The sequence below is a fragment of the Budorcas taxicolor genome, chromosome 3 (genome assembly GCF_023091745.1).
Source record: "Budorcas taxicolor isolate Tak-1 chromosome 3, Takin1.1, whole genome shotgun sequence".
Lineage (NCBI taxonomy): Eukaryota > Metazoa > Chordata > Mammalia > Artiodactyla > Bovidae > Budorcas > Budorcas taxicolor.
The window spans coordinates 100268276-100490566 of NC_068912.1; the positions used below are offsets into that span (position 1 = coordinate 100268276).

The 222291-nt window shown below is 42.0% G+C and overlaps 1 protein-coding gene across 6 annotated transcripts; it reads right to left on the reverse strand.

Moving 5' to 3' along the window:
* Positions 1-7040: 7040 nt before the first annotated feature.
* Positions 7041-213855, reverse strand: MAST2 (microtubule associated serine/threonine kinase 2). Of its 6 annotated transcripts, none has more exons than XM_052637205.1 (30): positions 213643-213855; positions 191700-191847; positions 188338-188480; positions 122716-122747; positions 68212-68303; positions 37164-37239; positions 34710-34730; positions 32866-32944; positions 30556-30710; positions 28607-28682; positions 26019-26228; positions 21663-21764; positions 19236-19368; positions 18380-18441; positions 18042-18127; positions 17395-17603; positions 16027-16165; positions 14399-14531; positions 13529-13694; positions 12861-12962; positions 12517-12639; positions 12236-12345; positions 11731-11885; positions 11249-11529; positions 10952-11149; positions 10101-10327; positions 9792-9914; positions 9236-9372; positions 8908-9101; positions 7041-8606 (listed from the first exon to the last, which is right to left on the reverse strand). In XM_052637205.1, exons 1-30 carry the CDS (start codon positions 213838-213840, stop codon positions 7093-7095), a joined length of 5424 nt encoding a protein of 1807 aa, XP_052493165.1. In that variant the 5' UTR covers positions 213841-213855; the 3' UTR covers positions 7041-7092. The 6 variants fall into 6 exon arrangements, with proteins under 6 accessions (XP_052493165.1, XP_052493168.1, XP_052493167.1 ...); XM_052637208.1 differs by lacking the exon at positions 213643-213855 and adding an exon at positions 98024-98218 and having other exon boundaries at positions 191700-191829; XM_052637207.1 differs by lacking the exon at positions 34710-34730 and having other exon boundaries at positions 8908-9098.
* Between the last annotated feature and the right edge of the window lie 8436 nt (positions 213856-222291).

Here is a 222291-nt window from a genome sequence, read left to right on the forward strand (position 1 = left end):
TTGGCCCTGTTGGGAGTCTGTTTTGGTCTGGCAGTCTCTCTTCCTCCCAAAAAGAAGGTGGTTTTGGTTCAGTGGTAGAATGGCATTTGGTGAAAAAGACAACCAAAGGAAAATGGGGAGGCTTGGGATTTCATTTAAAGAATTGTAATCTGTAGGTAAAAAAACTTTTAATCGAAGGTACCTAACGAGTATAGTTTAGGTGTCAGCATCTCAATAGCTCCTCTCTCTAAAGAAGCATTATGTTTAGAAACCATATTGGTCCCAGCAAAACAGTGATTGCTGCCAGACCAAGGTGCGGTGGAAGATGGTGGCACTAGTGTCTGAACGCACACTTCTGAACCAAAACTTGAAAATAAAAGGAAAACCAGAGACTGTTAGTTTTAGCAGACACTAAAATTGGTCAGTGTAATTCCCTTTTGCCCTGCCCTTGTTTCTCAGAGATGAGGAATAGTGTTCTTTTTGTGGGCTGGTGAGCTTTGAATTATAAAATGAAGTTGGTGCTTGTGTGGTGGTGTTTTCTTAGCCTAAAGAATGATCTGTTGTTTGAAACCTTTGTAACTTGTGTGTATGAGTAAAGAAAAGGTGCAATCCAGTGCTTTTAGATGGCTTGATATACCAAATAATGATCTAGAGCAACATTCTTCTGTGTGCTTCCACAAGTTGAAAGGTCCTGCAGAAACAGTCAACGTGTTTAATTTCCCGTCATCTCCTGTCCTTTTCTGGGTAGGGCCAGGGGAGCCATAGGTGGCTAGGGCTGTGGCTAGAAGGGAGCCAGCTGTGGTCAGGGACTTTAGTTGGTCCCAGGCCCGGGGCTCTGGTGTCCCGAGCAAGGGCCTTACCCACCCTTGTGCTTCCAGATAGTGGTTGCTGAAACTTCTGCAAGGAGAGGAAAGGATGGCTTGGCATTCAGACTGTTAGCTGAAGTCATCTGGAAGCTGTTCTTTGCCTTTTTTTGTGATCCTGCCATTAAGATGATGTACACAGACTGTCCTCATGCTCCAGTGGCCCTGACTTTGCAGGAACCTGCTGCTTCGTGTGGTCTGAGCCTTTCAGCTGAGTGAAGCTGGGGCAGGTGGAGTTGGGGCAGCATCTACTCCTACCTCCATCGTGCTCCATCCCCATCAGTCAACACTCATTTGACAGACAAGAGGGTCCAGCTGCCTCTGAGCCAATCCTAGAGCCCTAATAGGCTTGAATGAGTCAGCTGTTTGAGCCCAAAGCTGTGCAGTCAGGCTTCCTGGTTGAGTAGGGAGGTCAGTATCTGAGTCTTATTGAATCAGGTTTACACCTAGGGGAGCTCTAGTTTGGGGGATGAAAGAAAAATTTCGCTTTCCCTGAGCACTTATCTTGGTGACAGGATCTAGAATGTGCCACAATGTAGATAGAGATAGATTAAAATCTGGGGGAGAACCTCCCGTTACTAACAATGAAGACAGAAAGTCAAGGGGGCATATCTTTGGCTTTTCCTTGGTTACGTTGCAGTTTCAGGACTGGATGAGGCAGACAGATGAAACCTCCTGCAGTGGCGCTGTTCTAACCTGAGCCCTTAACTGATACCAGCCAGCTGGACATTCCTTCCCTAGATGGCCAGATTGAAATCTTGCTAAGAGTTTTACTGAGAAATAAGGCCAGACCAACCACTGTGAGGCATGCCTGATGGCTTTGTGGCTTAAGCAGTTAGATGCTCAAGATGGGGTGCCAGGAATGCCTTCTTTCTGGTATTAAAATTTAGTGTGTTCTGGTTCTCTCTTAAATGAACACAAGAACCAGGATACACGCTGTAATGTTGAACCATGCTGTGTTGCTTGTCAGGCAGCATTAAGGGTGTATAGGGAGCAAGCAAGCGCGGTCTGTCGCCTCCACTTGGGCTGGCTTGTGGAGGAGGGCCACTCATTTTTAAGTCCTACATTCCTTCACCTGTTTGTTGCTTTCCTGTTTTTCATTCTTGAATTTGTCGCTTTGTGGGAACTAAGACGTAGGGATCATTTGAGAAGTTTGAAAGTCTCTTCTCTGACTAGTTGCCACATGATTTGCTTGATCTTGACCAGTGGAGATAGCAGAGGGACCAGTCTGCTAACCCCTGGGAGGGTAGTATGCAGCTCCTTTATCCTATGGTCCTGGCCTCCTTCATCAGAACTGAGCTCCATGTCTTATGCCATGATCTGGGCCCTGGGATTCTCACTTGGCATCTTCAGTGCAGTCTCATTGAGTCAGAGGGTAAAAAAACAGTCCAAGACCAGAGGGGCTCATTGTCTTCCTGGCTAGGGAAGCTGGCCACCAGCATGGAAGCAGCTCGAGGCTGGCTGGACACTGGTCAGAGGCCTATCTATTCTGGGTGGAGCTTTCATCACAGAACAATGCTCTGTCTCCATCTGGCCACAGATGCTAACTCAGCCTCGACCATAGCTCAGGCCTGTATAGACGAGCAGTGTCCTTACCCCTAATTTGGCCAAGATTGAGGACTTCTGATACTGCCCCTACTCTGTCTCCAAGCCTCGATGAGACCCTCACAGGCTTTGCAGAAGCTCTGAGAACCAGTGTGGTGTCTTCCATGGGTCTCCTTGCCGCAAGGAACGAGCCTCATTGGTCCTTTTGGGCCAAGAACTGCATCTGGGCAAATTACTGTTTTTTCAAGGTGTTTTCTGTTGCCAGTTAAGACTCCTTATTAGCTAGCTCTCTGTGAGGCTTCAATGGCCTCAAAGCAGAGGGTCCAGATGGGGGCCTAGCTGGGCCCTCTGCTGTCAACTGCTCAGCCTTGCTCTAGCTCCAGCCACTTGTGACGAAAAACCTTGTTTCCTTACAAATTGCAGCATGTGACTTTGGTGCCCTGTTGTTACTTGTGAAAAACCTATTCTTCTGTTGTCTTTGATGTAGTCAAAAAAATTCATGTAGTTACGTAAAAATATCTGATTCACAAGGAAGCCAACTCTATGTCTTGTGTTGGGACAGTTCATAATGTAGTTCCTAGACCACTTTTGCAAATTGTTCTTGTCACCAGGGGTGTTCAGACATTGCTGTGCAGTTGTGGGGGAGGGTGGGGGGAAGGCGAGGGGAGATACTTTTTGGTCTTTTTGTTTTTAACCTTTCCCAAGAGGGGACAGTCTGGCCAACTTGCTCCAGTAATGCAATAAAGACATTGCAATAAAGCACCTTTTGTTCTCATGCTATGGAGAGGTGGGCTGGGATGGGGGCAAAAGGGAGAGGACTGGGGTACTGAAAAGTCCTGAAGCTGCCAAACCTTCTCTCCCATGAGCACCAGAAGATCGGTCCTGGGGCTGAACTGGGGCTACAAAAATGCTTCCACCAACCCTGGGGGACTCAGAAACTAGCCCTGAGAAAGTTTAACATTGGAGCCCGTTCATCGCCACCCCATTCCTATTAGAAAGCCCACTGAGTTGATTCTCATCATATCTCTTTGCCCAGAATGTGTTTGCACATTCTGTTGTGGGGGTAGAGGATGTGGGCTGACTTACAGTGTGTCCTCTTGTGCCCCAGGTCCTGTCACCCTCCTACCACAACACTTTGTTGAGGTCCCTACGTGTTGGGAACATAATCAGCAAACATGACCACCACCCTGGGCAACAGGCACTTTGGTTCTTATCCCGGTCACTCAGGCCCCACCCACACGTACTGAACTGCAGATCAGACTGACAGGTGCTGATCTGTTGTTCTAAATGACCTTGCCTATATTCTTCCTCCCAGCTATACTTAGCTACAGAGCACCCTCAAGGCCAGTGCTAGAAACCATGGATAATTTCCCCTAATTTCAAGAGTTCTTCCCACTCTCAGCATGGGATACTCAGACTCCTATCTCCAGCCCAGTCCTCTCTCCTGGACTCCACCTGCTGGCTGGATAGTGCCACCGGCCCCTTGGATGTCCCACAGGAGTTTATTCAGAGGAAACATGCTTGGCTATGAATGCCCTGACCTTCCTACCACCACACCTGTCAGCAGTCCACAGCCACGTCACTGCTCTCCCTCTCACCTGTTTAGCCCTCCTCCTCCTGAAAGCCAGTCTCTCCAGCTGTATTTTGGGCTCCTCTTTTTCTCTCATCTTCTCAGGACTCTCCCATGAGTTTATCTATTGTTTCCTCTCAGCTGGTTGGGTATCTCTCACTCACTACTCAATCCTTTATCTCTTCAGGGGAAACCTTTTTAAAAACATTTAAGTTTTTGTCTTTATTTCCTCACTCCTCAAGTTTTTCGGTCCAGGTCCCACTGCTATCTGAAACTGCTCTCCTTGATGTCTTTGGTAACCAGCATTTGTGACGACCATTCTCCATGAAAAACTCTGCCACTGACTCCATGATCATTTATCTGGTTTTCCTCCTGCATCTCTGCTCCTTTTTAAAATAAATTTTTTGCACCATGCAGCATATGACATCTTAGTTCCCCAACCAGGGATTGAACCTGTGCCCCCTGCATTGGGAGCGTGGAGTCTGAGTCACTGGACCACCAAGGAAGTTCACTGTACTCCTCTGGCCACCTTCTCACTTAAGCTTTTTTCTTGGCAGTTTTATCCATATCCATGAAGTCACCTACTATCTCTTGGCCAATTAGGTCTGTCTTCGTTTTTCCTGCCTAGACTATGTTGCGAGGTACCTCATACTCAGAATGCTGAATGCAGGGTCACCACTGAGGCCTGGTTCTTTTTCATTATTTCATATTTCAGTGAATGGAAGTACATAATTTCATCTGGTTATGTAGTCATCTTTGATACCTTTGCTTTGTATCTACATAAAACCCACCACCAACCCGGATCAGTGTTACTTTCCAAATATCAAAGGCATCACTTCTCTCCAATTTCACTGTTTCACCATCTCTAGCCTTAATACTGGAAGGCTTTCCTTCTTTGATTATTGCTTCCTCAAAGTCATTCTCATCATAGCAACCAGATTCATCTTTTCAAAATTCAAATCCGGCGAGTTCCCTGGCAGACCAGGGACTAAGACGTAGACCTCTACTGCTGGGGCCCAGATTCAGTCTCTGGCTAGGGAGCTAAAAAAACCAAACAACCTGCTCCCCACCCCCATGCCCCAGATATCTGAATCTGAACTTGTGTAAAACCATTAAATAACTTTCAATTGCTCTAAATCACAAAATTCTTAAAATGGCCTGGCTTCTTCCAAGTTCTGGGTCTCTGTTCATTTGGCTCCCTCCTCAGCTAACCCCAAGGGCTTGGACCTCTTCCTTTTGCACAGGTCTTCTGTACAGTCCCCGTCTACGCTTGTGGATTTAATTATCTCCTGGCTGATGGCTGCCAGGTCTGTGCACCTGGCTCCCTACATGCCCCTTCCCTCTGGGGACCTTCCTCACTGTTGGCATCCTGGTCCAGAACACTGGCAGGGGTTACTACATGATTTTCTCCCTGGTCCGCTTACCCCCGCCCTGAACCTCTCTACACTGCATCCAGCGATGCCTAAAATCTAAATACGATTATACCACTTCCCTGCAATTACCTTCCAGAAGCTCATTTCTGTTAGGCTAATCTGGCAGTGTTTCTCAAGGGAAGCACCACTGGTACTTGGGGCAGTTGCCCTAAGCATCACAGGATGCTTAGCACCTCTGTGCCCATTCCTCCCAAACCCCTGCCTCCCCCCATTCCCAGCCTCCTGGCTTGGGGGCAGTTCTCTCCCATGAGCTGCGAGCTGTGCCGCCCCTCCTCCACCTGGTATGGTGCCTCTAACCAGATCCTGACATACAGGGGGCTGCCACAGGCAACTCGTTTCCTGTGTTCCCAGTGTCCTAGACTGGCTGGTCAAGGATGGGCCATCAGTGCATGACTGAAGGACGGAGGGAGTGTGAGGGGCCCGGGAGGGACCAGGTATCCGCCACCACAGGCAGAGAGCGCCCTCTGGCGACCACAGCCTTCCCCATGCTGGGAGACAAAGACCAGCAGAGCGGGTGACGAGCCCAGCCAGTACATTTTCCTGCCTCCAGGCCTCTCCTGACCTAGGTATTGGATTGTGGAACAGTTAGGGGAAGACAGCAGTCTGGCAAGTCCTGTCTCTATGGAGGCACTCCCCCATGGCCCTGCCCTGCTCCTGTGATGCCATCTCCCGACTCCATCCTCGTCCTCCCTTCCACACCAGCCACTCACCAAGTGCATTCTACCCACGGCGGCTGCCCACATCAGCAGTGTCCATCTCCAGTGCTGAGGCCTCCCTGACGATAGCCCAGGAAGGGCTCACTGGCGACAAACATTAAGGGTTTGTGACTTAATCCAAAGGCAGTTCTCTGTCAGCATTTTACCAAATAACTTCTCCTTCCATTTAAAAACGCCTTTTGGATTTTATGACTCTTCTGGCTGCTTCCTCCAAGTCTGTCTTTGCCTTAAATGCTAGTACACTACCACTGATACACTGATGGTGCTCAGATTTCCATCTTCAGTCTGCGTTTCCCTACTGAACTCCAGCCACATGCACCCGACCTCCTGGATGACCCACAGTACCTCAAAGATAGCCCAAGTTCAACTCTTCACCTCCCTCTACCTCTTTTTCTTCATTTACTAGCTAAGAGGCACTCCAAGTGAGATAACTATGACTTCTAGAGTCAAGAGGACCTAGAGTCTAATCTTAGCTCTGCCCGAGCTGTATGATCTTGCCCGTGTTAATGTCTGAAAAACCTGAGTTCCCTTCTCTAGAAAGCAGGAATATTTACAGCTACTGGTTCCCCACCACCTAGAGAAAGTCTAGATTCCTACAAGACTCTTAGATATGGCCCGAGCCTAACTCACTAGACTCAATACCAGTTTGAATTAATTTTAATTCTTTGATTGTACCAGATATATGGGCAATAATGTGTGCTTTCTCTGGACATTCATTCTCACACTAAATTCTCACTCTTCTAGCAAGTTACTACCTATCATCTATCCTTCAGGTTTGAGCTCAGACCCCACAGTGTCTGGGAAGCCTCGCCGGCTTAGGCTCCCAGGACAGTGGGAACTGTCTCATTCACCATCATATTCTCAGCACCAGAGGACCTTACATTACATTTGTATGGACTGAAGGAAAGAAGCAAGCAAAAGACATAAAGATAGTTTCCAAGAGTGTGTATTACACAGGACCGAGTGCAAGAAATGGCAAACAAGTTCTATGTTTGCTTCAAAAGCTCATCAGGTGCCAATGCCAAGTCCTGATGCTTCTGAGGGCCCCCTGGGTCTTGGCCCTTCTGGAGCAGGCTGGGCCCAGACTCCGGGGTGAAGGGGCAGCTCTTGCATGGAACATCCTGCCTCCTGTCACCTGAGGCATCAGGCACTTTGGTGATGACCAGTGCTGGCTCCTCTTTCTCTCTCTGTGCACACTCAGACTCCCATAGCCAGCTCTGGCTGGGAACCTCACAAGGTGGATGGGCCAGCCCAGGGGCACTGGGTGGCCATGACTTCCCCTCCTGTCTGGGGGACAGGTTTGTAGGGTGGCCTGGAGTTGTAGTTTCCAAATCTTGGGAGTTGGCTGGCCTATCTTCCATTGCTGCCTTTCCGGCTGGGGATGCCCTGTCAGGGCCCTTGAAGAGGAATTTCCAGGACCATGGGCCCAGCTCGCCAGGGGTGGAGGCAGTGGAGCAACTGGCAGGGATGAGTCCTGAAGAGCTCGGACAAAGTGCTGTCAGTGCCTGGGTGTGGAGGTGCTGGGCTTTCCAGCAGCCTTCAGCGGGGATGGGGTCTGTGGGGCCAGCCTTCCCCAGGTTGGGGGCTGAGGACGAGGAGCTGGAACCCTCTTCAAAAGCCTGTAGGATCCCAAGCTTCTTCTGGGGGATACCAGGGCCTTCCATTCTGGGAGATCCCAGTGTGACCCCTGTCAGTAGGCCTGGGACCGCTGGGCCCTGGCCCCTGGGCAAGAAGGTGTCCTCTTCCTCACCCTCTCCTGCTCCTCTGAGGGGTGGATCCTGGCCCCTTTCTCGGTGGGGTACCAAGCTTGGCTCCTGAACACCTTGGCTGTTCTCAGGCCCCTCATCAGTGTCATCTTCCGAAGAGTCAACCTCCCGGATGGCTTCCTGCTTCTGCAGTGACTCTCGCCGTTCAGCCCTGTCCTGGCGGAGGGTGCCTAGGGCCCGTGAGGGAGCAGCCTGCAACACCCCTTTTCCTGGCAGCGCCCCCTTTCCAGACAGCACACTCCTGGTCCCAACTACCTCCAGAGGGCTGACTTCCCTGGGGGGCAATTCCTTCTTTAGCTCGGGGTGGGGCAGGTCAAGGCTCTGTTTTCGAGAAGTGGCGAGCTTCTTCTCAGAAGCAGCCAGTGCAGCTGCCAGTTTTTCAGCCGACTGCACCCTCTTAAGTAGTGGTGAGCGGGGTGGCTCCGCGCTCTTGGGCCGTGAGAGTTGCCGGCCTAGGGGAGGCGACAAGTGGAGCTTGGTGGGGAAGGCCTGGGCCCCATGGCCAGAGAGAGGTGATGGGGAACGCTGAGGTGAAGCTGCTGGCGGTGGTGAAGGGGTGTGGGCCAGTGGTGACAGCGGGATGCTGCCCGCCGACTTGCGCCGTGGAGAGCGGTACTGGCGTTGGAGCTTGGGCGCCAGACCGTGGAGGGAGCTCGGCCGTGTGTGCCCAGAGCCGGCGGGAGAACTGGGCACGCTGGAGCTGGGGGAGCTGCTCTGTGATGAATTCCCCCCAACTTTGCACAGACAGACACACACACACAGGTAGAGGAGTTAGCTCTTAAAAGTGACTGAGGGGAAAAACAGGGCTTAGCCCTGGAATGTCCCAGATCATCAAGGTGACCCCACCAGGGAACCAGAGCTCGGGCTACAGACATGAGGTCATCCCTCGCCTGTCACCTCCTCCCCAGGACTGCTGGATCTGCTGGGGGTGGGCTGAGAAAGAGCCTTGGAGAGGGATAGGTGAGATGCACAGAGGGCCCAGGACTCTGCCACCTCCAAGGGGCTGCTCTGCGACTTGCGGGGAACCCTCCATACCTGAGTGCACAGCTTCAGGGGTCACCCGGTAGCCCTGCGTGGGAGAGCGAGGAGAAAGGCTGTGGCTGTGTGTGGGCGAGCCTGGCCCACTCTCGCCAGATGACAGGGAGCGGTTAAGGGAAGAAAGGCTGCGGCTGGTGTGGAGCAGGGATGCCTGCTTGGTGATCTTCCGGAACAGGGAGCTCCTTTTTCTGCTGCAGAGATGAGGTCAGAGGTGGTCTGAGTTCTGACCGGGGCACAGCACACACTGGGCCCGGGGCTGGGGTGCCCGGCGCACACCGGCCCTGGTGTGGCTCAGAGTGGACCCCCGTGGCTGAGTCTGGCTCACCTTTCTTGTCCATCCTTGCCCCGACTCCGCTTGCTCCTTCGGGCCATCTTGGCCTTGTAGCTGCCCTTCCGAGCAGGCCCCACCTTAATGGACGTGTTCTCCAGGGGAGTTGTTGAAATAGACACCTTGTTTCCACTCTGGGGAACAAAGCATGTGCCCAGACTAAGGCCGCGGCCATGTTCCTGCCCCGGTCCCTCGCTCCTGGCACAGCTGTCCACAGCATGAGTTTCTGCCTCTGCAGCACCAGGTCTGAAACAGGGACCGCCTCCCCTCTTCACAGAGCAGGAAACAGCTCCACTGGAGCCCGAGTGGCTCAGGGTTGGGAAGAGAGAAAAGAGGCTCACAGGCCTGTCTTCAATTCCACAGCTCGGCAGGATCCCCGCCTTGATCAAGGAGGGTGTCACCTTCCAGGGAAAACCCTCTGCTCCAGCCACACCCATGTGTATGGGCGCCTATCTTAAGTGCCAGCTGTGCGTGTGCCCCACTCCCCTACGGCCAGTCACAGACTCAAGGCTGGGGTCATGCAGGGGTTGCAGGCGGCACTCCCAGCACTGACCTTCAGGATCAGCTCCACCACCTCCGTGTGCACCAGCCCATGCACAGGCTCCCCGTTGACGTGCGTGATGAGGTCCCCCTGACGCAGCCCTGCCTCACTGGCTGGACCTCCATCCTCCACGTGCTGTGCCGGGGAGAGAACAGTCCTCAGTCTGGAGCCTGGGCATGAAGGGTGGGCCTACTTCTGCTCGTCTCCACCCCACCCTTTGACCCTGGAGGGTGGTGTGGGCGGGGACAGACAGGCCCTAGTAAGAGGAAGGAAGAGGAGTGATGAAGTTGGGGGACAACAGGTCTGGATGGCCCGACATACCCACACCATGTGGTGCACGGTGTAGACATCTGAGTCACCCATGTAGACACGGATGGCTCGTAGGGTGAAGCCATACTTCTTGCCGGCTCGGTGGATGACGATGGGGGGCCGTGAGCTGCTGAGGGCTGGCAGGAAGTCCCTGCTTGGAGAAGAGTCCCTGGATGATGGGTTGGATGACTGGGAATGTGGGGACATGGGGCTGGCCAGTGGAGAGCAGGAGTGGTGCTCTGGAGAAGGAGAAGCTGGGACTTAGCAGGTCCACGCTTGAGCCCAGCCCATCTGGGCTGTTGCTCCCACACAGCTCTAGTCACAGAGCCTGCCTCCAGGCCTGTTTTCCCCACAGCCTCCGAGCAGCAAAGCCCCCTCATGTGCCCAGACCCTCACAGACCCAGGAGGTGATGGAAAATGGCAACAAGCATTTACTGAGCGCTTACTTTTATGTACTAGGGACCATACAAGTACTTCATACTTGAATGTCACAATTATCCTATGAGCTACCATTATGGATATTCACATTTTTTGATGAGGAATTTGAAGCTCAAAGGGGTTAAGCAACTTCCTCAAGATCAAGGGCCCTTTAGAGATGGAGCCAGGATCTGAATGTAAGCTCTCTGCCTTGGAGCCTGCACTTGCCACACAGTGCTGTCTGCTTTCTGGTGCGCACACACACAACCCGAGACTGATCCTCACTCCCTTAACAAACGGACAGCAGTGACACGCAGTCTTTCTGACACCTGCTCCTCAACACAACACACAGACACACCTGCTGGGGTCAGAGCCCTGGCCACAGGCCCATAAAGAGGCCAAGGCCCTTGCTATGAACCTTGGTCTTCACTCCCCGGGGGCCTCACCGGCAGGAATGAGAAGGGACAGGGCCGTGGCTGAGGCGGACTTGATCACTTTGTTGATGGGGCGAGCGGTGCGCTTTTCTATGGAGTCCCCGGAGAGCAGCCGCTGGCGGGCCCTGCGCACCGCCAGGTCACTGATGGCCTTGGCTGTGGCTCCCTCCGCCAGCTGTGGGGTTCCGCGGCCTCCTCGGGTCTCCATGGCTGTGGACCAAGCGAGCAATGGGGTCCACTGTGCAGCTGAGCCTCCACTCCGGGCCCCCCGCAGCACCCCAGCCAGGCCCTCCACTCGCGGGGCCGCACCTGGGCTGGGGGCGCTGCTCTGGCCAGCAGGCTCCTCATCCAGCTTCAGCCGCCGCTCGGCCGGCCGTTCCACGGCAGGCCCAGACGCCCCCTCTCCAGACGGGGTCAGAAGCCATGCACCCTCCTGCTGCTGCCTCCTGGGGGCGCCAACAGCCTCCTCAGTGCCCTCCGGGAAGCGAGGCACGTCCAGGAGGCCCGAGCAGTGGCGCCGCACTGTGAGTGGAGGGCTGGAGTCGCTCTCGGTGTGGGACGACTCGGACACCGACAGCCGCTTCCGTAATCTGGGAGACACGAGGCCGAGGGTGGAGGGCCCGGCGGCCTCCCTCCTCCAGCCCAGGCCTCCTCGGGGGCTCGGCTCACAGAACCTCCCTCCGGGAGCCGCACGCGGGAAGGCCCCTCACGGCATCACGTCCTTCCCCGTCATCGGTGACCGCCCCACGGAGGGCCGTGCCGCCCACCCTGGCCCAGCTCTGAGCACTCACATCTCAGGGGAGCCGATCACCCAGCTCCGCTCTCGGCCCCTCAGCCCCGCCAGGCCGTCCGTGCGGTCCTCCTTCTCCTCACTCAGGCTGCGCTTGGTGGGGGGTGGCGTCCGGCGCTCCTCGAGCAGCGAGAGCCGCTCCATGCTGCTGTACACCTGCGGGCACAGGACACCTGCCGGGATGCCCAACCACCACACCGCGGGCCACAAAGGATGCCCGGCGCCTGAAGCCCAGGAACTGGAGCTAAGTCTCCCCTTTCCTCCCCTGTACACAGCTGATGAACATTCAAGGAAACAGCCATTCCACTGGTCTGACCTGGCCCCACCCTGGCATCTCATACCTCAGGGCCCTGAGTAGACCTGGAAGCATCCACTCCGTGCAGGTGCGGCCCTCTCCCCTCTTTTCCTGGAGACGGCGCCAGCCCCCGCCCCCTTAGGTGGCCCCAGCACGTCCCTCAACAGGTCTGGTCCTCCCAGTTCTCCAGCTGGGGCTGCACCGGTCGCACCTTGTTGAACCTTGGAGAACAGGACGAGAACTGGCGAATCTCAAGGCAGCCATCCTCACTCACTTCCTCCTCGTCCTCCGAGTCCACGTGGTGGTATCGCTCTGAGCGGGCTGGGACACACACGGCAGTGCCTTTCAGAGGCCCTGGTGCTGGCCTCCTTCAACCCTATCAGACCTTAGGAGGGCCTGGAGAAGTGACTCCCAATACCAAGCTCAGGGCACACAAGTGTCTCTGGGCACAGGTAGGATTCCCACGCCTCCCTGTCCCACCAGTGGCCTTACTGTCAAAGTAGCTGGTATCATCCTCTGACTCCAGCTGAGGAATAAATTCAGCCTTCTGGCGAAGAAGTCCTGTCCAGTCCAGACCAGTGAAGAATGGGTGCTGCTTCACCTCATAGGCACTGCCTGTGGACAGGGATGGTTTGGGCGGGTGGAGTCCAGGTCAGCATATCCAGTGAGAACCTAGTTCCCGAGAGGCTGGGCCTGGAGGCCTCAGCTCCAACATCTTCCTCTTCTGCCCACAGGGAGCACGGCAGTCAGGAACCAGGGGCACTGCCCACATCTGAAGCCTGAACCTCCCAGTTACACGGAAAGCCCCGCCCCTCCCTTATTGGGGCCTGTCCCACCTGTGCCCAGTCTCTCCAGTGGGTTCTGGTGGAGCAGTTTTGAGGTGAGATCTTGGGCATCCGGCGGCAGAGCATCGTCCCCCTCAGGCCACACAATCTCATCTGAAGAGTCATCGGGGTGACAAGGGAAGGAGTGGGTTAGAGAAGGTCTCAGAAGTCGTGGGCAGAGTGGGGAGCTGGAGAAGAGGGTCCTAGGATAGGATACGCCGTGGGGAGGTATAAAGGGCCCAGCCCAGAGCCGTGAAAGCCTTGCCTGGGACCCACTTCAAGTTGCACAAGTTCCTCTCTCTCTGGGGGAATCTCCCACATCCTCGACCACGGCTGGTTCTTTGATCCAGAGTAGCCACTGAAAAGCAGTGGTGTCCCCTGTTCTAATCTCCAGCTCACCCTGCCTTTATACTCCCGACACATGTACACTCACACACACACACACACAGAACTCACACTCACAGCACAGGTACACCCATGCACATATGCGGGATCACAAACGTGATCAGAACAAGTGCTAGGTGACACACAGGGTGTGCACGTGTACATCTGAAGCAAGCACACCAAACACACACATAAGAATTCAGAGCAAGAACTTGTAAGCCTCACACATGCTTGTGTAAATCATATCTGTGGATCTGGATTCTGTCCCCACAGTGGGCTGGGGTGATGGTACCTACCACTGATCACTTGCCCAAAGAGCTCCTCCGGAGTGTCTCCAAAGAAAGGGACGCAGCCCACCAGGAACTCGTACAGGATGATGCCCATAGCCCACCAGTCCACCGGCTTCCCATAGCCCTGCCGCAGGATCACCTCAGGTGCAATGTACTCTGGGGTCCCGCACACCTGGGCACAGAGAAGTTGGGGGGCTCAGCACCTGGCATGGTGGCTGGATGGGTGGGGGTGCTCCCGCTTCTTGGAGCAGAAAGTCTCTGAATGAAGACTCATCGCACTCTGGTTAACGAGCAGAAGTGACAGGAGCCCCAGGGCACCAGAGCTGGCGCTATCGGTGCGGTAAGTTTATGTATTTCCTAATTAACTGAAACATCTAGTTCTATCCCTTTCGGCATGGGGTGCCTACAACTGGCCTCTGCCCTCGAGCCTCCCAAAGAACAGACCCCATGGCCACTTGACTACTACAGCGACTTGTGGACAGTCACAACCCGAAATGTCAAATCAGGAAACGCCCAGAGGCAGCCCAGTGGAAACTTGGAGCTGTGTTCTCAGGACATAGGCGCTGGAAGAGCTCTGCCCTTCACTGAGGCCAGGAGCCTCAGGACTGACCTAGTGTCGGCTCTGACAGTGTCAGCGGTCCTGAGACCGATCTCCCAAGCCCCAGGAGGAAGGTGATTTTGGCTTTTCTATCCATTTGATTCTCATGGGCCACCCTGTTTCCAAAGGTGCTCCCTCTCAGCACATCCCTGGAACCACAAGGAGGAAAAGACAGGCGCTCTCAGTCTTAACACTGAGCTGCAGGGAAAGCATGCGGCTCCCAGTCCTTACTCTGAGGCCTGGAATTCAACCCCCAAGCTCTCAACCGTCCTTCTTACCTGCTTGTCCAGGAACTCCCGCGCATCCTTTTCAATGTGGCCCTCGTACAAGTTTGTAGTCAGACTCATAAGGCCGATTTTGGAAAGGCCAAAATCAGTGAGCTTGATGTGCCCCATGGATGTAATCAGCAGGCTGGGAAACCAGAGAAACAAATGTCTGGAGTTATTTCCTGGTCTTCCAAGAGTGCTGACTTTAGCACACTCCCCCTTTCCTCACTCAGACAGGGGGACAGGCAGCTGTGAGAGAACAAGCAGCTCTGGCTGGGGGAGAACTGCACTCGGCATGAGCAGCTAACCCACATTTGCCCAGCCCCCCGCCCAAATGGGTCCAAATGGGTCCTCTTCTCAGTGAAAAGCAGTGTTTCTCTTACGTACTGAGCTCTGTGATAAATGCTTTAGCGATTGTTTATAAAAATATTGTGGCTCATGAAAGGTCTTACAGAGGAATAGCACAACCAAAGCAGGTATTATCATCCCCAAGAGGAGGAACACGAAGCTCCAAGAGGATTAATTCACTGACCTGAGCTCACAGAGTTAAGGAGCGCTATGAATGCAGTCTGTCTAATGTCAAAGCCGCTTTCCATGACAGAGGTTTATCACCCCAGCCTCAAGATGGAAACATGGAAGATGTCTCAGCCTGCTCTCCCATCCCAGCCTCACCATTTCCTTTCCACTTCCCCATCCCTCTCTTCTCCCGCCCGACTCTTCTCTAGGGCAGGCACTGCTGTTTGGGGCCTAGGCTACTGCTGTGGTCTCACCACCTCTTTCCATGGGCAGTGATCTTCCTAAACCTAAACCAAAGTCTGAGTGCGTCACCTGGTGGTTAACAGATCCTTCAGAGGCTCTCTGTGTGTATTCTGCGCTTAGTCGCTCAGCTGTGTTCGACTCTTTGCAACCCCATGGACTGTAGCCCACCAGGCTTCTCTCTGTCCATGGGGATTTTCCAGGCAAGAATATCAGAGTGGGTTGCCATGCCCTCCTTCAGGGGATCTTCCCAACCCAGGGATCGAACCCAGGTCTCCCGCAATATAGGTGGATTCTTTGCTGTCTGAGCCACCAAGGAAGCCCTGGGTCAGAGATTCTCTAGGACCTTTTAAAACTCAACCCAAACTAAATAAAAGGTCCCTTGATGGTTCAATCCCTGCCCCTCAGTCACTACTCTAACTAACAGTCTCAGCTTCAGCCATACTGTACTGTTTGTAGTTCCTCACACCTGTGTGTGTCTTTGTATATCCTGCTCCTCAGCATGAGAGAGTCACCCACACTGGACTTAAGCTCTATACATCAGGGACGAGAATACAGTGCTTGGCAGAGAGCACATGCCAGCAGATGTCAGCCCACTTGCTCTGCCATCTACTAGATGTGTGGGTTCTTTTGCTTCTGCTTGGGTTCTTGGGTAGAGCTCCTCAGTGATTCTTTGATGTCACCAAGGCCTTACAATGCCCTTGCCGGACCTTGCTGTCAATGTTCTTCGCATCTGGGGATAGTCAGGGGTTAGAGTACCAAGCCTGGGTGCACACCCACATGAGTAGCCATTTGAGATAAATTCAAACATGCTGTGTCTGCCTTCATTTATCTTGAGACCCAAGTGGGAGACCCTAGACAAGGGACTCGAAAAGTGGGCATACTTGTCAGGCTTGAGGTCACGGTGCACGATGCCGTAATTGTGTAAGTACTCCAGGGCTAGCACGGTTTCTGCAAAGTACAGGCGCACCATGTCCACTGGCAGGGCCCCGATGTTCTTCAGCAGCGTGGCACAGTCTCCTCCTGCAACAAGCCCAGGCCACCATGAAGGAGGGAGCCAGTGCCCTGCTCCAGATGGTCTTAGAGGCCCCAGAGGAGATGGCCTCACCAAACTCCCCGGTGCTAGAGATGGTGATTCTAGCACCCCTGCTGTTGGTGTGGGTGGGAGACAGACTGTGGACCGGAGCAGGAGCAAGAGGAATCAGCCAGGGACAGTCAAGGCCACTGTTCAGGCCAAAGAAGGAAGGAACCCAGGCCTCTATGCCTGTAAGTTGACTTGTTGGGACAGGACTAAGTTATTTTGGGGTGGGAATCCTGTTTATTATAAACACATCTGGCTGATATTTCAGCATGTGTTATTTCCTTCCTGTTGGCTGTCCTTTGAAGTGAAGTGAAGTCACTCAGTCGTGTCCGACTCTTTGCGACCCCATGGACTGTAGCCCACCAGGCTCCTCCATCCATGGGATTCTCCAGTCAAGAAAACTGGAGTGGGTTGCCATTTCCTTCTCCAGGGGATCTTCCCGACCCAGGGATGGAACCCAGGTCTCCCACATTGCAGGCAGAGGCTTTAACCTCTGAGCCACCAGGGAAGCCCTTTAGTTTTGAGTAAAGTAACACTGTAAACTCCCAGCACATACCCAGGGAATTAAAAGGGGAGTGTTGTTCCCAACTTCAAGACTTAGGCAAAATGTCTTTGGAAGCTGTGCACAGCCCTGACGAAGGGAGGGGAAGGCCACCGGAGAAGCTGTGCTCTGCCATGCTGTTCTGCGCCAACCTGAGCATGCTGTATGCTCTTTAAGGGGTGCCCCTCTAAAGTCATCTGTCAGGGTGGCAGCCTGCCTTTCTCCTGAGGGCCCAGATGCAATCCTCCCAGCGACTGATCCTGGGCGTGGGTGGCTCTGCTGCCTCCTCGGTCCTGTGTGGTGCCAGTAGGCTGTGGGCTGTGCAGGCTTTGGGCACAGGTTTTACAGCTGAGGGGCATATACACCCCGTCCCAGAGTGCCTCTCTCTCTGCCTGACGTGGGCAGCCTCATGGCAGCTACTGCTCCAGAAGCCTCTCCCTGGGAGAGGCACGGCACCTGGTGCCCGCCATGGCCAAATGGTCTCTATGATCCTAAAGCAGAAACCAGGGACAAGGACAGGTGGGGAAGCTGGGCCCTGAAATGCCACACACCCCCAAAGCTGCTGGGCCCTGATCAGGGCTGTCTCTGACTGTGCCTTGGCCCCCAAGCAGGCCACCTGTCCCCCAGTACCTTCCACATACTCCATCACCATGCACAGGTGGCGCTTGGTTTCAAAGGAGCAGAACATGCTGACCACAAAGGGGTTCTCGGCAAAAGTCAGGATGTCCCGCTCCACGAAGGCCTGCTGGATCTGGTTCCGCAGGATCAGGTTCTGCTTGTTGATCTTCTTCATGGCAAAGCGCTGCCGGGTGGACTTGTGCCGCACCAGGAACACGGCCCTGGAAGCAAAGCCTGTCTGTTCCCCACGGCCCTTGGCTATGCCCTCCGCCACTGCCAGCCTGGGGGTCAAACTGACTCCTTTCGCACCTTATCAGTGTATGGAACAGAGGGGCAGGTGGTGTTCAACAGTGAGAAGGACCCGAGGGCCTGCCCTGTGACCTCATTGAGTTCCTGAGGACACAGCTCAACCCTTCCTCAGAGCTCATGAGTGGAGGAGTGCTCCCAAGGGAAGAGGGGCTCTTGCCCAGGAAAGGCACCACGCTCAGCTGTCAGAGGGAACTGCACTCTCGCCTCCCTAGGAGGCTTCACGGAGGGAGAAGGGCTATCCTGAGGGACAGTCTTGCTGCCCAAAGGACCAGGTACCACTCACTTCCAGAAAGAAGAGCCCACGGGCCAACTGAGCTCCAGTGCCGGCCACACCCGACCCCTGCCTTTACCCATAGGCGCCATTGCTGATAAGCTTAATGGTTTCGAAGTCCTCCTCAGAGGGTGTCTTTTTCGATGTCAGAGATGCCCCACGGCCCTGGAAGACAAGGGAAAAGGCAGGGGGCAGGCATGCTCGTCAGAGTGCACACACCTGAGGGGGCTGTGCCCCAGTGTCTGCCCCGCTCAGCCCTGCCGGAGCCTCCCGACTCCTCCCGGAGCTGAACAGCCCTCAGCCCGTGCGGCGACCGCCCAGTCCGCTGGCCTTCCTGCACAGTCTCTGAGAGAACCCACAGCCCACACTCCACAGGGCTCAGGCCCCAGGGCTGAGGCAAGAGCTCAGAGTCTTTACCTCAACCGAATCATCTGTCTCCGGAGTGTCGGGACTGTCATAGCTGCTCAACTGGGCCATTTCTAGAAACAAAGCAAGGACACAAGACAAAAGTGTGCGCGGCAACCTCAGGCCTCTCGGCCACCCGCTCGCGCCACAGGACAGACGTGTGCAGCGGGGGCACAAATGCTCCCTGCACCGGTCTGGGAGGTGATCTGCGGCTCTGGCTTTAGTGGAGTCACAGCTTTTGGACTTGTTTGCCAAATAACATTGCCACTCGTATCTCTCTAAGTCCAGTGCCGTTCAAAAGGCCTGGAAAATTCTATAAAGCTTCCCTCAAACTCGGGGCAATAGCTGAAAACAGGCCTGAAGCTGGTAGCCGGCCCCCGTCCTGCCGGCCAAGACTCTGCTCTGCTGGATGAGGCCGGGAAGTAGGAAAGGCAGGGGCGGGACGACTAGAGACAAGGGACTCAGACGCCCACCTTTACGAGAGGCTCAAGGTGAAGCCCGGAGTCGGGACCACCCCAAGACACAGGCGGACCTGTAAGGTGGCTGCAGGAGAGGCAAGCATGCAGATGAGGTGACCGTTTTTGAAAATGTGATTGGGGTCCTTGTGTTGACCTCTTTTGACCTTTAGGATCTAAATCCAACCCAGGTGCGCCCAAGACAACTCTGCTTGGGTGTCAGAAGGCAGATGTGGACAATCTCGAAGGAGTGGCTCTTTTATGACACAGAACACAGGGTTTTCCTAAAGCCCTCGGGCCTCTGAGGCTGTGTTGTGTCCCTGTCCAGCTAACCCTCTTCTTCCAGTGGTTTCCCTGCTGTTAGAGCGTGTAGGCTGTGGGGCCTCTTTGCAGCCACGAGGCTGCATGCTCACCCTCTAGGGGATCCCGTGTGAGGCCCAGTTGGCTAACGATGTAGCGGGGAATGTCACATTTAATCCCTTGTCCCTCTTTGGCGTGGCCCTCAGCTGCTTCTAACAGGTGGTAGAACTCTTCAGGGTCAAACTCCTGTACCGGGGAGAGAGGTAGTCAGTGGTGAGAGCTACAAGCAAAGGCTGCTGGCCTTTATGGTTTTAAGGCATTTACCCAGAGCAGGAGGAATAGGAAGACTTCCTCTTTGTGATGGACACCCCTACCCCAGAATCCCCAGAAACATCATGAGTCAGGGACCAATGGGGACAAAGCTGTCTTAAAGGTTACCTCCAGATTGGACATCCTAAACATCTGCTGTCTTCTACAGCAAGACGACTCAGAGCTTTCAGTTTCAAGAGAGCTCTGCCTATCTGCTGGTCCAAAGCCTTGTGCCAGCCAGACACAGCATTGTCCGGAGTCTTCCCATACCTAGTGCAGAGGGGCAGTCCTGGCCCACCTTCAATCACACTGCACAGCCCTGGTGGCACACACCCATGCTGTCAGGCATCTACTGAGCAACCCCTGTGTCCTGGGGTCTAGAGAGCCATATGGACACAGCACAGAAGTCCCTGTCTGCCCAGAGCACAGAATAATGAGGGCCTCACTGACTGAGTGCCTACTAAGTGTCATACTTGGCGCTAAGCCCTGATGATACCTCTATGATCTTGGGGAGGAAGTCAAGTCTCACAGAGCTGCATGGATTTGACCATGGCCACAGAGGTAGGGACAAAGACAAAACCACTGCACAAGCCCAGACTTAACTGCCAGCCGCTGTTTAACCACAGACTTCATGTTGTTGCAGGAGTGGCCCTCTGGTCACCACAACCCCAGCCTCCACTGCTTTCCTTTACCTCTGTTCTCAGGGGTTTAGAAAACACCACCACCACCTATTTGGGTAAAATCTAAGCCAGACTGGGAAATTCTGTTACCTTCTTCTTCCTCCATCCCTGTCTAGTCAGAATGTCTCCTTCATAAACCCCCTCTACCCAGCTCTCTTTATCTGGTCTCTCCCACCGTCCTAGTTCACGGCGTGCCTCTCTCACATGAACTGTATTAAGAGCCTCTGCCCCACTGTCCCTGGCTCATCCTGCCTTCTCCCCCAATTCACTATCCGTGTTGTGCCCATAGTTATCTTTCTCAGGAGTAAATCTCATGGAGTATTACTCAGAAATAAAAAGGAACCAATTACTACTGCATGGAATAATATGTATGAATTGCTACAAAATTATGCTGAGCTAAAGAAGTCAGAACATACTGCATGATATAATTTATATGAAACTGTATAAGAGGCAAACTTAACCGTAGAGAAAGAGCAGATAGGTGGCTGTCTGGAGTGGGAGGCGAGGTGGGGAGGGGAAAGTGGCTGACTGCAAAGGGCCACAAAGGGAATTTTCTGAGGTGAGAGACATATCTTCCATCTCAACTGTGGCAGTGACTAGACAGGTGTAGATTTGTTAAAACCCACTGAACTGTATAACCAAATAGGATATATTTTATTGTATGTAAATTATACCTTTACAAAGTTAGTTTTAAAAAGTAAATCTGACCACATCACATTCTTACCTAAACTTCCTGATGGCTCCCAGTGGCCTTACAGATAAACACAAACTTCTAAGCCAAGAACCCGCACACTTCATGGTCCTGTCATGATCCACCTCCCAAGTTTTTCCCTCACCAGCTCTTCAGACACACCCGTACTCCATCAAATGTCCTTTCTGACAGCTCTCCCCTGGCAAACTCACAGTTATCCTTCAAGTCACTGACTAAGCTTCATGTTCCCCAGGGGGCCTTCACTCAACATTCATTCCTGTCCATCCTGAGAAGGACTAGGGCACGTCCTTCCCCATTCCCCATGTTCCCACTGCACCTTGGATTTTCCCCCTTCACAACACTTCTGCCAATATCATAACTATTATTTGGACATCTTCAGGCCTTATACCTAAGGGATTCAAGATGAATCCTAACCCTGCTGCAGAGGAGGCATTACGGGATCAGGATTCTGCTTTACTTATACCTGTACCTCCAGTGTCTCGAATGAAGGAGGCAAGTAAAGTGTCACTGAATGATCAAACGAAGGGTGGACTCAACTTGTGCAAACAAAACTGGCCTGTGCTCCTCAGCCCTGGGGCCCCCACTAACCTGGGCTTGCTCAGTGTGGGGTGGGCAGATGAAACCTCTCCCCACCACTCTCCTCAGGGGTGTCCACCTTTCCTCAGGGACTTATTTGGTCCCCCAGTGCTTGCACATCATATTTAAATAAGGACTTCAGCAGCAGAAATGGCAGTGGGTGCCCCCACAGTTCTGCTGTTAGCAGAATACTTCCTCTGCGGTCCCTATTCCCTCCCCTCCAGCCACCACCCCCCACCCCAACCTTCCCAGAGCCCACTCACCAGGCATTCCAGGAGACGAGCTGGGCGGGCAATGACAATCATCAGCTTTTTCACCAGCTGCATCACAAAAGCCACTTCTGAACTCTCTGAGCGCTCATGAGCCTGTAGAGAAGACAAAGGTAGCTTGAGCGATCTGCGGGCGGAGCGAAGCAGGACTGGCCTGAACAGAGCCGACTCTGGGGAGAACCGCTTTGTAGTACAGAGAGCTCTGCAAAGCAGAGACCTTAGAGGGGGTCAGAGGGCCATGAGCAGGAGCCACGTGAGCTGGAGAACACTGCATGACACAGGAATGTCACACGGACACACCGCTTTACCTGCTTCTCCATCCAGCAGGCTTCACTTACCTACCAGACCCCAGCTCAAGAGGCAGCTCTCAATGGAGCCTTCACTGATGCTTTCCATCACAGACAGACTGTAAGGAATAGAAAGACCTCAAAGCAGGAGAGCGAGGCGAGCAGCAGGGACTTCAGAGAGCGGCTCTGGCTGTAGTGGGGATGGTGCCTGAAAGAGGGCAAGTCTAAAAGGAGGAAAGCCCACCAGCAGGCTATGGCAATAGTGAAGACGAAAAAGGCATAAATCAAGGAAGTAAGAATGTAGGGAAATGGACAGACTGGGTCATCTGAGAGCAGCCCTGAGGGGTGCGAGAGGCAATAGATGGTAACTGCAGCTCCAATCTTAGGGAAATTTCAGTGAACCCCTAAATGAAACAGATAATATAAAGAGATAGGCAATTTAGGTAAGGATAGGTAGTAGTAGTCAGTAGCAGTTAAGTTGCTAAGTCGTGACTCTTGCAATCCCATGGACTGTAGCCTACCAGGCTCCTCTGTCCATGGGATTCTCCAGGCAGAAATACCGGAGTGGATTGCCATTTCCTTCTCCAGGGGATCTTCCTGACCTAGGGATCGAACCCAGGTCTCCTGCATTGTAGGCAGATTCTTTACCAACTGAGCTACAGGGGAAGCCCCAAGGATAGGTAGAGAACATATTCCCTTTAGCTTTAAAGACAAAGCAGGTAGGTGGAAAAGAGTTCTGTTTTGGACCTGGAGAGTCTGGGGTACTACACCAGCCACTTCCTCAGGTATTTGCTCAGCCCAGGAGAGCTTCTTTTTTCTGGAAACTGCTCTGACTTCTAGAATCTGTATTGTGTGGCTGCACTTTCCCTCCCACTTCCTACAGCTGACCAGAGGGGATATAGGTGCTGAAAGATGGATGGAACAACAACGGTTAATATCAGGGTGACAGAACTGTATAACCCACTTCTGGGGAAAAGGATGAGCATACCTACCAAAGAGAGAACAGAGTGGGCCGGAGGAAGATGACACTTCCTGGGCTTTCCACAGGTTCTCATTTCTAGCTCTGGTCCCTTCCGAAAGCCTGGTTGCATTGCTGTCTTCAATTCTCTAGGACCTGCCCTTTCAGTCTTTATATATTAAACTGTTCTGAGGTGGCTCTACTACTTGCAATGAAGAATACCAGCCAATGTGAGAAGGAAAGTGAAGGATCTGAAACTCAGGAGAATGCAGGTGGGCAGGGACCCTTAGTGGGTGGATGACAGCTGAAGACATGGGAGCTGACAGGACTGAGAAGAGTGAAGAAGCAGAACGGGAGCATGGATGCTCAGGAGGGTGCTCCTCAGAACACCAGAATTTAAGAGAACTTGTGAAGGGGCAGCAAGATGGGAGAGAACAGTGTCACGACAACCAGGGGGAGGGGAGATCAAGGAGAGGTTTGTTCACTGTGCAAACTCCTGCAGAGAGGCAAGCAAAGAGGAGGGCTGAGAGAGGTCACAGGATTTGGCAACTGGCCAGTTAGTTCTTTGGGGACTTTTGCCTGAAACAGTTTTAGTGGCATATGGGAACAGAAAGTGGAAGGCAGGACGCTGAGTAGTGAATAGGTTGCAAGGAAAGAAATATAGCAAATGAAGGCCATTTAAAAACAAAACAACAACAACAAAAAACCTGGTTATTAAGTGAGAAGAGAGGCTGGGCACTTGATGAAATTGTGTTCACTCTTTTAAAGCGCAGCCCAAATATCAACTGTGTGAAGGCTCATCTAAGACCCCTGCTCCATGACACACACACATACACACACGAAGAACAAGAAGTAACAGCTCCCTTTTCTACATTCTCCTAGCTGTTTGCTCATAGCACATGGTACTAGCATGTTGTCTTATAATTAACTGTCTCTACAGCTATGCTGCTGGGCCTTGTGAATAGACAGCCTGTGTCTTTCTTTTTCCCTCACGTACTAAGCCTAGCATAGGTGCCTCTTATCAGACGTCAATGCTTGCTGACTGAGTGTTTGAAAGTGTGAGACCTTAGGCTCTGGAATGAATAACCTGGGTTTGGGTTCCAACTCTGTTACGCAAGGAACAAGTTACCTTGGGCTAGCTTGGCCCCTTTAAGTTTTGGTTTTCTCATCTGTTTATTTAGAGAATAATATTAGCACCTTCCATACAGTGCTGTTGTGAAGTTAAATTAGTGCAGTAACTAGCATATTCATGTACCAAGGTTTCCCCGCAGGCATCTTTCATTCTAGTCATGTCAAACTACTTTACCTGTAATGTCCAGAATGTACCAAGTTCCTCCACACCTCTGAGAGGTTGTTTGTACTCCTTCCTAAGTCCAGTGAACTCCTACCTCCTCATCAAGATCCAGCTTTTCCTGAACTCTCCACAAAGTCAGCATATCCTCCTCTGTGCTCAGAATTCATCTCTAGCTAGTGCTCATCAATCACACTTACTACAAAAAACAAAAGTGAGGTAATTCATAGAGCACTCAGTGTGATGTCTGGCACACAGGACACTTCAATAAATAATAGCTGTTATTTTTACTGTAATTCTTATTGATGGGTCTGTACACCCCCATCAAAGGCGAATTCCTTGAGCCAGACCCGCACTGAACTTCTTTTCTGCATTCCTAGGGCCTAGCAAACGACAGAACATATGACTACACTGGCTCCGTGTCTAGTATTCTTCCTACTTCCAGGGGCAATGAGTCTGGAAAAGGCCTGTAGTTTCTGGGCAGGACTCTGACTTTAGCATTCCAGAAGATCAATCTTAGACGTACAAGCAACCTTGGAAGTCTGGTTGATTTACCTGATATCTCAGTCCCAGATTCCTATCTATCATTACAGAACTGTTAGAATGTTATTCTTGAACGGAAACAAACAGCTGCCAGTGATGTTTCATGGGACTTTAGCTTTTTAAAACTGTATTTCTGCAATGTCTGAATACTTTTAAAATCAGAGACACTTTTAAGGAAGAACTTCTTCATCTATTAAAATCAAAACCTTTCTCACAGTAACTCTTGTCCACTGGGCTTGTCTGCCTTTTAGGGGACAGAAAAGCTATGCATCTATTACATACGAGAAGACTTCCAGTATCTGACAGCAATGATCGTGCTCCTTTCTCTAGATTCAACTTTTTCCTAAATTTAAAAAAAAAAAACCTTCCTGCTCCTAACTTCTGGACTAACACACTGGAGTCCATTTGATTATCAGCCTTGGCTCTCAGCTCAGTTGGTGAGAAGGCATGGGTCTGGAGGTAACTGGGTCTGGCCTGGGAAACACTCTAGTGACATGAAGAGCCCAGCCCCAGGGAGACAGCACATCTCCTCCCCTAAATTGTGCTAATGGTGTGATATGAACAGCTGTGGTCTGCGGAGAAGCACCCATCACCCAAGTGGAGAGGTGGAGAGGAAGCCAACAGTGGAGCACGAAGTAGCGAGGACTAAATGGCCTCTGGATTACTTCACCCAGAGACTTCTCACGCTCAGGAGCACCAGGTCTCTAAACCGTCTGTCCCCACTAGAGAACTTCTCACTATGTACAGGGAGTATCGGCGAACAGATAAACCCACAGAGCAGTCCTCAGGACTGCTTTATCTTGCCTGAGAAGAGGCGGTCTCAAGGCTCTGCTTACACCAGTGTAGACTACCTTCCTGTAAGAGGCCTGGCCTTCACAAAGTCCTCTGCCAGGGCCTTTGGTAGACCAGTGTGTCTACCAAACGAGAGCCCACGGCAGCCACTGGGGCCCCTTTCTGTTGGGTTACAAGTCTCCTAGGCAAATATTTATGAACACTACCAGTGTTGGAACCTCGGGCAGGGTGACTGGAATTAGAAAAGGAAAAAACTCATAGCACTGAGTTCTGATACTAAACAGGCTTCTCTCAGAAATGCAGGGGACGGAGGAGGAACCAAAGTCCAGCAGCAGCAGCAGGACACGTGAGGTGGGCCCCCCACACCAGCAAGAGGTGGCAAGCAGGCTGGGAGCACCGTGACCACTTTAATCTGAGCTCAGGACCAATAACCCCTGCCACATGGAGCGTTCACCAGAGTTCCGCACAAGGACACTCACATCTTGCAGAAGCTTCTCTAGATTCTCTTGAAGTTCGTAGAAGTAGTGTGAGGTAATGAGGCCACTCCGGGATTTGTCCAGGCAGTCTCGGGCCATCTCTATCACCTGATGATGAATAAAGCTCAAGGTTCCATCAGCCAAGGGCAACACGTTGTCTGGAGTGTTGGAGGAGATGAACTCGGCTAGACGCTCTTCCATTTGTGCAGTGGCCTGCAAGTCAGAGAGGACAAGTGACTCTCTCCTCCTGAGCCAGGTCGCCTGGAGCTAAGCCTGAAGGGCCTGGTCACAGCCTGAGGACAGGCTCTGTGATCCTGCTTTCCTCATGTTGCACTTGGGGAACCCGATGACTGGACACATGAAAGGCCGCCTTCAAGTCAAGTCAAACATTCAGTCAAGGCCCTCTCCCATCTGGCCTTGTCCACCTCTCCACTCCTTAAAGGGCATGCTCTCTGGCTCTAAGGACACTTGGGTTCTGTTGTTTTGCTCCTTCATTATGCTGTCTCATGCCTCTGTCCATTTATGCTGTTGCTTGTGTGTGGCTTTTTCACCTGCCAAGCCTGCCTGGCAAACTCTTATGACTCCTTCTAATCTCAGTTCAAGCATCATTTTCCTCTGGGAAGTCTTTGATTCCTCCAGGAAAACTAGGGTTTCTTTTCCTCTGTGCTTCCACTGGACCCCCCAACTATACAAACTTGGTGTGTGGACACTGCTGGTTTCTAAATCTGTCTCCATACTGGGAACTTCTTCAAGCCACAGGGAGTCTGATTATCTCAGGATGCTCTTACTTCAACTTAGGACCCAAGTGAGCTAAGCAGATGTTCAGAGAGTATTTACTCAAGTTGTGAATCTGCTGGCTCATGGACCTGGATCCCCAGTACAGCAGCATGGGGTTTGGCTCAGAAGCCTCTTGGGGACCTAACTGCACATGAATGTCGAAAGAACATACATGAGCTAACAAGTTCCTGCCTATCCGGGGCTTGGCTTTCTTTTCTTTGCCCACCAGGTGGCCATTTCTGATTTTCAGTGTGTTTAGGTGGATATTTGTGTATGTGCGTGTATGTATACACACATTTTTGGTTTATGCATATATAGACACATATATATATGGTGGTGGGAGGGGAGAGGAGGTAGGAGGGAGTGGAAGGAATCAACATATTTCCTCTATCATCACTTCATCCTACATGAATGACTTGGGGACACACAAACATGGAATGCTAGAATAACATGACACCTAATACATAAGGAGGAGGAGGAAACATGGGGTGCATTTCCAAACACTATACACACCCCCAAGTTTTTAAATAAAGAACCAAGCACAACAGAATGATTTCCACACTGTCACTCTGCCCCTCTGCTTTGCTCTCGTTCTCCAGGGCCCACTCAAAGGCTAGAAAGTGCAGACCACAGAGCAGCAGGGAAATAACAGTTAACACTTCTGAGTGCTACTGTGTCCTGGGCACAGTTAGAAAAATTTAATGTTCATTAATCTTCACAAGCTCCCTATGAGAGAGATTCTCTTCTTATCCCAAATTACAGATGAGGCAAACGAAGTTCAGAGAAGTTAATCATCTGCCCCGGGGCACGAGACTAACACACAGGGGAGGCAGACTTGAACGCAGTCGGTCTGCTCCCAGAATCTGCCCTTCCTCACTGCTCTGCTTCCTGTGAAGAAGGAAAGCACAAGGGTGGCACAGCCTTCCCTCAGCCTGCCATGTGTGCCTGGAGATGCCCTGAGGCTAGAGAAAGGACACGTTGGAGGAGCAGGAAATCACACATTGCCAGCCCTGATATAGATGAACAGGCAGAGCCGGGGGCCTAGATGGAGGATGAAGAAAGAGGCCTGAAGACCTCATGCTTGCTGCTGTCATGAAGAGGGGTCCACCTGGCCCTGGTTCCCTCTCTCCAGAGCTGGTTTGTTCTGCAGGGGCAAGGCCTATCATTAGGCAGCCACACCACAGGGTTTAGGCATGTGGTCTTCAAAAGGAAATGCAACTGCAAAACACGGTTCTCGTTCCACATACGAGGTTCACCATCAAACTGCAGCGATGAAGACCACTTCCCAACTATCTCAGGACAGTAACTCGCCTCCCCCCTTGGCATTTCCCCACTTGAAAACACAAGTCCAGTTGTGAATAGCAACTCTGAGCTCTGTCTCCCACCTTACTGCTCCCTCTGGCCAATTTCATGGCAGAGGAAATTTAGAAATCTGCCTTGAATGAAGGTGCTCTCAGAGGGAAAATCTCCTTCTGGGGGATCCCAACTCATGGATCCTCACTGGAGGGTTAGAACCAAGATCTCTGCTCTTTCCTTCCCCATTAACATGTGGTAGGATATGGCTTTGACATTTCCCTCTAGACACCCCTTTTCTGTGGGGAGTGGAGAAACAGACGCTTGCAAGCACAGTCCCCAGACTTCCAGGTCCTCTGTCCCTCCTCTTCTCTGGCAGTCTGGCAGCCGCCGTGTTGTGCCCTCCTATTCTGGCTGCCTCCAGAGACACGGTGCTACCTCCCACCTCTGGTCTTTGCAGTGGGGCTGGCTGGAGGCGGCATCCTCGAGATATTACCATTTCTTTTAATCTGGATCCTTACCTTGGGGAATCTTTCCTTGTATACATGATTCATCATTATTATTTCACTGTCAAAGGAAACTGGTGACCGTCCAGGACTAAATAAGAAAGAAATAAGTGTGTTACGTTAGTGCTAGGGACATTGAGGAGAAAGAGGCCCATCCCCAGAACCCGTGCCTGCCCACCGTCTGCAGCACCTATACACTCCCACCTTCAGGAGTGCTGAGTTAGAGAGCCTCCTTTTTCTTGGAGCTGTCAGTACACTTTCTTCAGCTCAAAATGGTGTTACTTGGAGCTAGACTACCTTCCTGTAAGAGGCCTGGCCTTCACAAAGACCTCTGCCAGGGCCTGAAAAGGCCTAGACAGGGGGAGACCACTCTTGAAGTCACAGGTGGTTCTTCTAGGATCCCCACCCCCATAACAAGACTCTCTGGGTCCTCTTTGCTTTGGCCAGTGGGGTTGGGCACACCTCTAGCATGTTCCAGGAATCAGATCAAATCAAACTACCAACCATCAAAACAACTAGAAGAAGACAGTGTATACCTGTATATTTCCCAAACAAGCTGCAGCCAGTGGGGCTGACCTAGCTCTACCTGGGGGATGAATGAGGCTGGTCCCGCCAGCCTGTTGAGGACTGTACACCTGGGCCATCTGAATCTTCCACTTTGGCCCATGTGTGATTATATCCTCGTAAAGGATTTCAAAGTCTAAGCCACAAAATTGAGTGGCTACTTGGGTCCTGCCCAGTTTGATGCCCCCGACCTGTGATCGCAGTTGAGTCCAGAGCTGCTCTTCTCTGCCTTTCCTCCCTGCAGTGGCCCTGGTCCATCTGCTGCATTAATGTACATTACCAAGCATTTTAAGAGTAATCCTCAGGGATTCCCAGAGGTACTGCCATCCTCTCAATCTCAGATGGTCTAACAGGTGCCCCTGTTTCTGTGTGGACTGTGAGGAGCACCAACATTTGGGCATTCCTCTGTGGCACTGGGCTCCATGCTCCCTTGTCTGATCGTCTGACCCTGTGCACTGCAGTCCCAGTCATTACTGTCCTCAACCTAAACTTGAACCAGCCTTTGTGGTCTGGCTCAGCTCACTCCCTGACATTTGCAGTGCCAACATTACCCGAGGGGACTCTTCCTGGGAGGCATTACTCCTTGGCCCCCACCTTCAACATGTCGGCCAATTTAGTATTTCTCAGGGGCCCTGGAAAGCTGAGCTCCATCTCTGAAAGCCCTGCTCATTGCAGTTTCCACCTTCTTCTTGAACCTGGAATTCTGGCACAGATTTACCATCTAATGCCAAAGAGAAGAGCTGACTTAATCCATAGAATACACAGAGAAATCAGGGGTTAAGGACTGATTGGTTTGATGAGCCCTAGTGACTCAGGGAGATGAGACTGATTAAGATGGCCATTTAGTTCTTCTTTTGCGATGGGCTTCTCCCTGAGTCAGCCACAAGTGTCCTCAGAAGCAATGTTTTCAGTTGGCCGGGTTATATATTCTGGGCCTCTGGGTTCTTAGCCAGGTAACCATCAGAAGGGATGATACCATTACTCTCCCATAACTGAAGAGTCCACAGTACATTTTCTACTGCCAACCCCTCTTCTTGCCTAAGAGCATCGTTAGGTACCTCTCGGTGGCAGGGAGTGGTGGGGGGAGCTGAACTGTACCCGAAGCCAAAGGGCCTGGGCCTCCCTGGGCTTGACTCATTCAAGCTGTGCCCATGTGCTAGGCCAGAGGCTGGCAAATTATGGTCCGCAGACCAAATCTGGCCAGCTGCCTGCTTTTATAAACAAAGTTCACATAGATCTGTGGATGAGTCCACACAACAGCACAGTAAGTAGCTGCTGGAGGTGGTATGGCCTACAAAGTGTGGAATATTTACTGTCTTGCCCTTTATGGAGCAAGTACGCCAACTCCTAGGCTCTGAGGACAAGCTGAGCTCCAGGGCACCAGGTGGAGGGCCCCTCACCTGAGGCTGCGGGAGCGGGGCCGCAGGGCTGGGGACTGCCGCCCCTCCTCATCAGGCACACTCTCTGTGCTAAAATGCTTCGTCAAGAAGTGCAGCTCATCGGCCGTGGGCTGGAAAGGCAACTGGTGCAGCTTCTCCTGAGAGGAGCACGACGACTAGAGGGACATTGAAAAAGAGCATTAGAGACAAGTTTGAGGCAGGCCAGGAGTGGAGGTGGGCTGAGAATGGTGAGGGGCCCCCAGTCAATGTAAACCTGAAGTCAGCCCACAGCGGCAGGCTTCCCCTCCACAGGGCACGATCCTGTCCATCTCTACCCCTCAAGGCTCTCAGTCCTGATGGAGCCGAGATACTCTCCTCTTTCCTGAGTTTTGCAGGGGGTCAGACCCAGACATTCGTGAGGTGTGAGAGCTCCTCGACTCCCTAGGGGTCCTCTTTAGGTGGCAAAAAGCAGATTCTTCTGCAAGGACCCCTTACTTTCGTGAAGCTTTTGGCTAGTTGGAATGGCAAGTAATTAATAAGTCATGCTTCCTGGCTTCTTTGGCAATGTCCTAGGGATGCTCAGCCTACAAACGGCATCCTGGTAAGTTCTCCTTCCTACAACACCTTGGAGAGCCCCGGGGGAGCTCAGCAATGCTTCCTTCAGGCTGTTAACCAGAGGGCAACTGGCTTTGCTAAGGCTGTGACCACTTCACCCAGGCTCTAGGGATACCAATAGGCAGGAAAATTCAGCAGGGAACAAAATTATTTTCAGATCTGCAACCCAAAGACTAGACTTGACCTGAAAATAGGTAAGAATTCTAAACGTGGCCTGTGACTGAGATTGAAGCTAAGCCCACTGGAGTCACAGGAGATGACGTGAGGGAGTGAGCTGAGCTATGAGAGGCAGCCCACAGTGCAGCCGCTGCTGTGGCAGTCCTGGTCAGTGAGCACCCCCTTACCCGACCAGACCGGCTACAACAGCAGCCAGTCTAACGCTCCTGGCTCAATTCTGCTCACCAACTGATGAAGGATCTGGAGTTAAATGTCTAAATCCATTTACACTCAAAGCTGCAGCACCACACTGAGAGAACTCTGAGGCCACACGTAAGCCTTAATACCAAGTGAGAAACCAGAATTTTTTTGACTAACAGGGCACACTTCTCTCATGGAATGCTATAATAAATATAGTCGTAAACAGCTGGTGGGAGGTTTTCACAGGGCTCTGTTTTGGTCACGTTTTTTTATAAGTGGTTTGGACAGAAACTGTAAAAAAGTATCCTCACTCAACTGCAACTAACGTGAAGCAAAGTTGGTATTTTAAGGTATTTCAATAAAATAAGCTGAAGCAATGGGTTGGGTCAATTAAAATTTTTTGAACAGGAATATATATACATAATAAATACATGACACGTACCTTGGGTCTAAAAAAATCATGGTGGAGTAAAGGATTATGGGAAGGGATATTTACTAGGGAAAGATCTGTAACTAACAGCTGCCGAAAGACCAGTGAGATCTTTGGATTAATTTAAGAGTAATATTTAGGACTCTCCTGTGGGTCCAGTGGTTAAGACTCTGCACCCCCACTGCAGAAGGCATGGGTTGGATCCCTGGTCAGGGAACTAAGATCCCACAGGCTGTGAGGTGCAGCAAAAAAAAAAAAAGAGTAACTCCTTTTACCTGCTTTGGATTTACGAATATAGACAAACTGAGCTGAGAAGACCTACAGAATGGTGGAATACAAGGGAAATGGGTCATCCAGTCTGTGGCTTGCAAAGCCTGAAATACATCCCTTTGCAGAAAGTGTTTGCCAATGTGTCATCCTGCCTTCAATTAAAAGTTGCTCAGTGAGAAGTCTCATTTTAGCATCAGTTGTGCACAGCAGCAATAGGACATCTGTTGTGTTTTAGGCTAAAATCTTCTCTAAGAAGTTTTTGAAGTTTTTGAAAAGAAAAGTGAAAAAGTTAGAGGATACATGTCCTTTGGGACATGGTAGGGGTTATCCGCTCTTGACTGCAGTTCTGGAAATAAAATAGGGGAGCAAGGGAACTGTGCTTAGGAGTCCCTGTGCCCAGCCTCATGGGCAAAGAAAAAGTCCATCCTCAAGTTCCCCTCGGAATCCACTAGGAATAACTGATGCTCCAAAACAAGCTGGTTAATTCTTTCCAAAGGCATGTAATGGATCTGACTATGGCTGTTAAGGGCCACCAGACTTCTCCCCCTCTCAGCCTCATCCCAAACAACCTCCCTGAGCTGGGCTTTGGAGAAAAAGTTGAGAACCATTTCACAACACTGTAGGGTGAAGGAAGTACAGCCACAGACTTGGCTACTTACTGAGACAGTAGAGCTAGGGGTGTTGGTTCCATAGCCTGAAGAAGGCAATGAGGCCAAAGACCAGCGCCGTCCATCAGTCCTATGTAAGAAATGAACGTTAGGCAGTTTCTACCAGACCCCACCCTGAGCCCAGGACCTGCCTGTCTTTTGATCAGTTTTTTGGGGACAACTAATTCACTGGTGGACTCTTTCTTGTCTCAAGACTGTACTGCTTGGTCCAGTACATGCGTTCATATCTCTCTCCTTCATGGGGCCTATTGTTCCATATTTTCCACTGAAAGACAGACATCTCTGACTATAAAGGAGTCCATAACTTTAAATAAGAACATCTGTTATACAATACTATGGTTTTGGAATAAACATCTTTACACTCTCAGCTTATTCACTTCTAGCAATGACAGAGGATCCCAACTAAAGGCTACATCACAAGGAGAGAACTGCCACTGAAATGCTAGTTCCCTTCCTAAAGGTTCTACATGAAGGGCCCTTTGGGGTGCCCCAGGCCACTGGGTTGATAACCAGGAAGAAATGAAACTACCACTTGGGTCTGAGTATGAATCAACAGATAGCAAATAGTCAAAGGCTACCCAGGACCCATCAGGATTGATAAATCCAATCTTTGAGAATGTTTGCCAAAGAGTGACAGCAACCTGATGAATGAGGAGTGAGGTGGTATACCCTTGGCTGTATATGAGACTCTGGGGCAGGCTTCCAGCTGCTCTTTAGAGGATATGCCTGAAGCTCTCATTACAGAGAACCACAGTTACCTGCTTTGCTGTAGAGAAGAAAGATCAAGCAAATATTTGGCTTGACGCTTTTATAACATGGACAAGTGATTCTTTCCTAGATAACAAGACGTACTGTAACAAATGTTATTTCTTGTCGGGTTTGGGGGTGTAACCTGCTCTGGTTGAAGTTAGAGGAAAACTTCTTTGAACATTAGCAACAGAGGACCTTTAGAAGTTAAGTTCAATACTCTCAATCTTCAGAGAAAACATTAAGACCCAGAGATCAGGGTGGATTGTTTTGTTCCAGGCTTCACAGTTAACAGTGGGTGGGGTGAGGCATGAGAGGAAGAAGCAAAAAAGGAATCAATCTTGCCAGGGCTTTTCTTCTGGAAGCACTCCCCTCCACCCCCAGCAACACTGAGCAGCTTTTCCTACTAGGTTCTGTTAGGGGACAGCTGGGGGTTCCATGCCACATGCACACAACTCAAAATTCATTCCACCCAGGCAGCCAGTCCTGCTGGAACCTAGTCTCTGAGATGAGCCTGCTCAAACATGATGTTCTCTCTGACCTCTCTGCTTGGTCCTGAGAGCTCTACACAAGAAAGCAAGTCAATTCCTGGAAAACAGAGCTCAGTGAAAATGGAACTAGTCTAGCTCAGGGAGGCATTTCCCAAACCCTTGTCAGATACACTTCTTCACAGGTGACTTTTCCTCCTTCACACGGAAATGGAAACCAATTGCATGGCAGCCATTTTCCTAGAAACTGAGCAGGGACCACCAGTCAGAAATGCCACTATGAGGAGGCCTCTGTGTCCTCTGCTGGGTCATCCACTGGGTGACCAAGCAAAGCTGTGGGAATGAGGCTGACTTGTCTCTTCACTCAGAAGCTTGGAACTATTCATCAAATCCTGCCTCTAAGCGTATGAGCGTGGAGCCTTGGTTCCAGCAGGCAGAGAGCCTTAGGGCCTCTTTACTAGAAATGAAAGGCCAAATGTCCAAACCCACAGTCAGAGAAGACGCATCCCACCCAGTTCTCACCAAGCACAAGACCACACGCCACACTGCCTGGCCATGCACAGCGGTTTCCCAGCCCCTCCCCGCCAAGTCCACTATTACCTGTCTGCTCTGTGGCCATGGCTGTGGTGGAAAGACACACAGTAAAGTGAGAACCAAAGGGAACCAGAGAGACTGATCTGTCTGACCCCTGGCGTTTGGTCTAGCTTGGCAGAGGCAAACCTTTTGTTTAGGAATGTGCAAAAGTTAGAAGTGGAATTGTATGACTAACAGGTATACCCCTAGAGTTTCATTACATCTGTCTTTTGTGTGAGATTCCACACTAATGCAATGCTATAAAGCCCGTGCTGGACTTCAGTGACAGGAAACACAATTCCTGAGGACTCTGTTTGGCCGGACTGACGTCTTCTTCCCCTCCCCTATCAATACCTAACTGCTTTCCCGACTCTGTCTGGTAAGGGGACAGCCTAGCTTTCTGTCTTCAACTCAAACTTTAGGCCACCTAGCACAGACCTGTGTGACTCTCAGTGGTAATATCAAGTCTCAAAGTTTCCAGCTGATCTATTCCTAAAGCCCACACAATGAAGCAGGCACAGGGCACCAACAGAACAAGCTATTCTGCCTGGATTGGTCTACATACCTGTGTTCTCACTTTCAACATGGCAGGCTCCTTCTTATCCTTCAGGCTGGCTTAAAGGTCAGTTCTTCTTAGAGGCCTTACATGACCACCCAGTACAGAGTCTCCAGCCTCATTCCCCGCCTACTCTTTTAGGCAGCATCATATTCTTTCCCTTTATGGTGTTTATCATAGGTTGTAACTATATACTTGTTCGTTTGCTTGTTCATGATTCTTCCCCACCACTCATTCAATCAGTAAGCACCGACTGAGTGCTTATTATATACCAGCAGACATATTTGCAACATATTAAGGCATCTCTATTAAAGGTGCTTTGATTGTGGCTACGAGGAAATGCAAAGCAAATAAGAAAATAAAGTCAGCCCCCCTTATCCATAGTTCTGCATCTGCAGATTCAACCAACATTGAATCAAAAATATTCAGGGAAAAAATAATCCAGAAAGTTCCACAGAGCCAAACCTGAATTTTCTGGGTGCCAGCAACTATTCACACTGTATTTAAAACTATTTACATAGCATTTACATTGTACTGGGTATTATAAGTAATCCAGAGATGACTTAAAGTATAGAAGAGGATGTACACAGGTTATATGCAAATACCTTGAGACTTCAACATCTGTGGATTTTGGTATCCACTGGGGTCCTGGAACCAGTTCCCTCTGGATACCCAGGGGTGACTGTATCAGGCACCGAAAAGTACCAGTTTGAACATCAAACTGGATGCTCTGCTGGAGAATGATGAGGGACTTCTTTATACTATATGGTGAGGGAAGGCCTGTCGGGAGAGCTGTCGTTAACTAAGCGAAGACCTGAGGGAACAACACTCCTTCAAAGGGAACAACAAGTGCACAGACTCTACTAACTCCACTAAGTTTCTAGAAAACGAGGGCTCCGTCTGTCCGGTTCCCACTAAGTACCCAGTCTGTGCCTGGGCTTACTGGGTGCTCAGTAAATATTTACTGGATGAACAGGAAATGACTCAGTATAGAGGGCAGTCCTAGGCCCTGCTGTCCCAGCTCTGAGGCAGAGTTCACACACAATTGAGGCAGCAAGTCTGGGACAAATGAGACTTTCAGCTGGGCTGGAAAAGCAGATGCATCCATCCAGCATATTCCTATACTGAAAGCACTCCTTTTCTGGAGGTCTTAATGACAAAGACTGGCTCTAATCAAGAATAGCTTTAAAAATAAAATCAAAGAGCACGAACTCTCCCAAGCAAGAATTATAGAAATGTTCTGAAAAGTAAATAATTTGTATAAGAAGACTTGACACATGGATTGGATGGACTCATGTCAGTCAGCTCAGTACTTCTCCAGAGGCGAGGCAGTGGGCTGAACTGTCAAGACTGTTCCCATGTGCTGGAGACAAGTTCATATCACTTCCGGAAATGAGTGAAATGTGAGGAATACAATCATGGCTTTTCATCACACCAAATCTTTCTAAATTCATGGGAGTATAAGTGAAGACCTGGTAGTCTCTTTATCCTCAAGGAGAGAGGCATAAATGGCTCCTTCCAGCTCCCTGGAACTAGCTGAGTTAGAGGAGGAAAAGTGTAACTTTGGGTCCTCCTGGGAGGAGAGTCCATCTTCTCATTAGCACAGCTCTCAATCGAGAGTATAATGTTTCAGAACATACCCTCAGGAAACCAGGGGTTTCTGTTTAAGATTGTAAAATAAATCCACTTCTAATATCTGCTTGCCCATTTGAACACTCAAATGCAAACACCTATGGCGTTTGGAAAACAAAGGTTGAACAAGATAATTATGACCTGGGCGAGGAAAGCAGGAAAAGAATTCTGATGGCTGGCAGATCGAAGGTAATACACTTAGAAGGGCAATGCCTCAAAGGAGGAAGCTGACATTTAACTGACATTCATGCAAATACCACACATGTTAGTCACAGAAGAGTCTATCAACTTACCTACGGGCAGGAACAAAGGAAAAGTGAGCAGGTGCATTTGGAGAGAAATTCCGGGGACTATCCAAAGGACTGTTACCTGTAGACAGGGAAAGTAAAAGAAATCCTCTGTGAGGTTTGCTTCTGGGGAAGGCTGAGATGATAACCTTTAGAAAAGAAACCATCCCCTAGCATCGGCAATGAGCACATATGATTATTTTTCCAGGCCCACCATTAGTTTAATGATTCTCTCTTTGCAAAAGTTTGGCAGCCCAGAGGGTCTTCCCTTGTTCCCAAGTTGCCTATAACCCATCTATGCTTCTCAGACATCTGTTCTAGATCTTGCAGCAACTTGACAATTTCCCGTCCTCCTTGGAACACCTCAGGTTCCAATCTGCCTAGTCAAGGTAACCCAACTTTGCAAAGTCCTGAACTCATTCAGGGCAGAGCACACAGCCAAACACTCAAAACTTCTCAAAGGGCAACGGGACTGCTGGTCTGAAAGGCTCTTGCACATATATTCCACACACTGCATCCAAGGGGCTAACCCAGAAATATGTGTGTCTAGGGGAAAATGAAGCTCTCAGGTGGGGACTTAGGAGAGTGGTGGTCCCCAAGTCTGCAAAGAATGCCCAACCCTTTCACAGGGTAGGAATTATCTCCATCTCTTTGTTAGTTTTCACATGTCCCCTACAACTTGTAAACTTATCGCTCAGAAGCTTTGAACAAAACTGTGTGCTTCTGTTTACAATAGCCAGGACATGGAAGCAACCTAGATGTCCATCGACAGACGAATGGATAAGAAAGCTGTGGAACATAAACACAATGGAATATTACTCAGCTATTAAAAAGGATGCATTTGAATCAGTTCTAATGAGGCGGATGAAACTGGAGCCTATTATACAGAGCGAAGTAAGTCAAAAGAAAAAACACCAATATAGTATATTAAGGCATATATATGGAATTTAGAAAGATGGTAACGATGACCCTATATGCGAGACAGCAAAAGAGACACAGATGTAAAGAACAGACTTTTGGACTCTGTGGGAGAAGGCGAGGGGGGGATGACTGGAGAGAACAGCATTGAAACATGTATATTATCATATGTGAAACAGATCGCCAGTCCAGGTCTGATGCATGAGACAGGGTGCTCAGGGCTGGTGCACTGGGATAACCCAGAGGGATGGGATGGGGAGGGAGGTGGGAAGGAGGGTCAGGATGAGGAACATATGTACACCCATGGCTGATTCATGTCAATGTATGGCAAAAACCACCACAATATTGTAAAGTAATTAGCCTCCAATTAAAATAAATTGGAAAAAAAAAAAAAACTGTATGCTTACCTTAGTGCTAAGGACCACAATTGCCAAATCTAAGCCTGCCATACTTCTGTGGTCCAATTGCCAGCTGGGGGCTGGTATTTAGGAGAAGCTGTCAACATGTCTCTACCCAAAAAACCATGTTGAAGTAAGCACCACACTCCATGATGTGCTGATCACTCAGCTAGTCCCCACCCACCACCCCACTTCTGTGCTCACCTCTATGAACACACACTAGCTATGAGAAACAGCAGCTACCCAGGGACCTGATAGTTCAGCAGGCCCTGGTTTCCTCTTGGACAATTGATTTTTTGTATAGGGTATGATGTTCCAAAGTGCCACGAAGCTGCCCATGAGTTTCTCATTATCTCCATTCAACAGGCGTAGATAGCACTCAATGTCTTTCTATACTGATCTTCCGGGTGGCTCAGACAGTAAAGAATCCACCTGCAATGTGGAAGACCTGCAATATTGGGAAGATCCCCTGGAGGAGGGCATGGCAACCCATTCCAGTATTCTTGCCTGGAGAATCCCCAAGGACGGAGAAGCCTGGCAGGCTACAGTTCATGGAGTCACAAAGAGTCGGACACAACTGAACAACTAAGCACAGTACTGATCTTAGAAAAATCAGTCTCTCAAACAATGGCTCCCTACCCCGTGCAGTACCTCTGTATCAGTTATATAAAGGCACTCTCTTTAGGAGAACTAATGAAGAAGAGGCATTTTCAGCTTCTACTCATCCCCTTGCCAGGGAGCCCCAGTGAGGTGCACAACCTTATGCAGTAGATCTGCTCTCAACTCAGTACCAGCTCTGGGTTTCCTGTGGGTTGAGGGCTACCTCTTATGGTTTATCCTACCTCCTGGCTAGCATATGTCACCAGGGTGTGAGAAAAGTGATTTAGAATAGCTGTTTCCTTGCTGCTGCTGCTGCTAAGTCGCGTCAGTCGTGTCTGACTCTGTGCGACCCCATAGATGGCAGCCCACCAGGCTCCCCCATCGCTGGGATTCTCCAGGCAAGAACACTGGAGTGGGTTGCCATTTCCTTCTCCAATGCATGAAAGTGAAAAGTGAAAGTGAAGTTGCTCAGTCGTGTCCGACTCTTAGCGACCTCATGGACTGCAGCCTACCAGGCTCCTCCATCCAGGTAGGACTTAAAAAGAATCAGGCCTCCTCAGAATTATCAAGGTCTGAAAAACTATATATGTAAAATTCTTTTTAAATAGTGTCATCTCAGAGATTAACAAGTACCCTCAGTTTGATCCCTGATATGTAAAGCTAGATGCCCTTTGTTGGTTCCCCAAACCACCAATCTGCCCTGAATATGAATATCCTACAAACAATGGCCAGCCTTCCAAGGACCAGGTGTGGTGATGGTTATTGAAAAGAATATGAAGAATCTTCCAGGAGCTCACAGCAAAGCTAGGGATTCACAGAACACACACATGCCAGAAATGCCTAACACTAAGAGGAAAAAAAGTTGCAAATAACAACAATAACAAAAACCAACACATCACTGAGGTGTGTGACAACTTCAAGCAGAATAATAATCCTTAAAGGATAAGAGAGTGGAGGATGCAGAAAACATATTTGAAGAAATAATGGCTGATGGTTTTCTAAATTTGATGGAAAAAACTATAAACCCATTTTATCTAAGAATCTCTAAGAGAAAGAGGAAGAAATATATACCAAAGCACATTAGAATCATATTGCTCAAAATTCATGATAAAAACAAAAATCTTAAAAGTAGTTGGGAGGCAGATTGAGGAGGGTAGGAAAGACATGTTTAGACAGGAATAAAGACAAGGATTATAGTAGACTTCTCACTGAAAATAATGCAAAAGGATAATGAAATAACATCTTAAAATTAATGGGAAAAAACACAAATCCTACCAACCTGGAATTCTATACACAGCTACTGTGTAATAAGCAACCTGGTGGCGTTTGTCCCCAGTTCCTAGGAAGGTGCCTCTGCTGCTGCTGCTAACTCTGTGCGACCCCACAGATGGCAGCCCACCAGGCTCCCCCAGCCCTGGGATTCTAAATCTTTGCAATTTCCCAGGTGATAGGAGTGTCTTCGTTATTCATGGTGGGGCCAGACACTTCATGTAAATAAGATGAGGAACCAAGGGAACAGAGAGCTGAAGCTTTAAGCCATCTGATATTACTCTGGCCTCCAGGGGTGCCAGAGACTGAGTTCAATCACATAGCCGATGAATCAATCAATCATGCTTACATAATGCAACTCCAGAAAGCACTATGGACGCCAGAGCTCTGATGAGCGTTCCTAGTTGATAATACTCTGCATATTGTTACACATCAGTGTGCCAGGAGAGCGAAGCATCTAGACTTCACGGAGAGAGGCACCAGAAACTTCACACACGGGACCCTCCCAGACTTCACCTTAAGTGTCTCTATTTTTACAGAGATATATTAAGCGGCTGGTTCTTAATATATCCTTTTTGCTATAATAAAACTGTATTTGTAAATATAGTTCTTTTATGATTTCTGCAAGTCATTCTAGCAAATTATTAAATCTGAGGAGGCAGTGGGAACACAGAACTTGTATCCAGTTGGTGAGAAGTATGAGTGGCCTGGGAACTGCCAATCATGCCAGTGATGTCTAAAGTAATGACAGTTTTGTGGAGGACTGTGGCCATAAACTAAGTTCTGCCCATTTCTGGGCAGTTAGTGTCAAAAGTCACTGTACCAGTGAAAATATTCTTAAAAAAAAAAAAAGGTGAAATAAAGATATTTTCAGATTTAAAAAAAGCCAAACAAAATCCTCAACAGAAGACCACACTACAAGAAATAGTTTCAAAATGTCCTTTAGGCACAAGGAAAATAATACCAGATGGAAATATGGATCTACACAAAAGAATGAAGAACACTGGAAATGTTAACTCCATGGGAAAATATCTAAGATTTTTTTCTTATTATTTAAATGTCTTTAAAAAATAATGTTTAAACAAAAATAACAAGGTAATGTGAAGTTTATATCATATATGAAAATAAAAAGGTTGAAGACAGTATAAAGGCTGGGAGGGTAGAAACGGAATAGTATTATTTTTATGCTACATGTGAAGTGGTTTAATATGGTGATAAAAATGTATATTATACATGCTAATCCAACTACTAAATAACAGAGAGTTACAGCTCATAAGCCAATAGAGGATATAAAATAAAATTAAAAAACACTCAGTCCCAAATGAAAGAGCAAATAAAGAAAAAAACAGATGGTACAATAAGAAAATAAATAGGAAGATGATAGATTTAAACCAAAACATTATCAACAACAATAGCAAATGAAATAGTATGGTGGTGGTGGTGGTGATTTAGTCACTAAGTCGTGTCCAAATCTTGCGACCCCATGGACTGTAGCCTACCAGGCTCCTCTGTCCATGGGATTCTCCAGCCAAGAATACTGGAGTGGGTTACCATTTCCTTCTCCAGGGGATCTTCCCAACCCAGGAATCAAACCCAGATCTCCTGCATTGCAGGCAGATTCTTTACCAACTCAGCTAAAAGGCAGCAATTAAAAGATAGAGATTGATGTTGTGGGGAGGGAGGTGGGAGGGAGGTTCATGTTTGGGAATGCATGTACACCCGTGGTGGATTCATGTCAATGTATGACAAAACCAATACAGTATTATAAAGTAAAATAAAGTAAAAAAAAAAAAAAAAAGATAGAGATTACAAGTAATAAATGCTGGAGAGGGTGTGGAGAAAAGAGAACCCTCTTACACTGTTGGTGGGAATGCAAACTAGTACAGCCACTATGGAGAACAGTGTGGAGATTCCTTAAAAAACTGGAAATAGCACCGCCTTATGACCCAGCAGTCCCATGACTGGGCATACACACCGAGGAAACCAGAATTGAAAGAGACACATGTACCCCAATGTTCATCGCAGCACTGTTTATAATAGCCAGGACATGGAAGCAACCTAGATGTCCATCAGCAGATGAATGGATAAGAAATCTGTGGTACATATACACAATGGAGTATTACTCAGCCATTAAAAAGAATACATTTGAATCAGTTCTAATGAGGTGGATGAAACTGGAGCCTATTATACAGAGTGAAGTAAGCCAGAAAGAAAAACACCAATACAGTATACTAACATATATATATGGAATTTAGAAAGATGGTAACGATAACCCAGTATGCGAGACAGCAAGAAAGACACAGATGTAAAGAACAGTCTTTTGGACTCTGTGGGAGAGGGAGAGGGTGGGATGCTTTGGGAGAACGGCATTGAAACATGTATAATATCATATATGAAACGAATTGCCAGTCCAGGTTCGATGCATGATACAGGATGCTTGGGGCTTGTGCACTGGGATGACCCAGAGGGATGGCACAGGGAGGGAGGTGGGAGGGGGGTTCAGGATGGGGAACACATGTACACCCGTGACAGATTCATGTTGATGTATGGCAAAACCAATACAATATTGTAAATTAATTAGCCTCCAATTAAAATAAATAAATTTATATTAAAAAATAGATTGTAAGCATGGATAAAAAAGAACTTCTTAAAGAAAGTATTGATATTCATAATATTGCAAAAAAGAAAAGATTGATCTCAGATATTTCACTGATAAATTCTACCAAACATTTAAGGAAAAAGTAATACCAACTACCTACAATCTCTTTCAACAGAAGCAGAAAGAATATTTCCTAACTTGTTGTATGAGACCAGTATTACCCCAATACCAAAACCAGATAAAGACATTACAAGAAAGGAAAACTATAGACCAGTATCTCTTACAAACACAGATGTAAAAATCTTCAACAATACATTAGAAATATAAAATCCAACAACATATAAAATATTATATATCATGATCAACTGGAATTTACTCCAGGTATGTGAGTCTGGTCCAACATTTGAAAGTCAATTAATATAAGCTACAACAACAGACTAAAGAGATAAAAACACATAATTGCATCAACTAACACAGAAAAAGCATTTGACAAAATCTAACCCCCATTCCTGATAAAAACTCTTAGCAAACTAAAAACAGGGGGGAACCTCCTCAAATTTGGAACTTCCCCAAAGTAGATAAGAACTTATCTACTTCTGTAGCTAAGAACATCTACAGAGGCTATGCTGCTAAAATCAGACTTCACTGGGAGAAAGTGGATGATTTCCTTTTCGGACTGAGAACAACGCTAAGGTGCCCCCTCTTACCACTCCTATTCAACATCATAGAAGAAGTGCTAGCTAGTTCAACAAGACAAGAAAATGACATAAAAGGTAAACAGACGGGGAAGTAAGATATAAAACTGTAGATGAAATGATTGTCTATGTAGAGATTAAAGAATCAGTAAGAACCAAAAAATTACTCTTGGAATTAATAAGCAATTATAGCAAAGTCACCGGATACAAGATACATGGCTAATATACAGTACAAGTCAATTGCTTTCCTTCATAACCAGCAATGAAGAATTAGTAGCTGAAATTAAAAACACAGTTATACAATTAACACAAAAATGAAATGCTTACATATAAATCTAATAAAATATATATACAATTTATATGCTATAAATAAAACTGGTTAAAGAAGTCAAAGATCTAAATAAATGAAGTGATACTGCTTGGTCATGGATTGAAAGATGTAATGTTGTTAAGCTGTCAGTTCAACGCTTCCCTAGTGGCACAGTGGTGAAGAATCCACCTACCAATGCAGGAGACGTGGGTTCAATCCCTGGTTCAGGAGGATCCCACATACCACAGAGTCACTAGGCCCATGCACAACTACTGAGCCTGTGCTCTAGAGCCCAGGAGCCACAACTGCTGAGCCACTGAAGCCTGAGTGCTCTCGAGCCAGTGCTCCACCACAAGAGAAGCCACAGCAATGAGAAGCCTGTACCCACAACTAGAGAGCAGGCCCAGCACAGCAACGAAGACCCAGCACAGTCATAAGTAAATAAATAAAATTATTTTTTTAAAAAAAGAAGTCAGCTTTTCCCACCCAGATCTATGGAGTCAATTTTAATCAAAATCCCACCAAACTAGTTTGCAAATATAAACAAAAGGATTCTAAAGCTTACCTGGGAAGGCAAAGTAACCAGAAAGTCAACACAATACTAAAAATAAATAAATAAACGATAAAGTTAGAGGACTGATATAACTTGATTTCAAGATTCACTATAAAGCTATAGAGATCAAGACAGTGTGGTATTACAGTCTTGCAATGGTTAGAAAGAAAATCACATTACAGAAAGTTAATCAGGACGAAAAAGCAGAGGGTGATGTCTAAGATGAAGGGATAAGCTAAACCTCAGAAAAACAACTAAATGAAGTGAACACAGGCAACTTTCCAGAAAAAGAATTCAGAAAAATCACAGTGAAGATGATCCAGGATCTCAGAAACACAAAGGAGAAGATGCAAGAAATGCTTAGCAAAGTCCTAGAAGAACTAAAGAACAGAGATGAACAATACGCCAGAAGGAATCAAGAGCAGAAGAATGGAGGCAGATGAATGGGTAATCTGGAGGACGGAATGGTGGAAACCATCACCTCAGAACAAAATATAGAAAAAAGAAAAAAAAGAAAAAATGAAGACAGCCTAAGAGACCTCTGGGACAACATTAAACACACCAACATTCACATTATAGGGGGCTCTGAAGGAGAAGAGAGAAGATATATGGAGAGATAATAGCTGAAGATGTACCTAACACGGGAAAGGAAATACTCAACCAAGTTTGGGAAGCACAGAGAATTCCAGGCAGGATAAACTCAAGGAGGAACATACTGAGACATATAGTAATCAAACTGAAGAAAACCAAAGACAAAGAGGAAATATTAAAAGGAACAAGGAAAAAGCAACAAATAACATACAAAGGAACTCCCAAAAGGTTATCAGCTGATTTCTCAACAGAAACTCTACAAGCCAGAAGGGAACAGCATGATATATTTAAAATGATGAAAGGGAAGAACCTACAACCAAGAATACTCTACCTAGCAAGACTCTCAATCAGATTTGATGGAGAAATCAAAATCTTTCCAGACAAGACAAAAAAAAGTTAAGAGAATTCAGCACCACCAAACAAGTTTTACAACAAATGCTAAAGAACATCTCCAGGCAGGAAACACAAGAGAAGGACAAGACCTACATATAATAAACTCAAAACAATTACGAAAATGGTAATAGGATCATACATATTGCTAATTCCTTAAATGCAAATAGATTAAATGCATCAACCGAAAGATGAAAACTTGCTGGATGGATGAAAACATGTGCATGTATGCACTTCCACTTACCACATCACTCTACTTAACCCCTCAAACTGTATGTAATTATTTTATATTGTTAGGTTAATCATGTTTCCATTATAGCTTGCAATTGTAATTATCTTTTTATTTTTTCACCTGGCTATTGATTGTGAAAACTGATAAACATTTTTTACTATTGTGGTTATGTAACTATTATTTGCTTAATACCACTGTATCATTATTAGTCAACAGAAACTAACAGAATTCTTTATTACTAAAACTACCATTTAATAGAAAAACCTGTAATCAAATTATAAAATCCAGATGCATTTCAGAATTATCTTGGACTTTTTTGAAAAATACAAATGCCCAGGTATTACTTTTTTTCTCCATAGCTCCAGATGTGTTCTAATGAGCAGCCATGTTTAAAAACAACTGGATTATATTATGATCTTTCACTTTTATCTAGTTTGTTTCACTTTTTCTACTTCATATTCAGTACTCCCATTTCATTTAGTTTATGTTTTTCAATTTCTCCATCTCTTTTGTTGTTTCTCAAGCCTTTATCAAATGTAGCAGTAAAGTTCCTATATACATAAATATATAGAGTATGTATAATATATATATTTTAGAAAATTTATGAGTTTTTGCATGGCTAAAAAATGTATGACATTTTGATTTCACTTGTTTGACTTAGTATGAATAGAATGCTAAATTTGTAATTTTTATTCACTCAAAACTTTGATATAGTTCCATGTATTTTGGTATCCAGTATTACTGTTAAAAATCTGGAAAATTTATGGTCTTAGAGATTTAAAAAATCTGAATGAAGCTTGAAATTTCTAATTCAATTCTGAGAATATAAAGAAATACTATGTAAAAAAAAAGGCAGGAAATTAGCATGTGATACAGTATTATTAACTGAAGTACAGATTTTGTTCAAGTTTCACAAAACTTTATGCTAGTGTCCATTATTTGTTTTCATACGTTATTTAAGAGCCCACATTATATTTAATTGCACTGAGCAGTTCCAGCTGTATGCAACAAATTCTAATAAATTCTCTTTTGATTATTATTCTATTATAAATATTTTCTAATTTTCCTTGTTATGACTTCTTAGATACATTCATTATTTAAAAGCGGAATCCCAAATACATGGGATTTTTTAGAGTATCTTTGGTATTAATTTCTCACTTTGATATTAATCTCTCATTAAATGCTTTCTTCTCTGCAATCACCCTCTGTGTTTTTTCAGTCTTCTAACTTCATTGAGGCTTTCAATGGCTAAGTCAAAGATTTCTCTTGGTAAATGTCATGTTGTACTTGAAAATATGTTGGTAATTTTCAAATATCTTTTGATATTGACTTCTAACATTATCCCATAGTGATGAGAGAACAGATTCTGTTATTTCAATACCTTTAGCCTATGAAATGTCTGCACCTTGTTTTATGCCCCTGGATATGCTCCAGCGTCTCCTAGTTCACAGTCTAGGGGAACTTGAATAGAATTTGTATCCTACTGTTGTGTGAAAATAAGTCTTAATTATGTTGAATTGGTTAATAGTGCTTTTCAGGTCTGCTCTATCCTTCTACTCCTCTGTATATTCATTCCATTAACTTTTGAGAGTTTGATATTGAAACTCCAACTAAAAGTCTTAATTTATCTACTTAAAAAATAATTGCAATATATAATGGAACTTTTTTCCATAAAAAAGACCAAAAAATCCAATAAAAGAAATCTGTGTTTTTCAAAAAAAAAAAGAAATGATAGCGTGGTATGGGTGAAAGAACAGACACATAGATGATGGAACAGAACAGAGCACCCAGAGATAAAGAAATGCAACTATATTCAACTGATCTATGATAAAGGAGCTTACGCAGTTCAACAGAGAAAAGATAGTTTTTCCATGAATGGTGCTAATCAGATGTCTGCATGCAAAAAAAAACCCACAGAAGAATCATCTAGATACAACCTTTCACAAAAACTAATTCAACATGGGTCACATAAATGATCCTAATATAACATCTGCCTAAATATAAAGCACAAAGCTATCAAACTTTTAGAAGATACATAGGGGAAAAGAAAGTGACCCTGACTCTGGTGATGAATTCTTAAGATAATGAAACCAAAAGCACGATCAATGAAAAAAATTAATAAGTTGGACTGCATTAAAATAAAAAGCTGCTCTGCAATGCACACTGTTAAGAGAATAAAAAAGACAAGCCATAGACTGGGAGAAAATATTTGCAAAACATGTTGTATTTTGGATACAAAAGACTTGTATCCAAAATAAACAAAGAACTTTTAAGCTCAACAATAAGAAACAAACCAATTTTATAGGGCGAAAAAGATCTGAACAGACATCTTACCAACGAAGATACACAGATGGCAAACGAGCACATGAAAAGTTGCTCAACATCATTTTTCATAGGGAATCATAAATTAAAACCATAAAGGGATGCCCATACACATCTATTAGAATGGCTAAAAAACTGACAATATCTAATACTAATAAGGATGTAGAATAACAGGAACTTATTCATTGTTAGTAGGAATGCAAAATGGTATAAGCCACCTTAGAAGATAGTTTGGCAATTTCTTATAATGCTAAACACAGTCTTATTGTATAATCCAGCAACTGTATTCCTAAGTAATTACTCAGTTGAGTAGAAAACTTTCTGTCCACATAAAAACTTGCACATAGAAGCTGATAGCAGCTTTATTGATATGTGCCAAAACTTGGAGCAGCCAATGTATCCTTTAGTAGGTAGATGAATATAACTGTGGTACCTGTAGACGATGAAATTACTCAGCACTAAAAAGAAATCAGTTATCAAATCATAAAAAGATGGATAATGAATGGAGTCTAAAGGCAAAAGGAACTAGATATACATACTCTGCTCCAGTCTATAAAGATGCTTCCCATGGGACTATGGGGAAAACAATTTTGACACTGGTACTGTGTACAGTGGAATTGAAAAACTAAATATATATGGATAATGGGTGGTTGGAGCCAAATTTTCATCATTTGAGTGGAAATTTATAGATCAGCAAGGGGTAGTAGTAAAGAATCTGCCTGCCAATGCAGGAGATGCAAGAGATGTGGGTTCTATTCCTGGGTCGGGAAGATCCCGGCACCCCACTCCAGTATTCTTGCCTGGAAAATGTCATGACCAGAGAAGCCTGGTGGGCTACAGTCCATGGGGCTGCAAAGACTCAGGTACAACTGAGCACCTGCGCACTCATCAACCAACCTGACCTAAATGACACTTAAAGAACATTACCAAACACATTCTTTTCAAGTAAACATGGAACATTTACTAAGATCATCTTCTGGTCTATAAAACAAGAAGATCCAATAAATTTTAACGAATTCAAGACATACAAAGTATGTTCTGTGAGCATAATGAAACTTAATTAGAAATCAATAATAGAAAGACCTCTGGAGAATCTCCAAATATTTGCAAACTAAACAACACACTTCAGAATAACTTGTGGATGAAAGCAGAAATGCAAAGGGAAATTAGAAAAGTATTATAAACTAAATAAAAATGAAAATATATCAGTTAAAGCAGTTTGATAGCAAGAAAAACATACCACTACATAAATACCTGTACTAGAAAAGAATGAGGGCCTTCCCTGGTGGTCCAGAGGCTAAGAATCTGCTGTGCAATGCAGGGGATGCAGGTTCGATCCCTGGTCAGTGAAGTAAGATCCCACACACCATGGAGCAACCAAGCCTATATGCCACAACTACTGAGCCCATGCCACAATTAGAGAGTCCATTAGCTGCAAGGAAAGATCCTGCACGATGGAATGAAGACTGGACGCAGCCAAGTAAATAAATATTTTTAGAAAAAGAAAATTCAGTTCAATGACCTCAGTTTTTATCGTAAGAAATTAGAAAAAGAAGAGCAAATGAAACCCAGAATAAAGAAAATCACAAAGATAACTGAAGAAATCAATTTAAAAACAAAGAAAGCCTATTTAACCTGAACTATGTGTGTCCTCTTTCTCCTCTGCTTGCCTATATTTGAACACTTGATGGCATTTACCAGAATTAAGGGCACCATATGGTATACATCTTTGTTTCAGTGTCAATGAGGTTAAGTACTTATTAATTTATCATTCTCTCATAGCTCAGTCAGTAAAGAATCTGCCTGCAATTCAGGAGAAGTGAAGTGAAGTCGCTCAGCCGTGTCTGACTCTTTGTGACCCCATGGACTATAGCCTACAAGGCTCCTCAGTCCATGGGGTTTTCCAGGCAACAGTACTGGAGTGGGTTGCCATTTCCTTCTCCAGGGGATCTTCCCGACCCAGGGATCAAACCCGGGTCTCCCGCATTGTAGGCAGACGCTTTACCATCTGAGCTACCAGGGAAGCAATGCAGGAGACCCAGGTTGAACTCCTGGGTCAGGAAGATCCCCTGGAGAAGGAAATGGCAATCCACCTCAGTACTCTTGCTTGGAAAATCCCATGGACAGATGAGCCTGGTGGGCTATAGTCCATGGGGTCGCAAGAGTCAGACACGACTTGGCAACTAAACCACCACCACCACCACCACCAAGGTTTACACATCTGTTCATTAGAACATTTTAGAGTTGGTTCACAATTCAACGTCTTAAATACCAAACATTGCCAAGATCACAGAATGGAAATGGCTTGCAAGTTATGGGAGTCATCACCAGGACATATCCAAAATCAGGCCTCTAGGTGTGAGACCGTAATCTCTGGCAAAAAGCATCCCTGTTTCAGGGGTAAATAACAATGGATTCCTACCACCTGGAAGCTGATGAAATAATAAACTGATTATAACAAGTATTCTTCCCAAATGGCCAGGCTCCAACATATTTTTCAAAAAAGATACTATTCTGACACCAACTGGGTGTACTTCAATTCTGACACCAACCTCAAAGAGTTAGTACAGACCCAACAGGTTAAGGGCAAAGTCCTTAATAAGACTGCCTCACTTTCTACATCAGCCATTTATCTTGGGAGGAGGGAGGTACCTGTACTTCTGACCTACTGACTATAAATCTGGAGGTTTCCATGTCTGCCTTCCTTCCAGCTACAATAATTCACTAGAACAACTCACAGAATTCATCTTCATATTCATCATTACATTTTATTAGAGAGGATGCACACAGGTGAAATCAGGAAAGGAACACAGAGCTCCTGTGCATCCTCCTCGTGGAATCTGGGTGCGTCCTGCTTCCTGGCACAATAAATGTGTTCACCAACCAGGAAGTGCTACTACGAGATTTGGTGTCTACAGTTTTCATTGGAGTTTCACTACGTAAGAACAACTGATTAAATCACTGGCTAAACAATGAACTCAATCTCCAGCTCCTTCCCCTCCTCATGAGGTTGGGCTGAACCAAAGTTCCAACTCTCTATTTATGTGGTTGGTTTTCCTGGTGACAAGACTCCATCCTGTAGCTATCTAGGGGGACACCTTGAGTTACTTCACTGGCATAGACTTTCTCAGAAAATTCCAAGGTTTTTAGAAGCTCTGTGCCAGGAACCTGGGATAAAGACCATAGAAATTATTTATTATATAGAAGCTAAGGTCTAAAATGTTTGTGCCTTTTTCTCTACTTTCCAATATTCATTTTATCAAGAGACCAAAAATCACTAGTATGAAGACTATGACAGAATAAAATCAGTATAATTTGAATTGGTCTTCTTTTGAGGGAAGATCAAGATGTGAACATTTTGAAGAAAATAATTAAATTGATTCTTCTTATGGACTTACATCCACAATTCTGGCTCTAGGGGAAAAAATTACATCATTGAAAGTAACTAATCCTTGAAAACAGCCAGAAATTGCTCAACAAGGACAAAAAATCTGATAGAAAACCCAGCACCCCAAGAAGCAGGTTTTCTCAACTTCACCAAGGAGTTGGAAGAAATTGTTAAAAGACAAGCAGTCATCCATCCCAGAGAAACAAGCTATAATAAAAGATAAATAGAACTGGGAGCTGTTACCTACAAATTGGCACTTGCCATCTACCTCTACAAGGATCAAAGTATGAGCCACTGCACTGCTGATCATCAACATCCCCTGAAAGGAATTCAGGGTGGAGATCAGAAATGAGGCAATCTGTGTTCTGGGAAAATCTGGCAGAACAGGTCTTCATATAGTTAGGTATTTTCAAGAGAAAATTTTATGAGTCCAGTTCATGCATCTCCTCATATCTAGAAAAGCACTAAAATCCTTCATGGTGATGACTGTTCCTCGTGACCAGCAGTAACCTTAACAAGACTGGCAGAAAACTTCTGCAAAAGTATGTGCTTGATTGCATCTATTCCCTGCTTCACCAAAATCACATATACACTGACCTTTCCCCCCCATCTCTTTGGAGCAGTTTATCCAAGCTATCTGAGATGCTATTTCCTGGGCTACAGTCCTCATTTTGATCCTCATTTTTCCCCAAATAAAACTTAACTCACAGCTCTCACGTTGTGCATTTTTTTCAGTTGGCAGAGCAATCAGCTGACCTTGAACCAGTTGCTTCATTTACACAGTTTAACTAGTAATAAAGTAATATAATTATATAGCAAGCACCTATATAAATACCATCCAGGTTAACGATGTCATCTTCCAAAATGCCTTCTTCTAGTCAAACCTTTCCAGTCAAAGCCCCTCCCCTTTTCCATTAAAGGTAAACACCCTGACTTTTATGGCAATCATTTCTTTACAGCTTTACCAACTAAACAGGCATCCTTAATACCTGAGTTTAGTTTTTCTCAATTAAAAAAGTTGAGATATAGGGAATTTCCTGGTGGTCCAGTGATTAGGACACTGTTCTTTCACTGCCAGCCCAGGTTCAATCGCTGGTTAAGGAATTAAGATCCCACAAGTCGCCTGGTGTGGCCAAAAAAAAAAAAGATGCAATTCACATGTAATAAAATTCCTTTTAAAGTGCACAGTGTAGCAGTTTTAGTACATTCACAAAGTTGTGCAAACATCACCACTATCTACTTCCAGAACATTTTTATCACTCAAAAAAGAAACGGCCCCTGTGAACAGTCATTCCTCATTCCCCTCACTCCCAAGACTCTGGCAATCACTAATCTACTTTCTGTTTCTATGGAATCACCCATTCTGGGCATTTCATAGAAACGGAATCATACAATATGTGACCTTTTGTGCTCTAGTTTGTTTTTAAACTCACCTAAGAAAATGCCAAACTGTTTTTGCAGAATAGATTACCAATGTATGGTTCCACCAGTAATGCTTAAGAGCTCCCATTGTTTCATATACTTATCTACACCTGATTCTGTCATTTTAATTTAAGCCATGTTTGATGGTAATAGAATGGTATTTCACTGTGATTTTATTTTGCATTTCCATAATAACCAATGAGATTAAAGTATCTTTTCACATATTTATTGGCCATTTAGATTGCTTTTGTGAACTACCTGTTCAAGTCCCTTGGCCATTTTCCAATCATACTATCTTTGTATGTCCTTTACAAAAAACTCACTGTATGCATTACCAATTCTCTTTCTGTCCTTTTTAAAAAATAAATATGTTCTACTGTATATCTTCTAAAAGTTTAGTGTTTTGGTTTTCACATTTAAATATACAATTCATGTATATCAAATTTTCATATGTGTACTTTAAATATCTTACCATTTTATTCATTAATTATATCTTACAGAAGCTGAAAAAAAAATTTTACCATTCACCTGGAATTGATTTTTGTGAAGTAAGAGCTAAGTCTTTCAATTTCCCCATATGAATGTCCAATTGTTCCAATGTTGCCGCTGTCATATATCAAATGGCCACATATATATGGATTTGTTTCTGGGATCTTCTTTCTTCTTCCCCTAAATCTATTATTCTCTTCAATTTCATTTAAGGGTGTCATCACTCATTAATCATCTGAACAGGAAATCTGGAGACAATTAGTTTTAATTCCAGCTGATCTGACCACATAACTTTTCCCTTCTAGTACTCCCTTGCTTACATCTTGACAAAGGCCGGGGCCTCTAACTGGTCTTTTTAAAATGCCAGCATATCTTTACTTTTGTATTTCCATACATCCTGGACATACATTTAGTATAGCCCTTAATAAATTAGGTGAAACTTGACTGTCCCTGTGGACACAGCTTTCCTTGCAGCTTTCTCAAGTAATGACTGCTTGCTTTCACCCTCCCCTTTGTACCACTGGGCCTTAAACATGGGGTAGTACCCTGCTGGCTCCTCATATTCTCTGCCAGGCACTCTCCAGCCCTACTTCTCTCTTGAAGTCAAGATTAATATATTGACATGCCCATCCCAGTGCTTAAAAGGCATCTCAAACTTAACATATTTAAGGGTTCCAAGGACCTGAGGTCCTGGAATCAAATGACTGATTTTGGGGGATATATCTGATGGCATAGGAGAAAGACTGGGTTAGTACCTGGAGAGAGGGAAGAAGGAAACTAAAATTATGGAAACAAAGTCTAAATATATGGTACAGGGCATATGTGACCAACGAAGTTTGGAGGAGAAACTCACTGGAAGATAGGTTCAAAGAACTGCAAGTCCTAAGCACTGAAAAGAACCTCAACATATCTGTATTCAAACTATCAAGGATAACAGAGGAGTTAGAACTGAAGAGTAAAAGTGAGTCAAGAACTAAGATATTTACAGCTGCAATGATGGTATTTAATGATAAGTGATAGTATTTAATGGTATGAGATTCAAAGTTTTGGGGCACTAGGAAGAAGAGAGGGACAATATTGAAAAGACAAGAACATCTACTCTCCCTTTCAGGCCCACTGATCAGAGGTCAGGGGAGGGGAAAGAGGGCAGCAGACAGCCAGTATTCTAACCTCTTTCCCTCTTCCCCAGGAGTTCATTAGAACTAGACTGATGGACTGAGTCCAAACGGTACATTGGAAGTCCTCAGAGTCAGAGAGGGATGAGAAAAAAAGGTCAGAACAGGAAATGTTCAGAGATTTACAGGAACTAGGAGTGTAGGAGATAGAAGGCTCAAATATCTGGGGGTTCCTGTCAGCCAGGCATAATGAAATTAGCCCATAGTGGATTCAAGACAGATAAGAGACGGGAAGACTGGAAGTGTTAGGGAGTAAAGAGGAGTGGGTTACTGGAGATTGCTCTTGACCCTGCATGACAGGGGCTGAAGGCTTAAGGAAGACACACTTTTAGTCCCACTACACCAGTTTAGAATCAGATGACATGGAACAAACATCATATAAATACACCCACTGACCTGTTAATCTTACTCTGAAAATACGATTCAGCAAGTTCATCCTACACATTTTTAGACAGTCTTTTTTTTCTCAGACAGTCTTTATGCCTATATATACTGGCATGCTGCAGTCCATGGGGTTGCAAAGAGTCACACATGACTGAGTGACTGAACGGACTGACTGATGCATATATACAAAAAGAATATGAAGAAGGATGTTTATTGCAACACTGAATAAAATAGTGAAGAACTGAAAACAATCTAAATATTTGTGCTAGTTATCAATCAGATATTTCTAAAATTCATCCTTTAATACCTTCTCTGTCACAGAGAAGATAATTCCTTTCAGTTCAGTTCAGCTGCTCAGTTCTGTCCGACTCTTTGCGACCCCATGGACCACAGCACGCCAGGCCTCGCTGTCCATCACCAACTCCCGGAGCTTATTCAAACTCATGTCCATCGAGTCGGTAATGCCATCCAACCATCTCATCCTCTGTTGTCCCCTTCTCCTCACGCCTTCAATCTTTCCCAGCATCAGGGTCTTTTCAAACGAGTCAGTTCTCATCAGGTGGCCAAAGTATTGGAGTTTCAGCTTCAGCATCAGCCCTTCCAATGAATACCCAGGACTGATCTCCTTTAGGATGGACTGGTTGGATCTCCTTGCAGTCCAAGGGACTCTCAAGAGTCTTCTCCAACACCACACTTCAAAAGCATCAATTCTTCGGCGCTCACTTTTTTTTATGGTCCAACTCTCACATCCATACATGACCACTGGCAAAACCATAGCCTTGACTAGACGGACCTTTGTTGGCAAAGTAATGTCTCTGCTTTTTAATATGCTGTCTAGGTTTATCATAGCTTTTCTTCCAAGGAGCAAGCGTCTTTTAATTTCATGGTTGCAGTCACCATCTGCAGTGATTTTGGAGCCCAAGAAAATAAAGTCTTTCAGTGATTCCATTGTTTCTCCATCTCTTTGCATAAAGTGATGGGACCGGAAGCCCATCTTAGTTTTTTGAAGCCATGATCTTAGTTTTTTGAAAGTTGCATTTTAAGCCAGCTTTTTTACTCTCCTCTTTCACTTTCATCAAGCCATGATCTTAGTTTTTTGAAAGTTGCATTTTAAGCCAGCTTTTTTACTCTCCTCTTTCACTTTCATCAAGAGGCTCCTCAGTTCCTTTTCGCTTTCTGCCATAAGGGTGGTGTCATCTGCATATCTAAGGTTATTGATATTTCTCCCGGCAATCTTGATTCTAGCTTGTGCTTCATCCAGCCCATCATTTTGCATGATGTACTCTGCATATAATTTAAATAAGCAGGATGACAAAATATAGCCTTGATGTACTCCTTTCCCGATTCAGAACCAGGTCCATTGTTCCATGTCCGGTTCTAACTGTTGCTTCTTAACCTGCATACAGATTTCTCAGGAGGTAAGTAAAAATTAAATTTAATTTAAATCTTAAATTATCTCTTTAAGAATTTTCCTCAGTTTGTTGTGATCCACACAGTCAAAGGCTTTGGTGTAGTCAATGAAGCAGAAGTAGATGTTTTTCTGGAACTCTCTTGTTTTTTCTGTGAGCCAATGGATGTTGGCAACTTGATCTTTCGTTTCTCTGACTTTTCTAAATCCAGCCTGAACATCTGGAAGTTCTCGGTTCACATACTGTTGAAGCCTGGTTTGGAGAATTTTGAGCATTACTTTGCTAGCGGGTGAGATGAGTGCAATTGTGTGGTATTTCGAACATCCGTTGGTATTGTCTTTCTTTGGGATTGGAATGAAAACTGACCTTTTCCAGTCCTGTGGCCACTGCTGAGTTTTCCAAATTTGCTGGCATATTGAGTGCAGCACTTTCACAGCATCATCTTTTAGGATTTGAAATAGATCAACTGGAATTCCATCACCTCCACTAGCTTTGTTCGTAGCGATGCTTCCTAAGGCCCACTCTACTTTGCACTCCAGGATGTCTGGCTCTAGGTCAGTGATCACACCATTGTGATTATCTGGGTCATGAAGACCTTTTTTGTATAGCTCATTCTTGCCATCTCTTCTTAATATCTTCTGCTTGTTTAGGCATTTCATTGAGAGCAAACACATTAAACTTTCCCAGTAGAGGGCGCTGGAGGGACACTGTACAACGAAGCAGCTCAGGGTGCAGTCCCAGCGACTATACCTTCCGTCAGTAGTGTGGCAGTGAGGACAGGCAGGGGTGCGCTGACCTAGTCACATGCTGTCAGCCTTGCATCCTAACCTGACCTAGTGATCACCTTTCCACAGTCCTCCCTGAAACGACACTGTATGCTCCAGGCATGCCCACACTAGTGCCCTGATGGCCTCTGCTTGCCTGGTTCACTCTTTATACCCTAGTGTTTGTCTCCCATGTTGTTCCTGAGGGATATAATATACTCCATGTCACCTACCCTCTGTGCAGGCCCGGATGCTGGCTGCTGTAAAGTGTCCTGGAGAGCTGCCGTGCTGATTGCCATGCTGATTGCTCAGGGGCTACGGGCCAGTTCTGCTCTTCTTTTATTGTCACAGTTTATAATTCTAATAAACTTCATCTGTTTAAATCACTGTGTGGTTTCTGTCTCCTAATTAGGCCCAGACTGCTATAATGTCCATCAATAAGAAAATTAATAAGAATGTCTTTGAAAGGCTGATTAGTGGAATGGACACAGTTGAGAAAATAATCTCTGACCTTGAGGAATGATACTAGAAATTTCCAAAACTAAAAAGAGAGAGGAAAAAAAAGACTGAAATTAATAGAACAGAATATCCAAGAACTGTGGGACAACTACAAAAGGTGTTAAGACTTGTGTAATGGAAATGACACAGGAAGAAACGGAAGAAATATTTGAAACAATAATGACTGAGAATTTACCCAAATCAATGTCAGACACCAAACCACAGATCCAGGAAACTCAGAGAACACAAAGCAGGATTAAATGCCAAAAAAACTATACCCAGCATACTATATTCAAACTTAGAAAAAAAATCAAAGACAATGAAAAAAATCTTGAAAGAAACCAGATGGTAAAAAGATCTTATCTACAGAGAAGAAAAGAATTATATTCTACTTCTCAGACATCACGCAAACAAGGGAGCTGAGAGGGAAAAAAAACCCACCAACCTAATATTCTGTACTCTACAATATTATTCTTCATAAGTGAAAGAGAAACTAAGATTTTCTTAGACAGTCAAACATTGAAGAAATTTGTTGCCAACAGACCTGCCTTACAAGGAATGTTGAAAGTTCTAAGAGAATTCCCTGGTAGCCCAGTGGTTGGGACTTGCAGCTTTCATTGCCCCAGGCCAGGTTCAACCCCTCGTCAAGGAACTAATATCTTGCAAGCTGTGCCGTGTGGTAAAAAAAATCAAATAAAAAAGTTCTAAGAGAAGTAAAATGATATAGGTCAGAAACTTGGACCTACATAAAAGAACAGCATTAGGGGTGAAATTAGTAAAGGTAAAATTAAAACCTTGATATCTTATATTTTTTATTTAACAGATAACAGTTTGTTCAAAATAATAATAGCAAAAACACATTTAACTATGTATTCATAAAAACATTCTATCCATGTTTTTATGCTTATGGATATGTGAAATGAATGAGTGCAATGAAACAAAGGATGAGGGGAGGAATTAGGATTATTTTGTTATTATAAGGAATTTATACTACCTCTGAATCAGTATAATGTTTTTTGAAAGTGGATTTGGATCAGCTGTGAATGTATTCTGAAAAATCTAAAACATACACAGACACACAGAAAAAATACAGGACAATACAGCTGATATGCTAACAAAGGAGAGAAGCATAAATCATATACAGCGCTCCATTAAAACCAGAAGAGAGTAGAAGACAAAAACAGGAACAAAGACCACAGGCAACAAATGGAAAACAGTAGCAAAAATGGTAGATACGAGTCTAACTGGAGAAGGAAATGGCAGCCCACTCCTGTATTCTTGCCTGGAGAAGTCCATGGACAGTCCATGGGTTCGCAGCAAGTCGGACACAGCTGAACGACTTAACACACACAAATCTAACTATATCAAAGAGCTGGACCATAAAGAAGGCTGAGCACCAAAGAACTGCTGCTTTTGAACTGTGGTGTTGGAGAGTTTTGAGAGTCCCTTGGACTGCAAGGAGATCAAACCAGTCAATCCTAAAGGAAATCAATCCTGAATATTCAATGGAAGGACTGATGCTGAAGCTGAAGCTCCAATGGAAAGAGCCAACTCATTATAAAAGACCCTGATGCTGGGAAAGATGAAGGTGGGAAGAGAAGGAGGTGACAGAAGATGAGATGGTTGGACGGCATCACAGACTCAATAGACATGAGTCTGAGCAAGCTCCAGGAGATGAAGCACAGGGAAACCTGGCATTGCTGCAGTTCATGGGGTCACAAAGAATTGGACACGACTGAACAACTGAACAACAACTATATCAATGCGAGCGTGCTAAGTCGCTCAGTTGTTTCTGACTCTTTGCAACCATGTGGACTGTAGCCCACCAGGCTACTCTGTCCATGGGATTCTCCAGGCAGGAATACTGGAGTGGGTTGCCATGCCCTCCTCCAGGGGATTTTCCCAACCCAGGGATCAAACCCACATCTCTTACATCTTCTGCATTGGCAGGCAGGTTCTTCACCACTAGCACCACCTGGGAGGCCCAACTATATCAATAATCACCTTAAACGTTTATCAGTTCAGTTCAGTTCAGTCGCTCAGTCGTGTCCGACTCTGCAACATGCCAGGCCTCCCTGTCCATCACCAACTCTCGGAGTTCACTCAAACTCATGTCCATCAAGTCAGTGATGCCATCCAGCCATCTCATACTCTGTTGTCCTCTTCTCCTCCTGCCCCCAATCCCTCCCAGCATCAGGGTCTTTTCCGATGAGTCAACTCTTCCCATCAGGTGGCCAAAGTATTGGAGCTTCAGCTTCAGCATCAGTCCTTCCAAGGAACACCCAGGACTGATCTCCTTTAGGATGGACTGGTTAGATCTCCTTGCTGTCCGAGGGACTCTAAAGAGTCTTCTCCAACACCATAGTTCAAAAGCATCAATTCTGCAGTGCTCAGCTTTCTTCACAGTCCAACTCTCACATCCATACATGACCACAGGAAAAACCATAGCCTTGACTAGACGGACCTTTGTTGGTAAAGTAATGTCTCTGCTTCTCAATATGCTATCTAGTGAGTGAGTGAAGTCACTCAGTCGTGTCCGACTCTTTGCAACCCCGTGGACTGTAGCCCACCAGGCTCCTCTGTCCATGGGATTCTCCAGGCAAGAATACTGGAGTGGGATGCCATTTCCTTCTCCAGGTGATCTTCCTGACCCAGGGATCGAACCCAGGTCTCCCGCATTGCAGGCAGACACTTTAACCTCTGAGCCATATCTAGGCTGGTCATAACTTTCCTTTTAAGGAGTAAGCATCTTTTAATTTCATGGCTGCACTCACCATCTGCAGTGATTTTGGAGCCAAAAAAAATAAAGTCTGACATTGTTTCCGCTGTTTCCCCATCTATTTCCCATGAAGTGATGGGACTGGATGCCATGATCTTAGTTTTCTGAATGTTGAGCTTTAAGCCAACTTTTTCACTCTCCTCTTTCACTTTCATCAAGAGGCTTTTAGTTCCTCTTCACTTTCTGCCATAAGGGTGGTGCCATCTGCATATCTGAGGTTATTGATTCCAGCTTATGCTTCCTCCAGCCCAGCGTTTCTCATGATGTCCTCTGCATATAAGTTAAATAAGCAGGGTGACAGTATACAGCCTTGACATACTCCTTTTCCTATTTGGAACCAGTCTGTTGTTCCATGTCCAGTTCTAACTGTTGCTTCTTGACCTGCATATAGGTTTATATTCTAAATTAAAAAGATTGGGACTGGTACATAGATTAAAAAAAATAAAAACAAGACCCAACTAACTGTAGTTTTACAAGGAAGCCTTTTAAAATATAAAGGCACATGTAAATTAGAAGCAAATGGATAGAGTAAGAGATCTGCTAACACTAATCAAAAGAATGTGGAAGTAAGTACATTCCAGACATTTTGAGGAAACCCAATCCCAAGGAAAAGCAGTGCTAAAGAATGTTCAAACTACAAGACAATTGTACTCATTTCACAGGCTAGCAAGGTAATACTCAAAATCCTTCAAATTAGGCTTCAACAGTATTTGAATCGAGAACTTCCAGATGTACAAGTTGGGTTTAGAAAAGGCAGAGGAACCAGAGATCAAATTGCCAACATTTGTTGGATCATAGAGAAAGCAAGGGAATTCCAGAAAAACATTTACTTCTGTTGCATTGACTATGCTAAAGCCTTTGACTGTATGTTTCACAACAAACTGTAAACAATTCTTAAAGAGATAGGAATAGCAAACCATCTTACCTATCTCCTGAGAAACCTGTATGTGAGTCAAGAAGCAACAGTTAGAACCTTACATGAAACAAGTGACTGATTCAAAATTGAGAAAGGAGTACGACAAGGCTGTATATTGTTACCTTGTTTATTTAACTTATATGCAGAGTACATCATGCAAAATGCCAGGCTGGATGACTTACAAGCTGGAATCAAGATTGCTGGGAGAAATATCAGCAACCTCAGATATGCAGATGATACCCTGAAATGGCAGAAGGCAAAGAGGAACTATAAGAGCTTCTTGATGAGGGTGAAAGAGGAGAATGATAAAGCTGGCTTAAAACTCAACATTAAAAAACTAAGATCATGGCATCTAGTCCCATCATTCATGGCAAATAGAAGGGGAAAAAGTGGAAGCAGTTTTCTCTCTTGGGATCCAACATCACTGAGGATGGTGACTGTAGCCATGAAATTAGAAGACGCTTGTTTCTTGGAAGGAAAGCTGTGACAAACCTAGACAGTGTATTAAAAAGCAGAGACAACACTTTGCCAACAAAGGTCTGTCTAGTCAAAGCTATGGTTTTTCCAGTAGTCATGTACGGATGCGAGAACTGGACCATAAAGAAGGTGCACACTGAGAACTGATGTTTTTTAATTATGGTGCTGGAGAAGACTCTTCAGAGCTCCTTGACAACAAGGAGATCAAACCAGTCAATCCTAAATGAAATCAACCCTGAATATTCATTGGAAGGACTGATGTAAAGCTGAAGCTACAATATTTTGGCCACCTGATGGGAAGAGCAGACTCATTGGAAAAGACCCTGATGCTGGAAAAGATTGAAGGCAAAAGGAGAAGAAGACAGCAGAGTATGAGATGGTTGGACAGCATCACAGACTCAATGGACATGAACTTGGGCAAATTTCAGGAGATGGTGAGGGACAGGGAGGCCTGGTGTGCTGCAGTCCATGGGGTGCGAGAGTGAGACATGACTTTTTGACTGAACAACAACAACAACAACAAATTTAATTGAAAAGAATTCACCCATCTGCTTTCAGATCACAGTAGAACTAAACTAATAATCAATAAACAGAAAGACAATTGGGAAAACCCCCAAATATTTGAAGATTAAACAACACAGTTCAAAATAACACATAGGTCAAAGAAGAAATCTCAACAGAAAATTTAAAGTATTTTTAAGTAAATAAAAATGAATATACAACTTACCAAGTTAGGGCAATGGGGTGAGGGAGCGTGAGGTACACACTACTGGAAATAAGACAGGCTACAAGAGGGACTTCCCTGGCAATCTGTGGTTAAGACTCTGGGCTTCCACTACAGGGAACATGGGTTTGATCCCTGGTAGGGGAATTAAGACCCCTTATGATGCATGATGTGGCTGAATAAAAAAAAAAGATATGCTACAAGGATGTATTGTACAACATGGGGGAATATAGACAATATTTCATAGTAACTGTAAATGGAGTATAACCTTTAAAAATTGAATTTTGGGATTTCTCTGGCAGTCCAGTGATTAAGATTCTGCGCTTCCAATGCAGGGAGCGTGCATTCAATCTCTGGTCAGAGAACTAAAATCCTACATGCCCATGCCGCGTGCGGTAGCCAAAAATTAAAAATTGAATCTTGATTAATTAATTAAGGAAGATTTAAGATTAATCACCTAAGCCTCCACCTTAAGAAGCCAGAAAAGGAGCAAATTAAATTTAACATAAGCAGATGAAAAGAAAAAATACTGGAGCAGAAATCAATGAAATTGGAAACAGGAAATCAATAGAGAACATCAACAAAACCAAAAACTGGTTCTTTGATAAGATCCACAAAATGGACATGCCTCTAGCCAGGCTAACTAAGGGAGAAAACAGAGAAGACACAAGTCACTAACATCAGAACAGATACTGCATTACCACAGATTCCATGGCCATTGTATGCGAAGTCGCTCAGTCGTGTCCGACTCTTTGCGACCCCATGGCCATTAAGAGGATAATAAAGGAATATTATGCACAACTCTATGCCCACAAATTTGATACCCAGATTTAAATACACCCAAAACCTACCAAATCTCACACAAGAAGAAACAGACAATCTGGATAGGCTTATATCTATTAAAAATTTAATCAATAATTAGTAATCTTCTAAAACCGAAAGCAGCAGGTCCCAGATAGGTTCACTTGTGAATTCCATCAAACATTCAAAAAGAAATTATACCAATTCTCCACAATCTTTTCAAGAAGACAGAAGTGGAAGGAATACTTTCTAACTGATTCTATGAGGCCATCATTACCCAAACACCAAAACCAGGCAAAGACATTATAAGAAAAGTCACTAAAGACCAGTATCTCTCATGAACATGGAAATAAAATCCTCTGCAAAATATTAACAAATCCAGTTCAACAATGCATAAAAAGAATTATACACCATAACTAAGAGGGTTTTAATCCTAGGTATGCAAGGCTAGTTCAATATTTGAAAATCAATTAATGTAAACCATTACACCAATAGCTAAAGGAGCAAAATCAAATGATCACATCAACAGATCAGAAAAAGCATTTGACAAAGTCTAAAATCCATCTATAAAAAATCGTTCAATTAATTAGGAATGGAAGGGAAGTTCCTCAATTTGGTAAAGAACATCTACAAAAAAATACAGCTAACATTGATACTTAATGATAAGAAACTTCAAGCTTTTCTGCCAAAATCAGAAAAATGGCATGACTATATCTTCTACCACTGCTTTTCAACATCATACTGGAAATTCCAGCTAATACAATAAGCTAAAAAAAAGGAATTAAAAAGTATACAGATTGGGAAGGAAGAAAGTATATAAACTGTCTTTGTTTGCAGATGACATAATGGCCTATGTAGAAAATCTGGGGGGAAAAAATCAACAAAAACCCTTCTGAAACAAGTAAGTGATTGTATCAAAGTTGCAGGATACAAGGTTAATGTACAAAAGTCAACACTTTATACCATCAATGAACAAGTAGAATTTGAAATTAAAAATATTATCAATCACATTAGCACCCCCAAAATGAAATAATTAGGTATAAATCTAACAAGTTATAAATGTACAAGATCTACATGAGGAAAATTTAAAAACTCAGATGAAAGATATCAAAGAAGAACTACTTAAATGTAGAGAGTTTCCACATTCATGGATAGGAAGACTCAACGCTGTCAAGATGTCAGTTCTTCCCAACTTGATCTGTAGATTCAATACAAACACAATCAAAGTCTCAGCAAATTATTTTACGGGTGGAGAAACTGATCCTAAAGTTTATATGCAGAGGCAAAAGATCCAGAATATCCAACTCAATACTGAAGAAGAACAGAGTTGGAAGACTGAGATTACCAAACTCAAGACTTACTCTAAAGCCACAGTGGTCAAAACTGTGCGATTTTAGAGGAAGAACAAATAGATTAACTGAATAGAACAGAGCCAGAAACAGACCCAGAAAAATGTGAATTAACTAATGCCTGACAAAGGAGCAAAAGTAATACAATGGAAAAAAGACATTCTTCCTAACAAACAGTGCTACAATGACTGGACAGCCACCTGAAAAAAAAGATTAGATGCAAATCTTCATGAAAATTGATTCAAAATGGATCACAGACCTAATCATAGAACACAAGACCACACTCCTAGAATATAATGTAGGACAAAACCTTGATGACCTGAGACAGGACAATGACATTTTAGATGCAATACCAGATGTACAATCCATGAAAGAAATAATTGATAAGCTGGTCTAGAGTAAAATGAAAAACTTCTACTCTGCAAGAGGAGAAAGCAAGCCACAAATATTAATACTTGCAAGAGGCATCTGATAAAGGACTGTTATTCAAAACATACAAAAAAACCACTTAAAACTCCACAATAAGAAAATAAACAACCTGATTCAAAAGTAGGGAAAAGATGTGAACAGACACATCATCAATGAAGATACACAGATGGCAAGTAAGCATATGACAAAATCTTCAATACCATGTATCGCTAGGGATACGCAAATTGAAACAACAAGGTACTACTATAAATGTATTAGAATGGCCAAATTAAAAAACACTGACAATGCCAAAAGTTAGAAAGTTTCTGTAAAGCAACTGAAATTCTCATTTGTTGCTGGTGGGAATGTCAAAATGGTTCAGCCACTTTATAAAACTACCCTTAACCATACAGTCTAGCAATCACCCTCCTTGGTATTTAACCAAATGAACTGAAAATTTATGTACACATGAAAACCTGTGAGTGGGAGTGGTATGTCCAGACAATGGAATATTATTCAGCACTAAAAAGAAATGAGCTGTCAAACCATGATAAGATATGGAAGAAAGCTAAATGCATAGTACTAAGAGAAATGAACCAATCTGAAGAGGCTACATACTGTATGATTCCAATTACATGACATTTTGGAAAAGGCAAAACTATGGAGACAGTGACAAGATTAGTGGATGTCAGGAGTTGGGGTACAGAGTGATGAACAGATGGGACACAGAGGATTTTAGGGCAATAAAACTCCTCTGCATGATACAACAGTGATAGACGCATGTCACTATACATTTGTCAAAACTTATATAATGCACCAGAAGAGTGAACCCTAATGTAAACTAGAGGTTTTGGGTAATACTGACGTGACAATGCAGGTTCAACAGCTGTAACAAATGTACTAATCTGGTGCTGGATATTGACGGTGCGGAAGGTGGTTACATGTGTGGGGACAGGGTATATGGGAACTCTGTACCATCTGCTCAGTTTCACCATGAATCTAAAACTGCTCTTAAAAAAGTTTATCAATTAAAAGAAAAAAAACACAATGAACTAGAAAGGTTCCACTTCTAGAATGGCTAAGTGCCTACTTAATTGACCTTACGTATAGTTATAATCTAGTTATATATGTTGTTCTTCAGTTGCTAAGTCATGTCCAACTGTTTGTGACTCCATGAACTGTAGCAAGCCAGCTTTACTATGTCCCTGAGTTTGGTCAAACCCATGTCAGTGATGCTATCCAACTGTCTCATCCTCTGTCACCTAGTAAATATTTAATATTGAACTAAACTGTATGAAATGAACCTACTTTCAACTCAACAGACCCCATATTATTTAACACATTCCAGACTTTAAAGTGAAAATAAAGAGTCTTAGAATATTCTGTGGATCCAAATATCAGGATGTATAAGATTTTAGAATTAATCCGATATGAAGTTTGATCTTTCTCAACATTGGGTTAAGTAAAGAGTCCACAGTCATGAACTAGGCTTTAACATCAGTTCTTCCTCCCTGGATCTGAGGCCTACCTAGATTTTCTGCAGTGTTTAAGAGAGATGATGATAGCTAACATTTATGGAGTACTGGGGAGCCTGGTGGGCTGCCGTCTATGGGGTTGCACAGTCGGACATGACTGAAGTGACTTAGCAGCAGCAGCAGCAAGCATGTTATATGTATTAACATAAAGCTAGAGTCCGCAGACCCAGGCAGGCTGAAAAGGCCAGATGATGTTCTCGATCAAAGTCTCTGAGTAGGGAAGATTTAGTTCTAAACTCTGTCAGCAATCTAAATGAAGAGATAATCATATCAGAGAGAAGCTGCAAGTAGTAACTACTGCCTGGCATTCACATTACAGTTGTGATACTATGTTCAAGATTTGGAAGTGCTAAATTAGTTTCTACATGATGAAAAAGTCCAAGTCAGATATATGCTGAGTTTTTACAAAGTTCATGGTTAGAATGCACTACCTGAGCTAACACCTACCCCAGTCCATTTTGAGGGAAAAGTCCCTATGCACAACGAGAGGTCCGCTTTAAAAGCCAAGCAGGTCTAGTTCCTTGGGTCTCCCTGTGCTCTTGGTGGTGTCTTCTCATGTTAGGGTCAGTATAGTGTTTGAGAATTCTACTGATTCTTGGAAAAGGGTCATGAGCACACTGAATAGCTGGATCTTAGTGAGTCTGATAAAGTGAGACCCTTATCTCAAGGACACAGATCAGTTTCAGAATCACTTGATTCTTAGGGTGCTCAAACAACTATTCCCCATTCATCCTCAGAGTCATTCTCCAAAGACACACTAAACTATAAGCAAGGAGACAAACTCAAGTGGAACAGACCTGTCTTATTTGGCTTAATGCTATACTGTTTCACTACTTTGGTACCTTTTTATTGCCCAAGACAGGCCTTGTAGATTATCAAATCTAGGCAGCAATGGCTTCCTATGGGTCCAAGCCTGCTCTATTTCCATTATCCCTAGGTCTGGAACTTCCACTGTAAACAGCATAGCAGTGAACAGTGTAGAGCAACTCCTTCCACAAAGCTGAGCCCCCTGGTCTGACTCCCCTGGGATTTAAGAATACATATCTAGACTAAAACACGGGGCTAACTCCAATGAGGTCCTCTGCCTCACAATTTTTATATATTCCTTAGTCAGATGCAAGTACATCAGTCCTTATACTGCCTAGAAGAGTCCATATTCCAAATGAATGCATGAGATCAGTGATTCCACATACTGGAATTGAAGTAAATGTCAACATGAAACAAACAGTTCTCCCACTACTGTTGACTCCTGTTCTAACAGAGGGAAAGTTATTAGGAGTCCTATGAGGCAGAAAACCATCTGTGTAAGCCCTAATTCTTGGGCAAGGTAGGACAAAATGTTAATGGAGGCCTCATCACATGGTCCCAGAGGACCGGAGTCATAACACACTCTCAACACACCAGAACAGGGGTGGTGGACCCAAGACATGCACAAGACCGAAAGGAATATTGACAGGTCAAGGCAAGAACTAAGAGTCAAAAACAGACTGAACACACTCTCCCACAGAAAGCATGCCCATGAGTTCTGCCTGCTTCAGCCAGCCAAGTGAAGAAACAATATATTGTAACATGATGAACCTCACACAGCGAGAAGAGGAAAGAAATTGGGCATCTGTGACCACTCTTGTATTCCACTTTTCTTAATCTTTAAGCACTCACCTGTGTGGCCATGGAGTGGTGAGTGCGGCCGTGGTAGTGTAGGTGACGTACTAGAGGTCACAATCAAACTCTTGCGGTTACTTGTCCGACAGCTGCAATGAAAACACAAATGTCAGTTATAACAGGGTTGCATCATGGGCCCACAGAACTTAAGCAGCTACTGAGAGACAAAGTCACATCATTTCATGAGCTGAGCAGTGTAACACTTTGAACTGGGTTAGCAATTACTGTTTGTACAGTGAGATTTCATAATTTATTGTGTTCCATCTTGCAATAACTTTTGTCACTGTCTTGACTTTTTCTTGTATTGCCACTACACTTTTCCAATGTGCAGGTTTTGCTTCCCAAGCAAATATCCAGGGAGTTCCCTAAATGTAATAACCATGCACTAAATGGTATATATTGAAGAGTGACCACTGCAAGTTTGATTCAGAAAACAAAAAACACAAGCCATAAATATTCTCATCTCTCATAAAAATTAATGTTCTTGCCATAAAGATGAAATTATTAAATCTATGGAATTTATCTTTGACAAACTGCTTAATCAATTAATTAATAGTGTCATTTCACCATAAATTTCAGAGCAGGGCTGGGTTCCCTCTACAAAGTTGGCTTTCCTTTACATTTTAATGCCTGAGGATTTTTCTAGTGCTTGGAGAAAGTCAAATCATGTTGAAAAGTCATTTCATGCTCAACCTGTTATGTAAAATGTATGTAAATTTATTTGAAAGTTAGCCCATCTTTTAAAGGCATTAAAGAAGCCTGGTCATTTATATTCATCGAAACAAATATTTAGAGCTTCCCTGGTGGCTCAGGTGGTAAAGCGTCTGCCCACAATGTGGGAGACCTGGGTTCAATCCCTGGGTCGGGAAGATCTCCTGGAGAAGGAAATGGCAACCCACTCCAGTACTCTTGCCTGGAAAATCCTATGTATGGAGGAGCCTGGCAGGCTACAGTCCATGAGGTCACAAAGAGTTGGACACAACTGAGGGACTTCACTTTCACTGTTTTTCAAACAAATATTTACTGAACATCAACTGCACACCAGGCACCATTCCAGGTGCAAGGGAAGCCATAGAGAACAAAAGAAAATCTCTGTCCTCAAATGGCAGTAAACAGTGACATGAAGAAAGAGACAGAATGTTTAAGAAACAGCAAAGAACTCACGTAGGTGGCAGGAGGGGACAATGACAAGGAAAGAAGTAGGTTACAGAAGCTATGGGTATAGACTGCAGCCAGACTCTGTAGGGCTGCCAGACTGCTGTAAAGAACTATTGGAAATGTGATAAGGAAATCACTGGAAGGATTGTGATCAATCTCAAGAGATTATGATTAAAAATGACACGAACCCGTCCCTAAGAAACCATCAGGAATCATCCGATCACATCTCACATGCCCTTATTACCCCCTGTTACCACCAAAGGCCCAAGTCTTCCATCTCTAATTTGACACAGTCTCCCTCTGCTCCTTAATCTTAAAAAAAAGAAAGAAAGAAAGAAAGCTTACACCATGCCTCCCCGAACTCAGTCTGTCATCAGCAAACTATAATCTTCACTTATTTTCTCAACATTCAGTTTCAATTCTGGCTCTAACTGAAACCTTGCTATCCCCCAGGACACCACAGTTCTGGTGAAAATTCCAATCCTTTTAAACCCAACTTTCCATCTATTTTGCAACTGCACTCAGGCGGCCGACGGTGAATGAAGAAAAATCCAAAATCATGTTGGCTGGTGTTTCTTTATGTTTATGATGATAAATATCAAGTGGATCCATACTACGTCTACTTAGGTAACACACTCTCTCTCCAAGACAACTCACATCTCAAGACTAATCCACATCTTCTCCCCAAACCTCCAGTACTTCTTCCCTTCCCCAAACCCTATCCTCATCGCTGACTTGGCTTTTTATTCAACTAGGGGTAAAAAGAATCAAAACAAAAAGAAGTACTACATATTTCTGCTCCAAAAAATCTTACTAACCTGGAGAATTTCCTGGTGGTCCAGTGGTTAAGAATCCGCCTTCCAGTGCAGCGGACGCAAGTTTGATCCCTGGTCAGGGAACTAAGATCCCACATGCTGTGGGGCAACTAAGCCCACGTGCCACAACTGCTAAGCCTGTGTGCTCTGGAGTCCACATGCCACAGCCAGAGCCCGTGTGTCACAACAAAAGAATGTCGCAACTAAGATCTGACCCAGTTAAAAACAAATAATAAATATATTTTTTAAATCTATCAGCCTGAATCTATATACATACACTGACTTTCCCATTAACAATAGCAGAAGACCATGTTGCTATGAAAGTCAACTCCCTGACTCCCTATTCAAGAAGTCTGTACCTCCACTGTCTTCCTTCTCCTATAACATGAATTTCTACATCCTATTGGGTCATTCTCATCATCATAAAAACATGCTGTCATTTCTTACATATCAAGAAAATTAGAATAAAAACTTTCATAGACCTCTCCCAACTTTGCTCCCCTGTTTGGGAAAAAGTCCACGTAGGAATTCTGTACTTGTTATCCTCATATCTCATTTCCTATTATCTCTTTTTTTTAAAAAAAATTACTTTTGGCTGTGCTGGGGCTTGGTTGCTGCACAGGTTTTTCTTCAGTTGTGGAGAGGGATGGGGGGGCACTCTCCAGCTGTGGTACGGGGACTTCTCATTGCGGTGGCCTCTCTTGCTGCAGAGCATGGTCTTAGTTGCTCCGAGGCATATGGGGCCCTCCCTGATTAGGGATCGAACTCATCTCCCATATTGGGAAGTGACTCCTTTACCACTGGGCCACAAGGGAAGGCCCTCCCGTTCTCTATTTAACCCACTCTAGACTAGATAATCAACATCTCTCTTGCCTGTTATCAAGGTCACCACTAACAACAGTCAATTCTCAGTCTTTGTCTATGTAACCTCTCAACATCATTCAACAGTTATAACTTCTTCTTCTAAAAAACAAATTGGGATTCAATTTATATTCAATTAGGTGTTCTGTTCAATGAGCCCTGACAACTGTACACATTTATATAACACATCCAAAACAAAAGACAGTGATTCTATTACCCCAGAAAGTCCCCAAGTGCCCCTTCTGGTCAAAGCTACTGTGAGTCCATTTTATTTCCTTTATTGGCTTATTACCTATCAGTTCAGTTTAGTTCAACCATAGCTTTGACTAGACGGACCTTTGTTGGCAAAATGTTGTCTCTGGTTTTTAATACTCTGTCTAGGTTTGTCATATTTTATGGAATGTACATATGAAATCACATCAACCCTTAGAAAGCTTATTTGGACCGAGGGGATCTTGAGTAGAAAGATACCCAAGGTCTCCTGTACTAGGGTTCACACTATCTTCTTCAACAGGCATGCCCTCCCTCTTTAACTTACTCAATTCTACCCATTCCACAAGAACCATGAGTTCAAACGTGGTTTTGTGTGAGTTCTCTTTTATTCTTCCAAGCAGGATGAAAAAATGAAACAGTTTTCAGACATTAGACAACAAGCAATGTAGGATAGTGATCACTTAAAGAGAAGGGAAACAAACAAGGTGAATCCTACAACTGCCTGAGCTTACTACCTGGAAAGACATGCCCATAACAGCACAGAGAGAAGATGGCCTGCACAGAACCTGGGGTGGAAGAAACTTCCTTAAGAAAAAGAGCAGGTGGAATCACTCCCTGGTACTCAAACAGGGTTGGGAACAGTTTGTGTTTCCACCAGACAGAGGTGGGAAACCTGGTTACTAACAGGGAATTAGCAAGGAAAAATTAGTCCAAATGCTAACCTGGTCCTACCTAACAAAGCTTAAAAGCAATCCTTAAAAGATCAAATTATTTCCAAGTAATTTAACTGTGCCCCAGAATAAGGCTCAAAAATAATACTGAAAGAAGCAAAAAACAAAAACAAAAAACCTCTGTCAATACACAGTCAAATTCAGTGATTGGTACATAATAAAAATTACTAGGCATGGAAAAAAGTAGGAAACATGACCCATGATGTGGTGTTGGGGACTAGGGGAGAGAGTAGAAATAACAGACCCAGAGAGGCACACACAGAATTAGTAGAAAAGAAATAATAAAATCATTATAACTACATTCCATATTTTCTAAACATCCTTTTTTTCTCCTTTTAAAATATTTATTTATTTATTTTTAGCTGTGTGGATCTTCGTTGGGACATGCAGGATTCTCTCTAGTTGTGATGTGCGGGTTTAACTGCCACGCAGCAAATGGGATCTTAGTTTCCCGACCAGGGATTGAACCCGCATCCCTTGCATTGGAGGCAGATTCTTAACCAGTGGACCAGCAGGGAAGCCCCTATATTTTCAGTAAGGCACAGGAAAGTGTAAGCATATTAAGGAGAGATTATGGATGATACTTTTAAAAATCCAAATAGGACTTCCTGAGATTAAGAGTCTCAGATGAAAATTAAACAGGATGGCATTAACTATCTGGAAAGACATGCCCGTAACAGCACAGAGAGAAGATGGCTTGCACAGAAACTTGGGGTGGGCATTAACAGGAGATAAAGCACTGCAGAAGAAAGATTTGCAATCCTAGATACAGTGAGAAGAAAACTATGCAAAATGAAACAGAAAAAAGAGAACTTTTTTTATTTTTTAAAATTAATTTATTTATTTTAATTGGAGGCTAATTACTTTACAATATTGTGGTGGGTTTTGCCATACATTGGCATGAATCAGTCATGGGTGTACATGTGTCCCCCTCATCCTGAACTCCCCTTCCACCTTCCTCCCCACCCCATCCCTCTGGGTTGTCCCAGAGCATGGGCTCTGAGTGCCCTGCTTCATGCATTGAACTTGCACTGCTCATCTGTTTTACATATGGTAATATACATGTTTCACTGCCAGAGAAAAGGGAACTTCTAAATGGAAAAAGCACCAGGGAGCTGTGCAATAACTGCTGCCAACCACTGTGTCATTAGTCCCTGAAAGGGAGGGAGGGAGAAGCTGAAAAAATATTTGCAGAAATAAGTGCTGAAAATTTTCCAAATTTGACAATTATAAACTCACAGATCTAACTGGCTCAATGAACCCCAAGCACAAGAAACACGAAGAAAAGTATCCAAAGCATATCACAGTCAAATTACTTAAAATTGATGATAAAATCTTGAGAGCTGCCAGATAGAAAAATTACATAACACAATAGAATAAAGATAACAATGACAACAAACTTGTGCTTGGAAAAAGATGCAAGCCAGAAGACAGTGAAGAAATGTCTTAAAGCACTGAACCTAGAATTCAATACCAAGTGAAAATATCTTTCGAAAAAGGTAGTCCAAATATTTTCCAGACACACAAAAGCTGAAATAACTCATTATCAACAGATCTGCACTATCATAAGTGTTAAAGAAAGTCCTTCAGGCAGAAGGAATATTATACCAGATGGAAATCTGGATCTGCACAAAGAAAAGCACCAAAAATGGTAAACATAAACCATTTTTCTCTTTTTATTTTTAAAATCTCTTCTTGAGACTTCCCTGGCAGTCCAGTGATTACGATTCTGCGCTTCCACTGCAAGAGGCACAGGTTCAATCCCTGATTGAGAAACAAAGATTCCCAAAAGCCTCTGGGCACAGTCAAAAAAAATTAAAAAAACCCAAACCTCTTCTTGAATTTTAATGGAAACACAATGATTTACTGTGGGGTTTACAACACTGTTGTTCGTTGCTGTTGTTCAGTTGCTCAGTTGTGTCTGACTCTTTGTGACCCCATGGACTACAGCACACCAGGCTTCCCTGTCCTTCACTATCTCCTGGAGTTGCTCAAACTCATGTCCATCGAGTCAGTGATGCCATACAATCGTCTTGTTCTCTGTTGCCCCTTTCTCCTCTTGCCTTCAACCTTTCCCAGCATCAGGGTCTTTTCCGATGAGTTGACTCTTCACATCAGGCGGCCAAAGTATTAGAGCTTCAGCTTCAGCATCAGTCCTTCCAGTGAGTATTCAGGGTTGATTTTCTTTAGGATTGACTGGTTGGATCTCCTTGCAGTCCAAGGAACTCTCAGGAGTCTTCTCCAACACCACAATTTGAAAGCATCAATTCTTTAGTGCTCAGTCCTCTTTAAGGTCCAACTCTCACATCCATACATGACTACTGGAAAAACCATAGCTTTGAGTATTTGGACCTTTGTCAGCAAAGTGATATCTCTGCTTTTTAATATGCTGTCTAGGTTACAACATATGTAGATGTAAAATGCATGCAGGATAGCCATAGCACCAAGGCTGGGAGGGGAGAATGGAAGCATACTACTGTGAGGCTCTTACATTAAGTATGAAGTGGTATAATACTACCTTAAGATAAACTAGCGGAGAAGGCAATGGCACCCCACTCCAGTACTCTTGCCTGGAAAATCCCATGGACGGAGGAGCCTGGTGGGCTGCAGTCCATGGGGTTGCAAAGAGTTGGACACGACTGAGCGACTTCACTTTTACTTTTCACTTTCATGCATTGGAGAAGGAAATGGCAACCCACTCCAGGGTTCTTGCCTGAAGAATCCTAGGGATAGGGGAGCCTGGTGGGCTGCCATCTATGAGGTTGTACAGAGTCAGATACGACTGAAGCGACTTAGCAGCAGCAGCAGTAGCAACAAGATAAACTGGAAGTTAAAATTTTACATTTTAAACACTAATGCAAGTAGTGCAAAAGAAAAATAAAGTATAGAAGTTGGGCTCCTAAAATTTCTTGGGCTCCAAAATCACTGCAGATGGTGACTGCAGCTATGAAATTAAAAGATGCTTGCTCCTTGGAAGAAAAACAAACCGACAGCATATTAAAAAGCAGAGACACTACTTTGCCAACAAAGGTCGTATAGTCAAAGCTATGGTTTTTTTCAGGAGCCAACTATGGATGTGAGAGTTGGATCATAAAGAAAGCTGAGCACTGAAGAATTAAAGCTTTTGAAGTGTGGTGTTGGAGAAGACTCTTGAGAGTCCCTTGGACTGCAAGGAGATCAAACCAGTCAATCCTAAAGGAAATCAACCCTGAATATTTGTTGGAAGGACTGATGCTGAAGCTCCAAAACTTTGGCCACCTGATGGGAAAAACTGACTCAGTGGAAAAGGCCCTGATGCAGGGAAAGATTGAAGGCAGGAGGAGAAGGGGACAACAGAGGATGGCATCACCAACTTGATGAACATGAGTTTGAGAAAGCTCCAGGAGTTGGTGATGGACAGGGAAGCCTGATGAGCTGCAGTCCATGGGGTCACAAAGAGTCAGACATGACTGAGAGACTGAACTGAACTGAACTGATACTTAATAAGCCAATAAAGGAAATAAAATGGACTCATAGTAGCTTAGTAGGTAAAGAATCTGCCTGCAGTGCAGGAGACCGGTTCAATCCCTGGGTTGGGAAGATCCTCTGGAGAAGGAAATGGGAACCCACTCCAGTATCCTTGCCTGGAAAATCTCATGGACAGAGGAGCCTGGTGGGCTGCAGTCCATGGGGTCACAAAGAGTCAGGCACAACTGAGAGACTAACACTTACTTACTTACTTACTTACTTACTTACTTAAAGGAAGGCAGAAAAAGCACAAGTATAGCTGGCCCAAACAGAAAACGATAAGCAAGAGGATAGATTTAAATCCAATTACATTCAATTCAGTTCAGTCACCCAGTCGTGTCCGACTCTTTGTGACCCCATGACCTGCAGCACACTAGGCCTCCCTGTCCATCATCAACTCCCAGAGTCTACCCAAACCCATGTCCATTGAGTCAGTAATGCCATCCAACCATCTCATCCTCTGTCGTCCCCTTCTCCTGCCCTCAATCTTTCCCAGCATCAGGGTCTTTTCAAATGAGTCAGCTCTTCCCATCAGGTGGCCAAAGTGTTGGAGTTTCAGCTTCAACATCAGTCCTTCCAATGAACACCCAGGACTGACCTCCTTTAGGATGGACTGGTTGGATCTCCTTGCAGTCCAAGGGACTCTCAAGAGTCTTCTCCAACACCACAGTTCAAAAGCATCAATTCTTCGGCACTCACTTTTCTTTATGGTCCAACTCTCACATCCATACATGACTACTGGAAAAACCATAGCCTTGACTAGATGGACCTTTGCTGGCAAAGTAATGTCTCTGCTTTTTAATATGCTGTTTAGGTTGGTCATAACTTTCCTTCCAAGGAGTAAGCGTCTTTTAATTTCATGGCTGCAGTCACCATCTGCAGTGATTCTGGAGCCCAGAAAAATAAAGTCAGCCACTGTTTCCCCATCTATTTGCAATGAAGTGATGGGACCGGATGCCATGATCTTAATTTTCTGAATGCTGAGCTTTAAGGCAATTTTTTCACTCTCCTCTTTCACTTTGATCAATTACATTAATAATCTCATAAAATGCAAATGTTCTAAATATATATTCAGCTAAAACGAAGACTGATAGATTGGATAAAAGAGCAGGACCTGACCATATGCTGTTTATTACCTGTGACAACCAAAAACCTAGAAATCACCTCAAATGTTCACCAACAGATAAACAAATCATAATATATCCATACAATGGACTACTACTCAGCAATAAAAATGTATGAGCTATTGATACACACAATAAATGAATCTCAAAATAATTATGCTGAAATCAAGAAGCCAGACATAAAAGAGTACATACTGAACAATTCCATTTACATAATATTCAAGAAAACATTAACCTATATGGACAGACAACAGATAACAGGCTTCTTGACCAAAGGCAGGGGACGTATTATAATGAGACATAAGGACATCCGGGAGCTGCAGATACGTTTATTGTCTTGAATGTTTATTGTACAAATGGTTTCAGAGACACATACATACATCAAGATCCATCAAACTGCACCATTCATTTGTATTTATTATTTATTTGGCTACATCGGGTCTTAGTTGGGGCAAGCGGAATCTTATTTGCCTTATGTAGGATCTTTCACTGAGATCCACAGGCTCTCTAATCGTGGCACACAGGTTCCAGAGCAGGCAAGCTCAGTAGTTGCGGTGCATGGGCTTAGTTGCTCCACAGCATGTGGGATCTTAGCTCCCAGACCAGAAGTCAAATCCATGCCCCCTACACTACAAGGTGGATTCTCAACCAGTGGTCCACCAGGGAAGTCCCAAATTGTACGTTTTAAATATGTACAGCCTATTATATTTCAACCACACGTCAATAAAGCTATATATTTTTTAATGTAAATAATATAAAAATCACTTTTCTGCTTAAAATTCTGTCTCAGGGAGAGTAAAAGTCAATGTTCTTACAATGGCCGACAAGCTGTACATGGCCTGGATCTCCATTACCTCTTTCCCTCATGCTCACTCTACTTCAGCCACACGGGCCTCTTCACTTCTCTTAGAACATGCCAAGTGCACCACTGCCTCAGGGCTTTCCCAAAGGAGGCTTCCTTTGCCCGTTTCCCTCATGACTTGCTCCCTCCTCTTTCAGGTCTTTGCGCAAGTTCAGTCTTCTGAATGGATTTTCCTTTGACCATTCTATTTAAAATGGTAACATCCACCCTCCCAGATACTCTTCTCCTCCTTTCCTGATATATTTTCCTCAACAGCACTTGCTATTATCTAACATACTATGCATTTCTCATTCATTCTGTTTGCTGTCTTAGAATCTTAAGCTCTATGAGATCAGGGGTCTGCACAGGCTTTGTTTATTGCTATATTTCGCAGTGCTGAGAACTCTGCCTGGCACATGGCAGACTCTCAATAAATCTGTGAAGTGGATGAATGGATGAGTATAATTTGTTACAAGAATTACAATAAAAGAGGACACTTATACACCTGACATGTGTAAGGTATATCCAAACTATGTCCAAACTTCTCTTGTATGAAAACAAAGATCTCTTGAAATGGCAGGGACAGACAACTGATTCTCATTTCATCTGTCATGGTCTTATTAAAATTTGAGTTAGATTCAAAACACTAAAGATCACATTTCTAGGCCACACGCCTTTTTATGAAGGTACATATAATCTCACTTGGCAAATCTGCAACAGCTGCCAGGGGAAGAAAAAAAAGGCCAGACACCCTGGTACGGATGTCATGACTCAGCTGAGATCCAAAGCAAGAACTGCCTAATTTTTCCATTTCAACAAGCACTGGCCACTTCCCCAGGATCCTAGACGATAAAGGGCGGGTCTTCATTTTTCCATTCCAGAAGATTAAGGTACCGGATGTTTACAGAGTCAGCCACACCAACTCTCAGCTGATGGAAGGTAATCTGGAAGCCCCTGAGCTGATGCTCTGCCGCCCATTGCAAGGACTGCTGCCCACTACCATGCCAGTCACTTGGTCACTCACAGCAACGTCTGGTACTTTATCTTACGACTTGCTCCACCGTAGTCACCCCACCATGGACAGTGGGAGCAAGTACTAAGGCACCCTGTGCAAGCTCTGTGAAACTGCTGAACTGTGACCATATTTGGAGACTTCCCGGCCTTCAAAAATCCCCTCCCTCAGCAATTAGCAGGCACTCAAATCAAATATTCAGGAAGTCTGTTTCCCAGTTTGAAGGAATATACAGTAGGATACATGGATGCAGACCCCTCGGTGCCTCTAATCTCCAGCCTCTCAGTTCCAGAAGTCCAGCTGCTGCTAGGGATCTAAGTACTGGGTAATGAATTGACTGCTACATGGCTATTTCCTTTCTGAATTAAGAGTGTGGAAAAGACCACTTCTGCTTCATTAACTGTGGTCAATAAAATAGACAAGAATCTGGAACCATTTAAGGTCATGCACTTCCAGGTGCTATTTCAGAGTAACAACTAGGATGATGTCCCTGTAAAGACTGAGAAGCTAGTAAAGTAAAAGTCGCTCAGTCGTGTCTGACTCTTTGCGACCCCATGGACTATACAGTCCATGGAATTCTCCAGGCCAGAATACTAGAGTGGGTAGCTGTTCCCTTCTCCAGGGGATCTTCCCAACCCAGGGATCGAACCCAGATCTCCTGCACTGCAGGCGGATTCTTTATCAGCCGAGCTACCAGGGAAGTCCCAAGAAGCTAGAGCGGGAGAAAATGCATGTTCTCTCAGTCAACAAAGGGTGCTGCTTGGAGATAAATCCACACTTTGTCTTCTGCCTGGATTATTTCAACAGCCTCCTAACTAGTCTCTCTAATTTACTCCTATCTTCTATTGCCAGTCTGTTCTCAACACAAGCAGCCACTGTGATCCTTTTAAAACATACATCAGATGATTTCATTCATTTGCCCAAAACCTCGCAAAGGCTGCTAACTTCACATGGAGACACCAAGCTACTTGGACCACTGCACCAACTGTTCCCTCCACTTGGAATGCCCTTCCCCCACCTATACCATGGCAAATACCCCTTACCTCCTCCAATGTCACCTTCCACATTTCCCTGTGCAACCTGCCCCAAGAATCCACCTTATTCTGCCTTTTGGGGGGATGGCAGCTCTCCTTGGATTAATAAAGTATTTTTTAACTCCTACTCTACTGGTTTGGAAATTATACATTTTTTTAAACACAGTTATTGTTACTAAACTTTAATAAGCATTCTTGTCTCAACAGGAGTCTAAGTCTTAGGTCTAAGGATAGCTAGCATCTCAACCCTCCCTTCTGAACAAAATTAGATCTTAACTCCAGTTCTCCTTGCCCCTTCTAATATACATGTTATCTGGTCCAGTGCTTCAGGTCTATCTTGCTTTTACAATACCAAATTAGTAATTATTGTTTCATACAGTAACTGCTTGCATTGATTTACTTGTATTTCCAATTTCTTTGGTCAGCATTCCCTCCTGGATCTCACAACTTTCTTCTTTTCTTCACAATTATTTCACTGAAAATCTAACACTGATAAACCTTCTCAATTTCATTGTCTGTCTGAAGATGGCTTTAGTTTTCTCAATGACTTCCACAAGCATGGAATTCTACAACCTCTTGTTGAGAGTACCTTTTTTCTCAATACCTTAAAGATAGCCCATTGTCTTATGGCTCCTGTTATTGCTGCTGAGAAGCTTGCTCTCAGGATTGTTGTTCCTTTGTGGTTAATTTTTCTTTTCTCTCTGGCTGCTTTTCTTTTAAACCACAATTTTTTTAGATCTAATTCATATCTCACAGCCTCCCCAGTGGCTCAGCTGATAAAGAACCCACCTGCAATGCAGGAAATCTGTTTTGATCCCTGGGTTGGGAGGATCCCCTGGAGAAGGGAATGGCTACCAACTCCAGTATTCTTGCCTGGAGAATTCCATGGACTATATAGTCCATAGGGTCGCACAAAGTCGGACATGACTGAGTGACTTTCACTTACTTACTTACACATATTACAGAATTCAACCTTTGAAAGTGTACAATTCAGTGGTTTTTAATACATTCACAAGTGTGCAGCCACCACTGCTAATTCCAGAACATTCTGATTATCCCAAAAGAACCCCTGTACCATAAAGCAGTCACTCTCCATTCCCATCTTTCCTACCCCTCTTCCCAGGCAACCACCGAAGAACTTCTGTCTCTGTGGATTCCACCTGTTCTAGATATTTCACATGAGTGGAATCATATGTCATGTGGCCTTGCCTCTGGCTTCTTCTACTTAGCACGTTTCATCCACAATGAAGTATTTGTCAGTTCTTCATTTCTTTTTATGACTGAATAAAACCCTGTTGTGTGACAAATATACAAACATTTTATTCACCCGTTCATAAACTGACACTTGGGTGGTTTCCACTTTTTAGCTATTTTAAATGATGTTGTTATGAATAGCTGTGTGTTTGTGTGTACATTATGTTTTCAATTTCCTTAGGTAAATGTCCTTGCTGAACTCATTCACAGGAGCGCCTTTCGCTTTTGTGAATTCTTAAGGGTTCTCTAGTTCTTTTAAGACCTCTGTTTTTGGTTCTGAAATTTTACTGCAGTGTATCTAGATGAAGATTTATTTTTACCTTTTGTGCTCCATGATGCTGTTTTGGTTTCTAATCAATTCTGGTCTCAGTCATTATCTCTAAATACTGCCTTTTCCCCATTTCTCTATTTTCTACGTTGGACCCTGTTATTGTATCCTCCGCATTTCTTAGTTCTCATTCATATTTTACACCTTTTCCATCTCTGTGCTGCACTTTAGATAAAATTTTTTTAGCTTTGTCTACAGCTCTACTATATAACCTGACTACTGAGTTTTCAAATTCAGTGTTGCAGTGTATTTAATTCCTTAAATTCTAATTAGCATTTTTTGGAAATATGCCTGATCTTTTAAAATTAAACATTTTTTTTCTCTCATTTTTATCTCCATTTACATTTTTATTCACTTTAAATATACTTATTCTATGGTTTTTATTCATAATGCTACTTTTAAGTTCATAGGGATCTAATCTTACTGTTCCTTTTTTCTCTTGATTTTCACTTATAGTGGCCCGCTTCCTTGTATAGTCTATCCTTTTGTACTATAAACTCACCATTAGTGTGGCTTCATGGGAATATTGTGCTACCTGGTTTGAAGGTATGTCTTTAAAATTTCTTTGAATTTGTTTTGGACAGATCTGTCAGAGTTCTTTAGAGCCTAGAATCAGCTCTTAAGACTAAATGTATGGTATAAACTCTAGGTCCCAAATTCAGTTGAATAAAGGTTTATAGTTTAAAATTCTCAAAGAGACTTTTTCTTCTTTCTTATTAAGAACCTATTTAAAACCCAGATGAGATTCAGTTCAGTTCAGTCGCTCAGTCGTGTCCGACTCTTTGCAACCCCATGAATCGCAGCACGCCAGGCCTCCCTGTCCATCACCAACTCCCGGAGTTCACTCAGACTCATGTCCACCGAGTCAGTGATGCCATCCAGCCATCTCATCCTCTGTCGTCCCCTTCTCCTCCTGCCGCCAATCCCTCCCAGCATCAGAGTCTTCTCCAATGAGTCAACTCTTCGCATGAGGTGGCCAAAGTTAAAGAACTTCATTTCATCTCTCCATGTCAGTGGACAAAATTTTTCCCAGTCCGTTCCTACACTAAGGGTAAAGCCCTTTGAAGAGTCCTAATTATACATGAGGTCTTAATTCTTCCCTAACTTAGAGTCTCCCTATCCTAAACAAGCCCAAGGCCTCATCCTCTTTCCCCTAAAAGATATCAGGACTAATATAATACAACATAGCTTCCTCCCTGGCCCTGTTTCTTGGAAGTTCCAACATTGGCTTCCACTGTTAGGTGTTGTTTTCACGCTTAGATTTAGGTCTATTGGGATTTTCCTCATGTTCCACTGAATTTACCTATGCATTTAAAACAATAATCATAATAGCTAGTATTTATTAAGTGCTAACTGGGCACTGTTGAAAGCACTGTATGTAGTATATCATACCCTATGAAGCAGGTACTACTATAACCCTATTTATACAGATAGGAACCTGAAACACAGAGATATTATTGTTTGGATGAGTAATGAATGGGAGAGAACAGTCCTGTAATGCATTCTTAGAACAGTGCATTTCTTGGTGATCAAAGGAAAGTGGCCAATGAGACTAGAGATATTTTTTCTTTGAATGGAGTACACTTCTACTACAAATATGAGCCTTGGTAAAATGAAGTTGTCTTACGTTATCCCTGATTACATAGTATCTGGGAAGTTGTGGTATATTTGGTTTGCCTTTACTAGTTCCCATGCTTCCAAACTTCTTTGAAAGTACCAAATAAGAAGCCCACTACCAGATTACATTTCCAGATCAGCTTCTTTGAGAGTTAGTGGTTAAAGGGAATCACAAAATATCTTGCAGTCACTCCATATGTTTGTTCAATATCCAGGTTAAACCCTGAATTAGTAACAACCCTTTTTTCCTGCCTCCTCCCTCAATAAATGGCCCAGCTGTCTGGCCTGCACCCAAGTTTCCGTAATAGAGACGATCAGAACACAGTCCTGTTTCTATGCGGCAGCCATGGATACAGTGGCCACTCGTAGAGCAAAGCCCCAACTTTCAGTATCAAACCTCAATATCCCAGTCGTTTTTAGTGATAATTAATTGCAAGATTCTGGGCCAAGTGCTGGAATGAATGTAATCAAACACCGGCCTTCAGAGGCTTGCAGCTGAAGAAAATTAGATATGTGAAGGAAAAGAGCTCAGGCAACATTTACTGAACATAGGTGCCTTTTAAAAAAAGAATCTAGGACTTTGCTGGTGATACAGTGGACAAGAATCCTCCTGGCGATACAGGGGACATGGGTTTCATCCCAGAAAAAGATAATTATAATATGATACCGCTTATAAGAGGTATCTTCAAAAAAAAAAAAAAAAAAGAATCTGAGTGTCTATGCTCTACTAAAATGAAGGATATGACTAAGAGGAAGGCAGAAAATCAGGGGAATGTATTAGACTCCACAGTGGAAAGAGGTACTGGTAATACCATGATGCCACCTATGCAAGAAGACTTGAGAACAGTCAGCCTAGCCTAGAGCAGAAGATGAGAGGGTTTTGGGGTGATGATGCAGAGGGGAAGGTGAGAGGGAGGATTAGATCACCTAGTGTAACCTACTGCATTTTACACTTCTGATGGGAAATTCAGGGATGAGCAAATGAATTCTGCATAAAATATAAACCAATGAAAGAGTGAGGTAATTATTACCCCCAAGAAAACAAAAAGTTGTAAAATAAATATAATCACAGCATACAATGATTCAACTAGGATAACAGTTATGAAGTCATAATTGAATTGATTATAGATGAAATTATTTTTTGTTTGGCTTTTTTCTTTTTTGTTTTCAGATGAAATAATTTACTTAATTTTGAGAAGCAGAAATAAAGGATGGTAAGAGTGGGATAAGAGAATATTTAGTTTTCTCTTATAAGCCTTAAAGAAGTCAATGGCTTTTGAAATTAGGTAGATAGATTACTTCAACAAAATAAAAATTAAATTTAAAATGACGGTGGTTTACACATAAGTAAAGTGAAGAAGAAAGGGATAGTTGGGGTAGGAAAAGAAATTTGCCGCAACCAGTAATGTAATCACAATAATTACACTGCATTTTAATTGGTACAACCATGGTTCTATTCTAGGCCATCATAGTTTAAAGGAAACTAGCAAGTGATCATCTCACACCTCTGCTCAAAATTCCCTGACAACTGTCACAGTTAAATAAATAAATACCTAAATTAGTTATTAGCATGTCATTCACTGCCCTTCATGATATGGCCACCCCCTGCCGATCTGTTCTACTCATCATCACCTCCCCACAAATCCACCCTCTAGATGGTCTACACCGCAACACTAAACAACCCCATGCCATTATGCACATCTATTGCTTCTCCTTCTACCCTTGTTTCAAATGTTTACCTGACAAGTATATGTTAATTATTCTCTTCCCAACTCAAGAAACTTCCTTCTCTCTTAAGCCCTTATTGAGTTCTCCAGGGCAGAATTACAGATTGGTTTCCATACACTGGCACTGAATTTTATATAACCTTCCATTACAGAATTTATTGTGCATCACCACATGACTCCCACCACAAGCCAAGTAGCTCTCTACAGGAGATAATTAACAAACTTAGAAGCAACAAGTAATCCTTGGCTTATTATAAACTTGTACTAGAAAACTGAATAAGTTGGAAAGCTGCCTAAGTTGTTTTATGACATCAGTATAACTTTAATTCAAAGATGAATAACAACACCCTATGAAAATTATAGGTCCATTTCCTTTATAAGCATATATGTTTTAATTCTAAGTAATACTACAACAGCAATAGTGGGTAAAACTTCTGGCACCTCAGCATAAATGCAACTAAAATGTTCTCAGTATTCTTCACCACCACTCACTTGCAGTTAAAAAAAAAAAAATCTTAAACTAGATTGACTCAGAATGTACTTGTCAAAACAATAAAAATTAGTAATTGTATTAAATCTTGACTATTTCTTAAATACTCTGTGTGATACAATAAGAAGTATGCATAAAACACTACTTACTGCTGAATTATCAAAGTACAATGAATGCCTTAAGGAAGATACTTGTGCTGTTGGTTCAGTTGTGAGCCACTTTTTTCATGAACATCATTTCACAGTAATTCAGACTTAAGTTTTTGGAAAGAGTTCCTTGACATGAACAAAATAAGCCTATTATTTTAAGGAACAACTGACAGTATTTATTGCCAATGATAAAATCCAACCTTTTAAGTAAAAATCAGAATTTTGAACTTATGTCAGGAGTTTGACAGCTTTCCAATATTTGGACTTTTCTGATGACTTTTCAGATCAGTAATACTGATCAGAATCAGTAATACTAGCAAATATGATTTTTAATATTGTATATTTGAAATGCAGAAACATTTTGGAGAGAAAAGAGAGAGAAAAGGTATTTGATAAAGTTTAACAGGATTTAAAGAAAAATTCAAAGAAAGTTTTAAAGAAAAATTAAGAAATTTTCTTAATTTTATAAGAGATCTTTACTCTAAAATAAAATTATTATACTCAAGAGAGAAACTTAACACACATTCCTTTTAAGGCCAAGGAAAAAACAAAAACTAAACAAAAGGGTGCCTATTCTCTTTGCTACCCCTGAACCTAATACCAGAAGCTCTGGCCAATGAAAGTTTAAAAAAAAGACTCAAAAAGCGGAGGATAAGATGGAAATACATGAAACTGTCAGACTTGCATATGTGAGCAATAACTACAAAGAAAATAAATTACCAGTCACAATAATAACCAAAACACTTGAAATCGAATGCTAAGAAAGCCAACCAATAAAATTAAAAATGGGAAGATGAATTTCCAGAGGTTAAAAATTAATTAATAGAAATCTAAAAAAAGACTTGCAAATATAGAATGTTTTAGATCATCAGAAATATACATGAATAGCATAAAAAGTTAATGAATCAAAACTTACAAAAGTAAAAAATAGTTGAATAGGGAAAAATGTACATGTTTTATAAATAAAATTATAAGATACTGAATGGATGAATGGATAAAGAGAAAATAAACACACAACACATTCTTTTTAATTCAGCCATTAAAAAGAATGAAGTCTAAAAATTATAAAACTACATATGCATTTATTCTTCAACTCAGCACGCCCAATTCTAGGAATTTATCCTAAAGCCATACCATGAAAATTAATTCTGTGCCTAGAATCATGAAAATTAATTGTGTTCTCTAAATCTTCCCCTAGTATACTAGTTTCTCAGTAGAAAGACTCTCTAATCCCCAACCTATCCTATCTATCTGGAGAAGGAAATGGCAACCCATTCCAGTGTTCTTGCCTGGAGAATCCCATGGACGGAGGAGCCTGGCAGGCTGCAGTCCATGGGACTGTGGGGAGTCAGACACGACTGAAGTGACTGAGCTTCCTATTTATCAAGACCAGAAAAGGGACCCTAGTCCCTGGGGCAATCAGGATAAGCAGGGGCCCCTCCTCCTGTAGCATCCAGAGGCATGAAAGTGAAGCTGCTACAAGAGGCCCTCCTAAAGGAGCTTAACAAATAACATTTATCTTCTGCAGCTGTGAGGTTACAGGGTTCCTGCTCCCTGGGTCAGTCATTACCTCTCAGAGCACCTACATCAGCTTTTATCACCTCAGAGTCTATACGACAAGGCGCCTGTCCAAGGATGACTGCTAGGAGCCAAAAGAGCAAGCCAAGGTTTGGCTCAGCTGAACATTCAGTCAACAGCTACTAAAACGACAAGCCCTAAGGGCTTTCACAGAGACAAAAGTCTCCAGCTGCACCTTTCTGGCTAAACAACCTTCACTACAGAGCAATAGTTATAAAACACTGATCAAGGAAGTGTGTGACATTCTTCACTACAGAGCAATAGTTACAAAACACTGATCAAGGAAGTGTGTGACTCTCGGGCGTCAGGCTGAAGGTCCAGGAAAGAGTCCAAGCTGACTCAAGAGTACGGGTACCTAGACTCGTCCCTGAGAGTCTAGTGGTTAAGACTCTGCACTTTCACTACAGGGAGAACAGGCTTGGTTTCTGGTCAGGAAACTGTGATCCTGCATACTGCACGGTGTGGCAAAAAAAAAAGTAGGGCACCTAATAGGAACACAGATATAGAAAACAATCTTATGCTTACTAGGGGGTAAAGAAGAGAGAGAGATAAATTGGGAGACCGGCATTGACATATACATACTCCTATACATAAAATGTCAGTGATGGTTTTTTCCAGTAGTTATGTACGGATATGAGAGTTGGACCATAAAGAAGGCTGAGAGCTGAGGAATTGACGCTTTGGAACTGTGGGGCTGGAGAAGACTCTTGAAAGTCCCTTGGACTGCAAGAAGATCAAACCAGTCAATCCTAAAGGAAATCAACCCTGAATATTCATTGGAAGGACTGATGCTGAAGCTCCAATACTTTGGCCACCTGATGTGGAGAGCTGACTCATTGGAAAAGACCCTGATGCTGGGAAAAATTGAGGAGGGGGCAATAGAGGATGAGATGGTTGGATGGCATCACTGCCTCAATGGACATGAGTTTGAGGAAACTCAGGGAGATAGTGATGGACAGAGAAGCCTGGCGTGCTACAGTCCACGGGGTCACAAAGAGTCAGACACAACTTAGCAACTGAAGAACAACAATGTATGAAATAGATAACAAATAAGAACCTATTGTATAGCACAAGTATAGCCCACCAGGCTCCTCTATCCATGGGATTCTCCAGGCAAGAATATGGGTGTGTGTTGCTATGCCCTTCTCCAGGGGATCTTCCCGACCCAGGGATTGAACCCAGGTCTCTTAGTCTCCTGCACTTGCAGGTGAGTTCTTTACCACTGGCGCCACCTGGGAAGCCCATAGCACAGGTAACTCTACACAATAATCTGTAATGACCTTTATGTGAAAAGAATCTAAAAAAGAGTGGGTATATGTATGCTACTGCTAAGTCGCTTCAGTCGTGTCCAACCCTGTGCGACCCCATAGACGGCAGCTAACCAGGCTCCCCAGTCCCTGGGATTCTCCAGGCAAGAACACTGGAGTGGGTTGCCATTTCCTTCTCCAATGTATGTGAAAGTGAAAAGTGAAAGGGAAGTCGTTCAGTCATGTCCAACTCTTAGTGACCCCATGGACTGCAGCCTACCAGGTTCCTCCGTCCATGGGATTTTCCAGGCGAGAGTACTGGAGTGGGTTGCCATTGCCTTCTCCAGGGTATATGTATATGTATAACTGATTCAGTTTGCTGTAGAGCAGAAACTAACACAACATTGTAAACCAACCAATAAAATTTCTTTAAAAAAATAAAAAAAGAGTAAGAGTACCTAACTGTACCTTGGGGTGCAGTATGTGTCCTCAGTCACTTCAGTCATATCTGATTCTTTGCGACCCTAAGGAATGACTGTAGACCACCAGGCTCCTCTGTCCATGGGATTCCCAGGCAAGAATACTGGAGTGGGTTGCCATGCCCTCCTCCAGGGGATCTTCCCAACCCAGAGATCGAAGCAGTGTCTCTTACGTCTCCTGCATTGGCAAGTGGATTCTTTACCACTAGCACCACCTGGGAAGCCTGTACCTTAGGGTAACAAATAGATAACAAAGGGGGAAATTCCTTTCGTGTAAACACTGTACTAATAAATGGAAAAGGAATGGGAACATCACCTTTTTTGCAAACTCATAATAAAATAATGGATGTAAGTAATAATTATCAAAGACCACTACTATCAAAACAAGGGAGAAACCTGACATGACCTGAGTCCTAATAGCTGTACACTGCACCAAATTCTGTTAAGTATTCTTCTCCAGGGTCCCAAATCAAATTAGAATCAGATCTAACCTACAGTTTACAGGAAATATAGAGGTCACAAGATCATGTTAAATAACTTCTCAGGGATGCAATCAGGAAAATCCAGAATGTGGGAAAGTCTACAAGGACAAACAACTCAGTTGCTTCAACAAATTAAATACAAGGAAGGAAAGGAAATGAAAAAGAGGATGGGAAAACCAAAGAAAGTTAAAGGTAGAATGACCAGACACCCCAATTTGTCCATTATAACCCAGGTTCATGCCTGATATCCCAGTATAACTGTTAATGGAGTCCTCTTTCATTATTAAAAGCTTCCTAGTTTAGATAATAAATTATATGGTCACCCTACCTAAGAGATGAAAATGAAAGTCGCTCAGTCATGTCTGACTATTTGCGATCCCATGGACTGACTATACAGTCCATGGAATTCTCCAGGCCAGAATACTGGAGTGGGTAGCCTTTCCCTTCTCCAGGGGATCTTCCCAACCCAGGAATCAAACCCAGGTCTCCTGCATTGCAGGTGGATTCTTTACCAGCTGAGCCACAAGGGAAGCCCAAGAAAACTGGAGTGGGTAGCCTATCCCTTCTCCAACGGATCTTCCAGAACCAGGAATCGAACTGGGGTCTCCTGCATTGCAGATGGATTCTTTACGAACTGAGCCCTAAGAGATACAGTAATCAAACAAACTGTGTTGGCGTATTTCGATACTGATTAAAAAAAAAAAAACTGTCATAAAACATTTGAACACTGACTAGATATTTGATGATATTGCAAGGTAAGAGTTCTTACCTTTAGAGATACAAACTGATATATTTACAGATGAAATGACATGAGATTTGCTTTAAAATAACTGAGTTGGGGGGGAGGGAATAGGAGGGATGTAGATGAGATAATACTGATCATGAGTTGTTAACACAACTTACAGTGGGGATATAAGACTATTCTCTCTACTTTGGAATATTATAGAGATTTTCCACAATACAATATTTTAAAGAGAGAGTAAGTTTTCCAGTAAACAAAATTTTCCTACTTCTAGAAACAGAAATACCCTAGAAACCCTCAGCTTCCTGCTCTTAATTCAAGAGCAAGCCTTTGGCATGTTGCCTGATAGAACTATATATTTATTCAGAGTCACTGAAGCCAAGATCTATAATTCTCTGCCATACAGTTCCCTGAGGTTAAATCACAGCTAGTATTCTTCATTACTTTATCTTTCCATAAAAAAATTTTGAAAAAGGACTACCCCTTCCCTAACAGGAGAATCACATTTGAATATACTCACAAGTTGTTCTTTCCCTTACACAGGAGCGGGGGTGGTGGATAGGAATGAAACACCTTAAGCTTGTCTCAATGGACTTTTCCCACTGCCAAGAAATGGCCCAAAAGAGAATGTAATTCAGTTTACTCATTTACTCATGACTAAATTTTTACTCATTTTACTCCACGTCCTGGTGTGCCCCAGAGGGCCAGTTTTAGCTACAATAATTAGTGAGCCTGCGTGAGAAGGCAAGAGAGAACACAGCTGCCACTGCCTCATCTTAGCCAGTAACAAAACTTCCAAGGGCAGAACATAATGATAAGTGATACCCAGAGTTACTCAAGGGAAAATCAGAATATGAGAAAACTAAAAGGAAGCAAAAGGAAAAATAATAGAAGCAAAAAAATAAGTGAGGATTAGCAACATGTGAATTTTCTAATAAAGACAGCAAAATAACTGTTACAGCAACAATAGCTGTTCTTCTGAACAATCTTACATGTATTGACTTATCTAATCCTGACAGTGATACCTGAAGTCTATTACTATCCCCAGTTTAATAATGTAGAAAACTGAGACAGAAAGGGAAGTGATTTGCCTACAACAGGGCCAGAATAAGAACAAGTTCTGGAGATGTTCCTCTTTTAGAGTTACTTTGAAAAGCAGTTGTTTAAAGAAAGACAGATAAGACAAGCAGGTGTTGGTAAATGAAAATAGTGCTTTCTCTTTGGCAGGAAACAATCTTGACGCTACCAAAAAAGGGTTTCAAAGGCTGCCCAGATTTGGAGGACGCCCAAAGCAACACCTGTCCTTTGCCACTAAAGTCTACAGAAAGCTTCTTACAAATGCGACACAGGAAGGGCCAGAGGGCTGAATTAGTACTAGCTGCAAACTTCAATGGTGAACTTCTTGTTGCTGAAGATGTTCAACCAAAGAATAACTTTTTCACTAGAGATTATACAAAAAGAATTTCTATGCAGTGGAAGTAGGCTACAGCTAGAACTCTTCCTATACAAAGTTCATTCTAATGAGCACTTCTTGCTGCACTTTAGGGCTGACGAAAACAATGGCAACTCAAAACTGAATCAAAACCTAAGCCATTCTGTGTTCCAGGGAGTTGCCAACACCAAGCTTCTATCCCCAGGAGGTCTAAAATCCCAATGAATGGCCCAAGACACAGCTTCCTGCTGTCTTTAGGGACATCAATTACACCAAGGACCATTATCTAGTACTCCTTCAAATAGGGTTATATCAACAATACAATACCCATGTCTCAGTGCCCTTCAGTAGGCTAGAATCACATTCTTAGAAGAGGTACAAGTTGACTAAAGGTTTGAGGTCAATTCAACCCAAATCACAATCACATTTATTATGCCCCTTAAGGTTGACCATACCCATCTAGGACACTTGAAAGATAGCATCAAGACCTGTCTGTAACAGACCCATCCCGTCTCATCAAGGAACAAATGGAAATATACTATAAGAATTCGAAAGGTCATTATTTTAAACCTGTGTCTTTATTGTCCTTCAAATTACTATGGACAACAATCTGTGAGGTCTTAAATATATCACTAAGATGCAGAACTCAATAAAAAGGGTTAAGACTCTGAGCAGTGTCAGTTCTAACTAGTATTTTTAGCCCCTTTGGGCAATGCAACCAAAAGCCTCAATAGCTGTGTCAGTTTGCCAGGGATGCCATATCAAAGTACCATACACTGAGTGGCAAGAGCCATTTATTTCCCTCCAGTTCTGGGGGCTAGAAGGTGTCAGCAGGGTTGTTTCATCTGAGGCCTCACTCCTTGGCTTGTAAATGGCTGTCTTTTCCCTCTGCATCTGTGTCCAGTCTAAACCCCTTCTTCTGAGTCGTTGTTGTTGTTCAGTCGCTAAGTCGTGTCCGACTCCTTTGAGACCCCGTGGACTACAGCCCTCCAGGCTCCTCTGTCCCTGGAATTTCCCAGGCAAGAATACTGCAGTGGGTTGCCATTTCCTTCTCCAGGGGATCTTTCTGACCCAGGGATCAAACACATGTCTCCTGCTTGGCAGATGGATTGTTTACCACTTAAGCCACCAAGGAAGCTTCCTTCTTATAAGTGCACCAGTCATATTGCAGCCCATCCCAAAGATCTTATTTAACCTTAATTATCTCCATGAAAATCCTATCCCCCAGTACAGTCACCTTCTAAGAACTGGAGGTTTAAAGCTTCAACAAATGAATTTTAGGGGGACACAATTCAGCCCATAAAAATAGTATGAAAAGTGAAAGTGAAAGTGAAGTTGCTCAGTCGTGTCCGAGTCTTTGCAACCCCATGGACTGTAGCCTACCAGGCTCCTCAGTCCATGGAATTTTCCAGGCAAGAGTACTGCAGTGGGTTGCCATTTCCTTCTCCAGGGGATCTTCCCAACCCAGGGTTCGAACCCAGGTCTCCTACATTGCAGGCAGACACTTTACCGTCTGGGCCACCAGGGAAGCCCTAAAAATAGTATACTCTGTGGAAGTAAAAGACATCCTAACATGGCCACTGCATGGTGGCAGTATGTAGATCCTAGATCTCTCCTGGGTCATCTATTTTTAAATAGAGGTTAAATTCACTGCCAGTAGCTCTAGAATTTTCTTCACTTATTCTTACTGTTTACTAGAATCATTTTTCTCTTTCAGCTTATATTTGCTCAATTGCTAAATAACAGCATGTTCATTAGGCACATGTACTAATGTGCAAAAATGGTAACAATTTTGTAGAATTTAGGTTCATCATTGTGTTCATTAAAAACTCATTCTGTCCTAGACTCAGAATGTGAACTCAGAGAACAAAACTAAATTAGTGGATAACAACAATGAACATGGGTAAAAGAATAAAATGGAATGACACACGCCTAAAAGAAGGACAGAGGTTTTTAAAAGGAAATAAAGATAATGGCATGGAAGTGAAAATGGATTAGAAATATCAACTTCCTGAGTATGAGCAGATTTGTATAATAATGTCATGACTAGGTTACCCTGGGGAAAGAGAAGACCTGGGTTCACAAAATTACTTAGGATCAAAACACACTACATGAAAGAAGTATCTTAGATGGGGAAGCAGAACAGTATAGTTGTTGAGAACACTATCTCTGGAGCCAGACGGCTTGGGTTTTAATCCCACTTTTGCCATTTACCATCTGTTTTATCTCAAGTAATTTATTTAATCTCTCTGCACTTCTGTTTTCTCATCTGCAAAACAAGCCTAACAATAATCCCTACCGCACAAACCTGGTGTGTGGATTGAATGATTTACAGATTTTTAAACAGTTAGAATGGTACTCAGCTGGGGCACTATTAAGTCCTAAGAATTTGTTTACTTACTAACTAAACACACAATAGCACATTTCATTAGAAACATTATAGCAGAGTTAAGACTACAGATACTAGAGCAAGATCCTTTGGGGCTGAATGCCAGTTTCCACTGCCTACGTGAAGTGAGAACTTCCCACTGCCTACGTGAACTGAGAACTTCCAGATGTACAAGCTGGATTTAGAAAAGGCAGAGGAAACAGGGATCAAATTGCCAACATCTGTTGGATCATTGAAAAAGCAAGGGAATTCCAGTAAAACACCTACTTCTGCTTTGCTGACTATGAAAAAACCTTTGACTGAGTGGATCACAAGACCCTGTGGAGAACTCTTAAAGAGATAGGAATACCAGATCACCTTACCTGCCTCTTGAGAAACTGTGTACAGGTCAAGAAGCAACAGTCAGAACTAGATATGGAACAATGGACTGGTTCAAAACTGGGAGAGAAGTACATCAAGGTTGTATATTGTCACCCTGCTTATTTAACTTATATGCAGAATACATCATGCAAAATGCCAGGCTCAATGAATCACAAGCTGGAATCAAGATTGTCAGGAGAAATATCAACCTCAGATATGCAGATGATACCTCTCTAATGGCAGAAAGCAAAGAGAAGCTAAAAAGCCTCTTGATGAAAGTGAAAGAGGAGAGTGAAAAAGCTGGCTTAAAACTCAACATTCAAAAAATTGAGATCACGGCATCCAGTCCCATTACTTCATGGCAAATAGATGGGGGAAAAGTAGAAGTAGTAACAGATTTTATTTTCTTGGGCCCCAGAAATCACTGCAGATGGTGACTGCAGCCACAGAATAAAAAGCTCTGATAAACCTAGACAGCATATTAAAGAGCAGAGACATTACTTTGCCAACAAAGGTTTGTCTAGTCAAAGCTACGGTGTTTCCAGTAGTCATCTATGGATGTGAGAGTTGGACCACAAAGAAGGCTATGTGCCAAAGAATAGATGCTTTCAAACTGTGGTGCTGGAGAAGATTCTTGAGAGTCCCTTGGACTGCAGGGAGATTAAACCAGTCAGTCTTAAAGGAAATCAATACAGAACATTCACTGGAAGGACTGATGCTAAAGCTGAAGCTCCAATACTTTGGCCACCTGATATGAAGAGCTGACTCATCAGAAAAGACCCTGATGCTGGGAAACATTGCAGGCAGGAAGAGAAGCAGGCAATAGAGGATGAGATGGTTGGATGGCATCAACGAATTAATGGGCATGAGTTTGAGCAAACTCCAGGAATTGGTGATGGACAGGGAGGGGGAGGCCTGGAGTGCTGCAGTCTATGGGGTCACAAAGAGTCGGACACGGCTGAGCAACCAAACTGAACAACAACTGGTTACTAGTAACTTCCTTAATCTCTCTGTACCACAGTGCCTTCATCAATAAAATAAACTGACTTGGATTATTCACTTCATCAGTAAAATGGGCTTGTAGTGCCATCTCACTAGAGTATTCTGAACATTAGAAAAATACTTAGTATACAGTATTGCTCCACAAATATTACCTGCTGTTTCATTTCCCAACTTTTCTTGACCAAGCAAGATAAAACAAAAAATCTGTCCTCTGTCTACTACGTTTATCTAACATGTACATCAGTTAATCAATCATCTCATGAGGCAATCTTCATTTCTGATGATAGAAGTATGAGTTCAAACTATTAGGAGATTGGATTTCTGCTTCCTGGCATGATGGAGAAATGGAGACAGATTTACCCTTATGCCTTAAAAACATTAAAAAAAAAATAAGATGAAATATATGAAACAATAGTTTTAAACACTGCACAGAAGGGAAACATAGAAAGTAAGCCTTAAATTTGCCCCCAAAGTAAGTCTTAAGATTGCTCTAGGTCACCACCTGGGAAAAATTCCTAGAAAGCAACACAAGAAGGGGTTACCTAAAAACAGTTCAGCAATCTCCCTGAGGTGAGGGGGGCAAAACTGAGAATTTGGAGGGGCTACGGTGGATAGGATTTGAAAGGCAGAAAGGAGAGAACTGTACAGTGAGAGCTCAGCAGGGGGTTTCTGGAGTCTTCAGCCCCGACCAGTGAGGTGGGGAAGGAAACGAGTACTTCCCAGAGCTCACATAGGGCTAGGAATGGACAATGCTCCCACCAGCCAGAGTAGAAAAAATCACAATGCATGGTCATCAAATACAGTACTTAGAAAGTACTGCCTCCATATAAAGAAAAAATTAGACCCAAATGCTGCTCTGGGACCATCTACAAAGCCTAAAAGTAACCCTTAAAAGGATCAAACTATTTCTTTCTGATAATTTAACTGCATCTCAGAATAAAATTCAAGAACATTTAAAGATATACAAACATAGCCAGCAAACAACAAGGTAAAATTATCTTGCTGTATCAGTGAACTGGTATGATGCATATGAGAGATACAAAAAAAGAATGGAATAAAACACTAATACAGTGACCAGACATGTGGACAAGTCTGGTGGGGTGGTGTTGGGGGGGGAATTTAACAAGTTGTCAATCCTAAAGCTATAAGATATTGCCTTAGATTGTGTCCTAAGAACACAGGTGTCACGGGCCAGTACTTTAAGGTTGGGGAACCAAGATTCTGTAAGCCACATGGCACAGCTGAGAAAAGAGGGGGTGAGGGGGCCTAGTACTCTAAGCCATGCGCCAAGATGGGGTACACCTTAGCTTGTGGGTGCTACCCAACCTACAATTTTTCTCAGTCTCATGTACCAAGGTCTAGTACCTCCAGAATAAGGTGATTTCAGGGAGGAATCAGCTTCTAATGCTGTCCTATGTCAGTCTAAACTTCCCTCAATTGTCTCTGGAGTTTGAGTTCATATATCAAATAATGTCACTTAAGCCTGTATAATAAGTTTTGCTTCTATTTAAATTTGTCTTTTGCCCCATTTTTTTTTTCCCTAACAGAAAGCTTATCAAATACCTATTGATCAATCATACCTTCCTCTCACTTGAAAAATTTTTTCAATTGGTTTCTTAGTCCTTCCTGAAGAACTGTTCCTTTTTAGTCTCTCCTCTGATAGTTCGTTGTTTCCCCAATCTCTTAAAGTCAGATTGCCCCAGTCCAGGGCTCAATCCATTAACATTTCCTCCTTCTATATTCACTGGATAATCTCACAAACCTAATGATTCATTTATAAGATAATAATTTCTAATTACATCTCTTTAGCCCAGACCTCACATATCTCTAACTGAATGTCTAATTAGCAATCTCTTGCACTTCTCCAGTCTCAGTTCATGATAACTAAACTTTTCTAGCAGCTGCTGCTGCTGCTGCTAAGTCACTTCAGTCATGTCCGACTCTGTGTGACCCCATAGACGGCAGCCCACCAGGCTCCCCCGTCCCTGGCATTCTCCAGGCAAGAACACTGGAGTGGGTTGCCATTTCCTTCTCCAATGCATGAAAGTGAAAAGTGAAAGGGAAGTCGCTCAGTCGTATCCGACTCTTCATGACCCCATAGACTGCAGCCCACCAGGCTCCTCCGCCCATGGGATTTTCCAGGCAAGACTACTGGAGTGGGGTGCCATCGCCTTCTCCCAAACTTTTCTAGCTGTTCAGCACCAAATCTTCAGTTATCCTTAACTCACCATTTTCTCAGATTCTGCATCTAATCGACACTTCTTACCACCTGCACCATCATGGGTTCAAACCACTGTCTCTGACCTAGAATATACCAGGAGCCTTCTAACTACAGTGATAGTGATTCTTTTCATCTGAGGTGGATCATGGCATTCTTCTGCTTTAATCTATTCAATAGCTTCTCAACTCCTTCAGTAAAAGAATAAGCATCCTTATCATGGTTTTAAAGCTCGACTTTATCTGGCTCCCCACTACATCTCACACCGCCTTTCTTCCCACTCACCACCTAACTCATTCCACATGAGCTTCACTGGACTCTGCTATACAAAGAACACACAGAGCAAGCTCTTAGATCAGGTCTTAGGCACTTTCTGCTGCCTCTGTCTGAAATGCTCTTCCTTCAGATATCACTATTCTGGCTCTGAGACTTACTTCAGGTCTTTCCTCAAATGTCAACTTATTGCTGAGGACCTCACTGGCCATCTTACATGAACTGTCAACCCCTGGATCCCACATTCCCCATCCCCCTTATCCTACTGTATTTTCTCAGTATCATTTATGTCCATCTGTTATATATTTACTCACTAATTTGTTTGCCTCCCTCCACTAGAATCTAAGCTCACAGAGAGCAGGGACTTTACTCCTTTGTGATCACAATCCTTCATGAGAAAAACAGTGCCCAGCATACAGTATGGACTCATTTTCCTTCTGTGTAAAATGTGGGTTTGGACTATTTAACCCTCAGAGAGCTCTAGCATTCTGTCATGCTGTGTTTCTCCTATGGGGTGGTCGCAGGGCTGTCCACTGGTTGAGATGGACACACAATTATCTAACTACTGATATGCCACACTACTTTTCCCCTAAGTCTGCATGTAACAGAGATCTGTGAAATTCCTCTCACACGAGCCATCACTTTTGTGCAGTTTCTCCCCATTATTAAGGAGAAAGGTCTAGGTTTTACTTATCAGGCCAGAAGCAATCGCTAAGGCCCACGTTCATCACAGTAGGTTTCCTTACCTCCACTGCAGTGGGCGGCTGGAACAGGGACTGCCAGGACTGCTGTGGGCGTGTGTGTTCAGGAAAAAGGCAAGAGGAGAAGTAGCCAGAGCACAATCAGCACTAAAGGGGACTTTAGAGAGGGACCAGGCTGGAGCCGACGTGGGAGAAAGTATGTGCCGGTTCACTTCAGATCCTCGGCAAAGAGCAGAGATTCTGACAATGTACCACAGCAGAGAAAAACAGAGTCAGTGGTAATTTCTCAGCCAAAAAGAAACATTCAATCAAAGTGGGTTAGTTTATGCAAGAGGCTCAAGAAAAGTAAGTGGTCAAAAACCATTCTCAGATATTAATATCATGCCCAGTACCAGTGTTGGCACAGAATGACCATGGAGACTAAAACTTATTCCTCAGAATTAAAAACAAAAAGTTAAGCTTTGGATATTCAAAGTATTTAGGTTGGCTTCTGTGAAAATGTTGTAAATTTACTACAATTCATCAATTAACAAGCAACAGACAATATGTTGTGCTCAATGACTAAAATTTCCTAGAGAAATATACATGTCAACAAAAATAAAGCATTCTTAATAGTTTAAGTTGTTAGATTACATCTAAAATAATACCAAGTTGTTTAACTAACTTTTGTCTGAGTACACCAAATAATGTTATTTCACTATATATAATAAATTTTACTTCTATTTAAATTTTCATTTTGCAGGTTATTTTTTTCCCAAAAAAACAATTTAACCATCTTAATGTGTTAAATACTAAAGAAGACAGTGAGATCATTAGACTGAACACAGACAGATGGTAAATATGAATTTCTATTTTTTAATCATATATAATAGACATGTCACAGATGATGAAAAATAATTGACAGACACACAGCATTTGTGTAGTAGTGGTATAGCTTTCTATACAAATACAATATTTAAAACTACAATATCTTATTTCCAAGATAGGAAAAAAACTTAAGTATCACATAAGCACCTGTTTTAAAATGATGTTAGTTTCCTGTATTGTCACTGCTACCTGTTTGGATTTGATGACATTCTACTTGTATTTAATTACATATATTCAAAAGAAATCTCCACCTTCCTCTATGTTATCCCTCTAGCTGGCTTCAGCATATTTCTCAGATGAGTACAAAATATGAAGACATAATAGGATGGTAAAATTTTTCAATATATTTTTAAATTATAAGCAAAAATATTAATTTTTCACTTTAAAAAAGAATTTCCACTTTTCTAAAGAACTCTAAATGACATCTAAATTTAAAAAATTAGTTCCCTAGTACAGTTGACACTTGAACAATGCAAGTTGTTGAAAATCTGTCTATAACTTCACAGCTGTCACTCCAACTTCATAGTCAGCACTCCATATCTGAGGTTCTGCATCTGCAGGTTCAAGTAACTGTACACTGTATAGCACTGTAGCACATATTTATTGAAAAAAATCTGTGGTGTAAGTGGACCTGTGGTTTTAAGGGTCAACAGTACATATAAGCTATAGCTAATCAAAACACACAACAAGGTCAACAGTACATATATGCTAGAGTTAATCAGAACATACACTTTTCTTGTTAACCTGAATAACATTGCTTATAGAAAATTTTGGATTAAATCTTATCACATAAGATGAGGCTTAGCCATCTGATGAATATATAATTCAAAATTATAAAAAATCTATGAAAACCAAATTTCATGCTCTTTGCTCTTAATTACCACTCTGCAAACTGGTTATACTCTGGGGCTGCAGTCAAAAAAGGAATGTTTGAAAAAGGGAAGAGATTGATAAACTACTTCCTAGATCCTCAAGGAGCGTTTTCCTAATCCAAATTCAAAGTCACTAAAACAGATACAATGATTAAAATTACCAGTATACTAATGTTTGGAGACCATGATTTTTAATCCCTATGTTTTTTTAATTGATGAAGTTTCTCTATTGTGGTCATTTACTTTGTAGGCTTAATATGGAAATAAACCTTTTTTTTTTTTTTTAAGTGTGTCAATCTTTCCAATTTTATACTTCAAGCAAGTCTGATTTCCCAAGGTCTGGTAGAATCATCAGTTCAATCAATGAGCATCCGCTAACACTGAAGGGCAACGACCCAAAGGAAGCCCACTGACAAAGTCTGCCTACTTGAGTAGGCTGTGCTGTCTTCACGTAACCACTGCCCTTCAGGGGAAGGAAATCTGAAGTGCATCCCCTCTGCTCTGTTACAGCAAAGGCTGTTCGAGACAGATCACTGAAAGGGAATGAACTCTAGGGCACTCCTTTCCCTGGTTCCCTAATTTGCTGATCAATTCACTCAATACTTCTTCGTTAAATAAGCCTGAGCACCTCTTGGGAAAGCTACCCTGGAGTGGAAGTCTTCTTCCATTCCCCAGCTTCAAAATCCTTACCTAAGTATTATTCCTATATTGGTCAACATAGAAATAAAATTCCCATACTAAAAGACTCAGGCTTGGATCTGCAAGGGCAGATCTGAGGTCCTGAGCTGACAGGCCAAGGGCAGAAATACAATACCCTCTCTAGTCAAAAGAGGAGATATTTTCCTTTCCATTTGTTTCTCACATCCACTGGGGCTTTGACACTTACTTTAAATACACTTTTGCTTGCAAGGCAGGGAAAAAAGTCTTCATTGTTAGCCCGGCTTCCCAAGTACCTAAGAATCTCTAAAAGACATCTAACTCAGTTTTCAGAATTACAAACCCCGTATACCTCTGCCAGGGACCACTGTTTTGACCTTGAATTCACGAAGCCAGCCCAGCCCTCTTGCTGACAGGCATCTCCAAAGCAGAGTCTTTATCCAAGCAAATGAAGGTGTGTTAGTTGGCATTAGCTCTTTTCCTGACACCTGCCAGTTTCCACTCAGAGACCCCAGCCTCCTTACTGGATCCGCAGGCATGGTGCTCCCAGTCTTTCTCTCCTCCGTTTCATCATTTTCCTGGCTACTCAAGCTTTTGCCCTCTCCCACTTGGAATCTTGGCAGGAAGTTCTCTCACACAAGAGGTATGCAGGCATAAGCCAAAGGAAACTTACAAAGGCTTTCCAAATTTAAGAGAAAAAATTAAAGTACTTTTCTTCAAAATTATGATTTTCAGCAACACCCCCCCTTAAAAAATCCTAAGAGCACAAAAGGCAGCAGTGAGGCAGAGTGAGGAGTCCCAGACCCTGAATGAATCAGCTGTCCTCAGTCTGCCTGACATCATTCACACTCAGCCCAGAACAAATCAGAGTCCCAGGGAGCACCTCGTTCCTCCTCAGTGACAAGCGTCAAATCCCCTCCCCCACACATCAGTCACAACCTCCAGCCCTGAAGCCTGGCAACAGTGAGGACTCTGGCAGAGACTGCACATACCAACTTGAAAACTCACACTGTGACAGAAATACTATTAACTCAGGAGGCGTGGGTTAGGCTGGAACAGCTGCTGCAGTGGCTAGCGGACTGGAACAAAGCACATTAAGGATCCCAGATCAGTAAATAATGAGCTAAGAATATGTGGGCATTTCTGCAACATTATTCATTCTCAAGCCCAGACCTCATGGAGGATGACAGATTTGTAATGTTAGGGCTCAGAAACCAATTTAAGTAAACTCTGTACTTCTTCAGACAAAATCCAGCATCATTTTAAATTCAACTGGTATTACTCTCCAGTCACTTAAATAACCATCTGGTAAGAATAGCCATAAGTCAAATTAAGAGAAGTAAGCCTAGAAACTACTTAGTTTAATTTCATCCATAAATTATTAATGAAATAATTTCTATGGCAGATACTATATGAGGTACGCTGCAGAAGAACTATAAAGAAGGGTAAGTCACTGAACATTTCCCCACCTATAGAATGAAAATAGGTAAGGTGCTTAATAGGTGGGCTGTAGGGAAGATTATTATATGTAAAACAGAAAAGTGCTTAGCACAGAGGAAGTGCTATAGAATTATTAGCTATTATCATGGGTCTTGCCCCCTCAAGAGGGCAAGCTCTCAATCTAAAGGGAAGATAAGTGCAAACACATAGGAAACCATCTGACGAAAGCAAATAAATTATTGAGCTAAACACTGACAGCTAGGGAGTGAAAATTAAGCAAAATCTTGGTCCCCTGCTTCAGAGCACCTGCCAACTCGGATGAGATCCTCTCATTCATATGGATGACAAAGTATGTCAAACTGTTCTTCTAGGATAACATCCAAAAGATTAATTCATACTCCAACCAGTGCTTTTTCAACTGCAGGTCACAACTCTTTAGTGAGTCATGAGATCAATTTAGAAAGTCGGGACCAATATTTTCTTAAAAAGGAAATAGAATTTTCAGAAAGAAAATACCAGAGTGCTTCACACAAAGTGAGGGGAAGAATTATTTAGTGAAATTTGTGTTTGTAACACCTGTTACTGAAATATGTATTATTTATAAGTGCAAACACGTGTCATGGGTTACAGTGTAAAATCTATTATTGAGGGTCATAGTCTATAAAAATTTGAAAGCCACTGCTCTAATTTCCCAACCAAACTTACCCCACCTGGCAGCTACAGACACTCACTGTCCCTCTCCATGTACCAGCCCAATCATTTGTCTCTCACAGTTCCTTCCCAGAATCCCCTGTTCTCTATAACAAAAACGGAAACTCTCTCAGAAATCTACCACCTCTCAACAAGTATTGAGTCCCACTTGGGAAAGTCTCATGATGCTTTCCGGGTCAGTCACAGAAGCCCACACTCCCATATCTAGCAAACTAGCCTCTGTCTATCTCTACCCCAAGCTGAGGCCATGCAGTTAAGGCGAGGTTCTAAGTTCCTACTCAATATTCTCCATTCTCTAATACCCAACCCCAGGCTACTTAATAATAATAACAACAACAATAATAATGGAATAATAGCATGCATATCATAGAGCTGTGAAGAGGACTACTTGGTGATTATATGTAGAGCGCTTAGAGTAGAATCTAGTAATTACTTACAATTGTTGGTTGCTTTATGTTATTACAAAGTCACTGCAGATGGTGATTGCAGCCATGAAATTAAAAGACACTTACTCCTTGGAAGAAAAGTTATGACTAACCTAGACAGCATATTCAAAAGCAGAGACATTACTTTGCCAACAAAGGTCCGACTAGTCAAGGCTATGGTTTTTCCTCTGGTCATGTATGGATGTGAGAGTTGGACTGTGAAGAAAGCTGAGCGCCGAAGAATTGATGCTTTTGAACTGTGGTGTTGGAGAAGACTCTTGAGAGTCCCTTCGACTGCAAGGAGATCCAACCAGTCCATTCTGAAGGAGATCAGCCCTGGGATTTCTTTGGAAGGAATGATGCTAAAGCTGAAACTCCAGTACTTTGGCCACCTCATGCGAAGAGTTGACTCATTGGAAAAGACTCTGATGCTGGGAGGGATTGGGGGCAGGAGGAGAAGGGGACGACAGAGGATGAGATGGCTGGATGGCATCACGGACTCAATGGACGTGAGTCTGAGTGAACTCCGGGAGTTGGTGATGGACAGGGAGGCCTGGCGTGCTGCGATTCATGGGGTCGCAAAGAGTCGGACACGACTGAGCGACTGAACTGAACTGAACTGAACATCATTTTTCATCGAAGAAATGCAAGTTAAAATCACAATGAGATATTACTACCCAACCCCTTAGATTGGTCTTAAAATTTAAAGTCTTACTATAACAAGTAAGAGTTAGTATAGACTCTTCTCTTGTGTTGCTGGAAGAGTGTATTTGCTATGACCAGTGTGTTCGCTTAGCAAAACTTTATTAGCCTTTACCCTGCTTCATTCTGTACACCAAGGCCAAATTTCCCTGTTACTCCAGGTGTTTCTTGACCTCCTACTTTTGCATTCCAGTCCCCTATAATGAAAAGGACATATTTTGGGGGTGTTAGTTCTAGAAGGTCTTGTAGATCTTCATAGAACCATTCAACTTCAGCTTCTTCAGCATTACTGGTCAGGGCATAGATTTGGATTACCATGATATTGAATGGTTTGCCTCAGAATCGAATCTGCCTTGCAATGCTGAGGACATGGGTCTGGTCCTTGGTTTGGGAACTAAGATCTCTCATGTTGTGGAGCAACTAATTTGGGACTTTGCAACTACTGAGCCCCCGTGCCACAAGGAAAGATTTCACATGATGCAAGGAAAATCCTGTGTACTGCAATTTAAGACCCAATGCAGCCAAAATGTAGCCAAATATATATTAAAAAATTTTTTAAATACATATCTTAGTCAAAAGAATTTTCATATAGCAGATTTGATGAAATTAACATTGCAATAAAATACAAGGAAATTAAAGCAAGAAAGTGGAAAAAGTTGGCATAATGTGTTCTTTTTCTATTGCATAAGAAATTATCACAAACATAGCCACTTAAGACAACACATATTTACTATTTCAATTTCTATGAGTCTAGAATTCAAGCACAGCTTATCCAGGTTCTCTGCTTAGGGTCTCACAATGCCTAAGCAAAGGACCTAGATAAGCTGTGTCACCCCACATTCTTATACAGTGGCTTGGCTAAGGAAGAATCCACTTCTAAGTTCAATCAGGTAGTTAGCCAAATTTACTTCCTTGTGGCTACTAGACTGAGGCCTGAGCTGCTTACTGGATATCAACTGAAAGCCAACCTCAGCTCCTAGAAGCTACCATCATTCTGTGCCATATGGGTTTTCCCAACATGGTTGCCTACTTCAAGAAGCCAGAAAGACAGTTTCTATGGTGAGTCTACTAACTTAGACAAAGTCTTATATACCATAACATAGTCACATGAATGACATCTTATCACTTTTACTCTTTCATTGGTTAGAAGCAAGTTTCAGGTACTGCCATACTCAAAGGGAATAGGATTACGCAAAAATATTAATAGGAGGAGGAGGCTATGGGGGCCACCTTAGAGTTTGTTCACCAGGCATGACTATGAAGCAGATTCACCAACAAATTTCCATAGACTACTTTATTAGGACCACTACAGATCAAAGTTATTCTGAACGTACTGCTATTTTTGGTTTTCTTTATTATCCCAGCACTGAAAACATTAAAGGAGATCTTAAAACATGTTCGATGGCTGCCTAGCTATTGTTTTAAGGGATGGTGAAATTGCAACATAAGTGATAGCAATTTATAAGGTGATATTAAAATATTGTGTAATATCTTCTGTGACAAGAATAATTTATCATGAGACTCCATTACAAAGTTTGACATGTGAAGCTCATGGTTCATTTCTAAATCCATGTACTGCTTTATGAATTTTTTTTAAACCAATTCCAATTTTTACTTCTGTAGCAGAACAATTACCCTCCAATTTAAGAAAAAAAAAAAATCTAAGGAATTCCCTGGTGGTCTAGTGGCTAAAACTCTGAGCTCCCAATAAGGGGGCCTGGGTTTGATCCCTGGTCAGAGAACTAGACCCTACATGCTGCAACTAAGAGTTTTCATGCCACAACTAAAAATACTGCATTCAACAACAACAACAAAAAAATCAAAGGCCCTGCATGCTACAAACTAAGACCCGGTGCAGCCAAATAAAAAAAATGCTTTTTAATCTGAAAACAAAATGAGCGACTGTGAAGAAAGTTTATGAAGCTAGTATTGTCAAAATAACACAATTTTTAATATATTTAACTTAGTATATTCACAATATACTATAGCAAGCGTCTTTTATTATTCACAATAAAAAAAGCCTGCTCCTTGGAAGAAAAGCTTTGCCAACAAAGGTCCATACAGTCAATCGAAACTATGCTATTTCCAGTGGTCATGTATGGATGTGACAGTTGGACCATAAAGTAAGCTGAGAGCCAAAAAATTGATGCTTCTGAACTGTGGTGTTGCAGAAGACTCTTGAGAGTCCTTGGAAGCAAGGTGATCAAATCAGTCAATCCTGAGGGAAATCAATCCTGAATATTCATTGGAAGGACTGATGCTGAAGCTGAAGCTCCAATACTTTGGCCACCTGATGGGAAGAACTGACTCATTGGAAAAGACCCTGATACTGCAAAAGATTGAAGGTGGGAGAAGGGGACGACAGAGGATGAAATGGTTGGATGGCATCACTGACTTGATGGAATGAGTTTGAGCAAGCTCCAGGAGTTGGTGACGAATAGAGAAGCCTGGCGTGCTGCAGTCCATGGGGTCCCAAAGAGTAGGACATGACTGAGCAACTGAACGGAACTGACATTCACAATATCAATCCAATACATAATCAACATAAAATAAAAACACACTTTACATTCTTTTTCGCAGTCCTATTGTAAAAGAACAACATAGCCCTTGAAGACAGGACAAAATGTTTAGAACTGATTAGGTCAAAGATGGCAGAAGTTCAACGTCCACTAGACCTTGAGCTTTATTATATGCTCATCATAATGCATTAACATATGCTAAATGACACACCTGCCAGCAACATGGCCGTTTCAAGGCCAACAATAAAAAGGCCAAAAAGTGGGCAGGGCCCAATTCCTGTAAATCTCTGCCCCTTCTTCAAAATGGTGGAAATAATCCTCCCACTCGTTAGCCTATGAAACTACCCAGCCCGTAAAAACTAACTCTGCCATGTTTCAGGGCCTCTTGCCTTCTGAGACGGCCCACACTCTATGTGGAATCTGTTTCTTCCATGGCCACTCTCATTTTCCAAGACAACCCCATGACCTAGCACCAGCTCTTACCTTTAGAGATGGACTACATTTTGTCTATGAAATGCATATACTCTCTAAGTAAATCTACTTCTTACCTATCATTGTGTCTCTCACTGAATTCTTTTCACGATGAGACATAAATAACCTGAATTTCAAGAAGTCTTGGTATTTGGTATGTGAGTATGTGATCTCAATTAGAAGACAGTGGGTTCAAGTCCCAGTCTAGGTTCTGCTGGATTTGAGTCCTGGCCACGCAACCAAGTCCCAATTTGAGTTGCACAGTTTCATATATATTTCTCAAAATTCATCAAGCAAAACTTTCTGGGGACACCCAAACAGCTTATTTGTATGAATTATAACTATCAATAATAACTGTACTACAAATGGAAACTGCAAGGTTTTGTATGTGTGTGTGTGTTTAGCTTAAACAACAGACATTTACTTCTCATAGTCTGGAGGCTGCAAAGTCCAAGATTAACATGCTAGCAGATTTGAAGAATCTAATGCAGGGGACATGAGTTTGATCCCTGATTCAGGAAGATTCTACATTCCACAGAGTAACTAAGCCTGTGTGCCACAACTATGGAAGCCCACTCACCCTAAAGTCTGTGCTCTGCAACAAGAAGCCACTGCAATGAGAAGCCAGCCCACAGAGCAGGTAAGACCTGGAGCAGCCAAAATAAACAAACAAAACAAAAGGATGCTAGCAGATCTGTTTGCTTGTAGGGCTCACTTCCTGAGTTATAACCAGCAGTCACCTTCTCACCGTGAGCTCATGGGAGAGAGCAAGAGAAGGGAAAGAAGGAGGGGGCTGGCAGTGGAAGTGGAGAGCCACAAGTACTCTCTGCTCTCACCCTCTTCTTAGAAAGACACCCTCGGGACTTCATCTAAATCTAATTACCTCAGACACTTCAATAATGTGTTATGTACTGATTCATTTGAAGATAGCAATGATAAACACATTACATGTTAGTATCATTTTAGTATTACTATAAAATTAAATCTGATTTGACAACCCCCTAAGAACTGTCCTCAAGTAAAGTGTGAATACGTTCCAGAATATGAAGCAGAACAAAACTGGGAAAGTGATGTTTGTTTGCTGTGGCTTATAAATACCATATTATGAATCTGAAAAGCTATGAACTGGTTAAAATTTTAGCAAAGTTTGCCCAATTTTGATGGGCCAGTTTCCCTGGCTTACTGTTTATTGCTTTCACCTACCTTATTAAAGTTTATTCTTTTTTCCTGTGTAATGTGCCCAGATAGCAAATATTTTATATCATAATAAAATAACTTCCTTTACTTTATGTTGACTTATTATGTCCTTAATTATTTAAGAAAACAAACAAAATAAGGTTCCTCATGGAAAACCTGAGGTTATTCAAAACTGTGTTACCTTTTATTTAGTTTATTTGGCATTTTACTATTGATGAGTTTCATGGGAAAACCTGTCAAATCAGAAAAGATGCTCAGCCTTCCCTAGTTTAAATTTATACAGCTAAAATGCTATGAATATAAATATTCCAGAAACTGTATAATTATGGGAAGTTTCTAGAGATTTGTCAATGCCCTTTTATCCCATAACCTGGAGTCGGAAATGGCAACCCTCTCAGTATTCTTGCCTGGAAAACCCCATGGACAGAGAAGCTTGGTGGGCTACAGTCCATGGGGTCACAAAGAGTCAGACACAACTGAGTGACTGAGCATGCATTTATCCCATAATGTATTCCTGTTTATGAGTCCTCACAGTGTTTTGCTAGATTTTAGGAAATAATAGTTTAGTTTTTGCAGTCTTAATTTCAGTTATCACATAAAATGCTTACTTGCTAAAAGCCTTACTTTTAAAATCTAAATCTAGCTTCTTCTAGGCCAATGGAATTTTATAAATGTATACTGATAACTGTCTACCATTTATTACAGTCTTACTAAATCTTTTTACTTGATATCTGTAGCTTAGTCCTGGCATGTTCTCTGTCAAAAGATTATTACATATTACATATCAAGAATTTTTTCTCTGTAAAAGCTATGTTCATTCATATTTTATAAATCAGATGTAATATCCACTGTCTTCTTTGAAAAAACTACCCCCAGAGACATTTTGCTAAATTTTTTTTGAGTTGATTTTATGATTCTTATTTTGTATGCTACAGAAACAACTTAATTCCCTTGTTAGTTGGATTGTTCTTGTTGTAAACTCTCATCACACCATTCACATTTTAAAAACTGTCAATAATAAACTGACCACAGCTGTCATTGACCAAGAGATTTTTTTTTCTAAGTGATGCTAGAGTTCAAGGCTTTACAATCAACTACAAGCCAAAGTCTGTGTTTTCAACAAATAATTGTTTCAGAGTTCCTTGGAAAAAGACTGTGGTAGGTATTTCAAACTATCGACACTTCGAAGAAGAGACTCTTTGGGTACAGGTTTCTGATGCCATCACTTGTGGAAAATTTTCAGACCACTACAGTGGACTGAGTCAGAATTTCCGTAACTCAAGAAGCAGACTACTAATCTAAGATCTAGTGAAATGAAAATTAATTACACTAAGGCTGAATGAACTAATGAGGGATGACCGCAGTTTGTTTGGAATATTGTCTTAAGGTATATTTTCTGGGTATATAAGGAAGCCTACTCTTTCTTCTTAATCTATCTAAATTCTTAATAATTTGCTTTTGTAAAAGGAAACATTTCTGAATTGTATCTGATTCTCACTGATTCCAATGAGATTTGAGAAAGTCTTACTAAATTTACTTACTGAATTCCCTTAAAACATAATCGTAAAAAATGGTTATGCAACTAAGAGTTTATCTAAAATGTCATATTTGAGAATGATACTTATTTAATCAGGTAAAACAGGCCACTTTTAAAGGACTATGGTTGAATTTTTGGACTCAATACATAAAAAATGCTATCAGGAAAACGGGCCTGGTTTTACAGGGTCCAGCAGGTCACTTCCTGGCAGGCCCAAGACCCTTAAGACATCTTTAAGGACCTTGAAAAAAAGAATCCACCCAAATTCATAGGTATTACAGATGAAATCTGGTGAAGAATTTCTTGAGTTTGGCTCTCTAGCCTCGAAATACAAATAACAGCAGCTTTAAAAAGTTCAATCTGAGATTCTTTATAAAATTCCCAGCAAAGCAAATTTAAGAAGGCCAAACATGAAATTAACCTTATTGCTATCCCTGTGTAAAAAACTAGGCCATATTTAATGAGAACAACCTTGTTTTATGATCACGAATAGTATATGAGACTGATTTAATCAAGAGTGAGAGAAAGACAGTGAGAAAACTTGGTGTAAGTAAAGAAAAAAAAACAGTAATAACCTTCAGATTGAAAACTATGCATTGTTTAGAGATTAAATTATTTGATTCTAGCCTTTTATTGCCTTTGTGCCATTTTACAACTCTCTAAATTACAGATAACTGACAGCAATACAAAATAGTTCCTTTCTATAGAAATGCAAATCAGCTCTGTATAGTATAGGTTCAACTGACTTCCCTTCTCCCCACAGAAGTATCGAGGTTTGTAAACACTTATAAATTTATTTCAATATTTCTTTACTACATACAAATTTGTCCTTTTTTCACTTCTCTTCTGAAGTGGCCATTGCATGTGCCTGGTACTCATTATTAATAATATTAAATTAAATACTAATAAAATATTTAACACCTTAAGAAAACAATAGTTTCACACTTTTTTGTAACTCGTTATTACGAAACTATATTTCTCAAGATAGAAGGATAGAACATATCTTATTTTACAGTTTATTCAGTTCAGCCGCTCAGTCGTGTGCGACTCTTTGCAACCCCATGAATCGCAGCACACCAGGCCTCCCTGTCCATCACCAACTTCCGGAGTTCACTCAAACTCATGTCCATCGAGTTGGTGATGCCATCCAGCCATCTCATCCTCTGTCGTCCCCTTCTCCTCCTGCCCCCAATCCCTCCCAGCATCACAACAGCTTTACTTAAAACTCTTTTACATTTCTATCTCCATTTATATTCTTGTCCTAGGTCACATAAATGTGATCTTGACCTAATGGAGCTTACCATCTGCTATGATCTGAATTGTGTCCCCCACCCAAAATTCCTATTTTGAAGCTCTAATTCCCCAATGACTGACTGTATTTGGAGATAGGATCTTCAAGAGGTAATTACAGTTAAATGAGTTCATAAGAGTGGGGGGGCCCTAATCCAATAGGCCTGGAGACCTTATAAGAGGAGGAGCTTGATCCTTGATCTTTCGCTTTCTCTACACTCCCCACCCTTATACACATACACACATAGAGGAAAGGTCATGTGAGTATACAGTGAGAACAGTAAGAAAATGGCCTTTTATCTGCCAGCCAGGAAGACAGTTCTCTTTAGAAACCAACCAGGCCGGCACTGTGATCCTCCTGGACATCTAGCCTCGAGAACTATGAGAAAATAAATTTCTGTTGTTTAAGCCCTCAGCCTATGGTATTTTGTTATGGCAACCCAACCAGACTAATAGACAATCCATTGAGAGATGAAAGACAAATAATTCTTCATCTACAATTTCTATGAGAACTATGAAGGAAAAGTAGAGGGTTTGATCAAAGTACATCATGGAAAACCCAACTTGGCCTAGGGACAGCAAGGTATAGATGAGATCAGAAAAGCCTTTCATAAGGAAGTGAGATGTAAGCTGAGACTAAGTAGGAGGTATAGATGAAGAAAAGATCATTCCAGGCACAGAGAAAAACACTGTGCAAAATATAGAGACAAAAATAGGAACCAGATTGTACAGACAGTTTCATGGGCCATGTCAAGAGTTTCAGATGTGATCCTAAGACTATTACTCTTAAGAGTAATACAAATACACACTAAATGAATTTAAATAAACATCAAATAATCAAATCTGTACTTTAAAAACCTTCTTCTGGCTATTTTATGATGGGTGCGTGTACTGGAGGGTAAGCAATGCTAGACAAAGACTAGTTAGAAGCTATAGGAGTAGCAGAGCCAACAGATCACAACAGCTTGGACTATACAGGCACACAAGCGCTTGTAGAAACGAGAAGGAATTGGCGCTATTTAGAGGTATAGTACAATATAAAGGAGCTGGAATGAGGCAGAGAAGGGTAACAAGGATAATGAAGTTTTCGATCTTGAGGAAGTAGTACCGTTTAGTAAGCTAGAAAATAAGAGAGGAGTAGGTTTCTGAGAAAGACAATGATCTCGGTTTTATAAATGCTAATGCTGAGCTGACTTTGAGATATTCAAATACATTATAGTAGTTGCAAGGTCAAGAGATATAAATGTGCAAATGATCAGAATAATAACTACTTTCAACGTAAGAGTAACATACAGGTTCTCACAACTTTTCCATTTTCAGGTCTTGTGTCTATACACTTATGGCTCACTGACAAACCATGTTCATTTTTTAACAACAAAATAGCTCCTGCTGGGAAATCAGTAGTAACTATTGTGCCATTCCTTCCAATCTCTATCAATCCCTACCTTCCCCCACTGGGAGGTAGAGAACCTATGTAAGACCATTTTCTCTATAAGCCCAATTTAAAAAAATAGACTGTTACATATAACACAAAGCTATCACTCTGGCCTTCAAAGTTATTACAGGTATCAAAATTTCCTGACTTGCAAAGTCCACAGAGAAACTAAAGCCTTATATCAGGCACTATTGACACACACAAAGGATTTACAATGTGTAGCAGGTGGTACCTCTTTTTAGCACATTCTCCTGAAGCATTCATCTAGACAAATACCATCAAGTTGCATCAGAGTGGGAAAGTACATGATACTGTTTCACATGTCAGTTTCACAGAGCTAAAGTTTGATACATCCAATCCTTGAGCCCCAGGAAGTCTTCCCTGCCCACTGACTACCATTGCAGACACCTGGCATTTACTCTTGATAGCTTATGGTGAACGATTTCAGATTCGGGATCTCCGAAGAAGAAGATTTAGCTTCGGGATCAGGGACCAGGTTTGATCACTCAAGAGCCTTTGTGTAGCAGAGTTTTATTAAAGCATAAAAAGGGACAAAGAAAGCTTCTGACAAAGACATCAGAAGGGGGATAGAGAGTGCGCCCCCCTCACTAGTCTCAGCAAAAGAGCTATATACTTTTTCAATTGGTTATTACAGTAAATCAAAAGAATGTCTCAAGGTTGTAAAGGTCTTACCAGACCCACTCCCACAATATACATTTTTAAGATAACAGGATTAGAACTAACAATAGAAAAGGAAAGATATACCCACTTGAATGCAGAGTTCCAAAGAATAGCAAGGTTCTTCCTTTTCTCCTTTGCCTCTCACTTCTCTTCTTTTCTCAGCTATTTGTAAGGCCTCCTCAGACAACCATTTTGCCTTTTTGCATTTCTTTTTCTTGGGGATGGTCCCTACCTGATGGTCACTTTTCTTGATCACAGCTTCCTGGACAATGTCTCAAACCTCTTTCCATAGTTCTTCAGGCACTCGGTCTGTCAGATCTAATCTCTTGAATCTATTTGTCTCTTTCAAAAGTTCCAAAGAACAACAAGGATTAAAAACAAATCTTCCTCAGTGTCAATACAAAGAAATAGAGAAAAAGAACAGAATGGGAAAGACTAGAGATCTCTTCAAGAAAATTAGAGATAGCAAAGGAACATTTCATACAAAGGTGGGCACGATAAAGGACAGAAATGGTATGGACCTAACAGAAGCAGAAGACATTAAGAAGTTGCAAGAATACACAGAAGAACTAACCAAAAAAGATCTCCATGATCCAGATAACCACGATGGTGTGATCACTCTCCTAGAGCTAGATATCCTGGAATACAAAGTGAAGTGGGCCTTAGGAAGCGTCACTATGAACAAAGCTAGTGGAGGTGATGGAGTTCCAGGTGAGTTATTTCAAATCCTAAAAGATGATGCTGTGAAAGTGCTGCACTCAATATGCCAGCAAATTTGGAAAATGCAGCAGTGGCCACAGGACTGGAAAAGGTCAGTTTTCATTCCAGTCCCAAAGAAAGGCAATGCCAAAGAATGTTCAAACCACCACACAATTGCACTCATCTCACACGCTAGCAAAGTAATGCTCAAAATTCTCCAAGCAAGGCTTCAACAGTACATGAACGGTGAACTTCCAGATGTTCAAGCTGGATTTAGAAAAGGCAGAGGAACCAGAGATCAAATTGCCAAAATCTGTCAGATCATAGAAAAAGCAAGAGAGTTCCAGAAAAACATCTACTTCTGCTTTATTGATTACACCAAAGCCTTTGACTGGATAGAGCACAACAAACTGTGGGAAATTCTTAAAGAGACAGGAATACCAGACCACCTTACCTGTCTCCTGAGAAACCTGCATGCAGGTCAAGAAGTAACAGAACCAGACATGGAACAACACACTGGTTCCAAATTGGGAATATTGTTACCCTGCTTATTTAACTTATATGCAGAGTACACGATGAGGAACGCTGGGCTGGATGAAGCACAAGCAGGAATCAAGATTGCTGAAAGAAATATCAACAACCTCAGATATGCAGATGACACCACCCTTATGGCAGAAAGCGAAGAACTAAAGAGCCTCTTGATGAGAGTGACAGAGGAGAGTGAAAAACTGGCTTAAAGCTCAACATTCAGAAAACTAAGATCATGGCATCTGGTCCCATCACTTCATGGAATATAGATGGGGAAACAGTGGAAACAGTGAGAGACTTTATATCTGGGGGCTCCAAAATCACTGCAGATGGTGACTGTAGCCATGAAATTAAAAGACGCTTGGTCCTTGGAAGAAAAGCTATGACAAACCTAGAAGACATTACTTTGCCAACAAAGGTCCATCTAGTCAAGGCTATGGTTTTTCCAGTAGTCATGTATGGATGTGAGAGTTGGACTATAAAGAAAGCTGAGAGCTGAAGAATTGATCCTTTTGAACTGTGGTGTGGGAGAAGACTCTTGAGAGTCGCTTGGATTGCAAGGAGATCCAACCAGTCCATCCTAAAGGAAATCAGTCCTGAATGTTCATTGGAATGACTGATGCTGAAGCTGAAACTCCAATACTTTGGCCACCTGATGAGAAGAACTGACTCACTGGAAAAGACCCTGACGCTAGGAAACATAGAAGGCAGGAGGAGAAGGGGATGACAGAGGATGAGATGGTTGGATGGCATCACCGACTTGATGCACATGAGTTTGAGCAAGCTCTGGGAGTTGGTGATGGACAGGGAAGCCTGGTGTGCAGCAGTCCATGGGGTCCCAAAGAGTCGGACATGACTGAGCGACTGAATTGAACTGAATTGAACAGACTTTAAGGGAAAACATATCCTTGAGTAAGATGAGTTGTTTTGTTGCGCAATCATCAGCTCTGAGCTTAAAGAAAAAACATTTGTCCTTTTCTCCTCCTTGAGAACTTCAGAACCCTATCTCTTCCTCAAGAACCCCAGACCTTTCTCCTCCTCGGGGACCACAGACTTCTCATCAACCTACCTAAGAATTGACTCTCCCACTTTCATCCAATATCTGATGTCCTAGTCCACTGATCAAATGAGTAAGTCAACACTGCAAAGGTAACTATCCTCAAGGACTCAAGTTTAATAAAGGCTACCAAGAGCAACACACACACTATGACAGGTGCTGTAGCTACCTTTTCACTCCTAAGTGATAAGTTTGTTCTTATCTCTACTGACTGCTCACAGCCTCAAAGAAATAAAAACATTTCAAGAAATATAAGGACAATTTCCTTGAGTTGTAATATCTATAAGAAAAGCTTAACTTTTTGGGTAACTAAAGACTAGAACACTACTGACACTGAGCTCCTAAGAATAGGGCCTAGATATTGGTGCTGATTCACAAACCAAAAAAAAAAAAAAATCCTATTTGATAGGAACTGCTAAGAGGGGGTTCTGCCACAGACCCAGGCAAGGGAAGTCATTCAGAGCTGTTTCCACTGAGAAAAAAGCAAAACACAATATTCCTATGGCTTGGGTAAATAAATATAAATAGCTTTAGAACTTCATTTTCTTTCAATCATTTTCCCACAGATATGTACACTATCAACAAAGCTATCAGCTCCTCTAGGTCTGATACTCTAGACTAGATTTTTTCAATGCAAAAAAAAAAAAAAAATACCCCAATGGGTTTAAATATGAAATAGTTTTCTAAAAATGAAAACAATTTTACTTCAGGAAGCCACATCTAAAATAAATGATACAAGCCAGGCCAAAAGAACTTTCATAACCAACTTGTCCGAACAAAGTCTGTATCATTGCAGGCCTGGATGTTCTCATTCCCCATCTTGGGATTTAGCTGCTTTCTTCCTATTGTGATCAAAACCAACCATGAATCACCTGTGATTTTGCTAAGGTACCCTACTGCTCGTTTAACTTGGTTTAGGATCTTACTAATTTGTTTTTCTGAAAAATTTGCTGTTTTTAACACGTAATTATAGCCTGCTAATAATAAAAACAGTAATAAACAGCTACCACTTTTTCAAAGTATACTAATTAAACAGGCACTGCAGTAAACACTTTAACAATAACAAATAGTTGAGTGCTAAATTGAAGATTCTATGCCATACATTTTATATGCATAATCTTTTACAAATAAAATGATGTATTTGAGGCTGCTGGGGACAAACTGTCAACACCCTGTCTAAGGCTAATACTTCCACATGTACTTAGATGGCCTCCATTATTGCTTAATTAAGAATATTCCAGCAGTTCTCTCCACTCCTGCATGAACATCTCCTTGATTACTGGATAATTTCAATGACATACAAATAAGATATATCTCCTATTTATACTTTGAAAAGAGAGAAAAATACTCAACTCCATTACCTTTCCAGTTCAGTTCAGTTCAGTTCAGTCGCTCAGTCGTGTCCGACTCTTTGTGACCCCATGAATTGCAGCACGCCAGGCCTCCCTGTCCATCACCAACTCCCGGAGTTCACTCAGACTCACGTGCATCGAGTCCGTGATGCCATCCAGCCATCTCATCCTCTGTCATCCCCTTCTCCTCCTGCCCCCAATCCCTCCCAGCATCAGAGTCTTTTCCAATGAGTCAACTCTTCGCATGAGGTGGCCAAAGTACTGGAGTTTTAGCTTTAGCATCATTCCTTCCAAAGAACATCCATAACTGATCGCCTTCAGAATGGACTGGTTGGATCTCCTTGCAGTCCAAGGGACTCTCAAGAGTCTCCTCCAACACCACACTTCAAAAGCATCAATTCTTCAGTGCTCAGCCTTCTTCACAGTCCAACTCTCACATCCATACATGACCACTGGAAAAACCATAGCCTTGACTAGACGGACCTTTGTTGGCAAAGTAATGTCTCTGCTTTTCAATATGCTATCTTGGTCATAACTTTTCTTCCAAGCAGTAAGCGTCTTTTAATTTCATGGCTGCAGTCACCATCTGCAGTGATTTTGGAGCCCCCAAAAATAAAGTCTGACACTGTTTCCACTGTTTCCCCATCTATTTCCCATGAAGTGATGGGACCAGATGCCATGATCTTCATTTTCTGAATGTTGAGCTTTAGCCAACTTTTTCGCTCTCCTCTTTCACTTTCATCAAGAGGCTTTTAAGTTCCTCTTCGCTTTCTGCCATAAGGGTGGTGTCATCTGCATATCTGAGGTTATTGATATTTCTCCTGGCAATCTTGATTCCAGCTTGTGCTTCTTCCAGCCCAGCGTTTCTCATGATGTACTCTGCATATAAGTTAAATGAGCAGGGTGACAGTATACAGCCTTGATGTACTCCTTTTCCTATTTGGAACCAGTCTGTTGTTCCATGTCCAGTTCTAACTGTTGCTTCCTGACCTGCATATAGGTTTCTCAAGATGCAGGTCAGGTGCTCTGGTATGCCCATCTCTTTCAGAATTTTCCACAGTTTATTGTGATCCACACAGTCAAAAGCTTTGGCATAGTCAATAAAGCAGAAGTAGATGTTTTTCTGGTACTCTCTTGCTTTTTCCATGATCCATCGGATGTTGGCAATTTGATCTCTGGTTCCTCTGCCTTTTCTAAAACCAGCTTGAACATCAGGGAGTTCACAGTTCACGTGTTGCTGAAGCCTGGCTTGGAGAATTTTGAGCATTACTTTACTAGCATGTGAGATCATTGCAATTGTGCAGTAGTTTGAGCATTCTTTGGCATTGCCTTACTTTGGGATTGGAATGAAAACTGACCTTTTCCAGTCCTGTGGCCACTGCTGAGTTTTCCAAATTTGCTGACATATTGAGTGCAGCACTTTCACAGCATCATCAACTGGAATTCCATCACCTCCACTACCTTTGTTCGTAGTGATGCTTTCTAAGGCCCACTTGACTTCATATTCCAGGATGTCTGGCTCTTGGTGAGTGATCATACCATCGTGATTATCTTGGTCGTGAAGATCTTTTTTGTACAGTTCTTCTGTGTATTCTTGCCACTTCTTAATATCTTCTGCTTCTGTTAGGTCCAGACCATTTCTCTCCTTTATCGAGCCCATCTTTGCATGAAATGTTCCCTTGGTATCTCTAATTTTCTTGAAGAGATCTCTAATCTTTCCCATTCTGTTGTTTTCCTCTATTTCTTTACATTGATCGCTGAAGGCTTTCTTATCTCTTCTTGCTATTCTTTGGAACTCTGCATTCAGAAGCTTATATCTTTCCTTTTCTCCTTTGCTTTTCATTTCTCTTCTTTTCACAGCTATTTGTAAGGCCTCCCCAGACAGCCATTTTGCTTTTTTGCATTTCTTTTCCATGGGGATCGTCTTGATCCCTGTCTCCTATACAATGTCACAAAACTCAGTCCATAGTTCATCAGGCACTCTATCAGATCTAGTCCCTTAAATCTATTTCTCACTTCCACTGTATAATCATAAGGGATTTGATTTAGGTCATCACCTAATTTCTAAAATCCTCTTTTCAGCAAATCACTTTGAAATAATAGTATAGACTACCTCCTCCCCCAAAATATCAGAAAAGAAATAAGAATAATTAAATGAAACTCTGTATATGCTTCACTTACCTTTAACAACTGTTAACATTGATTTTTTTTCCCTCCATTCTCTTTTCCTCTCATTCGCTCCCTCTCTTGCTCTAACACATAAAGACACACACGTTTTGTTAATTAACTGAATCATTTGAAAGTCAGCTATAAACATCATAATTCCCCTCTCAAATACTTCCACAATTAATGACCTTGCTATAAGAACAAGGAACAACCACAAAATTGTCACACTAACAAAGTTTAACATTCGCACCTTTTCATCGAAAGCAAAGTCCGCATTCAAATTTCCTTAATTGTCCCAATAATATCCTTCAGCTATTTTTAAAAGTCCAGGATCCAACCAAAAATCAATCAAGAACTACATTTATTCACCAGGCCTCTTTTCTCCAACAAGCTAGAACACATCCTTAATGTTTGTGGTCTTTTACAACTTCAACATTTTTGAAGAGTTCAGGCCAGCAGTTTTACAGATTATCACCTCAATTTGAGCTTTTCTGATTGCTTCCTCATACATTAGATTGAAATTAGACATTTTTTAAAAATACAAATAGTACAGAGGTAATACTGTCTCCTATTCTGTCTTGAATCCATTCAAATCAAGCTTTGGACCCACCTCTGATTAATGTCACTTGCCAAGGTCACCAATTGGGTCTTCCCTATTACTAAACTCAAAAATCAATTCTTAGTTGTCATTTTACATAGCCTTGACACTTTCTTTTGGCTTTGGAAACACCACTCTCTCTTGGTTTTATTGCAACCTCACTTGGATGTCCTTTCTCAGGCTTCTTGACTGACATATTCTCCTTGTCTCCTAATAAGTAAATGCTGAACAGGCCCAGGGCTCAGTCCTTAGATCTCTTTTTTGACTAGATTCACTAACTCAACAGGTCAGTGCTTCTCAAACTAGCTGTGATGAAGGACCAAGTGAAATTTCCATCATTTATAAATCATTGCAAAACACAACAAATACAAAATAACAGAAAAATGATCAAATGCTTGAAGGTCACAACAATGTCAAATTGTTTAAACTTCTGTACTAAAGCAGTTCATTGATCATCACCTGTCAGTTGACTACACTTAAGTAGCATTTCAGTAGTTTATCTCATTCAATCCCATAACTTAAATCATCATCTATTAATATATGCTGTCAATCCCTAACTGTATAATTCCATATCAGATCTCATCCTTGACCCCCAGGATTCACATATGCAATCTCTTTATCAACACTCTTTCTTGAATGTCAAGCAAGCACCAAAGTTGCGATTCCTCCAAAAACCGCCATCCTGCCCATACCAACAGCAACAATAACAACAACAAAAAATCCCTGCTCCACTCACAATATTCTTGATCTTGTCAAGTAAATGGCAACCATATGCATCTACCTACTCAGCCTTAAAACCTCACCATCAACCTCAATCTCTCTTTTTCTCATATACCAAAATTAACTATCAGCAAATATTGACAGTTCTCCTTTTATACATCCAGAATCCATTCACTTCTCACCATCTAAGCTGCTACCACCCTGGCTAAGTAGTCATCATCTTGACTGAATTTTGCAGTGGTATCCTCACTTACTTTCCAGCTTTCGCTCCTACTCTCCCTATAGTCTGAGCAACCAGTGACCTTGTTAAAACCTAAGACAACTACTCAATAACGGTGCTGGGACAACAGCTATGGACATTCAAAGGAATCAAATCAGACTCTTACCAATGCCACATATAAAAAGTCAGGTACCCTTACTTTCCCGATTTCTCTGTTGAAGATGGTAAGTCACCCTCTGCCGTCTACTACACACTTGTACAAAGACATGCCCAGCTCTTTGCAGAAGAGGTACCATGGAGCTACCATTATCTGGGAAGATGACTAAGCACAGAGTTCAGATGAACCAGTCATTTCATTTACAAGTGAAGCATTTCAAGCCTAGAAATGATAGTTCCTGTTAAAACCATATATAACTTGTTAGTGGCAAAGTATGGATTAGTATCCATGTTTCTAAGATTCCTTCCAGAGTAAAATTCTTTCTACTCCTCTAATACTAATGATTTTTTTAAATTAAATTATTGTTCTGGTTAACTCTAAGTTCCCAAAATAGAGAAATGTATCTAATTGAAGCTTATAACCTCAGAACTTAGAGCAGTGCTCAACAAACAGCAGGTATTAGTATGAATTTATTGAATGAACCACTGTTTAAATGTGAGTTAGTGTATTAAAAGTATGTCTGGATAATTTCCACGGCGATCCAGTGGTTAGGACTCAGTACTTTCATTGTCAGAGCCTGAGTTCAATCCCCGGTCAAGGAACTAAGATCCTACAAGACACTCAGCATGCCAATATTTAAAGGTAGTTAGAATAGGCCTCACTTCAGATACCACTAAAATAACCAAGAAATGTTTCTAAAGCTAAATTGATCTAAAATTTCCGCCAGTTTCAAACAAAAATCACTTGCACAGGATATCCTTCCTTCTCTGCAGACTATTCATTAGAGGTATACATTCCTGAAAGAAGTGACCAACCTCAGGCCTTTCATTTCACCTAACCTGAAGCAAAGGCAAAGCTCAGAGAACTTCCCAAAAAAGGAACCTAAAGAATAAAAAAATGCCAGAAATAATAGGAAAGTCACCAAGTACAAATATTTGCTGAATGTGATGCTGAAAAGTTACCCTCTTTCAATTATATATACCCACTCAGTGCATCATTAAGTGCATCCATTAAGAGTCCTGGCAACACTCTTGCCCAGTTTTTAGAAGACTCAGGACACCTGAGAACCTAGAACTGAGATTCACTGCTAGAAATAAAGACAGAAAGGTGACTCTTAAATAATAAAATATATCCAAATTTAATCTAATATATTTATAAGAATTCTGAAAGTAACATGCACTTAAACTAAAACTAAAAAATGAAGCACTATCACACATATTGCCTTTCTAATAACTATTAAAAAAGAAGAAAAACAGGAATCAAAATGTTCATTCTATAGATAAAGCAACTGAGGAGATGAAGCGATTCCTCTTCAGTACAAAGTTAATTAAGTGACACAGCCAAGACTGACCCCTAGGAGTTTTCTGACTCATAACTCAAGTCTCTTTATATTAAGTAACAGTGAGCTTTCATAAAGCAGCCAAAAGGACTTTATAAGAATCTCAGAGGACAATTTAATCATTAGAGCATTTTTATAAAGCAAAATCCCAGAAAGACAGTAACAGAAAAACCATGTGTTTCACACATTTTTAAACATATATGATGTATAAAGTATACTTAATAAATATTTATGAATACTGTTGTGTCCTCCTCCATAATTATGCCGCATGTATTTCTGTAAGGAAAAATTTCAAAGCCATTGTTTTAACATAGCCCTATTTCCTTACTGTTTCTCAAATTTGATTTCTTAGCAAAATCATGGTGGGTGTGGGTGCAGGGGCAAAAAAATATAGGCTCTTGGGCCCCAACATGGAGATTTTAATTTAAATAAGTTCAGAATCGGCATTCTAACTGCTTTTTATTATTTAAATGTTTGTTTTTAATCTGCATAATAAGCATTCTAAATGATCCTGATTAGCCAAATTTGCAGTACTACCCTCAAAAGAATTCCTGAGGGAAAAAGCAGGCCAAGAAAATATTAGAAATTAAAATCCTGGGACAAAGATCATTAATGAATTTCCCTGGGCCCTGAAGCCAGAATGGAACAAACAGGTAAACAATAGCCCCATTCCAACCATGATCCCAAACTTAGCTTTTGTTTGCCTCAACTTGTTGACCTCTCCCTAGTACCATTTATGGGACAGATGCAGATGTTAAGAGCTTCAATTTTAACATTCGCAAAAAGCATGACTACTAAACTCAGTAAACTCCAGAACACAAGCATAAGACTGTGATGGGTATTTAAGTGGCGGCTTTTGCTCAAATGTTAGACAAAAATTGACAGAGGAGAGGATTTGGGGTAGGGAGTGATGAGGGAGAGTGGAAGAGCTGACAAACACAGTGGGAGAAGTTGGTTGGCCCATTGGTTTCACTGGCCCAGAAAAGAGTCCACAGAAAAACGGACTCATGAATACTCTGAGTGATACTGAAAACAGTCCCCAGGAGGGATTCCTGAGCAGGAGATCATAATCGTAATCATAATCATCATCTACTTACAAGCTGCCTCTTCTTGGAAGGCTCAGCTCCTTCTGAAAAACAAATCACAAACACAGGTTAGAGACAAAGAAGAACCCATCTCAGTCCTAAAGTCTGTGCTCTATGTCCTAGAAGATTTCTAGCATCATTTTAATAATGGCAAAAACTCACTAGCTCTGAAAAATAACATTTTCCTTTGTTTCTTAAATTTTAGTGAAATAATAAAATTTAAGCAGTCTGGCTAACTATCATCTCATTCTTCCTTACTGAAGATGTTTCACAGAACACCTGCAGCAATTTCACCACTAGATGGAACCAACAGGCCACTGTAGATTCCAGGTACTCACTGGGCCAGCCACCAACTGCTGATAAATTGTGAAGGATTCGTATCATTAGTTATGGGTATGAAAGGAATGAAATGGAATACTTTCTTTAATTATAAAATATTTTAAACAAATAAATTATAGAAAATAATACAATAGAGATAATGATACACACCGCTGGCATGAGAAATAACCCCTACAATAGAAGTTGGGCCCCTGTGACATGCTTTCCAAATTTACCAAGTCCCACCTCCCACTAGTCTCCACTTAACACCTATCTTAACTTTTTGTTTATCTTTTCCATATACGTCTTTATTTTTTATTATATATATCCTTAAATAATTACTAGCATTGTTTTATATATTTTTAAATTATATACTTATAACACTGCATATATTCATCAGCTGACATCAATCTACACTATAATTAGGAGACTCACCCATGTGAATATATTTCACTTTAGTTCATATAGCTATAGTACAGTGGTCCAATCTATAAATTTTTATAATATTTATTTATTGATTCTCCAGTAAATGGAAACTTAATTTTCTTTCCAAGGTTTTCTTCTCCAACAAGACAATGCTCCTATAAACATACTATACATGTTTTGTCATCCACATGTATAAAAAGTTTCTTGGTAGTATACACTTAGATGTGGCATGAACTGAGTCAGAAATTGCTCCCAAAATGATGATACCAATTTACCTTCCCCTCCAATCCAAATGTTCAAGCTGGATTTAGAAAAGGCAGAGGAACCAGAGATCAAATTGCCAACATCTGACAAATCATCAAAAAAGCAAGAGAGTTCCAGAAAAACATCTTTTGCTTTATTGACTATGCCAAAGCCTTGGACTGTGTGGATCACAACAATCTGTGGAAAATTCTTAAAGAGATGGGAATACCAGACCACCTTACCTGCCTCCTGAGATATCTGTATGCAGATCAAGAAGCAACAGTTAGAACTGGACATGGAACAACAGACTGGTTCCAAATTGGGAAAGGAGTATGTCAAAGCTGTATATTGTCATCCTGCTTATTTAACTTCTATGCAGAGGACATCATGAAGAATGCTGGACTGGATGAAGCACAAGCTGGAATCAAGGTTGCCGGGACAAATATCAATAACCTCAGACATGCAGATGACATCACCCTTATGGCAGAAAGCAAAGAACTAAAGAGCCTCTGGATGAAAGTGAAAGAGGAAAGTGAAAAAGTTGGCTTAAAACTTAACATTCAGAAAACTAAGATCATGGCATCTGGTCCCATCACTTCATGGGAAATAGATGGGGAAACAATGGAAATAGTGACAGACTTATTTTGGGGGGCTCTAAAATCACTGCAAATGGTAACTGCAGCCATGAAATTAAAAGATGCTTGCTCTTTGGAAGAAAAGCTCTGACCAACCTAGACAGCATATTAAAAAACAGAGACATTACTTTACCAACAAAGGTCCATCTAGTCAAAGCTATGGTTTTTCCAGTAGTCAAGTATGGATGTGAGAGTTGGACTATAAAGAAAACTGAGCACCGAAGAAATGATGCTTTTGAACTGTGGTGTTGGAGAAAACTCTTGAGAGTCCCTTGGACTGCAAGGAGATCCAACCAGTCCATTCTAAAGGAAATCAGTCCTGAATATTCATTGGAAGGACTGATGCTGAAGCTGAAACTCCAATACTTTTGGCCACCTGATGCAAAGAACCGACTCATTGGAAAAGACCCTGATGCTGGGAAAGATAGAAGGCAGGAGGAGAAGGGGATGACAGAGGATGAGATGGTTGGATGGCATCACCAACGCGATGGACATGAGTTTAAGTAGGCTCCAGAAGTTGATGGACAGGAAAGCGTGGCGTGCTGCAGTCCACGGGGTCACAAAGAGTCAGACACGGCTGAGCGACTGAACTGAACTGAACTGAATCAACACTTTCTAAGAGTTCTCCTTTCCAAACCTATCTCCCAAACTCCCGACACTTGAGTAAATTAAAGTGTGATGCTGGGTTATAGGATTGGTATATGTTTAGTTTATAAGAAACTACTAGATCTTTTTCTAAAGTGATTGTATTAATACTATGTTTTACTTGTATTAACAATGTATGGGAGTTTCTATTGCTTCACATTCTAGCTAATATAGATTACCCTCACTAATAACATAAGAATTGCTCTACATTCATGCCACTTACATGATATCAGTATTTTAAATTTTAACCATTCTTGTGAGTATGTATTGGTATCTCACTGTGGGTTTAATTGACATTTTCCTGATAAGTGTTGAGCATGTCACGTGCTTATTAGTCATCAGTGAAAGGTCGGGCAAGGTCGGGCATGTTGAGGCATGCCCGGACATGTTGAGGCTTGCCCGGGCGTGTTGAGGGATGCCCCGGAAAAGTGCCGCAGACAAGTCCCGGAGGCAGGCCGACAACCAAGCCGTCCAATCAGGTGCCGACACGGAGCCCTTGGACACCAATCACCGCTGAGCCCGCGCTTTCTTCCTTATATGGGAGCCCGGCCCTGGCTATAAAACCTTTCCCCACCCCTCATACCTCGAAGACTCCCTTCGCTTCCTTGCTTACCCGCCCCTGGGAGTTCTGCCCGAGAGCGACCGCCCAATAAAGGCTCTGATCAACGGTCCATAGAGAGGGCTCTTTCTTCCCGCGGCGTTTCTTACATCTGGCGCCCAACGTGGGGCTTGAGGTGAGGGCCTCTGGCACTCGCCGTAGAGGCCCCCTCGAGCTCCACCGCCGCGGTAGCCCCGGACCCAGGCGGCTGACCAACCCCCCGGACGGCAGGATACGGGGTAAGTCCCTTCGGCTTTGGGGCCCGCCCTCCCTGGCGACCACCTCCTAGGGCCCGGTAACAGGTGCGCACTTACTGGGCCCTCCCGGTCACCAGCTCGTGAGGGAGACATCCCCAGCGGCTGAGTAGACCTCTGGCTTCGGCCCTTCCCGGTCCCCAGCTCGTGAGGAAGACGTTCCGAACGGCTGCACGGACCTCCGGCTTCCCTTGGCACGTCCGAAGACGTTCGGGCAGCGAGGGTTGCCTCCACGCTCTGTGGTCGCCATGGGATCGACGGCCTCCAAACCCGATCCCCAGTACTCCACCCCCCTTAGAGTGCCTGCTGGCTAACCTGCGGACCCTAAGACTAAAGGGATGTATCCGCCCCAAGCAGCTCACTTTTCTGTGTTCACAAGCCTGGCCTCAGTACCCTCTAGATAATGGCTCACAGTGACCAACCACAGGGACATTTGACTTTGACGTCCTCCGTGATTTAGATAATTACTGCCGGAGAACGGGAAAATGGTCTGAGGTCCCCTATGTTCAGGCCTTTTGGGCGTTGCGCTCTCGCCCCACCCTGTGCACCACGTGCACTCCCTGCCAAATCCTGCTTATCATGGCTCCCCCGATTCCACCCTCCCGGGCCAAACCAGCTCCTCCCGTCTCTGAGTCTTCTGCTTTCTCTGTTCCCCCGGAAGATCTGGTGGCCCCTCCTCCCTATACCTCTCCCACGGCCACCACCCCCTCCACTCCGGCTCCTGCCCCCTCCCCCTCCACTCCGGTCCCTCCTACCTCTGCTCCAGCCCCCGAGACTCCACCACCGGCCCCGGATCCTCCGGCCCTTAACCCTATCTTGTATCTTCCTCTTCCCCCCGTCACTCCCTCCCCTTCTCCGGTTAGCTCCCACACCCGCTCCCACAGCAACCCTCCGGGAGCCTCCCCCAGCCCTGCTACTCCCTCTTCGACAAGTAGCTGGAGCTGAGGGTCTAGCCCAAGTCCATGTCCCCTTCTCCCTCCAAGACTTAGCACAGATTGAGGCCAAACTGGGTTTCTTCTCCTCCAACCCCACTCAGTACAGCAGTTTACTGGTCTGACCCGCGCCTACGCCTTGACATGGCAGGACATATATGTCATCCTGGGGTCTACCACCACCCCCGAAGAGAGGCAGGCCATCTGGACGGCAGCCAAGGCTCAGGCCGACCAGCGGCACTATGCCAACCCCTCCCCCAAGCGCCCCCCAGGGGCCCAGGCGGTTCCTGACACTGACCCTGATTGGAACTACCAGGAAAGGGGTGGCGGCCAGCTGCAAGTACGCTATATGATAGAGTGTATCCTTGATGGGATGGAAACGTCCTCTCATAAGGTTGTAAACCTCCTCAAACTAGATGAGGTGACCCAGGGGCCCGACGAAAACCCAGCCATGTTACTTAATCGGCTGACCGAGGCCCTTGTCCAATACACCAGGCTGTCCCCTGAGTCCCCCATCGGGGCAGCCACCTTGGCCAATCGTTTTATCTCCCAGTCTGCCCCCGATATCCGAAAAAAGTTGGCCAAGGCTGAGGACGGCCCTCAGACCCCTATCCGAGACCTGGTAAAAATGGCTTTTAAGGTCTACAATGCCCGCGAGGAAACTGCTGAGGCCAGCCAAAAGGCAAGGCTCAAGCAAAAGGCCGAATTTCAGGCAAGCCTCCTAAACCAGCAAACCCAGGCCTTGGTAGCGGCCCTGCGGCCGGCGGCGGGCTCAGGGCCCCAAAACCCCCCTCCGGGGGCCTGCTTCAAGTGCGGCCAAGAAGGGCACTGGGCCAAGATGTGCCCCAATCCGCGGCCTCCTTCCAAGCCATGCCCGTTGTGCAAACGACGAGGACACTGGGCTAGTGACTGTCCCCAGGCCTCTCGGGCCTCGACCTCTAGGGGCCAGGGACCAGAGCGCCCCAGGGAGACCTCCTGCCCTCCTCCGGCTTTGGAGCTGCTGAGCTTCGACGGTGACTGACGCCGCCCAGACTCGGGGACCCCAATAACCCAAGCCGAGCCCAGGGTAACACTCCAGGTAGCGGGTAAGTCCATCAATTTTTTGGTTGATACGGGGGCTACCTATTCGGTCCTTTGCTCTTTCGGAGGCACTCTACGTCCTTCCCAGGTTTCGGTTATGGGCATTGACGGCCAACCCTCGTGTCCACTCCAAACCCAACCACTATCCTGTCAATTAGATTCCTGTCTATTTACCCACTCCTTTTTGGTCATCCCCTCCTGCCCTACTCCTCTCTTGGGAAGAGATATACTTGCTAAGCTGAAGGCTACTCTTCAGCTAGCTCCAGGATCGGCTCCCACGTCAGGGGCCTTCCTAATGCTACTTGTTGACCCTCCAACCTTTTCTGTTAATCCTGAGGTCTGGGACACCCGAGTCCCGGTGGTGGCTCGGCACCACCCTCCAGTCCTCATCCGGCTAAGGGACCCCACCTGTTTCCCAGTCTGGTTCCAGTTTCCTTTGTCTACTCGCAACCTCAGGGGGCTAAAGCCCATCATCAACCGTCTCATGGGACAGGGTCTCCTGATCCCCACGACCTCCCCCTGTAACACGCCAGGCCTCCCTGTCCATCACCAACTCCCGGAGTTCACTCAGACTCACGACCCCAATGGAAACCGAAGGGCGGCTTATGCTGTGGTAACCACCCGGGAAGTCCTAGAAGCTCAGCCCTTGCCACCCGGGACGACTTCTCAGAAGGCTGAACTAACAGCCCTAACTAGAGCCTTACACCTAGCAGAAGGAAAGAGGGCCAATATTTACACAGACTCCAAGTATGTCTTCTTGATCGCCCATTCTCACGCGGCAATCTGGAAAGAACGGGGCTTCCTGACCACTAAAGGATCCCCCATCTGTAATGCCCCCCACATTACTCGACTGTTAGATGCCTTATCCCTGCCCAAAGAGGTCGCTATCATACACTGCAAGGGACACCAAAATACCCATGACACTGTCGCTCTGGGTAATAATATGGCAGATCAAGTGGCTCGACAAATTACCTTACAACAAGCTCCCGAGCCCCTGCTGACTTTGAGATCCACCCTCAACCCAGATTATTCAAGCAAGGAAGCCAGAGCCTTGCTGGCGCAAGAAGGGGCTCAGAGGCACCCGTCGGGATGGATACTACTCCATAATAAACCGGTGCTTCCTGAGCGCCAGGCTAAGGCCATAATATCCCAAATCCACAATACCCTCCACATCGGACCAAGGGCTCTTTTTTCCTTTCTCAGCCCTGTCTTTTCTCCCCTACATCTCAGACAGACCATATATGCCGTCCACCGCTCCTGCCTAACATGCGCCTCCACCTCTCCTCAGGGAGGACTCCGACCCCCACAGGAGACTCACCAGTTGAGGGGACATATGCCTGGGCAGGATTGGCAGATAGACTTCACCCACATGCCCAGACATCGAACCTACCGCTGTCTGCTGGTCTTGGTGGACACCTTTTCAGGATGGGTCGAGGCCTTCCCCACCGCCCGAGAGACGGCAGCGGCGGTGGCGGAGGTCTTGACGGCCCATCTCATTCCCAGATTTGGATTGCCAAACTCTCTCCAGTCTGACAATGGGCCTGCATTTATCTCGCAGATCTCTCAGCAGGTGGCTGCGGCCCTGGGTATCGACTGGCATCTCCACATCCCCTATCGGCCCCAATCGTCAGGCAAGGTAGAGCGGGTGAACGGCATCATCAAGACGCATCTGACCAAGCTTGCCTCAGAACTGCGGCTGTCTTGGGTCGACCTCCTTCCTCTGGCGCTCACTCGCATTCGCACCACACCACACTCCAGAACAGGTTTGACCCCTTTTGAACTGCTCTACGGCAGGCCCTATCTCCTGACTCACCTCCCAGAGGGAGAGGCTCCCCCACTCGCGGGGTACCTCCCCCTCTTCTCCCTCCTACGATCCCTGCTGAGGGAACACGCAGACCGGGTCCTGCCACAACCGACAGATGACGAGGGGCCCACCCGGCCTCTGGCCCCAGGAGATCAGGTACTGCTAAAAACCCTGAGTCCCCGCCCACTACAGCCTCGCTGGACGGGACCCCATACTGTAATCCTCACCACTCCTACAGCCACCAAACTCCTGGGACACGAGCCCTGGTACCACCTGACCCGACTCAAACGAGCTCCCACGGGTCTCCCAGAGACAGGGGTGGCCCCGGCCCCGACCACTTCTCCCGATCACTCCTACCGCTCCACCCTCACAGGGCCGATCAAACTGACCATCACCCGAACCCCTCTGTCGTCGATTCCTGAATAACTGAGAGACCACAGTCCAATTTGATCCGATGCTGGCCTGGCATCACCCGCTGTGGCTGCTGACGATTACAGCTCTGGCCATACTTTTTGCCATTGGATTAGCGGCTGCGGCCCCCCGCGATTGGTCCCTCACTCTTCGACTGTCCCTGGCCCTCACATACCTAGTCACCTGCTTCCTACTCCTGAGGTGCTATTCCCTTGGGACATCCTGACCTGGTTACCAGCTCCATCCTTACGGGACCCCCGAGGCTGGTTGTCCGCCGCACCCCTTTCACCCCAACCTCGGAACAATGCGGGGCTCTCTACTCTGGGTTACTCTGGGGGTACTGGGGGTCCTGGAAAAAGGGGGGCACACCAACCAAAACCCCCACCAGCCCTTTCAGGTCACCTGGATCTTAAAAAATGGAGAGACCTACGAAGACCTAAACCAGACCACAGCCACCCAACCAAGAGATAAGTGGCGGCCTGACCTATACTTTCACCTCCAACAGCTAACCGAGACCTCATGGGCCTGGGCATATCTCAGAAAGGTCGGGTTTTATGCCTGCCCGGGACATCAGCGGGAAAACATAAAGACCTGTGGGGGAATGGTGAGCCACTACTGTAAATCCTGGGACTGTGTCACTTCCAACAATGGGTAATGGAAATGGTCGGTGACCAAGCCAGACCTGATCAATATGTCCTTCGTAAATCCCATCACCCAGGACATGTGGAACCACAGATTCACAAAGTACTGCCCCGACTGTGACTTAGTCAGACTATCATTCACACAGCAAGGATGGACTGAAAACAGATGGATCTCCGGGCTAGCCTGGGGAATACAGGTCTATGATGGCTGGGAGGCCCCAAGCGCAACGCTATACGTCCAGCAAGTCCTGCAACCTGTTCAGGCCCATGCTGTGGGGCCCAACCAGGTTATTGCACCTCCCAGTCCCTCACAACAGGGGACAAATGCCACAAATGTTGTGGCCTCGCCTACCCTCACCCCCTCCCTTCAGCTGACCTGGACTGACCCACCAGAGACCCAGGAACGCCTGTGGGCCTTAGTCAAAGAAACCTACGAGGCCCTCAACCACTCCAATCCTAACGCAACCCAATCCTGCTGGCTTTGCTACACCCTACGTCCACCTTACTATGAGGCCGTGGGCTTAAATGCTACCTACAACTTATCCATTCTCTCCAACCCACCGCAGTGCTCTTGGGGAGACCGCAAGGTGGGCCTTACCATGAAACAAGTATGGGTTTCGGGGACCTGCTTAGGCACGGTCCCTACAGATAAACAAACCTTGTGCGCCCAGACTGGCGATGATACCAATTTCACCAATAAGACCTACGTCATACCCGAAACGGGGCGGGGTGGTGGGTATGCTCACAGACTGGGCTAACGCCCTGTCTCCACTTGGCTGTCTTCAACCAGAGCAGGGAATTCTGTGTCATGGTAGTGGTAGTGCCCAAGATTACATACCATCCAGAAGAGGTCCTCTACAACTTTTGGGACCGAGACACCCCAGCTCCTAGACATAAGAGGGAGCCCGTTACAGCTATTACTCTGGCAATGCTGTTCGCCCTGGGGGCAGCTGGGACGGGCACGGGCATTGCTTCCCTGACCACACAACATCAGGGCCTGATCACCCTGAGGGCCGCAATTGACGAAGACATCGCCCACATAGAGAAGTCCATGATGGCCCTAGAAAAGTCCCTGACTTCCCTTTCCGAAGTGGTATTACAAAACCGCAGAGGACTAGACCTGGTCTTTTTGCAGCAGGGGGGCCTCTGTGCAGCCCTCAGAGAAGAATGCTGTTTCTACGCTGATCATACTGGGGTGGTTCGAGAGTCCATGGCTAAAGTAAGAGAGGGATTAGAGCGCAGGAAGAGAGAGAGGGAGGCCCAGCAGGGCTGGTTTGAGTCCTGGTTCCAGAGCTCCCCTTGGCTGACAACTTTGCTATCCTCCCTAATGGGACCACTCATCATTCTCCTGCTGCTCCTGACTTTCGGGCCCTGTATCCTAAATAAGCTTTTGGCCTTTATCAAACAACGGCTCAACACGGTCCAGCTGATGGTGCTGCGACAGCAGTACCAAGGGCTTCCAACAAACACTCCGTGACAAAATTAACGGCAGACGCCCCCTGTCATCCCGGCCATACCCTACCCATCATTGCCCCCGTTCAGGAAGTAGCCAGAGAGAATCGGCGCCCCTTGTCCTAGATCAAAAAGGCTGGGATGAAAGGTCGGGCAAGGTCGGGCATGTTGAGGCTTGCCCAGACGTGTTGAGGCATGCCCCGGAAAAGTGCCGCAGACAAGTCCCGGAGGCGGGCCGACAACCAAGCCGTCCAATCAGGTGCCAACACGGAGCCCTTGGACACCAATCACCGCTGAGCCCGCGCTTTCTTCCTTATATGGGAGCCCAGCCCTGGCTATAAAACCTTTCCCCACCCCTCATACCTCGCAGACTCCCTTTACTTCCTTGCTTACCCGCCCCCGGGAGTTCTGCCCGAGAGCGACCGCCCAAGAAAGGCTCTGATCAACGGTCCATAGAGGGGGCTCTTTCTTCCCGAGGCGTTTCTTACAATCAGTACATATTCTTATATAAAATATTTTGCCACCTTTATAAGTGAACTGTTTATCTTTTTACTACTGAGTAGAAGAGGTCCTCACATATTCTAGATATAAGTCCTTTGTTAGATACTTTGATAAATATTTTCTCCCAGCCTATGGCTGGCCTACTGGAGTTATCAATTGGTGTCTTTTTTTTTCCTTGGGAGATGGGGAGCATGCGGTTTGCAGGATCTTAATTTCCTGACCAGGGATTGAACCTAATGCCCTCTGCAGTGGAGACATAGTGTCCTAACCAATGGACCATCAGGAAATTCCTTTAAGTGGTACCTTTATGAGCAAAAGTTTTTAATTTTGATGAAGGTCAACTTGCCAGTTTCCTTTTTTAATAGTTAGTGCTCTTAGTATCTTGTCTAAGAAAATTTTGTCCGTGCCAAGGACACAAAAAATATTTTGCTACATTTTACTTCCAAATGCTTTATGGTTTTAGCCTTTATGCTTAGGTTCATTATCCGTTTTGAATTGATGTGGGGGTAATATTTGATTATCCCCAAATTAGTATTACCCCAAATACTAACCAAATTAGTATTTGGGGTAATACTAATCTTATACTTCTAGGTTAAACCAAACTTTGTCAAATATGCCATAAGATTATCTTTGCTAATATTTTATTAATGATTTTTACACCTATGTTCATAAGGGATAATGGCCTCCAGTTTTCTTTTACTATAATCCCTTTGTCAGATTTTGGTATCACAATTATGCCAGTCTCCTAAAACCAACTGCGAAGTGTTCCTGCCTCTCTATTTTCTGAACGAGTTTGTCTAAGACTGGTATTATTTCACTAATAAAACATCCAGCATCTGGAGGCTTTTATTTAGGACTTTTGGCTTCTACATTAATAAATAAAACTGGGCTATGTACTTTTTCTTCTCAAGCTGTCTTGTTGGTTTTGGCATCATGGTTATACTATCCTCATAAAATGTGCTAGGAGAGTGTCCTCTTTCTTTTTTCTGAAACGATATATGTAAAATTGGGAATATCATTCTTTGAATCTACATGACAGCTCTGACTTTTTGAATAGTTTAAATAGGTGACACGGGGTGGGTTTATTAATATATTTGGGGGCAGTAACAATAAACAAGCTTCCCTGGTGGCTCAGTGGTAACGAATCTGCCTGCAATGCAGAAGACACCAGAGATGCAGGTTTGAACCCTGGGTCAGAAAGATCACCTGGAGAAGGAAATGGCAACCCACTCCAGTATTCTTGCCTGGGAAATCCCATGGACAGAGGAGCCTCATGTGATTCAGTCCACAGGGTCACCAAGATTCGGACATGACTGAGTTACTATAGAATAACAAACAAACAATAAACAAAAATTCTATGAAATGCCTATGTGCCCCTCTCTGAATCACTTTTAGACAAGGAAATGAATCTATGGAAATCCATCCCTTCTCCAGTCCTCACTAACCCTTGCACCTACACAAAAGCCTACATTTTCAAGATGGATGCCCAGGGCTCCCGATCAGTACTTCCAGTGCCAAGCTGTCCATAAAGACAGGCCTAAGGCAAAGTGAAACAAGGTAAGGTCTCCAATCAGATAAAAGCAGTCCAAGGAACAATGATTTCCCTAACCTCCCTTTCCCAGGGAATATTCACAGCAGGCTGAGGAGGAAAGCTGCCTAATCAGGAAATTTGGCTAAGGCAAGAAAAGCACCCATTTAGGCAAATAACCATAAATTCTCTGACTCATCATCTACTCTTAGAAAGCACGAGGTAATAGCTGACAATACATTACAACCTCCGGTGAAGCCTATTCCATTCAGCCTTCTCGAACCTACTAGTAGTTATCTCTGGACTCTATCCTTCATGATTGTTTGATTATCACATTCTGAACACATTCCGGTCTATCCCACCTTGATATAAGAAAAAAATTTCCCTGAATCACTGTACACCTCTCTTTAGCAACTTAGCCTTATAAATGTTTTTTCCTCCTTCCGTCACATTTCTTGAATGAACTATCTACATTCACTGTCTCCAACATATTGCCTCCTATTTTCTTCAACACAATGCCGATATCCCAAGACACTAGCACCCCATTTTTCCCTTACCCTCCTTACCGCCCCATTTAAGCCATTCTTGCCAGGTTACCAACATCTTCATGCAAAACCTTCACCACATTTTTAGCGTACTTTTCTTTTCTGTACTTGACTATTCAGCAGCATCTGACAGTATCTTTCATTCTTCTGTCTTAAATGACTTTTCTATCCATGAAACTACATTCCCCTGTTTTACCTCTTATCATTTGCAGCTTCTTTCTTCATCATTTTCCTCCTCTGTCCATGGAATTCTCCAGGTAAGAATACTGGCATGGGTAGCCATTCTCTTCTCCAGGGGATGTTCTGGACCCAGGGGTTGAACTCGGGTCTACCTCCATTATAGGCAGATTCCTTACCTACTCAGGCAGATGAGTCACCAAGAAAGCTCCCCCCCTTTTTTTTCACTCTTCACTTCTTTTCCAGACTTGACTGCTCAGTAGCATCTAACAGTATCAGTCATTCTTCTGTCTTGAATGATTTTTATATCCATTAAACTACATTCCCCTGTTTTGCCTCTTATCATTTGCAGCCTCTTTCTTCAATATTTAAGATGCTTAAATGTTGATGGTCTTTAAAGCTCTCCCTGGAAACACTCCTCTCTACACATATCTTACAGATTTGTATTTTTATCCCAGATCTCTCTCCAACTATATAATTGTATATAGTTTTACAATTATAGCTCAACTTATCTTTCTATTCAGTCTTGCCCTTTTTCTGTTTTTCATTTCAGTGATGGTACCATCAAACCCAGAGGTATTTCTGCTTCTTCACTTTCTCTGACCCTAGACATCCAATTATTCATTGAGCCTTGCCAATTCTACCTCCAAAATATCTATCTTTAGTCTGTCAGTTTCACTTTACTTCCACAGCTATGTCCACTAGTCCAAGCCAGCATCATCCTGTAACACCCTCCCATATGACTTCACTTTAGTTCTGTCCCCCTTGATTCCTAATGCCCTATTAATGCAAATATCATGTAATAAGCATCTATTTTATAAGTGATAGTATATGAATTTAACAAAACAAATAGTGCAGTCAGAAAGATCTTTTTAAAATGCAGAAATGACTAGGTGATTTCTCTTCTTAAAACCCTTCAATGGATAAAGTCTAAAGTCCTTTCGTATAAAGTCTAAAGTCCTTTAGTTTAAAGTCTAAAGTCCCTAGAGGGCACTACCTAGCTGCTATTGTCTTCCTTTCTATCATCATTTGCACATTTCTCAGGCTTGTTGGAGTTTTGATCTGTTAAACATGCCGTACTCGCTCTCACACACACCTGTAGGGCTTCACAGCTATACTTCTCTCTGATTGTTCCTTTGGTCTTTTTATACATTCTCGGATCTTAGCTTAAACCTCATTTCTTCTAAGACGATTTCCCTACACACAGTTTCCTCAGCCTGCTGCTGCTGCTAAGTTGCTTCAGTCGTGTCTGACTCTGTGTGACCCCACAGACGGCAGCCCACCAGGCTCCTCCGTCTCCGGGGTTCTCCAGGCAAGAACACTGGAGTGGGTTGCCATTTTCTTCTCAAGTGCATGAAAGTGAAAAGTGAAAGTGAAGTCACTCAGTCGTCCGACGCTTAGTGACCCCATGGACTGCAGCCTACCAGGCTCCTCCATTTGTCGGATTTTCCAGGCAAGATTACTAGAGTGGGTTGCCATTGCCTTCTCTGTTCCTCAGCCTGTTGCTGCTACTGCTAAGTCGCTTCAGTTGTGTCTGACTCTGTGCAACCCCATAGACAGCAGCCTACCAGGCTCCCCCGTCCCTGGGATTCTCCAGGCAAGAACACTGGAGTGGGTTGCCATTTTCTCCTCCAATGCATGAAAGTGAAAAGTGGAAGTGAAGTCGCTCAGTCGTGTCCGACTCGTAGCGACTCCATGGACTGCAGCCCACCAGGCTCCTCCATCCATGGGATTTTCCAGGCAAGAGTACTGGAGTGGGGTGCCAGTTCCTCAGCCTACCTCTATTTAATTCCAACTCTTTACTGCAATTAGTTGCTTGTCTGTTTTCTCAGACTGATTGTTAGCTGGAGAAGGAGAGATCAGTCCTGTTCACAATTATATTACTAGTACCCAGCACAAACCTGGTTTAGTAGGTACCAAATGAACATTTGATGAATAATCAATGAATGAGTAATGTAAGTGAATGCTACTTACTATTTTATTATCACTATCATCATTATAAGGCTCACATAGGGTCTCGCTCATTGGAGTTATATTGATGGAAACTGTCAAATGCAATTATGTCAGCAAAAGAGGCTTTACTGGAGAAAGGATATGCTCTGCTATCACTTATTTACTGACTGTCTTCAGAATGATAGCTGTTCCACTGACTGATTTTTATTGTGTTTTTAAGTTTTCAGGATGGGAAAGAGTAGAAGCCATTACCTACCAAGGAAATCCCCTTTTATACCATTTATTAAGTGGCCTTAAAAGACCATTATTCCCAAATACAAGGTTTTTCCTCTGGCAGCAACCATTCTGCTGGGATGCACAAAAACTTTCCTTTCCTGTATAGCAAATGTACCATTACTACTGCTCTGGGCATAATGGTGTTTTAGCTCCACTTATTCACACTTGAGTGTGGGTGTATCCTGAGGTCAAGAACTAAGGGGGAAATGAGTGTATATGGAGATATGATATGCCTATCAAACTCTAAATATTTCACTCCTCTTTTTTTTATTAAATTCAGATGTCCTCATCCTGAGAACAGGTTCCAATGACAGAATATTTACATTATGCAATAATATTAAGAAACATGGAAAAGAGCACAAAATTTGAATTTATGAAAATGAGGTTCATATTCTCAATAACATGTAACTTGTGCCTGGAATTTTACCTCCTTCTAAGGACTACAGGAGCTTCCCTAGTGGCTCAATGGTAAAGCAGGAGATGTGGATTTGATCCCTGGGTTGCAAAGATCCCCTGGAGAAGGAAATGGTAACCCACTCCAGTGTTTTTGCCTGGGAAATCTAAAGGACAGAGGAGTTTGAAGGGCTACAGTCCAAGGGGTTACAAAAGAGCTGGACACAAGTTAGCAACTAAAAAACAACAAGGGCTAGACTTCATGCTTATAAAGGTCAAATAAAACAAGGTATACAAAAGTATTTTATTCTATAAATTTTGACACAGATGATATGTGTTGTTCTCATATGAATGTGAAGAACAGTAAAAACAGTTTAATGATCCTAACAAGATATTGCTGCATTGTATGAAGAACTCAGGGCTGAGTCAAAAAAATATTTTAACACAGTTCTACTACTTACTCTGCTCATAAATCCTGGTCAGTCATTAAACCTTTCTAAATCGAATTTTTCTTATCTGCACACCTGAGATAAAAACATCTATTTTGCCTATCTCATAAAAGTTACTCCAAGGCTAAAGAAGAAAATACATTTAAAAGCTTAAGGTTTTTTCATATAAAAAGATGCTCTATATCATATGTTATCAGGGAAATGCAGATCAAAATAATATTGAGATAGTGAATTTTCAAACTACTGAACAATTGTGCTTATTTTGCATGCTAGTAAAGTTTATGCTCAAAATCCATCAAGCTAGGCTTCAGCAGTATGTGAACCGAGAACTTTCAGAAGTACAAGGTTTAGAAAACGTAGAAGAACAAATTGCCAACATACATTGGATCATAGAGAAAGCAAGAGAATTCCAGAAAAGCATCTACTTTTGCTTCACTGACAACGCCAAAGCCTTTGACTGTGTGGATCACAACAAATTGGAAAATTCTTAAAAAAACAAAAACAGGATGGGAATACCAAACTACCTTACCTGTCTCCTGAGAAACCTGTATGCATCAAGAAGCAACAATTAGAACTTCACATGGAACAAGTGACTGGTTCAAAATTGGGAAAGGAGTACGACAAGGGTGTATACTGTCACTCTATTTATTTAACTTCTATGCAGAATACATTGTCTGTAAATGCCAGGCTGGATGAATCACAAGCTGGAATCAAGACTGCCAGGAGAAATATTAACCTCCAATATGCAGATACCACCACCTTAATGGCAGAAAATGAAGAGGAACTAAAATGCCTCCTGACAAGGGTGAACAAGGAGAGTAAAAAGGCTGGCTTAAAGTCAACATTGAAAAAACTAAGATCATGGCATCCAGTCCTATCACTTCCTGGCAAACAGATGGGGAAACAATGGAAACAGTGACCCATTTCCCCTGCTTGGGCTCTAAAATCACTGCAGACGGTGACTGCAGTCTAAAAGACACTTGCTCCTTGGAAGAAAAGCTATGAAAAACCTACACAAACCTAGTGTGTTAAAAAGCAAAGATATCACTTTGTCAACAAAGGCCCATATAGTCAAAGCTATGGTTTTTCCAGTAGTCATGTACAGTTGTGGGAGCTGGACCATAGAGAAGGCAGAAGGCCCAAGAATTGATGGTTTTGAACTGTGGTACTGGAGAAGACTCTTGAGAGTCCCTTGGACAGCAAGGAGATCAAACAAGTCAATCTTAAAGGAAATCAACTCTGAATACTCAATGGAAGGACTGATGCTGAAGCTGAAACTCCAATATTCTGGCCACCTGATACAAACAGCCAACTCACTGGAAAAGACCCTGATGCTAGGAAGGATTGAAAGCAGAAGAAGATAGCAACAGTTGGATGGTAAAATCAATGCAATGGACACGAACTTGAGCAAATTCTGGGAGATGGTAAGGGGCAGGGAAGCCTGGCGTGCTGCAGTCCACGGGGTCACATTGAGTCAGACACAACTTGACGAATGAACAATAACATGGCTTTTCTGTTTGTCATGTAGGGATGTGAGAGATGGACCATAAAGAAGGCTGAGTGCCAAAGAACTGATGTTTTCGAACTGTGGTGCTAGAGAAGACTTGTGAGAGTCCTGTGGACTACAAGGAGATCAAACCAGTCAATCCTAAAGGATATCAACCCTGAATATCCATTGGAAGGGCAGATGCTGAAGCTCCAATACTTCGGCCACCTAACACAAAGAGCCAACTCACTGGGAAAGATCCTGATGCTGGGGAAGAATTGAAAGCAAATGGAGAAGGGAGCAACAGAGGATGAGATGGTTAGATAGCACCACCAACTCAATGGACATGAATTTGAGCAAAATCTGGGAGATAGTGAAGGACAGAGAAGCCTGGCATGCTGCAGTTCATGGGGTCACAAAGAATAGGACACAACTTAGCAACTGAACAACAACATCACTACACACCTATAAGAATGGTTAAAATCTGGAACACTGACAACACCAAATGCTGGTGAGGATATGGAGCAACAGGAAATCTCATTCATTGCTGGTGGGAATGCAAATTAGTACAGCCACTTTGGAAGACAGTTTGGCAGTTCCTTATAAAACTAAACATAGTCATACCCTGGTGGTCCAGTGGCTAAGACTCCATGCTCCCAATGCAGAGGACCCAGATTCCCTTGGTCAGGGAACTAGACCCCACATGCTGCAACTAAGAGCTCTCATGCTGCAACTAAAGATCCTGCATGTCACAACGAAAACAGAAGATTCCACATGCAACAACTAAGACACTGATGAAAGAAATCAAAGATGACATAAACAAATGGAGAGATATTCCATGTTCCTGGGTTGGAAGAATCAATATTGTGAAAATGACTGTACTACCAAATGCAATCTACAGATTCAATGCAATCCCTATCAAATTACCAACGGCATTTTTCACAGAACCAGAACCAAAAATTTTACAATTCATATGGAAACACAAAAGACACCAAATAGTCAAAGCAATCTTGAGCAAGAACAGCGGAGCTGGAGGAATCAACCTTCCTGACTTCACAATAAAACAAGGCTGCAAAACAGTATGGTACTGGCACAAAAACAGAAATACAGACCAATGGAACAAGACAGAAAGCCCAGAGATAAACCCATGCACCTATGGGCACCTTATCTTTGACAAAGGAGGCAAGAATATACAATGGGGAAAGACAGTCTCTTCAATAAATGGTACTGGGAGAACTGGACAGCTCCAGTGTAGAAGAATGAAATTAGAATACTTCCTAACACTGCTGCTGCTGCTGCTAAGTCACTTCAGTCGTGTCCGACTCTGTGCAACCCCATAGATGGCAGCCCACCAGGTTCCCCCGTCCCTGGGATTCTCCAGGCAAGAATACTAAGGTGGGTTGCCATGTCCTTCTAAAATGCATGAAAGTGAAAAGTGAAAGTGAAGTCGCTCAGTTGCATTTGACTCTTAGCGACCCCATGGACTATAGCCTACTAGGCACCTCCATCCATGGGATTTTCCAGGCAAGAGTACTGGAGTGGGGTGCCATTGCCTTCTCCATCCTAACACTATACATGAAATTAAAAGTCGCTTACTCCTTGGAAGGAAAGTTATGACCAACCAAGATAGCATATTAAAAACCAGAGACATTACTTTGCCAGCAGAGGTCCATCTAGACAAGGCTATGGTTTTTCCAGTAGTCATGTATGGATGTGAGAGTTGGACTGTGAAGACGGCTGAGTGCCGAAGAATTGATGCTTTTGAACAGTGGTGTTGGAGAAGACTCTTGAGAGTCCCTTGAACTGCAAGGAGATCCAACCAGTCCATCCTAAAGGAGATCAGTCCTGGGTGTTCTTTGGAAGGAATGATGCTAAAGCTGAAACTCCAGTACTTTGGCCACCTGATGTGAAGAGCTGACTCATTGGAAAAGACTCTGATGCTTGGAGGGATTGGGGGCAGGAGAAGAGGATGACAGAGGATGAGATGGCTGGATGGCATCACTGACTCGATGGACGTGAGTTTGAGTGAACTCCGGGAGTGATGGACAGGGAGGCCTGGCGTGCTGCAATTCATGGGGTTGCAAAAAGTCAGACACAACTGAGGGACTGAACTGAACTGAACACTAAATACAAAGATAAACTCAAAATAGATTAAAGACCTAAATGTAAGGCCAGAAACCATAAAACTTAGAGGAAAACACAGGCAGAACACTGTATGACATAAACCATAGCAAGAACCTCTATGACCCATCTCCTAGAGAAATGAAAATAGAAACAAAAATAAACAAGTGGGACCTAATTAAACTTAAAAGCTTTTGCACAGCAAAGGAAACTATAAACAAGGTGAAAAGACAACCCTCAGAATGAGAAGAGATAATAGCAATTAAACAACTGACAAAAGATTAATTTCCAAAATATAAAAACTGCTCATTCAAACTCAATACCAGAGAAACACACAACCTAATTAAAAAGTGGGGAAAAGACCTAAACAGACATTTCTCCAAAGAAGACATACAAATGGATAATAAATACATGAAAAGATGCTCAACATCGCTCATTATTAGAGAAATGCAAATCAAAAACTACACTGAAGTATCACCTCAAACCCATCAGAATGGCCATCATCAAAAAATCTACAAACAATAAATGCTAAGAGTCGGTAAGAGTCGAGGGTGTGGAGAAAGGGGAATTCTCTTGGAAGGTTGATAGGAATATAAATTGATACACCCACTATAGAAGATGGTACACAGGTTGCTTAAAAACTAGGAATTAAACTTCCATATGACCCAGCAATCCCACTACTAGGCATATACCCTGAGGAAACCAAAATTGAAAAAGACACATGTACCCCAGTGTTAACTGCAGTACTGTTTACAACAGCTAGGACACAGAAGCAACCTAGATGCCCATCAACAGATGAATGGATAAAGAAGCTGTGGTACATATAAACAATGGAATATTACTCAGCCATAAAAAGGAATGCATCTGAGTCCATTCTAATGAGGTGGGTGAACCTAGAGCTTATTATACAGAGTGAAGTAGGTCAGAAAGAGGAAAACAAATATCAGATATTAACACACATACATGGAATCTAGAAAGCTGGTACTGATGAACCCATTACAGGGCAGCAATGGATACGCAGACATAGAGAACAGGCATATGGACACAGGGTGGAGGGAGGAAGGAGAGGGTGGAACGAATGGAGACAGTAACATGGAAACATATTCACTACCAGAGGTAAAATAGATAGCCAATGGGAATTTGCTGTATGACTCAGGGAACTCAAACCAGGGCTCTGGGACAACCTACAGGGGTGGGATGGGACGGGAGGTTCAAGAGGGAGGGGACATATGTATACCTACGGCTGATCCCTGTTGATGTATAGCAGAAGACAATACAATACGGCAAAGTAATTATCCTTCAATTAAAAAATAAATGATTTTTTTAAAAAAGCTAAAATACTCTTATTTCTTAACCCAACAGTTGCACTCCTTGATATTTACCTGAAGGAGCTGAAAACTTATATCCACATAAAAACCTCCACATAGATGTTTAGAGCAGCTATATTAATAATGGCTAAAACCTAGAAACAATCAAAATGTGCTTCAGTAGGTAAACAGATAAATAAACTGCAGTATAGCCAGACAATGGAATATTATTCAGCACTAAAAAGAAATGAGCTATTGAGCCATGAAAGGGCAAGAAGGAAAGTTAAATGCATGTTACTAAGTGAAAGAAATCAATCTGAAAAGGTCACTGTATGATTACAACTATATGATGTTCTAGAAAAGGCAAAACTATGGACACAGTAAAATGATCAGTGGTTGCCAGAGGCTGGGGAGGGGGAGATGAACAGGCAGATCACAGAGGACGTTTGGGGCAGTGAAAATATTCTGTATATTATAATGACATATATATGTCATTATACATTTGTCCCAACCCACAGAATATATAACACCAACAGTGAATCCTAAAGTAAACTAAGGCCTTTGGGTGATTAAAATGAAATTAATGTAGGTTCAGCCTTGGTTAAAAAACAAACCAAAAAGTACCATTCTCATGAATGGTATTGGTAATGGAGAAGGTTACGTATGTGTGGGGGGGCAAAAAATAACATAAGAAATATCTGACCTTCCTCTCAGTTTTGCTGTAAACCTAAAATTGCTCTGAAAAAAAACTCCTCCCCACTCAAAAAAAAAAAATTTAGAGTTTGACAGTCTGAATTATCATTAATAATAAGTTGCATTGTTCTAATCTGACCCACCTCCAACAGAGTTTAAAAGCTAACGGATGAATTGCTATTCTCCAAATACTAACTCTGCTCCCAAAACTCAAGAATATATTGTTTAGAGTCTCTGCAATTTTTATTATCATTTTAGATCCCTCAAGTTATCATACTTTGACACTGCCTGCCAAAAATGATGTGTATCTCTTTTCTTGAACTATATTCTTCAGTGCCAAAGAAAGCTGTAATACTAAATTCTAAAGAAATAACTATTCACTCCCTCTCACTTTTCCACAAAGTAAGCTTCTAAAGGTATTACACACAAAACAAGATGGTGCCGCTTACATGAGGAATCACTGTCTATATGCATTACTCATTATTCACAATGACAAAACTCATAAAGTATTTCCAAAAAAAAGACAAAAGCCAAGTGTCTAAAGGCAATAACCACTACCCCCACAAGTAAATATGCAAGCCAAGAGTACAAGGCTGGCGATTGTCCTTTCTATCAATAGCCACCAGCATGGAGATGACTGTGATCAAAGCTATCTCTGCCTAAGGCAGCTCCTAGTCAGAATCCCCTTCACATTTTCTATTTGAATTCTCACTTATATTCATTCATTCCTCTTCTACTAAGTAGCAGCACCCTTCCCAGAAAAGGAAATTAATAGTTCCCTGCTGGCTCAGCTGGTAAAGAATCCACCTGCAATGTGGGAGACCTGGGTTGGATCCCTGGGTTGGGAAGATCCCCTGGAGAAGGGAACGGCTACCCACTCCAGTATTCTGGCCTAGAGAATCCGAGGAACGGCAGAGCCTGGTGGGCTGCCGTCTATGGAGTCACAGAGAGTCGGACACGACTGAAGTGACTTAGCAAGCGCAGTACAGTCCATGGGGTCGCAGAGTCGGACATGAATGAGCAACTTTCACTTTCAAGAAACGTAACTCAACTTTCCACTCCATTGGAAGTGGGTAGAGGGTTGGGTTTTGGAGACAACTTCTCAGCTAACATATAAAAGCACAGGGGGTGGGGGTGGGGGGAGAGGGTATTCTCCACAGTTAAAAAACTAGCTATCTCTTCACAGAACTTATAAGTAAATTCACATAGGGTGCCTCACATAAATAACACTGTTTGAAGCGACAGCAGGAGTGAAGAAAAACTACTCGAGGGGCCCCTCAGAATCCACTGCTGATAACAATACCATCCTATATTTCAGTGACCAGCTGGATGAAAGAAGACAAGAAATATTTTATTATTTTTTAAAATACACTATTAAAGATAGAAAAAATGCATGTAAGCATATAACTCAAATTTTGGAAAACTGAACACACTGGTGTAACCAACAGCCAGGTTTTTAAAAAACGAATTATAACCATCAGTCTAGAAGCATCCTCATGTCCCCTCTTCCAGTCACTACCTGCACTCCCCAGGAAAACCACTATCTTGATTTCTCAACTTTATAGGTCAGTTTTGCTTTTTAGACATCTTCTTTACATGGAATATAGAGTATATCCTTTTCTGCATCCAGCACTTGTGTTCAACATATGTCCAATTCAAATCTCAGAAGGCAACAAGTAAATGCAAGTGTTACAATATCTGAAGAGATAATGGCTAAAGTGTCAGTCACTCAGTCATGTCTGACTCTTTGTGACCCCATGGACTGTAGCCCACCAGGCTCCTCTGTCCATGGAATTCTCCAGGCAGGAATACTGGAGTGGGGTAGCCATTCCCTTCTCCAGGGTATCTTTCTGACCCAGGGATAGAGCCCAGGTCTCCACACTGCAGGCATTCTTTACTGTCTGCGCTACCAGGGAAGCCCCAATAAGAAGCCTAAGACCCAAAAAGAAATACTGAACAAGAAAACTAGCGAAGATACATAAATTTCAATAAGTACTGACTATATAAAATAACAACAATAAATAGAAATGACTAACTTGTAGCGTTTTTTGAAAAGAACTAAAATGCTAAACAAAAAATAGCATGTATTTTTGGAGGGGTTGATGAGAAAGAAGGAGTCTCTTTTTCAGGAGGGGGGTTAAAATCTGAATTTGTTCTAACTCACCAGTAGAGTTAGAAAAATCAAACAAGAACACAAGCCAAAAAACGAATCAGTATTTTTAAATGGCAAAGAAGAATCAGAGCAGTAAAGCACGGACATGCAGGACATGGAATGCAAGAAATAGTATGGCAGAAACCATGTCTGACAAATGTAAACGGACAAGTTTATCAGTATAGACGGGGGGAAAAAAAGAAGCTACTGCATGCCATTAGAAACAGATACACCAAGAGAAAAATTACACTGGAAAGGTTAAAATAAAGGGATAGTTGGTTTTAGAAAAACTAGTGAAACAGATCTCAAATAATACAGAAAGGAAACACATCAAACTAGTAACAGCTTATTAAAAGAAAACCAAAGACTCAAAAAAACAGAGATCTTCAAGACATTAGAAAAAGAAATAGAGGAACCTAAGAACAACAGTGGTCTTTGAGATATAAATATTGCAAAATCAAATACTTTCAGGGGCCAGTAAGGTAACATATTTCATCAAATCTCAAAAACTACTAATTGCAACAGATGCCATTATTTTAGGGATTAGCCAAAAAAAAAAAATTAAGCAAAACAAAATAACCACTGTCAATTAAACTATAGCAAACCATCAAAAGTAACATACTATCATTTCAGAGCTGTTAAAAAGTAAAAAGATGAGAGCCTTAAAATTATAAAATACAGTAAATGTATGAAGCAACAAAATATAAAATGAGAAACGTTTGATGGTCAATTTTTCTTAAAATCTACAAAATTAGTCAAGTAAAACACATCTACAGGAAGTGGTCTGCAGTCCTTCAAACTGTGATCCTGATTCACACAGGAGAACACAAGAATTCAATTCAGAGATGATAAGGGGTTGTAATTTTAGAATATTATAAGATATTCTATTCATAATAACTCCATGTATAAAAATATGCACTGTTAGTGAAAGTATGTTGTTAAAAGGGTAAAGTCTAAGAAGTAGAAGAGAACTCTAAAGTTCTGAGGCTGACTCAGTTTTCTGCAAAGATGTTGAAATTATCCATGATGACATTAGTTGCTACACGGGGAAGATGATCAGGAGGTTGATAGGCACAGAAAGGAGAGAACAACACTGAAGAATGAGAAACTGTTGGAGAACATAAATGAATATGGAAAAAATAATCCAAAAAAAGTCTGTTTTGACTGTAACATAGGAGTATACTATAAAGCACAAAGCAAAAAAAGAAAGCATATAGATAAATCACTCAATTTTTAAAGGCATCCAATTTACTGACATGATGAAAATATGTAATGGTACTAAGGATTGATGAGTACAACTGCAATTTTTCTTATTTTATCAAATTTTCCACATAAAGAATAACAAAATTTAGAACACCAGGAGGAAATTATTAGGTTACATGATTATTCATTTGTCGCTATCATTTTAAAAATGAAATAACTTTCAAAAAGAATGTTTGAAATCTAGTTGGTTCTTAAAGATTTTTGTTTTTAAAACTAAAATCTAAACTGAATTGCATCTTGTATGATGATCATAACTTATTAGGATAGTCATAATTTTCAAAATTAAAAATCCCAAGAAAGCTCTGTGAACAATAATGCTTCCCAGCATGTACTATGCTATCATATGTTTTCCAAAACAGGTACCCCTGAATGATGGCACTTGCACTTTTGAACATCAAAGGTAGAAAATCAAGAAACATTAAACACAGTTTTTGCCTGAAGGCACAGCATATTCTCAATTCAAAATCTGGACTCTATACAATGATGGGCAATTACTTTGCTTGCCTTACAGGCAAATACTTACTTACCACGTTACAGAAATGATGACACTAACAGAGTTGATAATAAAACTTTGTATATGGTGGCTAGTCAGGTGACCCTTCAAAGTTAAAATAACCTCCATAAAGTTGACTGGGAAATAGCACAAAAAGAAAAGCATCTTCTTCCATTCACAAGGAATTGCAATCTCAAATCTCTCACACTGCAGCTGCTCCAAAAGCAGCAGTAAGATGACAGCCGATTTTTACCATATGGAAGACCCAAACCTCAACTGCTCTTCAAGTAAAATGTCAGTCCCTACACAGGATGGAGGCCCCTCTAGTTTAAAAGAAAAATGCTCACACATAATCTCCCAGAGGTCTAAAAGGACCCAGGGGTGCTGTAGTGTGTGAATGTGTGGGCTGAAACCACTATACATCTTTTTTTCTATTATTAATAAGCAGGAAGCTAGTTGAAAAAGAAGCCACTAGCTGAGCAAAAGACTCAAGATCACCCAACTGTGAAACCCATCCAACCTGTGGATTTCCATACTTGTGAGTCAATGTATTTCTTTAATACTTCAACCACATAAAGTAACTTTTCTGTTACTTTCAGTTCAGCTTATTCTGATCTGTATCTATAGCCCAGTCACTTTTACAAGCTGTCTGTCCCTGAGAAGGTACTGAGCTTCACATATCTGAAAAAGAAAGGCCAATCAGCAAGCCTCCAATGCTATCATTCTCTTCCAATCTATTAATCATTCTTGCCTTTTGGACCACAACAGTCTCCTAACTGGTCTTCCTGCTGCAGCCCTTGCCTTTTACTCTCAAATGTACTAAGCAAAGTCAGACAGAGAAAGACAAATACTGTATGGTATCAGTTATATGTGGAATCTAAAAAATAATACAAATGAAAGTATACACAAAACAGAAACAGAACCACAGATGTAGAAAACAAACCTGCGGTCACCCAAGGGGAGAGGGAAGTGGGGAAGGGCAAATGAGGGGTATGAGATTAACAGATACAAGCTTACTATGTATAAATTAGATATGGAACGAGGATATATTGTATACCACAAGGAATTATAGCCAGCATTCTACAGTAACTTTTAATGGAGTATAATTTATAAAAATACTGAATTCTGTACACTTGAAACTAATATCAATACTACAAATCAACTATACTTCACTATTTTTTCATTTATTTTTTATTGAAGGATAATTGCTTCACAGACTTTTGCTGTTTTCTGTCAAACCTCAACATGAATCAGCCATAGGTATATATATATGCCCTCCCTTTTGAAACTCCCTCCCATCTCCCTCCCCATCCCCACCCCTCTAGGTTGATACAGAGCCCCTGTTTGAGTTTCCTGAGTCATACAGCAAATTCCTGTTGGCTATCTATTTTACATATGGTAATGTAAGTTTCCATGTTACTCTTTCCATACATCTCATCCTCTCCTCCCCTCTTCCCATATTGCTAATTCAATATTTTTTAATTTTAAAGAGAGGCATTGAGAGTTTTTTCAAAATTTGACCATGGTTATACGGTTAGCATGGGGCAGAACTGTAATTTAAATCAACTTTCTGTTTCTTCTTTAAAATTATCTATACCTGAAAATGCAGATAATATGTATTTGTCATCAACATCATGATGACTGACTGAGGTAATGTAGAGTCTAACAATGCAGGAAACAAAACAGGCACACAGTGAATGCACTGTTTACTATACTGGTATCTCTCAGGGCTTTCCAGGTGGTACAGGGGTAAAGAATCCCCTGCCAGTACCGGAGACATAAGAGACACAGGTTCGATCCATGAGCTGGGAAGATCACTTGGAGTAGGAAACGGCAACCCACTTCAGTATTCTTGCCTGGAAAATCCCAAGGATAGAGGAGCTTGGTGGGCTAAAGTCCATGGGGTTGCAAAGATATCTCTCAGGAAACCTGGCAAAGAAAACTGGATGATCAAAGTAGACTGCGTCTTCGCTGATTTTCTGGCAAAGTTTTAAGAAGTCTAACTTGTTCACCAAAAAGCTGTTAGTAAGGCCCAGATATTCATTTGGATTTTCATCTCCTCTGAGGTTACCCAGTAGCTTATCTGGATCACTGGGTGAAGTGAAAGCCGCTTGGTCGTGTCTGACTCTTTGCGAGTCCATGGACTGTACAGTCCATGGAATTCTCCAGGCCAGGATAGTGGAGTGGATAGCGTTTCCCTTTTCCAGGGAACCTTCCCCACCTAGGGATCCAATCCAGGTCTCACACATTGCAGGTGGATTCTTTACCAGCTGAGCCAGCAGGGAAGCCCAAGAATACTGGAGTGGTAGCCTATCCTTTCCCCAGGGGATCTTCCTGATCTAGGAATCGAACCTAGGTCTCCTTCATTGCAGGCAAATTCTTTACCAGCTGAGCTATCAGTGAAGCCCGGACCACTGGGTACACTTTAGCTTTTATGTGTTTATGTAAACAAATCTAAAATCAGCTTTTAAAGTTTTATGTTAACAATTTACCTGTTTAAAACAAATAATCTAAACTGCTGCTTTTCAAGCATTACTTCTATTTCAGGATGTTCCAGTGCAGTCTTCTAGAGAGTAAAGTGAAAGTTCCTAAGTCCTATCCAACTCTTTGCAACCCTGTGGACTATACAGTCCATGGAATGCTCTAGGCCAAAATACTTGAGTGGATAATGGATAGCTGTTCTCCTTTCCAGGGGATCTTCCCAACCCAGGGATCGGGCCCAGGTCTCCCACATTGCAGGCGGATTCTTTACCAGCTGAGTCACCAGGGAAGCCCAAGAATACCGGAGTGAGTACCCTATCCCTTCTCCAGTGGATCTTCCCAACCCAGGAATCAAACCGGGGTCTCTGGCATTACAGATGGATTCTTAACCAGCCGAGCAACCAGGGAAGCCCCTTTTAAAGCGTAAACTTGCAACTGAAAAAAAAAAAAAAGAGGCTGTAAGGAAACACTTGACAGTGCTCTGTGATCTGGCAATTTGGAACTCCTGCTAGATAGAAACAAAGAACTGAGAGGAAGGGCATCAGTAAACAGGGTAGCAGATATTAGAGACTGACTCAGTCACTAGGAAGGAAATAACTGATTTAACAAAAGACAAGCACAATAATTGAAAATATTCCCCATCCAAAAATCAGAATTCCCTTTCTGAATCCTGGAAACTAAAGAGAAATAAAGATATAAATAGGTAATGCAATTAAATGTGCTTACAAGCCAGCCATTTTTTTTTTTATTAACAGCTACTTGAACACACATCACTGTTTATTAGAGGTCTTCTGAGTACTTTATAACTACTTCTCAAAATATTTCCAAGAAATTAAATGCCAAATCTTATGGAACCAATTGTACTAAAAAGAAGAAATTAAACAAGGCTTTGACTTTGAAAGCCCGATGGTACTAAACAGCTGCTGAAGGTGCAGTGGGTGCTCTCAGTAGGCTCTGAGTGCCTTCAATGCCATTAACCAGAAGCACAAATAAGAAGAGCTACAAATATCATCACTTGTTTAAATTTTACCAATCTTATATATTTTCCTTCTGAGCACTTTAAAGAAACCAAAATAATGGCAATTAAGAATAAATAAAAAGACCTTAGGTACTTTGTCAAAAAAAAGTGCTTTACAAATGTCAAAAAAACACAAAATAAAAACAAGAGAAATAGCTACATTTCATGATAAGAACTTCATAGGTTGACTGAAACCTTTATGTCAATCCTTTAAAACATTCAATGATGAACTAAATGAACTGTAAACAATCTGTCAGCAATGTCTGGTGTCCAAAATTAGACGTGTGTTGGTCTGATTTAATTGCTCCACTCAACATAATGTAAGTAAGCCCAAGCAGCACATTTTTTTCAAGACTAAGCCAAGATGATCTACTTTACAAAGCATAAAAAAATTAATCATCAAAACTGAAATAGTTGTAATATGTACTCTTTTAGTGCTAAAGGTACTCATTAAAACTCAGCTGAAGGTTGTCTACCAATATATTTCCCCCTTGTTGTTATATTTTACTTCTTGTTGTACCAAAATTATCCGTGACTTAGGAAGGAGAAGGCTTCCAAAATAGGAGTCAGATACATGGTTATCACATATGGTTACATTACATTATGTATGCAAAGTGATAATTTAGAAAAGTTCTTAAAACTATTTGTAGGGTTAAACATATATTAACACATATAATTGAATTAATTAAGGGAAAGACGGGCAGGCACAGTGGTCAGGAACAGAATATGTTTACTACAGACAATCTGTCAGAAACGTCTGGTGTCCAAAACTAGGTGTGCATGGGTCTGACTCAATTAGTCCACTTGGGTAAGTAAACCTAAGCAGCAAAATTTTTCTATTAAAGTAGAAAGGTCTTAGATGATTCCTTTAATTATAAGTTACACATAATGGAATATAGAGGAAGTTAGTAGCATTCTCCCCTGCCTCAAATGAATTAAATAAAATTGAAGCCATCTGTTCAGTATATTTTCAATAGACAGTAAGAGGAAGGAGATTAGTAAAAAAGGCTTTCTGTTACTCACCTGTAACCCTCTCCTTTGTAGAATACTGGAATCATCCATAATAGATAGCAGACCAACAAAAGCCACTCTCCAAACAGTCAGCCACTAGAGCCTACTTGCTTACTGCTGGGGAAAGAGGCACACAATCAAGCTTTCCCCATGCTGTGCCCACCACTCCGCTAAACCAGGTTTCTCTCAGTCCACCGTGAGTACACAATCACTGCCTCACATCACAGCCACGTCTTTCTTCACAGCAGTCCAGACAAATCTCATCTGAATCACCACCACAAAAGGGGGAAATTTTTCCCATTTGTTTTTCTCTTCTATACATACCCCTTTTGGTTGAAAACATCTGAAGTACCAAGAAAAGGACAAAGCTCCCTGAAAAAAATTCCAATCTTTAATATCCTGACTTCACTGCTTATTAAAACGGTTTGGCACACAAAACAAGAGAGTCTCCACCTACAGCTACTAAGCTGATAAAATCCGTGTCACGTTTTCCTTTCCCAAAACAAAACCACGCCACGTACATTTTTAAAAAGATAATTCTTCAGAAATACAAAGAAAAATATATTATTCTGAGGCTCTATTTTGAGCTCAGGCTGATATAAAACCAGTTATTGTTTTGACTAAGTCGGCAAAATTCTTTTCATCCTTTGTACAGACAAAGCAAATGTCAGATTCTTTCAATACTGTCACAGGCTCTTTTGTTTCTTTATCTCTAGATACGCTGGTCTTCACTTCTTGGACAGTCACGAAAGCCTCTTTCCTCTGGAGCTTAGATCATTGCTAAGGTCAGTCTCCATGCTCTTTTATGTCCTGGAGGGGGCTTGTACACGTGTGGTGAGTTCTGAGCATGGACAAATTCATTCATCTATTCATTGCTGACAGTCCTGTCACAGGAAAAGCTCCCCATTCTAACAGACCTCTAAAAGGGCACAGCGTGAGAAAAATCTAGTTTTACCCGGACTTTAATAATCTCAGAATTGTTTCTTGGGTCACCGGTTGTTATTTTCAAAGCAAGAGTTCAACCAGGTTTAAAGATGATTCAAGTCTCTTTTTAACATCTATAGGTTGTAAATATATATATTATGTATATATATATAAAATAAAGAGAGTTCAAGAGTGAAAGGTTAGCTCTCATATGATTTTATCACTTAAACACTCCATAAGCAACGTTTTAAACTTTTCAATTTTACAGTAGTTCCCAGAATTCTAGTAAACACAGGGGAAGGAAAATCAGGGCAAGTGAGTGATTTTTCTAATAAGTCACAAAAGAACTGTTAGCAAAGTGAGCAGTACATTCTTAGGAAGAGAGTTAAATACATTATCTACCGACTCACAGTCACAGTTCTTCGAAGGACACACACAGATTATTCCCTCTCCAAAGGATTTCAGAAGATATTAATCCAAATTTCCTAATTTGACAACTAAAAGTATGCATACACCCTGACTCAGGATGCTTTATACATACCTTTACTCTCAGGAGTAAATATAGCAACAACTCTAGGACAGATTCAGTCTGTACCTAACAAGGAGAAAAAGCTGCCCCTCCTATAATTATGGTAGCTGCACCAAACAGTCTGGGACTTGAAGGAAGGTCTATTTACAAAATCTTTTTCTGGTCTTTCTTACAACTGACTCCAGTCACAAGAGCTAGCCACACTGCTGAAAATAGCACAGAAAACAGGATCCACTTCTCTTTCATTCAGCAAAAACCTTCTAATCTGGAGCACAACCAGTGTGGTCTTTCATTGTGAGAGCTAATAAATCCACATCTCCATGGACTCCTTCCATCTGCTGCTTTAAACAACTAATGGATGGATTATGTCTATGGGGAAAACAAACACAAGACCTGAACAGACAGCTGATTTGCATAGGGTGTGTTATCCAGTGGAAGAGTGTCTGCAAAGTCACAGCTCTTAAAGCTACAGAACCTTTCAATCAAAAGAGATTTTATTAACTAAAACATATTCAACAGCAGAGAGGAAGTAGGAATGAGTCTCTAATCCTGTAGAAGTAGAAATGATATATTCTGATAAACTGTTCAGGCCAGAGATTAAAAATTCAAACTCTTCATTCATTTACTAATTCAGGAATCATATATTATATCAAGCATTGAGATGGGCAGTGGGGAAAAATTACCAAGATTAACATTACCCATAAACTAATAATTCCACTTCAGAAGAGCTCAAATCCAATAGGGAAGCCAAATACAAACAAGTAATCATGATACCATCTGAGAATTATGACAAAGCGCAAAAAAGGAGTATCGAAGAGCACTCAATTCACGTCACTGGGAAATCCACAAAAAAGGCTTCCAGGGCCAATTGCCATCTGGTCACTGAAACAAATGTTATAGGATTACCAGCGCTTGGCCAAGACAGTCTCTGTTATCTAAAGTATACACAGCTTCAAAATATTTAACCAGTCCTCAATAATCAAAAAATGCAGTAACAAACCCCTTCCTATGTTCTCTGTAACACAGGAACAACAGATTTCATCTCCACACTACCCTGCTGCAATCTTAGCCTTCCAATGAGAAAGAACAATGCACCGCTTCCTGAGTACATCCATCCTTCTTCTCCATCTCATATTCTTTGCGGTTAAACAGGAATACAATCATGTACTTTATTGGATTGCTGAGTAATTTAAGCAACATATACTGATGCTTCTTAACCTTTCTCAATATTTCTAAAGACAAAATAGAATGCACTCTACCTAAAATTTCCTGCCACAACCTGGCTTCTTAAAAGCCTCATGTTTTGGCTAAATTCATGCCAATTTTGCTTTCTTCTCTCTAATCTAATAAACTCTCATTTTTTAAAAAAGATTCATTTATTTTTGGCTGTGCTGGGTCTTTGTTGCTGTGCATGGGCTTTGTGGAGAGCAGGGGGCTACTCCCTAATTGCAGCGCACAGGTTTCTCATTGCGGTGGCTTCTCCTGTTGTGGAGCACGGGCTCTAGGGCACATGGGCTCAGTAGCTGCAATGCATGGGGCTTAGCCACTCCGTGGCATGTGGGATGTTCCCAGGGCAAGAACTGAAAGGTTCTCTGCAATGGCAGGTGGATTCTCAACCACTGGACCACCAGGAAGCCCTAAACTTTCATTTTTAATACTAAAATAATATTTACAAATGCTGATTAAATTGAAGGAGACTGAAAAGGAATAAACAGAGAGATGAAAAGAAAATCAAGACTGCTAATGTTATTAAAGAAGCCAGGAAAAGAGTGTTAAAGGAGGGGTAACAGTAACAAATGCTGCCAAGAGACCCATATCTCAAGAACACCCCTAAATTTTCTGACTTGGAAGTCACTGGTATCCTCTATAAGAAGAGTTTCAGAGGTAGATGGGTGAGAGGAGCAGAAGCCCACCAGCAATGGGTTACAGTTCATCCATTTCAGTCGCTCAGCTGTGTCTGACTCTTTGCAACCCCATGGGCTGCAGCACGCCGGGCTTCCTTGTCTATCACCAACTACCAAAGCTTGCTCAAACTCGTGTGCATCAGGTCAATGATGACATCCAACCACCTCATCCTCTGTCATCCCCTTCTCTTCCTGCCTTTAATCTTTCCCACCATCAGTGTCTTTTCCAATGAGTCGGTTCTTCACATCAGGTGGCCAAAGCATTGGAGCTTCGGCATCAGTCCTTCCAATGAATATTCAGGACTGATTTCCTTTAGGATTGATTGGTTTGATCTCCTTGCAGTCCAAGGGACTCTCAAGAGTCTTCTGCAACACCACAGTTCAGAAGCATCAGTTCTTCGGTGCTCAGTTTTCTTTATGGTCCAACTCTCACATCCATACATGACTACTGGAAAAACCATAGCTTTGACTAGACGGACCTTTGTTGGCAGAGTAATGTCTCTGCTTTTCAATATGCTGTCTAGGTTGGTCAGAGCTTTTGTTCCAAGGAGCAAGCATCTTTTAATTTCATGGCTGCAAGTCACCATCTGCAGTGATTTTGGAGCCCAGGAAAATAAAGTCTGTCTCTGTTTCCATTGTTTCCCCATCTACTTGCCATGAAGTGATACAGAGTGAGCAGGAAATGAGGAAATAAAGATGGCAGATCTTGACAGCTCTTCTACCTTCCAGTTAACACCTCTCTATCCTTCACAGCCAATTCTCTTTAAGAAGTTATTCATGAAAAGGAATGGATGGGATTTGCAGCATTTACAGAGATCAGAGGAGGAATATTTCTTCCATATAACACAAGAAAAAGCAGGTAAAGGTAACAAAATATCTATAATCTTAGTGGTAAAGAAGCTAATAACGTTTTCAAGTATAGCTATTTTCCCTGTGAAATAAGAAGGAAGTCAGCAAAGAGAATAGAGATTTGAGAGGAGCAAAGAGAACTTGAAAGAGATAATGTGGAGAATAAGAAGATCGCTTAAAGAAAAAGGACTGGTGGTGTGCTCATCTTCTCCTGTGAGAGCACCAAAATTGCAACTAGCTGTTGAACAACCATCAACAGGAGGACACTGGACCCCACCAAAAGAGAAAAAGGACTGGCAAGCAATGTTGAGAACTAACAAACATTATTCATCATAATTTTATAGGGCCAGCCACCAATCTAATCCATGTGAGGCTTTCTTCAGTAAACTACAGTAACACAAAGGCAAAAGTTCTATTAGACAAATTTACCAGATGGATCAACAAAAAATGGGGCAAAAGACTAACTAAAGAGCTAATGGAATCTAGGCAAAAAGATTAAAGAATAGGAAAAAATTAGAAGAGTCTAATAGAGATGCTGATAAGCCTAGAACTGTTATACTCTAAGAATAATTAAATGAGGGAGCTGAAAATCTATCCAGTCATGGTGAGCAGGTTATCCAGCCTTATGACTTTAGTGGGAAAATATGTCAGAAGTATTCCAAGGCACAGAGTATGGTCCTGAAGAGGGTGCATAAGTGGGCTAGAAATTATGATAATGATGAAGTCAAGTAACTGTGATGCCAGAATCCTTCCATGTGGGAGGATCCACATGGTCGCTGAAGATAAAGATAATAAAGATAATGATAGGAATAGGAAGACTTATACCTGATGACAGTATCCAACAAGAGAGGGGAGGAATAATTGGGAGGTTGGTAAATACAGCAGCCAGGAACGGAAGGGTTTAGACATAGGGACTGCTAAGAAAAATTAACAATTTATATTGAATAAAGTTGACTTAGAAACAGTTGACATGATTGAACCAAATCCCTTATTTTATACTTCAATAAATTAGGACCCAAGAAGGGGATGTAACCTGCTCAGAAAATACACAGTAGTAACTTGAACCCGTTTCACCTAGAACATGCAGCTTTAACTAAACAGAACAGATGAAGGAGGTTTTCCTGTCCTAGAAAGGACATACAGAACATTTCATTAACTTCTCTACCATATATTAATACGGTGTTAAAAAGACTACTTGGTAATAACTAACTAAAAACTAGAACATCTGCAGAAATAATTAAAATTTAATACATAAGTTCTCAGAATAGGTTGCAACCATACACTTTCCAACAACTATCAACCTCTCATTTATCCGAACATGAATAAAATATCTTATGACTAACCCTATGTGGAAATCTATAAGGAGCTTTATATGGTAAAAAAGCCAACGTAAGCTCAATGAAAAAATTAACTCTGGTTGTAAAACCCAAGTCCTAAAGGCAATCTTGGAGGAGACTTCTCCAGGCATGCAGTACTGCACGCAGTACAAAGCATAGAACCTGGAACCTCTACAGTTCATGACAGGTCCTCAACAAAGGATTCTTTTTAATTTGTTGTTTAAGTGGAAACCCAGCCAGCCAAGTAAAATTCCTTCAAAATAGGCCTGTTTAATGAGGAAAAATATGTTCCTCAAGGTAAAAAGACAATGATTTTAATGATATCCCCATTTCACAGTATGCATGAGTTTACAGTTAAGATTCCTCACTCAAACCTTAGGAAACACTGTCACTATTTCAAAATAGAAAGTTAAATAAACCAGCTGAAACTTGATTTCTATATTTCCATTTTACCGTATCCTGTGAATGCACTTTACTTTGTTCCCAAGATGCCCATATATCTGAGGGACCTACTGTTTGAAGTTTTGTGCCCCCTTTTGAAAAACAGCCCATTAACTGTGTTTGCCAGAAGCAATCTCAGTCCCTCAGATCAGGTAATTTATTTCATGTGGGGCTGAAAATTAACAGAGGTCAAATGGTGAGGAAAATGGGCTGAAACTGAAAAAATTAATGTCATCTTTTAAAAGGCAGGCAAAAGTTATAAGCAATCACAGAATAGAAAACCAGTATCATTTTTATGTCTTTTGCATATTACAATGTAAATTTTGCACTATCAAAACAAAAAACTTAAAAACAAAAACAGAAAACTTTCCAACAACTTTCAAAAACAGAAAAGCACTTTTTTATTCCTTTATATTCTGTTTTTAGAGGTTTTGTTTTCCCTATTTTTTTAAAGGATAAAACTAAAAGTCATACTCACATTTCAAAAGATATGCCAAAAAATTCAGTCTCTCAATCTAAACACTGACATAAATAAATCAAAACTTTTATAGAAACTGGAAATCTTATCACTAAATTCTAATTCCTAAATTATGTATCTCCCTCACCTTAAAGGCTTAGATGACCTAAAATGATCTTCACTGTGAAAACTGTCCGAAGTAATTTAGTACAAAATCAAAGCTAGAAAATCAATGACTTAAAAAATAAAAACATAGATAGCACATGCATTGACCTCCTTCCTCTCCTGAGATTCCAAAATACTCTTTTAACAACTGATATAGCAAGCAGTAAGGACCAAAAAAAAAAAAAGAAAAACCTAAACAGTATCAAACAACGTGACTTAAATGACACTTGTATAGGACTCACACAACAGTGGCAGAATATACATTCTTTTCAAGTGCACATCAAACATTCACTAAGGCAGACAATATTCAACACAGTAAAACATGAACCAACAAATTTTAAAAGGCAAGTCATATATGTAACTGACCACAATGGAAATAACCTAGAAAAGAACAAAAATGATGTTTTAAAATCCTCTCGTATTTGAGAACACCCATGACTAACTCATCATTCAGAGAAATTAAAAAGAAAATTGAAAAGTAACTTAAACTGAGTGAAAATTTAAAAACAACTCAAGTCAAAGATGTGTAGGATGTAGCTAAAGCATTAGTACAAGGAGAGAAATGTTTACTACTATTAAATCCCCTCTGTTAGGAAAGAAATGACCTCAGCTTCCACTTCAAGAAACTAGAAAGATTAAATAAAATCCAGTATAAGCAGACAAAACAATTAATAAAGATGAGAGCAGAAATCAATGAAGTAGAAAATATAGACATACAGACATAAATTTCTTATTATAAGAGAAATCAATTAAACCAAAAGGTAGATCTTGAGAAAATGGATAAACCATTATTCAGACTGATTAGGAAAAAAAGAAGGAAAAAAATTACCAAGATCAGGATGACAGATTTATAATTTGATACCAATAAATTTCACAATTTAGATGAAATGGGTAAATTCCTTAAAAGCCATAAAACACCAAATCCCCCTCAAGAAATATAAAAAGTATGAATACACAATTGAATTTGTAGTCTAAAAATATTCCTACAAATAAAATGACAGCTGCAAGTGACTTCACGATACTAAATTCTACCAAGCATTAAAACAAACAAATTCTTCAAAAACTCTTTCCAAATACTAAAGAGGAGGGAGTATTTTCCAAACACATTCTATAATGTCAGCACTATCCTGACTCCAAAACCAGGCAAAAGACATTACAAAAAAAGAAAACTGTAAGCCATACATCTCCCTTAGGATAATAAATGTAATAAGTTTAGCAAATCAAATGCAATGATATATTAAAAAGACAATACATTTTAGGATAATAAATGTAATAAGTTTAGCAAATCAAATCCAATGATATATTAAAAAGACAATACATTATGACCAAATGAGGTTAATGTGAGGAATGCAAGGTTGGCTTAACATTTAAAAGTCAACCAATGAGGGAATTCCCTGGCAGTCCAGTAGTTAAGACAGCACTTACACTGCTGTGGGCCCTAGTTCAATCCCTGGTTGCAGTACAGCACCACTCCCCACCCCCACAAAAAAATCTTTTTTCAAAGTCAGCCAATGAAAAAAAAACAAATCAATATAATTCACCAATTACCAGACTAAAAAAAGAAAAACTTTATTATCTCAATACATGCAAAAAAGCGGTTGACAAAATACATCATCCATTCATGTTAACACTATCAGTAAGCTGGGAAAGACGCAAACTTCCTCAACCTGATGGAGAACATCTACAACAAACTTCACCAGAGCAGTTATTTGGATGGCAAGTAGGTACATGAAAAGATGCTCAACATCATGAATCACCAGGACAATGAAAATTAGAAGCACAATGAGATACCATGACACACTTGTCAGAATGGCTGAAGTTAAAACGGCTGACATTGACATTAGTCAGCACTGGCAAGGACATGAACAACTGGAGCTCTAATACACTGTTGGTGGGAATGCAAAATGGCATACTACTTCAGAACAGTTTAGTTGTTATTTAAAAGTTTCAAATACAACTACCATATGATCCAGCCACTCCACTCCTATGAATTTATCTAAGAGAAAGTAAATCATATGCCTACACAAAGGATACTACATAAATGTTCACAGTGTAGTTTATTCAAGAAACAGAAACAAACCCCAAATGTTCACCATCAGGTCAAAGGATTTAAAAAAGCTCATATAGCTATACGATGAAATACCATTCGGCAATAAAAAGGAATGAACTATTGATACTTGCCACAACATGGATCAAGCTCAACATAATTATAATACGTGAAAGAAATTAAACAGAATTGTACATACTGGATAATTCTACTTACACAAAAACCTAGAAAGTGCAAATTAATCTTCAGTGACAGAAAGCTAAAGAGTGGTTGCCTGGATATGTAAACAGGAGAGAGAAGTATAGGAGGGAAGGTTCACAGATGAACAAGAGGAAACTTTAGAAAGTGATGGATATATTCATTATCTTGGTTGGGACAGTGGTTTCACAGAGGTATACACACGCTAAAACTTACACTGTACACTTTAAATATGTACAACCGATTGTATGCCAATTATACTCCAGTAAAGTATTATTTTTAAAGCATGTATTTTGTGTAAAAATAACCAAAACAACAAAAAAAATGTTCTTAACCAACCCCAAACTCTAAGGCTCATATACAAATCCAAGCACACCATGGACTACGAAAGAATTATTAGTCTGGCTTTTAATTTTCCTTCTGATCTTGGCAAATGGGGGTTTTCCTTTTTCTTTTTTTTTAACTGTGCTCAGCTGTGGTTTTCTATGGTATTTATTATTTTTAAGTATATTTTATCCAGCATTTCTATGCCTTTAGATCAGAAGGACTCTTCACCTTTAGGTTAGTCTGCCATATTGCTGCTGCTGCTCTTGCTGCTAAGTCGCTTCAGTCGTGTCCGACTCTGTGCGACCCCATATTGCTAGAGGTTCTTTATTCTTTAACATTAGCATTTCTGACATCCATTCCTACACTGTTCATTTTAAGATACCCTATTGCATGAGGAATTTTTATAAGGGCCATAAATTACCTTGCAACATTGATTAGTTAGTTCAATTAATTAAAATACCTATTAAAAAATTCATCTGACAGAATGATTCTAAGACTTTAAAACCCCAAATTAAACTTGTTAGAATGGCTATGGTTAAAAACACTCACACGAGTCAGCACTGGCAAGGATGTGGAACAACTACAACTCTCATACACTGTTGGTGGAAATGTAAAATGGTACACTACTTTAGAAGTGTCATCCATAAGTTGGTGTCGCAAAGATCACCTGGTGTTGGAAGATCCCCTGGAGGAGGGCATGGCAACCCACTCCAGCATTCTTGCCTGGATAATTCCATGGACTGAGGAGCTTCATGGGTTGCATGAGTCCACAGGGTTGCAAAGAGTCAGACATGACTCAAGCAACTTAGCACTCATGCAAAGACAGTCTGCACTAGACATTAAAAAGAACAAAATCTCCCATCATTTCTTATTTGTCCTTCCACCAAGCAGAGCAATCAGGATGTTAATGAACAAGGCAAAAATCAGAAATCCTCAAGTATGCTATGATAGTCTGCGTCCGACTTCCTGCGTCCCATGGACTGTAGCCCACCAGGCTCCTCTGTCCATGGGATTTTCCAGGCAAGAATACTGGAGAAGGTTGCCACTTAGTTGTCCAGGAGATCCTCCCAACCCAGGGATCAAACTCAGGTTTCCTGTACTGCAGGCAGAATCTTTACCATCTGAGTCACCAGGGAAGCTTATATTTTCAAATAAAAACATGTAAATAAATACATACATACTTATATACACATTGTTAAATGCTATGAAGAAAACAACGTGTGATGGGGGAGAAATGACATTTGAAATGAAATTTGAAAGAAAGACACAGTCATTAAAAGATCAGGCAAAAGCACCTATCAGCTATAGCAAAAATTTAAATTGCAAAGGCTTTGTGGTGGGAATAGGTCCACTATACAGAGAGAAGACTATGATGGAATATAGCAAGAAGAACATTGCTGTATGAGTTCAGAGAAGTAGGCAGGGACCAGATCATATAGCAACTTGGTAGACCATGATAAGGAATTTAGAGTTCATTGTATAAAGGGAAGCTATTGGGTAATTTTAAGCAAAAGAATGACATAATCTGATCTACATTATTTTTTATCTTTTGGCTGCGCCGAGCAGCATGCGGGATCTTAGTTCCCTGACAAGAGATCGAATTTGCATCCCCTGCAACAGAAGTGCTGAGTCTTAACCGCTGGATCACCAGGGAAGTCCCTGATATACATTTTTTTTTAATGTACTACTTTCTTTAAAAATCGTTTAAAATTTATCTTAATGTGCTAACTACTTTGTGAAGAATGATTTGTAAGTAGATCAAGGGAATAGAATGCAGAGAAATCCAGTAAGTTACTGGAACAGTTTAGACTAGAGAAATGGGGCGGGGGGGGGGGGGGGGGGGGGCGGGGGGTGGAGCAGCGTTCCAGCAATAAAGCTTGGCAGAGTTGGGAGAAAAGGGAAATACACAGATTCAGAGTGTATTCCATACAGAGAATCAACTAGACTAGCTCTTGGACTGAACATGGGAAAAACAGAACAATCAAGGATGTCATCTTTTACCAAGATGGTGACACCATTTACAAGATGAAGAATATTAAAGAAGGAACAAGACTATCATTTTAGTATGTCTAAATTCCATTCTCCTAACTAATTTGCTTCTAAAGAGTTATAAATGGTTGCCTACATTCCACCCTCAATAGTGTGTGCATGCATGCTAAGTCGCTTCTGTCGTGTCCTACTCTTTGTGACCCTATGGACTGTAGCCCGCCAGGCTTCACTGTCCATGGAATTCTCCAGGCAAGAATACTAGAGTGGGTTCACTCACTAGTAACAACCTTCAAATGGGAAACTCTGACAACCACTTTCTATTTGAGAAGACTATTACTTTCTAACTCTTTCATATGTAAAACCACAGTCTAGAAAGCTGACTGACAAAGCCAGAGTTAGGTACATCTGACTGAGGAAGAGAGGGAAATACTTTGTAAGCTTCTTAAGCATCAGAGTGAAAACATAAAGAGATGGTCTTCCTAGCAGTGTGAGCTCAGATATAAACTGTACAGCCTCTTGCATTATTAAATGAAGTCATCTTCCTTTCTGCTTTCAAAGACTCAAGCCCATGGCAAGAGTAGAAAAACATGTGTAAATACATGTGTATTATATTTTATATAATACTTAGAACCTATTTAAACTTATTCTATCATTTGGAATTTTTACTCATGAAATAATGGTTTTGAAGGGGAAAATGTTTATTTTGTATATTTTGACTTGATGTCTTGACTCCTCCCTAGGTTCATTTGCTAACTTCTGAATGCTGCCTCGAAGGACTGCAAAGTGGTTCAGTGATGAAGAATCCACCTGCCAATGCAGGAGATGCAGGTTTGATCCCAAGGTTGGGAAGATCCTCTGGAGAAGGAAATGGCAACTCACGCCAGTATTCTTGCCTGGGAAATTCCATGGATAGAGGAGACTAGAGGGCTACAGTCCATGGGTTCACAAAAGAGTCGAAAGAACTTAGCAACTAAACAATAAAAAGGACTGAAAATATATTCATTAAGACCGAAAAAAAGCAGCCTACACAGAGGCAAACCAAGGAGAAAATTCCAGTCAATACAAAATATTATCACAATCACATAACCCTGCCCAACTGATGCCAAGAAATGTTCTGAGACTCTCTTCAAATAACAGATGAAACAGGAAAAAGTACACTTTGTATAGGCATTTGTGATTTAACAGAGAAAACAGTGGAATCAGAAATAAATTTAGCATTAATCATCTTGAGTAGTACATTCATACTATGTCACAATTTCCAGAGCTAATAATACACTATGTTCTTCAGCAAGATGTCTTGAAGAACAAACAATAAAATTTAAATAAAACTCTATTTTTAAATTTGTGAAATGCTTTCCAAATAATAACTACCATTTGCTGGTACCTAAATGCCTAATACTGTGCTAAGTACTTTATAAATAACATCTTATTATAAATGTATAACATGAAGCAGAAAAGTAAGAAAGGAGGAAAATGTGAAAGCAAGCAGAGAGTGAGGAAAAAGAAAAGACAGGATGGAAGTTGAAGGAAGAAAGGAAAAGCAGAAGTAGAAGGAAGGAAAAGTCTGCGTGCTTAATGTCACAAAATTATTAGGGACAGAGTCAGGACACAAAACTAGATATATCTTAATCAGTCCACAGTCCCACTGTTCTCTTCCTAACTATTCTTGTAAGACAGATAGATATTCTCAAACTCTTTCTAGCTATTCCTCAAGATCTAGCTATTCCTCAAGATCAAGTTCAAATTATTACCTCTGTGATGTCTTTTCTTCCTTATCGCCTGAACCACAAAGATTTCCTACTTCTCTTAAAGTATGTAAATGATATACCATCACTTGGCAATATACAGGTTCACAATCCCTTATCTCCAATTCCAAAATCTAAGAAGTTCTTTTAAAATCTAAAGTGTATTTAAAGCAACTGATACCAAAAATAATTTAGCAGCAAAACTGAACTAAGGCAACTTTAATGTTTATTTACACCCACTCAATATTCACGTTTTGAGATAGAAATATAATGTGTTTGATGACTTGAGCACCCCAGATCCTGCTCCTGTGTTAGGTAATATATAGTATATGCTAAAGTACAAAGAAAAATATCTGAATTCTGAAACATATCTACTTTCAATGGTTTCAGATTAGGGAATATGAATCTCTATTATCATGGATTATTTAGTTAGCTTTCCCTGTATCTTCATTTTATACCCCCAGCTAGAAGTTATAATCTCAAAAGGATACACATAATTCTTTGAATCTCCTCTTACCCCTCCTTGGGCTTCCTTTGTGGCTAGCTGGTAAAGAATCTGCCTGCAGTGAGGGAGACCAGGGTTTGATCTCTAGATGGGAAGATCCCCTGGAGAACGGAAAGGCTACCCACTCCAGTATTCTGGCCTGGAGAATTCCACAAACTGTATAGTCCATGGGGTCGCAAAGAGTCGAACATGACTGAGTGACTTTCCCTTCCTTTATCCCTTCCCAGCAATTAATTTACTATGGTTGCTACTAGTAAACATTATATGATGGATGGTTTTATTTGGTGTTGGTTACTTAAAACCAATACAAGTAATCCTAACATCAGAGTATACTGAAGATACAGATATATAAAAAACAGTCTTTATCTTGAACCCTCTCCTTCCTGCCTCCTCCCACCCTCGCCATGTCCATAAGTCTATCCTCTGTGTTTGTGTCTCTACATTCAGTTCAGTTCAGTTCAGTTCAGTTCAGTCGCTCAGTCGTGTCTGACTCTTTGAGACCCATGAACCGCAGCACGCCAGGCCTCCCTGTCCATCACTATCTCCCGGAGTTCACTCAGACTCACGTCCATCGAGTCCGTGATGCCATCCAGCCATCTCATCCTCTGTCGTCCCCTTCTCCTCCTGCCCTCAATCCCTCCCAGCATCAGAGGCTTTTCCAATGAGTCAACTCTTCGCATGAGGTGGCCAAAGTACTGGAGCTTCAGCTTTAGCATCATTCCTTCCAAAGAAATCCCAGGGTTGATCTCCTTCAGAATGGACTGGTTGGATCTCCTTGCAGTCCAAGGGACTCTCAAGAGTCTTCTCCAACACCACACTTCAAAAGCATCAATTCTTCGGTGCTCAGCCTTCTTCACAGTCCAACTCTCACATCCATACATGACCAGTGGAAAAACCATAGCCTTGACTGGACGGACCTTAGTCGGCAAAGTAATGTCTCTGCTTTTGAATATACTATCTAGGTTGGTCATAACTTCTCTTCCAAGGAGTAAGTGTCTTTTAATTTCATGGCTGCAGTCACCATCTCCAGTGATTTTGGAGCCCCAAAAAATAAAGTCTGACACTGTTTCTACTGTTTCCCCATCTATTGCCCATGAAGTGATGGGACCAGATGCTATGATCTTCATTTTCTGAATGTTGAGCTTTAAGCCAACTTTTTCGCTCTCCTCTTTCACTTTCATCAAGAGGCTTTTTAGCTCCTCTTCACTATCTGCCATAAGGGTGGTGTCATCTGCATATCTGAGGTTATTGATATTTCTCCCGGCAATCTTGATTCCAGCTTGTGTTTCTTCCAGTCCAGTGTTTCTCATGATGTACTCTGCATATAAGTTAAATAAGCAGGGTGACAATATACAGCCTTGACGTACTCCTTTTCCTATTTGGAACCAGTCTGTTGTTCCATGTCCAGTTCTAACTGTTGCTTCCTGACCTGCTGCCCTGTAAATAATTTTATATTCTGTAAAGCAATTATCCTTCAATTTAAAAAATTAACAAATTAAAAAAAAATTTTGTCCTAAAGTGAATTCATTGGGGGAAGACAATAAAAAATAACCAGGCTGCAAGGTACATGTGGTAATTACTAAGTTAAAGAAAGGAAATTGTGCAAAATTTCTAAACTAGCTGGGGTTGGTAAGACTAAGAAGAGATAGAATTAACCAATCCATACAAAAGAAAACAGGAAAAATAGAAATACAGAGAAGATGGACAAATAGCACAAAATAAGGCAATAGATAAATGGCCATATATCAGTAATTCCAATAAAAGAAAATAGACTAAATATTCCAGTTAAGACAAAGACTATCAAGTTGGATGACAGAATGAATAAATGGATAATCTGGGAAGTAAAGATTTTTAAAAAATAACATAGTGTGGCAAAAATTATAAGAGTTTTAATATCTAATAGAGAAATTCAGAGAAGGCCATGGCATCCCACTCTAGTACTCTTGCCTGGAAAATCCTATGGGCGGAGGAGCCTGGTAGGCTGCAGTCCACAGGGTCGCTAAGAGTTGGACACGACTGAGCGACTTGACTTTCACTTTTCACTTTCATGCATTGGAGAAGGAAATGGCAACCCACTCCAGTGTTCTTGCCTGGAGAATCCCAGGGACGGGGGAGCCTGGTGGGCTGCCATCTACGGGGTCGCACACAGTCGGACACGACTAAAGTGACTTAGCAGCAACAAAGAAATTTAAGAAAACAGGTATATTCAGATATTGCTGGTAGAAGGTAAACTATTAAAAACAATAATACCTATTAAAATAAAATATGCAAATAATCTTTGATTCAGCAACCCCATTTTAAAAGATCTATTTTAGAGAGCGAGAAGCATCAGTATTTAAGGATATATGAATATGGGTATTTATTCCAGCATGTTTAATATCTGCTAAAAGAAGAAAAGATTAAAAAAACATTGTGTAGGGATTTTTGGAAGTTCCTTGAAACCCTGAGTTTCCCACATCTCAGTGGTCCCCAAACCCTGCTGCACATTACGGTCAACCTGAGCTTTTAAAAAATCCTGATCTCCAAGTCACACCCACACATGTTAAATTTGAGTATCTGAGATCAAGAGCCTGGCATCAGTGTTTTGAAGATTCCCAAATAATTTCAGTGTGCAGCAAAGTTTACCACATCTGTTAAAAAAGAAGTCTACTGTTCTGCGGTCCCTCCCTGCTTAGGGTTGCTAGGTTTAGCAAATAAAAATACAGACGGTCCAGTTAAATCTATCCTGCTCTAACCTTTTTTTCTGTCTGGTTTTAGAGGAGAAAAGGAAGTTGTTATAGAACATTAAAGGAGAGGCTTCTCTATAATTTCTCAACAAAAGTGGTTCAAATGAAACCAACAGAAAAGTTTCCCAGATATGATGATCACAAAATAAGACGACACATTATCAGAGATTAAGAGTATTCATTCTACAAAAAGAGACATGAGCTTTCAAACCATATTTCTATCATGAACCTTCTGCATGAACTTGGACAAGTTACCCACTTTTAAATCTCCACGTCCTCAATTCACACATTGCAATCAATCATTGTAATCATGCCTATCTCATAGGGCTGGTATAAGGATTAAATAAATCTAATCCATTTCAAATACTCAGCATACCCTCTAGCACATAAGATGTATTTAACAAATGTTATTATTTTTAATCATGTGGTAAATGACCCCTTCAAAATTGGCCCTGTTATTAAAAAATGCTAGTTGATGTGGAAATACTAATTAATATCTCCAATAAATTACTTCTAAGGGAAAGATACAACTATCCTTTAGCTAATCTCTGACTGTTTATATAAGTAGGCAAGTACCAAGTAGAATAACAGCACATAAATCTACAAGAAGGCTAGATCAGATGCCTATCCATCCCTTTAATATGCACAGTATAGCAATTTACATTTGCATTCATAATCAGGAACATAAACAACTATAGAAGACCCAATACAATGTCTTGTAAAAAATTTTGTTAGACAGAGATGCTCTTAATCCCAGCGTTCTGAAATACAGATGAAGAGTCACAGTACAGAAGACAACAGACCACAATTCCATACAGTCATACCGGGTAAACAAAACACCCAGATTCATTCATTTGTAGCAAAATACATTTTAAACACTTTGATAGTGCTGATAATAACTTAATTCTTTCATCGACATTTATAGCTATATAACAGCATCCCGCTTTTGAACTGTGGTATTGGAGAAGACTCTTGAGAGTCCCTTGGACTGCGAGGAGATCCAACCAGCCCATTCTGAAGGAGATCAGCCCTGGGATTTCTTCGGAGGGAATGATGCTGAAGCTGAAACTCCAGTACTTTGGCCACCTCATGCGAAGAGTTGACTCATTGGAAAAGACTCTGATGCTGGGAGGGATTGGGGGCAGGAAGAAGGGAAGAGGGCAATGGCATCACTGACTTGATGGACATGGGTCTGGGTGAACTCCAGGAGTTGGTGATGGACAGGGGGGCCTGGCGTGCTGCGATTCATGGGGTCGCAGAGAGTCGGACACGACTGAGCGACTGAACTGAACTGATACAAAAATTACAATCAAGGACAACAGATGGAACTAATCTCTTGAAAGGATAGTTGTTTTCTTCTTTAAACACAGCAATATAAAACATTCACAAATCAATTACACTGCCTAAAAAAAAAAAGATCAAAAACCTTAACCTCCTAATCACACTGAGTGACACATAATGAAACAGTTATGAAAATGCAAGGCTCAACAGCAATTTCTCTCACTCCCCAATAGCATCCTCTGCTCTGCACTGTTCACTACACATCTCTCTTTGTCCTGAAAGCCTGGGATCTTGTTAAGCACAAAGACTATATTTCATTCTTCTCTGTGCACCCAGCACCTGGCACAACAAACTGGCACAGAGAGGTCAAAAAAGATTAAATTCAGAAAGACACGATCCATGTCCTAAAGCCAATCAACATCTAACAGAAGTATGATTTCCCTAAAGGTCTGTCTTGTTTAATCCACTGATGTTATTCTCAAGTGAACTGATCCACATTCACAGCTTCAACTACCATTTTCATACAGACGATTCTTTGACTCTTAAAGCTCTATCACTAGCACAAATTTCCTGAGCTTTAAAAACAACTCTTTATGGCCAGAGTTCTTTTTTTACTACCCAGACCTGCCCTGGCTCACATAATCTTGTGAGTGTGTTTGGGGAGAGTGGGGGATGTTTGTTTGTTTGATTTTTGATTAATGAAATCACTCTGTAAGATCTATCAAGACTCTGTAATTGTAAGAATAATCACTGGAGGCTTCTAAGCAGAGGATAACTATTAGATCTCTAGTTCCAGAAAAAATCTGAAACATAGTTCATAAATAAGCCAATAAAGAGGAGTCAGAATAACAGTCAAGAAAGTGGGGAAAGGTGAAAGAAACTGATGAGGAAAGCAAGAGATGTACATAGGGAGTAAAGAACATGGTCAGACCCTCATTCAGTTAAGAAACACCCTGAGACTTAAAATATACTATCTCCCTCCTCCCACCACATCAACCACTCTCCCACTTTTTTATCTGCAATCTCTCACCTCTAGCTATCACCTCTACACAAAAGACTCCCTCCACCCCATGACTCCCCAGTACCCTAATCAAAACCCTCAGTCTGTTCATCTACACAAAAGACTCCCTCCACCTCATGATGCCCTGGTACCCTAATCAAAACTCTCAGTCTGTTCATCCTCAAGGGCTCTCCACTACCTAAAAATGAGATCCTAATGCCTCCTTTAACACCCAACCTCCTTTGCTCTTCAATCTAATTTAACCCATCTACTGTTCACAGCCTTATCTACCACTCCATTTCTTCCCTTAGACTTCATGAATATAGGGATCATGTCTGTCTTAGTCAGTAAGACACAGTCAGCACTAAACACAGTGACTGCCATACAATATGAATACATAAACTACGCTCCAGCCAAAATGAACTACTTGCTATTTCTAGGATTTTAGACAACCATACCTTTATCTCATGTTCCCTATTCCAGAAAGGCCTTCTCCCTGCCCAAAGATTTTCATGTTTAAATCTTACCCTTCTAGGCCTCTTCCATCAAGTTTTCCTTCATTCTCTAAAAAAGTTATTTATTGCCCACAGGCACCTCTTACCAACTCTTACCATCCTTTGATCATTTCTAATCATTCTTTAAAATCCAGCTCAAGCGTTATCATTATTAAGCTTTTCATTCCTACCCACATTCAGAACTGATCACTACCTATTGTGCCCAAAATATACCCACACAGCTTTCTATTATAACAATTATACAGAAATTATTATTTAGTGCTCTAAGAATAAGGACAATGTCTTATATATATTACTTTCTCAGCTGTAACGTGCTGTGCTTAGTTGCTCAGTCATGTCCGACTCTTTGTGGCCCCAAGAACTGTAGCCTGCCAGGCTCTTCTGTCCATGGGAATTCTCCAGGCGAGAATACTGGAGTGGGTTCCCAGGCATCCCTCCAGGGGATCTTCCCAACCCAGGGATTGAACCCAGGTCTCCAGTATCGCAGGTAGATTCTTTACTGTCTGAGCCACCAGGGAAGCCCATTCATCCCAAATCCTGACACCATGTGGATACTAAAAAACATTACTTGCTGAATAAAAATCCAGACAATAGGCAGATATAGCATGCTTCAGTTCTAACCTAAACCAGATGAGATTTTGGAAGGGACCCTGAAAGTCCATAGATACATTACCCTGATTTATCTCTGTTTTATAGCTCTCTGCCCAGAGAATGTATACTTTGGTCAATTTACCTCTAACTTTACAACATTCTATAGAGCAAGATTATTTCACAGGGTCTACAACAGATGAAGACATGCTTCTAGGTAATAAGCAGCTTAAGCTGAAATCTGCATATTAGTTTCACATAGATCACAGATCAATTGGATTACCACAAGTTCACCTTAACTTATCAGTGTTTACATTACTATAAAGATGCTTATTATATATGCATTTCATACGTTAAACACTGATGGAATATTTTAAGTCACAATTTTTCCTACAATTCTTCCTCACTTAGCACAGTAGTAAATCATGTTTACTCTACACACCCACACACAAGCATGGGCTCCAAAATTTGGTTGTCATTTTATGTGGTACAAAATAATTTGGCAAGTATGGGGATATAAGATGGAAATTCCAAGACAATTTTTTTTAAATTGGAGGTTATACTTAAATAAAGCTTTACAATGTTGTGCTGGTTTCTGTCATACAATGTGAATCAGCTATGAGTGTGTGTGTGTGTGTGTGTGTGTGTGTGTGTATCTATCCCCTCCCTCTTGAGCCTCCCTCCACCGGCCCCCCATCCCACCCCTCCTGGTCACCAACGAGTGCCAGGCTATCCCCCTAGCTCTCTGTTTTACACATGGTAGTGTATATATGTCAACGTTACTCTCTCAATTCATCCCACCCAAAACAGTTTTTTTTTCCTAACTGCCCAAGAAAACTGTTAAATATATTCACAAAGAGAAAATATTAATCAGGAAATCCTGAGACAAAGGAAAAACAGAAGAGGGTTATATTAAGATTGGGAGAAGTACGGGGGGTGGGGAAAGAATGAAAGAAACAGGCAGTTTAGGCATTGTGTCTTATTTTTATTTTTTAATCACCCACAGCTCCCAGTATAATACTTCAACACAGTGGCCATATATTTAACATTAACTGAATAAAAATAATGAAAATAAAATATGCTGCAAAGAGGTAATAGATCAAGAAAATAGAGCCCAGGTCTTTCCATCTGTTTTATGTGCCATAAAAAAACAGGAGAACATGGCAGAAGTAATGTCATCCTCAGAGTAAAAAGCAAATAATGCCAATTCTGGGTCAGTGGTAGAGTATAGGATGGCTCAATCTTGGGTGCTATGCAATGATCTAAAGTTAACTGCACCTAAAACAATCTTCGACCCCAACCATTAATGTAAATCTGGGGAGCTACCTTTGGCCATTTCCACAAACCCTTCAAAGGCTACCTTTGTCAGGGACCCTTAAGGCCACCCCTAGGTTTAACAACTCTCTAGGAGGACTCAGGGGACTGTGCATATACTTGTACTCATGACTAAAACTTACTACAGAAAAAGGAAACAAAACAAAATCGGCAAAGAGAAAAGGTACATGACAAAGTCTGGAGGAAAATGGAGGCAAGCTTTCAAGAGTTCTCTCCCAGTGAAGATACACAGGCACATTTAATTCCTCCAGCAACAGATTTTGACAACGCACATTAAGTACTGCCTACTAGTGAAGTTCATCAGACTCAATGCTCCAGGTTTTTACTGGAGCTGGTTACGTAGGTATACTCTGCCTACTGCATACCAAAATTCCAGGCCTCCAGGAAAACAGATACTCACATTCTTTGGATAGTTCAAACACAGCCAGTCACTCTTATCATTTTAGGAAAACTTTATCAGTGTAAGAAGCAGTTTACCATGCGTTTCCAGATGCTAACCGAGGGCCAATCTTGGATGCCTTTTTAAGGACAGCAATCTCAGGCCTTATTAACTCTTTTCTGCACAGCACACTACTCTTTCTTAACATTCCTCTCTTTCAAGGCCACCAGTCTGCACACTCTTGAACCAGTTTTGTACTCTAGATATTCTACAGATGAGAAAAGACACATTGCAAAAATGCAGAATGACAACTCACTTGGAAGCTGTGAGTTATATACCACAAAAAGACCTGAGTTATACACCATAAGCAGATAATGTTTAGAAAAACTCATTTCACCTGACGTTTGTTGACTCAACTACTACAGATAAACAGCAAATATTATGTTAGATGGCTGTTGCAAGAGGCAGTGAATGGAAGGAAATTTTTGTAAGAAACTAACCTTGCTATCAAAAGGTTTATAATCCAACTTCCCTGGTGATCCAGTGGTTAACAATCTGCCTGCCGATGCAGGAAACACAGGTTTAATCCCTGGTTCAGGAGGATCCCACATGCTGCAGAACAACTAAGCCTGAGTGCCACAGCCACTGAAGCCTACATGCCCTAGAGCCTGAGCTTTGCAACAGAGAGAAGCCACCACCACGAGAAGCCTGGGCACCACTAGCGAGAAGCTCCCGCTTGCCATAACCAGAGAAAAGCCTGTGCACAGCGATGAAGACCCAGTGCAGCCAAAATAAATTTCAAAACTACATAGAATCTAGTGATAGATGGAATCTTCTACCAAGATTCCCAGCAAATATTTACAAATGTTAACCCTGAGGAAAGAAAAATAAAGAGGCATGTTCATGGAGAGAAGGATGTTGAAAGTAATCTTCATAACGCTTTCAGTAAAACAACTATTCACAATTTTAGAAACTAAGTGTTTAATACAATAAGAATATCAGAATACTCAAAACCAATTCACTGTGCAAACGTTTACAGGAACCCACTACGTGCTATGCATTGTGCGATGGTCTGGAATCCAAGCGTAAAGAGAAACATGCACGTAAAGACTATCGGGTGAGAGAAGATTTAAACAATAATCATATCATTATCTAATGTCTCCTAGAGTTTACTATGTACCAAGCATTGTTCTAAACTTTACATCTACAAATTCATTTAATATTTAAGACAAAAAAAGAATAACTATTTTAGATACTTTTTTATTCCCATTTTACAAAGAAAAAGCATTACAGGAAAGTAAAGCAATCTGTACAAAGCAATGTATCTTCTATCGGTGGCAACTAGTTTAACCACTCTCAATCTTCATTCACATTCTTGGAGCCTACCATCTATATAGAGAAAGAAAGGTTGTATAAGGTTTAACTGTGCTAAAAATAAAGTTTAAAAACTCTGTTCAGGATGGGGGAGTCACAGAAGTCTTCAGAATAGAGGGAATCATTGAACTGAATCTTAAAAGATGCGCAGAAGTTGACTGAACAGTCTAGGCAAGGGGAACAATATATTCCAAATAAGAATCCAAGAGACATATCAAGTACTTTGATTTCCCATTTGAAAACAGAATTTATGAAAAGTTTACAAAATAACTGCTATTTGCTATTTTTTTTAAAGAACTTAAGTTTTTACACACACAAATTTAAGGCAGAGTAAATGCTACATTTACATTTATTTTAATGAACCAGAGAGAACTGTATAATGACAGAATTTCTGAACTACAAGAGAAGGTTTCTGAGATGAAGACACACTCAAAAAAAGGTTTATCAAAAAGAAAATTAGCAGTGCTTTGAATAAAACTGTAATATAACTTAACATAATTCATAGTCAAAATTATAAATAGGCTCATCGTTTAAAATATTTGCAAGATGTGCAAGATACCATCCATTTGTCGCTCCAGATCATTCACTGTACCCCAAATGCAGGCTCGTTACGAACCACGTCCCTTGCCCTCTTCATTCAAATGGGTTCAGCCAACAGGTAGCACCAGCAGATGGGAGAGAGAACAGATGGTAAGGGAGAGAGTGGCGGAGACTTTTCTCCAGGGTTAGTCACCGCAGGGTTGTGTTAGGCTGTATCATACAATGACAAGTCATGCTTGTCAGGTCACCTCTGTACACAGCCTCCTCTGTCTCCAAGTTCCAAGGGTCACTTCCTCCCCTCACCCTTTCAGGCCTAGGGTTGGTAGCAGCACCAGGTTATTATCAAGGAAAAGGCGCTATGTATATATTGCCATTTCACTTCTTGCCTATATCTCTTTATTATAATTTGTCCGTTCCTTTTCCAGCCAGAACCATTTTATGGAGAATAAAATTAAACATATTTTCAACTTCATTTGCATACTCCAAAGAAGAGAAAGTCTTTTTAACTTAAAAGAGAAATTTTTATGTCATCAAAATCAAGTAAAATTTTACCCTATATGTAATCCTGATTAAAATCTTCAGTATCTGAATAGTTGAGAAAATAGAGTATCAAGTCAAAGCAAACAAATGCAATTCAAATTTTCCAACCTGCTGAAGACTTTCCTCTCTACTTACCTACAAGTCTTGAAACAGACCTCAGAGTCAGACCCAGTTTTGAATCCCTATTCTAATATTCACCCACTAGCCTACAGCAAAGTACTTTACTTTGTATTGTTCACTGTTGAATTACCAGCATCCAGTACAGTGGTGATACATAGTGGGTACCTCATAAATATTTGTGGAATGAATGGACAAATAAATATCTCTCTGCAGGTCTGAATTTCCTCACCTATAAAATAAGGTAACTATGTCTACCTTACAAGAAGAAAGTTATGTTCCAGAGAAAATAAAGGATAATATATGTAAAAGAATCCAAGTATAAGGTCTAGTAAAGATTAGTTCTCTACCCCAACTCAAATGTGCGTATGTGTGTGTTAGTCACTCAGTCATGTCCAACTTGTTGAGACCCCACGAACTGTAGCCTGCCAAGCTCCTCTCTCCACAGAATTCTCCAGGTAAGAATACTGGAGTGGGCTGCCATTCTCTATTCCCTTCTCCAAGGGATATTCCCAACCCAGGGATCTTCCCCAGACCCAGGGATCAAACCCACATCCCCCGCATTGTAGGCAGATTCTTTACTGTCTGAGCCACCAGGGAAGCCTACTCCCATTCAAATATCTCCAGTAATTCTATTTTCTTTACATGACAGAATGTACCAATATCAACACCTTTCAATCTTTCCTCAGCACTGTTACACTTATACACAGCAATACACAGCATTAATGGTACAATTGAAAAGACTTTCTGTAAAAAATTTAAAACAAAAACAAAACAGAACAAAATCTGTAGCTATAACTTTTAACTGGTGATTTAATAATCCTTTTTTCTTTATGAAATACTTGCATAAACACTGTCATTAATTCTAACTCTTAATAAATTCAATAAGATGTCTTCCAATAGTCCTAATGAATCAACTAATTTATCTAAAATTTTTTAAATTTTAAATGCTTTTTTAAAATATGGAAACCACTATTTTTGAAGTTGTACATCTTACATTCTTTACAAATTATCACAAAGATATAAAAATGTTTATAAAATTCAGCTCAAAATTTATTCAGGTAAGATAATTAGCCTATTCTTTGGCTTCTCAAAAATATTCTTGAGAACAAGCAATCAGACTGCTAATATTCTGTTGAAATCTCATGAAAGTTTCCCAGCTTTTATTTTAAAAGGTCTTATGGAGGTCCAACCAGTCCATCCTAAAGGAGATCAGTCCGGGGTATTCAATGGAAGGACTGATGTTGAAGTTGAAACTCCCAATACTTTGGCCACCTGATGCAAAGAGCTGGAAAAGACTCTGATGCTGGGAAAGATTGAGGGCAGGAGGAGAAGGGGATGACAGAGGATGAGATGGTTGAATGGCATCGGACTTGATGGACATGAGTTTGGGTAAACTCCGGGAGTTGGTGATGAATACTGAGGCCTGGCGTGCTGTGGTTCATGGGGTCGCAAAGAGTTGGACACGACTGAGCGACTGAACTGAACTGATGAAACCTTATTCTCATACCTTTGAAAAGACACTAGGTGGCATCAGAAACACATTCCTCTTACAAAAAAGAAAAACCAAGAGTGGAAGGAGAGGGATTCTCAATTAATAGGCAGTGAATGCAATTTTAAAACATGTACTCCTACAATTCTTAATACATTGAACACTTCAATATTTTATACTACTTGATAAAAATCACACTTTTTCCTTCTTATGGCTTGTGCTTTTTGTGCCCTGAGAAACCTTTGCCTCATCCCAAATCACAGACTTTCTCCTGTTTTCCTTTATACGCTTTATAACTTCAGCTCTTACAACTGTCAATTACCCACTTCAACTTAATTTTTATATATAGCATGGGGTAAGGATCAAGGTGCATTTTGTTTCCCCATGTAAACTGTTCTACCACCATTTGTTGGAATGACTATCTTTTACCATTAAATTACCCTGCATATTTGTCTATTTCTACATTTTCAATTCTGTTTCAGTGATTTGTGTGTTTATCTTTATACCAAGATCACAATGTCGATTAGTGTACCTTTCAGTTCAGTTCAGTCGTTCAGTCGTGTCCGACTCTTTGTAACCCATGAACCACAACACGCCAGGCCTCCCTGTCCATCACCAACTCCCGGAGTCCACCCAAACCCATGTCCATTGAGTCGGTGATGCCATCCAACCATCTCATCCTCTGTCATCGCCTTCTCCTCCTGCCCTCAATCTTTCCCAGCATCAGGGTCCTTTCAAATGAGTCAGCTCTTTGCATCAGCTGGCCAAATTATTGGAGTTTCAGCTTCAACATCAGTCCTTCCAATGATGAACACCCATGACTGATCTCCTTTATAGAGATTCATAAAATCAGGTGGGATGATTCCTTCAATTCTGGTCTTCTTTTTTAATATTGTTTCGGTTATTTTAGGCCCTTTCCATTTCAATATAAATGTGAAATCATGTTGTCAATTTCTGAAAAATACTGCTTGGGTTTTGATTGGAAGTGCACTGAATTTATAGATCAATAAGAGAATTACATCTTAATGACACTGAGTCTTCCAATCCATAAACATATATTTTCCAATCATTTAAGTCTTCTTAAAATTCTCTCAGTAATGTTTTGTACTTTAAAATATACTGGTCTTAAAAAAAAAAAAATGTACTGGTCTTGCAAATAACTTTTCAAAATTTCTCTTTATTTCATTTGTAAGCAATTATAAATAGTAATTTCAATTTCATTGTGTTAGAGAAATACAGCTGATCTTTGCCTATTTTTATATATAGATTTTTGTATAAAACAGTGATAAGAAAATGAAAATATAAGCCACAGACAGGGAGAAATACTTAGCATATGGCAGAAAGTGAAGAAGAACTAAAGAGCCTCTTGATGAAGGTGAAAGAAGAGAGTGAAAAAGTTGGCTTAAAGCTCAATATTCAGAAAACGAAGTTCATGGCATCTGGTCCCATCACTTAATGGGAAATAGGTGAGGAAACAGTGGAAACAGTGGCTGACTTTATTTTTTGGGGCTCCAAAATCACTGCAGATGGTGACTGCAGCCATGAAATTAAAAGACACTTACTCCTTTGAAGGAAAGTTATGACTAACCTAGACAGCGTATTAAAAAGCAGAGACATTACTTTGTCAACAAAGGTCTGTCTAGTCAAGGCTATGGTTTTTCCAGTGGTCATGTATGGATGTGAGAGTTTGACTGTAAAGAAAGCTGAGTGCCAGAAAATTGACGCTTTTGAAGTGTGGTGTTGGAGAAGACTCTTGAGAGTCCCTTGGACTGCAAAGAGACCCAACCAGTCAGTCCATCCTAAAGGAAATTAGTCCTGAATATTCACTGGAAGTACTGATGCTGAAGCTGAAACTCCAATACTTTGGCTACCTGATGCAAAGAGCTGACTCATTTGAAAAGACCTTGATGCTGGGAAAGATTGAGGGTAGGAGGAGAAGGGGACGACAGAGGATGAGATGGTTGGATGGCATCACTGACTCAATGGACATGGATTTGGGTGGACTCCAGGAGTTGATGATAGGGAGGCCTGGTGTGCTGCGGTTCATGGGGTTGCAAAGAGACGGACACCACTGAGAGACTGAACTGAACTGATACATAATTTGTATCCAGAATATACAAAGAACTCATAACATTCAATAATAAGAAGACAAACAACCTAAAATTTTTAAAGGACAGAAGATCTGAACAAGTAATTCAAACAATCACATCTATGTAATTTATAGTTTGACATGATGTGTTTAAAACAATGACATAGTGTAAACCCATTAAGGATCTGAGTGAAGCTCAATGCAGAACTAAGCTTCTCAAGTTATGTTTTGCTTTTTTAAAAAATTCTGGTCTTGGTACAAATGTCAGTTACATCTTATTTATATCACAGTTAGGTCACCATGCTGTGACATGGTCTGTATTCATGCTGCCTTAGATACTGGTTCTTTTTTTTTGCCTTAGATACTTTTGTAATTATTTTTGCAGACTTGTGATTGTCCCTCTTAACTTTCTTTTATGTAATTTATAAAAGTTTCTTTAAAATTCTGCTTTTAATTTTGAATAAAAACTTAACTTATTAAAAAAAAGTATATATATATATATATATATATATATATATCCCTGATGACTAATGAGGCTGAATTGCTTTTCAGCCTCACTGGTCATCAGGGATATGCAAATTAAAGCCACAATGAGATACCCCTACGCACACATTAGAATGGCTAAAATTAAAATGACAATACTCAGTACTGAAAAGGATGTGGAACAACTGCTGGTGGGAATGCAAAAATGCCAGTTTCTCATCTAGATAAACATACACCATACACTTGACATATATTCCAGGAATCTCATTCGTAGGTATTTGTCCAGCAGAAATGAAAGCATAAGTCCACATAAATACTTGTACACAAACTTTCATAGCAGTTTTCTCCACAACAGGCAAAAAACAAGAAACAATCCAAATGATCATCAACTGGTGAATAAACAAAGTCTGATATACCCAGACCAAGGAATTGTTTCATCAATAAAAAGGAACTACCAATGCTCAAAAACAATGTGGATGAATCTCAAAACCATTATGGTAAGTGAAAGACGTCAAACACAAAAGATCACAGGCTGTATGATTCCATTTACAAGAAATTCTTGAAAAGACCAAAAAAAAAAATCACAGTGACAGAAAGCAGGTTAGTGTTTGCCAAGGGCTGGCAGGGGAAAGAATTGATTGTAAAGGGACGACACAAGGGAACATTTCAGGGTGACAGAAATTTCCATACCATGATTTTCTTTATCTGTATCATGATTTTGGTGGTGGTGGTGACACAACCATATACAGCTCTGAAAACTATGGTATTTCTCTTTGAAGCCATGTGTGAAAATTAAAGAATAATCATACGAGTTGAGAAACACGGAGAAAGGTTGTAAGGAGTATCTTGGATTGCTTTTTTAGGCCACACCATGAAGCATCTGGGATTTTACTTACCTGACAGGGGACTGAACCCTGCACTGAAGCCCAGAGTCTCAACCACTGGACCACCAGGGAAGTCCCTTGGATTCTCAATTACCTCAAAAGCATACCCCAATAATGTCACCTCAAAAAAGGTCTGAAACACAAGGTTAAGAATACAATAACAGGGACTTTCCTGGTGATCCAGTGGTTAAGAATCCACCTTCCAAGTCAGGAGACCCAGTTTTGATCACGGGTTGGGAACAAAGATCCCATATGCCGAGAGGCAACCTAGCCCATGCTTAGTTGGGCTGCAACCACCAAGTTCACGCACTACAACTAAAACCCAATGCAACCGAATAAGTAAATAAAAACAATAATAGGAAATTCCCTGGCTGTCCAATGGTTAGAATTCCATGCTTCCACTGTAAGGATTCAGCAGCTGTGGCTTCTGGGGTCTAGGACGCGTGGGCTTCAGTAGTTGTGGACCAGAGGCTCATTAGTTGTGGCTCATGGGCTCTAGAGCACACAAGCTCCAGCAATTGCAGCTGGAGTGTGGGCTCAGTAATTGTGGCACACAGGCTTTAGTTGCCCATGGCATGTGGAATCTTCTCAGACCAGAGATCGAATCCGTGTCCCCTGCATTAGGCAGATTCCTACTCAATGTACCACCAGGTAAGTCCTTCAATCCAGTGCTGAGCTTGGCTTTTCAAAGGTGACTTTTCTCTGTTAAATCTCATTGTGCTGGTTCTTCTTGAACCGTCATTTGTTTGTGAGGCTCTAACTGAATTTAACATTCAACAACGGAAATGTGGCATCAGCATATGTAATAAGTAATTTCTTCAGTGTCTTTATCCAAGAAATTGATTAAAATGGCAGTTAGGACAAGGACAAGAATAGAGGTCTGTGCGACATCATTTCAGGCTGGTACCAACACATTAAATCAACCTTCTTTTGTGGACATTATATTTCAAACAAGTGTTAATCCAACCAGCAATAATATTAGCAAAGGTATTCCAAAAGTCCTTTACTCCTTCAGTGAGTAATTATACATTGCCTACTATGTACCAGGTACAACGTTACATGTCAACTAGGAACACGATGATGGAAAGAGCCATTCTTTGTAAATGACAATTCCTATAACCACAGTTGGTAAAGAGTTCGCTTGCTAATGCAGGAGATGCAAGAGACGTGGGTTCAATCTGTGGGTGGGGAAGATTCCCTGGAGAAAGATATGGCAACCCACTCCAGTATTCTTGCCTGGAGAATTCCATGGAAAGAGGAGCCTAAAAGGCTACAGTTCATGGGGTCGCAAAGAGTCAGACACAACTGAGCAACTTGGCACGCATGCGTCAGTCCTGAGAAGGTCATGTCTGCCAATAAAGAAAGAATTAGTCAAACGCTATCAATTAAGAGATTCCTGGTATGTATAGCCCTTCTATTAAAATCTGAATGTTTGGCACTCTTCATGGGTTAGGTCAACCTCAGTATAAATTACTTGAAACCAATAGGCTGATTTCAGAGAAAAATCATCCAAGCCTCATCTTTCCATCTGTGGTCTCAATTTCTCATTGACAATTTGCTAATGCCAGAGATCAAATTGCCAACATCTGCTGGATCATCAAAAAAGCAAGAGAGTTCCAGAAAAACATCTATTTCTGCTTTATTAACTATGCCAAAGCTTTTGGCTGTGTGGATCACAATAAACTGTGGAAAATTCTGAAAGAGATGGGAATACCAGAGCACCTGACCTGCCTCTTGAGAAACCTATATGCAGGTCAGGAAGCAACAGTTAGAACTGGACATGGAACAACAGACTGGTTCCAAATAGGAAAAGGAGTGCATCAAGGCTGTATATTGTCAGCCTGCTTACTTAACTTATATGCAGAGTACATCATGAGAAACACTAGGCTGGAAGAAGCACAAGATGGAATCAAGATTGCCGGGAGAAATATCAATAACCTCAGATATGCAGATGACACCACCCTTATGGCAGATAGTGAAGAGGAACTAAAAAGCTTCTTGATGAAAGTGAAAGAGGAGAGTGAAAAAGTTGGCTTAAAGCTCAACATTCAGAAAACGAAGATAATGGCATCCAGTCCCATCACTTCATGGGAAACAGTAGAAACAGTGTCAGACTTTATTTTTTGGGGCTCCAAAATCACTGCAGATGGTAACTGCAGCCATGAAATTAAAAGACACTTACTCCTTGGAAGAAAAGTTATGACCAACCTAGACAGCATATTCAAAAGCAGAGACATTACTTTGCCAACAAAGGTCCATCTAGTCAAGGTTATGGTTTTGCCAGTGGTCATGTATGGGTGTGAGAGTGGGACTGTGAAGAAAGCTGAGCGCTGAAGAATCGATGCTTTTGAAGTGTGGTGCTGGAGAAGACTCTTGAGAGTCCCTTGGACTGCAAGGAGATCCAACCAGTCCATTCTGAAGGAGATCAACCCTGGGATTTCTTTGGAAGGAATGATGCTAAACCTGAAACTCCAGTACTCTGGCCACCTCATGCGAAGAGTTGACTCATTGGAAAAGACTCTGATGCTGGGAGGGATTGGGGGCAGGAGGAGAAGGGGACAACAGAGGATGAGATGGCTGGATGGCATCACTGACTCGATGGATGTGAGTCTGAGTGAACTCCGGGAGTTGGTGATGGACAGGGAGGCCTGGCGTGCTGCAATTCATGGGGTCACAAGGAGTTGGACACAACTGAGCAACTGAACTGAACTGAATGAAAATTCATCCACTCAATAATTACTGATTATTGTATTTTATGATAATTGTTACAGGAAGCTATGGAAACATTTTAAACACTGATGCTGGATAAATTTTAACCAAATGAAAATTTAGAAGGTAAAACTAAAAGAAAAAAGAATAGACAAGATCAGATTTTGTTTTTGAAAGAATAGACTTTAGAGTGGAGAGTGATTAGAAAGGAAGAATGAATTAACAGTAATGAGATCCCAGCAATGATCAAAGAGATTGCAAATGTGGCTTAGACTGGTGAAAAAAGGTAGACATGTTAGAAATGTTTGGAGCTAGGATTCATTGGGTGATTGGAGGGGGGAGAGTAAGGGAAAGGAAGAGTCAAAATAGACTTCCAGGACTCTGGTTTTGGGCTATTGGGGCAGGGAAGGCGGGTCATGGTGCTAGTTAACAACTGAAGAACTGGTTTAGGGGAACACAGAGGCAGAATAAACAGATGAGTGTGTCTTAGACAAAGATCAAAGTTGCAGATACTTCTCGGCATATTCATGAGAAAGCAAAGCAGAAATTAACCTTACTTTAAAGATTATATATATATATATATTCTTATATATATATGTTATATATATATGTTATATATCATATGTTATATGTTATATGATAAGATATATGTATCATATAATTTATAGTATATAAGGAGATATATATATATATATATATATAGTAGGAAGGTAGACCCCTTCCAGGGCCCAAGAGTGGGGCTCTTATCCAACACTTGGAAATGAACTGTCCAAGGAGACACATGCTGGCAAAAAGCAAAAAACTTTATTGGGAATGAACACCCAGGTGGAGAGCAGCAGGGTAAGGGAACCCAGCAGAACTGCTCTGCCACATGGCTCACAGTCTCAGGTTTTACAGTAACAGGATTAGTTTCCGGGTTGTCTCCGGCCAATCATCTTGCTTGGCCCAAACTTCATCTGACTCAGAGTCCTTCCTGGTGGCCTGTGCATCTCTCAGCCAAGATGAATTTCAGTGTGAGGGCTTCTGGACAGTTGGCAGGACACACCATCTCCTCCCTCCTCCTTTTGGCCCTCCCAAATTCTCCAGGTTAGTTTTGGGGAGCAGCACTGAGTTCTTTATGGGAACCTCCAGTTGTGAGACAATTCAGGCAAGCACATATCATTGTGCCTGGCCTAGGTAGGAGGTTTTGGTCAACGGTTCCTGAACAAATATGTGCCACACTCAGTCGTGTCTGAATCTTTGCAACCCATGGTCTGTAGCCCATCAGGTTCCTCTGTCTATGGGATTTTTCAGGCAAGAATACTGGAGTGAGTTGCCATTTTCTTCTCTAAGGAATCTTCCCAAACAAGGGATAGAACCATACATATATTTTAAGATGAATAACTAATCTTGGACAAGATGCCATCTAAGTTTTTCCCTATGCCTAGGAACATACAATATAGTAATATGATTGGATGATTCTTTTTATACACGCTTTGGAAACCACTAATTGGAATCATAGTTTCTACATATACAGGGAAAATGGACATTCAGAGAAATCCTCTCAATAGATACTAGGAAATGAGGGAGAAGTCCAAAAATCTCCTCACAAACACAATCACCCAGATGGCCTCAAAATGAAAATAGTTGCTACACTCAGGCTTTTGGCTAATCGTTCTCCAGACTCTGGTCAAATGTAACCTCTTGCAAATTATCTCCCCAGTCATTACACCCAGAACAATTCCTGTCCCCTTAGTTCCTTATTCTATTAAATGGTGTCTTATTACTTTTAAATTGGTTTTTTGTTATATGTGAATCTTGTAGACCCAAAAATTCTCTGGAGGCTGGGTCTGTGGACTGTATATGGGTCTGTGGGCTGTATATGGCCATAATTCTATTAACAACAAGAATACATTATAGGACAGACATTTTTAGAAATGCCACAGAAGCTGGGGTGGCATCAAGGTATATTCAGTGTACAGTAAGTCAAAGCAAGGAAAGTATTCAACACTATCAAATGTGCCATCAAACATAAAATATTCAACTGGAAATCCTTGATTACAAGAATGGAAAAGGAGGAACTAACCTGAGGTTACCATAAGTAAGTAAATTGCTGAGGAAGAAAAGCACAAGAGGAAATAAAAGGCAGATCCCTGGGAAGAAAGACATAACTAGATTCAGTTCTAGAGAAATATTTATTTTACACACCCATAAAAAGACAAATAACCCAATTTTTAAAATGAGCAAAGAGTCTGAATAGACATTTCTTCAAAGAAGATATACAAAGGGCTGATAATCACATAAAAGGATGCTTACTGTCATTAGGAAAACACCAATCAAAACCACAGATATTACTTCAGAACCACTAGGATGACTAAAATCAAGACAGACAATAACAAATGCTGATGAAGATGTGAAGAAACCAAAATCATCGTACACCGCAGTTTATCAAACACTGCTGCATTTAAACAGTCATAAGACCGAGTAATTCCACTCCCAAGAAAAACGAAAACTGTCCATATGAACACTGTAAACAAATGTTCATTATTCTTAATAGTCTAAAGGAAAAAACAACCCAAATGTCAATCAACCGACAAACAGATAAAATGTGGTATATTCATACAATGGAATATTATTCAGTGGTAAACAGGAATGACATACTAATACATGCTACACAATGGAGGAACCTTAAAAACATCATTTTAATGGAAGAAGCCAATTACAAAAGGCCACATATTATAGGATTCAATTTATATGAAATGGACAGAATAGGTAAATCTATGCAGGCAGAAAGTATATTAGTGGTTACATAGGGCTTTGGCCACCTCATGCGAAGAGTTGACTCACAGGAAAAGACTTTGATGATGGGAGGGATTGGGGGCAGGAGGAGAAGGGGATGACAGAGGATGAGATGGCTGGATGGCATCACTGACTCGATAGACATGAGTCTGAGTGCACTCCGGGAGTTGGTGATGGACAGGGAGGCCTGGTGTGCTGCGATTCATGGGGTCACAGAGAGTCGGACACAGCTGAGCGACTGAACTGGACTGAACTGAGGGCTAGAGAGAGATGAAAATAAGATGATAGCTAAAGGGTCTAAGAATTCTTCCTGATATGATGAAAATATTCTAAAACTGACTCCAGTGATGGCTGCATCTATGAATATACTAAAAATCACTGAATTGTACGGTTTAAATGAGCAATTTTATAATATGTGAATTATATTTCAATAAGTTTTTTTTAAAAAAATTAATTCAGGAATATTCTACTTCAATTGTTAGGCTAGGAATTCAGCAAACTCAGTCCAGTAATTTCCTCTGCAACAAACCACCTTAAAATGAAACATTCAGCTTTACCTTAATGGCAGCAGTTCTCAAAAGAGTGCATTTAAAGCAAATACGGATGCCTGGGACCACTCCAAACCCACTGGATCAAAATCTCTATGATGGTGCATGGATTTTTTTAAGTTCCAGAGGTTAAAAGAGGAGACAGGTGGGGCTTTAAAAGACATGTTGAAAACAAGTGGAGAAATCTGAATTTTTTTAAATTAAACTTATGTTAACCTTCTCGGATCTGGTGATATAGATGACTCTTGAACAACACAAGGGTTGGAGGTGCTGACATCTCCCAATCCCTCCCCAACCCCATGCAGTGGAAAATCCAAGTATAAATTTACAGCTGGTCCTCCCTATCCACAGTTCTGCATTCCAGGATTCAACCAACCACGGATCTGGTAGTATTAATGGGAAAAAAATCCATATATAATTAGGCCCACTCAGTTCAACTCCCTGTTGTTCAAGGGTCCGTTATATATTGTGGTTATTTAGGAGACTATCCCTTGATCTTAGGAAAAATACTTGAGGGTGAGATAGCATAATGTTTGTTACTTGCTTTGAAATATTCAGGGAAAAAATATATACATATACACACAGATAAAACAAATGTGACAAAATATAAAGTTACAACCAAATTGGTCAATCTAAGCAAGTTTAATTGCCATTCTTTCCATTTTTATGTAAGTTTGATATTTTCAAAATAAAAAGTTGGGGAAGTTCCACAAATGATGCCAATTATCCCTATAGCCTAAAATCACAAACCTCAGGCATATCAAGAAATCTTTTGATCCAAAAACTAACTTCCCACTGCTATAAGAAGACTTCTTCCCCTATCCCCATTTTCTTGGATGAACAAATGAACAAAGCTTTCTACTCCCTATATGCCAACCCAAAAGCTTTATGGTCCCAAAGAGTAGATGAACTCATCTTAATGGGAACATGCTTCTGTTATCATATCCTGCAAATTACTAGTCTGCCTTGTCTTACAGATAGAGGAAAGAGGGTTGAGATCAATAGAAAGTCAACGGATTCCCTAAGTAAAGAGGCAGGGCCACTGAGGGTAAAAGGGTACAAGACGCAACAACAGGCAAGAAAACAACTGGCCCAGACTATACAGCTTAACCTGTTAGGTCTTGTCTACTATACAAAGCTAGACAAAGAAGAAGCTCATTCTTTCACCTAATATATACTGAAGTGCCTACTCTGTGCAAAACATGTTCCCTATCCACACGTACTAAATATGTATACCACAGAGCTATATACGGAAGCAACACAACTTCACAAGATTTAGAATCATTTCCATAAGAAAGCTCTTTCTCAGGAAATTTATTCATTAAAGTTAAAACCATACTGAATCTTTTTATTGACTCTCATTACATAGTCAGTACCAGTGACAGCATGAGAGCACATTCAGAATATACTCTATTAAATTCCATTCTTTTCCATTGTTTGCTTTGAGAAATTAATCTAGCCAAACTCTAAAGGAAAAAAAATAGCTGTGGTAATGACAAAAGACAATCAAGGATCTGTTCACAGAGCAAGGGAGCATCTGTACTAACACTTACCAAGCCAGCGGTAAGCGAAGGCGCAGACTGTCCGAGGGACTGATTCCTCATCCGCACCAGGTTAGACGCTTCTCCTGAAGACTGCCAAGTCACCTGCCCCACGCTGCTGTGTGCACTGCCAGACAAGGGGAGCAGCTGCTTACCTTCAAACACAATGTTTGGGAAATTAACAAATTATTAATTAATGAAATGAAAAAAATACAATGACAGCAAATGGATTAAAAGTACATTGATCCAAAGAAAAGTGAAGCCCCTCCACATCCATTTTAGGATCCGTAGCCCTCTAAAAAACTCCACCTATGTTAGCGGTGGTGAGAAATCCAAGTGGAATACTGAACTGAGTCGATGATTTTTAATGCTCTGTAATATCCACCACCATGCCAGGGCCCAACTTCCAACCTAACAGGCTTGTTCCAACCTAACACCCAACCTAGAAGGCTAGGAGTTTTCCAGTCCCTTCCATCCTACCTAGTTTCTCATCAACTCAGTGTGGTAAGAGTGGAGCTGAAAGCTTCTCCTAGACAAGTTTGGCCCTTAGGTTTCCAGAAGACAAACACTGAATCTGCTCTTGCCAGATTCCATGCGTTCAGTCCAGGTTGACTGAATGCCTTAATCCCACTGAAAGACTGCAAGAAAGTCATTTATAAAGACTGAGCACCTAGAACTGCAATGACTTTCTAGCTGAGGTTCAAGTCCTATTCCAACCCCTTCCCTCACACCATTCTTCACATTGGTGCTAGTGATCTAATCAAAACAAATATGGTCTTGTCATCCCCTTCTCATGACTCTCTACTGTTTAAAGAATTAAGCCGCACTTTTTGTTGCTTTTTTAGTTTTGTTTTTAGGGTTTTTTGTTTTTATTTGGCAGCACCACATGGCATGCGAGATCTTAGTTCCCTGACCAGGGACTGAACCCATACCCCTTGCAGGGGAGGCACAGAGTTTTAACCACTGGACTGGCAGGGAAGTCCTAAGTTACACTTTTAAAACTCTAAAAAGATCCTCCATAAATCCATATTATCTTCCTGGCCTCATCTCCTTTTCCAAACCCATTCACTCATTCAACTTCAATATTCTGCCCTGCATATTACCTAGCTTTAACTTGATCACCAATTTACTTAAAAACTCTTCTTCTTCCTGCAAAATTCTATTCATCAGAGAAATAACCACTCTTATAAAGAGGTATGAGCAAAAAGTAGGTCTGGGTTTTGTTTTCGCTGTAACATACCCTTTTACTGCAAACAAAATGTGATGGAACTTATTTGGACGGCAATTTAGCAAAGCCTATTATAATTTTAATTTGAGTAAGCCTGGACGTAGCATTCCATTTGTAGGAATGCAAAAGTAGACCAGAAAGTTAACCCTAGCAATGCTCTCACTATAATAAAATGGGGGATAAAATAAATGATCACTACAAATTAAATTATAATATCTCCACATAATGACATACTGAACCCATTAAAAATAATGAGGCAGCTCAACACTGCAGTCAGGAGAAATTGTTCAATGTTCTCAGTTGAGTGAAAATAGCAGAAAGGAAGTATATAGCATATGATCTTAATTTTTATTTTTAAAATAAAGTTTATATACTTACATAAGATTTTAAATGTATATTAAATATAATGGAGTATATATAAATGGTTTGGAGGGAGAGAAAAGAGAAAAAAGTAAAGATTTTCAACTTTAACATGAAGCATGTTACTGCACTCAAATTTTTTATAACTGGCATATTTTACATTTTTCATCAGAAACAAAATTAAAAAAAAAAAATCTAGCTCTCTCTCAAGTCTGCTCTCAAATGCATGCTTTAATGAGAAGTCGTTCCATAAAACCCTCCACAAAAAATAATACTGGTTCTCTACTGAAAACCTCCACAAGCCCGGAGTACAGCCTGCCTATTTTCTTTTCTTCCTTCTGCAAATGTTGCCAAGCTCTCCAGGCGATCTGCTGATAGATGAGTAGCTATATAACCTAAAGGAAAATTAGTTTATTAACTTCCCATCCACATATCCAAAGGCTAGTATCACAATTCTCTCTCTCTTCAAAATAAGTGCCTAATGGGGAAAAAGACTTACACAACAGCAGACAAAACCCATATGGCCATATACTAGTAAGGGCTTGAAGCTTACCAAGAAATGTCAAGAATTTGAGGAACACAAATAGCTTAAAACAAAAGGAACAATATGAACAAATGGAGCAACTAGCCCTTTAGTAAACAAATAACTCAGGGGAAAAAAACTTCTTTAAAATTCTAATTATTATTCTTACAATGATTTCAAGAGCCTATTTTTAAGAAATATTCCCAGTTAAAGATGGTTGAATGACCACATATTTGTATCTTCTGTCCCCCTGGAAACTCCATTAAATGAGAATAAAGAGGGAATTCCCTGGCAGCCCAGTGGTTAGGACTCAGCACTCTCACTACAGGGGGCCTGGGTTCGATTCCTGGTCAGGGAACTAGGATCCCACATGCCAGAGGGTAACTAAGCCCATGCCACAGCTAGAGAACCTACACCCTGTAGAGCCTGCGCTCTGCAACTAGAGAAGACCCCGTGTGCCACAGTGAAGACACAGCTGAGCCAAACAAAAGAAAACTTCAAGAAAATTTTAATTAAAAGAGTAAAAATCTATTTACTCATAGGGAATGAGAAGATAAAACACATCCTTGAAAGAAGAGCAGAACACTATGGAAAAAGAAACAAATAAGAAACAGCTCTATGTGATTAAAACAAGAGAGCCAAAATAAAAGTCTCAATAGAAGAGTGAGAAGAGAAAACCAAAGGAATAGCCCTGAAAAGGAACAAAAGTAAAAAGAAATTGATACTGTTCACTATAGGCCAAGGAATGCAATAGGACTCCTTTTCCTTCTTCAACTAAAGTCAAATAGATTCTTTTTTCATACTCTATTCACTGCTTAAAACCATGCCATGTTTTAATTGCTTCCTATTTAGGCATGACTTCCTTGTATTAATTTTTCCTTTGGAATCTTTTAAAACTTTTCTATGGAAGAGGTAGGGAGACACTATGGCCTTTGGAATGGATTTCAGAAATAGGAAAAAAAAAAGAAAAGAAGAAGTAGCAAAGTTTGTGAAGTCTGAAGAAATAAACACAGAGCAAAAATCATATTGAAAGGGAATAACCAGTAATAATGGTCAATCAAGAAATATCTAGCAGGTTCATGAGGTTAGCATTCAGAGATGCCATGAGGAAACAGCAAAGAAAGGAAGACAGCATTACTCACAAGTGTTCTATAGAAGACTATTACCACAGAAGAAGCTGTCAAGATGCCAAGTTAATACACCCTTAAACATTGACAACACAGTCCCAAAACTCTTAAAAAAAAAAAAAAATTAGATACTTACCTGACAAAGAACTGGCCAGGCTTCCTCTCCGTAACTTACAGTCATCCTGACTAAGCTGTCGTTGAAGTTTAGCTTTTCCAGTGGATGAAAATATGTCAGGATTACTAAGCTTCCTGAAGAGCAGGGGACTACGTCCAGTTATCACATCCTTCAAAGGAAAAGAGAAAAAAAGCAAAACACATAAATCTTTAATGTCTTTTCTGAAAGTGCAAGAGCTTTATATTTAAACATCTCTACAACATTCATTACAGTTAGAAACTGCCAACATTTTATATTTCCTATTAAACAGCTGAAGCCAGAAACAAATTTCTTAGTGACAACTGTTTCGGTATGCCATGAATGATGTGAGACATTGATTACAAAATCCCAAAGGAAAAATAGGGGATGAGATTTCAAGGTGACACAATAAGGCACTTTGACAGGATATATTATTCATAATGAGTACATGTCTACTTAAGCTTATTTACTTTTCTCCTTTTAGTCATAGTATATCCAATAAAGAAAAGCATATTTCAGTTTTTAAAAAATCATAAATAATAAAATACCTGTCACACAAAGTTACAAATATCCCTAACATTCAATTAATGCTGAAGTAAAACTCAGAGCCTTCTTTATATCTATGTCTATAATACATATGTTTATAATTCTCCAGGCAAGAATACTGGAGTGGGTAGCCAGGCCCTCCTCCAGGGGATCTTCCTGACCCAGGGATTGAACCCAGGTCTCCCACTTTGCAGGAGGATTCTTCACATCTGAGCCACCAGGGAAGACCTTATGTTTCTATAATAGGAGCTAAATATATGTTTTCAATGAAAAAGTATAATAGTACAAAGGAGGCAATACAGACAGTATGAAGTGCCTTCCCTTTGCCTTTAGTCTAGCCCATCCCACTCCATCCCAGTGCCACTTCCTCCTCACCAGTAAGCATCAAGATGCAGACATTCTAAAGCAAACACTCACCTAATTAGCAGCATTAGGTGAGAAAATGTTATTTTTTAAAAAGGCAAGTGAGGCCTATCTTTTACATTTCAATGAAGGAAGCTACAACAAACAGAGATAAGCAGCACATCAATCTGACTTAGACAGTACAAAAAAAAAAAAACTGAGAAGCATAGGGAGAAATAACTGAAATGTACATTACCTGCCATTTTAAAAACGAGACACAAATATCTGATACCAGGGCAATACTAAAAGCCACAGGAAACGGAGAAACGTCTACCTCCTTGAGAAAAGATTTTTTTTAAAGCCTCTGGTCTTACCTACTGTGACAGGCGGGTTCACACGGAGGAAAGCACAAATACTGGTTGGTAGTGGTTATCCAGAATATAATTTAAAAATACTCCAGCATAAAAAGAGTGAAGATGAAAAACAGCTGAAGAGAAAGGGGGGAAAGCTGTTATCTTGGTGGTTGTTGTTTTGTGTTTTGTCACACGGCACTGTTTGCAGGATTTTAGTTCCCTGACCAGGGATCGAACCTGGGCCCTCAGCAGTGAGAGTGCAAAGTCCCAACCACTGAACCTCCAGGAAAGTCCCGAGAAGAAAGTATTTTTAATATTGATAGTAAATGGATAAAAGAATATGGGGGATAGTAAGGCACCGTACCATTATTGGTAGCATTGAAAAAGACCCTGATGCTGGGAAAGACTGAAGGCAAAAGAAGAGGGCAGCAGAGGATAAGGTTGGATAGCATCACCAAGTCAATGGACATGAACTTGGGTGAACTCCAGGAGATGGTGAGAGACAGGGAGACCTGGAGTGCTGTGGTCCATGGGGTCACAAAGAGTTGGACACGACTGAGCAACGACAACCCACTCCAGTACTCTTGCCTGGAAAATCCCATGGACGGAGAAGCCTGGTGGGCTGCAGTCCATGGGGTCGCTAAGAGCTGGGCACGACTGAGCAACTTCACTTTCACTTTTCACTTCCATTCATTGGAGAAGGAAATGGCAACCCACTCCAGTATTCTTGCCTGGAGAATCCCAGGGACAGAGGAGCCTAGTGGACTGCCATCTGTGGGGTCGCACAGAGTCGGACATGACTGAAGCGACTTAGCAGCAGCAGCAGCAGCGCAACTAAACAAACAACCATTGAAGCAATTGATGTGTCCAGGCAACTGCATCAGGAGTGAGCAGGAAGAAAGGGGAATTGGAAGAAGTCAATGCAAAAAGAGAAAGCATCAAGGCAGCAGCCTATATTACCACCAAGTGGAGTGACAAGGATGAAACAGTATTTCTGCATCAAGTAGAAACCATGAAGAAATCAGGGTTTGGGCACTAACGCTGGTAACCCATCTAAAAGGGCTGGCCATTCATAGAGGCAGCACTCCAGCAAGCAGCTGTGGATGGAGGGAAGTGAGGGGGCCTTACCAGGTACCAAGGAGAAGGAATATCCTACATGAAGGCAATGGAAAGGAAAATACTCCCAAAATAACTTACAAATGAGCTACCTGACAGCCAGCACTTGGATGCCTGCTTCACTATATGGATGAACAATTAGTCTTAGGCACAAAAGGACTGGCAACCAACAGGACTAGATCAGCATCAGGTAAAAGAAAGTGATATCCTTTTCAATCTCCCTATTCCCTATAGCATACTAAAGAAAAGAAGCCAGAGGAGAGGAAAAATGAAAGCAGATTATACACCTTCTTATTCCAAGTCTCCCCTATCAAAACTCTGCAAAGGGAAGGAAATGTTGATTAAATAGGAAATGAAATTTAACTTTTAAACCAGGACATCCTTTTAACTTTAGTATATTACTCATTTCAAAAATGTACATATAACTAAGCATATAACTTAAAAGAATTTTTGCAAGTTAAACATATCCATGTAACCACCATCAAGATTTTTTAAAAAAGAAACATAACCAAGCACTTTCTAGAAAGCCCCCTGTGCTCCCTTTCAGTCACTACACTATCTCCCCAGGATAATTACTATCCAGGCTTCAAACAGAGATGAGTACATAAATAGTTCACTGTTTATGAACTATTCTGTACCTTGCTTCTCTTGCTCAGCTAGCTAGACTGGACTTATTTATTTATTTTTAATTGAAGGATAACTGCTTTACAATATTGTGTTGGTTTCTGCCATACCACAACATGAATCAGCCATAGGTATACATGTCCCCTCCTTCGTGAACCTCCCTCCACCTCCCAGCCTTTCCCACCCTACTAGGCTGTTAGGGAGCCCTGGTATGAGTTCCCTGGGTCATACAGCAAATTCCCACTGGCCATCTATTGTACATATGGTAGTTAGACTGACCTTTTTAAAACAGTAGAACATTATTGGATTTACTGAAGAATTTATTAAAAGACAAGAAAAGGGAATGAAGCAAATAAAACACATGGTCTAAGAGAGAAAGAAAAGGAGCATGGGAATAGGAACTTCCTTTCTATAATATACCTTCCAAACTAACTTACTTCTTGCAATTTTCTAGTTCCCATTTCTAGTCGCTTATGAGAGATCCAGCCAAATCACATGTTTTGCAGGTTCAATAGCGTATTACTGTACCCTTAAGCTGCCCCCTTCTGCTTAAACTCGATCAAATTTCTATCTGGTTCCTAGCATTTCTACAATCAAATGATTTTTCGGCAAAATAGGGAGTTAAGGAGGGGAAGGAACCTAGGATGACTTCCAGGATTCTGGCCTGGATAATATCCCAGAAAATACAGGAAGAGAAACAAGGTTACAAATAAAAAACTCTTATGGCACTATTAACGTAACTACAAATTACAGTATTCTTCCAATAATTATTAGGAAACTATAAATGCTTAACATGAAAGAAATTAAATAAAGGAGACATGAATAACTTTCTTCAACTACATGAGGGCTTTCTCCTCTGTTACAGGAAGAGTAAACTTCTTACCTCACAGGCCAGAACTAGAAATACTGGACAAAAATAACAAAAGGAGAAGTAGGTTTAATTATAGGAAGAACTGCCCAACAGTGAATAGGCTATCTTAAAAAGGACGAACTCTGCCCCTAGAATACTGAAAAAGTAAGGTGAAAGTTGGCCTAAGCTGTGATCCTGAAAATGTGGTCCCAGACCAGGAACATCAGCATCAGCAGTGAACTTGTTAGAAATGCAAATTCTAGAGTCCCACGCCAGATCTACTAAAATGGAAAATCTCAGGGAGGGGACCAGCAATCTGTGTTTTAACAGGCCTTCTAGGTAAGTCCAAAGCACACTAAAGTTTGAGAACCACCAAACTAAACAAAAACTTTCAGTATGATTCCACCAACACACACATGTTGATCAACTGTGAGAATTGTGTCACAAATTACTTGAAATTGATTTAAAGTACTCAATCAGTATACTCTCAATTAAATGAAAGCAAGTTCCTGCTCAATACTACGATAAAATCGGTTCACTTTTGTTTCTTACGTGAGATTTTTTAAAAGGCAGAATTACAGCTTGCATGCCAGAAATCACACATAATTTGTATTTATCTATTGTAGCAACACTGTAACAATAACATACCTACTATATGACATGTAAATTACAACTATCAAATAAAAGGTTGAAAACTGCCTGACTACAAAATCTCTACATGCTCCTCCCAACCCTAGAGCTTATTGCTTTCTCTTGAGTCCTCACAGAATCCTCCCTCCCTTGGTCAGAACTATCTCCGTCCCCCACAATACTAAAGCAAATCTCAAGCTAACTTTATACACAAGGCTAGTGCTGTGTTTATACTATATTTTGCTTTAAGGATAGGACTTCCTTCCTTGACTTTCCTGTAGCTCAAACAGTTAAGAATCTGCCTGTGATGCAGGAGATCAGGGTTCAATTCCTGGGCCTGGAAGCTCTTCTGGAGACGGGAACGGCAATCCACTCCAGTATTCTCACCTGGAGAATTCCATGAACAGAGAAGTCTGTTGGGCAACAGTCTGTGGGGTGACAAAGAGTCAGACACGACTAAGCGACTAACACAAACATACAAGGATAGGATTCAGTTCAGTTCAGTCGCTCAGTCGTGTCCGACTCTTTGTGACCCCATGAATCGCAGTACACCAGGCCTCCCAGTCCATCACCAACTCCCGGAGTTCACTCAAACTCACGTCCATCGAGTCAGTGATGCCATCCAACCATCTCATTCTCTCTTGTCCCCTTCTCCTCCTGCCCCCAATCCCTCCCAGGATCAGAGTCTTTTCCAATGAGTCAACTCTTCACATGAGGTGGCCAAAGTACTGGAGCTTCAGCTTTAGCATCATTCCCTGCAAAGAACACCCAGAGCTGATCTCCTTCAGAATGGACTGGTTAGATCTCCTTGTAGTCCAAGGGACTCTCAGGAGTCTTCAACACCACAGTTCAAAAGCATCAATTCTTCGGCGCTCAGCTTTCTTCAAAGCCCAACTCTCACATCCATACATGACCACAGGAAAAACGAAAGCCTTGACTAGATGGACCTTTGTTGGCAAAGTAATGTCTCTGCTTTTCAATATGCTATCTAGGTTGGTCATAATTTTCCTTCCAAGGAGTAAGTATCATAGGATTAGATGTAATCAAAGGCTTCACAGCTAAAAACAGAAGTCTACACACTAAAAACTTGTCTATCAGGCTAAAAACCTGGGCTTGCAACACAAGTTGTCTTATCCCATATGAATGGTAATTTAATAGGTGAAGAGAAGTCCATATACTGTGACGGATTCTTCCTGACGTACCCTGCCAAGAGTCAAACTCAGGCGCCACACTAATCAAAGTACATTCTCTTAATCCCTATTAAAACCTTTGCTTGATGTGCATATACAAAAAAAATATAAAAAAGTACTTTGACCCATGCCTCAGGCATATCAAAGACAATGTATGAAAAATAACTCTAAATGGATTATAAATCTAACTATAAAATCTAAAAGTATAAAACTTCAAAAGAAAATACAAGAGTAAAATTTTTATACTTTGAGTTAGATAGCATTCTTAGATAACACAACAAAGCATAAGTTTAAAAACGAACAAATTTATAGACGTCATCAAATTTAAAAACTACTCTTCCAAAGATACTGTTTAAAAAGTGAAAACAAATCACACAGGAGGAAAAATATTTGCAAAACATATCTGAGAAAACATTCAGTAACAAGCCAATTAAAAAAAAAAGCAAGAAAGAAACCTAATAGACATTTCAGCAAAGAAAAAGCAAATATGGCAAATGACACCATTCTCAACATCATTCATCATTACGGAGATAAAAATTAAAATCAAGTGAAAAACAACATAAGCAAAATGGTGGAGTAGACAGTTCCCAACCTAAAATTACCCCAGAGAAACACTGAAAAACAGGCAGAAACTGTCAGAACCACTTTTGTCATACTCTGGGAAGTGGAAGATTTACAACAACCATGAGAACTGAATCAAGAAGTCAACCTAAAAATGGTGGGAAAGCTCTGTGGCGTTGTCACTTGCCCTCACCCTACTCATTCCTTGATGTGGAGGCAATCGTGAAGACATCAGTAGGGATCCCAGAGTGGGACCCTGGCCCCTGGTACCAGAAAGACAAGAGGAGATCTCACTTGTACATTATTACATCTGTTCTAACTCACCTGGGGGCTACCTGGAGGACTGACACAAGGAACTCCTCTCTATTTCAACTAACTTGGAATCTTCTCAACGTGGAAAAGCAGCAAGCACTGCTTAAAACCCCGTAAGGTGACCCAAACACCCACAGCCACCTGGGCAAAGGATTAACAATGAGACATACAATTGACTACCTGAGATCTGGGCAGGAAAAGGGAGAGTTTCCTTGGGAAATTAGGGTAGTAACAAACACCTGTGTATATAAAGTAAATTAGAATGCCCAGGGTGAAATGCATGCTCAGGAAAGACTGAAAAGATTTTAAGCTTTCATCTCAAGCTGATCCCTGGACTCAACACAAGTCTGGCTAAAGGCCGAAGGAGTCAAAAAGTCAATCTGCAAAAACCAGATTGTTTGTATGTTTGTAAAACAAACATATTGATTGTATGTTTGTTTGTTTGCTTAGCTCCTGGCAATCCAGAAAATCTTAATCAAAATACAAGCTAAGGAACAGAGACTTCAGTATCACACACAGCAAGAAATACAATTTCTACAAAAAAGGCTGGGAAAATTCACTAGACACATGAACAACTACAGCCTTCAATATTCTAAAAATAGCAAAACCTGGGGAAAGGGGAAACACTGTATTCCTGAGTTGCCAATATTCAAATCTCTACTTTTCGACAAAAATAATTTTAAAAAAACACAAGACGTATAAAGAAATAAGAAAGTATGGTCCACTCAAAAGAGTCAAAATACATTAACAGAAAACATCCCTGAGGAAGCCCAGTATTCCACTTTGCAGAAAACTTGAAATCTATTGTCTTAAATAAGCTCCTATCACTAAAGGAAAACATTTGCAAAGAATTAAAGAAAATCAGGAAAACAATGTATGAACAAAACAAGGACTATCAACAAAAAGACAAATTATAAAAGGGAATCAAATAGAAATTCTAGAAATAAGAAAACCAATAAATAAATGAAAAGTTCAGTAGGGGGTTCAATGGCAAATTTGAGAAAGCAAAGACATAATCAGCAATCTCGAGGACAAGACAATTAAAGCTACATAGTCTGAGGAACAAAAAGAAAAAAGAGAATAAAGTGAAGAGAGCCTAAGAGATGAGGGGTTCATATTCAAAAGAAACAATATATGCATTAAGGGACTCCCAGAAGAAGAAGAGAGAAATGGGAAGAATACCTGAAGAAGTAACTGCCAAAAACTTACCAAATTTGATGAGAGATGAGCCTACACATGCAGAAGCACAATGAACCTCAAGTAGGTTAAACTCAAACAGAATTTGAGTCAAAACATGTCATTACCAACTGTTGAAACCAGCAACAAAGAGAAAATATTCAAAACAGTGAGAAAGATGCATTTCATTATGTATAGGGGACCCCCAATCAAAGAGCAAAAAGCAGACATCGTGTGCCTTCTATTGAAAGAACACACTACCACCCAAAATCTTGCCGAAGGAATTGAACCTGAGACTGATTAAGCCTCTCTATCCAGCTGTAACTTGCAGGCAATACAAAGGACCTGAAACATTTTGAAATGCACCATAACTATGAATCTAGACTATGGGAAACTACAGGTCAAATGTTCCAAGGTTTTTCAACATACAGACTTTAAAGAAGAGATGAAAAGAAAATGTATAAATTAAAAGAGACAAACACATCTAGTTTTTTAAAATGGGCAAGACTAAACTGTAATGTCTTAGATGCAAATTTAAAGAGAAATACGAAGAAAGGCTTAAGTCAGAATGTGCTGTGCTATGCCTAGTCACTCAGTCGGGTCTGACTCTTTGTAACCCTATGGACTGTATAGCCCACCAGGCTCCTCTGTCCATGGGATTCTTCAGGCAAGAATACTGGAGTGGGTTGCCATGCCCTCCTCCAGGGGATCTTCCCAACCCAGGGACTGAACCCAGGTCTCCTGCATTGCAGGCAGATTCTTTACCATCTGAACTACCAGGGAAGCCCTAGGTCAGAATACTGATTACTTTTGCAGAGACAGAGGGACTATGATTGGGAGGGCCACAGCAAGAAGAGTTTCCTGAATGGCTGGTAAAATTCTGCTTGATTAATGGCGTTCATTTTATAATTCACTAAATTATCCTTTTGTTTTTGACTGCTTTTCTGTACTTATTGTATTTGACAATAAACAATTAAATAGTAAAAAAGAAAAAAAGGAGGAGGAAAGAAAGAAGAAAATTCACAAAACAAGTGATCTGCTACAAAAGGAATACTTTGCTACACATAAAGTTACAGTAGTGACAAAGAACAAACACAATAAAAAACATAGAAACAAACATTTAGTGAGCTCCAATACAAACTAGGCAATTTATAACCATAAGAACAACATGGTTAAATAGACACTGCTATCCCCATTTCAAATCCAAACCTACTAAGCTATTAACAGAATTCAAACCTAAAGTATATTTATCTCCCTGTATCTCACTGTTTGCTGAACCCAGGGTAGGCAAGGCACAAGTGGGGAAGCTGGAAGAAAACTCAAGGAACTGCAGACATGTTTATTCTCTCCGGGCTAGCGCAACAGCCGTAAGGCAGACACACTGTATTCTCTTGAGGTTGACCTAGCAGATGCAGACATAATGCAGCCTCAAGGGCTTTTCAGGTGGAGCTTATAGATGTTTGCAGAACAAAGGTGGCCTGTGGCCAAGGGGGTATGTTGTGAAGTGCATGTGCAGGGCTATAAGTGACCTCAGCTGTTACATAACCATGTATTTACAAAACATGGGGCGAGAGCGAGAGGCCGTGGGTCCAAAGAGTCTCATCACTGCTATCTTGGCTAATCTGCTCTTTCCCTACAATACCTCTTCACCATATTCTATTTCTAAATGACAATTAAAAAAAAAAACTCAACAACAATCAATAAGAAAAATAAAAAGAAACAGTTTATGAGAAAAACAAAGTTCATAACTAAGGAAGTCACAGAAAACAAAACTTCCAAGTAAATACTAAATCTGTGAAGAGATTCTCAACCTTGCTAATAATCAGGAAAATGTATTTAAAGCACTGAGATGCCATCTAAACCTAGAAAATTAACAAAAAGTGATAACACCAAGAGTTGTCAAGGACACAGCGAAACATCAGTGGTCAAAGCACATACAGGTACAAACACTGAAAAAAGCAATCTGGCAACAATATCCTGTAAGAGAAACTCCTGCACATGTGCACAAGGAGATAAGTACAAGAATATTTACTGTAGCGCTGGAAAATGGAATTCACCTAACGGTCCATTATTATAACAAAAGGTGTGCTGTGCTGTGCTTAGTCACTCAGTCCTATCCGACTCTTTGTGGCCCTATGGACTGTAGCCCACCAGGCTCCTCTGTCCATGGGGATTCTCCAGGTGAGCATACTGGAGTGGGTTGCCATGCCCTCCTAAAGGGGATCTTCCCAACCCTGTGATAAAACCCAGGTCTCCCGCATTGCAGGCAGATTCTTTACTTCCCTGCCACCAGGGAAGTCCAATTTAAAAAAAAAAAGTTTACATATTACGAATTATTCTTTCAAAAGAATGCTATATAGCAGTTTAAAATTGATGAAATTAATCTAAATGTGTTAAGATAACATAGATCAAGGTAAGTAAACTTCAGCTGGTAGGCCGTGTCCTACCCACAGTCTGCTTATGTCTACCCAGGGAGCTAAAAGAAATTTTTACATTTGTAAATAGTTGGAAAACAACAGAACAAGATTTTGTACAATAGTATTCTCAATATGACAAATATGGAAATTACATAAAATTCTAATTTCAATGTCTCTATATAGTCTATTGAAATATAGGTAAGTTCATTCATTGGCATATTGTCTTAGGGATGCTATCATGCTACAACAATACATTTGAGTATGTAGTTGTGAAACAAGCAGTATGACAAAGCCTAAAATATTTATTATATTGCCCTTAACAGAAAAAGTGTGCTGATCTGGGACATATAATTCTCAGAAACAATGCTGAGTGGAACAAGGTTAGAGAACAAAAGTATACATACAATAAATAATTTATATAAAATTTAAAAACAAGTATTCCTACATCTATATTATCCCTGTTTTGCTGAAATACAGGCAGAGAAGCTACGTGGCTTATTCATCTCCCAACAAATCCAAGGTTAAAGGATCTGTGCCTCTGCCATCAGGTCTGCCCTTAAGAAGGGTGAACATAACATTAATACTGGTAAACAACTAAAACAATATCACAGAATTTTAAAATGTGGTTTCCTTGGTCCATATTTGCTATTAAATTCATTCTAAAGCCTAGGGAGACTATAACACATTCTAAACCAGTTACTTAGAAAGAAATTCACAGAAGTTTCCCTAAGGGCTTCCCTGGTAGCTCAGGTTGTAAAGAATCTGCCTGCAGAAAACCCCAGGTTGATTCTGGGTCAGGAAGATCCCCTGGAGAAGGGACAGGCTACCCACTCCAGTAGTCTTACCTCGAGAATCCCCATAGACAGAGGAGCCTGGTGGGCTAAAAGGAAAAATATACAAATTAAAGCCGCTTTTTCAAGCTGAACAAAATAAAAGGACAGTTCAATAATGCCAACAAATCAAAGGTCAAGACATACCTTTTTCTATTTCTTTCTGAAACCAGATAAGAACACTGAAAAACATGAACCCTATACTCACATATTCTATGCATGCATCCTAAAAATATAATAATTAACCATTATTGAGCACTCATCGGTATCAGGCTTTGTAGTAAGTGTTTTACATGGATAAACTTATTAAATCCTAACAAAGAAATTGGTAATGAAATTATCTCCACTACATACACATGGGGTGATTAAGGCTTAAAAAATTTAAGTAACTTGCATCAGGTCACAGAGTTGGACTCTAAGGTCAGACAATGACTTAATCACTATACATTCACTCAATGTATTTCTTTAGCATCTCCAATATACATGTCTAGAAACTGGAGATACAGCAGTAAGGAAAAACCAATTCAAATTCATATCCTCATGAAGCATATATCCTAATATGTGAGAATGACAATAAATAACAAATATGTGACAGTCACAGGTGAATAAAGGACATAATAGAAAGAGGGGACAGGAGTGACTAGGAGTGCTACTTTAAAAAAGCTGATCAAGGAAGGCCTCTTTGAGGAGGTGATATCTGAACAGAGACCTAAATGAAATGAGGAAGCCAGTCATAAAAACATATCCAGAGAAAAAACACCTCAGGTAGAGAAAAATACCAAGTATAGAAGTCCACAAATAATTTTTAAAATGAGCTCAGGGAAGAGCATGCTTAATATATCTTGAGACCATCAAGGCACCCACTGTGACTAGAGCACAGTCACAAGAGGAAGAGAAGGAAATGAGGTTTGAGAAGGCCTAGAGGCAGATCAGGTAGGCACCTATAGGACAAAGCAAGCACCTTCAACTTTGATTAACTGTGATGGAAAGCCACTTTCGACTAGAGAGGGTGACAGATTTTGACTTTAACTTTTACAGGATGATACTGCTCTTGCTGTGTACAAATTATCATTATCATAGTTGGGGGGGGAGGGTAGAAGAATAGAATCAGGAAGACAGGTTAGGAGACTTTTATAGTAACCCAGATGGAAGATGAAAGAGGCTAATATTAGACTACTGATGGAACTAGTAGAGAAAAGTCTCACGCAGTTTGAATACTGCACCAACCAGAACTGATGGGCTGAATGTGGAATATGAGGTTTAGAAAAGAATCCAAAACAACTTCCATATTTTGCTCTGAGTGAATGATTTTGTTGTTTAGTCGCTCAGTAGTGTCCGACTCTTTGCGACCCCATAGACTGCACCATGCCAGGCTTCCCTGTCCATCACCATCTCCCAGAGTTTGCTCAAATTCATGTCCATTGAGTCGATGATGCCATCCAACCATCTTACGCTCTGGTCACTCCTCCCTCACTCCTGCCCTCAATCTTTCCCAACATCATGGGCTTTTCTAGGGAATCAGTTCTTCACATCAGGTGGCCAACGTAATGGAGCTTCAGCTTCAGCATCAGTCCTTCCAGTGAATATTCAGGACGGATTTCCTTTCAGATGGACTGGTTTGATCTCCTTGCAGTCCAACAGTCTCTCAAGAGTCTTCTCCAACACCACAGTTCAAAAGCATCAATTCTTCAACATTCAGCCTTCTTTATGGCCCAACTCTCACATTTGTTCATGACTACTGAAAAAATCAAAGCTTTGAGTATATGTACCTTTGTCAGAAAAGTGTTGTCTCTGCTTTTTAATACTCTGTCTAAGTTTGTCATAGCTTGAATGATAGTGCCATTTATTGACATGGGAAAGACTGAGGGAGAAGCAGAAAAGGAAATAAAAACAGGGTTCAACATTGGACACATTAAGTTTGAAAGGTCTATTAGTTACCCAAATAGAAATGTTATACTCACAACTAAAAAAAGGAGTTAGAGCTCAGAGGCAAGTCAAGACTAGAGGAAAAAACATGGAAATCAACAGCACACAGATGAAATGCAAAGTAATACAATCTAATGAGATTACATCAGGAGAGAGAACAGACTATAGAAGCAGATTAAATACTAAGCTCTCTGAAGCACTGGTGAGACTGGAAGAAAACCAAGAGATCATGGTCCCAGGAGCCAAATGATGGAATGATCAACCATGTCAAAAGCAACAGGTTGAGTGAGATGAATACTGAAAACTGGCCACTGGATTTGACCAATGATGACCCTGACAAAAGTACTGCAGTGGAATTAGGAGACTAAGGCCTGATTTGACTGGAATGGGTGCAGGAAAGAGTAAGAGCAGAAGAAATGAAAGAAGATACAGACAACTCTTTCAAGTGGTTTTACTCTAAAAAAAAAAAGCACTCTCTTAATCACAGACAATTATTTCATATCCCTTGCTCGTTTGCCTGAATAACTGCAAAGAGTCTCTTGAGTGGTCTCACTGCTTCCACATACCCATTCAGCCAGTGCTCCTTAGAGGAGTCAAACAGATGGGATTAAAATGAATGTCAGATCACGTTATTCCTCTGCTCAAAATTCTCCAATGGTTTTTCATCTCCTTCAGCACAAAAGCCAAAAACCTTACCCTGTAAGACACTTACCCATCTGAAACTCTCCACAATTCAGCCCTCCTCTCCCCATCTTTCCCCTTTGACCTCACCTACTACTCTTCCTCTTACTCACTCTACTCTAGCCATACTTGGGCTCCTTGGTGTTCCTCAAACAATATTTTGGAGCTAAAGGTATGCTTCCAGCCTAAGGAGCTTTCTACCTCTACCAAGTATACTCTTCCCTCAAAATTGAAATGCCTGTTTCTTACATCCTTCAGGTCTTCACTCAAACATCTCATTCCAAAGAGATGTCTTTCATAATAATGCTATTTAAAGCCATAAAACCTCCCATCACTCTATGTCCCCCTTTCCTGCTTTATTTCCTTCATAGTATTTATCACACTATGCTGCTGCTGCTAAGTCACTTCAGTCGTGTCCGGCTGTGTGACCCCATAGATGGCAGCCCATCAGGCTCCCCTGTCCCTGGGATTCTCCCGGCAAGAACACTGGAGTGGGTTGCCATTTCCTTCTCCAATGCATGAAAGTGAAAAGTGAAAGGGAAGTCGCTCAGTCGTGTCTGACTCTTCGCGACCCCATGGACTGCAGCCTACCAAGCTCCTCCGTTCATGGGATTTTCTAGGCAAGAGTACTGGAGTGGGGTGCCATCGCCTTCTCCGTTATCACCCTGTAGCACACTACATATTTTACTTATTTCTTTTATTATCTGATACAAGTGTACCATAGACAGAGTTGGTTTAATCACAGCTGGGATTTTCTCCAGTATGACAGGTATGACAGAAGGTACTGAAGGTACATACACAGGAATAATTATGATAGCCCATGAAATATTTAGTTGGACAAGGAGGAAAGTAGAGGCATGAGGTGACCAACAATGAAAAGATGATTTAGGAAAAACAAAAATCAACAGACCAGAGGTTACAAAGAGTTTGAACAATTTTTGGAGATGAATGAATGCGAGCTACAGAAACAGAAGATGATGTGAAGGTCAGAGTGTGGTAAGCTCTAAACTAAGATTTTAGAAGTGGACCTATTATTGGTAAAGATGAAATATGCCCAATGAACATGGAAGCAGGAAGCTCAGGTTGATATCAATTTTCCTCATCAATTATTTACTATATTTCCACTTTATATAGGGTCCTCACTGGTGGCTCAGCTGGTAAAGAATCTGCCTGCAATGTGGGAGACCTGGTTTCCATCCCTGGGTTGGGAAGATCCCCTGGAGAAGCAAATGGCTATCCACTCCAGTATTCTGGCCTGGAGAATTCCATGGACTGTATAGTCCATGGGGTCGCAAAGAGTCGGACACAGCTGAGCGACTTTGACTTTTACATCACCACTGTATATATGGCTACAGTGCAGAGAAAAGAGTTTGGGAGTTGACAATGAGGTACAACACTGAAACAAAAAAGTGGTCAACCATGTCGGACTAACAGTGCATCATGTGTAAGTCCTGACTCCCAGGGACACCTAGTCTCTGCTCTCCCCTGAGGACTTTTTCCTCCACCCCCAGGGCTAGCCCTTGACCCAACAACCTGGTTTTCAAACCTCTTTGGAACCCCAAGTACATATATAAGAGAAGAAAAACAACCAATACCTGCTGATAAAAAGGATAATTACCAAGGTACCATGGGGGTTTTACCAAAAAGTACAAAACTAGGTAGCAAATTTAGCAAAGAACCATATAGTAGCTAAGACCGCAATGAAGGAGGCATACGGATTGCAGTATGAAGCTGTCTCTGATAATCCTAATCATAGGTCACCGTGAGTAACTGGGGTGGAAAAAGCTTTTAGGCTGATCTTAGGCTAAGAGGCATCCAGTAAAACAAAGATGGGAAAAATCTGTAAACAGATGTGTCCTACGCTCATCAGGGAAAACTGTCCAACCTGCTTCAACCATCCCAGGCTCTCTGCTCCCAGGACCTTTGACAAAATCAAATCTCCCAAAGGTAATAGGTTTTCAGGGCTGGCCCTTACTTATATTACTTCAGGACAAGATGGGAGGAAAGAGTTAACAAACACTCTGTATTGAAAACTCATTGTCATTGCAGAGGTCAGACTGGAGTAGGTGCGTGCTAAGTCGCTTCAGTCGTGTCCAGCTCTTTGCAATCCTATGGACAGCTGCTTCCCAGGTTCCTCTGTCCACAGGATTCTCTAAGCGAAAATACTGATACTAGAATGGGTTGCCATGCCCTCCTCAAGGAGATCTTCCTGACCCAGGGATCAAAGTCTTTTATGTCTCCTCCACTGACAAGCGAGTTCTTTATCACTAGCACCCCAAGGACTCAAATGATAAAGGATCCACCTGCAATGCAGGAGACTCAGGTTCGATCTCTGTGTCAGGAAGATACTCTGGAGAAGGGAATGGTCACCCACTCCAGTATTCTTGCCTGGAGAATTCTAAGAACAGAGGAGACTAGCGGGCTATAGTCCATGGGGTCACAAAGAGTTGGACATGACTGAGCAACTAAGCACACATCTTCCATTGAAAACTCAGTGTGAGTACCTGCTTAATTGCATCTGATATAGCCTGTCAGGCTCCTCTGTCAATGGAATTTCCCAGGCAAGAATACTGGAGTGAGTTGCCATTTCCTTCTCAGGGATCTTCCCAACCGAGGGATCAAACCAGCATCTCGAGCATTGGCAGGCAGAGTCTTTACTACTGTGCCACCTGTAAAGCCCCTGGGAAAACTCAGAAAAATTCTCAAATGCCCATGTCTTAATCACCATGTCCTACACTGTATCCTCCACACAGCTGCCAGAGTAACCCAGGTTAAAAAACAAGTAAGACCATCCTACTCCCCTACTTTACTCTTTTTAAACAGTAGTAAAGATCTTCTACCATCTAGGCTCTTTGAGGCTCTAAACTCATCATCTACGCCTCCAAGTTCAAATTCCAACAAAACCAAATCAATTACAGTTCCCGAAAAAATACATGCAGTTTTCCCTCTGTGTATTTTCTGCCCTGTGCTTTTGGGCTTCTCTGATAGCTCAGTTGGTAAAGAATTTGTCTGCAATGCAGGAGACCCCAGTTCAATCCCTGGTTTGGGAAAATCCTCTGGAGAACAGATAGGCTACCCACTCCAGTATTCTTGGGCTTCCTTTGTGGCTCAGCTGGTAAAGAATCTGCCTGCAATGCAGGAGACCTGGTATGATCCCCGGGCTTGGAAAATCCCCCAGAGAAGGGAAAGGCTACACACTCCAGTATTCTGGCCTGGAGAATTCCATGGACTATACAGTATACAGTCCATGGGGTCGCAAAGAGTTGGACATGACTGAGCAACTTTCACTTCACTTTGACTATACAATAACATTACAGTGCCAAATAATGATTTTCATGAAAAAAATTTTGAAAATTCCTTAATGGTGCTGAGAGAATTCTAGAAAGTAAAATTGAACTCCATCGTCTTCCATCTTCAAAAATGTCTCATTTTCTTTACTTACCTATTTCTCTCTTACTACCGTTATTACTCAACTCACCCAAATTCAAAATATTTGAATCATTTCCTGTTCATTCATTCAGTTAGTAAATAATTATTGTACCTATTGTGACAAAGGCCTTGATTATGTATTATGGTATATAAAATGATGATATAGTTCCCACCCTCAATAATTTACAACTTAAAAGCAAATATGAAATAATATAAAATGAATACAGAAGGACAGAAGGGCTATTTATGACAGCCCAATCATAGAAAAGCAACTTCACAGAACAGTTTCTGTGGCATGAGTTAGGCCTGGAAGCTTGAGTAGAATTTCAATGGGCAAAGACTGAGAAGAAAGTTTTTCAGATAGATAACTAATTAAAATAAAAATATGAAAGTGCCTAAGGAGGAAACAAATATTTACTGAGTGCCCATTATGTACCAGTTAAAACACTAAGGGCTGGTACAGTGATGATTAAGATAGCCTCTGAGGAGTTTTTTCTCTGATGAGAGACTGACAACCAATTAGCATATTGCTCAGGATATATTTCAAGTGCCAGCACACATCCATGTTTCTAATATGTATTCAGACTAATAACTATGTTTCAAATACCATACTAGGCCCTAGGTATACAATAGTAAATGAAAGAATCTGGGCCTCAAAGAACTTGCTAACAAGAGAGATAAGCTATTTCAATAATGTATGCTACAATGGATACAAAGCAAAGTATTGGGAACCAAGAGAAGGGGCTTCTAACTGATTCTAATAAAAAGTGATGTTTCAAGTAGACCTTGAATGCCAAGGTCTTCAAACTTTATTCTATGGTATTAAAAAGCTAATGAAAGTTTCTGCAGATAAAGCAATGAATTGATCATTTAAAAATACTTATTGCAACTCAGACAGGCAAGGAGTTCCAACCTTCTTTATTAGAATACAGAATAAAGTAGAGGTTAAAAGGCTAAAAGCAGAGTAAACGCAGTTAAGATATTACAACAACCAAGACAAAAGTTTATAAATGGTGTAGATTAAGGTAATGACAGTAAGCATAAAGATTTGAAAGATATCATGAAGACAGAATCAGCAGAATCTGGGTAAGGGGGTCAAGGGAGAGCGAAAAGACAAAGACCACAGATACAATTTCAAGTTTGAGGACCAGAGAAAGGGAAGACACAGGGAGAAGCGCATTTCGAAACAGAACAATGGAATCTATCGATATTTCAATGATACAGTAAGCCACTCATCCAGAGATCCAAGTTCTGCATCCTGTTCAGAAATTATTCCTAAATACCAGCATGGTATAACATATAACAGCATTATTCCATGTCAGGAGAAATGAAGAACAAAGTCATTTCTGAAAGGTAGATACCTTGGTGATCAGCTAGGTTTTTACTCCCTGAATGAATGGAATAATCCATCCCATCTCATAATACACAAAATTGAAAATTTTTAAGTTTTCAACAAATAATTTCAAGTCATGGAATTTCAAGACTCTATCAAATTATGAAAACCACTAATGTTAAGATCACAAATGCTGAAAGTCTAAGGTGGAAATGTTAGAAAGGTGGAAAGGCTAGAAACGGAAATATAGAGCTAAGAAAAGAGGTCAGGCCTAGAGACTCAGATGACTTTACAAGGAGGCTCTGTAACACAATGTCATGAACAAAGAGAACTACAGACCCTTTGGCTGAGTCGGTAAAGAATGCCTACAATGCGAAGAACTGGGTTTGATTCTTGGGTTGGGAAGATCCCTTGGAGGAGGGCATAGCAACCCACTCCAGTATTCTTGCCCAGAGAATTCCCACGACAAGAGTCGGACACAACTGAATGACTAAGCACAGCACGTAGACCCTACTCCGTATCCTAAGTACTTGCCATGAATAGGGTAAACCTGTTAAAAAACAAAATACAATTAAGAAAAAAACCTGTGGACTTCCCTGGTGGTCCAGTGGTTAAGAAACCACTTGCTAATGCAAGAGGCATGGATTCGATCCATGGTCAGGAAAAATTCCACGTGCCAAGGGGCAACTAAGCCAGTGTGCCACAACTACTGAGCCTGCACTCGCAACTACTGAGCCTTCATGTCATAACTAATGAAGCCCACATGCTCTAGAGCCCATAAGCTCCAACTACTGAAGCCCATGTACCCTGGAGCCTGTGCTCTGCAACAAGATAAACCACCCCAATGAGAAGCCCATGCTCGGCAACTAGAGGGTAATCCCCACTCCCCGCAACTGGAGAAAAGCCTGAGCAGCAACAAAGACCCAGCACAACCAAAAGTGAATAAATAAATAAAAATTTTAAAACAAAGGATAAAAGAAAAAAGCTGGGAATTCTCTGTTGGTTCAGTGGTTAGGACTCAGTGTTTTCACACGCAGGGGCCTGGGTTCCCTGGTCGGGAAACTAAGATCCTGTAAGCCTCAGCATGACCAGAAAAAAGAAAAAGAAAAAGCTAAGGACAGAGAGGAAACACATCCTCAAGGAACATACTGGGGACAGCGCCAGAAAACAGAAAAAGACACCCAAGAAGCAGTCAGAGAAACAGGAGTAGAAAAGACATTATGACAAAAGAGAAGAAAACATCCAAAGAAACACATGGTCAAGAGTGACCAACAGTTCACAGAGGTCAGAGAAGAGGGAGGTTATCAGATTTAGTCATTTTAAGGTCCCCAGGACTGCTGCAAATCTTTCCGTGTAATTCTTTCACAATGAAAACTTTTAACAAATAGCCACACATTATTTTTCAACTTAAAAAAAGGAAGTTTTAGCATCTATCATGGTACATTTACACAATGGAAAACTACACAGCAGTGAAGAAGGACAAGCTTTTTCTAAAAGAAACAACATAGATGAATCTTACAGACATAGCTGAATGAAAGAGTACAGTCATAAAAGAGTTAAGCTGAATGATTTAATTTATATGAAGTTCAGAAGAGGCAACACTAATCCATGCTGATAGAGGCTGGTGAGTGGTTACCTCTAGAGATGAGTAATATCTGGGAGAAAACACAAAGGCACACTCTAGGGTACTGGAAATGTTCCACATCCTTATCTGACATAGGTGTATTCATTCTATAAAAATTCATGGGCTGAATGAACCTTTGATTTGCACTCTGTAGTCACATCACAATTAAAAAGTAAATAAACAAACATACAAGTTACTGATGACCTTGAAGACATCAGTTTGGGGAGAGTTTATGTGTAAAAGCCAAATATATGAGGAATGTATATAAGGTGAAGAAGCTGAGACAGTGAACTGTTGTTCAGTCACTCAGTTGTGCCCAACTCTGCAACCCCATGGACTGCAGCATGCCAGGCTTCTGTGTCCTTCACCATCTCCTGGAGCTTTCTCAGACTCCTGAATATAAAAACTCATTTTTCAAGAAGGTTGCTGATTAGCAAAAATGAGATTACAAAGCAGCTTAAGTAGGTTACAAAACTCATGGAAATCTTGTTGTTTTGTTTTTATTTGAGGTATAAGACAACAAGGGCCTACAGAAGATAAGACGTAATGAAATCAAAAACATAGAGAAATTAGCCTGGAAGAGGATAAGTACTTCCTTCTTTGAGATTTAAAAGGATGAGTGAACACAGAAATCCTGAGATAAAGGGGAAGAAATCAAGTAACCTTGAACTCTTCAGTGAAGCACTGGATAAGGTAAATTGGACCAGGTAAACTTGAGTCAGGAAAGGATCTGGGTTTTAAGTACATTTTAAAATGTTTTGAATAGGAACTGCAGAGAATATAACAGACAAGGTTGAGAGAGAAAATTACAGTAAGAGGACAATGCTCAGCGGCCTCAAAGTAAGGGCAAAGATAGCAATAGCACAGTCTACTCAGCACTGGGTGGAGAATACAAGATAAAAAACCAACAGTGGGGGAAAGTCCAAGTGCTAACATGTGCATCACTGAAACTATATAATAATGATGTCTATGGAAAATACTTACTTAACGTACAGGAAAGGTCTCCTGTTAGGCAGGAGACCTAACAGGACCCAGGACCCTTCAGATCTCCAAAGATGAAGTCAGTAGGGTCTTGAATAGTATGTGCAAAAGGGAAGCTGTCACTGGAGTCCATTACTACAATAGATTTTTCTGTAAATCCCACAAGATCAAGGACCATGCAGGTACTCACTGAACTTCCTACAGCTACTAATGACAACTTCTCCCTCATAAAACTGACCTTTATCCCCTACTTCTAAATAACCCACACTTGATTAAAAAATTAATATATAAACACATCCTGTCCATTCAGAAACTCCACGAACTTTTTGCATTTCTTTCTATGTTTTCCCAGTAAGATATTTTCAGTGGTAAACTCCTATAAGGCAGAGACTAAATCTATGAATTCTCTGCTCACAGTACTTCCTTTGGATTGCACACATGCATCCCCAAAGCACATGTTTTAAAAAGTGCTTTCTCGTGAAATGAATCATTACTGGAGAGAACTTTAACAATGGCTAGGAACATATTCCAACAAGACTATAACGATGGCCAAACCAGAGAATGCTTAGGAATGACATCTTTTTCACAACTGTCAAGGCAACCTCGAGATAATAAGATAACATTTACTAGATCACACTGACTGTCCCTACCTTACATTTTTTGCCCCTCTGGATAATTCCTCCATACCCCTTTAGTAAACCTATTCTTTGCACTTCATTCACTCCCAGCCCACATTCCGGCGTCTCTTCTTCTCCTCCAGAACCCTTTACCTCAAACGCCCATAGGACCATTTTTCATCCCTACGCTCTCATTTCCCATTCAACTCCAGACTAATACTTCCATTTCTCCACTCCGCATTTTTCTGCCCCTCTAGACCTCCCATTCCTCCTGCCCAACTTCAATTCAATCCCCACCCCTTCAACTCCCGCAGCCCAAATCTTCCCGCCCGAGACAGCCCTCCCCCATCAGTCCCATTCAGGCTCCCCCTCCCCATCCTTTCCCTGCGAGACCCCGGCCAGCCCTACCTGCTCCCTGACTTCGGGCCCTGCGGGCCCGGTCCGCTCCTCCAGTCGCTGCCTCCCGGGCGGCGCTCGCCGGCGCGGGGGCAGGGGCTGGGGCTGGGGCAGCTCCGCCGCCCGCTGAGCCCCATCCTCCCGGCCGGCTGCCGGCGGCAGCGGCGGCGGCGGCGGCTGCGGTCGATCGCGGCAGCGGCTCCGCTTCATATCTGCGGCTGGGCCCTGCGGGCGTCAGCGCCGCGACTGTCCCGGCCCCGCACCTCCCCGGGCCGCAGCGCTACCGCGCCAACCACCTCCCGCGGCCACCATGGCCCGGCGGGCACCCGAAGCCACCGATCCCAGCCCGCAGCTCCTCCGCGCTTTCTGGGGCCTCAAGGGCCGGGGCCTCCTCGGCGCTCCTTACGCAGGAGGCAGCATCGCCGCAGCCTCGTCCTGTCCCAGCCGGCACACGCTCGGCTGGTCACCCGCCGCCGCCGCCGCCGCCGCCGCCGGCTCCACAGCCAGCCGCCCGCCCGCCTGCCTCTGGCCGGGCCCCGCCCCTGCCTTCCCCTCGCGCGCGCGCACCGGGAGCCCGCCCGCCACCTCCGGCCGCGCGCCGTCTCCCGCGCACGCGCCAGCGAACGGTCGCGAGAGACCCGCCCTTGGCCCCACCGCGTGGTGTGGGAGGGAGGGGGCGGAGAGCGGAAGGGGGCGGGGCCCCGAAGCGCCTGTGGTAGCCGCGGACGGTTCATTGATTCTTTCTTTCGTCCATTCATGAAATTGTGTGCCAGGCCAAGCTAAGTGGTGCGAATCGAAAATGAATTCGAACTGATCAACGTCCTCAAGGAAGTAGGTGGAGAAGGACCAGGAGCAGCAAGAAGATAAAGGAGACAACTAGTGAACAGAACACGGATGCATGCCTTTTTGTTCAGCATCTGCCAACCAACTGTCATCTGATCGTCACATCACACTTTGAAGGCAGGTCTGTTCATTCTCCTGTTACAGATAAGAAGACCGACGAGAAGTGACATGCACCAGGTCACTGAGTAAGCTGGACAGAACTCAAATTCTGGCTTTTCTGACTCTTTCCACGGTTTCCTGCTGCTTCCAAAAAGTAAGACAGGATGTGGAAAGTCCTATAAAAGGGGAAGAAGCAATAGATTCCTTCAAGGGGAAAGGGAAGACAAGCTTCCAGAACATCGCCATGATTCCCCAATGACAACGAAGTAATTACGTTATCGCCCAGTCCAGCCTGGCCACCGCGAGTCCAGCTGTGGCCTGGGCAGCTCAGCCTGCCACTTTCAGTGACTCATCTGCTCAGCAATGTGGCTGTAGCTCAGCCCTGTCTGGTCTCCTCCTTCTGGCTTCTGGTCTGCCACAGCACCATATTTTTCCTCTTTTGACTTGACGGGAATGCTTTCACAGAAGCATTTCCTTAAGGGGTCACCCTTTTTTTCCTGAGCCTCCTCCATGAACCTTTTTTGAAAGACAGTAATAACTAACATTATAGCAAAACGACTTCCCTGGTGGCTCAGATGGTAAAGCGTCTGTCTACAATGCGGGAGACCCGGGTTTAATCCCTGGGGCGGGAAGATCCCCTGGAGAAGGAAATGGCAATCCACTCCAGTACTCTTGCCTGGAAAATCCCATGGACAGAGGAGCCTGGTAGGCTACAGTCCGTGGGGTCGCAAAGAGTCGGTCACGACTGAGTGACTTCACTTTCACTGGATACCAGACAGTGTGCATTCAATTCACACATATGTGAACAAGAGGTAAGTTGTATTATTTCCAGTTTAACTTGAGGTTCAAGTTACATGAAATGCTCAATATGACACAGCTAATAAGTGCAGAGCCAGGACTCAGACCAAGGTCTATCAGATATCAGAGCCTATACACACAACCAATGTTTCTACAGCCAATTGTCAATCTGCTCTTTGTATTCCCTATTTCCGTTTCTCACCACAATCCACCTCTCGTTGCCTCAACCAGAAACCTAGAAGTCATCCTGTACTTCTTTCCTCCCCCTCCTGTCCCCACATCCAATTGATGAACAAGTCTTGCTTCTTCTGTAACCTTTCCATCTCTCCAATCTGGCTCCTCTTTCCATCATACTAGTACTACCTCACTTCAAGTCTTATCTTCTCTCACCTACTTGACTAGGAAAACTTTCTAATTCATCTACATCCAGACCTTTTCTCTTCAAACCCGTCCTCCAATAAGCCTTTACAAGAATCTTCAAAAAACATGTTACTTTCTTGCTTAAAACAGTCAAATAGGTTTCCATGACCTTCAAGATGAAGTCTACCACTGAACTTAGTATGATTGGCAAGGATATCTGAAATCTGGTCTCTGTCTATGCCACCTTCTCCTATTAACTCTTTTGTGTATGTGTGCTTAATTGCTCAGTCATGTCCGACTCTTTGCAACCCCATGGGCTGTAAGCCACCAGACTTCTCTGCCCATGGGATTCTCCAGGCAAGAATACCAGAATGGGTTGCAATTTCTTCCTCCAGGGGATCTTCCTGACCCAGGGATAGAACCCGCATCTCCTGCATTGTCAGGCAGATTCTTTATCATTGAGCCACCTGCAATTATTTATAGTTATGCCAACTGTTTGGGCTTCCCTTGCGGCTCAGCTGGTAAAGAATCCACCTGCAATGTGGGAGACCTGGGTTTGATCTCTGGGTTGGGAAGATCCCCTGGAGAAGGGAAAGGCTACCCACTCCAGTATTCTGACCTAGAGAATTCCATGGACTGTATAGTCCATGGGGTCACAAAGAGTCGGACATGACTGAACGGCTTTCACTTTCACTATGCCAACTGTTTATATTTCCCTGCATTTACGGAGTCTGACACATTCTCGGTTACAAACAGAAACAAACTCTGATTACCCTAAGGGGGAATTATTAGACGACTATATAGAAGGGTTCACAGAACAGAGATTGGAGGATCAGGCTTATGAAACTAGCAAGAAACAAGGAACCACCCCAGAGAACACACTAGAGACAATTTTAGGACAGTGCTGTCACCAGTGCTCCCATACCACCAGCAGCCAATGTGCTGCTGCCACATACCTGTACAAAGGGATTCTAACCTTCTCTTCTCTCTAATTGCATCATCATTCCAGATTCACAATCTCTGGCAAGAGAATTCCCTGACTCAGCCTTGGCAACTTAGGGACCAGAGCTCTACTTCAACAGCTTACCTTCCACTATAGGACTGGGAAAAATCAGTGTGGCACATACACTGTAACGCTGCCTTCATGATCCACCTCCTCTCCAGTTTAACCCTTTGTGTGATCCCCTTCTCTTGAGGTGGGTGGGACCTGTGACTTGCTTTTAAATAGCAAAGATGGTATATCACTTTTGTGATTATATTATATTACATTGTATAAGACTCTTTTTTGTTTTTCTATTTTTGTACAAGACTCTGTCTTGCTAACAGACCCACTCTCATTTTCATTCTAATGGCTTGAAGAAGCAAGTTACCATGTTCTGAACTGCCTTTAGAGAAAGTCACATGGCAGGAAATTGCAGGCAACCTCTAGAAGCTATGGGCAACTCTGGCCAAGAGCCAGAAGAAAAACAAAACAAAGGAACCTACAACCACAGGGACATTAATCCTACCAACAACCTGCGTGAGCTTGAAAGCAAACTTCTCCAGATGACAACATAGCGCAGCCATATCTGGACTCACAATACACAGATATTGTGAGATAAACGTGTATTATTTTAAACTGATAAGTTTATGGTAATTTATTACCCCGTAATAGAAAACTAATACACTCGGCTACTTAGTTTCTCAGCCTCTTATCTGTCAGAGATGGCCATGTGGCACAGTCTGGCCTGAGTCCACTCTTACTCCTATATTCCCCAGTTTAATAAATGACAAGCCAATATTTTTTTCAGTTTCTCAGGCCAAAACCTCAGAATGATACTTGAATATTTTCTTTCTCACGCATTTCACATCCATTCCACTAGAAAATTCTATGCTAGCCTAATTAAGATAATGTTATAATGATCTGTGAGAGAGGTGATGATGACAAGTACTAAGAAAGTGATAGTCCTGATGAAAGAAAATGAATGAATTTTAGAGACTCAGAAAGCAGAAACAATAGGAACTGTTGATTCATCTAGGTAGAGACAAAGAAACAATATTTGAGAATAATTTCCAAGATTCTGGCTTGGACAACTGATATATGGAACAGTAAAGAAGTTTGAAGGAGATTATGATTGATCATTTAGATGTATTTGCTGTTAAGTACCAATGAGATATCTATGGAAGGATGTACAGTGAACTATTGATTAAATTGGTTTAGAGCCCAGAAGTGAGAGCTACCACTATTTAGATGTATAACAAATACAAACTGCTCAATAATCTTGGGGTTATACATGTGATGACATTCTTTTCTGTTTTCTAGTCACTCAGGCCCCTCATGTCAAGTTATCAGGAAGTCTAGTATCTCCTCCTTAATTATTTAAGAACTCCAAGTCCAGTTCAGTTAAGTCGCTCAGTCGTGTCCGACTCTTTGCAACCCCATGAATCGCAGCACGCCAGGCCTCCCTGTTCATCACCATCTCCCAGAGTTCACTCAGACTTACGTCCATCGAGTCCGTGATGCCATCCAGCCATCTCATCCTCGGTCGTCCCCTTCTCCTCCTGCCCCCAATCCCTTCCAGCATCAAAGTCTTTTCCAATGAGTCAACTCTTCTCATGAGGTGGCCAAAGTACTAGACTTTCAGCTTCAGCATCATTCCTTCCAAAGATATCCCTGGGTTGATCTCCTTCAGAATGGACTGGTTAGATCTCCTTGCAGTCCAAGGGACTCTCAAGAGTCTTCTCCAACACCACACTTCAAAAGCATCAATTCTTCGGCGCTCAGCCTTCTTCACAGTCCAACTCTCACATCCATACACGACCACAGGAAAAACCATAGCCCTGACTAGACGGACCTTAGTCGGCAAAATAATGTCTCTGCTTTTGAATACACTATCTAGGTTGGTCATAACTTTTCTTCCAAGGAGTAAGTGTCTTTTAATTTCATGGCTGCAGTCACCATCTGCAGTGATTTTGGAGCCCAAAAAAATAAAGTCTGACACGGTTTCCACTGTTTCCCCATCTATTTCCCATGAAGTGATGGGACCAGATGCCATGATCTTCGTTTTCTGAATGTTGAGCTTTAAGCCAACTTTTTCGCTCTCCTCTTTCACTTTCATCAAGAGATTTTTTTTAGCTCCTCTTCACTTTCTGCCATAAGGGTGGTGTCATCTGCATATCTGAGGTTATTGATATTTCTCCCAGCAGTCTTGATTCCAGCTTGTGTTTCTTCCAGTCCAGCGTTTCTCATGATGTACTCTGCATATAAGTTAAATAAGCAGGGTGACAATATACAGCCTTGACGTACTCCTTTTCCTATTTGGAACCAGTCTGTTGTTCCATGTCCAGTTCTAACTGTTGCTTTCTGACCTGCATGCAGATTTCTCAAGAGGCAGGTTAGGTGGTCTGGTATTCCCATCTCTTTCAGAATTGTCCACAGTTTATTGTGATCCACACAGTCAAAGGCTTTGGCATAGTCAATAAAGCAGAAATAGATGTTTTTCTGGAACTCTCTTGCTTTTTCCATGATCCATCGGATGTTGGCAATTTGATCTCTGGTTCCTCTGCCTTTTCTAAAACCAGCTTGAACATCAGGGAGTTCACGGTTCACGTATTGCTGAAGCCTGGCTTGGAGAATTTTGAGCATGACTTCACTAGCGTGTGAGATGAGTGCAATTGTGCGGTAGTTTGAGCATTCTTTGGCATTGCCTTTCTTTGGGATTGGAATGAAAACTGACCTTTTCCAGTCCTGTGGCCACTGCTGAGTTTTCCAAATTTGCTGGCATATTGAGTGCAGCACTTTCACAGCATCATCTTTCAGGATTTGAAAGAGCTCAACTGGAATTCCATCACCTCCACTAGCTTTGTTCGTAGTGATGCTTTCCAAGGCCCACCTGACTTCTCTTTCCAAGATGTCTGGCTCTAGACTAGTGATCACATCATCATGATTATCTGGGTCATGAAGATCTTTTTCGTACAATTCTTCCGTGTATTCTTGCCACCTCTTCTTAATGTTTTCTGCTTCTGTTAGGTCCAGACCATTTCTCTCCTTTATCGAGCCCATCTTTGCATGAAATGTTCCCTTGGTATCTCTAATTTTGTTGAAGAGATCTCTAATCTTTCCCATTCTGTTGTTTTCCTCTATTTCTTTGCATTGATCGCTGAAGAAGGCTTTCTTATCTCTTCTTGCTATTCTTTGAAACTCTGCATTCAGATGCTTATATCTTTCCTTGTCTCCTTTGCTTTTCACCTCTCTTCTTTTCACAGCTATTTGTAGGGCCTCCCCAGACAGCCATTTTGCTTTTTTGCATTTCTTTTCCATGGGGATGGTCTTGATCCCTGTCTCCTGTACAATGTCACGAACCTCACTCCATAGTTCATCAGGCACTCTATCTATCAGATTCAGGCCCTTAAATCTATTTCTCATGCAAGAACTCCAAAGTTCCTACATATTCTAAAGGTAAGGATGGTAGTTGTCTATTGCTATATAATAAGCCATCTCAAAATGTGTGACTTAAAACAACAAGCATTTATTTAGCTGACAATTCTGTAGATCAGCTGGGTGCTTCTTATGGCCTGGACCAGTTTAACTGACCACTGCTTGGCTTGCAAGTGCATCTGCAGTTAGCTGAGGATTGATGGGTGGCTAATAATCTAGAATGGCCTTTCTCAGACATCTGGCAGTTTTCAGGCTGTTGGCCATAGCAGTGGAGCCAACTAAGTCACATATCTCATCATCCAGCAGACTAAATTGAATTTCTTCACATGGCAGCAGTATAGGGGTCCCAAGAACAGAAAAAAATCAGCAAGCCTCAATGTGTAAGCACTTTTTAAGACTTCCTTGGTGTTGCATTGGCAATTGTGCCATTGCCAAAGCAAGTCATAAATCACAAAGCAAGTTGTTGCCAAAGCAAGTCAGTGTGGAAAAGGACTAAAGATACATGGCAAGGGGTAACGGATTCAAAGAGAAAAAGAGTGTAGCTATCTTTGAAATTCTACTCCAGGAAGATCAGTACAGTTTCCACAATAGCATCATTGTATCCTGGGACTATGTTATGATGTGAATGTCTGTGTCCTCCCATAATTTGTATGTTAAAGTCCTACCAAAGTGGTTATGTTTGGAGATTGGACCCCTGAGGAAGTAATCAAGGCTAAATGAAGTCATAAGGTTGGGGACTGGATCCAACAGGAGTATTATCTGAACAGGGAGGACCTTGTTATGCGGTCTTTGTTAGTCTGCTTGAGCTGTCATAACAAGGTACCTTATGGACCTCTGTGGTGGTCCAGTGGTTAGGACTCTACACTTCCACTGCCCTGGGCCAGGGTGGATCCCTGGTTGGGGAACTAGGATCCTGTAAGTTCTAAGTTGTAAGAGGAAACACCAGAGGGTGCTTGCTCACCCCCACCCTGTGCACATATACACAACAGGACATGTGACTGTGTAGCAAAGAGGTGGGTACTTACAAGCCAGGAAGAGAGCTTTCACCAGAGAATCAGTCAGAATCTTGATCTTGGACTTTTATCCTCCAGAACTGTGAGAAAATAAATTGCTATTGTTTACGCCACCCAGTCTAATGTTTGTTGTGTTTTTTTTTTCTTTTCAGCTGCTCCTTGGCAACTTACAGGATCTTAGTTCCCCAACCAGGGCTCCACCCTGGTCCAGGGCAGTGAAAGTATAGAGTCCTAACCACTGGACCACCACAGAGTTCCATAAGGTACCTTGTTATAACAGCCCAAGCAGACTAATACAGACCACATAACAAGGTCCTCCCAGTTCAGCAAAGTTTTCTGAGAGAGGACAAGCCCATTCCCTTGGTGCCCAGCTCAGCCAAAGATGCCTAGGTCACAGTTCCCACAACTGAAGCTCTTAGTGGTATATGTTTTCTATTTCCATATACAGCACAATCAATTGCCAGGGAAGCAAGCAAGCCAAGACAAGTTTCCAAAGGAGCCCACATCCTAGGGATCTGCAATTCTTCCTCTTAAACACTCAAAAGAGACAGTATCTAATTATGCCCCTTTTCCCTAGGCAATGATTGCTTGCCAATCCTCCTAAGGGAGGATAGTCTTATGCTTCTAGGGGCCAAGGTATCATTACATACCCTTTTGGAAAAGGCTGTTTTCAGTGATACTAACATTCTCTACTCTTCTATGAAAGACTTCCTAGGAGATTCAAAGGGGCCCACATTATTCTTTCTAAGAGTTAACTACAAAGATTCCTTATTACAATTACGGCAAAAACAGACACTTGTCACCAAATATCCATTCTTCCCTTTTCATATTAGTAGACACGTGCCACCTAGAATAAAGAAAATTTCCAGCCTTCTTTGTGGCTGAACGTAACCATGTGACTATGACCAGTGAGCTGTGAGCATGAGCATAACCTTTGAATTACAGTCTAAAAGGGAAAAGTCATGTCTTTCCTGTCTTCTTTTCTCCTTTTTTCTAGGTTGTTGCTTGGAAAGTGGTCATGGTAGTAACCTATCTTGGACCACACAGATAAGAAAACATCTAAGGGAGGGCAATGCAACAATGTAGAAAGATCCAAGATAATCTAATGGATCAGACCTGCCAGTCTTGCCC

What these genes read in the sequence shown, in the direction of transcription:
- MAST2 (XM_052637205.1), bottom strand. Translation starts at nt 213,840, where the DNA reads ATGAAGCGGAGCCGCTGCCGCGATCGACCGCAGCCGCCGCCGCCGCCG. An exon ending in GGTGATGGAGTATGTGGAAG is followed by an intron (nt 16,166 to 17,394) that starts GTACTGGGGGAC and finishes GGCTTGTTGCAG; the next exon opens with GAGGAGACTGTGCCACGCTG. An exon ending in CCCTGAAGCTGTGCACTCAG is followed by an intron (nt 8,607 to 8,907) that starts GTATGGAGGGTT and finishes GTCTGTGCAAAG; the next exon opens with TTGGGGGGAATTCATCACAG.